Below are 288,358 nucleotides of genomic sequence, written 5' to 3' on the forward strand. Positions count from 1 at the left end.
GGTACACTGACACGCTATACTGTCCCACCTGCTCATATAGGAACACTGACACGCTATACTGTCTCACCAGCTCATATAAGAACACTGACATGCTGTATTGTCTCACCTGCTCATATAGGAACACTAACACACTGTACTGTCTCACCTGCTCATATAGGAAACTGACACGCTATACTGTCTCACCTGCTCATATAAGAACACTGACATGCTGTATTGTCTCACCTGCTCATATAGGAACACTAACACACTATACTGTCTCACCTGCTCATATAGAAACACTGACACGCTATACTGTCTCACCTGCTCAAATAGGAACACTGACACGCTATAATGTCTAACCTGCTCATATAGAAACACTGACACGCTTCACTGTCTCACCTGCTCATATAGGAAAACTGACATGCTATACTGTCTCACTTGCTCATGTAAAAACACTGAAAAGTTATACTGTCTCACCTGCTCATGTAAAAACACTGAAAAGCTATACTGTCTCACCTGCTTATATAGGAGCACTGACACACTATAATGTCTCACCTGCTCATGTAGGAACACTGGCAAGCTATACTGTCTCACTTGCTCATATAGGAACACTGATACGTTATACTATCTCAACCTGCTCATATAGGAACACTGACATGCTATACTGTCTCACCTGCTCATGTAGGAACACTGACACACTATACTGTCTCACCTGCTCATATAGGAACACTGACATGCTATACTGTCTCACTTTCTCATATGGGAACACTGACATGCTATACTGTCTCACCTACTCATGTGGTGTAGGAACACTGACACGCTATACTGTCCCACTTGCTCATATAGGAACACTGACATGCTATACTGTCCCACCTGCTCATAAAGGAACACTGACATGCTATACTGTCCCACCTGCTCATATAGGAACATTGACAAGCTATACTGTCTCACCTGCTCATATAGGAACACTGATACGCTATACTGTTTCACCAGCTCATATAGGAACACTGACACGCAATACTGTCTCACCTGCTCATATAGGAACACTGACACGCTATACTGTGTAACCTGTTCATATAGGAACACTGACACGCTATAGCATTTCACCTGCACATAAAGGAACACTGACATGCTATACTGTCCCACCTGCTCATATAGGAACATTGACAAGCTATACTGTCTCACCTGCTCATATAGGAACACTGATACGCTATACTGTCCCACCTGCTCATGTAGGAATACTGACACGCTATACTGTCTCACCTGCTCATGTAGGAACACTGAAACGCTATACTGTCTCACCTGCTTATATAGGAACACTGACATGATATACGGTCATACCTGCTCATATAGGAACACTGACACGCTATACTGTCTCACCTGCTCATGTAGTGTAGGAACACTGACACGCTATACTGTACCACCTGCTCATATAGGAACAATGACACGCTATACTGTCGCACCTGCTTATATAGGAACACTGACATGCTATACTGTCCCTACTGCTCATATAGGAACATTGACACACTACACTGTCTCACCTGCTCACATAGGAACACTGACATGCTATAGTGTCTCACCTGCTCATATAGGAACACTGACACACTATACTGTCCCACCTGCTCATAAAGGAACCACTGGCATGCTATACTGTCTTACCTGATCATATAGGAACACTGACATGCTATATTGTCTCACCTGCTCATATAGGAACACTGACACGCTATACAGTCCCAACTTCTCATATAAGAACACTGACACGCTATACTGTCTCACCTGCTCATATAGGAACACTGAAACGCTATACTGTCTCACCTGCTCATATAGGAACACTGACACGCTATACTGTCTCATCAGCTCATGTAGGAACATTGACACGCTATACTGTCTCACCTGCTCATATAGGAACACTGACACGCTATACTGTCTCACCTGCTCATGTAGGAACACTGGCACACTATACTGTCTCACCTGCTCATGTAAAAACACTGGCAAGCTATACTGTCTCACCTGCTAATATATGAACACTGACATGCTATACTGTCTAAACTGCTCATATAGGAACACTGATACGCTATACTGTCTCAACTGCTCATATAGGACACTGACACGCTATACTGTCTGACCTGCTCATATAGGAACACTGGCACGCTATACTGTCAAACCTGCTCATATAGGAACACTGACATGATATACTGTCCCACCTGCACATATAAGAACACTGACCCGCTATACTGTCTTACATGCTCATATAAGAACACTGACACGCTGTACTTTCTCACCAGCTCATATAGGAAAACAAACACGCTGTACTGTCTCACCTGCTTATATAGGAACACTGACACGCTATACTGTCTCACCTGCTCATATAGAAACACTGACACGCTATACTGTCTCACCTGCTCATATAGGAACATTGACACGCTATACTGTCTCACATGCTCATATAGGAACACTGAAACGCTATACTGTCTCACCTGCTCATGTAGGAACACTGAAACACTATACTGTCTCACCTGCTCATATAGGAACACTGACACGCTATAATGTCTCACCTGCTCATGTAGGAACACTGACAAGCTATACTGTCTCACTTGCTCATATAGGAACACTGATACGTTATACTGTCTCACCTGCTCATATAGGAACACTGACACGCTATACTGTCTCACCTGCTCATGTAGGAACAATGACATGCTATACTGTCTCACCTGCTCATATAGGAACACTGACATGCTATACTGTCTCACTTGCTCATATAGGAACACTGACACGCTATACTGTCTCACTTGCTCATATAGGAACACTGACACGCTATACTGTCTCACCTACTCATGTGGTGTAGGCACACTGACACGCTATACTGTCCCACTTGCTCATATAGGAACACTGACATGCTATACTGTCAAACCTGCTCATATAGGAACATTGACAAGCTATACTGTCTCACCTGCTCATATAGGAACACTGACATGCTATACTGTTTCACCAGTTCATATAGGAACACTGACAGGCTATACTGTCTCACCTGCTCATATAGGAACACTGACACGCTATACTGTCTAACCTGTTCATATAGGAACACTGAAACGCTATACTGTCTCACCTGCTCATATAGGAACACTGACACGCTATACTATCTCGCCTGCTCATATAGGAACACTGACACGCTATACTGTCTTACCTGTTCATATAGGAACACTGACACGCTATAGTGTCTCACCTGCTCATAAAGGAACACTGATATGTTATACTGTCCCACCTGCTCATATAGGAACATTGACAAGCTATACTGTCTCACCTGCTCATATAGGAATACTGATACGCTATACTGTTTCACCAGCTCATATAGGAACACTGACACGCTATACTGTCTCACCTGCTCATATAGGAACACTGACACGCTATACTGTGTAACCTGTTCATATAGGAACACTGACACGCTATAGTATTTCACCTGCACATATAGGAACACTGACACGCTATACTGTCACACCTGCTCATATAGGAATACTGACACGCTATACTGTCTCACCTGCTCATGTAGGAACACTGAAACTCTATACTGTCTCACCTGCTTATATAGGAACACTGACATGATATACGGTCATACCTGCTCATATAGGAACACTGACACGCTATACTGTCTCACCTGCTCATGTAGTGTAGGAACACTGACACGCTATACTGTACCACCTGCTCATATAGGAACAATGACACGCTATACTGTCGCACCTGCTTATATAGGAACACTGACATGATATACTGTCCCTACTGCTCATATAGGAACATTGACACACTACACTGTCTCACCTGCTCACATAGGAACACTGACACGCTATAGTGTCTCACCTGCTCATATAGGAACACTGACACACTATACTGCCCCACCTGCTCATATAGGAACCACTGACATGCTATACTGTCTCACCTGATCATATAGGAACACTGACATGCTATATTGTCTCACCTGCTCATATAGGAACACTGACACGCTATACAGTCCCAACTACTCATATAAGAACACTGACACGCTATACTGTCTCACCTGCTCATATAGGAACACTGAAACGCTATACTGTCTCACCTGCTCATATAGGAACACTGACACGCTATACTGTCTCATCAGCTCATATAGGAACACTGACACGCTATACTGTCTCATCAGCTCATATAGGAACATTGACACGCTATACTGTCTCATCTGCTCATATAGGAACACTGACACGCTATACTGTCTCACCAGCTCATGTAGGAACACTGGCACACTATACTGTCTCACCTGCTCATGTAAAAACACTGGCAAGCTATACTGTCTCACCTGCTAATATATGAACACTGACATGCTATACTGTCTAAACTGCTCATATAGGAACACTGATACGCTATACTGTCTCAACTGCTCATATAGGACACTGACACGCTATACTGTCTGACCTGCTCATATAGGAACATTGGCACGCTATACTTTCAAACCTGCTCATATAGGAACACTGACATGATATACTGTCCCACCTGCTCATATAAGAACACTGACCCGCTATACTGTCTTACATGCTCATATAAGAACACTGACACGCTGTACTTTCTCACCAGCTCATACAGGAAAACAAACACGCTGTACTGTCTCACCTGCTCATATAGGAAACTGACACGCTATACTGTCTCACCTGCTCATATAGAAACACTGACACGCTATACTGTCTCACCTGCTCATATAGGAACATTGACATGCTATACTGTCTCACATGCTCATATATGAACACTGAAACGCTATACTGTCTCACCTGCTCATGTAGGAACACTGAAACGCTATACTGTCTCACCTGCTCATATAGGAACACTGACACGATATAATGTCTCACCTTCTCATGTAGGAACACTGACAAGCTATACTGTCTCACTTGCTCATATAGGAACACTGATACGTTATACTGTCTCACCTGCTCATATAGGAACACTGACACGCTATACTGTCTCACCTGCTCATGTAGGAACAATGACACGCTATACTGTCTCACCTGCTCATATAGGAACACTGACATGCTATACTGTCTCACTTGCTCATATAGGAACACTGACACACTATACTGTCTCACTTGCTCATATAGGAACACTGACACTATACTGTCTCACTTGCTCATATAGGAACACTGACACGCTATACTGTCTCACCTACTCATGTGGTGTAGGAACACTGACACACTATACTGTCCCACCGGCTCATATAGGACCACTGACATGCTATACTGTCAAACCTGCTCATATAGGAACATTGACAAGCTATACTGTCTCACCTGCTCATATAGGAACACTGACATGCTATACTGTTTCACCAGTTCATATAGGAACACTGACAGGCTATACTGTCTCACCTGCTCATATAGGAACACTGACACGCTATACTGTCTAACCTGTTCATATAGGAACACTGAAACGCTATACTGTCTCACCTGCTCATATAGGAACACTGACACGCTATACTGTCTCGCCTGCTCATATAGGAACACTGACACGCTATACTGTCTTACCTGTTCATATAGGAACACTGACACGCTATAGTGTCTCACCTGCTCATATAGGAACACTGACACGCTATACTGTCTCAACTGCTCATGTAAGAACACTGACACGCTATACTGTCTCGCCTGCTCATATAGGAACACTGACACGCTATACTGTCTTACCTGTTCATATAGGAACACTGACACGCTATAGTGTCTCACCTGCTCATAAAGGAACATTGACACGCTATACTGTCTCAACTGCTCATGTAGGAACACTGACATGCTATACTGTCGCACCTGCTCATGTAGGAACACTGAAACACTATACTGTCTCACCTGCTTATATAGGAACACTGACATGCGATAGGGTCTTACCTGCTCATATAGGAACACTGACACGCTATTCTGTCTCACCTGCTCATGTAGTGTAGGAACACTAACACGCTATACTGTCCCACCTACTCATATAGGAACACGGACATGCTATACTGGCCCACCTGCTCATATAGGTACATTGACATGCTATACTGTCTCACCTGCTCATATAGGAACATTGACACGCTATATACTGTCTCACCTACTCAGATGGGAACACTGAAACGCTATACTGTCTAAACTGCTTATATAGGAACACTGACACGCTATACTGTCTGACCTGCTCATATAGGGACACTGACATGCTATACTGTCCCACCTGCTCATATAGGAACACTGACACACTATACTGTCTCACCTGCTCATATAAGTACACTGACACGCTGTACTATCTCACCTGCTCATACAGGAACACTGACACGCTATACTGTCTCACCTGCTCATGTAGGAACACTGGCACACTATACTGTCTCACCTGCTCATGTAAAAACACTGGCAAGCTATACTGTCTCACCTGCTAATATATGAACACTGACATGCTATACTGTCTAAACTGCTCATATAGGAACACTGATACGCTATACTGTCTCAACTGCTCACATAGGACACTGACACGCTATACTGTCTGACCTGCTCATATAGGAACACTGGCACGCTATACTGTCTAACCTGCTCATATAGGAACACTGAAACGCTATACTGTCTCACCTGCTCATGTAGGAACACTGAAACGCTATACTGTCTCACCTGCTCATATAGGAACACTGACACGCTATAATGTCTCACCTGCTCATGTAGGAACACTGACAAGCTATACTGTCTCACTTGCTCATATAGGAACACTGATACGTTATACTGTCTCACCTGCTCATATAGGAACACTGACACGCTATACTGTCTCACCTGCTCATGTAGGAACAATGACACGCTATACTGTCTCACCTGCTCATATAGGAACACTGACATGCTATACTGTCTCACTTGCTCATATAGGAACACTGATACGCTATACTGTCTCACTTACTCATATAGGAACACTGACACGCTATACTGTCTCACCTACTCATGTGGTGTAGGAACACTGACACGCTATACTGTCCCACTTGCTCATATAGGAACACTGACACACTCTACTGTCCCACCTGCTCATATAGGAACACTGACATGCTATACTGTCAAACCTGCTCATATGGGAAAATTGACGAGCTATACTGTCTCACCTGCTCATATAGGAACACTGACATGCTATACTGTTTCACCAGTTCATATAGGAACACTGACAGGCTATACTGTCTCACCTGCTCATATAGGAACACTGACACGCTATACTGTCTAACCTGTTCATATAGGAACACTGAAACGCTATACTGTCTCACCTGCTGATATAGGAACACTGACATGATATACGGTCATACCTGCTCATATAGGAACACTGACACGCTATACTGTCTCACCTGCTCATGTAGTGAAGGAACACTGACACTCTATAATGTCCCACCTGCTCATATAGGAAAACAAACACGCTGTACTGTCTCACCTGCTCATATAGGAAACTGGCACGCTATACTGTCTCACCTGCTCATATAGAAACACTGATACGCTATACTGTCTCACCTGCTCATACAGGAACATTGACACGCTATACTGTCTCACAGGCTCATATAGGAACACTGAAACGCTATACTGTCTCACCTGCTCATGTAGGAACACTGAAACGCTATACTTTCTCACCTGCTCCTATAGGAACACTGACACGCTATAATGTCTCACCTGCTCATGTAGGAACACTGACAAGCTATACTGTCTCACTTGCTCATATAGGAACACTGATACGTTAAACTGTCTCACTTGCTCATATAGGAACACTGACACGCTATACTGTCTCACCTGCTCATGTAGGAACAATGACACGCTATACTGTCTCACCTGCTCATATAGGAACACTGACATGCTATACTGTCTAACTTGCTCATATAGGAACACTGACACGCTATACTGTCTCACTTGCTCATATAGGAACACTGACACGCTATACTGTCTCACCTACTCATGTGGTGTAGGAACACTGATACGCTATACTGTCCCACTTGCTCATAAAGGAACATTGACAAGCTATACTGTCTCACCTGCTCATATAGGAACACTGACATGCTATACTGTTTCACCAGTTCATATAGGAACACTGACAGGCTATACTGTCTCACCTGCTCATATAGGAACACTGACACGCTATACTGTCTAACCTGTTCATATAGGAACACTGAAACGCTATACTGTCTCACCTGCTCATGTAGTGAAGGAACACTGACACTCTATAATGTCCCACCTGCTCATATAGGAACAATGACACGCTATACTGTCGCACCTGCTCATATAGGAACACTGACATGCTATACTGTCTCACCTGCTCATATAGGAACACTGACATGCTATACTGTCTCACCTGCACATATAGGAACACTGACACACTATACAGTCCCACCTACACATATAAGAACACTGACACGCTATACTGTCTCACCTGCTCATATAGGAACACTGAAACGCTATACTGTCTCACCTGCTCATATAGGAACACTGACACGCTATACTGTTTCATCAGCCCATGTAGGAACATTGACACGCTATACTGTCTCACCTGCTCATAAAGGAACACTGACACGCTATACTGTCTCACCTGCTCATGTATGAACACTGACACGCTATACTGTCTCACCTACTCATGTAAAAACACTGGCATGCTATACTGTCTCACCTGCTAACATATGAACACTGGCATGCTATACTGTCTAAACTGCTCATATAGGAACACTGACACGCTATACTGTCCAACCTGCTCATATAGGAACACTGACACGCTATACTGTCTGACCTGCTCATATAGGAACACTGGCACGCTATACTGTCAAACCTGCTCATATAGGAACACTGACACGCTATACTGTCTGACCTGCTCATATAGGAACACTGGCACGCTATACTGTCTAACCTGCTCATATAGGAACACTGACATGCTATACTGTCCAACCTGCTCATATAGGTACACTGATAAGCTATACTGTCTTACATGCTCATATAAGAACACTGACACGCTGTACTTTCTCACCTGCTCATATAGGAAAACTAACACGCTGTACTGTCTCACCTGCTCATATAGGAAACTGACACGCTATACTGTCTCACCTGCTCATATAGAAACACTGACACGCTATACTGTCTCACCTACTCATATAGGAACAGTGACACGCTATACTGTCTCACCTGCTCATATAGGAACACTGACACGCTATACTGTATCACCTGCTCATGTAGGAATACTGGCACACTATACTGTCTCACCTGCTCATGTAAAAACACTGGCAAGCTATACTGTCTCACCTGCTAATATATGAACACTGACATGCTATACTGTCTAAACTGCTCATATAGGAACACTGATACGCTATACTGTCTCAACTGCTCACATAGGACACTGATACGCTATACTGTCTGACCTGCTCATATAGGAACACTGGCACGCTATACTGTCTAACCTGCTCATATAGGAACACTGAAACGCTATACTGTCTCACCTGCTCATGTAGGAACACTGAAACGCTATACTGTCTCACCTGCTCATATAGGAACACTGACACGCTATAATGTCTCACCTGCTCATGTAGGAACACTGACAAGCTATACTGTCTCACTTGCTCATATAGGAACACTGATACGTTATACTGTCTCACCTGCTCATATAGGAACACTGACACGCTATACTGTCTCACCTGCTCATGTAGGAACAATGACACGATATACTGTCTCACCTACTCATATAGGAACACTGACATGCTATACTGTCTCACTTGCTCATATAGGAACACTGATACGCTATACTGTCTCACCTACTCATATAGGAACACTGACACGCTATACTGTCTCACCTACTCATGTGGTGTAGGAACACTGACACGCTATACTGTCCCACTTGCTCATATAGGAACACTGACACACTCTACTGTCCCACCTGCTCATATAGGAACACTGACATGCTATACTGTCAAACCTGCTCATATGGGAAAATTGACGAGCTATACTGTCTCACCTGCTCTTATAGGAACACTGACATGCTATACTGTTTCACCAGTTCATATAGGAACACTGACAGGCTATACTGTCTCACCTGCTCATATAGGAACACTGACACGCTATACTGTCTAACCTGTTCATATAGGAACACTGAAACGCTATACTGTCTCACCTGCTGATATAGGAACACTGACACGATATACGGTCATACCTGCTCATATAGGAACACTGACACGCTATACTGTCTCACCTGCTCATGTAGTGAAGGAACACTGACACTCTATAATGTCCCACCTGCTCATATAGGAAAACAAACACGCTGTACTGTCTCACCTGCTCATATAGGAAACTGGCACGCTATACTGTCTCACCTGCTCATATAGAAACACTGACACGCTATACTGTCTCACCTGCTCATATAGGAACATTGACACGCTATACTGTCTCACAGGCTCATATAGGAACACTGAAACGCTATACTGTCTCACCTGCTCATGTAGGAACACTGAAACGCTATACTGTCTCACCTGCTCCTATAGGAACACTGACACGCTATAATGTCTCACCTGCTCATGTAGGAACACTGACAAGCTATACTGTCTCACTTGCTCATATAGGAACACTGATACGTTAAACTGTCTCACTTGCTCATATAGGAACACTGACACGCTATACTGTCTCACCTGCTCATGTAGGAACAATGACACGCTATACTGTCTCACCTGCTCATATAGGAACACTGACATGCTATACTGTCTAACTTGCTCATATAGGAACACTGACACGCTATACTGTCTCACTTGCTCATATAGGAACACTGACACGCTATACTGTCTCACCTACTCATGTGGTGTAGGAACACTGATACGCTATACTGTCCCACTTGCTCATAAAGGAACATTGACAAGCTATACTGTCTCACCTGCTCATATAGGAACACTGACATGCTATACTGTTTCACCAGTTCATATAGGAACACTGACAGGCTATACTGTCTCACCTGCTCATATAGGAACACTGACACGCTATACTGTCTAACCTGTTCATATAGGAACACTGAAACGCTATACTGTCTCACCTGCTCATGTAGTGAAGGAACACTGACACTCTATAATGTCCCACCTGCTCATATAGGAACAATGACACGCTATACTGTCGCACCTGCTCATATAGGAACACTGACATGCTATACTGTCTCACCTGCTCATATAGGAACACTGACATGCTATACTGTCTCACCTGCACATATAGGAACACTGACACACTATACAGTCCCACCTACACATATAAGAACACTGACACGCTATACTGTCTCACCTGCTCATATAGGAACACTGAAACACTATACTGTCTCACCTGCTCATATAGGAACACTGACACGCTATACTGTTTCATCAGCCCATGTAGGAACATTGACACGCTATACTGTCTCACCTGCTCATAAAGGAACACTGACACGCTATACTGTCTCACCTGCTCATGTATGAACACTGACACGCTATACTGTCTCACCTACTCATGTAAAAACACTGGCATGCTATACTGTCTCACCTGCTAATATATGAACACTGGCATGCTATACTGTCTAAACTGCTCATATAGGAACACTGACACGCTATACTGTCCAACCTGCTCATATAGGAACACTGACACGCTATACTGTCTGACCTGCTCATATAGGAACACTGGCACGCTATACTGTCAAACCTGCTCATATATGAACACTGACACGCTATACTGTCTGACCTGCTCATATAGGAACTCTGGCATGCTATACTGTCTAACCTGCTCATATAGGAACACTGACATGCTATACTGTCCAACCTGCTCATATAGGAACACTGATAAGCTATACTGTCTTACATGCTCATATAAGAACACTGACACGCTGTACTTTCTCACCTGCTCATATAGGAAAACTAACACGCTGTACTGTCTCACCTGCTCATATAGGAAACTGACACGCTATACTGTCTCACCTGCTCATATAGAAACACTGACACGCTATACTGTCTCACCTACTCATATAGGAACAGTGACACGCTATACTGTCTCACCTGCTCATATAGGAACACTGACACGCTATACTGTATCACCTGCTCATGTAGGAATACTGACACGCTATACTGTCTCACCTGCTCATGTACGGTCACAGACACGCTATACTGTATCACCTGCTAATATATGAACACTGACATGCTACACTGTCTCACCTGCTCATATAGGAACACTGACATGCTATACTGTCTCACCTGCTCATAAAGGAACACTGACACGCTATACTGTCCCACCTGCTCGTATATGAACACTGTCACGCTATACTGTCTCACCTGCTCATATAGGAACACTGACACGCTATACTGTCTCACCCGCTCATATAGGAACACTGACACGCTATACTGTCTCACCTGCTCATGTAGGAACACTGACACGCTATACTGTCTCACCTGCTCATGTAGGAACACTGAAACGCTATACTGTCTAACCTGTTCATATAGGAACACTGAAACTCTATACTGTGTCACCTGCTTATATAGTGTAGGAACACTGACACACTATACTGTCCCACCTGCACATATAGGAACAATGACACACTATACTGTCGCACCTGCTCATATAGGAACACTGACATACTATACTGTCCCACCTGCTCATATAGGAACATTGACACAATACACTGTCTCACCTGCTCACATAGGAACACTGACACGCTATAGTGACTCACCTGCTCATATAGGAACACTGACACGCTATACTGTCCCACCTGCTCATATAGGAACCAATGACATGCTATACTGTCTCACCTGCTCATATAGGAACACTGACATGCTATACTGTCTCACCTGCTCATATAGGAACACTGACACGCTATACTGTCTCACCTGCTCATATAGGAACACTGAAACGCTATACTGTCTCACCTGCTCATATAGGAACACTGACACGCTATACTGTCTCATCAGCTCATGAAGGAACATTAACACGCTATACTGTCTCACCTGCTCATATAGGAACACTGACATTCTATACTGTCTCACCTGCTCATGTAGGAACACTGACACGCTATACTGTCTCACCTGCTCATGTAAACACACTGGCAAGCTATACTGTCTCACCTGCTAATATATGAATACTGACATGCTATACTCTCTAAACTGCTCATATAGGAACACTGACACGCTATACTGTCCAACCTGCTCATATAGGAACACTGACACGATATACTGTCTAACCTGCTCATATAGGAACACTGACATGCTATACTGTCCCACCTGCTCATATAGGAACACTGACACGCTGTACTTTCTCACTTCCTCATATAGGAAAACTAACACGCTGTACTGTCTCACCTGCTAATATATGAACACTGACTAGTTATACTGTCTCACCTGCTTATACAGGAAAACGGACATGCTATACTGTCTCACCTGCTCATATAGGAACACTGACACGCTATACTGTCCCACCTGCTCGTATATATGAACACTGTCACGCTATACTGTCTCACCTGCTCATATAGGAACACTGACACACTATACTGTCTCACCTGCTCATATAGGAACACTGACACCCTATACTGTCTCACCTGGTCGTATATGAACACTGAAACGCTATACAGTCTCACCTGCTCATACAGGAAAACTGACAGGCTATAGTGTCCCTCCTGCTCATATAGGAATACTGACAAGCTACACCATCTTACCTGCTCATATAGGAACACTGACACGCTATACTGTCCCATCTGCTCGTATAGGAACAGAGACACGCTATACTGTCTCACCTGCTCATATAGGAACACTGACACGTTATACTGTCTCACCTGCTCATATAGGAACACTAACAAGCTATACTGTCTCACCTTCTCATATACGAACACTGACACGCTACACTGTCTCACCTGCTCATATAATAACACAGACACCCCTATACTGTCTCACCTGCTCATATAGGAACACTGACACGCTATAGTGTCTCACCTGCTTATATAGTAATACTGACACGCTATACTGTCTTACCTGCTCATATAGGGACACTGACACGCTATACTGTCCAACCTGCTCATATAGGATCACTGAAACGCTATACTTTCTTACCTGCTCATATAGGAACACTGACACGCTATACTGTCTCACCTGCTCATATAGGAACACTGACACGCTATACTGTCTCACCTGCTCATATACGAACACTGATACGCTGTACTGTCTCACCTGCTCATTAAGGAACACTGACACGCTATACTGTCCCACCTGCTCATTTAGGAACACTGACAAGATACACTTTCTCACCTGCTCATATAGGAACACTAACATGCTGTACTGTCTCACCTGCTCATATAGGAACACTGACACGCTGTACTGTCTCACCTGCTCATTTATGAACACTGACACGCTTTACTGTCTCACCTGCTCATATAGGTACACAGACACTCTATACTTTCTCACCTGCACATATAGGAACACTGACACGCTATAGTGTCTCACCTGCTTATATAGTAACACTGACAGGCTATATTGTCTCACCTGCTCATATAGGAACACTTACACGCTATACTGTCCAACCTGCTCATATAGGAACACTGGCATGCTATACTGTCTCACCTGCTTATATAGGAACACTGACACGCTATACTGTCTCACCTGCTCATATAGGAACACTGACACACAATACTGTCTCACCTGCTTCTATAGGAAAAGTGACATGCTATACTGTCTCACCTGCTCGTATAGGAACACTGAAACACTATACTTTCTTACCTGCTCATATAGGAACACTGACACGCTATACTGTCTCACCTGCTCATATAGGAACACTGACACGCTATACTGTCTCACCTGCTCACATAGGAACACTGACAAGATACACTTTCTCACCTGCTCATATAGGAATACTGACACGCTATACTGTCCCACCTGCTCATATAGGAACACTGACACACTATACTGTCTCACCTGCTCATATAGGTACACTGACAAACTATACTGTCTCACCTGCTCATGTAAAAACACTGAAAAGCTATACTGTCTCACCTGCTCATATAGAAACACTGACACGCTATACTGTCCCACCTGCTCATATAGGAACACTGACAAGATACACTTTCTCACCTGCTCATATAGGAACACTGACACGCTGCACTGTATCACCTGCTCATTTATGAACACTGGCACGCTTTACTGTCTCACCTGCTCATATAGGAACACTGACACGCTATACTGTCTCACCTGCTCATATTGGAACACTGACACGCTATACTGTCTCACCTGCTCATATAGGAACACTGACATGCTATACTGTCTCACCTGCTCTTATAGGAACACTGACACACTATACTGTCTCACCTGCTTATATAGGAACACTGACACACTATACTGTCTCACCTGCTCATGTAAAAACACTGAAAAGCTATACTGTCTCACATGCTCATATAGAAACACTGACACGCTATAATGTTTCACCTGCTCATGTAGGAACACTGACACGCTATACTGTCTCACCTGCTCAGATAGCAACACTGACACGCTATACTGTCTCACCTGCTCATATAGGAACACTGACACGCTATACTGTCTCAACTGCTCATGTAGTGTAGGAACACTGACACGCTATACTGTCCCACCTGCTTATATAGGTACACTGACACGCTATACTGTCTCACCTGCTCATATAGGAACACTGACATGCTATACTGTCTCACCTGCTCATATAGGAACACTGACACGCTATACTGTCTCACCTGCTTATATAGGAACACTGACACACTATACTGTCTCACCTGCTCATGTAAAAACACTGAAAAGCTATACTGTCTCACATGCTCATATAGAAACACTGACACGCTATACTGTCTCACCTGCTCATGCAGGAACACTGACACGCTATACTGTCTCACCCGCTCATATAGGAACACTGACATGCTATACTGTCTCAGCTGCTCATGTAGGAACACTGACACGCTATACTGTCTCACCTGCTAATGTAGAAACACTGACACACTGTACTGTCTCACCTGCTCACATAGGAACACTGAAACGCTACACTGTCCCACCTGCTCATATAGGAACACTGACATGCTATACTGTCCCACCTGCTCGTATAGGAACATTGACACAATATACTGTCTTACCTGCTCACATAGGAACACTGACACGCTATACTGTCTCACCTGCTCATATAGGAACACTGACACGCTATATTGTCTCACCTGCTCATATAGAAACACTGACACGCTATACTGTCTCACCTGCTCATGTAGTGTAGGAACACTGACACACTATACTGCCCCAACTGCTCATATAGGAACAATGACATGCTATACTGTCTCACCTGCTCATATAGAAACACTGACATGCTATACTGTCCCACCTGCTCATATAGGAACATTGAGACGCTATACTGTCTCACCTGCTCACATAGGAACACTGACACGCTATATACTGTCTCACCTCGTCATATAGGAACACTGTTACGTTATACTGTCTCACCTGCTCATATAGGAAAACTGACACGCTATACTGTCTCACCAGCTCATATAGGAATACTGACACAATATACTGTCTCACCTGCTCATATAGGAACACTGACATGCTATACTGTCTCACCTGCTCATATAGGAACACTGACACGCTATACTGTCTCACCTGCTCATTTGGTGTAGGAACACTGACACGCTATATTGTCCAAACTGCTCAATAAGGAACACTGACACGCTATACTGTCTCACCTGCTCATATAGGAACACTGACATGCTATACTGTCCCACCTGCTCATATAGGAACACTGACACGCTACACAGTCCCACCGGCTCATACAAGAACACTGACACGCTATAAAGTCTCACATGCTCATATAGGAACACTGAAACGCTATACTGTCTCACCTGCTCTTATAAGGAACACTGACACGCTATACTGTCTCATCTGCTCATGTAGGAACACTGACATGCTATACTGTCTCACCTGCTCATGTAGGAACACTGACACGCTATACTGTTTCACGTGCTCATGTACCAACACTGACACGCTTTACTGTCTCACCTGCTCATATAGGAACACTGACACGCTATACTGTCTCACCTGCTCATATAGTAACACAGACACGCTATACTTTCTCACCTGCTCATATAGGAACACTGACACGCTATATTGTCTCACCTGCTTATATAGTAACACTGACACGCTATACTGTCTCACCTGCTCATGTAGGAACACTTACACGCTATACTGTCCAACCTGCTCATATAGGAACACTGGCATGCTATACTGTCTCACCTGCTTATATGGGAACACTGACACGCTATACTGTCTCACCTGCTCATATAGAAACACTGACATGCTATACTGTCCCACCTGCTCATATAGGAACATTGAGACGCTATACTGTCTCACCTGCTCACATAGGAACACTGACACGCTATATACTGTCTCACCTCGTCATATAGGAACACTGTTACGTTATACTGTCTCACCTGCTCATATAGGAAAACTGACACGCTATACTGTCTCACCTGCTCATATAGGAATACTGACACAATACTGTCTCACCTGCTCATATAGGAACACTGACATGCTATACTGTCTCACCTGCTCATATAGGAACACTGACACGCTATACTGTCTCACCTGCTCAGTTGGTGTAGGAACACTGACACGCTATATTGTCCAAACTGCTCAATAAGGAACACTGACACGCTATACTGTCTCACCTGCTCATATAGGAACACTGACATGCTATACTGTCCCACCTGCTCATATAGGAACACTGACACGCTACACAGTCCCACCGGCTCATACAAGAACACTGACACGCTATAAAGTCTCACATGCTCATATAGGAACACTGAAACGCTATACTGTCTCACCTGCTCTTATAAGGAACACTGACACGCTATACTGTCTCAACTGCTCATGTAGGAACACTGACATGCTATACTGTCTCACCTGCTCATGTAGGAACACTGACACGCTATACTGTCTCACGTGCTCATGTACCAACACTGACACACTATACTGTCTCACCTGCTCATGTAGGAACACTGACACGATATACCGTCTCACCTGCTCATTTATGAACACTGACACGCTTTACTGTCTCACCTGCTCATATAGGAACACTGACACGCTATACTGTCTCACCTGCTCATATAGTAACACAGACACGCTATACTTTCTCACCTGCTCATATAGGAACACTGACACGCTATATTGTCTCACCTGCTTATATAGTAACACTGACACGCTATACTGTCTCACCTGCTCATGTAGGAACACTTACACGCTATACTGTCCAACCTGCTCATATAGGAACACTGGCATGCTATACTGTCTCACCTGCTTATAGAGGAACACTGACACGCTATACTGTCTCACCTGCTCATATAGGAACACTGACACACAATACTGTCTCACCTGCTTCTATAGGAAAAGTAATATGCTATACTGTCTCACCTGCTCATATAGGAACACTGAAACGCTATACTTTCTTACCTGCTCATATAGGAACACTGACATGCTATACTGTCTCACCTGCTCATATAGGAACACTGACATGCTATACTGTCTCACCTGCTCATATAGGAACACTGACAAGATACACTTTCTCACCTGCTCATATAGGAACAATGACACACTATACTGTCGCACCTGCTCATATAAGGAACACTGACATACTATACTGTCCCACCTGCTCATATAGGAACATTGACACAATACACTGTATCACCTGCTCACATAGGAACACTGACACGCTATAGTGACTCACCTGCTCATATAGGAACACTGACACGCTATACTGTCCAACCTGCTCATATAGGAACACTGGCATGCTATACTGTCTCACCTGCTTATATAGGAACACTGACACGCTATACTGTCTCACCTGCTCATATAGGAACACTGACACACAATACTGTCTCACCTGCTTATATAGGAAAAGTAATATGCTATACTGTCTCACCTGCTCATATAGGAACACTGACACGCTATACTGTCTCACCTGCTCATATAGGAACACTGACATGCTATACTGTCTCACCTGCTCATATAGGAACACTGACACACTATACTGTCTCACCTGCTTATATAGGAACACTGACACACTATACTGTCTCACCTGCTCATGTAAAAACACTGAAAAGCTATACTGTCTCACATGCTCATATAGAAACACTGACACGCTATAATGTTTCACCTGCTCATGTAGGAACACTGACACGCTATACTGTCTCACCTGCTCAGATAGCAACACTGACACGCTATACTGTCTCACCTGCTCATATAGGAACACTGACAAACTATACTGTCTCACCTGCTCATGTAAAAACACTGAAAAGCTATACTGTCTCACCTGCTCATATAGAAACACTGACACGCTATACTGTCCCACCTGCTCATATAGGAACACTGACAAGATACACTTTCTCACCTGCTCATATAGGAACACTGACACGCTGTACTGTATCACCTGCTCATTTATGAACACTGACACGCTTTACTGTCTCACCTGCTCATATAGGAACACTGACACGCTATACTGTCTCACCTGCTCATATAGGAACACTGACATGCTATACTGTCTCACCTGCTCATATAGGAACACTGACACACTATAATGGTTCACCTGCTCGTGTAGGAACACTGACATGCTATACTGTCCCACCTGCTCATATAGGAACACTGACACGCTACACAGTCCCACCTGCTCATATAGGAACACTGACACGCTACACAGTCCCACCGGCTCATACAAGAACACTGACACGCTATAAAGTCTCACATGCTCATATAGGAACACTGAAACGCTATACTGTCTCACCTGCTCTTATAAGGAACACTGACACGCTATACTGTCTCATCTGCTCATGTAGGAACACTGACATGCTATACTGTCTCACCTGCTCATGTAGGAACACTGACACGCTATACTGTCTCACGTGCTCATGTACCAACACTGACACACTATACTGTCTCACCTGCTCATGTAGGAACACTGACACAATATACCGTCTCACCTGCTCATTTATGAACACTGACACGCTTTACTGTCTCACCTGCTCATATAGGAACACTGACACGCTATACTGTCTCACCTGCTCATATAGTAACACAGACACGCTATACTTTCTCACCTGCTCATATAGGAACACTCACACGCTATATTGTCTCACCTGCTTATATAGTAACACTGACACGCTATACTGTCTCACCTGCTCCTGTAGGAACACTGGCATGCTATACTGTCTCACCTGCTTATAGAGGAACACTGACACGCTATACTGTCTCACCTGCTCATATAGGAACACTGACACACAATACTGTCTCACCTGCTTCTATAGGAAAAGTAATATGCTATACTGTCTCACCTGCTCATATAGGAACACTGACACGCTATACTGTCTCACGTGCTCATGTACCAACACTGACACACTATACTGTCTCACCTGCTCATGTAGGAACACTGACACAATATACCGTCTCACCTGCTCATGTAGGAACACTGACACGCTGTACTGTCTCACCTGCTCATTTATGAACACTGACACGCTTTACTGTCTCACCTGCTCATATAGGAACACTGACACGCTATACTGTCTCACCTGCTCATATAGTAACACAGACACGCTATACTTTCTCACCTGCTCATATAGGAACACTGACACGCTATAGTGTCTCACCTGCTTATATAGTAACACTGACAGGCTATACTGTCTCACCTGCTCATATAGGAACACTGACACGCTATACTATCTCACCTGCTTCTATAGGAAAAGTGACACGCTATACTGTCTCACCTGCTCATATAGGAACACTGAAACGCTATACTTTCTTACCTGCTCATATAGGAACACTGACACGCTATACTGTCTCACCTGCTCATATAGTAACACTGACATACTATACTGTCTCACCTGCTCATATAGGAACACTGACACACTATACTGTCTCACCTGCTTATATAAGAACACTGACACACTATACTGTCTCACCTGCTCATGTAAAAACACTGAAAAGCTATACTGTCTCACATGCTCATATAGAAACACTGACACGCTATACTGTCTCACCTGCTCATGCAGGAACACTGACACGCTATACTGTCTCACCCGCTCATATAGGAACACTGACATACTATACTGTCTCAGCTGCTCATGTAGGAACACTGACACGCTATACTGTCTCACCTGCTAATGTAGAAACACTGACACACTATACTGTCTCACCTGCTCACATAGGAACACTGAAACGCTACACTGTCCCACCTGCTCATATAGGAACATTGACACAATATACTGTCTCACCTGCTCATGTAGTGTAGGAACACTGACACGCTATACTGCCCCAACTGCTCATATAGGAACAATGACATGCTATACTGTCTCACCTGCTCATATAGGAACACTGACACACTATACTGTCTCACCTGCTCATATAGGAACACTGACACGCTATACTGTCTCACCTGCTCATGTAGTGTAGGAACACTGACACGCTATACTGCCCCAACTGTTGATATGGGAACAATGACATGCTATACTGTCTCACCTGCTCATATAGGAACATTGACACGCTATACTGCCTCACCTGCTCACATAGGAATACTGACACGTTATATACTGTCTCACCTCGTCATATAGGAACACTGTTACGCTATACTGTCTCACCTGCTCATATAGGAAAACTGACACGCTATACTGTCTCACCTGCTCATATAGGAATACTGACACAATATACTGTCTCACCTGCTCATATAGGAACACTGACTTGCTATACTGTCTCACCTGCTCATATAGGAACACTGACACGCTATACTGTTTCACCTGCTCATTTAGTGTAGGAACACTGGCACGCTATATTGTCCAAACTGCTCAATAAGGAACACTGACACGCTATACTGTCTCACCTGCTCATATAGGAACACTGACACGCTATACTGTCTCACCTGCTCTTATAAGGAACACTGACACGATATACTGTCTCACCTGCTCATATAGGAACACTAACACGCTATACTGTCTCACCTGCTCATATAGGAACACTGACACGCTATACTGTCTCACCTGCTCATTTAGTGTAGGAACACTGACACGCTATATTGTCCAAACTGCTCAATAAGGAACACTGACACGCTATACTGTCTCACCTGCTCATATAGGAACACTGACACGCTATACTGTTTCACCTGCTCATTTAGTGTAGGAACACTGGCACGCTATATTGTCCAAACTGCTCAATAAGGAACACTGACACGCTATACTGTCTCACCTGCTCATATAGGAACACTGACACGCTATACTGTCTCACCTGCTCATTTAGTGTAGGAACACTGACACGCTATATTGTCCAAACTGCTCAATAAGGAACACTGACACGCTATACTGTCTCACCTGCTCATATAGGAACACTGACACGCTATACTGTCTCACCTGCTCATTTAGTGTAGGAACACTGACACGCTATATTGTCCAAACTGCTCAATAAGGAACACTGACACGCTATACTGTCTCACCTGCTCATATAGGAACACTGACACGCTATACTGTCTCACCTGCTCTTATAAGGAACACTGACACGCTATACTGTCTCATCTGCTCATGTAGGAACACTGACATGCTATACTGTCTCACCTGCTCATGTAGGAACACTGACACGCTATACTGTCTCACGTGCTCATGTACCAACACTGACACACTATACTGTCTCACCTGCTCATGTAGGAACACTGACACAATATACCGTCTCACCTGCTCATGTAGGAACACTGACACGCTGTACTGTCTCACCTGCTCATATAGGAACACTGACACGCTATACTGTCTCACCTGCTCATATAGTAACACAGACACGCTATACTTTCTCACCTGCTCATATAGGAACACTGACACGCTATAGTGTCTCACCTGCTTATATAGTAACACTGACAGGCTATACTGTCTCACCTGCTCATATAGGAACACTTACACGCTATACTGTCCAACCTGCTCATATAGGAACACTGGCATGCTATACTGTCTCACCTGCTTATATAGGAACACTGACACGCTATACTGTCTCACCTGCTCATATAGGAACACTGACACACAATACTGTCTCACCTGCTTCTATAGGAAAAGTGACATGCTATACTGTCTCGCCTGCTCATATAGGAACACTGAAACGCTATACTTTCTTACCTGCTCATATAGGAACACTGACACGCTATACTGTCTCACCTGCTCATATAGGAACACTGACACGCTATACTGTCTCACCTGCTCATATAGGAACACTGACAAGATACACTTTCTCACCTGCTCATATAGGAATACTGACACGCTATACTGTCCCACCTGCTCATATAGGAACACTGACACACTATACTGTCTCACCTGCTCATATAGGAACACTGACAAACTATACTGTCTCACCTGCTCATGTAAAAACACTGAAAAGCTATACTGTCTCACCTGCTCATATAGAAACACTGACACGCTATACTGTCCCACCTGCTCATATAGGAACACTGACAAGATACACTTTCTCACCTGCTCATAAAGGAACACTGACACGCTGTACTGTATCACCTGCTCATTTATGAACACTGACACGCTTTACTGTCTCACCTGCTCATATAGGAACACTGACACGCTATACTGTCTCACCTGCTCATATAGGAACACTGACATGCTATACTGTCTCACCTGCTCATATAGGAACACTGACACACTATACTGTCTCACCTGCTTATATAGGAACACTGACACACTATACTGTCTCACATGCTCATATAGAAACACTGACACGCTATAATGTTTCACCTGCTCATGTAGGAACACTGACACGCTATACTGTCTCACCTGCTCATATAGGAACACTGATACGCTATACTGTCTCAACTGCTCATGTAGTGTAGGAACACTGACACGCTATACTGTCCCACCTGCTTATATAGGAACACTGACACGCTATACTGTCTCACCTGCTCATATAAGAATACTGACATGCTATACTGTCTCACCTGCTCATATAGGAACACTGACACACTATGCTGTCTCACCTGCTTATATAGGAACACTGACACACTATACTGTCTCACCTGCTCATGTAAAAACACTGAAAAGCTATACTGTCTCACATGCTCATATAGAAACACTGACACGCTACACTGTCTCACCTGCTCATGCAGGAACACTGACATGCTATACTGTCTCAGCTGATCATGTAGGAACACTGACACGCTATACTGTCTCACCTGCTAATGTAGAAACACTGACACACTATACTGTCTCACCTGCTCACATAGGAACACTGAAACGCTACACTGTCCCACCTGCTCATATAGGAACACTGACATGCTATACTGTCTCACCTGCTCATATAGGAACACTGACACGCTATACTGTCTCACCTGCTCATATAGGAACACTGACAAGATACACTTTCTCACCTGCTCATATAGTAACACACACACGCTATACTTTCTTACCTGCTCATATAGGAACACTGACACGCTATAGTGTCTCACCTGCTTATATAGTAACACTGACAGGCTATACTGTCTCACCTGCTCATATAGGAACACTGGCATGCTATACTGTCTCACCTGCTTATATAGGAACACTGACACGCTATACTGTCTCACCTGCTCATATAGGAACACTGACACACTATACTGTCTCACCTGCTTCTATAGGAAAACTGACATGCTATACTGTCTCACCTGCTCATATAGGAACACTGAAACGCTATACTTTCTTACCTGCTCATATAGGAACACTGACACGCTATACTGTCTCACCTGCTCATATAGGAACACTGACACGCTATACTGTCTCACCTGCTCATATAGGAACACTGACAAGATACACTTTCTCACCTGCTCATATAGGAACACTGACACGCTATACTGTCCCACCTGCTCATATAGGAACACTGACACACTATACTGTCTCACCTGCTCATATAGGAACACTAACACACTATACTGTCTCACCTGCTTATGTAAAAACACTGAAAAGCTATACTGTCTCACCTGCTCATATAGGAACACTAACACACTATACTGTCTCACCTGCTTATGTAAAAACACTGAAAATATATACTGTCCCACCTGCTCATATAGGAACACTGACATGCTATACTGTCCCACCTGCTCATATAGGAACACTGACATGCTATACTGTCCCACCTGCTCATATAGGAACATTGACACAATATACTGTCTCACCTGTTCACATAGGAACACTGACACACTATACTGTCTCACCTGCTCATATAGGAACACTGACACGCTATACTGTCTCACCTGCTCATATAGGAACACTGACATGCTATACTGTCTCACCTGCTCATATAGGAACACTGACACGCTATACTGTCTCACCTGCTCATATAGGAACACTGACATGCTATACTGTCCCACCTGCTCATGTAGTGTAGGAACACTGACACGCTATACTGTCTCACCTGCTCATATAGGAACACTGACATGCTACACTGTCTAGCTTGCTCATATAGGAACATTGACAAGCTATACTGTCTCACCTGCTCATATAGGAACACTGACATGCTACACTGTCTAGCTTGCTCATATAGGAACACTGACACGCTATACTGTCTCACCTGCTCATATAGGAACACTGACATGCTATACTGTCCCACCTGCTCATGTAGTGTAGGAACACTGACAGGCTATACTGTCCCAACTGCTCATATAGGAACAATGACATGCTATACTGTCTCACCTGCTCATATAGGAACACTGACATGCTATACTGTCCCACCTGCTCATATAGGAACATTGACACGCTATACTGTCTCACCTGCTCACATAGGAACACTGACACGCTATATACTGTCTCACCTCGTCATATAGGAACACTGTTACGCTATACTGTCTCACCTGCTCATATAGGAACACTGACACGCTATACTGTCTCACCTGCTCATATAGGAACACTGACACGATATACTGTCTCACCTGCTCATATAGGAACACTGACACGATATACTGTCTCGCCTGCTCATATAGGAACACTGACACGCTATACTGTCTCACCTGCTCATTTAGTGTAGGAACACTAACACGCTATACTGTCCAAACTGCTCAATAAGGAGCACTGACACGCTACACAGTCCCACCGGGTCATATAAGAACACTGACACGCTATAGTGTCTCACATGCTCATATAGGAACACTGAAACGCTATACTGTCTCACCTGCTCTTATAAGGAACACTGACACGCTATACTGTCTCACCTGCTCATGTAGGAACACTGACACGCTATACTGTCTCACGTGCTCATGTACCAACACTGACACGCTATACTGTCTCACCTGCTCATGTAGGAACACTGACACGATATACCGTCTCACCTGCTCATGTAGGAACACTGACATGCTATACTGTCTCACCTGATCATATAGGAACACTGACATGCTATACTCCCTCACCTGCTCATATAGGAACACTGACATGCTATACAGTCTCACCTGCTCATATTTGGAACACTGACACGCAATACTTTCTCACCTGCTCATATAGGAACACTGACACGCCATAGTGTCTCACCTGCTCATATAGGAACACTGACATGCTATAATGTCTCACCTGCTCATGTAGGAACACTGACATGCTATACTGACTCACCTGCTCATATAGGAACACTGACATGCTATACTGTCTCACCTGCTCATATAGGAACACTGACACACTATACTATCTCACCTGCTTCTATAGGAAAGCTGACATGCTATACTGTCTCACCTGCTCATATGGGAACACTGAAACGCTATACTTTCTTACCTGCTCATATAGGAACACTGACACGCTATACTGTCTCACCTGCTCATATAGGAACACTGACACGCTATACTGTCTCACCTGCTTATATAGGAACACTGACACGCTGTACTGTCTCACCTGCTTATTAAGGAACACTGACACGCTATACTGTCCCACCTGCTCATATAGGAACACTGACAAGATACACATTCTCACCTGCTCATATAGGAACACTGACATGCTGTACTGTCTCACCTGCTCATATAGGAACACTGACACGCTATACTGTCTCACCTGCTGATTTATGAACACTGACATGCTTTACTGTCTCACCTGCTCATATAGGAACACTGACACGCTATACTGTCTCATCTGCTCATATAGGAACACTGACATGCTATACTGTCTCACCTGCTCATATAGTAACACTGACACACTATGTTGTCTCACCTGCTCATATAGGAACACTGACACGCTATACTGTCTCACCTGCTCATATAGGAACACTGACATGCTATACTGTCTCACCTGCTCATATAGTAACACTGGCACGCTATATTGTCTCACCTGCTCATATAGGAAAACTGACACACTATACTGTCTCACCTGCTCATGTAAAAACACTGAAAAGCTATACTGTCTCACCTGCTTATATAGAAACACTGACACGCTATAATGTCTCACCTGCTCACATAGGAACACTGACACGCTATACTGTCTCACCTGCTCATATAGGAACACTGACATCCTATACTGTCTCACCTGCTCATATAGGAACACTGACACGCTATACTGTCTCACCTGCTCATACAGGAACACTGACACGCTATACTGTCTCACCTGCTCTTATAGGAACATTGACACACTATACTGTCTCACCTGCTCATATAGGAACACTGGCACGCTATACTGTCTCACCTGCTCATATAGGAACACTGACCTGCTATACTGTCTCACCTGCTCATATAGGAACACTGGCACGCTATACTGTCTCACCTGCTCATATAGGAACACTGACCTGCTATACTGTCTCACCTGCTCATATAGTAACACTGGCATACAGTTCCTGCACACACATGTATATAACACACAGTGACATATAACTATATAACTATACAGGATGCATGACACCGTGAGAACACAGGCAGAATACTATTTCCATACATAGTTATCATATGCATATAAAGGATGTATGTATTAGCAGGAGTCCAGCAATCCCCGGAACACACTTACACATGAATGAGCTGCTGGTTACACACACTCAGACCAATGAATGAAGGGACGCTCACACACAGGACTGAATGAGATGCAAATTACACACTGACACACAGAACACAAAATGAATGAAGCCCGTGTCACAGATTCAGTAGTGTAATGACACACACACACAACATACAGTAGTGTAATAACACATACTCACCATACAGTAGTCTATTAACATAAACTGTGCACACCATACTGTAGTGATCAGCTGTGTTATGACACACATAAGACATATACTAGTGATCCCACACACACACACACACACACACACACACACACACACCATACAGTAGTGAAATCAGAAGTGTAGTGACACACATACATCATACAGTAGTGATATCACACACACACACACACACACATACAGCAGTGTAATAACATATACTGTATACACCACACGGTAGTGATATCTCACACACACACATACAGCAGTTTATTAACATATACTGTATACACCACACAGTAGTGAGCGGTAATGCAAACGCACACACATACATTACACAGTAGTGAGCAGTGGTAGTGTAATGACATATACACATACACCATATAGTAGTGATAGCACACTATAGAGTTGTGAGCAGTTGTGATATCACACACACACAAACACACACACACCAGACAATACTGATAAGACATACACCATATAATAGTGAACAATAGTGTAATGACAGACACCATATAATAGTGATATCACACGCACGCACCATAAGGTAGTGATAATAGAATAGTGATATCACACAACAGTGTAATGTACCACATACATACAGTACACAGTGATAATACACACACAGCATACAGCATGACACACATGCAAAAACACACACACACACACACACACACACACACAGTATACAGTAATGACACACACAGTGTATATGAGAGGGAGGCACACAAAACACACACAGTGTATAGGAGAGGGAGGCACACACACACACACACACACAGTATATAGTGTAGATGACACACACACACACACACACACACACACACACACACACACATTGTATAGGAGAAGGAGGCACACAACACACACACGCACAGTGTATAGGAGATGACAGACAGACACAGACACACACACACACACACATACATACACAAAGTGTATAGGAGAGGGAGGCACACAACCAGTGTATAGGAGATGACACACACACACACACACACACAGTGTATAGGAGATGACACACACACACACACACACACTCACACACAGTGTATAGGAGAGGGAGGCACACAGCACACACACACAGTGTATAGGGGAGGGAGGCGCACACACACACACACACACACACACACACACACACACAGTGTATAGGGGAAGGAGGCACACACACAGTGTATAGGAGATGACACACAGTCTATAGGAGATGACACACAGTGTATAGGAGATGACACACAGTGTATAGGAGAGGGAGGCACACAGCACACACACAGTGTATAGGAGAGGACACACACACACAATGTATAGGGATGACACACACAGTGCATTCAAGATGACACACACACCACACACACTAATGACACACACAGTGCATAGGAGAGGGAGGCACACAGCATACAGTAATGACACACAGTGTATAGGAGATGACACACACACAGCATACAGTAATGACACAGTGTAAAGGAGATGACACACACACAGTGTATAGGAGATGACACACACAGTATACAGTATAGTGTAGATGACACACAGCAGTGTATAGGAGGGGGAGGCACACAGCACACACACAGCATACAGTAATGACACACAGTGTATAGGAGGGAGGCACACAGCACACACACACAGCAGCTCATAAATCAGAATGAGACAGAGACCCGCAATGCACCCTTACCCCCCCACTCACACACACAGCCCTCCCCTCCCCCATCCTGCCCCCCACCCGCACATACACACAGGGGAGATTGGGGGGCTGGGGAAGGGGGTGATGGAGGGAGGCACAGCTTACACTCCTCAGCTCCTGGGTCCGGTCCTTCATGCTTCCTGCGGCGGGGAGTCAGCACCGTGTCCCCCTCCTCTCTCACTGCGTGCCGGTGACAGGGGAGCCCCGGGCGGCGCACACTCACAGGGGAAGGCTGCTGCGGGCGGGCGCAGGGAGGCTGCGGGCGGGCGCACGGAGCGGGCGGGCGGCTCGGGGGATGCTGCTGCTCTGGTGCTGATGCAGCAGGCGGCGAGGAGGATGCGGGAGAAAGAGACAGAGAGGGGAGCCAGTGCGCAGGCGCGGAGTGCAGGGGCCGCGGGGCATGACGGGAGCTGTAGTCTCTCACACACAGCTGTATAGCTACAACCATGGTATATACAGTAACAGTGTGTGTGTGTGTGTGTGTGTGTGTGTGTGTGTGTGTGTGTGTGTGTGTGTGTGTGTGTGTGTGTGTGTGTGTGTGTGTTATTTTTATATATATATATGCCAAAGGCACAGCCCATGCCTGATATATACCTGCACATGTCTGTATATCTAGGTGTTTATGTGATTGATCCCCCCTATGTTCTTTCCCCCATTTCCTCCCCTTCTTTTCCCATTAGCACCCATCTCCCACATGTTTTTACCCCTGTTCCCCCTGTCTCCCCATGCTCATCCCTCTTTACTCCCATCTCCCCATGTTCTTCCCCCTTTCCTCCCATCTCCAACATGTTCTTCCCCCTTTCCTCCCATCTCCAACATGTTCTTCCCCCTTTCCTCCCATCTCCAACATGTTCTTCACCCTTATCTCCCATCTCCCCATGTTCTTCCCCCTTTCCTCCCATCTCCAACATGTTCTTCACCATTATCTCCCATCTCCCCATGTTCTTCCCCCTTTCCTCCCATCTCCAACATGTTCTTCACCCTTATCTCCCATCTCCCCATGTTCTTCCCCCTTTCCTCCCATCTCCAACATGTTCTTCACCCTTATCTCCCATCTCCCCATGTTCTTCCCCCTTTCCTCCCATCTCCAATATGTTCTTCACCTTTCCTCCCATCTCCAACATGTTCTTCACCCTTTCCACCCATCTCCAACATGTTCATTCCCCTTTCCTCCCATCTCCAATATGTTCTTCACCCGTATCTCCCATCTCCCCATGTTCTTCCCCCTTTCCTCCCATCTCCAACATGTTCTTCCCCCTTTCCTCCCATCTCCAACATGTTCTTTCCCCTTTCCTCCCATCTCTAACATGTTCTTCACCCGTATCTACCATCTCCCCATGTTCTTCCCCTTTTCCTCCCATCTCCAACATGTTCTTCACCTTTCCTCCCATCTCCAACATGTTCTTCCCCCTTTCCTCCCATCTCCAACATGTTCTTTCCCCTTTCCTCCCATCTCCAACATGTTCTTCACCCGTATCTCCCATCTCCCCATGTTCTTTCCCCCTTTCCTCCCATCTCCAACATGTTCTTCCCCCTTTCCTCCCATCTCTAACATGTTCTTCACCCGTATCTACCATCTCCCCATGTTCTTCCCCCTTTCCTCCCATCTCCAACATGTTCTTCACCTTTCCTCCCATCTCCAACATGTTCTTCCCCCTTTCCTCCCATCTCCAACATGTTCTTTCCCCTTTCCTCCCATCTCCAACATGTTCTTCACCCGTATCTCCCATCTCCCCATGTTCTTTCCCCTTTCCCCCCATCTCCAACATGTTCTTCACCCGTATCTCCCATCTCCCCATGTTCTTCCCCCTTTCCTCCCATCTCCAACATGTTCTTCCCCCTTTCCTTCCATCTCCAACATGTTCTTTCCCCTTTCCTCCCATCTCCAACATGTTCTTCACCCGTATCTCCCATCTCCCCATGTTCTTCCCCCTTTCCTCCCATCTCCAACATGTTCTTCCCCCTTTCCTCCCATCTCCAACATGTTCTTTCCCCTTTCCTCCCATCTCCAACATGTTCTTTACCCGTATCTCCCATCTCCCCATGTTCTTCCCCCTTTCCTCCCATCTCCAACATGTTCTTCACCTTTCCTCCCATCTCCAACATGTTCTTCCCCCTTTCCTCCCATCTCCAACATGTTCTTCCCCCTTTCCTCCCATCTCCAACATGTTCTTCACCCTTATCTCCCATCTCCAACATGTTCTTCACCCTTATCTCCCATCTCCCCATGTTCTTCCCCCTTTCCTCCCATCTCCTACATGTTCTTCACCTGTCCTCCCATCTCCCCCATGTCCCTCCCCTTTCCTCCCATCTCCTTCCCCCTTTTCTTCCATCTCCCCATGTTCTTCCCTTTTTTTTAAAAAAAATTGCGTATTCTTTATTGAAAATTTTAATACAGAAAAAGAAAACAATAACAAAACAGAACAATACAATACAGACATTGAACAGAAACAATTACATTACGTCATCCACCACTCAGTTATACAGCCAATTTCCAGAACTGGCAATGCAAGTTATCGTAGCCCAATATACTTGTATGTGTATATATGTGCACATCTCTGCGAAGGGATATGTTACCATGTTCTTCCCTTTCCTCCCAGCTCCCCATGTTTTTCCCCCTTTCCATCCATCTCCCCATGTTCTTCCTTTTTCTCCCATCTCCCCATGTTCTTTCTCCTTTCTCCCCTTGTTCCTCTCCTTTCCACCCCTCTCCATCCTCCTTTTCTTCCATCTCCCCCATGTTCTTCCCTTTCCTCCCATCTCCCCATGTTCTTCCCCATTTTTTTCCATCTCGCCATGTTCTTTCCTTTTTCTCCCATCTCCCCATGTTCTTCCCCCTTTTCTCCCATCTTCCCCATCTTCTTCCCATATCCTCCCGTCTCACCCATGTTTTTCCCCGTTATCTCCCATCTCTCCCATGTTCTTCTCCCTTTTCTCCCACCTCCCACAAGTTCTTCCCCCTTTCCTCCCATCTCCCCCATGTTCTTCACCTTTCCTCCAATCTCCCACATGTTCTCTCCCATTTTTTCCCTTCTCCCCCATGTTCCCTTTTCCACCCTGCTCCCCATGTTCCTCCCCTTTCCTCACATCTCCCCATGTTTTCCCCCCTTTTCTTCCATCTCACCATGTTCTTCCTTTTTCTCCCATCTCTCCATGTTTTTCCCCATTTTCTCCCATCTCCCCCGTGTTCTACCCCTTTCCTCCCTTCTCCCACATGTTCCTCCCCTTTCCTCCCATCCGCAGCCCCCTTTTCTTCCATCTCCCCCATGTTCTTCCCTTTCCTCCCATCTCCCCATTATGGTGGCCAATCCCGGGATCAGGATCGGCGGGATCCCGGGATTTAGGGCCAAAAACTGGCCTGGATTCAATCCCGGGATTGGAAGGTCCAATCCTGGGGATTGAGGGATCAGCGTTGAGCGTCCACAGGATGCTCAGACGCTGCCCGGCTTCCTCCTTCCTTTTTCTCCCATCTCCCCCATGTTCTTCCACCTTTTCTCCCATCTCCCCATGATCTTCCCATATCCTCCTGTCTCACACGTTTTTCCCCATTATCTCCAATCTCCCCATGTTCTTCTCGCTTTTCTCCCATCTCCCACAAGTTCTTCCCCCTTTCCTCCCATCTCCCCATGTTCTTCACCTTTTCTCCGATCTCCCACATGTTCTTCACCATTTTTTCCCCTTCTGCCCCATTTTTTCCCCTTCTCCCCTGTTTTCCCCTTTCTACCCATCTCCCCATGTTCCTTTCCTTTCCTCCCATCTCCCCATGTTCTTCCCCCTTTTCTCCATCTCCCCACATTCTTCCCCCTTTTCTCCCATCTCCCCCATGTTCTTCCCATATCCTCCCGTCTCACCCATGTTTTCCCCCTTATCTCCCTAATTTGAGTCTGCAAGCAACCGGGTTGATAATTTTGATGAAGGGGCATGTACCTGGGTGCGAACTTCATAGATGGTACCCATAAGCAAAGATTGCATGTAGAGAGCCAGACTCTGGGCTGGATGTAATGATGTCCGAGATCGCCGGAGGAGCGAGATGCTGCCCGATCTCAGACTTTTTTTTTAAAGGGACAATCACAAGGCATGGTTTGACCTTGTAAGTGATTGCCCCTTTAAAAAAAACGCCCAAGATCAGCCGGCATCTCGCACCTCCGGCGATCTCGGACATCATTACATCCGGCTCTCTGTCTCCGACTTTGGGCACAGCTCTTCGTTTCCAAAGATTTTATATTGAACTGATGATTTCTTTAAAGTCACATGGACCTCCTTCCAAATCTTTGCAACCTCTTAAAGAGAAGAACTCGCAGCTGGTACATTAAATACAGGAGGCGATTGAAATTCTGGAACTCTAAGATGATGACTGAAGACTATAAAAAAAAAATGAGGTGGCCTCTGAAGACGTATGATAGGAGTTGTTGTGGGCAAACTCTGCCAAGGGTAGAAGTTTTACTCAGTCATCTGAAGAAGAGGAAATATACAAACAAAGGAAAGCTTCTAGGTCTTGAGTCACATGTTCAGTTTGTCCATCACTCTGGGGATGATAAACTGTTAAGAATTTTAGTTTAATCTGTAGATAAGAGCAGAGCAACCTCCAGAACTTTGCAACAAACTGTGCTGCTCTATCAAAGATGATTTCAGTTGTAAACCCATGGAGATGAAAGTCGTGGAACAGAGAGAAGACCAATTAAAGGAACTAAAGGAACAAAATGTGGTATTTTTGAAAAGAGGTCAATCGATTAACCAGACTATATTGTAACCTTTAGAAACTGGAAGGGTAGTCACAAAATCCACCTAAATGTGAGTCCACGGTTTTGTTGGAGTAGACAGAGAATGTAGAGGCCCAACTGGGGCTTTGTGAGAGACTTTGTGTTGGGCACACGTCACACATAGATAAAGGCTTGAATATTGGATCTCATTGAAGGCCACCAGTAAAACCTCTTAATAAATTCATTTGTTTTCTAAGCTCCAGTGTGTCCATAAAATTGGGAGGCATGAGCCCATTGTATAAGTTTCTTACACATGTCTGTTTTTACAAAAATTTTCCAAGAGGGGGAGTAGAAGAAAGTCGAGTGAAAGCAAAGACTGTTGGATTAAGCTGAGGAATCTGTTCTGTGGAAACAGATTCTTCTTCTGCACATATACAGTAGATCAAGACAAAGCACCCGCCTTTGAGATCCTGGTTGAAAAGATCATTTGAAATTGAAAAGTGAGAAGAATAATGCCCATCTGGTTTTCCTAGGAGACAGACACTGCACAGTTTTTAGAAACAGAATACTTTTATGATCCGTGTACAGGACCGGCCCGAGACTATTTTTTATGGTAAGCGAATATAGATTTTGGCGCCCCTCACTTTGAATATGTGGGAGGAGATACAACGGGTTGGGCATCAATTGGTGCATAAACCTGTAAATTGTGAAAGTTTGGGCTGTGAGGGTGGGTGTTATTATAACATGTCAATCAATCATAATACACTGCTCAAAAAAATAAAGGGAACACTAAAATAACACATCCTAGATCTGAATGAATTAAATATTCTTATTAAATACTTTGTTCTTTACATAGTTGAATGTGCTGACAACAAAATCACACAAAAATTATCAATGGAAATCAAATTTATTAACCCACGGAGGTCTGGATTTGGAGTCACACTCAAAATTACAGTGGAAAAACACACTACAGGCTGATCCAACTTTGATGTAATGTCCTTAAAACAAGTCAAAATGAGGATCAGTAGTGTGTGTGGCCTCCGTGTGCCTGTATGACCTCCCTACAACGCCTGGGCATGCTCCTGATAAGGTGGTGGATGGTTTCCTGAGGGATCTCCTCCCATACCTGGACTAAAGCATCCGCCAACTCCTGGACAGTCTGTGGTGCAACGTGGCGTTGGTGGATGGAGCGAGACATGATGTCCCAGATGTGCTCAATTGGATTCAGGTGTGGGGAATGGGCGGGCCAGTCCATAGCATCAATGCCTTCATCTTGCAGGAACTGCTGACACACTCCAGCCACATGAGGTCTAGCATTGTCTTGCATTAGGAGGAACCCGGGGCCAACCGCACCAGCATATGGTCTCACAAGGGGTCTGAGGATCTCATCTCGGTACCTAATGGCAGTCAGGCTACCTCTGGCCCACTGCCAAACCGGTCATGCTGGAGGATGTTGCAGGCAGCAGAACGTTCTCATTGGCGTCTCCAGACTCTGTCACGTCTGTCACATGTGCTCAGTGAGAACCTGCTTTCATCTGTGAAGATCACAGGGCACCAGTGGCGAATTTGCCAATCTTGGTGTTCTCTGGCAAATGCCAAATGTCCTGCACGGTGTTGGGCTGTAAGCACAACCCCCACTTGTGGACGTCGGGCCCTCATACCACCCTCATGGAGTCTGTTTCTGATAGTTTGAGTAGACACATGCACATTTGTGGCTTGCTGGAGGTCATTTTGCAGGGCTCTGGCAGTGCTCCTCCTGTTCCTCCTTGCACAAAGGCGGAGGTAGCGGTCCTGCTGCTGGGTTGTTGCCCTCCTACGGCCTCCTCCACGTCTCCTGATGTACTGGCCTGTCTCCTGGTAGCGCCTCCATGCTCTGGACACTACGCTGACAGACACAGCAAACCTTCATGCTACAGCTCGCATTGATGTGCCATCCTGGATGAGCTGCACTACCTGAGCCACTTGTGTGTGTTGTAGACTCCGTCTCATGCTACCACTAGAGTGAAAGCACCGCCAGCTTTCAAAAGTGACCAAAACATCAGCCAGAAAGCATAGGAGCTGAGAAGTGGTCTGTGGTCACTACCTGCAGAACAACTCCTTTATTGGGGGTGTCTTGCTAATTGCCGATAATTTCCACCTGTTGTCTACTCCATTTGCACAACAGCATGTGAAATTGATATTCAATCAGTGTTGCTTCCTAAGTGGACAGTTTGATTTCACAGAAGTGTGATTGACTTGGAGTTACATTGTGTTGTTTAAGTGTTCCCTTTATTTCATCAGGAAAGCCAAGAAAAGAGCTATGTGCAGCCAGGGCCAAACTGGGGCTGAAAAAGCTTCTAGCTCCTCGCACAGAGTCCTCTCCGGCGACAGGAGAGAGAGAGGAGGTATAGGGAAAGATGAGAGAGAAGGAATAGGGGAAACAAGAGACTGAAAGGAAGAATATTAAGAGATGTAAGAGAGAAGGAAAATGGCGAGTGTAGGAATAGGGGGAGAGGGGAGAGAGAGGAGGAATAGAGGGTCATGGCAGAGAGAGGAGGATTAGGGGGAGACGTGAGAAAAAGAGGAGGTATAGGGAGAAATGGGAAAGAGGAGGAATACAGGGAAACAGGAGAAAGAAAGTAGAAATGCAGAGAGATGGGAGAGAGAGGAGGAATATGGAGGAGATATGGGGAGACAGGAGATAGAGAGGAATAGGGGGAAATGGCAGAGAGAGGGGAGGGATAGGGGAAGATGGGTAAGAGAGAGAGGAGGAATAGAAGGAAATGGCAGAGAGAGACAGGCGGAAAAGGAATGGGGGAAATGTCCACCAACACCTAGACCAAGGTTCACGGTCATGGGTGGTGGTAGAATAGGGAAGAGAAGGTTGTTTGAGGGAATCAGAGATGAGAGGAAATATAGAAGAGAAGCATATCAAAGGTAGTCACATCAGGTCCATACTTGACAGGGCAGATGAAGTTGTCGGAGGGAGTCAGGGATGCAGGGGAATATATGGAAAATAAGATTGTCAGAGGGAGTTATGGTCAGAGATAGAAAGAGGGTGTATAGGGAAGATAAGGTTGTCTGAGGGAGTGACGGTCAGGGATGGAGGTATAGGGAAGAGGAAGTTGTCAGAGTAAGTCAGTGATGGGAGGTATTGGAAAGATAAGGTCGTCGGACGAAGGCACGATCAGGGATGGGGAGGTTTAGGTAAGATACAGTTGTCAGAGGGAAGTATGATCAGGATTGAGGTCAATAGGGAAAAGAAGTCTGTCAGAGGGAGTGAATGTAAGAGATGGGAGGAATAGTGAAGATTAAGTTTTCATTATGGCAGTCAGAGCTCCTCCTATGAGTAATTACATCTGACTATACAGCACTCTCAGATGGTCAACTCCCTATCCCCCCACAAATCAGTATGTCTCCCTCCCCTCCTCTCCATAACAAGCCGCCACAGTCCCGTTACTCCTTCTCCTCCATCGTTTCTTCCCACCTGCTCCACTCTTTTTCAGTGCCTCTTCCAGCATGACAGCATGGGCAGGTCCTGCACAGCGCCGTACTGCTCCAGGCAGGAACAGACCAAGCAAAGTCTGGCCGCACACACCCTCAGGGCAGAGGGCCATCGCTTGGGGGATGACCAAGGGCGTCGTAGACTCTGCACCATCTTCCACCATCGTGAAGGTTGAGGAGGACAGGAGCTGTGTGTGAAGGGGAGGGAGGGAAGATGCGCACACAGGTCCACAGTCAGACAATGAAGCCCCGGGGTGACGGCAAAGTTGCGGAGGTGAATGAGCCCACAGAGATGTTCAAAAGGGCACTGGTATATGAGAGAATGCTACCACAACTCCAGAGTTGAGGTAGGCAGCATCCTCTCAGTATGGTTGCCAAACCACACCCCCTCTGTCTCCATGGCTGTTTGCACTCTCCGTCCTGTGGCGCTCTACTCAGCTGCGTACCTGGCGTAATGGTCGGGCCAGCTCTGTCCGTGTATATGGTAATCAGGTTATGTGCACATTCTAGGAGATCCCGCCATAAAACTGGGTTTTGAAGAATGGCGGTGAGTTTATTCTCATCTATAGGATAGTTTTTCTTGGCTTGTAAGAATTTTTTTTTTAAAGAACCCGTAGGGATGGAGATGGAGCTTGTTGTTCTCAGATCTTTGGGAGAGTACTGCCCCTGCCCCTTCAGAGGAGGAAGGCTTGGTTGGTGTCAGGTTGTTTCAACACAGGAGCCAAAAGGAAGAATTGCTTAAGGAATCAGAAAGCAGATTTAGCTTCTGGAGGTCATTGTGCAGGATTAGCACCTTTTCGAGTGAGAACTGTGATAAGCTCCACTAAAGTTGAAAAGCCTTGAATAAATTTACAAAATAGTTTGCAAAACCTAAATATCCCTGGGTGGTGGTCAGTGTTGTCGGTTCGGTCCAGAATAATGTGGTTTGAACTTTCTCATGGTCCATTTGAAGACCTGAACTATTAATTGTATACACTAAGAAGGAAATGGATGGAACTCCGAAGATCTATTTCTCAAGCTTGCAAAATAGATTATTTCTGCTCAGCCTCTAGAAAACTTCTTTAACTTGAGTCCGGTGAGACAGAGGGTCTTGAGAAACGATAAGGATATCATTAAGATAGACAACAACAGAATGATAAAGAAGATCCTGGAATATTAAATTGACAAAATGTTGAAAGACAGCAGGGGCATTGCTTAATCCGAATGGCATCACTAGACAGTGTCGGACTGGGGCATGAAGGGCCCACTGGGGGAATGCAGTGGTAGGGGCCCATGTTTAGGGGTGTGGCATTTCTCCAGAGGGGGGGTGTCCAGCCTCCACAGAGGCTTGGCTAACCATTAGAGAGTGCATAGTCTGGGCCCCTTGATATATTTTTATAGTAAAAACTGCATGATAATGTACCAGATTAATAACAGCAATGCGCTGTAGAAAATACACCATAGTCCTGTGCAGTATAAGGTAACACATGTAATGTTTAATTCAAGTGCACAGTCTGGAACCTTGACCCCTAGAGGGGAAGGTGCCCCCCCCACCCACCCACCCACCGGCAGTAGGGCCCACCGGTGGTTTCCCCTGTGGGCCAGGCCAACACTGTCACTAGATATTCACAGTGCCCATCTCTGGTATTGAATGCAGTCTTCCACTCGTTTCCTTCTCTTATACAAATCAAGTTATAGGCCCCTCTGAGATCTCGCTTGGTAAAAATGGTTGAGCCTTTAACTCAGTTGAGGTAAAGGATATCGGTTCTCTATTGTGATGTTATTGAGACCTCTGTAATCTATACAGGGAGGAAGCCCACCATCTTTTTTTTTTTTTAACAAAGAAGAATCCTGCTCCAGAAAGGGAAGAGGGAGGATGGAGGAATCCTTTCTCCAAGTTCTCTTTGATGTAGGCAGACATGGCAGCAGTTTCAGGTATAGTACAACCCTGAGGAGGTGTCTTCCCTAGTATTAAATCTATAGGATAATCCCATTCACCGTGAGGCAAGAGGGTATCTGCACCTTGTTTACTGAAGACATTCAATGATTCAAATAAGAGTGACACTGCCTAGGTAGCTTCCCTGGGTTTGGAGCTTCAGAAGAACAGAAAGGAATTACATTCTCAAGACAGCTATGAGCACAGGGCCTAATTCAGACCTCATCACAGTAGCAAATTTGTTCTCTAATGGGCAAAATCATGTGCACTGCTGTGGGGGGGCAGATGTAACATGTGCAGAGAGAGTTGGATTTGGGTGGTTATATTGTTTCTGTGCAGGGTAAATACTGACTGCTTTAGTTTTATACTGCAATTTAGATTTCAGTTTGAACACACCCCACCTAAATCTAACTCTCTCTGCACATGTTATATCTGACCCCCCCCCCCTTTAGTGAAATGGTTTTGCCCAGTAGAGAATACATTTGCTGCTGCGATCAGGTCTGAATTAGGCCCATAGTCTTTTCCCCATGACAGGACTTGCATAGCAGCCCTGTTGATTTGGGGATTATGTTTCTGCAACCATGGAAGGCCCAGAACTATGGTGTGAGTTGCCTTGGGAATTATCAGCAAGGAGATTCCCTCAGAATGAAGAGCACCAACAAGGAGTTTAAGCGGGTTTGTCTTCAGAGTCACAGCACCGTGAGGAATAGGACTGCCATTTACTGCCGACAAGGATATAGTTTGAGGTAATTTTGAAGTAGAAATCTGATTGTGAAGAACATATTCAGAAGAGTGGAGGAGGTAAATCAATCTTGGAATGTATCAGTGTTACGTCACTAATAGAGTCCAGTTTACATAGTAGACTGTAGACTAGGAATGACCGTTTCCCGATAATTTAGGACGTAAATTCAGAACATGACCAGCATCTCCACAGTAGAGGCATAGGATGGCTCGATGGTGTCTTGGCAGAAAGACAGAATCTATTAATTTGCTTAGGTTCGTCTACTGGAGGAGAGAGACTTGGATGAGGAGAAGAGGGACAATAACTGAATCTCTCAACTTTATTGTTCTCCAAGGTTCGCTCTCTGAGGCGTAAGTCAATTTTATTACAAAGAAATATTAAGTCTTTTAATTTTTCTGGAAGGCCCCGAGTAACAACTGTTACTCGTGTTTTATTTTTTCAGATAGTCCATTTCAAAAAGTGTCTATGAGAGCCTCTTTGTTCCACTGCAGTTCTGAAGCAAGAGTTTGGAATTGTATGATATATTGCCCGACTGATTTGCTATCTTGGTGTAATCTTATGATATCAATGTAGGATGAAGTGGACTTCCCAGATTCATCAAAACTCTTGCAAAAGAAGGCTACAAAAACAGAATATTTGAACAGCAGTGCACTGGATCTCTCCCAAAGAGGTGATACCCAATCTAGGTCTACAGCAGTTAGCAAGCATACAACATACGCTACGCCCATATCGTCAGTAGGAAAGTTAGCAGGCTGTATAGTGCATATTGCACTAATTAAAAAACCCACGGCATAACGTGCCATCAAACCTGTTCAGTGTAGGGAGATATAAACGAGAAGCTGATATTGGCGGGGAAGCGCCCATAGCACTGAAAGAGGCACTCTCGGGATGGGATGAAGCCTGAACCACCGAGATGTTAGTCTGTAGGTTGTCTTGGCGAGAAGTAAGTTCCCACAGACACTGTGCCAGTTGTCAATATATTGACTCCAAACCCGCAAGACGATTTGCTACATTTTACGCAAAGTCTTTACCTAGCACACCACTGACAGTCAGGTCCATGGGGCCAATGCAAACTGTTCCGTTTGTCTGTGTACCCGACCTGGATTCCTGGTCTGGGCTGGAGTTTGATATAAGCTTTGGAAAACTGGATGGTCTAATGTAGTTTCTGCTCATGGACTAGGAAGTAATTAGGATAGTCTGTGTGTAGCTGGTAGGATGAAGAGTAGCTGCTAGTATTCATAGGCACTGGAGGAGCAGCCAAAGTCCAAAGGAGAACTGAAGGACTGATATACATTGCTGGAGATAGTATGAAGAACCGGACTGTACACTTCAGTATAATGGTGCAGGAAATAGAACCAGAATGCAGAGGTCACTGGAATGCGGGAGTCACTGAATTGGAACCAGGATGCAGGAGAGACCAGAATGGAACCAGAATGCAGAAGACACCAGAATGGAATCAGAATCCATGAGGAACCGGTATGCAGTAGTCACTGGAATGGACCGGAATGCAGGCAACATCGTATTGGAATTGGAATGCAGGAGTCACTAGAATGGAACTGGAATACAGGAGCCAGTACTGCAACAAGGTAGTAATGCACTTTAAGTGTCTAGGCAAGGAAAAGTGCAGGAGCTCACAGGCAGCGTCTTAAGAGGATAAAAGCCAACATTGCATTAGCACCGTGTGTCTCACAAGGAAGTACTTATATACCGCTGGCTGGCCAAGGATTGGCTTTGTGCATCATGTGATCGCAATCTGGTTTACTGTTGGTGTTTGGCTGATCACCTGACTCAGACTGTTACGGCTGCCTCCAGCAGCTGGTGCTGAAGAAGAGACTGTAACCGATAGCCTGTGAGCAACATGGGAGCCGTGATGAGATGCAGACACTGTAGCACAGAGGTTCTCAAACTCGGTCCTCGGGGGCACACACAGTGCATGTTTTGCAGGTAACCCAGCAGGTGCACAGGTGTATTAATTACTCACTGACACATTTTAAAAGGTCCACAGGTGGAGCTAATTATTTCACTTGCGATTCTGTGAGGAGACCTGCAAAACATGCACTGTGTGTGCCCCCGAGGACCGAGTTTGAGAACCTCTGATGTAGCAAGATGAACGTGAGATGCAGACACTGTAGCAGGATGAACGGTGCTGCATAATCCAGGTGACTTTCCGTGGACCTGGGACACGGAGCGAGAACACAGTTGAGTGACCCGGTGACTGAGCAAAACAGTGCAATTTGTGATATACTGTATATGGCCTTAACCAGTAAGTACTGTACACAGATGCACTTTACCTCTTCTTCAGTTCTATCTGCTGGGTGTAAGTCTCAGTATATGGCCTTACCCAGTAGGTACTGAGATGCACACTACCTCTTCTCCTGTTCTGTCTGTTGGGTATAAGTCTCAGTATTTGGGCACATTCAGTTTGTATAGAAGTGCGCAATACTTCTCATTTTCCGATCTTATTTACCAGTTATAGTGATGCACACTACCTCTTCTCCTGTTCTGTCTATTGGGTGTAAGTCTCGGTATCTGGTCTCATTCAGTAGGTATAGAGGTGTACACTACCTCTTCTCCTGTTCTGTCTATTGGGTGTAAGTCTCGGTATCTGGTCTCATTCAGTAGGTATAGAGGTGTACACTACCTCTTCTCCTGTTCTGTCTATTGGGTGTAAGTCTCGGTATCTGGTCTCATTCAGTAGGTATAGAGGTGCACACTACCTCTTCTCCTGTTCTGTCTATTGGGTGTAAGTCTCGGTATCTGGTCTCATTCTGTAGGTATAGAGGTGCACACTACCTCTTCTCCTGTTCTGTCTATTGGGTGTAAGTCTCGGTATCTGGTCTCATTCTGTAGGTATAGAGGTGCACACTACCTCTTCTGTCTATTGGGTGTAAGTCTCGGTATCTGGTCTCATTCTGTAGGTATAGAGGTGCACACTACCTCCTCTGTTCTGTCTATTGGGTGTAAGTCTCGGTATCTGGTCTCATTCAGTAGGTATAGAGGTGCACACTACCTCTTCTCCTGTTCTGTCTATTGGGTGTAAGTCTCGGTATCTGGTCTCATTCAGTAGGTATAGAGGAGCACACTACCTCTTCTCCTGTTCTGTCTATTGGGTGTAAGTCTCGGTATCTGGTCTCATTCTGTAGGTATAGAGGTGCACACTACCTCTTCTCCTGTTCTGTCTATTGGGTGTAAGTCTCGGTATCTGGTCTCATTCTGTAGGTATAGAGGTGCACACTACCTCTTCTGTTCTGTCTATTGGGTGTAAGTCTCGGTATCTGGTCTCATACTGTAGGTATAGAGGTGCACACTACCTCCTCTGTTCTGTCTATTGGGTGTAAGTCTCGGTATCTGGTCTCATTCAGTAGGTATAAAGGTGCACACTACCTCTTCTGTTCTGTCTATTGGGTATAAGTCTCGGTATCTGGTCTCATTCTGTAGGTATAGAGGTGCACACTACATCTTCTGTTCTGCTATTGGGTGTAAGTCTCGGTATCTCGTCTTATTCAGTAAGTATAGAGGAGCACACTACCTCTTCTCCTGTTCTGTCTATTGGGTGTAAGTCTCGGTATCTGGTCTCATTCAGTAGGTATAGAGGTGCACACTACCTCTTCTTCTGTTCTGTCTATTGGGTGTAAGTCTTGGTATCTGGTCTCATTCAGTAGGTATAGAGGTGTACACTACCTATTCTGTTCTATCTTTTGGGTGTAAGTCTCGGTATCTGGTCTCATTCAGTAGGTATAGAGGAGCATACTACTTCTTCTGTTCTGTCTATTGGGTGTAAGTCTCGGTATCTGGTCTCATTCAGTAGGTATAGAGGTGCACACTACCTCTTCTGTTCTGTCTATTGGGTGTAAGTCTCGGTATCTGGTCTCATTCAGTAGGTATAGAGGAGCACACTACCTCTTCTGTTCTGTCTATTGGGTGTAAGTCTCGGTATCTGGTCTCATTCAGTAGGTATAGAGGAGCACACTACCTCTTCTCCTGTTCTGTCTATTGGGTGTAAGTCTTGGTATCTGGTCTCATTCAGTAGGTATAAAGGTGCACACTACATCTTCTTCTGTTCTGTCTATTGGGTGTAAGTCTCGGTATCTGGTCTCATTCAGTAGGTATAGAGGTGAACACTACCTCTTCTGATCTGTCTATTGGGTGTAAGTCTCGGTATCTGGTCTCATTCAGTAGGTATAAAGGTGCACACTACCTCTTCTGTTCTGTCTATTGGGTGTAAGTCTCGGTATCTGGTCTCATTCAGTAGGTATAGAGGTGTACACTACCTCTTCTGTTCTGTCTATTGGGTGTAAGTCTCGGTATCTGGTCTCATTCAGTAGGTATAGAGGAGCACACTACCTCTTCTGTTCTGTCTATTGGGTGTAAGTCTCGGTATCTGGTCTCATTCAGTAGGTATAAAGGTGCACACTACATCTTCTTCTGTTCTGTCTATTGGGTGTAAGTCTCGGTATCTGGTCTCATTCAGTAGGTATGAGGTGCACACTACCTCTTCTCCTGTTCTGTCTATTGGGTGTAAGTCTCAGTATCTGATCTCATTTAGTAGGTATAGAGGTGCACACTACCTCTTCTGTTCTGTCTATTGGGTGTAAGTCTCGGTATCTGGTCTCATTCAGTAGGTATAAAGGTGTACACTACATCTTCTTCTATTCTGTCTATTGGGTGTAAGTCTCGGTATCTGGTCTCATTCAGTAGGTATAGAGGTGCACACTACCTCTTCTCCTGTTCTGTCTATTGGGTGTAAGTCTCAGTATCTGGTCTCATTCAGTAGGTATAGAGGAGCACACTACCTCTTCTGTTCTGTCTATTGGGTGTAAGTCTCGATATCTGGTCTCATTCAGTAGGTATAGAGGTGCACACTACCTCTTCTGTTCTATCTATTGGGTGTAAGTCTCGGTATCTGGTCTTATTCAGTAGGTATAGAGGAGCACACTACATCTTCTGTTCTGTCTATTGGGTATAAGTCTCGGTATCTGGTCTCATTTAGTAGGTAAAGAGGTGCACACTACCTCTTCTGTTCTGTCTATTGGGTGTAAGTCTCTGCATCTGGTCTTATTCAGTAAGTATAGAGGAGCACACTACCTCTTCTGTTCTGTCTATTGGGTGTAAGTCTCGGTATCTGGTCTCATTAGTAGGTATAGAGGTGCACACTACCTCTTCTGTTCTGTCTATTGGGTGTAAGTCTCAGTATCTGGTCTCATTCAGTAGGTATAGAGGTGCACACTACCTCTTCTGTTCTGTCTATTGGGTGTAAGTCTCAGTATCTGATCTCATTTAGTAGGTATAAAGGTGCACAGTACCTCTTCTGTTCTGTCTATTGGGTATAAGTCTCGGTATTTGGTCTTATTCAGTAGGTATAGAGGTGCACACTACCTCTTCTGTTCTGTCTATTGGGTGTAAGTCTCGGTATCTGGTCTCATTCAGTAGGTATAGAGGTGCACACTACCTCTTCTGTTCTGTCTATTGGGTGTAAGTCTCGGGATCTGGTCTCATTCAGTAGGTATAGAGGTGCACACTACCTCTTCTCCTGTTCTGTCTATTGGGTGTAAGTCTCGGTATCTGGTCTCATTCAGTAGGTATAAAGGTGCACACTACCTCTTCTGTTCTGTCTATTGGGTGTAAGTCTCGGTATCTGGTCTCATTCAGTAGGTATAGAGGTGCACACTACCTCTTCTGTTCTGTCTATTGGGTGTAAGTCTCGGTATCTGGTCTCATTCAGTAGGTATAGAGGAGCACACTACCTCTTCTGTTCTGTCTATTGGGTGTAAGTCTCGGTATCTGGTCTCATTCAGTAGGTATAGAGGAGCACACTACCTCTTCTCCTGTTCTGTCTATTGGGTGTAAGTCTCAGTATCTGGCCTTATTCAGTAGGTATAGAGGTGCACACTACCTCTTCTCCTGTTCTGTCTATTGGGTTTAAGTCTCTGTATCTGGTCTCATTCAGTAGGTATAGAGGTGCACACTACTTCTTCTCTTTTAATGCATATTGGGTGTAAGTCTCAATATCTGGGCTCATTCAGTAGGTATACAGATACACATTACCTCTTCTCCTGTTCTGTCTACTAGGTGTAAGTCTCGGTATCTGGTCTCATTCAGTAGGTATACAGAAACACACTACCTCTTCTCCTGTTCTGTCTACTAGGTGTAAGTCTCGGTATCTGGTCTCATTCAGTAGGTATACAGATATACACTACCTTTTCTCCTGTTGCTCCCTCTAAGCTGTGTGCTCTGTAAATGATAATAAATAAGGCCTTTGGGGAATTGTCTGCATGATGAAGGGAAGCTCTGAACATTGAATTCCCAATGCAGCTGCTCACAATGGAGTTCTCATTAAAATCAATCAGTTTAGAGGGAACATTGGTGCACAGTATGACTTCACTAATTCACTCATTAGTCAGGTTCTCGTTGCTCCCCCGGGTGTAATTCACACATCTTTCTAATAAACCCCATAGAGCTGTATCAGTAGAACCCCATAAAGCTGTATTAGTGGAACCCTATAGAGCTGTATCAGAGAGGTCCATAGAGATGTATCACTGGAGCCCCATTGAGTTGTATCAGTAGAACCCTATAGAGCTGTATTAGTGGGACCCTATAGAGCTGTATCAGAAAGGTCCATAGACATGTATAACTGGAGCCCCATAAAGTTGTATCAGTAGAACCCCATAGAGCTGTATTAGTGGAACCCTATAGAGCTGTATCAGAGAAGTCCATAGAGATGTATCACTGGAGTGGAGTACCATAGAGCTGTATCAGTAGAACCCCATAGAGATGTATTAGTGGAACCCTATAGAGCTGTATCAGAGAGGTCCATAGAGATGTCAGTAGAACCCCATAGAGCTGTATTAGTGGAACCCTACAGAGCTGTATCAGAGAGGTCAATAGACATGTATCACTGGAGCCCCATAGAGTTGTATCAGTAGAACCCTATAGGGCTGTATTAGGGGAACCCTATAGAGCTGTATCAGAGAGGTCCATAGAGATGTATCCCTGGAGCCCTATACAGCTGTATCAGTAGAACCCTATAGAGCTGTATCAGTAGAACCCTATAGAGCTGTATCAGAGAGGTCCATAGAGATGTATCACTGGAGCCCCATAGAGTTGTATCAGTAGAACCCTATAGAGCTGTATTAGTGGAACCCTATAGAGCTGTATCAGAGAGATCCATAGAGATGTATCACTGGGGCCCCATAGAGTTGTATCAGTAGAACCCTATAGAGCTGTATTAGTGGAACCCTATAGAGCTGTATCAGAGAGGTCCATAGAGATGTATCACTGGAGCCCCATAGAGTTGTATCAGTAGAACCCTATAGAGCTGTATTAGTGGAACCCTATAGAGCTGTATCAGAGAGATCCATAGAGATGTATCACTGGGGCCCCATAGAGTTGTATCAGTAGAACCGTATAGAGCTGTATTAGTGGAACCCTATAGAGCTGTATCAGAGAGGTCAATAGAGATGTATCACTGGAATTCCCGTAGAGTTGTATCAATAGAACCCTATAGAACTGTATTAATAGAACCCAACGGAGCTGTATTAGTGGATCCACACAGAGCTGTATCAGCAGAACCCCATAGAGCTGGATCAGTAGAATCCCATAGAGCTGTATTAGTGGAACCTCATATACCTGTATCATTAGAAACCCACAGAGCTGTATCAGTAGAAGTCCACAGAGATGTATTATAGACCCCATCAGAGCAAGAGCTGTATCAGTAAACTCCCTGTCTCAAATTCCCGGATGGCATCGTGGATGCTGACCCATACTTTAGAATTGGCAGGTACCCAGAACAGTGGCACAGAGTCTAATGTGCTGGGGGGTTTTACCAGGGACCACCGCAGGGAGATTTTGGCTTCACTCACCCGACATGCAGTTCGTGGCCCTCTGTCTGGGTTACGGGTGCTGGTGTACACTGGAGCAAGAACTGATTGTTCACTGAGAGGCATGCAGTAACATAATCATCTGACTGGGACAGGACCGGATGGGAATCCAAGGATACAGGGGACAGGCAGGAGCAGGCAGGGAATAGGCAGGTGCAGGCAGAGAACAGACAGAACACAGGAGAACCAGGAATCAGAAGACCTGAAAACACGAAGGCTTGAATGGTATGTGAGCCTATACTCTAGCACTTCTCATGCTCAGTGATATACTTATATAGGGAGATGCATTCTAAGAGTGGTGTGTGCCGACAATCTGAGGGGGAGCAACTGGCCAGAACACTCATGTTGGCAGGTACAACTGGGCACTTGGCTACAACGGAGACACTGCAGCACTGGAGACCCGGTATGTGAATTCTGGGCTCTGGTGTGCTGTGACATTAACCCCCCCACCCCCTTAGGTGTGGACACCGAACACCCCTCAAAAGGCTTATGAGGGAACCTCTGGTGGAATTTCTGAAGAAGGTGGGGAGTATGAATATCTGAAGACTTTTCCCAACCATGTTCTTCAGGATCAAAACCCTTGAATCCACCAGGTACTCAGCAGATTCTCAAGAAAGCCTGGAGTCCAGAATTTGTCTCACCTCTAATTCCTCCTGGTGGTCAATGGGAATGGCAGAAGGAGGACTCCTGGATGTGGAAAAACAATTAGTGGATTGAGGAGACAACTAGTGGATTGAGGAGAGAGGCATGGAAAACAAAAGGAATGTGGAGTGTATCCGGGTGTTTTAACCTGATGGCCAATGGATTAATTACTTGAAGATCTTGGAAGGAATCAATGAACCTGGGAGCTAGTTTCATGGTGAATACATTCAGTTGAAGATGTGTGGTTGATAGCTAGTCCCTGGTTTCAACAAGAGGGCTTTACTCCTCTTCTGAACTGAGAAAAACTTGTACCAAACAGATGCTTTGTGTAAATTTTGTTTCACCTCACTCTAGATATTAGTAAAGCATTTCACGGTGTCGACTGCCAGTAATCACACAGACTGGCAAGTAAACAGTTGGATGGAACACATTCTGGATAAAGAAAGGAGAATGTCCTTAGGCTTCATTAAGAAACTTATTATGGACGAACACAACCCACGGTAACAAGGAGACCTAAATGTCTTGGTTAGCAGATACATAAGTTCTGATACATGTTTTGAGATCCTGGTTCCTCTCTCTGTTTGTCTGTTACTCTGGGAGTGGTAAGCTGAAGAGAAGCCGAGGTTTGATATTACAACATTTGCATAAAGCTATCCACAATTTTGATATAAACTGTACCCCTTGATCCAGAACCATGGTGGTCATTCCGAGTTGTTCGCTCGCTAGCAGTTTTTAGCAGCCGTGCAAATGCTATGCCGCCGCCCACTGGGAGTGTATTTTAGCTTAGCAGAAGTGTGAACGAAAGGATCGCAGAGCGGCTACAAAGTTTTTTTGTGCAGTTTCAGAGTAGCTCAAAACCTACTCAGCGCTTGCGATCACTTCAGACTGTTCAGTTCCTGTTTTGAAGTCACAAACACGCCCTGCGTTCGCCCAGACACGCCAGAGTTTTTCCGAACACTCCCTGAAAATGGTTAGTTGACACCCAGAAACGCCCATTTCATGTCAATCACTCTGCGGCAAGCAGTGTGACTGAAAAGCATCGCTAGACCCTGTGTGAAACTACATCGTTCGCATACACAAAAGTGCCGGGTTTTTTGCCTCAACGCTGCACAGCGAACGAATGCAGCTAGCGATCAACTCGGAATGACCACCCATGTCCTTATTGTACTTATGAAGTCTTAAGATCTCTGTTAACCTGCTGTAGCTCAGGGAGGAACCTCATCCTTTCCCCAATTAAGACCAACTAAGGTATAAAAAACTATTGAGGGGGAATGTGAGGAAGGGGCTTGCACCTTCGCAGCCCTCTCTATGCTGGACAATCTGAACCCCCACTTTACTAAAATACTCTGCTCATCTGATCTGCTGTCAGATGTAAGCTTATTTATTGTTCCTGAACTGTTGTTGGCACCCTGTGTAAGAAGCCATTACACTGGCTCTGCCTTTCAGCCTGGAAAAAACCTTACTTGTTTGAAACACCTCAGTGTCCCTCTGGTCGTCTGGAACTTACCCATTACGTTGTGGTGTCAGTAGTGGGATAATGTGGGTCTTGCACCAACGATCCTAAACAGAACACCATTAAAGCCGTTTTGTAACAGATGTTGGACTTCTTTAACCACATATCTGATGATTTTTTTCCCCCAAAAACCTCTCCGAAATTGTCTGGGTTTTTTATGAGTGAATTAGGTGTAGAACATGATTTAACCCTATCCAAAATGATTTTAGTTAAAAAATATATATATACTTTTTTGTTGTTGTACATTTTTCTTTCGAACATTGAAACATTGTTCAGGAACATAGCGACCATCAGAACATCGGAAACATCGCGACCATTGCGGCTTTCATTTTGAAAGCTGGGATAGCCTCCAGGTACACAGGGGGTAAATGGGGGGTTAATTTACACTCCCCAGCAGCTGCTATTGCCTGCAGCCGCTGGAGGGGGGGGGGGATATCCTGCCGTGCTGACCGATCAGCAGTGATCGGCAGCACTGCAATCAGTGGGGGAGAGTGCAGGGAGGCAGAGGGCCCTTCCGGTCCCTCTGACAGCAGCAGCGGTGGGAAGTTTCCCTTCCCTGTCGCTGCTAACACTGTTTATCTGACTGGTCACATCCTGTGCAACTGATGCCACCATGCCAGGCAAGTGGTTAAACAGCAACAGGCAGCGGTACCTACTCCAGTACTCCCCAAAATGCAGGCCTCAGACGATGTGGAGGAATTTCTTTTCTTTTTTTTTTTCATCAATAATTTATTATTGAAAAAACACAGTTTTATGGGGTACAGAAAAAAAAGAAGGTAGGGGGAACAGTTAAGGTGAAGAGGGTGGTGGTGGTGGTGGTGGTGGTTGGGGGGGGGAATACAAGGAATATATGGTATCCAGACAGAGGTACATTCATATTACTATTAGCCAATGAGACATGGAATTTATGTAAATTATTAACGGCATAGCTGATGGCAAAGAAATTGCTGAGGTTGGAACCTTAGATACATAGAGGCCATATCACATATAGGATCAATAATATAGTAAGACAGGTAAAAAGATCAACCCAGACATGACGACCAGGAAGCCTTAATAGACAAGAGAGGTAAGTGGAGAGATGATCAGGAGTCAGTATAGGAGGGAGTCCGATAATTGGTCCAGTACAGTGTTAGGGGAACATGTACTAAGAAGTGATATAGGTGGAGAAATGAGCCAGTGGAGAAGTACCCATGGCAACCAATCAGCTGCTCTGTATACTTTTATAGTATGCAAATTATAAATGTTATGTCAATGCTGATTGGTTGCCATGAGCAACTTCTCCACTGGCTCACTTCACCTTTATCACTGCTTAGTAAATCTCCCCCATAGTCACTGAGAGGTACTTCATTGAGGCTGAATTGAAGTGGGTCGCTGCGGACTGTGTTCGGGAAGTATAGGGCACCTTCACCTTTAGTTACGTATATTTGCCACCAGGACCATCGAGCTAAAAGAGAGGGGGAACCGGTTGTGGAGGCAATATATTCAGTTTCCATAAGGAAATTACGGTTTATTTTTTGAATTACTTTCAGTAAAGTTGGGGGTGAGGGTTGTTTCCACATCTGGGCTAGATTGGCGCGAGCTGCTATTAAGATATGACATAAGACGTATCTGTGTGAAGGAGGGACAGCTGAGGGGATAATTTGGAGTAACGGCAAGGACGGACCAGGGGAGAGTTGTAGGTTTAGCACTGTATTAAGTAGAGATGAGCGGGTTCGGTTTTGCTTGGTTTTACTCGGTTCTCAAAACGGCATCTTATTGGCTCACAGATGTCTCGTGTTTTGGATAGCCAATCAGATGCCGTTTTGAGAACCGTGTAAATCCAAGTAAAACCGAGTAAAACCTGAACCCGCTCATCTCTATTATTAAGCAGGGCAAATACATCGGACTAATAGCTTGTGAGGGCTGGGCAGGACCAGAAAATGTGATAGATGTGACCTATAAAACCACAAAGCCTCCAACACTGGTTGCTACAGGAAGGCCAGAATTTGTGTAATCGGTCAGGGGTCAGGTAAAGTCTATGGACTAGTTTTATGTGCAGAAGATTTTTTGCCATTCGATAGGTGACAATGTTCTACCAATATCCAGTTCCCATTTCAGTTGGGCACTAGATTTGGGAGGAGAAGTAGGGGTTATTAATATTTTGTACCAAAATGAGATATCGCCTGTAGATTTGAATTGAGTGGTCCGGGAGAGTATCAATTGAGAAGTTGCATCAGGGGAGGTCATGTTAGGAGGAATCGATTTCCACCAGTGTGCAATTTGTAGGTAATGGAAGAATTCTGTAGCAGGTATAGAGAACTTCTGTTGCAGTGCTGGAAAGGACATTAGGAAACGGCCATCCAGTATGTCAACTAGTATCAATACTCCCAGGGTCTTCCATTTAGAAAGGTTCAGGTGAGGTATCAATGCATTTAAAGTGATAATTGAGATCTGTGGTATGGTACAAGCGGGAGATGGCAGAGAGGCAGATCATTTATCCCAAGTTTTTAGAGAGGCTTGTGTGGACAGGAGCAGGTCAGGATGGAGAGGTCTGAGTGATTTGGGGATACGTATTAAATCAATGATAGGGAGGGAGTGTGCACGGGATTATTCAAGAAGTTTTTAAGGGGAGCCAAAAGGCAATCCTCTTGGTACAGGTGTAAATCGTGTAGATATAGTCCTCCTAACGCCCTTGGTCGAACCATTTTAGAGTGAGCCAGTGTGGGGGGTTTCGAGGACCAGACATAGTTTATAAGTATAGAGGTACAGGTTTGAATGGCTTTCCTGGGGAAGATATAAGGGATAGTGCGGAACAGATACATTAATTTGGGCAGGAGGGACATTTTAAATGCAGCCATGCGTCCCATCCAGGAGACATTGTACGACAGCCAGGAGAGTGAGAGAACTTCCAGGGCTACAGCTAAAGGGGAGAGGTTAGCGGAGAAGACGTCCGAGGTATTAGCGGGAATGTTGATGCCTAGATATTTTATCATAGTCATCTACCAGTTATAAGGGTAAGAAGCTTGGAGCGTAGGGAGAGAGTGTGATAGATTAATAGGTAGGGCATCAGTTTTAGTGATGTTGAGTTTGTAATAAGAAGTTGAGCTGTAGGCATCCAAGGTAGAATGAAGACAGGGAAGAGAAGCATCAGGATTAGAAATGAAGAGAAGGACATCCTCAGCAGCAAACAGACTAATTTTGTGACAGGAAGGGCCATTCTGCATGCCCAGGAAGTTGGGATTGTTGCACAGGTTGATGGCAAGGGGTTCAATTGACAGAACAAATATTAAAGGGGATAGGGGGCAGCCTTGTCTCGTACCATTAGTGACTGGGAAGGGGTCGGATAGAAAACCATTACTGTATACTCGGGCTGTGGGAGAGCTATATAAGGCTAAGATAGAGGTTAAGATGTGATCTTTAAAACCAAAACGAAGTAGGACTTCACGCATATATGACCAGTTTAATCTATTGAATGCTTTCTCAGCATCGAGGGACAGCAAAAGGAGACCTTGGTCAGTGGGGAGGGAGTTGATCACATTAAAGACCCTACGTGTATTATCAGAAGCGTGTCTTCCCGGTACAAACCCTGACTGGTCTGGGTGTATCAGCACAGGGAGAAAAGTGTTAATGCGAGTTGCTATTAATTTGGCATATACTTTGACGTCACAATTAAGAAGAGCAATGGGTCGGTAATTGTGGCAGTAGGCTGGATCTTTTCCGGGTTTAGGGATGGTTATAATACATGCCTCCAGCAGCTCCTTAGGGAGGGATCCAAGGCTGGAGAATTCGTTAAAAAAGGACCGTCAAGTGAGGAGCTAACAAGTCACGGAAAGTGATGTAGAAGTCAGTAATATACCCGTCAGGGCCCGGGGCCTTGCCACGAGCGAGGGACTTGATTGCTGCAGATATTTTATCTGTAGTCCAAGGGGCACTTAGTAAGGACAATTGCTCCTGGGATAGGGAGTGGAAAGATAAGTTATGTAGAAAGGAGGAGATAGAGGATGGAGAGGGTTGAATAACAGAGGGATCGGATTGCAAGTTGTAAAGATTAGAGTAATATTGCGCAAAGTGATTCGTAATGTCCTTAGGGTTTAACATTATTTGCTTGGTGGGAGAGTAGAGGAATTTAATTTGGTTTCTAGCTAGTTGGGCACGAAGCTTACGGGCCAACATTCTGCCTGATCTGTTACTGAGGAGATACAACTTTTGTTTCATCCTATTTAAAGCCACTTGAGTGCGGGCTAAGAGGAGCTTCTGGAGTTGGCTACGACCTCCAGAAATCTATTTTTTGAGAGCTCTGGAGGGGGAGGACATATTTTTAGATTCTAAGTCCTTTAGTTTAGTTTCTAGGCATAGCTGTTGCTGGGAAGATTGCTTATTAAGAGTTGCTCCAGCCTGGATGGCAGCTCCACGTGTAACCGCTTTAAACGCACACCAGTGGTTTATAGTGGAGGTATCTAAAGGAGATTTAACGGCAAGATAGGAGTTTATTGAGTCTAGAATTATTTTTTGGACATGGGGTTTTTAAGTAAGTGGTCCGACAAGATTATTGGTAATATGTCAATGTCCTTAGATTTTTGCAGAGTCCATTTATCACAGAGGATAAGATCTATTCGAGATTAGGAGTTGTGGACCAGAGAGTAAAATGTATAGTCTCGACCTGATGGGTTATGGGTTCTCCATATATCGTACAAGTCGAATTCCGATAATAGGTTATGGAAGGCCAGGGAAGGTCCAGACTGGGTGGACGGGCTGGGATGTGGGGGGCGATATGATTTGTCTAATTTTGGGTCTAGAACCAGATTATAGTTACCCAGTACAACCAGAGAACCTTTAAATGATTTGCGAATTAAAAGAAACAGTTTGCGAAGAAACGGTACTTGGTTGGAGTTGGGCGCATACAAACATACTAGAGTGGTGAGTCGATCTTCTAGGAGGCCTGTGATGATCACATAACGACCACTTTTGTCTGAGATTTGGGAAGGGAGGGTGAAAGAGACATTCCTACTGAATAGTATGGCCACCCCATTTCGTTTGAATGGACCGTTAGCATAGTAACCGATAGTGAAATTACTGTTTCTAAAGAGTGAGGGGTTGGTAGAAAAAAAATGTGTTTCCTGTAGTGCAACAGCGTCAGCTTTTTGTTTGTGAAAGAAGGAAAAGGCTAGCCTACGTTTGTTAGGGGAATTTAAACCCTTGACATTAAGGGAAAGGAGGTTCAGCATTGCAACTGAGGGTCATGGATGAGGTGGGAGAGTCTCTGAGGCTCGGGGTAATGGAAGGCATCTGTGGAGAAAGTATCACGCTGGGCATTTGAATAGTGGATATCTGGAGAATGGAGGGAAGGGGGAAACAGGAAAAGCTGACGACAAAGAAGCCAAAGGACAGAAGAAAAAAACAAAAAGGTCCGGTATATTGGACCTACATGTCTACTGCAGGGTAAAAGGGGGACATGAAGAAATGCAGTAGTACAGGAAGAGTTGAGGGCAACCAGGCGGAGCATACACCGCCACTCAAACAAAATAACAGTAAAAACAATGAACATGTAATTTCTAACACAGTAATACAGGAATGAGACGGGGAAGAAGCCAGAAACTGTTTAACTGACGATTCGCATGGAGCAGGGCTGCTCCCCCAGTCGTTTCCATTTTTAACGGTATATAGGAGCAGGTGAAAGAGTAAACCTGAGGCAATAAGTGCGAAAGAAGTGCAACATAGGAAAAAGAGAACACATAAACAGTAATCAAGAATTCCCACTCCCTGTCTGCGACCATGAAGAACCAAGAAACAAATGAAAGAATCAAGAAACGTTCCTAACTGGTTCAGGTGTTCGACCATTCTTGATGGACTGCAGGGATTCGAGCTGTTCCAGGAGGGTTTTTAATGGAGTAGTTAGTAGTTTAACCCCTGCATGAAGAGAGGAAATTGTGTAGTTGGAGTCCTCGTGGAAGATGATCAATTTGACTGGAAAACCCCATCTATAGGGGATGTTGTGAGCTCTGAGGGCAAGGGTGATTGGTGCGAAGGCTCGCCTCTTTGCGATGGTAGCTGCTGAAAAATCTTGGAAGATTTGCAGACCTCCGAGAGCATCAGAGTTCTTAGATTCCCTAGCCGCTCTCAGAAAGGCGTTCTTTGACGGTGAAAAAGGGCCCCCCAAAGAAGGGTATCTTTAGGCAGGTCAGATGACACGGTTCGGGGTCTGGGTAGATGATGTATTTGATCAATTAGAAGTTCCTTAGCGACGGCGGTAGGGAGTAGTTTCCTGAACAAAGCACCCGCATAAGATTCTAATTCCGAGTTGGAGATTGAGTCGGGAATGCCTCTGATCTTAATGTTGTGACGGCGAGATCTATCCTCTATATCTGCTAGTTTAGACTTGAACTGTTCCAGGTCCTGCTGCTGGTGATCATTGGAGGAGATTAGATCATTGTGAGAGGCAACTAATTCCTCCATCTTGCGTTCTAAATGATCAGTTCTGTCGCCGATAGCTACCAACTCGGTTTTGACCTCGCGAATTGCTGATGTGAGATCTTTAGATCTTTAGAGAGGTCGGATTTAAAGGCTGACAGGATTTGACAAAGGGACCTCACCGTCAGGGGAGCATCTGAGTCACAGTCCACACCGGACGCTGAGAGAGTGGACGTCAGGACGTCCGACATGACGGGGTCTAGTTTGGAGGGTGGAGTGGGGCTCTCCTGTAAAGGAGAGATTTGGAGGGGTTTCCGGGGAGCGTAAGGTATTTTGGAGGGTGGTTGGTCTTTGTTCCTTTTGGGAGGCATATCGTGTGTAAATAAAAGCAGAATTCACCAAAAGAAGAAAAAAGTCACAAATAGTGGTTATAGAGCTCACAGACGTAGCGGGTTTCCAGTCAAAACAGCAGCGTTGAGGAGGTTACTCACATTTAATACATGTTGATGTTACCAGCCTGAGTGGCGGTGAGAGATGCGTGGGGCAATTACATATCAGTGAGTAGTGTTCAGACTTCTGCGCAGTGTTTATGGAGTAAGTGTAGGGTACACTATGCCACACTTACTCCATAAACTGCAGCAGGGCCCACAAACTTAACTGCAGGCCGAGGGGGGATGTTAACACCAATCTCCTAATCTCAGTATGTAGGGCAGAGGTGAGTGAAGTGAGGACTTCCGGAGGGTAAGGGAGGGGGAGGGTACACTACCCGGACTCACCGAACCTCCGACACTCCCGCAGTCAGGACACAAAGCGGTTCATCAGGATGGTGGGAGAATCCAGTCCCCGGATCTCGGGTGGGCCGCTGCAGGGCTGATTGAGCTGACCCGCTTCAAAAGGGTGGGATCTGTGCAAGGCAGTCACTGCTATGTGCTGCGAGGAGGAGGCCGTCGTATGCAGGGGGGCTGGCACCGGTTTCTGCACCTCCGCGCTGAAGGTGCACTTCCGACGGGCAGGCAGCGGTAATTGAGGCCGTGGCTTCGGCTCCCAAGTAGGCCACAACCCGCAGAGGCCTCCAAGAGGGATCCCGGCTCCGCAGCTCTACTGTGGGGCACCTGAAGCTTTGTTAGGGGCAGGATACAGAGTGAGTCAGGACTTGGAGAGACGGCAATAGGGTATTAAAGGCACTGGAGATGGGAGCTCAAACGCCTCACGTCTGCTCCGGAGCTCCGCCAGGCCACACCCCTCTGTGGAGGCTTTTCTTACCACTTTTGAAAGGGTTGTTACTTTGAAAGCGTGGCCCAAGATTCCTAGGCCATACAGATTGCCCCTCTGCCAATGGGAGAGGCCCAAGCTACATATGCCTCCCTCCCCTCGAAGGATGTAAAAATGTATGACTAAGTGAAGGCTGCCAAAGCTGACCGATAGGGCCCCTCTCCAGAAGCTTACCAGTGGAAATTCAGGTCTGTGCCCTATGATCCTGATGTGAGACCTCGTGTTCTGGCCTAGAAACTGGCCAACCTCGTAGTTAAATGGCTGTAGCTGGACCAACATAATTTTGCCCGGCTGGTAGAGTTGGTCACTCTGGAACCTCTTCCAACCAATGTTGCTCACTTTGTCTGGCTGCATTGAGTTGAGAATTTGGATTCTGCTGTCCGGCTATTGGAAAATACCTTGCTGGCACAGGAAAGTATGGAGAACCTTTCTTCCTTAGTTATGGAGAAAACAAGGCACACAGCTCTGCCTTTCTCTATACGTAGAAATGGTTTTCGGCCCAGAAGTCGTTCTACAGGGAAGGTGATGGAAGGTTTCACAGAAGTTGGAAGTCCAGAGCTGATGACTTCTCCAACAACCCCAGCTCAAATGTGTTCCTCATGTGGCCAAGATGAGCATCAAGAATGGGTATGTCCGCAGATGGATTGCTCCTTTTCCAGAGTCTATACAGCTGTAGAGACCTGCCCTATTCCGCCTAGAAGTCAGGTACAAGTTGGGAAAAGACTGGTTGAGGGCTTGGTGGACTCTAGCTCTGCTACTACCCCGATACAAAGGGATTTGTTGTCCCCAGAGTTGTTGTTTCCCCACAAACTAGTTTGTATCTGTTGTGTACATGGATATGGTAAGGCCTTACCTATCGCCATGGTCCCTTTGATAATCAATGGAAAGACTAGGGGCCTAATTCAGATCTGTTCGCAGCAGAATTTTTTTTCTAATGGGCAAAACCATGTGCAGTGCAGGGGGGGGGGGGGGGGGTACAGATATAACATGTGCAGAGAGAGTTGGATTTGGGTGGGTTATATTGTTTCTGTGCAGGGTAAATACTGGCTGCTTTATTATTACACTGCAATTTAGATTTCAATTTGAACACACCCCACCCGAATCTAACTCTCTCTGCACATGTTACATCTGCCCCCCCCCCCCCCCCCCCCTTGCAGTGCACATGATTTTGCCCATTAGAGAAGAAGTTTGCTGCTGCGATCAGATCTGAATTAGGCCCTATGGGGGTCATTCCGAGTTGTTCGCTCGCTAGCAGATTTTAGCAGCATTGCACACGCTAGGCCGCCGCCCTCTGGGAGTGTATCTTAGCTTAGCAGAATAGCGAACGAAAGATTAGCAGAATTGCGAATAGAAAATTCTTAGCAGTTTCTGAGTAGCTCCAGACCTACTCACAGATTGCGATCAGCTCAGGCCGTTTCGTTCCTGGTTTGACGTCACAAACACGCCCTGCGTTCGGCCAGCCACTCCCCCGTTTCTCCAGACACTCCCGCGTCTTTCCCTGACACGCCTGCGTTTTTCCGCACACTCTCAGAAAACGGTCAGTTTCCGCCCAGAAACACCCACTTCCTGTCAATCATACTCCAATCACTTCAACGATGAAAATTCTTCGTTCGGACGTGAGTAAATCTACTAAGTTTTGTGTTAAAATACTTAGTGCATGCGCATGCGCATTTTAGCCTTAATCGCTCCGTTGCGAAAATCGTCAACGAGCGATCAACTCGGAATGACCCCCTATGTGCGGGTGTGCGTCTACGGTTACCAGCCTCTCTGTTCGAAGGTCGTGACTGGTCTCACTTTCAAACTCTTGTCTTGCCAGAGGAACAGGTGCCTACAGCAATCCTTGGAGAGACATTTCCCTTCTCCCAATAATTTTTTCTGTCTCAGGTAAAGGCTCCTAAATCTAAGAAGCAAAGGAGAAGGGATCACAGAGACTGGCTTGCTCGTGATGTTTTTGGTGGGACAACAGGTGCTTTTCCATAACACTATGGCTTCTATAATACATGTAAATGTTGATGTTCCTGCTCATGCTAATGTGCCTGTTAATCCTGATGAACTCTGTCAATAGTAATGTGCCTGTCTGTGCTGGTGCCGTGGTGATACTGAGAGGTTTATGAACACGGATGCATACGCGGATTCGGGGGGAAACCCCCTGTCAGTTAGGAGGTGCTTTTTTTCCAATGCTGCACTGCACAGTGCACATATCAAGTTGAGGCTGTCGGCTGTCAGTCCCTCCTTCCTGTAGCAGCTTAGCTATGAACGATCAGCCCAGCTCCGCCTCCTGCATTCTGATTCGGGGGCTGGGCTTAATCCGGACTTTAGTGTCACCCTCTCCCTGGCTGCACTAGTCCACGGGGGAGGAGGGGCTCCGCGGAACGATGATTGCAGGGGAGTGAGAGCCGCCAATGCCGCCGCCTGTTAGACAAATCACTTGGCGGAGTGATGGAGCAAGCCGGACCCGCCACCAGGAGACAGATCCCTGCACCTGAGTTGGCAGTGCAGGGGTGATTGAGCTGAGCTGGGGACCGAGGAAGCAGGTATGGTGCAGGGACACGGGAAGGGCTACTGAGTGAGTGTGCGGTGCATGTGCAGGGCCAGACAGAAACAGCAGCAGACCAGTGCTCTCTCAGTGTCTGCCCCCTTCTCCAGCCTGGTGCCCCCACCATTACTGCCCCCAGCCCCAGTATCTCCCATCCTGCCAGCCCAATGTTTCCCTTTCCCTCCCCAACCAGCCCACTGTTCCCATCTCACTGCTCTCCCATCTAGAACCCCCCAGTGAGTCTAGACATACTGATCCCTCCTCACCAGCCCAGTGTTACCCCTTTCACTGCCCCCTGCCAAGTGCCTCCCCATTCATAGTGCCCTGGGCCCCCCAATCCAGCCCAGTGTCCCCCACCATCTCACTAACTCCCTTATCCCAGTATCTACCACCCTGTCTGCCCAGTGTCTCCCCTCTCCCAGCCCCCTGCCCCATCTCACTGCAAGAACAACCCCTCATTCAGCCCAGTGTACCCCCTTCTACAGCCTAGTGTTTCCCCCTCCCACCACCATCTCTCTGTCCCATTCCCATCTAGACCGGTGTCCCATATATAGATCCCACTGCCTGTCATCTACTGCCTTTCTGTCTCCAACTATCTCTCCCCATCACTTTTCTCTCCTGTCACCCATTGCCTCTTACTCTCTATCTGACAACACCCACTGCCTCTCCCCGTCACATTCTCCCTGTCACCCACTGCCTTTCTGTCTCCCACTATTTCTCCCCATCACTTCTCCCTCCTGTCTGCCTCTCCCTGTCACCCACTGTCTCTCCCCGTCATCCACTGTGTCACGAACAACCTCCCCATGTCACATTCTGTGGCGTCACTCACTGCCTCATGGATATGGCATTATCTTTGAAGCCGCACCTATTGTTGCGAGGCCACACCCACTTTTCTGGAGCATGTGCGTCTTATGTGCGCTCTAAAGTACCCCCCCCTCATTTCCTCTGTCATGGTGCCCCCCCTATCATTTTGTTCTGGATCCGCCCCTGCACGGATGTGTCTAGAATAATGTTGATATCCAGATAAGTAGTATTAATAAAGAGGTCTTAACACTTCCCCCTGAACCTCAGCCTGATTTAAGAAAGTCCCAATGGGAAGATTCTGCTTTAAAAATGGTCTTTGAATGTGATCTTTCAGTGGATGGTGTCATGTTGTCACATGTAACAGAGTTAAAATATCCCCATTTTGTGTTGCTTAGAGAGGTTTATATCGTCTAGAATCTGGAATACTGTGTCCAGTTCTGGAGACCATATCTCCAGAAGGACATAAATACATTAGAGCAGGCATGTCCGACCCGGGGGCCAATTGCGGCCCGTGCTCACATTTCCACCGGCCCACAGCCTGCCCTGCTTGTTTATTACTGATCGCCGCACCCCACCGCACTGACACTGAGCCCCGCAGCCCGCTGTCTCTCAGGCACACTGTCTTTGCAGACCACTGCACCCCGTCGCACTGACACTCCATGCCATTGCTGTCAGCGGCGCTACACGGTGACTGACAGCTATCTTCCCCTCCTCTGCGTGCAGACTATAGGCTGGTCTGCTGATGATCTGGTGAGACGGGAGGGCTGATGATCTGGTGAGACAGGAGGGCTGGGGTTGCCTCTCCCGCCGAGACAAACCCAGCCCTCCTGTGTGTATGAATCTATAAAAGGAGACACCAGGGAGGATCATCATGGTGGCCATCTTTACTGCAGCACCGCAGCAGTGTGCGGTGACCAGCGGTTTCAATAAGTGCAGTGCTTCACCCCCTCATAGGTGTTCTGGGATTAAGCATTTTCACTTGTAAGTAGTTCTCCAATGTGTATCTGACAGCACTGTGGGGGCATTTGTGTATCTGGCAGCACTGTGGGGGCATATCATGTGTATCTGGCAGGACTGTGGGGGCATTTGTGTATCTGGCAGCACTGTGGGGGCATATCATGTGTATCTGGCAGCACTGTGGGGGCATTTGTGTATCTGGCAGCACTGTGGGGGCATATCATGTGTATCTGGCAGCACTGTGGGGGCATATAATGTGTATCTGGCAGGACTGTGGGGGCATTTGTGTATCTGGCAGCACTGTGGGGGCATTTGTGTATCTGGCAGCACTGTGGGGGCATATCATGTGTATCTGGCAGGACTGTGGGGGCATTTGTGTATCTGGCAGCACTGTGGGGGCATATCATGTGTATCTGGCAGCACTGTGGGGGCATATCATGTGTATCTGGCAGCACTGTGGGGGCATTTGTGTATCTGGCAGCACTGCTGGGGGCATTTGTGTTTCTGGCAGCACTGTGGGGGCATATCATGTGTATCTGGCAGCACTGGGGGCATCTGTGTATCTGACAGCACTGGGGGCATTTGTGTATCTGGCAGCACTGCTGAGGGCATTTGTGTATCTGACAGCACTGTGGGGGCATATAATGTGTATCTAGCAGCACAGCTGGGGGCATCTGTGTATCTGGCAGCACTGTGGGGGCATTTGTGTATGTGGCAGCACTGCTGGGGGCATATAATGTGTATCTGGCAGGACTGTGGGGGCATTTGTGTATCTGGCAGCACTGTGGGGGCATATCATGTGTATCTGGCAGCACTGTGGGGGCATATCATGTGTATCTGGCAGGACTGTGGGGGCATTTGTGTATCTGGCAGCACTGTGGGGGCATATCAAGTGTATCTGGCAGCACATCTGGGGGCATATCATGTGTATCTGGCAGCACTGTGGGGGCATTTGTGTATCTGGCAGCACTGCTGGGGGCATTTGTGTTTCTGGCAGCACTGTGGGGGCATATCATGTGTATCTGGCAGCACTGGGGGCATCTGTGTATCTGACAGCACTGGAGGCATTTGTGTATCTGGCAGCACTGCTGAGGGCATTTGTGTATCTGACAGCACTGTGGGGGCATATAATGTGTATCTAGCAGCACAGCTGGGGGCATATAATGTGTATCTGGCAGCACTGTGGGGGCATTTATGTGTATCTGGCAGGACTGTGGGGGCATTTGTGTATCTGGCAGCACTGTGGGGGCATATCATGTGTATCTGGCAGCACTGTGGGGGCATTTGTGTATCTGGCAGCACTGTGTGGGCATTTGTGTATCTGGCAGCACTGCTGGGGGCATTTGTGTTTCTGGCAGCACTGTGGGGGCATACCATGTGTATCTGGCAGCACTGGGGCATTTGTGTATCTGACAGCACTGGGGGCATTTGTGTATCTGGCAGCACTGCTGAGGGCATTTGTGTATCTGACAGCACTGTGGGGGCATATAATGTGTATCTAGCAGCTAACTGGGGGCATATAATGTGTATCTGGCAGCACTGCTGGAGGCATATAATGTGTATCTGACAGCACTGGGGGCATTTGTATATCTGGCAGCACTGCTGGGGGCATATAATGTTTATCTGGCACTGGAGGCATTTGTGTATCTGGCAGCACTGGGGGCATGTACAGAGGGAAAAGGTAGCAGGTGCACTATCTCACACTAGCTCAACCTGTAGTAACCAGAGGCACTTAGCATATTCCTGGCCAGGGCTATGAGCTTACCCACCGCATCAAGGTAGCCTCTCATTGGGTAAGTCCCTAACACTAACTATAGGGGTTCAGGTCCGGGGGGCAGGACACCCCAGAGCCACCCAGCCAGACAACCCCAGGGCATCGCAGGAGTGATAAAAATATAGGGTTAAAGAGGTAGGAGCAGCTGCTGCTGCATGTGTGAATAATGTGAGGAGTAAAAGAAAATTGGGGGGCATATAATGTGTATCTGGCAGCACTGGTAGTGGAATATAATGTGTATTGTATCTGGCAGCACTGTGGGGCATTTGTGTATCTGGCAGCACTGCTGGGGGCATTTGTGTATCTGGCAGCACTGCTGGGGGCATTTGTGTATCTGACAGCACTGTGGGGGCATATAATGTGTATCTAGCAGCACATCTGGGGGCATATAATGTGTATCTGGCAGCACTGTGGGGGCATTTATGTGTATCTGGCAGGACTGTGGGGGCATTTGTGTATCTGGCAGCACTGTGGGGGCATATCATGTGTATCTGGCAGCACTGTGGGGGCATTTGTGTATCTGGCAGCACTGTGTGGGCATTTGTGTATCTGGCAGCACTGCTGGGGGCATTTGTGTTTCTGGCAGCACTGTGGGGGCATACCATGTGTATCTGGCAGCACTGGGGCATTTGTGTATCTGACAGCACTGTGGGGGCATATAATGTGTATCTAGCAGCACAGCTGGGGGCATATAATGTGTATCTGGCAGCACTGCTGGAGGCATATAATGTGTATCTGACAGCACTGGGGGCATTTGTATATCTGGCAGCACTGCTGGGGGCATATAATGTTTATCTGGCACTGGAGGCATTTGTGTATCTGGCAGCACTGGGGGCATGTACAGAGGGAAAAGGTAGCAGGTGCACTATCTCACACTAGCTCAACCTGTAGTAACCAGAGGCACTTAGCATATTCCTGGCCAGGGATATGAGCTTACCCACCGCATCAAGGTAGCCTCTCATTGGGTAAGTCCCTAACACTAACTATAGGGGTTCAGGTCCGGGGGGCAGGACACCCCAGAGCCACCCAGCCAGACAACCCCAGGGCATCGCAGGAGTGATAAAAATATAGGGTTAAAGAGGTAGGAGCAGCTGCTGCTGCATGTGTGAATAATGTGAGGAGTAAAAGAAAATTGGGGGGCATATAATGTGTATCTGGCAGCACTGGTAGTGGAATATAATGTGTATTGTATCTGGCAGCACTGTGGGGCATTTGTGTATCTGACAGCACTGCTGGGGGCATTTGTGTATCTGGCAGCACTGCTGGGGGCATTTGTGTATCTGGCAGCACTGCTGGGGACATTTGTATATCTGGTTGGCCCCCGCACATTTTCACCTCACCAAATGTGGCCCTCTTTGCAAAAAGTTTGGACACCCCTGCATTAGAGAGTGAACAAAGAAGGACAACTAAAATGGTGCATGACCTACATCACAAAACTTACTAAGACTAAAAGATCTTAACATGTAAAGTTTGGAGGAGAGAATGGAAAGGGGGTACATGATAGAAACTTTTAAATATACCAAGGGTTTCAACAAAGTTCAGGAGGGAAAGATTCTTCAAAGGAAGAGAAGTATTAGAACTCAAGGACATGCACTGAGACTGGAGGGAAGCAGGTTCAGGGGAAATTGAAGGAAAAATTACTTCACAGAAAGGGTAGTGGATAAGTGGAATAGCCTCCCATCAGAGGTGGTAGAGGTTAATACGGTAGAGCAATTAAAACATGCTTGGGATAGGCATATGAATATCTTTACAAAGAATTAAGGTTCAAAAAGGGTTGAGATTACCTAAAGAATACAAAAAAGGGGCAGACTAGATTGGCCAAGTGGTTCTTATCTGCCGTCAAATTCTATGTTTCTATGTTTCTAGACAAGCACAAACGGGAAGGTGATGCAACAGTTGGTGGTCCAGGACAGTTCCAAAAAGCAGGTTCTGGTTTTAGACCATGCAGTTCCTTGGGGTGGTCATTTGGGATGTGATAAGATGGTGGAGAGAATAACCTCCCAGTTCTATTGGCCGGGTGTTTATGCTGTAGTCCCACTGCACAAAAGTGGAAGCAAGCAACTACCGACCAGTGAGCCTTACACCAGTAGTAGGGAAATTGATGGAAACACTCTTAATAGAAAGAGTTGTAGATTATTTCAAATCCAGCAATTTACAGGATCCCAAACAGCGTGGATTCACTGGGGGAAGATCATGTCAAACAAAACTTATTTACTTTTTTGACTGTGTGACTAAAGTAATAGATAAGGATGGAGCAGTATATATAGCTTATCTAGACTTTAGTAAGGCTTTTGACACTGTCCCACATCGCAGACTGCTAAATAAACTTGAAAGCTTGGTATTGGATACTAAGATGGTTAAATGGAAAAGATCTTGATTGCAGGATAGAAAACAGAGAGTTGTAGTAAATGGAGTGCATTCACAGGAGGGAAATGTTACCAGTGGAGTACCCCAGGAATCTGTACTTGGACCACTGCCCTTTAATATCTGTATTGGTGACATTGCAAATGGCATTAAAGGGAAAGTATGCCTTTTTGCAGATGACACAAAGGTATGCAACAGGGTAGACACACCAGGTGGGGTAAAACAAATGATTGAGGATCTAGGTAGACTAGAGAAATGGTCAAGAGTCTGGCAATTACAGTTTAATGTACGAAAAATGCAAAATCATGCACTTGGGTCTCAAAAATCCAAAGGCTAAATATAGTATTACTAGGTGCTTCATCGCGCCCTACGGGCGCTCTTCACACCGTCGCAAGGGGCTACGCCTCCTTAACCCTTGCATGCCTTTCTGGGGTTCAATATTTGTATTATATGGAGTATTACCTGCATTCCTTTGTTAGTGGTTAAATATTGCACAATGAAAGGGCGTGCGATGGTGAAGGGGGTGGGGTAGGGGTCCGCAGGCGCCATGGGTAGGGGAGGGGCAGGTACGGGTGGTGCGGTGGATGGGGAAGGAGGTCCAAAGGTGCTGCAGGTGGTGGAGGGGCAGGTGCGGGGGGGGGATTCGTGGGGGAGGGGTGGGTGAGGGGGGGACCACGGATGGAGGAGGGTGTCTGTAGATGCTGCGGGTGGAGGGGGGCAGGTGTCGGGGGAGACATATAAGGGTGACAAGGCAAGGCCAGGGGTGACAGGGACATGACAGAACACAGGGCACGGGAGAGATTGGTATTAGGGACAAAACAGTGGTGACAGACAGATGTGTCTTACCGGAGTCACTGCTGCTGGCTGCTGCTGTTCCACTCCAACCTGTTGGGATCTGCTGCTGGTGGAGACTTGGCATGGCTGACTCTCTTAGGCTGAAGTCCTGCTTCCTCTGCCCGTCCGCATCCCTCCCCCCCTCCTCAGTCACACACCGCAGACCTCGCGCAGCTGCCGGGCACTGTGGTAAGGTGAGACTGGAAATGACTGGTTAGCCCCCAGGAGATGCTGCGGCTGGAGGGAGGAGGGGGTCATAGCATGCACGTGGCGCGGACCTCGCGGCTGCTAGGCACTGTGGTAAGGGGAGACTGGGAGTGACTGGTTAGCCCCCAGGAGATGCTGCCGCTGGAAGGAGGAGGGGGTCATAGCATGCACGTGGCGCGGACCTCGCGGCTGCTGGGCACTGTGGTAAGGGGAGACTGGGAGTGACTGGTTAGCTCCCAAGAGACGCTGCGGCTGGAGGGAGGAGGGGGTCAGAGCCTGCAAGCAGCTCGGACTTCTGCAGCGCTACCCGCCGGCTAAAGTGTGTGAAGGAGCTGGGCGCACCTCACTGCGGGTGGCAGCGCTGCAGCTAGCGGTGGGGTTTGCCGGGGCTGGAGATAACAGAGGCAGTACGGAAAGTGCAGAGCGGCAGGTGCCCCACAAAACTGCAGCTAAGAAGCGTGGAGTGTGCCAGAAAGTGACGCTCCTCCGCACCAGAGAGACCCTGCTGAGTATGCTGATGTGGGAGGGTCAAGTACGGCATACCCCCTCACACACCTCCATACCTCCCAAATGTCCAGATTTTCGCGGGACAGTCCAATTTTTTGGGGTCTGTCCCGCTGTCCCACCCGCGGGTCGCAGTGTCCCACGGTGGGGGGGGGGGGGGGGGGGCAGTTGGAAAGCTCCTGTACTCGCTGTTCTGCAGCGGTGAATAGTGGAGACAGAGGGAGAGGGGGCATCAGGGGGTACGGATTAAGGGGGGGTTCCAGCAGCAGAGGCGGATTAAGGGGGGGGGGGGGCAGGCGGTACGTACCGTTGGCCCCACAGTTTTAGGGGGCCCCCCAGCTCGAGTAGCTCTGTCCCAGCTCAGAAGCTCCCCCGTCCTGCCAGCAACAACGGCAGCTTTGTGATTCAGTCCGCACACGCTGCTGCGTGTTGGCAGGTGTGTGGTGTTGCAGGGAGGCAGCAGTCTCCCTGCTTTCTTCTGCCTGTGCGGATGTGTAGGGGGGAGCGACCACCTCCTCTGGATTTAGCCCCAGCTGAGGGGCCAAAATTCCATTAAAAAAAATCCCGGAATTTGCATAAGGGGCGTGGCCTAGAGTCGCTCGATTAGACCACGCCCCCAATCCCACACCAGGCACAGCAATGAGATAGGGCTCCCCTGTCTCAAGTGCCCTGGGCCCCCTGGACTCATAATCAGCCCCAGGGGGCATGCCAGCAGCTCACAGAGTGCTGGGCATGCCCCCTCACTGACGAAAACGGGGACCCTCCCGTGAAGCCACGCCCCCTTTTCGCCGGGTGTGTGTCCCTCCTTCTGCCTGAAGAAAGCTCCTGAAGAAAGCTGGGAGGTCTGCACCCCTGCCTGTGACATGCCCATACTATCTGCTTCTGCTCCTAGTCTCCAGATTATGCCAGATCTGTGACTCATTTGACTAACTCCGCCCAGTGTTGTGACTCCGCCCAGAGTTAGCAAATGAGTCACAAAGTCACAGATCTGGGCTATTATATAGGAGATAGTCACTATACTGGAAACTACTGAGGAGGAAAGGGATCTAGAAGTCTCTATTTCATGTGACATAAAGGCAGGTAAGCAATGTAACACAGCAATGAGGAAGGCTAGTCAGATGCTTGGCTGCATTGGGAGAGGAATCAGCAGCAGAAAGAAAGAAGTAATAATGCCACTGTATAGGTCATTGGTACGGCCTTATCTGGAATACTGTGTCCAGTTCTGGAGGCCATATCGTCAGAAGGATATTAATACATTAGAGACTGTACAAAGATGGGCAACTATTAGGGTGCATGGCCTACATCACAAAACCTACCCAGAAAGACTAAGAAATCTCAATATGTACAGTTTGGAGCACAGAAGGGAAAGGGGGGACATGATAGAAACTTTCAAATATATCAAGGGTTTTACCAAAGTCCAGGAGAGAAACATTCTTCTAATGAAGAGAAGTATTAGAACACAAGGACATGCACTGAGAATGAAGGGAGGTAGGTTCAGAGGAAATCTGAGGAAAAATTACTTCACAGAAAGGGTAGTGGACAAGTGGAATAGCCTCCCATCAGAGGTGGTAGAGGCTAAGACAGTAGAGCAATTTAAACATACATGGGATAGGCATAAGGATCAAATAAATAAGGATCAAATAAGTTTTGAGGTAAAACTATGGTAAAAAAGGGGCAGACTAGATGGGGCATTTGGTTCAAATTCTATGACACAGCGGTGAACCGAACGTCTCCTGCTCTGCTGATCCCCCTCCCAATTGTAGGGGTCCCCTTTGAAAAAATAGGGATTGATTTAGTGGGTCAGATTGTACCACCGTCTAAAGGCTATAAATTCATTATTATTGTGGTTGACTATGCCCCTCGTTATCCGAAGGCGTTTCCCTCTAGGGTCGCAACAGCCAAACAAGTTGCGACTAAGTTACTGGAGCTGTTTTCCAGGGTTAAGTTACCTAATGAAATTCTTACCGACCAAGGGACAAACTTTATGTCCAAATTAATACATGGGGTGTTACAGTTGTTAAAAATTAACAGAACCTCAGTATATCATCCTCAAACTTATGGTTTAGTGCAGTGGTTTCCAAACTTTTTTGAATCACGGCGCCCTAGAATATCAGAATTTTTTTCACGGCACCCCTAGGCCAAAAATGTCTTATTGAGAAATTTAGAAAGAAATATTACATTATGTAGATCGCGTTTATATGTCATCCTTAGGGTCAGTTGTGTGGTGAGGGACAGGATTTGCTTCTGTTTGGCCACATATTTTATGACTGGCAGCCACCAGCACTGGTTTTGCTTATTATATTGACAATGAATAATTTGAATTGGTCCTGGACCACCAACCCAGGGCACCCCTGCAAGTGTTCCGAGGCACCCCACGGAGCGACGGCACACAGTTTGGGAACCTCTGGTTTAGTGGAAAGATACGAGCAGGGCCCTCTTCCCTCATGTGCTTTTCCTTCTTTTACTTAAACTATCTTCTGTTTCGACTTCCGGTGGGCAGGGCACATCGTGTGGCTGCATTTTAACATCTCTCCAGACAAGGACCATATGAATCTGCCTCTATCTACCACTACCAAGCTACTTTTGGAGATTTTGATCACACCTTCGGATGGCTGATGTGTGGTGGATTCCCTAGATACCAAAATTAAGTCTGGAGCTTGTATATATCCCCCGGAGTCTGGCCCCTGATGGTGGCCTATAAGTGCGCCTCTCCTTTGGCGCGAAAGCTGGCGTGACGGAACGCTCACCTTCACTACAGATTGCCGGCTACTATTCCTACCCGACTCCACTGCCTCTCTCAACCCCCCTATGGTTGCTGGCTCCTGGAGTGGACCCACTGACGGTTGCCCGCGGGGAGTGCACCCTTGCCCGCGGGTTACCCTATACCCGATGGCCTGCCCTTTCCCCCGGCTGTGAGTGCTCGGGCTGTAGTGGATGCCCCCCTTCGCCGCGGGACACGCTGTGGCACTCGGTCCGCTCCTGTCCGTTTGACCGCTGAGGATTGGCCGGCGGGAGCTGCTTCTGTGACCAAGGGAGACCCTGTGCCAGCTGACCAGACCCTCTCCCTCCGACTCTTGGTGGCAGCCGCCGGGCCGCGGGGGGTCCCGCCGTGGAGAGCCTGCTGAGCGGAGCTGCTGCGCTGCCCGGGACGGAGGGGCGCACCTGGCTGGTGATTTCTGCCCAGAGCTGCCTGCTCCTCTCCTCCCTGCGTTGATCCTGATCTTGCTGCTCCAGGCGGCGCTGCACTGGGGGCCCTGTCTTGCTTCACCACCGCTGCGGGGTGCGGGTGGACTACCTGCTACACGGCCACGCTCTCTCCCTGCGAGCTGAGACAGCTGAGACACCGTGACCTGAGGGGCGGACATCGCCTGAAGTGACCCTGGCTGGCGGGGTTTGTTGCCGCGGATGGACCTTGGTGTGACGACGAGCCCAGCGGAGACCGGTGCCAAATACCCCTGTGAGACCTCTAACTGGGCGCGGGTCGCTAATGGACGGCGGTCCTAACCTCTGGGGGCTGCGTCTCTCTGCTGGCTCCACCGCTGCCCTGATCCTCGGGCCGCTCGGCTACACTGTTCCCTGGCAGCTGTATCACGGAGGCTCTGCTTACTGCCGGACCTGCGTTCCATCCCCCTGCTGCACCACATTGATCATCTCCTTACCTGGTACGTCTGCTGAAGCCCGCGGCGGTTCGAGCGGTGCTGGTTTCCCTAGACTGGGGGGCAGTCTGGCGGCATCTCCCCGGGATTTGACCACCTATGTACCTGGGCTCCTCTAAAAACACCCTGAGCTGCCTGATCCTCTCTAACTGGGCCTGCACTTGTTAATTTGGACGCCTGGACTCATCTCCCCACAGGTACTAATATTGTTTGTGTTCCTCACTATTCTCTACTAACATCCTCCATATCCCTATGCTTTGAACAATTCCCTCCCTGTGTGTTATCCGTACCCCCCCCCCCCCCCCTACACACCTCCTTTCCTTACCCACTCAGTGATCCCCTCTGGTACCCCCCTTTCTACTGCTCTTCTTCTACAATAATAGTCTGAGGGTATAATTCGGAGCACCATTTTCCCTCCTGAAGCATCTGAGGGTCGCCTGAGTGGATACTTTGGGACCCTGTTTGAACTACCCTTGCATTGGCTCAGGGCACATTATAACTATACCGTATCCGCTTTCTGAACTGGTCTGTGCAGCACCCACTCACTAGAAGGTTGTTCTGTGTGTATTTTTATTTGATTTATTTATATTTTATTTTTATATATTTTTGTCTTTTCTATTTTTCTTTTTCTTATTATATATATTCGGCTGTATTTCAACTGGTAATTTTCTATGCGATACTGCCCTCATGTGGTGTTCTTGTAATACACTGTAATCTATAATATTCATTTGGCAAATGCTACGTTAATATCTTAACACTCTACAGTGCCATTATTTATCTGACACCGAGCTTAGCGCTGAGTTTAACAATTACACTTCTTGCGTGTGGTTGCCAATACTTAGACCAAATCTGTATCATTAACTGACCGCGTCTTATCGCTGAGTGTGGTGATCATTACGCTATTGCCTCTATCGTGCATGGTTTCTCACTATAGGTTTTGTTGACCATTTGATTTGATTTAAGCGGTGCTCTGCCTTGAGTGACGCCCTAATACGCTCTGCTGCCGGTGTTATTACGGATAAAGTTGCCTTTCATTGACAAATATCCATTGCATATTTTATTTTATTTTATTTATTTTCTGTGTTTATTTTACTGCTACTCCTATTTAGGCGGTGATTCCATTGCTATATATGGGACCTACTGAGTGTTCCTTATAAGCTAGCTCCTTCTCTACGGGAAGCTATCTCGAACCACAGTTTCAATGTAATTGTCTAATGTTCTAACTCTGACCTCAACCCGATATAATCAAACGGATATATTTTTTCACTATCGACTCCCTCTCTTTACAACCTTCATAACTGTCCTCCTCTACAGGGGCATGGACAAATTTGTCGATAAAGTCATGCCTCCCAAACAACAGAATAATGCAAACAAAGCCCCAAAAGCAAAACCCAACGCTCAAAAATCTGGGCCACCTTCCCCATCCTTCTCTGAAAATGATAGCCTGGATTCTCCGGGAACTATTGCCACCCCCCTGACGGCAAAAGAAATCGCAGATTTCATGATGCCACTTATGGATATGTTTTGAAGACCTCCAAACGCGTCTAGAGGAAGGCCTTACTCGTATAGATTCCCACACCTCTCGTATAACTGCTCTAGAAACCAGAGTTAGTGATGTGGAGGATCGCCTACACTCTTGTCAGGAAGGTGGAGACAGCAATGACAGGGCTATCATACAACTACAAGAAAAGGTAGACGAGTTAGAAAATAGGTCCCGACGGAACAATTTGAGATTCATAGGTGGTCCGGAATCTATAGTGGGCCATACTTTAACAACTTTTCTCACTGTTGACCTACCCAAAGCGTTGAGGGGTTCTGACTGACTTAGAAATCCCCCATATTGAAAGAGCCCACAGAATTGGCATAGAACAAGAGGGTCCTAGACGAAGGCCTCGCCCAGTCATAGCCCGCTACCTGGACTATAGAGCGAAAGAAAAGATCTTGGCGTCCTATCGTAGGTCTCAGGGTCTAGTGGTAGGAGGGACTAAAATACTGATCTTCCAAGATTTCTCAGCGTCAGTCACACAGAAATGTAAAGAATTTTCTGAGATATGCACCTTTCTTCATGGTGAAAAAATTAGGTTTTCCTTGCTATATCCGGCAAAATTGAGGGTGATGGAGGATGGTAAGCCGATTTACTTCTCTAACCCACTGGAGGCTAAATCATACTTTAAGCCTCCTCAGCTGTCCCCTCGCTCCCCTCGTAGATGACTTACAGACACAAAGGGTCGATCACAGGGTAGGGGAATCATGATTACTATTGGTTCCCTCAGGTAGGGTTACTATGCTATTGATGAAACACTCTCTCTGTTACTGGATTTGTTTTATTTTTGCTTGTTTGTTTTATATTTCTATTTTGGGTTTCAGGTGCGCACATCTCATTTTAGATGATGCCCGCCACTGTACTGGTTTGGTTGAAAATGTTAAAATTTGGTGTATAGAGGTAACTTGGATTATACTTATTGGTTGTATATTGTTCACTGCGAGTCCTGAGATGCTGCTGTGGTTTTTTATTGTCTCTCTATTTCCTGCCTTCCTTACCACGGTGGGATATAGCTGTTCCTTTGCCAAATGGGTGGTGTGCCGTCTCCGGGATCCCCTGCCTGATGACACCCTCTTACTGATACTTGACCCCTGGTGGGGGGATGGGTAGCCATGTCGTCTCCACATTTAGGTATTGACCCCCCCACACCTAAACCGTTACATATGGTATCATGGAACGTCGGCGGACTTAATACTCCGGTAAAACGAAAGAGAGTTATTACTCACCTTAAACGGTTTACTCCGGATATCATATTTTTGCAAGAAACACATTGGGTCACCACAGAGGAAAACATACTTAAGGCCCCTTGGTTAGGCTCTTGTATATCCGCTCCTTACCATCGTAAGGCGAGAGGAGTGGCGATAGTATTTCACAAAGACCTTCCGGTCACTATCTTGTCACAGATTGTCGACCCGGAGGGCCGTTATGTCATATTGGACATCGACCTGTACCATACCCAATATACTCTAGTCAACCTTTATGACCCTAATATAAATCCACATGTATTTATCCGAGATCTTGGCCACGTCCTTCAGGGCAGAACGAATCATTCCCTTATCATAGGGGGAGATTTTAATGTGGTAGAAGACCCCTTTTTAGACAAAAGGCCACCAGGGCACAGACCTTCTAACTTCTATGCCCACCTCTACCAGTCTTTTAAGTTAGACTTAGGTCTATCAGACCCTTGGCGCCTTTTGAACCATACAGACAAAACTCATACACACCTATCAATGGTCCATGGGTCTCTCTCACGTATCGATAGGATCCTTATTTCAGATACTCTACTCAATAATATAACTCACACAGATATTCACGATATAATGGTGTCGGATCATGCTCCAGTTTCCATATCTCTGACTCATTCACACATGCACCCTAATAGCCGCATATGGAGATTTCCACATTACTTAGCACACTCTGACAATTTTAAGACCTACTTGATTGGTCATTGGACTAATTATGTCGATGACAACCTTGAACACTGGGAGGACCCCGTTCTTTTCTGCAGTGCCTCTAAGGCGGTTATGAGGGGTCACATAATCAGTTACGTCTCACAGAAAAACAAACACTCTAGGAAGGAATATGAAGCACTTCGTGCTGAAATGCAAACTTCCTTTGCTCAATACACTAATGCACCTTCGGACGATACCAAAACTTCATATAAACAAGCACGTCAATTACTGGAGACATACCTTACCACTAAGGCAAAACAGTCGACTGACTTTACACGAAACAAATATTATCGCTGGGGTAATAAAGCAGGGAAACTCTTAGCAACAATGTCTAGGCCATTCAGGAAACGCCATATTATTACCACTTTGAAACACCCTGATACGGGAGCTTTACTGACCAAATCTTCGGATATAAATGCACAATTCCGTCACTACTTTGAAAATGTGTTTCGCTCAACCCCTATTAACCTGTCTGACCAGATGACTATCCTTTCAGACTCAGTGCTTCATAAATTGACGTCTGATCAGAGAGAAGCGCTTGCAGGCCCAATAACTATGGATGAAATCAATAGAACCATATCTAACCTTCCTAATGGAAAGTCTCCGGGACCTGATGGTCTGTCGGGTGACTACTACCGAATCTTGCAAGCCCACCTTGCCCCGATCTTGCTAGAATTATTTAGGTCTATACACGAAAAGAAAGCTCCCTACCCGTCTTTTAATGATGCTTTCATGACCCTACTTCCTAAGCCAGATAAGGATCTGAGTTTGTTGACATCTTACAGACCTATAAGCCTGTTAAATGTCGATTACAAAATATTGGCCAAAGTCATGGCAACACGCCTACAGACTATATTACCGTCCATCCTCTCGGACCATCAAATGGGATTCGTACAGGGACATCATGCAGTTAAGGCCATTAGGACGGCTATAGCGGCTGTTGTGGCGGCCCAAAACCCGGCACCCACTCAAAATATACTAGTCAGCTTAGATATCCATAGGGCCTTTGACTCTATACTCTGGTCGCACCTTTATACTGTATTAGAAAAAAAAGGCTTCAATGATACCTTTGTAAATTTTATAAAATACATATACCATGATCCGAATACCTCCCTGTTGGTAAATGGCCTCTTAAGCCTAAGCTTTACACTAGAAAGAGGCACCCGCCAGGGTTGCCCCCTATCGCCCCTCCTCTTTAACATAGCACTAGATCCCTTATTACGCACTCTTCAGCAATGGCATGACTTTCAGGGTGTTAGGATTGGGTGCAGAGAAATAAAGATCTCTGCATTCGCAGACGACATATTGTTATATATATCGAACCCAGAACACTCCTTAGATCAAATTCTACACACGATTAACTTATATGGTTCCATATCGGGCCTACAACTTAACATGGACAAGTCTGTGGCAATGCTCCTCAAGGGTACATTAACTCAACCCCGCTGGGCTTCCCATTTATCTCTGCAATGGGCCAGAACATTTATCCCTTACTTGGGAATAATACTGCCCCGAAATCCGGCCGACCTATACCAGTTTAATATTAAAAAGGTAATACATACTCTTATGGAAGATGTGAAGCGTTGGGAACGCCTGCCACTCTCTTTCCTGGGACGAGCAGATCTCTTAAAAATGGTAGCAATACCTAGAATATTATATCCACTACAAAATCTTCCAGTACTTTTGACTAAAGCGGACACGGTTCAATTAAACGCTTTAATTAGGAAATTTCTATGGAAAGGAGGGCGCGCGCGCATAGCCCTACGGAAGCTACACCAACCAAAATCGAATGGTGGTATTAACTTCCTTGATGTCACTGGGTATAATCACTCGGCTCTCTTGCGACATTTAAGAGATTGGTTACAGAGGACATCGATTTATACTGATGTCTCTTTGGAGCAAGAATTTTTGAGGGACACTGCATTAATAGGCTTATTACACCAACATGATCGGGAAGTGGAGGAACATATCAAATTGAATCCTTTGCTTTGGTCAACGCGGAGGCTTTGGCACATCCTGCGTCACAAGGCAGGACTCAATGGTTTTTATTCTTTACATCTGCCCCTGGTCAAAAATCCTCAATTCCTAGACGGCATGGCTGCCCATCCCTTCACCCTATGGAGACTTGCGGGAATAGAAAATATTGGGACTCTGGTGTCAAAGGAGAAACGCCCTCTCACTTTTACAGAACTATCCACTAACTACGCCATGGTTAGACCATATCCTTGAGCTTTTCTACAGGCACGCTTCTATATAAACCACGTTCTACAACACTTTTCTGACAAAGACTGGGGTAACCCCCTAGACACCCTCTTGAAAAATGCAGTCCCTCAACGTAAAGCTATTTCGGTCCATTATACGTTTCTCAGAGATGTTATGGATCATACTAAAGTGTCGGGAGGAGTGGCGGGGTGGTTGTCTCACTTTCCTGAACTAACAGTCCTAGATCTGGAAAAGGTCCTTCTATATTCTTGCAAAACACTTCCTTCCAGCATGTATACTGAACTATTTCTGAACATATTTCATAATGCATACCTTTCCCCGCTACGTAGATTTCACATAGGAACCTCCATGACTCATAGCTGTCCCAGGTGTCATCAGGAGGAGGCGGATAACTACCACTGCCTGTGGGCTTGCCCTATTGTAAAATATTTCTGGCACTTAATACGCAGATATACAGAATTAAAATTGACAAATTTTGTCCCACTTACCCCGGAGTGGGCAATTTTTGGAATGGTTAATCCTATGCTACGAATCACCCCAGGTAGTAAGAAATTGCTACTGGCTATTAGCGCAGCGGGTAAAAAAAAATAAGAATTTACTTACCGATAATTCTATTTCTCGTAGTCCGTAGTGGATGCTGGGGACTCCGTAAGGACCATGGGGGGGGGGGGGGGGGGGTAGCGGCTCCGCAGGAGACTGGGCACAAAAGTAAAGCTTTAGAACTACCTGGTGTGCACTGGCTCTTCCCCCCATGACCCTCCTCCAAGCCTCAGTTAGGATACTGTGCCCGGACGAGCGTACACAATAAGGAAGGATTTTGAATCCCGGGTAAGACTCATACCAGCCACACCAATCACACCATATAACTTGTGATCTAAACCCAGTTAACAGCATGATAACAGAGGAGCCTCTAGAAAAGATGGCTCACTACAGCAATAACCCGATTTTTTTGGTAACAATAACTATGTACCAGTATTGCAGACAATCCGCACTTGGGATGGGCGCCCAGCATCCACTACGGACTACGAGAAATAGAATTATCGGTAAGTAAATTCTTATTTTCTCTGACGTCCTAGTGGATGCTGGGGACTCCGTAAGGACCATGGGGATTATACCAAAGCTCCCAAACGGGCGGGAGAGTGCGGATGACTCTGCAGCACCAAATGAGAGAACTCCAGGTCCTCCTCAGCCAGGGTATCAAATTTGTAGAATTTTACAAACGTATTTGCTCCTGACCAAGTAGCTGCTCGGCAAAGTTGTAAAGCCGAGACCCCTCGGGCAGCCGCCCAAGATGAGCCCACCTTCCTTGTGGAATGGGCTTTTACAGATTTTGGCTGTGGCAGGCCTGCCACAGAATGTGCAAGCTGAATTGTACTACAAATCCAACGAGCAATAGTCTGCTTAGAAGCAGGAGCACCCAGCTTGTTGGGTGCATACAGAATAAACGAGTCAGATTTTCTGACTCCAGCCGTCCTGGAAACCTATATTTCCAGGGCCCTGACAACGTCTAGCAACTTGGAGTCCTCCAAGTCCCTAGTAGCCGCAGGCACCACAATAGGTTGATTCAGGTGAAACGCTGAAAACCACCTTAGGGAGAAACTGAGGACAAGTCCTCAATTCCGCCCTGTCCGAATGGAAAATCAGATGAGGGCTTTTACAGGATAAAGCCGCCAATTCTGACACGCACCTGGCCCAGGCCAGGGCCAACAGCATGACCACTTTCCATGTGAGATATTTTAACTCCACATATTTAAGTGGTTCAAACCAATGTGACTTTTGGAACCCAAAAACTACATTTAGATCCCAAGGTGCCACTGTAGGCACAAAAGGAGGCTGTATATACAGTACCCCTTTCACAAACGTCTGAACTTCAGGGACTGAAGCTAGTTCTTTTTGGAAGAAAATTGACAGGGCCGAAATTTGAACCTTAATGGACCCCCATTTCAGGCCCATAGACACTCCTGTTTGCAGGAAATGTAGGAATCGACCTAGTTGAAAATTCCTCCGTCGGGGCCTTACTGGCCTCGCACCACGCAACATATTTTCGCCAAATGCGGTGATAATGTTTTGCGGTTATATCTTTCCTGGCTTTGATCAGGATAGGAATGACTTCATCCGGAATGCCTTTCTCCTTCAGGATCCGGCGTTCAACCGCCATGCCGTCAAACGCAGCCGCGGTAAGTCTTGGAACAGACAGGGTCCTTGCTGGAGCAGGTCCCTTCTTAGAGGTAGAGGCCACGGATCCTCCGTGAGCATCTCTTGAAGTTCCGGTTACCAAGTCCTTCTTGGCCAATCCGGAGCTACGAATATAGTGCTTACTCCTCTCCATCTTATAATTCTCAGTACCTTGGGTATGAGAGGCAGAGGAGGGAACACATACACTGACTGGTACACCCACTGTGTTACCAGAGCGTCTACAGCTATTGCCTGAGGGTCCCTTGACCTGGCGCAATACTTGTCGAGTTTTATAAACATGTGGAAGACTTCTGGGTGAAGTCCCCACTCTCCCGGGTGGGGGTCGTGTCTGCTGAGGAAGTCTGCTTCCCAGTTGTCCACTCCCGGAATCAATACTGCTGACAGTGCTATCACATGATTTTCCGCCCAGCGAAGAATCCTTGCAGCTTCTGCCTTGCCCTCCTGCTTCTTGTGTCACCCTGTCTGTTTACGTGGGTGACTGCCGTGATGTTGTCCGAATGGATCAACTCCGGGTGACCTTGAAGCAGAGGTCTTGCTGAGCTTAGAGCATTGTAAATGGCCCTTAGCTTCAGGATATTTATGTGAAGTGATGTCTCCAGGCTTGACCATAAGCTCTGGAAATTCCTTCCCTGTGTGACTGCTCCCCAGCCTCGCAGGCTGGCATCCGTGGTCACCAGGACCCAGTCCTGAATGTCGAATCTGCGGCCCTCTAGAAGATGAGCACTCTGCAACCACCACAGGAGAGACACCCTTGTGCTTGGTGACAGGGTTATCCGCTGATGCATCTGAAGATGCGACCCGGACCATTTGTCCAGCAGGTCCCACTGGAAAGTTCTTGCGTGGAATCTGCCGAATGGGATTGCTTCGCAGGAAGCCACCATTTTTCCCAGAACCCTTTCATTGATGTACTGAGACTTGGCTCGGTTATAGGAGGTTCCCGAATAGCTCGGATAACTCCCTGACTTTCTCCTCCGGGAGAAACACCTTTTTCTGGACTGTGTCCAGGATCATCCCTAGGAACAGAAGACGAGTCGCCGGAATCAGCTGCGATTTTGGAATATTGAGAATCCAATCGTGCTGCCGCAACACTACCTGAGATAGTGCTACACCGACCTCCAACTGTTCCCTGGATCTTACCCTTATCAGGGAATCGTCCAAGTAAGGGATAACTAAAATTCCCTTCCTTCGAAAGAGTATCATCATTTCGGCCATTACCTTGGTAAAGACCCGGGGTGCCGTGGACCATCCATACGGCAGCGTCTGAAACTGATAGTGACAGTTCTGTACCACAAACCTGAGGTACCCTTGGTGAGAAGGGTAAATTGGGACATGAAGGTAAGCATCCTTGATGTCCCGAGACATCATGTAGTCCCCTTCTTCCAGGTTCGCAATCACTGCTCTGAGTGACTCAATCTTGAATTTGAACCTCCGTATGTAAGTGTTCAAGATTTTAGATTTAGAATCGGTCTCACCGAGCCGTCCGGCTTCGGTACCACAACAGTGTGGAATAATACCCCGTTCCCTGTTGCAGGAGGGGTACCTTGATTATCACCTGCTGGGAATACAGCTTGTGAATGGCTTCCAAAACTGCCTCCCTGTCAGAGGGAGACATCGGTAAAGCCGACTTTAGGAAACGGCGAGGGGGAGACGTCTCGAATTCCAATTTGTACCCCTGAGATATCACCTGAAGGATCCAGGGGTCTAATTGCGAGTGAGCCCACTGCGCGCTGAAATTCATTGAGACGGGCCCCCACCGTGCCTGATTCTGCTTGTAAAGCCCCAGCGTCATACTGAGGGCTTGGCAGAGGCGGGAGAGGGCTTCTGTTCCTGGGAACTGGCTGATTTCTGCAGCCTTTTTCCTCTCCCTCTGTCACGGGGCAGAAATGAGGAACCTTTTGCCCGCTTGCCCACGAAAGGACTGCGCCTGATAATACGGCGTCTTCTTATGTTGAGAGGCGACCTGGGGTACAAACGTGGATTTCCCAGCTGTTGCCGTGGCCACCAGGTCTGAAAGACCGACCCCAAATAACTCCTCCCCTTAATAAGGCAATACTTCCAAATGCCGTTTGGAATCCGCATCACCTGACCACTGTCGTGTCCATAACCCTCTACTGGCAGAAATGGACAACGCACTTAGACTTGATGCCAGTCGGCAAATATTCCGCTGTGCATCACGCATATATAGAAATGCATCTTTTAAATGCTCTATAGGCAATAATATACTGTCCCTATCTAGGGTATCAATATTTTCAGTCAGGGAATCCGACCACGCCAACCCAGCACTGCACATCCAGGCTGAGGCGATTGCTGGTCGCAGTATAACACCAGTATGTGTGTAAATACATTTTAGGATACCCTCCTGCTTTCTATCAGCAGGATCCTTAAGGGCGGCCATCTCAGGAGAGGGTAGAGCCCTTGTTCTTACAAGCGTGTGAGCGCTTTATCCACCCTAGGGGGTGTTTCCCAACGCACCCTAACCTCTGGCGGGAAAGGATATAATGCCAATAACATTTTAGAAATTATCAGTTGTTATCGGGGGAAACCCACGCATCATCACACACCTCATTTAATTTCTCAGATTCAGGAAAACTACAGGTAGTTTTTCCTCACCGAACATAATACCCCTTTTTGGTGGTACTCGTATTATCAGAAATGTGTAAAACATTTTTCATTGCCTCAATCATGTAACGTGTGGCCCTACTGGAAGTCACATTTGTCTCTTCACCGTCGACACTGGAGTCAGTATCCGTGTCGGCGTCTATATCTGCCATCTGAGGTAACGGGCGCTTTAGAGCCCCTGACGGCCTATGAGACGTCTGGACAGGCACAAGCTGAGTAGCCGGCTGTCTCATGTCAACCACTGTCTTTTATACAGAGCTGACACTGTCACGTAATTCCTTCCAACAGTTCATCCACTCAGGTGTCGACCCCCTAGGGGGTGACATCACTATTACAGGCAATCTGCTCCGTCTCCACATCATTTTTCTCCTCATACATGTCGACACAAACGTACCAACACACAGCACACACACAGGGAATGCTCTGATAGAGGACAGGACCCCACTAGCCCTTTGGGGAGACAGAGGGAGAGTTTGCCAGCACACACCAGAGTGCTATATATATATACAGGGATAACCTTCTATAAGTGTTTTTCCCCTTATAGCTGCTGTATTTTTAATACTGCGCGTAATTTAGTGCCCCCCTCTCTTTTTTAACCCTTTCTGTAGTGTAGTGACTGCAGGGGAGAGCCAGGGAGCTTCCCTCCAACGGAGCTGTGAGGGAAAATGGCGCCAGTGTGCTGAGGAGATAGGCTCCGCCCCCTTCTCGGCGGCCTTATCTCCCGTTTTTCTGTGTATTCTGGCAGGGGTTAAATTCATCCATATAGCCCAGGAGCTATATGTGATGCATTTTTTTGCCATCCAAGGTGTTTTTATTGCGTCTCAGGGCGCCCCCCCCCCCAGCGCCCTGCACCCTCAGTGACCGGAGTGTGAAGTGTGCTGAGAGCAATGGCGCACAGCTGTAGTGCTGTGCGCTACCTTGTTGAAGACAGGACGTCTTCTGCCGCCGATTTTCCGGACCTCTTCTGTCTTCTGGCTCTGTAAGGGGGCCGGCGGCGCGGCTCTGGGACCTATCCATGGCTGGGCCTGTGATCGGTCCCTCTGGAGCTAATGTCCAGTAGCCTAAGAAGCCCAATCCACTCTGCACGCAGGTGAGTTCGCTTCTTCTCCCCTTAGTCCCTCGATGCAGTGAGCCTGTTGCCAGCAGGTCTCACTGAACATAAAAAACCTAAAACTAAACTTTTCACTAAGCAGCTCAGGAGAGCCACCTAGTGTGCACCCTTCTCGTTCGGGCACAAAAATCTAACTGAGGCTTGGAGGAGGGTCATGGGGGGAGGAGCCAGTGCACACCAGGTAGTTCTAAAGCATTACTTTTGTGCCCAGTCTCCTGCGGAGCCGCTACCCCCCCCCCCCATGGTCCTTACGGAGTCCCCAGCATCCACTAGGACGTCAGAGAAACTATATTACAAAGCTGGCTTGATAATTCGCCCCCTCAATTACCTTTGTTTTTTAATAAATTATACTTTCTCTTCCGAATGGACTGGATGGAGACACTCCTGCATAAAGAAAAGGAAGTGGAACGCTTTTTTTCACTCTGGGAATCATATATAGACACCCTCCCACTCACAATTAGAAATCAGATTCATTATAGTCTTAAAGATACCACCTGGTATCTTACCAGGCTAATAACACAAGATCCTCCGATTGCCTTAGCGTAGGAGGAGGGGGAGGGGGGCTCTCACTTGTTACCTGTTGGCCTTTGTTGTGTCTCGGGACTCGCAATCTTAATTAATTAATTAATTAATTGATTATTAATCTCTATATGTCTAAATATTATGTCTGGGACTTTGCTATAGACGGTTATTGATTTCTACTGTATACAATAAGTATTACTCGAAACTGAAAGATCTGTACTATGGACACTAAATGCTAGACTAGAGTTACGCATTTCTATGACTATCTTCCATATACCAGAGTTTGTATCATTATGTGACATTTACTTTGCTCACACTTTGCGTCTAGATTTAACAAAGTAACATTGTAACTATTGTGATTTATTTGTATTAATTCCTTGTTGCCTCAATAAAAAAATAAAATAAAAAAACAACAACTATCTTCTGTTTCATACACCCTTTGATGGCGCAAAGTCCGTCATTTTTTTTGCCACCCTGATACTTATTTCAGTGATGCAGCTATGTTTACATACCCTGTACTTGTCCTATGTATTGTCTTGAACTGCAAGTCTGTTTTCTTGTTTTGCTTACTTGTTTATGCACTCTGTAATTGGGCGCTGCGGATCTCTTGTGGCGCCATAGAAGGGATATTAATAATAATACATTGGAATCCTCGTAGGTTAGAGAAGTTTATAGAGAAAGAAAAAAGGTGGGCTTTGCTTCTACCCAATTTGTTATTTGCAATCAGGGAAGTGCCCCAGACTACTACTGGTTTTGGCCCTTTTGAGCTTCTTTATTGGAGGAAGACACGACATTCTGTGGGAAGCATGGAAAGAACAGCCAATGGAAGGGGGAAAGCGTCTTTCAATATGTGGTCCAGATGCACAATGGCATGGACCTACTCGGTTAATTATCCTGGGAAAGTTTGGCAAATGCTCAGGAGGCACAAAAACCTCTCTATAACGGCAATGCCCAAACTAGTTTTTTCACCAGGGGGTAAAGTCCTTTTGTTGTTACCTACTCAGGGAAGCAAGTTACCAGCAAAGTGGCAATGGGCGTTTGAATAAATTTAAAAAGGTTGGGGAAGTAAATTATGAGGTCTCCCAACCTGACTCCCATAGAGTTAGGCAAATCTACAATTCTAATTTGTAATTTCTAATTCTAATTTCTAACCTGTGTGTTTTCGGTAGAAACAGTGCCGTTTTTGGCTGGAAACGGGGCTGTTTTTCGGGGATTTTGCTTCGCAGGTGAAACAAGTCCCAGATAAGCCTCATCTCGCGCCGGCTTATCGGGGCTAATTGAATAGCCCCCTGCGGGACAATTACCCGTTATCAATGATCGCGGGTACATGAATAAACTAGTAACCGCACTGTGCTGATATATAGGGACAAATCCCTAAAATTAGATTTAGTTTACAACTATGATGTACTACTTGCTTGCAGTCCAACTGAACAGGGGGCCTAATTCAGAGTTGATTGCAGCAGCAAATTTGTTAGCAGTTGGGCAAAAATAAGAATTTACTTACCGATAATTCTATTTCTCGTAGTCCGTAGTGGATGCTGGGGACTCCGTAAGGACCATGGGGAATAGCGGCTCCGCAGGAGACAGGGCACAAAAGTAAAAGCTTTAGGATCAGGTGGTGTGCACTGGCTCCTCCCCCTATGACCCTCCTCCAAGCCTCAGTTAGGATACTGTGCCCGGACGAGCATACACAATAAGGAAGGATTTTGAATCCCGGGTAAGACTCATACCAGCCACACCAATCACACCGTACAACCTGTGATCTGAACCCAGTTAACAGCATGATAACAGCGGAGCCTCTGAAAAGATGGCTCACAACAATAATAACCCGATTTTTGTAACAATAACTATGTACAAGTATTGCAGACAATCCGCACTTGGGATGGGCGCCCAGCATCCACTACGGACTACGAGAAATAGAATTATCGGTAAGTAAATTCTTATTTTCTCTGACGTCCTAAGTGGATGCTGGGGACTCCGTAAGGACCATGGGGATTATACCAAAGCTCCCAAACGGGCGGGAGAGTGCGGATGACTCTGCAGCACCGAATGAGAGAACTCCAGGTCCTCCTCAGCCAGGGTATCAAATTTGTAAAATTTTGCAAACGTGTTTGCCCCTGACCAAGTAGCAGCTCGGCAAAGTTGTAAAGCCGAGACCCCTCGGGCAGCCGCCCAAGATGAGCCCACCTTCCTTGTGGAATGGGCATTTACATATTTTGGCTGTGGCAGGCCTGCCACAGAATGTGCAAGCTGAATTGTACTACACATCCAACAAGCAATCGTCTGCTTAGAAGCAAGAGCACCCAGTTTGTTGAGTGCATACAGGATAACAGCAAGTCAGTTTTCCTGACTCCAGCCGTCCTGGAAATATATATTTTCAGGGCCCTGACAACATCTAGCAACTTGGAGTCCTCCAAGTCCCTAGTAGCCGCAGGTACCACAATAAGCTGGTTCAGGTGAAACGCTGACACCACCTTAGGGAGAAACTGGGGACGAGTCCGCAGCTCTGCCCTGTCCGAAAGGACAATCAGATATGGGCTTTTGTGAGACAAAGCCGCCAATTCTGACACTCGCCTGGCCGAGGCCAGGGCCAACAGCATGGTCACTTTCCATGTGAGATATTTCAAATTCACAGATTTGAGCGGTTTAAACCAATGTGATTTGAGGAATCCCAGAACTACGTTGAGATCCCACAGTGCCACTGGAGGCACAAAAGGGGTTGTATATGCAGTACTCCCTTGACAAACTTCTGGACTTCAGGAACTGAAGCCAATTCTTTCTGGAAGAAAATCGACAGGGCCGAAATTTGAACCTTAATGGACCCAAATTTGAGGCCCATAGACACTCCTGTGTGCAGGAAATGCAGGAATCGACCGAGTTGAAATTCCTCCGTGGGGGCCTTCCTGGCCTCACACCATGCAACATATTTTCTCCAAATGCTGTGATAATGTTGTGGGGTCACCTCCTTCCTGGCTCTGACCAGGGTAGGGATGACCTCTTCCGGAATGCCTTTTTCCCTTAGGATCCGGCGTTCAACCGCCATGCCGTCATACGCAGCCGCGGTAAGTCTTGGAACAGACATGATCCTTGCTGAAGCAAGTCCCTTCTTAGTATCTCTTGAAGTTCCGGGTACCAAGTCCTTCTTGGCCAATCCGGAGCCACGAGTATAGTTCTTACTCCTCTCCGTCTTATAATTCTCAGTACCTTGGGTATGAGAGGCAGAGGAGGGAACACATACACCGACTGGTACACCCACGGTGTTACCAGAGCGTCCCAGCTATTGCCTGAGGGTCTCTTGACCTGGCGCAATACCTGTCCAGTTTTTTGTTCAGACGGGACGCCATCATGTCCACCTTTGGTCTTTCCCAACGGTTCACAATCATGTGGAAGACTTCCAGATGAAGTCCCCACTCTCCCGGGTGGAGGTCGTGCCTGCTGAGGAAGTCTGCTTCCCAGTTGTCCACTCCCGGAATGAACACCGCTGACAGTGTTATCACATGATTTTTCGCCCAGCGAAGAATCCTTGCTGCCATTGCCCTCCTGCTTCTTGTGCCGCCCTGTCTGTTTACGTGGGCGACTGCCGTGATGTTGTCCGACTGGATCAGCACCGGTTGACTTTGAAGCAGAGGTCTTCCTAGGCTCAGAGCATTGTAAATTGCCCTTAGCTCCAGTATATTTATGTGGAGAGAAGTCTCCAGACTTGACCACACTCCTTGGAAATTTCTTCCCTGTGTGACTGCTCCCCAGCCTCTCAGGCTGGCATCCGTGGTCACCAGGACCCAGTCCTGAATGCCGAATCTGCTGCCCTCTAGTAGATGAGCACTCTGCCGCCACCACAGAAGAGACACCCTTGTCCTTGGAGACAGGATTATCCGCTGATGCATCTGAAGATGCGATCCGGACCATTCGTCCAGCAGATCCCACTGAAAAATTCTTGCGTGAAATCTGCCGAATGGAATCGCTTCGTAAGAAGCCACCATTTTTCCCAGGACTCTTGTGCATTGATGCACTGACACTTGGCCTGGTTCTAGGAGGTTCCTAACTAGCTCGGATAACTCCCTGGCTTTCTCCTCCGGGAGAAACACCTTTTTCTGGACTGTGTCCAGAATCATCCCTAGGAACAGCAGACGTGTCGTCGGAATCAGCTGCGATTTTGGAATATTTAGAATCCACCCGTGCTGTCGTAGAACTACTTGAGATAGTGCTACTCCGACCTCCAACTGTTCTCTGGACCTTGCCCTTATCAGGAGATCGTCCAAGTAAGGGATAATTAAGACGCCTTTTCTTTGAAGAAGAATCATCATTTCGGCCATTACCTTGGTAAAGACCCGGGGTGCCGTGGACAATCCAAACGGCAGCGTCTGAAACTGATAGTGACAGTTCTGTACCACGAACCTGAGGTACCCTTGGTGAGAAGGGCAAATTGGGACATGGAGGTAAGCATCCTTGATGTCCAGGGACACCATATAGTCCCCTTCCTCCTGGTTCGCTATCACTGCTCTGAGTGACTCCATCTTGATTTGAACCTTTTTATGTAAGTGTTCAAAGATTTCAGATTTAGAATAGGTCTCACCGAGCCGTCTGGCTTCAGTACCACAAATAGTGTGGAATAATACCCCTTTCCTTGTTGTAGGAGGGGTACTTTGATTATCACCTGCTGGGAATACAGCTTGTGAATTGTTTCCAATACTGCCTCCCTGTTGGAGGGAGACGTTGGTAAGCAGATTTCAGGAACCTGCGAGGGGGAGACGTCTCGAATTTCCAATCTGTACCCCTGGGATACTACTTGTAGGATCCAGGGGTCCACTTGCGAGTGAGCCCACTGCGCGCTGAAACTCTTGAGACGACCCCCCCCACCGCACCTGAGTCCGCTTGTACGGCCCCAGCGTCATGCTGAGGACTTGGCAGAAGCGGTGGAGGGCTTCTGTTCCTGGGAAGGGGCTGCCTGCTGCAGTCTTCTTCCCTTTCCTCTACCCCTGGGCAGATATGACTGGCCTTTTGCCCGCTTGCCCTTATGGGGACGAAAGGACTGAGGCTGAAAAGACGGTGTCTTTTTCTGCTGAGATGTGACTTGGGGTAAAAAAGGTGGATTTTCCAGCTGTTGCCGTGGCCATCAGGTCCGATGGACCGACCCCAAATAACTCCTCCCCTTTATACGGCAATACTTCCATGTGCCGTTTGGAATCCGCATCACCTGACCACTGTCGTGTCCATAAACATCTTCTGGCAGACATGGACATCGCACTTACTCTTGATGCCAGAGTGCAAATATCCCTCTGTGCATCTCGCATATATAGAAATGCATCCTTTAAATGCTCTATAGTCAATAAAATACTGTCCCTGTCAAGGGTATCAATATTTTCAGTCAGGGAATCCGACCAAGCCACCCCAGCGCTGCACATCCAGGCTGAGGCGATCGCTGGTCGCAGTATAACACCAGTATGTGTGTATATACTTTTTAGGATATTTTCCAGCCTCCTATCAGCTGGCTCCTTGAGGGCGGCCGTATCTGGAGACGGTAACGCCACTTGTTTTGATAAGCGTGTGAGCGCCTTATCCACCCTAGGGGGTGTTTCCCAACGCGCCCTAACTTCTGGCGGGAAAGGGTATAACGCCAATAATTTTCTATCGGGGAAAACCCACGCATCATCACACACTTCATTTAATTTATCTGATTCAGGAAAAACTACAGGTAGTTTTTTCACACCCCACATAATACCCTTTTTTGTGGTACTTGTAGTATCAGAAAAATGTAACACCTCCTTCATTGCCCTTAACATGTAACGTGTGGCCCTAATGGAAAATACGTTTGTTTCTTCACCGTCGACACTGGAGTCAGTGTCCGTGTCTGTGTCGACCGACTGAGGTAATGGGCGTTTTAAAGCCCCTGACGGTGTTTGAGACGCCTGGACAGGTACTAATTGGTTTGCCGGCCGTCTCATGTCGTCAACCGACCTTGCAGCGTGTTGACATTATCACGTAATTCCCTAAATAAGCCATCCATTCCGGTGTCGACTCCCTAGAGAGTGACATCACCATTACAGGCAATTGCTCCGCCTCCTCACCAACCTCGTCCTTATACATGTCGACACACACGTACCGACACACAGCACACACACAGGGAATGCTCTGATAGAGGACAGGACCCCACTAGCCCTTTGGGGAGACAGAGGGAGAGTTTGCCAGCACACACCAAAACGCTATAATTATACAGGGACAACCTTATATAAGTGTTTTCCCTTATAGCATCTTAATATATTATAATATCGCCACCAAAATGCCCCCCCTCTCTGTATTAACCCTGTTTCTGTAGTGCAGTGCAGGGGAGAGCCTGGGAGCCTTCCTAGCAGCGGAGCCGTGTAGGAAAATGGCGCTGTGTGCTGAGGAGAATAGGCCCCGCCCCCTTTTCGGCGGGCTTCTTCTCCCGTTTTTCTGACAACCTGGCAGGGGTTAAATACATACATATAGCCCCAGAGGCTATATGTGATGTATTTTTAGCCAGCATAGGTACTTTCATTGCTGCCCAGGGCGCCCCCCCAGCGCCCTGCACCCTCAGTGACCGTTGGTGTGAAGTGTGCTGAGAGCAATGGCGCACAGCTGCCGTGCTGTGCGCTACCTTAAGAAGACTGGGAAGTCTTCAGCCGTCGATTTCTGGACCTCTTCTCTCTTCAGCATCTGCAAGGGGGTCGGCGGCGCGGCTCCGGTGACCCATCCAGGCTGTACCTGTGATCGTCCCTCTGGAGCTAGTGTCCAGTAGCCTAAGAAGCCAATCCATCCTGCACGCAGGTGAGTTCACTTCTTCTCCCCTAAGTCCCTCGTTGCAGTGAGCCTGTTGCCAGCAGGACTCACTGAAAATAAAAAACCTAACAAAACTTTTACTCTAAGCAGCTCTTTAGGAGAGCCACCTAGATTGCACCCTTCTCGGCCGGGCACAAAAACCTAACTGAGGCTTGGAGGAGGGTCATAGGGGGAGGAGCCAGTGCACACCACCTGATCCTAAAGCTTTTACTTTTGTGCCCTGTCTCCTGCGGAGCCGCTATTCCCCATGGTCCTTACGGAGTCCCCAGCATCCACTTAGGACGTCAGAGAAAATAAGATTTTAAACCTACCGGTAAATCTTTTTCTCCTAGTCCGTAGAGGATGCTGGGGACTCCGAAAGGACCATGGGGTATAGACGGCTCCGCAGGAGACATGGCCACTTTAAGACTTTAGAATGGGTGTGCACTGGTTCCTCCCTCTATGCCCCTCCTCCAGACCTCAGTTAGGACTGTGCCCAGAGGAGACTGACAGTACGAGGAAAGGATTTTTGTTAATCTAAGGGCAAGATTCATACCAGCCCACACCATCCACACCGTATAACCTGGAATATACGCAACCAGTTAACAGTATGAACAAAACAGCATCAGCTAAAGACTGATCTCAACTGTAACATAACCCTTATATAAGCAACAACTATATACAAGTCATGCAGAATAAGTCCGCACTGGGACGGGCTCCCAGCATCCTCTACGGACTAGGAGAAAAAGATTTAGCGGTAGGTTTAAAATCTTATTTTCTCTTACGTCCTAGAGGATGCTGGGGACTCCGTAAGGACCATGGGGATTATACCAAATCTCCAGACCGGGCGGGAGAGTGCGGATGACTCTGCAGCACCGATTGAGCAAACATGAGGTCCTCATCAGCCAGGGTATCAAACTTGTAGAAATCTTGCAAAAGTGTTTGAACCCGACCAAGTAGCAGCTCGGCAAAGCTGTAATGTCAAGACGCCTCGGGCAGCCGCCCAAGAAGAGCTCACCTTCCTAGTGGAATGGGCCTTTTCCGAATTTTGGAACCGGCAATCCAGCCGTAGAATGAGCCTGCGGAATCGTGTTACAGATCCAGCGAGCAATAGTCCGTTTAGACGCAGGAGCGCCAATCTTGTTGGCTGCATACAGGACAAACAGTGCCTCTGTTTTCCTAACCCGAGCCGTTCTGGCGATAGAAATCTTTAAGGCCCTGATGACATCAGGGGACTTGGAATCCTCCAAGGCACCCATAGCCACAGGCACCACAATAGGTTGGTTCATATGAAAAGAAGAGACCACCTTAGGCAGAAAATGAGGACAAGTACTCAACTCTGCATTATCCGCATGGAAAATCAGATAGGGGCTCTCGTAAGACAAAGCCGCCAAGTCGAACACCCGCCTTGATATATAGGGACAAATCCCTAAAATTAGATTTAGTTTACAACTATGATGTACTACTTGCTTGCAGTCCAACTGAACAGGGGGCCTAATTCAGAGTTGATTGCAGCAGCAAATTTGTTAGCAGTTGGGCAAAAATAAGATTTTAAACCTACCGGTAAATCTTTTTCTCCTAGTCCGTAGAGGATGCTGGGGACTCCGAAAGGACCATGGGGTATAGACGGCTCCGCAGGAGACATGGGCACTTTAAGACTTTAGAATGGGTGTGCACTGGTTCCTCCCTCTATGCCCCTCCTCCAGACCTCAGTTAGGACTGTGCCCAGAGGAGACTGACAGTACGAGGAAAGGATTTTTGTTAATCTAAGGGCAAGATTCATACCAGCCCACACCATCCACACCGTATAACCTGGAATATACGCAACCAAGGCCAATAACATGACCACTTTCCAAGTGAGAAACTTCAATTCAACCGTTTGAAGCGGTTCAAACCAGTGTGATTTAAGGAACTGAAACACCACGTTAAGGTCCCACGGTGCCACTGGAGGCACAAAAGGAGGGTGGATGAGCCACACTCCCTGTACAAAAGTCTGGACTTCTGGGAGAGAAGCCAATTCCTTCTGAAAGAATATAGATAAACCCGAAATCTGCACCTTAATGGAGCCTAACTTCAGGCCCATATCCACACCTGACTGCAGAACATGGAGAAAACTACCCAGTTGAGAATCATCCTTAGGGCATTCTTGGCTTCATACCAAGACACATATTTTCTCCCGATACGGTGATAGTGTTTCGCCGTCACCTCCTTCCTAGCTGTAATAAGAGTAGGGATGACTTCATCCGGAATACCTTTCCTAGCTAGGATTTGGTGTTCAACCGCCATGCCGTCAAACGTAACCGCGGTAAGTCTTGGAACACACAAGGCCCCTGTAGTAACAGGTCCTCCCTGAGAGGAAGAGGCCACGGATCTTCTGTGATCATTTCTTGAAGATCTGAGCTCCAGGCCCTTCGAGGCCAATCTGGAACAATGAGTATTGTCTGCACTCTTGTTCGTCTTATGATTCTCAATATCCTTGAGATGCGAGGAATTGGAGGGAACACAGAGACCGACTGAAACACCCACGGTGTCACCATGGCATCCACTGCCACTGCCTGAGGGTCCCTTGACCCGGAACAATACGTCCAAAGCTTTCTGTTGAGGCGTGACGCCATCATGTCTATTTGAAGAATTCCCCAATGACTTGTCACCTCTGCAACGACTTCTTGATGAAGTCCCCACCCTCCTGGATGGAGATCGTGTCTGCTGAGGAAGTCTGCTTCCCAGTTGTCTACTCCCGGAATGAAGACCGCTGACAGAGCGCTTACATGATTTTCCGCCCAGTGAAGAATCCTGGTGGCTTCTGCCATTGCTGCTCTGCTCCTTGTCCCGCCCTGGCAGTTTACATGCGCCCCGACTGTGACATTGTCTGACTGTAACAGAACAGGTAGGTTGCGAAGAAGATTCTCCGCCTGTCGGAGGCCGTTGTATATGGCCCTTAATTCCAGTATATGGACGTGTAGACAAGCCTACTGGCTCGACCATATTCCCTGAAAATTGTTTCCCTGTGTGACTGCTCCCCATCCTCGGAGGCTCGCGTCCGTGGTCAGCAGAACCCAGTCTTGAATGCCGAACCTGCGACCCTCTAGAAGGGGAGTACTCTGGAGCCACCACAGGAGAGAGAGAGAGAGAGAAAGAGCGAGAGACCCTGGCCCTGGGGGACAGGGTATCTTCCGATGTAACCGCAGATGGGACCCTGACCACTTGTCCAGAAGGTCCCACTGAAAAGTCCTTGCATGGAACCTGCTGAATGGAATGGCCTCGTAGGCCGCCACCATCTTTCCCAATACTCGAGTGCATTGATGAACTGACACTCTGTTTGGCTTTAACAGGTCTTTGATCATGTTCTGGAGTTCCTGGGCTTTTTCCACTGGGAGAAAAACCCCTTTGTTTTCCCGTATCCAGAATCATGCCCAAAAAAGACAGCCGAGTTGTCGGAACCAACTGCGACTCAGGTAGATTTAGAATCCAGCTGTGCTGTTGTAGTACTCTCAGGGAGAGCGACATGGTTTTTAATAACTGTTCCCTTGAACTCGCATATATCAGGAGATTGTCCAAGTATGTGATACTTGTGACCCCTTGCTTGCGCAGGAGCACCATCATTTCCGCCATTACCTTGGTGAAATTCCCTGGGCCGTGGAAAGCCCAAACGGCAACGTCTGAAACTGGTAATGACAATCCTGTACAGCGAATCTTAGGTACGCCCGATGAGGAGGATTTATGGGACACGAAGGTATGCATCCTTTATGTCTAGTGACACCATAACCCCCCCCTTTCCAGGCTGGATATCCTTGCCTTGAGAGATTCCATCTTGAGTTTGAACCTCTTTAAAATAAGAATTTACTCACCGGTAATTCTATTTCTCGTAGTCCGTAGTGGATGCTGGGAACTCCGTAAGGACCATAGGGAATAGCGGGCTCCGAAGGAGGCTGGGCACTCTAGAAAGATCTTAGACTACCTGGTGTGCACTGGCTGCTCCCACTATGACCCTCCTCCAAGCCTCAGTTAGGTACTGTGCCCGGACGAGCGTACACAATAAGGAAGGATTTTGAATCCCGGGTAAGACTCATACCAGCCACACCAATCACACCGTACAACTCGTGATATGAAACACAGTTAACAGTATGAAACAATAGAGCCTCTCAACAGATGGCTCAACAATAACCCGATTTAGTTAACAATAACTATGTACAAGTATTGCAGATAAACCGGACTACGAGAAATAGAATTACCGGTGAGTAAATTCTTATTTTCTCTGACGTCCTAGTGGATGCTGGGAACTCCGTAAGGACCATGGGGATTATACCAAAGCTCCCAAACGGGCGGGAGAGTGCGGATGACTCTGCAGCACCGAATGAGAGAACTCCAGGTCCTCCTCAGCCAGGGTATCAAATTTGTAGAATTTTGCAAACGTGTTTGCCCCTGACCAAGTAGCTGCTCGGCAAAGTTGTAAAGCCGAGACCCCTCGGGCAGCCGCCCAAGATGAGCCCCCCTTCCTTGTGGAATGGGCATTGACAGATTTTGGCTGTGGCAGGCCTGCCACAGTATGTGCAAGCTGAATTGTACTACAAATCCAACGAGCAATAGTCTGCTTAGAAGCAGGAGCACCCAGCTTGTTAGGTGCATATAGGATAAACAGCGAGTCAGATATTCTGACTCTAGCCGTTCTGGAAACATATATTTTCAGTGCCCTGACAACGTCTAGCAACTTGGAGTCCTCCAAGTCCCTAGTAGCCGCAGGCACCACAATAGGCTGGTTCAGGTGAAACGCTGACACCACCTTTGGGAGAAACTGGGGACGAGTCCTCAATTCTGCCCTATCCATATGGAAAATCAAATAAGGGCTTTTACAAGACAAAGCCGCCAATTTTGATACTCGCCTGGCAGAAGCCAAGGCCAATAACATAACCACCTTCCACGTGAGATATTTCAGATCCACGGTTTTTAGTGGTTCAAACCAATGTGATTTTAAGAAACTCAACACCACGTTGAGATCCCAAGGTGCCACAGGAGGCACAAACGGGGGCTGACTATGCAGCACTCCTTTTATAAATGTCTGAACTTCAGGTACTGAAGCTAGTTCTTTGTGAAAGAAAATCGACAGAGCCGAGATCTGTACCTTAATGGAACCCAATTTAAGGCCCATAGTCACTCCTGCTTGCAGGAAATGCAGAAATCGACCTAGTTGAAATTCCTCTGTTGGGGCCCTTTCGGCCTCACACCATGCAACATATTTTCGCCATATGCGGTGATAATGAGTTGCTGTAACCTCTTTCCTGGCTTTAGTAAGCGTAGGAATGACTTCCTCCGGAATGTCCTTTTCCTTCAGGATCCGGCGTTCAACCGCCATGCCGTCAAACGCAGCCGCGGTAAGTCTTGGAACAGACAGGGCCCCTGCTGCCGCAGGTCCTGTCTGAGTGGCAGAGGCCATGGGTCCTCTGATATAAATTCTTGAAGTTCTGGGTACCAAGCTCTTCTTGGCCATCCACGAGTATCGTTCTTACTCCTCGCCTTCTTATTATTCTCAGTACCTTTGGTATGAGAGGCAGAGGGGAGAACACATAAACCGACTGGTACACCCACGGTGTTACCAGAGCGTCCATAGCTATCGCCTGAGGGTCCCTTGACCCGGTGCAATATCTTTTATAGCTTTTTGTTGAGGCGGGACGCCATCATGTCCACCTGTGGCCTTTCCCAATGGTGTACAATCCTATTGGAAGACTTCTGGAGGAAGTCCCCATTCTCCCGGGTGGAGGTCGTGTCTGTTGAGAAGATCTGCTTCCCAGTTGTCCACTCCGGGAATGAACACTGCTGACAGTGCTAACACATGATTTTCCGCCTATCGGAGAATCCTTGTGGCTTCTGCCACCGCCATCCTGCTTCTTGTGCCGCCCTGTTGGTTTACATGGGCGACTGCCGTGATGTTGTCTGATTGGATCAGTACCGGCTGGTTTTGAAGCAGAGGCCTTGCCGGCCTCAGGGCATTGTAAATGGCCCTCAGGTCCAGAATATTTATGTGTAGGGAAATAACCTGACTTGACCAAAGTCCCCGGAAATTTCTTCCCTGTGTGACTGCCTCCCAGCCTCAAAGGCTGGAATCCATGGTCACTAGGACCTAGTCCTGTATGCCGAACCTGCGGCCCTCTTGAAGATGGGCACTCTGCAGCCACCACAGTAGAGATACCCTGGTCCTTGGAGACAGGGTTATCAGCCTATGCATCGGAAGATGCGATCCGGACCACTTGTCCAACAGGTCCCTCTGAAAAGTTCTTGTATGGAACCTGCCTAATGGGATTGCTTCGTAGGAAGCTACCATTTTTCCCAGGACTCGCGTGCAATGATGCACCGCTACCTATTTTGGCTTCAGGAGGTCTCTGACTACAGATGACAACTCCTTGGCTTTCTCCTCCGGGAGAAACACTATTTCTGGTTTATGTCCAGAACCATCCCCAGGAACAGTAGACGTGTCATAGGAACCAGCTGTGACTTTGGACTGTTTAGAATCCAACCATGCTGTTGTAGCACTTTCCAAAATAGTGCTACCCCGACTACCAACTGCTCCTTGGACCTCGCCCTTATAACGAGATTGTCCAAGTACGGGATAATTACAACTCCCTTTTTTCGAAGGAGTATCAACATTTCGGCCATTACCTTGATAAAACACCCTCGGTGCCATGTACAGTCCAAACGGCAGTGTCTGGACTTGGTAATGGTAATCCTGTACCACAAATCTGAGGTACTCCTGGCGAGGATGGTAAATGGGGACATGCAGGCAAGCATCCTTGATGTCCCAGGATACCATGTAATCCCCCTCGTCCAGGCTTGCAATAACCGCCCTGAGCGATTCCATCTTGAACTTGAATTTTTTTATGTATGTGTTCAAGGATTTTAAATATAAAATGGGTCACACCGAACCATGCGGTTTCGGTACCCCAACCCGTGTGGAATAGTAACCCCGTCCTTGTTGAAGTAGGGGCACCTTGAGTATTACCTGCTGGGAATACCGCTTATTAATTGCCTCTAGCACAGCCTTCCTGCCTGAGGGAGTTGTCAGCAAGGCATATTTTAGGAAACGGCTGGGGGGAGACATCTCGAATTCCAGCTTGTACCCCTGAAATACTACTTGAAAGAAACAGGGATCCACCTGTGAGCGAGCCCACTAATTGCTGAAATTTTTGAGACGGCCCCCCACCGTACCTGGCTACACCTGTGGAGCACCCGCGTCATGGTGTGGACTCACAGGAGGCGGGGGAAGAATCTTGATTCTGGGAACAGGCTGACTGGTGCAGCTTTTTCCCTCTACCCTTGTCTCTGTACAGAAAGGAAGCGCCATTTGACCCGCTTGCTTTTCTGAAGCCGAAAGGACTGTACCTTTGTCTGTGAGGAAACCTGAGGTAAAATTATTTCTTCCCAGCAGTTGCTGTGGATACGAGGTCCCAGAGACCATCCCCAAATAATTCCTCACCCTTATAAGGCTCTCTATGCGCTTTTTAAGCCAGCATCATCTGTCCAGTGACAGGTCTCTAATACCCTCCTGACAGAATGGACATTACATTTATTTTGGATGCCAGCCGGCAAAATATCCCTCTGTGCATCCCCCATATATAAGACGACGTCTTTAATATGTTTTTATGTTTGCCAACTAGTATTCCTGTTTGACAGGGTCACCGACCACGCTGCAGCAGCCCTATCTGCAGGTCTCAGTCTAGTACCTGAGTGTGTAAATACAGACTTAAGGATAGCCTCCTGTTTTTTATCAACAGGTACCTATTAAAGTGGCCGTATCCTAAGACGGCAGTGCCACCTTTTTTGACAAACGTGTGAGCGCCTTATCCACCCTAGGGGATATCTCCCAGCGTAACTTATCCACCTGGCGAGAAAGGGTACGCCATCAGTAACTTTTTATAAATTACCAGTTTCTTAACGGGGGAACCCACGCTTTTCACACACTTCATTTATTCATCTGATGGGGGAACAAAACACTGCCTGTTTTTTCTCCCCAAACCTAAAACCCATTTTTAGAGGTGCTTGGGTTAAAGTCAGAAATGTATAACACATTTTTTATTGCCGGGATCAAGTCACGGATGTTCCTAGTGGATTGTGTATATGTCTCCACCTTGTCGACACTGGAGTCAGACTCCGTGTCGACATCTGTGTCTGCCATCTGAGAGAGCAGGCGTTTTTGAGCCCCTGATGGCCTTTGAGACGCCTGGGCAGGCGCGGGCTGCGAAGCCGGCTGTCCCACAGCTGTTACGTCATCCACCCTTTTATGTAAGGAGTTGACACTGTCGGTTAATACCTTTCACCTATCCATCCACTCTGGTGTCGACCCCACAGGGGGCGACATCACATATATCGGCCTCTGTTCCGTCACCATATAAGCCTCCTCATTCAACATGTCGACACCGCCGTACCGACACACCGCAGACACACAGGGAATGCTCTAAACGAGGACAGGACCCACAAAAGCCCTTTGGGGGGACAGAGTGAGAGTATGCCAGCACACACCAGAGCGCTATATAATGCAGGGACTAACTGAGTTATGTCCCCTATAGCTGCTGTTTTTATATATAATGTATACTGCGCCTAAATTTAGTGCCCCCCCTCTCTTTATTAACCCTTTGTAGACTGCAGGGGAGAGCTAGGGAGCTTCCTTCCAGCGGAGCTGTGAGGGAAAATGGCGCCAGTGTGCTGAGGAGATAGGCTCCGCCCCTTTTTCGCGGCCTATTCTCCCGTTTTTTATGGAATTCTGGCAGGGGTATTTACCTCATATATAGCCCCTGGGGCTATATATTGAGGTATTTTAGCCAGCCAAGGTGTTTTTATTGCTGCCTCAGGGCGCCCCCCCCAGCGCCCTGCACCCTCAGTGACCGGAGTGTGAAGTGTGTGAGAGGAGCAATGGCGCACAGCTGCAGTGCTGTGCGCTACCTTGGTGAAGACAGAGTCTTCATGCCGCCGATTTTCCGGACCATCTTCTTGCTTCTGGCTCTGTAAGGGGGACGGCGGCGCGGCTCCGGGACCGAACATCAAGGCTGGGCCTGCGGTCGATCCCTCTGGAGCTAATGGTGTCCAGTAGCCTAAGAAGCCCAATCCGGCTGCAAGCAGGCGAGTTCGCTTCTTCTCCCCTTAGTCCCTCGCTGCAGTGAGCCTGTTGCCAGCAGGTCTCACTGAAAATAAAAAAATCTAAGACTATTACTTTCTAAGAGCTCAGGAGAGCCCCTAGTGTGCATCCAACCTCGGCCGGGCACGAAATCTAACTGAGGCTTGGAGGAGGGTCATAGTGGGAGGAGCCAGTGCACACCAGGTAGTCTAAGATCTTTCTAGAGTGCCCAGCCTCCTTCGGAGCCCGCTATTCCCCATGGTCCTTACGGAGTTCCCAGCATCCACTAGGACGTCAGAGAAAATAGGTTTAGAGATTTTAGATTCAGAATTGGTCTGACCGAGCCATCCGGCTTTGGGACCACAAATAGGGTTGAATAAAACCCTTTCCCCTGTTGCACTAGGGGAACCATGATGATCACTTGCTGTTGACACAGCTTTAGTATGGCAGCCAAAATTATTTTCCTCTCCGAGGAAGTAGCTGGCAAGGCCGATTTGAAAATCGGTGTGGAAGCACCTCTTTGATGGATTTGGTAGAGGCCGGGGAGGACATTTTTCCTGTGAACTAGCCGTAGCCGGTGATCTTTTCCCTCTACCTCTACCTCTGGCGAGGAAAGAAAGCCACGCCCCATACTGAACTTACGCGACCGAAAGGACTGCATCTGGTATTAGGGTGTTTCCTTTTGCTGTGGGGGAACGTAAGGCAAAAAAGACGACTTACCCGCGGTAGCTATGAAAACCAGGTCCGCGAGGCCCTCCCCAAATAAAACTTCACCCTTGCAAGGTAAAGCCTCCATATGACTCTTTGAGCCAGCACGACCTGTCCATTGACGGGTCCGCAGGGACCTACTAGCAGAACCTAAGGTCAACACCATACTATCTTTAACCAGGGTGTCAATGTCATAAGACAAGTTATCAGCCCAAGCTGTAATTGCGCTACCTACCCCTGCCGACGCTACTGCAGGTCTAAATAGGGCTCCCGTAGTCGCATAAATTGATTTTAAGGTATGATTCCTGCCTACGATCCGCAGGATCCTATAGAGCCGCCATATCAGGGGACGGTAGTGCTACCTTTTTTGGACCAGCGCTTTAACACCTTGTCCACCGTGGGGCGAGGATTCCCACCGTAACCTGTCCTTTGAGGGGAAAGGATACGCCATAATAATTCCCTTGGGAACCTGCAGTCTAATGTCAGGAGTCTCCCAAGCTTTTTTTTTTTTTAATAAAACGATCAGCTCATGAGATGAGTTAGTTTACTTTCCTTTAAACATGCCGACCCTCGTGTCAGGGACAGAGGAATCCTCTGTGATATGCAAAACATCTTTTTATTGCAATAATCATATATTGAATACTTTCGCGACCCATGGGTGCAACCTTGTATCATCCTAGTCGTCACTGGAGTCGGAATCTGTGTCGGTATCAGTGTCTGCTTACTGGGTAAAGGGACGTTTATGTGACCTCGAAGGGTCCTGGGACACAGTAAAAGCCATGGGTTAATTTCCTGCTTGTCTATGGACTCTGCTTTGTCCAATCTGTAATAAAGCCACATTAGCATTCAAAACATTCCACATGTCCACCCAATCAGGTGTCAGCTGTGCCGACGGAGACACCACCACCATCTGCTCTGCATCCTCCCAAGACGAGCCTTCCGCTTCAGACATGTCGACGCACAGGTACTGACACCCCCACACACACACTGGGATAAATAAATATGGGGACTGACCCACAATAAGGCCCTTTGGAGAGACAGAGAGAGAGTATGCCAGCAGATACCCAGCGCCACAATATACTGAAAACCAAGGTCCCACCCTAAATAGCGCTTTATATATATAAATATATGTACAATCTGCACCAAATAAATGTGCCCCCCCCCCCCCCTCGTTTTTGCTCCCTGTTATTGTTCAGCAGGGGAGAGTCCGGGAGCACTTCTCTGCAGCATGCTGTGTAGAAAATGGCGCAGGTTAATGCTGGAGGATCAAGCCCCGCCCCCTCGACGGCGGGCTTCGGTCCCGCTCAATTTCTTTATACTGGCGGGGATTTTATACTATACTGCCTCCGCAGTATCTGAGACCAGTGCCAGTGCTGTTTTTGAGGTAAAAATTGCTGCCCAGGGCGCCCCCCCTGCGCCCTGCACCCGTACAGTGCCTTCTGTGTGTGTGTGTGTATGGTGAGCAATGACGTGCAGTGTTACCGCTGTGCGGTACCTCAGTGAAGATCTGAAGTCTTCTGCCGCCTTTGAAGTCTTCTTTCTTCTTATACTCACCCGGCTTCTATCTTCCGGCTCTGCGAGGAGGACGGCGGCGCGGCTCCGGGACGAACGGCGAGGGTGAGACCTGCGTTCCGACCCTCTGGAGCTAATGGTGTCCAGTAGCCTAAGAAGCAGAGCCTATATTTAAGTAGGTCTGCTTCTCTCCCCTCAGTCCCACGATGCAGGGAGCCTGTTGCCAGCAGTGCTACCTGAAAATAAAAAACCTAACAAAAGTCTTTTCAGAGAAACTCAGTAGAGCTCCCCTGCAGTGCATCCAGTCTCAACTGGGCACAGGATCTAACTGAGGTCTGGAGGAGGGGCATAGAGGGAGGAGCCAGTGCACACCCATTCTAAAGTCTTAAAGTGCCAATGTCTCCTGCGGAGCCGTCTATACCCCATGGTCCTTACGGAGTCCCCAGCATCCTCTAGGACGTAAGAGAAACCATGTGCAGTGCACGGGGGGTGCAGATGTAACATGTGCAGAGAGAGACATGTTATATCTGTCCCCCCTGCAGTGCACATGGTTTTGCCCAACTGCTAACAAATTTACTGCTGCGATCAGGTCTGAATTACCCCCAGTGTCCCCTAGTGGGTACATTGTGCAAAAAAAAAAAAAAATAGAATAATTCTATGGATTACAAGGCAATATATACATTTCTGGGAGGGTTACTATCTAAGTTCCTCCTGGAAATGGGCGTGTGGTGGGTAACTATAGGAGGAATATACCCAACAACTAGGGATGGCCATCGACCATTCATAATCATCGATGGTTTATAGGTGATGTCGAATGCTTTTGCCATTGATGAGAGAGAACCAGATAGCTTCCCTCCAATGATGCACAACATAACCAATTTTTTGATAACAAGGTGCCAGGGGACATCCACGAAGCTCCCCTTCCCCAAGGTTCTGATTGGCCCACAAGCCAGTCAGTCAAAGAACAGGGACATCCATAGGTTGGTGAAACCATCGATGGTTATCCATTGCATGTTTGACAACCATCGATGGCCATCCTTTCTAGCAACCCAGGGCTTCTATACTATCCCTCTAATCAAGGACAAAAATAATTTATATGAATTACACAAGTTCTGCGGCTGATTAAAACCAGGGTAAAGGCAGACTATATTTACCAAAATGCTGGTTTTTAGAAGTGATGTTGCAACCAGAGTCTGTTAGCATTTATCTAGCACCTATTAGAAGATAACAGCTACCATCTGATTGGTTGCTATGGGCAACAACCCCACTACTAAAAACTCCCACTTTAGTAAATATACCTGGTGGAGTCAGCCAGCCACAGCAGCTGGGTAATGCATATTATACATACACTGCCGCCTGGGGGGATAATACCCCTCCCCCTGCACAGACTGCTGTATAATCACTCATACATTATACACAGACATGAAACATAGCAACAACCAGCCCTGGTCCCTAGATCCGGGTCCTCCAGTATCCCAGCATGCACCTGCCCGCTCCCCCTCCCTCCGCTGTGACGTCTGTGCCGCAGGAAGGGTGCAGTGGGCGGGGCTCGCACTGAGCATGCGCAGTGTGCCTGGCACTAAGTTCTCTTTCTCAGAAGTGGAGTGATACATTGTATCCACAGTGCAGCAGCAGCAGCATCATGAGGGACCGCACCAAGGAGCTGGGATATGTGAGATACCTCCTACTGTAATGCTGAGCTGGGGGAGGGGGGAGGGAGGAGGACTACATGTCCCAGCACATAGCTGGCAGTGCTGACACCTGTAGTTCCACCCCAGCTGGGTAAGCCTGCCTGTAGCCTGTGTGTATCTGTGCTGGGAGAACTTTCACATCCTCTTTATTGTACTGCAGGGAGCAGACCAGGGTTATATCTGCTTCTAGTGGTGACAGCCCCAATACATCCTGACATATAGCTGGTTACACTGTGTGTTGTGTGGTGACTGAGGTCAGTGGTCTCATGTCTGACGTCAGAGTGGTCATTAGACCTCCCCTCTCCCCCCCCCTCCCTCTCCCCCCCTCCCTCTCCCTCTCCCCCCCCCTCCCTCTCCCTCTCCCCCCCCCTCCCTCTCCCTCTCCCTCTTCCCCCCCCTCTCCCTCTTCCCCCCCCTCCCTCTCCCCCCCTCTCTCCCCTCCCTCTCTCCCCCCATACCCAATGCCTTCCCCTGACATATTGCTGATTACACTGTGAATGAGGTCAGTGGTCTCATGTCTGACGTCAGAGTTGTCATTAGACCCCCCCTCCCCTCTCCCCCCTCCCCCCTCCCCCCATACCCAATGCCTGCCCCTGACATATAGCTGGTTACACTGTGTATGGTGACTGTGAGTGAGGTCAGTGGTCTCGTGTCTGACGTCAGAATTGTCATTAGGAAACCCCCCCCCCCCCCACATACCCAATGCCTGCCCCTGACATATTGCTGATTACACTGTGAATGAGGTCAGTGGTCTCATGTCTGACGTCAGAGTTGTCATTAGACCCCTCCCCCCATACCCAGTGCCTGCCCCTGACATATAGCTGGTTACACTGTGTATGGTGACTGTGAGTGAGGTCAGTGGTCTCATGTCTGACGTCAGAGTTGTCATTAGACCCCTCCCCCCATACCCAGTGCCTGCCCCTGACATATAGCTGGTTACACTGTGTATGGTGACTGTGAGTGAGGTCAGTGGTCTCGTGTCTGACGTCAGAATTGTCATTAGGAACCCCCCCACCCCCCCACCCATACCCAATGTCTGCCCCTGACGTATAGCTGGCTTCATTGTATATGCGCATGGGTCTTCAAGCTGCAGCCCTCCAGCTGCTGTGGAACTACACACCCCAGCATGCCCTGCCACAGTTTTGCTATTAAGGCATGCTAAACCGGAGGCAGGGCATGCTGGGATGTGTAGTCCCACAGCAGCTGGAGGGCCACAGGTTGAAGACCTATGGTGTATGGTGACAGTGAGTGATGTCCGTGGTCTCGTGTCTGACGTCACAGTTGTATCATTGGTACAAACCTAATCAGCAGAGACGATGGCAGTAAAGGTCCCGGCCTTGGCATGGAAATGTTGGGGATTAGAAGTGCAGATCCTCTTTCTGTGCATAATAAATATTGTCATTTTTATTTATTTATTTCATTTTAAAAATGCCCGAGGTCCGCTTGCAAACTGATGACCGCCACTTCGGGATGTGTCTTAGATATCCGCCACTGCCCGCCGGCACTGCATAAAATGCTGAGGGGCTGCAATGTGGCGGCATGCATCAAGCTCCGGAACGTGAAACTTTCTGGAGCTTGTTCCCGATAGGCAACGACATCTATAGATGGCGTTTATAGAGGTTTCTTTATGCAGAATTCCCCTGAGAGGCTTGCACATGCAACCTGGAAATCCTCACATTGCAAAGTAACGGCCGTCCTTTGTGATTTTATGTATGCATATGACATTGATAAACGCCGCTATGTATGGTAAGTGGCGAGATGTATCGCAAACAAAATGCAATGCTTGATATATATCCTGCCCTTGGAACGAGGCGTCATTCGGGATGTTCTCTTTCAGAGAACATTTCTGCATTCTTATTGGATGACAAAATGGCGATCACCGCTGCGTTTGTTCCACTTTATTGTTGTTGTTTCAGGGCGACACTGATTCGGAGTCTGACGAGTGTAAGGTGTTTATTGAGAGCCGAGCAAATGGAAGTCCTGAGGAAAAGGAGATCGATCAGCAGCTGTTCCAAACGGTAACTAGTGACCGGTGTGGCTGATTATTGCTGCTTGGTGGGGGGTAGGTGGTGGCACTCCATGCCTACTGCATTAGTGGCTGACTGCTGAGCGCTTCGTCTTCTTCCAGATTCGGGAGATCCGGGAGTCCCTGCAGGACCTCGGCCGCAAAGTGAAAGAGCTGGAAGCCAGTCAGGTGAAGATCCTCAGCCAGCCGCTTCCTGAGGATAGTAAGTGATTGCCCGGGCCACATACAGACTGACCGCAACACTCTGTCAGTGGCTGAACGCTGCACCCTCATACAGACTTCCCTTCCCTAACAGCTGCACCCTCATACAGACTTCCCTTCCCTAACAGCTGCACCCTCATACAGACTTCCCTTCCCTAACAGCTGCACCCTCATACAGACTTCCCTTCCCTAATAGCTGCACCCTCATACAGACTTCCCTTCCCTAATAGCTGCACCCTCATACAGACTTCCCTTCCCTAATAGCTGCACCCTCATACAGACTTCCCTTCCCTAATAGCTGCACCCTCATACAGACTTCCCTTCCCTAATAGCTGCACCCTCATACAGACTTCCCTTCCCTAATAGCTGCACCCTCATACAGACTTCCCTTCCCTAATAGCTGCACCCTCATACAGACTTCCCTTCCCTAATAGCTGCACCCTCATACCAATTATACTTCACTGCAGCTTCGTATCACTAATCACTGCACCCTCATACCACCTACATTTCACAGAGACCAATCACTGCATCCTGATACTGTCCTCATTCACTGATAGCTGCATCCTCATACCGCCTACACTTCACAGTAACCAATCACTGCATCCTGATACTGACCTCATTCACTGATAGCTGCCCCCTCATACCGCCTACACTTCACTGATAACTGCGTCTTCATACCACCTGCACATCACTGACCTCTGCACCCTCATAGTGACCGCTCTACATGGATAGCCGATCACTGCGCCTTTGTGCTAACTGCAGTGTTCCTCCAGTGGCTTGCTTGTACACGGAAGGTAAATTATTGGTATAATATGTCTGTGATGGTACATATACATCCAGCACACGACTCGTGTGTCTTGTGTGACTACAGGTGGTGTAATAGCTGGAGTGGGCCGATAGATATGTCTGTATCCCTAGGTATGAAAAGAGATTTACAGACCTTGCGTGAGGAGATAAAACACTTAGCAAAAAATATCCGCAGCAAACTGCAAAGTAAGTACAGTGACTTGTAACTATCCCGTCTGTGTCTGAGCCTCTTTCTTACCCGCTGCCTGTCCATCCTGTCTCTGAGCCTCGTCCTTACCCGCTGCCTGTCCATCCTGACTCTGAGCCTCGTCCTTACCCGCTGCCTGTCCATCCTGACTCTGAGCCTCGTCCTTACCCGCTGCCTGTCCATCCTGACTCTGAGCCTCGTCCTTACCCGCTGCCTGTCCATCCTGACTCTGAGCCTCATCCTTACCCGCTGCCTGTCCATCCTGTCTCTGAGCCTCTTTCTTACCCGCTGCCTGTCCATCCTGTGTATGAGCCTCGTCCTTCCCCGCTGCCTGTCCATCCTGACTCTGAGCCTCGTCCTTACCCGCTGCCTGTCCATCCTGACTCTGAGCCTCTTCTTTCCCCGCTGCCTCTTCATCCTGTGTATGAGCCTCGTCCTTCCCCGCTGCCTGTCCATCCTGACTCTGAGCCTCGTCCTTACCTGCTGCCTGTCCATCCTGTCTCTGAGCCTCTTTCTTACCAGCTGCCTGTCCATCCTGTCTCTGAGCCTCTTCCTTACCTGCTGCCTGTCCATCCTGTGTCTGAGCCTCGTCCTTACCCGCTGCCTGTCCATCCTGTCTCTGAGCCTCGTCCTTCCCCGCTGCCTGTCCATCCTGTGTATGAGCCTCGTCCTTACCCGCTGCCTGTCCATCCTGACTCTGAGCCTCTTTCTTACCCGCTGCCTGTCCATCCTGACTCAGAGCCTCGTCCTTACCCGCTGCCTGTCCATCCTGACTCTGAGCCTCGTCCTTACCCGCTGCCTGTCCATCCTGACTCTGAGCCTCGTCCTTACCCGCTGCCTGTCCATCCTGACTCTGAGCCTCGTCCTTACCCGCTGCCTGTCCATCCTGACTCTGAGCCTCGTCCTTACCCGCTGCCTGTCCATCCTGTCTCTGAGCCTCTTTCTTACCCGCTGCCTGTCCATTCTGTCTCTGAGCCTCTTTCTTACCCGCTGCCTGTCCATCCTGTGTATGAGCCTCGTCCTTCCCCGCTGCCTGTCCATCCTGACTCTGAGCCTCGTCCTTACCCGCTGCCTGTCCATCCTGACTCTGAGCCTCGTCCTTACCCGCTGCCTGTCCATCCTGTCTCTGAGCCTCTTTCTTACCCGCTGCCTGTCCATCCTGTGTATGAGCCTCGTCCTTCCCCGCTGCCTGTCCATCCTGACTCTGAGCCTCGTCCTTACCCGCTGCCTGTCCATCCTGACTCTGAGCCTCTTCTTTCCCCGCTGCCTCTTCATCCTGTGTATGAGCCTCGTCCTTCCCCGCTGCCTGTCCATCCTGACTCTGAGCCTCGTCCTTACCTGCTGCCTGTCCATCCTGTCTCTGAGCCTCTTTCTTACCAGCTGCCTGTCCATCCTGTCTCTGAGCCTCTTCCTTACCTGCTGCCTGTCCATCCTGTGTCTGAGCCTCGTCCTTACCCGCTGCCTGTCCATCCTGTCTCTGAGCCTCGTCCTTCCCCGCTGCCTGTCCATCCTGTGTATGAGCCTCTTCCTTCCCCGCTGCCTGTCCATCCTGTCTCTGAGCCTCGTCCTTACCCGCTGCCTGTCCATCCTGTCTCTGAGCCTCGTCCTTACCCGCTGCCTGTCCATCCTTTCTCTGAACCTCTTTCTTACCCGCTGCCTGTCCATCCTGTCTCTGAACCTCTTTCTTACCCGCTGCCTGTCCATCCTGTCTCTGAACCTCTTTCTTACCCGCTGCCTGTCCATCCTGTGTCTGAGCCTCTTCCTTACCCGCTGCCTGTCCATCCTGACTCTGAGCCTCGTCCTTACCCGCTGCCTGTCCATCCTGTCTCTGAGCCTCTTTCTTACCCGCTGCCTGTCCATCCTTTCTCTGAACCTCTTTCTTACCCGCTGCCTGTCCATCCTGTCTCTGAACCTCTTTCTTACCCGCTGCCTGTCCATCCTGTCTCTGAACCTCTTTCTTACCCGCTGCCTGTCCATCCTGTGTCTGAGCCTCTTCCTTACCCGCTGCCTGTCCATCCTGACTCTGAGCCTCGTCCTTACCCGCTGCCTGTCCATCCTGTCTCTGAGCCTCTTTCTTACCTGCTGCCTGTTCATCCTTTGTCTGAGCCTCTTTCTTACCCGCTGCCTGTCCATCCTGACTCTGAGCCTCGTCCTTCCCCGCTGCCTGTCCATCCTGTGTCTGAGCCTCGTCCTTCCCCGCTGCCTGTCCATCCTGTGTATGAGCCTCTTTCTTACCCGCTGCCTGTTCATCCTGTGTCTGAGCCTCGTCCTGCCCCGCTGCCTGTCCATCCTGTCTCTGAGCCTCGTCCTTCCCCGCTGCCTGTCCATCCTGTCTCTGAGCCTCGTCCTTCCCCGCTGCCTGTCCATCCTGTCTCTGAGCCTCGTCCTTCCCCGCTGCCTGTCCATCCTGTCTCTGAGCCTCGTCCTTACCCGCTGCCTGTCCATTCTGTCTCTGAGCCTCTTTCTTACCCGCTGCCTGTCCATCCTGTCTCTGAGCCTCTTCTTTCCCTGCTGCCTGTTCATCCTGACTCTGAGCCTCTTCCTTACCCGCTGCCTGTTCATCCTGTGTCTGAGCCTCGTCCTTCCCCGCTGCCTGTCCATCCTGACTCTGAGCCTCGTCCTTACCCGCTGCCTGTCCATCCTGACTCTGAGCCTCGTCCTTACCCGCTGCCTGTCCATCCTGACTCTGAGCCTCGTCCTTACCCGCTGCCTGTCCATCCTGACTCTGAGCCTCGTCCTTACCCGCTGCCTGTCCATCCTGTCTCTGAGCCTCTTTCTTACCCGCTGCCTGTCCATTCTGTCTCTGAGCCTCTTTCTTACCCGCTGCCTGTCCATCCTGTGTATGAGCCTCGTCCTTCCCCGCTGCCTGTCCATCCTGTCTCTGAGCCTCGTCTTTCCCCGCTGCCTGTCCATCCTGTCTCTGAGCCTCGTCCTTCCCCGCTGCCTGTCCATCCTGTCTCTGAGCCTCGTCCTTTCCCGCTGCCTGTCCATCCTGTCTCTGAGCCTTGTTCTTCCTTGATGTCTGACACTGGGCCTCCTACATCTCTGCCGTCTGTAATCATGTCTCTGTCTGTCCTCTGCGTGGTGCCCTCTTGTTTTGGTTACTGCGATTGGGTCATTATTGTTCTCCTGTCTCTCTGTGTAATTGTATTTCTCAGGATATCTATTGGTGAGATCTTCCCTGTAAGCATTATCTACCACTACTTGTCTCTTACTTTGTTGCAGAATTAGAGGTGAAGGAGGATGATGAAGAGGTCAAGGGGTCAGTCCATATACGTATGAAGAAGACACAGGTACAATCTGATCACCGGGACGTGTACGAGAAGGACTAGTCAGTACATATAATAATGGACTTGCATATACATTAAAGCATGGGTATTACCGAACACATGTTAAAGTCATTTTTAATCCCTCCTTAAATTATATGTAAGTAAATAGTTCCAGCTTCATGTCTCACCCAGCACTTTGCTGACAGTTGTCAGCGTTACATTTCTGCTTAAACAATGGCTGTGTGACTGTTTCATCACTGCACTGGTGCAATAGCCGGAGTGTGGAAGACCAGCTTTCAGTCTCTTCATGCAGTGCATCCAGAAAGTATTCACAGCGCTTCACTTTTTCCACATTTTGTTACGTTACAGCCTTATTCCAAAATGGAATAAATTAATTTTTCCCCTCAAAATTCTACACACAGTACCCCATAATGACAATGTGAAAAGTGTTCTTGAGATTTTTGCATATTTATAAAAAAAAAAAAAAACTAAGAAATCACATGTACATAAGTATTCACGGCCTTTGCTCAATACTTTGTTGATGCACCTTTGGCAGCAATTACAGCCTCAAGTCTTTTTGAATATGATGCCACAAGCTTGGCACACCTATCTTTTGGCAGTTTCGCCCATTCCTCTTTGCAGCACCTCTCAAGCTCCATCAGGTTGGATGGGAAGCGTCGGTGCACAGCCATTTTCAGATATCTCCAGGGATGTTCAATCGGATTCAAGTCTGGGCTCTGGCTGGGCCACTCAAGGACATTCACAGAGTTGTCCTGAAGCCACTCCTTTTGAGGAGGAGAGATTTAGGGGAAATTTGAGGAAAAATTACTTCACAGAAAGGGTAGTGGACAAGTGGAATAGCCTCCCATCAGAGGTGGTAGAGGCTAAGACACTAGAGCAATTTAAACATGCATGGGATAGACATAAGGATATCCTTACAAAGAAATAAGGATCAAATAAGGGTTGAGATAAAAATATGGTAAAAAAAAAAGGGGGCAGATTAGATGGGCCAAGTGGTTCTTATCTGCCGTCAAATTCTATGTTTCTATATCTTGGCTGTGTGCTTAGGGTCGTTGTCCTGCTGAAAGATGAACTGTCGCCCCAGTCTGAGGTCAAGAGCGCTCTGGAGCAGGTTTTCATCCAGGATGTCTCTGTACATTGCTGCATTCATCTTTCCCTCTATCCTGACTAGTCTCCCAGTTCCTGCTGCTGAAAAACATCTCCACAGCAGTGATGCTGCCACCACCATGTAGGGATGGTATTGGCCTGGTGATGAGCGGTGCCTGGTTTCCTCCAAACATGACGCCTGGCATTCACGCTAAAGAGTTCAATCTTTGTCTCATCAGACCAGAGAATTTTGTTTCTCATGGTCCGAGAGTCCTTTAGGTGCAGTTTGGCAAACTCCAGGCGGGCTGCCATGTGCTTTTTACTAAGGAGTGGCTTCCGTCGGGCCACTTGACCATACAGGCATGATTGGATTGCTGCAGAGATGGTTGTCCTTCTAGAAGGTTCTCCTCTCTCCGCAGAGGAATGCTGTATCTCTGACAAAGTGACCATCGGGTTCTTGATCACCTCCCTGACTTTGGCCCTTCTCCCCTGATCGCTCAGTTTAGACGACTGGCCAGCTCTAGGAAGAGTCCTGGTGGTTCTGAACTTCTTCCATTTACAGATGATGGAGGCCACTGTGCTCATTGGGACCTTCGAAGCAGCAGATATTTTTCGGTACCCTTCCCCAGATTTGTGCCTCGAGACAAACCTGTATCGGAGGTCTACAGACAGTTCCTTTGACTTCATGCTTGGTTTGTGCTCAGACATGCACTGTCAAGTGTGGGACCATATATAGACAGGTGTGTGCCTTTCCAAATCATGTCCAATCAACTGAATTTACCACAGGTGGACTCCAATTAAGCTGTAGGAACATCTCAAGGATGATCAGTGGAAACAGGATGCATCTGAGCTCAATTGTGAGCTTCATGGCAAAGGTTGTGAATACTTATGTACATGTGATTTTTATTTTTAATAAATTTGCAAAAATCTCAAACTTTTTTCCCGTTGTCATTATGGGGTACTGTGTGTAGAATTTTGAGGGGAAAAAATAATTTATTCCATTTTGGAATAAGGTTGTAACATATCAAAATGTGGAAAAAAGTGAAGCGCTGTGAATACTTTCCGGATGCACTGTAGACAAAAATTGCCTACAAATATTGAAATACAGGGACGTGGCCTGCGATGTCCCTACAAGATCAAATCCTAAGCGGCATTTCAGGATTTGCTTTGTGTCCCATCACTTTCTGAGTTCAGTTGTTCTTTACATGTTCTTTCATATACTGTATTAGATGAAATGTGTTTTTATTCATTGAGCGCCTTGTCTCTCCTTGCGTCTGGTAGCACGGGGTCCTCTCCCAGCAGTTCATCCTGCTCCTGAATAAGTGCTACACAGTACAGACGCAGTACCGGAACAGCAACGTGAACAGGATCAAACGCCAGCTACAGATCAGTATGTTACGTCTTACATTGGATGTTACCGCAACGTAGCAGTGTTGTCACAGACAGAGGGGAGAAGTACCAACCAATCCGCTCCTAACTGTCATTTTTCAAACACAGCCTGTAACATGGCAGTTAGGAGCTGATTGGCTGGTATTTTAGCTTGCTGCACTTTATAACTCTCCAAGCGATGACGCATCTCGCGTCATAATTCAGCTAAGTAACCTTGGCCCAAATGTATTAAGTTTGAACAAGAGATAAAGTTGATACGGATAAAGAGAGATAAAGTACCAGCCAATCAGCTCCTAACTGTCATTTTTCAAATACAGCCTGTAACATGGCAGTTAGGAAGCTGATTGGCTGATACTTTATCACTCTTTATCCGTCTCAACTTTATCTCTTGTTAAAGCTTAATACATTTGGGCCCTTATTACTAGGATGATTGCATGGCTGCACAATTGCTGTGTGACTGCCGAACAGGCTTGGGCCCGGGTAGCATAGTGCTTCTGGAAAAGATCTCCTATTTTACCTATAACTCCTGACTGAGGTGACAGAGCAGCAGAGTCAGTGGTTTCTGCACAGAATGGAAAGAGCACGATGTCAGGGTTTTGTGAACCTCTGCAGCAGAACGCCCCACGTGGGCACCTGCGAAAGACCCATCAGATATCTATACAGGTCTGGTGGGGAATGTGGACGGTCCAACTATTCTATAAAGACCTGATGTGGAACGTGGGGGGTCCATCTATATTTTATTATTATTTATTAACAGTTTCTTAAATAGCGCAGCATATTCCGTTGCGCTTTACAATTGGAAACCGGGTGATAACAGACAGACCTAGAGGTAGGAAGACCTTGCTCGCAAGCTTACACTCTATAGGGAAATAGGCATTGATACACAAGAATACAGATGGGTCCACATTTATCTTGACTTCTTTGCTGCGCCTAGGCCCACCATGGTTTATTAACATAAACCCTTCATCTATTGTTCTCAACTGCAATATAATACAGAGAACAATACATCAGCAGGGGATTAAGGGGTCATTGTGACCCGTTCGGTCGCTGCTTTTGTCACAGCCGAGCGAACGGGTCCCTACTGCGCATGCGCCGTAGTGTGCCGGCGCATGCCAGGTGGCCGAAGGCCGTAGCAGGGATGCGATCACCTCTGCCTGATTGACAGGCAGAGGCGGGCGCTGGGCGGGTGGGGGCGGAACGGCAGCGTTTGGCCGCCGTTTCGTGGGAGCGGTCCGGCCAACGCAGGCGTGGCCGGACCGTACGGGGGGCGGGCCGCAGCGGCTGTGTGACGTCACACGCAGCCGCTACGGGCCGGGGAGCGATGAGTAGCTCCCGGCCAGCAAGCTAAAGCTGCGCTGGCCGGGAGCTACTCTTGAAGTGCAAAGGCATCGCCGCTGTGCGATGCCTTTGCACTTCTGCGGGGGGGGGCGGGGTCACGGAAATGCGGGGCGGACTAGCCCTGTGCTGGGCGCACTCCCGCATGTCAGTGTGATTGATCGTAGCTGTGCTAAATTTAGCACCGCTCCGATCAACTCGGAATGACCCACTAAGTCTGATTGACCTGGCTTAGTTAATCCTATTAAAGGCCAAGATAAACATGGACCCATCTGTAGGTGCGATCTATTGCATAATGGTTCTGCCAGATTGCAAAGCTGCATGATATGGTCACACAGTGATGTTGGCCTGGGGTCAGGAGGATGTGAAAATGAAAAGAGAGAAAACATGTGAGGTTATGTGTGGAATGTGGGTCCGGAATGTGATAAGCTTGTCTGAACAGGGGAGTTTTCAGGGAACGTTTGGAGACTAAGGGAGAGTCTTATTGTGCGTGGTAGGGCAGTCCACAGAGTGGGTGCAGCTTAAAGAAAGTCCTGCACTCGTAAATGGTAACGAGTAATGAGTGTGGATGAGAGACATAGAACTTGTACAGAGCGGAGAGGTCGGGTTGGGAGATATTTTGAGATAAGAGATGTACCTCGGTGCAGTTTGGTCAGTAGTTTTAGGTAGACCTAAAGGGGCATATGGTGGTCCATCTATATAGGCCTGTTGGGGAACGTGGAGGGTCCATCTATAGACCTGGTGAAGCAGGTGGATGACCGCCCCTTTGGGCTGTGTGGATGGCCGCTGGGTGGGGTGGGTGGATGGCAGCCCTTTCTGGGTCTGGCTGCAGGGGCGCTGTATTATGGTGTTCTGAGGGTCCTAAGACACTTCTCTTGTTTCACAGCTGGAAACAGTGTTACCGATGAGCAGTTTGAGGAGATGCTGGAGAAAGGAGAGACTGACGTCTTCACATGTAATGTAAGAGGGATCGCGCAGGGTGGGGGGGGGGCACATCTATATGTGAGGCTATTACCGCATAGTCAGCTGTGGCAGTATGATGTTATATGACAGACTATGTGAGGCGCGTGGCAGGAGACGCTGTGTGAGGCTTGCGGCGGGGAGGAAGCTGTGTGAGGTGCATGGCAGGAGACGCTGTGTGAGGCCACTGTGTGAGGTGCGTGGCAGTGGTGGAAGCGGTTTGTGGCGGTGAGGAAGCTGTTTGAGGCAAGCGGCAGGAGACGCTGCGTGAGGCCACTGTGTAAGGTGCGTGGCAGTGGACGAAGCGGTGTGAGGCGCGTGACAGGAGACCCTGTGTGAGGTGTGTGGCAGTGGACGAAGCGGTGTGAGGCGCGTGACAGGAGACCCTGTGTGAGGTGTGTGGCAGTGGACGAAGCGGTGTGAGGCGCGTGACAGGAGACCCTGTGTGTGGCAGTGGAGGAAGCGGTGTGCGGCGGGGAGGATGCTGTGCTATTGGTGCGTTTCTCTCCTCAGATCCTGAAGGACACACAGGTTAGTAAACAGGCCCTAAATGAAATTGAAGCCCGACATGAGGAGATCTTGAAGTTGGAGAAGAGCATTGTGGAATTACACGATATGTTCATGTATCTGGCCATGGAGGTGGAGTCACAGGTAGATCTTCTGAACTGTTATCTAATAAATATATATATATATATAGTTACACTATCTGTCCCCTCCTCTGTCACGTATCTATATTGTCTATCTCCAAATGTCTGTCTATACTTTCTATATTAGGAATGGCCTAGTTGGGTTCTGCTCTGTCTGCTGGTCCGTTTCCCACTAGGGTTGGTTCTCCATGCTGCCCATTGTCCCTTTAGGGAGTGCACTAGTGGCCATAGTCCTGCTAAGGTCCCTGCTCCCCACTGACCATTGTACTGCCGGGGTCCCGGCTCCCCCCCCCACTGGCCATAGTCCTGCCGGGGTCCCGGCTCCCCCACCCCACTGGCCATAGTCCTGCCGGGGTCCCTGCTCCCCCACCCCACTGGCCATAGTCTTGCTGGGGTCCCTGCTCCCCCACCCCACTGGCCATAGTCTTGCCGGGGTCCCTGCTCCAACACCTCCCACCCCACTGGCCATAGTCCTGCCGGGGTCCCTGCTCCAACACCTCCCACCCCACTGGCCATAGTCCTGCCGGAGTCCCTGCTCCAACACCTCCTACCCCACTGGCCATAGTCCTGCTGGAGTCCCTGCTCCAACACCCCCCCCCCCCCTCCCCCCATTGCCCACAGTCCTGTTGGGGTCACTGCTCCCCTCCCCACATAGTCCTGCTAGGGTCCCTGCTCCCCCCTGGCTATTGTCCGTCTAGTTCTGCAGGGTCTTCTAGCTATTCTGACTACATTATTCCTTGTCTAGAATCTCTCGCCTTCTACTTGACTCTTGTTACAGGGAGAGACCATAGACAACATAGAGAAGAATATCTTCCTTTCTACGGATTATGTGGAAAAGGCCAATAAGCAGCTGGTGCAGGCAGTGGATAACAGACAGAAGGCGCGCAAGGTGAGGCCCCACCCTGCCGGTAACGTGTGAGAGATTATTAGTGCTCGTGTGGAGACATGTCATAGAGCCGTCTCTTCTCCCCGCAGAAGAAAGTATTTATTGTGATATGCGTGGCCGTCTTCCTCATCATCCTCATCCTCGCCATCATCCTGGGCGTCATGCTGTGAAAGAATATTGCTCCTTCTACATGAACTGGATGCATCGAGCTACTGCCGTCCTGGTCCCCGTCTCCGCCACTTGAATGGTTATCTGGAGTTTTCCCTGTGGGTTCAGCCGGGTGTATGCTGATAACCGGACTATTTCCAGAGGGTCCAGGGCCGGGGCGCGATAACTGAACCCCTGTGGTGCCTTATTTTCATTACTACAATGTGTGTTTGTGTGTGTTTTGCAAGTGTGCCTTCTTCTGCTGCTAATCCATTGTGTCACCAGTTTATATATCTCTGTATAATTTAGCTGCGCGCCATCATTACTGTCCCCAGCCACGTATGAGGGGTAGACTGGCGCGGCCGCAGATACATACCCATCACAGTATACCTGTCTGGTCAGGGACGTACAGTAGGTGTGGTCTGTCACGGGGCAGTTCAACTGCAATACCGGGGCATTTATATTACCCCCACACCCTTGCTGGCTTCTGAATGCTGGGGAGACCAGCCAGGCCCATGGATTCTGCTTCAAGCCTGGCTTGTTGATGACGGCCATATTGCTCTGAGGAACCGGTTTTCTAAAATGGCTCCTGATTTTCACCAGCTGTGATCCCTGAATGACGACGCCTCTGTTATGGATGAGCCCCACTATAGCAGCGCAGGCTAGTCAGTGTATCAACGCATGAGCCTCGTACTGAAGTATTTCATAGTGTGTCTGTCAGAAGATGTCTGCTACAGTAGTGCACCATCGATGGCGATACAGCTGAGGCGGCCATTTTGTGTGCTGAACCAGTTTCAACACTGAGGCACGAGAAACCTGATTCATCACAGATAATGGCTGCCACTGTTGTTTTTGCTGAGAAGCCCGGTTACTGTATAGTCGCCATTTTATCTCCGCCCTCTTCCACTTCCTGCGCTTGGATGCTGGGGACGCTTTGAGCGGTGTAGCTTCACACACTGCAGCCAAAGGGATGAAACTTGGACTGGTCAACTCTGGAACTCTGAATACTGTATGTGCCGTGTGGCTGGACACAGGCAACTCACGCTGGCCTGTTCCACACAATATCCTTTCTATAAGTATTTTACATCAAATAAAGTATATTTCTACATTTAAATAAAATCGCTGTCTATTCTTCCCCAAGGAATGAGGAGGACAGTACATTTCGCTGTCTGGCTATAGCTCAGGCTGTACAGATGCACCTGTTGACGATATTCAGTGGAGGCAGATGTTTTGTGGATATAACAAAATGGCTGCCTGAATGTCAAGCAGGTGACTGATATACGTTAATACACAGTAAAGAGAACACAACTCTTTACTGCGTTGTTTCCATTACACTGAGTGCTAGTGTCCAGCAATTTATCTCGTGTGTTTCAGTGTGAAAATTTGTACAGGTGGGAGAGTAGGGTTAGGCGAGTTTTCACATATGTCTTTGAAGGCTGTGAGACGGCAATTCAATTGTTATCACCCCCTCCCCCGGCAGCTATTCAGTAGTTTCTGCCGGCAGGCACATTAAAATTTTTGCTTGCAGTCCCCGGTGCTGGCGAACAGAAATGTGTGTTAAAACAATTGGCGCTCATACAATTGGATACCACCCTGCTTAAAGTGACGGGGAGATGCAGTTTAAGGCGCCCATTAAACAATTGAATCACCCCTGAGTCTAGACCTGGTAGGGAATTCTCAAAAGTGAGCAGCAGCGCAGGAGAAGTCTTAAAAGCAGGAGTGACAGGTAGTTATCAGACACTAGAGGGAAGAGGCTGGTGGATGTGGCGCGCTGGGAGCGGACAGAAGCAGGGGATGGACGTGTGGGTGAAAGGCCAGAGGACTTGCAGTACTCAGTCGTAGATGTTGAGGGAATGAGTGACCTCTGGCTACACCTTGGTTAGAAGAGGAGCATTCTGGCAATATGCTGAAAGTGACGGCAGAAACTGGATGTATGGAGTAGAAGGCTGTGTCAGATACTGGATAGGTACAGTGCCTTGCTAAAATATTCACCCCCCTTGGCTTTTTACCTATTTTGTTACATTACAACCTGTAGGTTAATTTTTTTTTTTTTTATCTGAATTTTATGTGATGGATATGCACAAAACAGTCTAAGTTGGTGAAGTGAACTGAGAAAAATGTATATAAAAAAAGTTCTGGTGCAACCAATTACCTTCAGAAGTCACATCATTAGTGAAATGAAGTCCACCTGTGTGCAATCTATGTGTCACATGATAGAATAAACACACCTTTTCTGAAAGGCCCCAGAGGCTGCAACACCACTAGGCAAGAGGCATCACATCATGAAGACCAAGGAGCTCTCCAAACAAGTCGGGGACAAAGTTGTTGAGAAGTACAAGTCAGGGTTGTGTTATAAAAAAATATTGAAATCTTTGATGATCCCCCGGAGCACCATCAAATCCATCATCTTCAACTGGAAAGAACATGGTACCACAACAAACCTGCCAAGAGAGGGCCGGCCACCAAAACTCTCAGACCAGGAAAGGAGGGCATTAATCAGAGAGGCAGCACAGAGACCAATGGTAACCCTGAAGGAGCTGCAGAGTTTTACAGCAGAGACTGGTGTATCTGCGCATGTGACTACAATAAGCCGTACGCTCCATAGAGCTGGGCTTTATGGAAGAGTGGCCAGAAGTAAAACATTACTTAGTGTTAAAAATAAGAAGGCACGTTTTGAGTTTGCCAAAAGGCATGTGGATGACTCCCCAAATGTATGGAGGAAGGTGCTCTGGTCAGCTGACACTAAAATTGAACTTTTCGGCCACCAAGGAAAACGCTATGTCTGGGGCAAACCCAACACATCCTATCACCCCAAGAACACCATCCCCACAGTGAAACATGGTGGTGGCAGCATCATGCTGTGGGAATGTTTTTCAGCAGCAGGGACTGGGAAACTGGTTCAAGTGAGGGAAAGCTGGATGGTGCTAAATACAGGGATATGCTTGAGCAAAACCTGTTTCAGTCTGCCTGTGATTTGAGACTGGGACGGAGGTTTACCTTCCAGCAGGACAATGACCCGAAGCATACTGCTAAAGCAACACTCGAGTGGTTTAAGGGGAACCTTTAAATGTGTTGGAATGGCCTAGTCAAAGCCCAGATCAATCCAAGTGAGAATCTGTGGTCAGACCTGAAGATTGCTGTTCACAAGCGGAAACCATCCAACAAGAAGGAGCTGGAGCAGTTTTGCCTTGAGGAATGGGCAAAAATCCCAGTGGCAAGCTCATAGAGACTTATCCAAAGTGACTTGCAGCTGTAATTGCCACAAAAGGTGGCTCTAATAGTACTGACTTTAGGGGGGTGAATACTTAAGCATGCTGAAGTTTTCTGTTATTTTGTCCTATTTGTTGTTTGCTACACAATAAAAAAATACCCAAACATCTTCAAAGTTGTAGCCATATTCTGTGAATGAAATGATGCAAACCTTCAAACAATCCATTTTAATTCCAGGTTGTGAGGCAACAAAACATGAAAAATGCAAAGGGGGTGAATACTTTAGCACGGCACTGTAGGTAGTGAACTTGGAATGGTTTCTGGGGGAGATACATCAAACAGTCAAGATAGAAGGTACCCACCAATCAGCTCCTAACTGCCATGTTAGTTAGGAGCTGACTGGTTTTTACATTTTCCCCCCTTCTGTCACAAAGGTCTGTGGGGTGCCTGGGTACCTCCTGCATCTCTCCACTGGCCCTCTGTGACTCCTGCCCGTGTCTGTGTACCTCTCCCGCCCCTCTGTCACTCCAGCCCGTGTCTGTGTACCTCTCCCGCCCCCCTGTGACTCCAACCCGCATCTGTGCACCTCTTCCGCCCCGTGTGACCGATGCCCACGTCTATGTACCTCTCCCGTCCTCTGTCACTCCAGCCCGTGTCTGTGCACCTCTCCCACCCCTCTGTCACACCAGCCCGTGTCTGTGTACCTCTCCTGCCCCTCTATGACTCCTGCTCATGTCTGTGTACCTCTCCCGCTCCCCCTGTGACTCCAATCCGCATCTGTGCACCTCTCCCTCCCCTGTGTGACTGCTGCCCGTGGCTGTGTACCTCTCCCGCCCCTCTGACTCCTGCTCGTATCTGTGCACCTCTCCCGCCCCTCTGACTCATGCTCGTGTCTGTGTACCTCTCCCGCCCCTCTATGACTCCTGCTCGTGTCTGTGTACCTCTCCCGCCCCCCTGTGACTCCTGCTCGTGTCTGTGTACCTCTACCGCCCCCCTGTGACTCAAACCCGCATCTGTGCACCTCTCCCGCTCCTCTGTGACTCCAGCCCGTGTCTGTGTACCTCTCCTGTGTCTCTCTCCCATGCCTCTGTGACTCCAACCCGTGTCTGTGTACCTCTTCCACCCAGGTCTGTGCACCTCTCTTGCCCCTGTGTGACTCCAGCCCATGTCTGTGTACCTCTCCCACCCCTCTATGACTCCTGCTCGTGTCTATGTACCTCTCCCGCCCCCCTGTGACTCCAACCCGCATCTGTGCACCTCTCCCGCCCGTGTGTGACTCCAGGCCGTGTCTGTGTACCTCTCCCGCCCCTCTATGACTCCTGCTCGTGTCTGTGTACCTCTCCCGTCCCCCTGTGACTCCTGCTCGTGTCTGTGTACCTCTACCGCCCCCCTGTGACTCAAACCCGCATCTGTGCACCTCTCCCGCTCCTCTGTGACTCCAGCCCGTGTCTGTGTACCTCTCCTGTGTCTCTCTCCCATGCCTCTGTGACTCCAACCCGTGTCTGTGTACCTCTCCAGCCCGTGGTTATGTACCTCTTCCACCCAGGTCTGTGCACCTCTCTTGCCCCTGTGTGACTCCAGCCCATGTCTGTGTACCTCTCCCACCCCTCTATGACTCCTGCTCGTGTCTATGTACCTCTCCCGCCCCCCTGTGACTCCAACCCGCATCTGTGCACCTCTCCCGCCCCTGTGTGACTCCAGGCCGTGTCTGTGTACCTCTCCCGCCCCTCTGTGACTCCAGCCCGTGTCTGTGCACCTCTCCCGCCCCTCGGTGACTCCAGCCCATGTCTGTGTACCTCTCCCGCCCCTCTATGTCTGCGTGCAAGTCACTATAATGTACTCCTCATACATCTAGGGGCAGACTTAATAACGTTTCTAAAAATGAAAAGTGGCGGTGCTGCCCACAGCAAGCAATCAGATTGTAGCTATCATGTCTCTATTGCATTCTAGAAAATTCTAAACGTAATCTGATAGGTTGTGATGAGCAACCCTATTACATGCCTGTTTTAGAAGCTTTAGTAGATCGCGGCGCGAGTTAGCTGCCAGCGCCCAGTGTCCTATAGCAAGTTAATCACAGCAGTTTCCTGGCGCATCCGATGCATTTTTGGGCGAGAAAGATGCAAAACTGACACTGGGCGCAAGCTGTGCCACACGGGACCTGGCGTGCCAAGAATGGCAGCAATAGTGTATGTGAACACATCGGTGTAAATAAAAGACTCTGTACTAAAGTTATCATGTCAAGTACATACCAAGGAGGCTGCCATTGTGAGGGTTGAACATTAGTCATGTGACTATAGCCCGCCCCTACACTAGAAGCCAGTCACAATCCTGTAAGCTGACATGGCACAGTCACGAAGACTGCTTCATCCCACAACTGCTGGCAAACCCTACATGCTGCAGCATTTATGTCCGTACAATGTGGCAAAACCCCATAAGGCCCCCCTCCCCCCCCAACTCTACTGTGCCTAGGCACAAGCCCCTCATGCAGAGCTCTGCTGTGACTCAAGGGTTAAATGTTTGAGGTAAATAAAATAATTGGATAACAATGGATTTAGGTGTGTACTATACATAATGTAACGCAGCAAATCCATTCATTAGGTACTAGCGACAGCACAGACATCAGACGTGGATAGAAATACATAACATCTGCAAGAACCATGATGTCATACTCAGGAAAGTTAATATTTATTATTTGGGGAAAAAATACATCATCTTGTATTATTCTTTCCTCTCCCTATAATGAGGGACTATACCTGTGCAAATCTCTGCAACTCATCACACTCTCACAACCCGGAACAAATAGTCACTGAAAGAGCCTTAAATGGATATCCCTGCCCGGGTGACCGGCGTTTATCACAGATGTAAATATTCCGCTGTAAATCCCTGTTATCCAGCAGGGGCGTAAGATGCAATATGGAAGCGACAACTATCTGGTCTGGAAAATGGCCAATGACCGCTTTCCTTTTTGCACCAAAACAGTTCACATTTACACCAATTTCCCAAAACTGCCTTCATAGGTTTGTGGTACAAGGTATAGTCCAGGATGCTGACAAACTGTTGGTGATTTCATATAGTAAGTTCAGGTGAGTGTCCTGATATCTCGCACATGGGGGGGAATGTACCCCTTTTCTAGCTTATTCAGCTACGCCAGTCCCTAGGAACTAGTGACATCGCTGAGCCAGTGCACACAAAATGGCCGCCTTCTCCAGGCCTATGTGACAGGTCCAAGTAGTCCTGTTTGGTCATGAAGAAATAAAGATCATTGTACGTAAGAGAGAACCATATGTTGAGTGTACAGGAAAATTCAGCTTGATGTGGGTGAAGGCTCAATCACTTCCAAGTTTCCTTCTGCCACCTTCTCTAAAAAGGAAACCAGGGGATCAAATAGAGGTTGAGGTCCCACTGACACTGGATGGATCGTCAGTGTGGTGATCTCTTCTTCCTCATCCTGGATAGTTAATGTAGTGATCTCTTCTTCCTCCTCCTCTTCCTTCCCTTTAACCCCCTTTGCATGTGTCCGCTGGTGCTTGCGTAGGTCGCTGGGTACTAGGAATCCTTTGCCGCACTGTGGGCATATATGGGGGCGTACATCGCTGTGTATTCTCTGGTGCTTCTTCAGTCTGGCCCGGTCCACAAAACCCTTTTCGCAGCGGTCACAGTGAAACGGCCGCAGCTCCGGATGGCTCATCTGGTGATTCCTCAGGTCCATCATGCTCTGAAATGTTAAGCCACACTTCTCACAGGTGGTGGATTCCTCCTTCTTCTTGCTGGGCTCTCTGTTGGATCCTATGTGGGTGCGTTCATGTTTCCTAAGGCTAGAATTGACGATAAAGGTCTTCCCGCATTCATTGCACTTATATGGTCTCTCGCCGCTGTGTGAGCGTTGGTGTTTGCTTAGTCCAGAGCGTTCAGCAAAGCCTTTCCCGCATTCAGGGCACTGGAACGGCCGCTCCGCGCTGTGCGACAAACGGTGGCGCTTTAAGTCCCAGGATGCCACAAAAGTCTTGTCGCAGTCCGGGCAGCGGAACGGTCTCTCACCTGTGTGGATACGCTGGTGCATTGCTAAATCGGCTGGCTGCCGGAACGGTTTGCCGCACTTGTCGCAACTGTAAGGCTTGACCCCTTGGTGAGCTCTCTGATGCCGCCGAAAGCTAGATGGGTCCGAGAACATGCGTCCGCACTGGGGACATAAATAAGGCTTCTCACCAGAGTGCGTCCGTTGGTGGCTCTGGTAGGACGAGAGTTGGGTAAAGTCTTTGTTGCAGATGGGGCACTTGTACGGTTTCTCTGCAGCATGAATGCGCTGGTGACAGCTGAGAGAAGAGGCACGTGAGAACGCCTTCCCACAGTAGGAACAAAGGAAGGGCTTCTCCCCCGTGTGGCTTCGCTCATGGTTCTTTAGATCTTTCAGCTCGCTGTAGGATTTTTGGCACAGCTGACACTGGTACGGCCGCAGCCCGGCATGACTACGTCTGTGCTTCCGGTAAACAGATGGGTCAGCAAAGCCTTTATCACATTCAGGGCAGGAGAAGGGGCGTTCTCCCGTGTGCAGCCGCTCATGGATTCGCAGCTTGGATGGGGTGGCATAAGCTTTTCCACACTGCCCACAAGGGAAAGGCAGCTGCCCGCTATGTGTGGCCATGTGCACCCGCAGGCAAATAGGCTGCATGAAGGATCTTCCACACTCCTTACACACAAAGGGTCTCTCTCCTGTGTGGCTGCGCACGTGGCTCCTCAGGAGGGACGCAGTCTTGTAGGACTTGTCGCAGTGCACGCACTTATGCCGTTGATCTCCTCTGGGCGCTCGTGTCTTGGAAGTAGGAGACTGGGATTCCTCCTTTATGCAGTGAGCTTGGCAGTGGCGCATGGCACGTGGCAGATTTGGAAAGGTCTTGCTGCAGGTCAGACAGCGGAGCCGACGTCCACAGAACACGTACCCAGGGGACTCTTCCTCGATCATTACCTCTATATCATTTAGCGGTTCCCCCTGGCCTGAAGACATCACGGAGGGATCCTGGGAAAGGAGAACCAGAAAGAGACATCAAAAAGTGTTCCTCCAGAACCTTCATCACACAAATCTCATCCCTGGGAGTGACATCACTGCTCTCCAAATATGAGATGTATGTTCTGGTAATGACATCACTACGCTACCAATATAAGGTTTGTGTTTTGGGAATGACACAGACATGATACAGAGAAGACATAAATATTAGTTATTTGGGGGTGGGGGGCACCTACCTGCTGTCAGGGAAAGATGGGAGTTATACACCATAAAGGACATACTGTATAATATATCTGCAGTAGAAGAAAACAAGTAAAATGTGTCTCTAAAGCAAAAAATAAGATTTTACTCACCGGTAAATCTATTTCTCGTAGTCCGTAGTGGATGCTGGGAACTCCGTAAGGACCATGGGGAATAGACGGGCTCCGCAGGAGACTGGGCACTCTAAAAGAAAGATTAGGTACTATCTGGTGTGCACTGGCTCCTCCCTCTATGCCCCTCCTCCAGACCTCAGTTAGGATACTGTGCCCGGAAGAGCTGACACAATAAGGAAGGATTTTGAATCCCGGGTAAGACTCATACCAGCCACACCAATCACACCGTATAACTCGTGATACTATACCCAGTTAACAGTATGAAATATAACTGAGCCTCTCAACAGATGGCTCAACAATAACCCTTTAGTTAGGCAATAACTATATACCAGTATTGCAGACAATCCGCACTTGGGATGGGCGCCCAGCATCCACTACGGACTACGAGAAATAGATTTACCGCTGAGTAAAATCTTATTTTCTCTGACGTCCTAGTGGATGCTGGGAACCCCGTAAGGACCATGGGGATGACTCTGCAGCACCGAATGAGAGAACTCAAGGTCCTCCTCAGCCAGGGTATCAAATTTGTAGAATTTAGCAAACGTGTTTGCCCCTGACCAAGTTGCAGCTCGGCAAAGTTGTAAATCCGAGACCCCTCGGGCAGCCGCCCAAGATGAGCCCACCTTCCTTGTGGAATGGGCTTTTACTGATTTAGGATGCGGCAATCCAGCCGCAGAATGCGCCAGCTGAATTGTGCTACAAATCCAGCGAGCAATAGTCTGCTTAGAAGCAGGAGCACCTATTTTGTTGGGTGCATACAGGATAAAAAGCGAGTCCGCTTTCCTGACTCCAGCCGTCCTGGAAACATAAATTTTCAAGGCCCTGACTACGTCCAGTAACTTGGAATCTTCCAAGTCCCTAGTAGCCGCAGGCACTACAATAGGTTGGTTCAAGTGAAAAGCTGATACCACCTTAGGGAGAAACTGGGGACGAGTCCTCAATTCTGCCCTATCCATATGGAAAATCAGATAAGGGCTTTTACATGACAAAGCCGCCAATTCTGACACCCGCCTGGCCGAAGCCAAGGCCAATAACATGACCACTTTCCACGTGAGATATTTCAGATCCACAGTTTTAAGTGGCTCAAACCAATGTGATTTCAGGAAACTCAACACCACATTGAGATCCCAAGGTGCCACAGGAGGCACAAAAGGGGGCTGAATATGTAGCACTCCCTTTACAAAAGTCTGAACTTCAGGCAGTGAAGCCAGTTCTTTCTGGAAGAAAATCGACAGAGCCGAAATCTGGACCTTAATGGAACCCAATTTTAGGCCCATAGTCACTCCCGACTGTAGGAAGTGCAGAAAACGACCCAGCTGAAATTCCTCTGTAGGGGCCTTCCTGGCCTCACACCACGCAACATATTTTCGCCAAATACGGTGATAATGGTTTGCGGTTACTTCTTTCCTGGCTTTTATCAGCGTAGGAATGACTTCCTCCGGAATGCCCTTTTCCTTTAGGATCCGGAATTCAACCGCCATGCCGTCAAACGCAGCCGCGGTAAGTCTTGGAACAGACAGGGCCCCTGCTGTAGCAGATCCTGTCTGAGCGGTAGAGGCCATGGGTCCTCTGATATCATTTCTTGAAGTTCTGGGTACCAAGCTCTTCTTGGCCAATCCGGAACCACGAGTATCGTTCTTACTCCTCGCCTTCTTATTATTCTCAGTACCTTTGGTATGAGAGGCAGAGGAGGGAACACATAAACCGACTGGTACACCCACGGTGTCACTAGAGCGTCCACAGCTATCGCCTGAGGGTCCCTTTACCTGGCGCAATATCTCTTTAGCTTTTTGTTGAGGCGGGACGCCATCATGTCCACCTGTGGCCTTTCCCAACGGTTTACCAACAGTTGGAAGACTTCTGGATGAAGTCCCCACTCTCCCGGGTGTAGGTCGTGTCTGCTGAGGAAGTCTGCTTCCCAGTTGTCTACTCCCGGAATGAACACTGCTGACAGTGCTATGACGTGATTTTCCGCCCATCGGAGAATCCTTGTGGCTTCTGCCATCGCCATCCTGCTTCTTGTGCCGCCCTGTCGGTTTACATGGGCGACTGCCGTGATGTTGTCTGATTGGATCAGTACCGGCTGGTTTTGAAGCAGGGGCCTTGCCTGACTTAGGGCATTGTAAATGGCCCTCAGTTCCAGAATATTTATGTGTAGGGACGACTCCTGACTTGACCAAAGTCCTTGGAAATTTCTTCCCTGTGTGACTGCCCCCCAGCCTCGAAGGCTGGCATCCGTGGTCACCAGGACCCAGTCCTGTATGCCAAATCTGCGGCCCTCTAGAAGATGAGCACTCTGCAGCCACCACAGCAGAGACACCCTGGTCCTTGGAGACAGGGTTATCAGTCGATGCATCTGAAGATGCGATCCCGACCACTTGTCCAAGAGGTCCCACTGGAAGGTCCTTGCATGGAACCTGCCGAATGGAATTGCTTCGTATGAAGCCACCATTTTTCCCAGGACTCGTGTGCAGTGATGCACCGATACCTGTTTTGGTTTCAGGAGGTCTCTGACTAGAGATGACAGCTCCTTGGCTTTCTCCTGCGGGAGAAACACTTTTTTCTGTTCTGTGTCCAGAACCATCCCCAGGAACAGTAGGCGTGTGGAAGGAACCAGCTGTGACTTTGGAATGTTTAGAATCCAGCCGTGCTGTTGTAGCACTTCCCGAGATAGTGCTACTCCGACCAACAATTGCTCCTTGGACCTCGCCTTTATCAGGAGATCGTCCAAGTACGGGATAATTAAAACTCCCTTTTTTCGAAGGAGTATCATCATTTCTGCCATTACCTTGGTAAACACCCTCGGTGCCGTGGACAGTCCAAACGGCAGTGTCTGGAATTGGTAATGGCAATCCTGTACCACAAATCTGAGGTACTTCTGGTGAGGAAGGTAAATGGGGACATGCAGGTAAGCATCCTTGATGTCCAGGGATACCATGTAATCCCCCTCGTCCAGGCTTGCAATAACCGCCCTGAGCGATTCCATCTTGAACTTGAATCTTTTTATGTATGTGTTCAAGGATTTCAAATTTAAAATGGGTCTCACCGAACCGTCCGGTTTTGGTACCACAAACAGTGTGGAATAGTAACCCCGTCCTTGTTGAAGTAGGGGCACCTTGACTATCACCTGCTGGGAATACAGCTTGTGAATTGCCTCTAGCACAGCCTCCCTGCCCGAGGGAGTTGTCGGCAAGGCAGATTTGAGGAAACGGCGGGGGGGAGACACCTCGAATTCCAGCTTGTACCCCTGAGATACTACTTGAAGGATCCAGGGATCCACCCGTGAGCGAACCCACTGATCGCTGAAATTTTTGAGGCGGCCCCCCACCGTACCTGGCTCCGCCTGTGGAGCCCCACCGTCATGCGGCGGATTTGGAAGAAGCGGGGGGAGGACTTTTGTTCCTGGGAACCTGCTGTTTGTTGCAGCTTTTTTCCCCTACCTCTGCCTCTAGACAGAAAGGACCCGCCTTTTCCCCGCCTGTTTATCTGGGGTCGAAAGGACTGTACCTGATAATACGGCGCTTTCTTAGGCTGTGAGGGGACATGGGGCAAAAATGCTGACTTCCCAGCTGTTGCTGTGGAAACTAGGTCTGAGAGACCATCCCCGAATAACTCCTCACCCTTATAAGGCAAAACTTCCATGTGCCTTTTTGAATCTGCATCCCCTGTCCACTGCAGAGTCCATAAGCCTCTCCTAGCAGAAATGGACAATGCACTTATTCTAGATGCCAGCCGGCAGATCTCCCTCTGTGCATCTCTCATGTATAAGACTGAGTCTTTTATATGCTCTACGGTTAGCAATATAGTGTCCCTGTCTAGGGTGTCAATATTTTCCGACAGGGAATCTGACCATGCAGCAGCAGCACTGCACATCCACGCTGAAGCAATAGCTGGTCTCAGTATAACACCAGTGTGTGTATATATAGACTTCAGGATAGCCTCCTGCTTTCTATCAGCAGGTTCCTTTAGGGCGGCCGTATCCGGAGACGGTAGTGCCACCTTTTTTGACAAACGTGTGAGCGCTTTATCCACCCTAGGGGGAGTTTCCCAACGTGACCTATCCTCTGGCGAGAAAGGGAACGCCATTAGTAATTTTTTTGAAATTACCAATTTTTTTTATCGGGGAAAGCCCACGCTTCTTCACACACTTCATTTAATTCTTCAGATGGGGGAAAAACTATTGGTAGTTTTTTCTCCCCAAACATAATACCCTTTTTTAAGGTACCTGGGTTTATATCAGAAATCTGTAATACCTCTTTCATTGCCTCAATCATGCAACGAATGGCCCTAGTGGACATTAAATTTGACTCTTCGTCGTCGACACTGGTATCAGTATCCGTGTCGACATCTGTGTCTGCCATCTGAGGTAGTGGGCGCTTTAGAGCCCCTGATGGCCTTTGAGTCGTCTGGGCAGGCACGAGCTGAGAAGCCGGCTGTCTCGCATTTGGCATGTCGTCAAATTTTTTATGTAAGGAGTCGACACTTGCACGTAATTCCTTCCATAAGTCCATCCACTCAGGTGTCTGCCCCGCAGGGGGTGACATCACATTTATAGGCATCTGCTCTGCCTCCACATAAGCCTCCTCATCAAACATGTCGACACAGTCGTACCGACACACCGCACACACACAGGGAATGCTCTTAAAGGAGACAGGACCCCACAAAAGCCCTTTGGGGAGACAGAGAGAGAGTATGCCAGCACACACCAGAGCGCTATATAATGTAGGGACTAACTGAATTATGTCCCCTTATAGCTGCTATAAGTTATACTGCGCCTAAATTTAGTGCCCCCACTCTCTTTTTTACCCTTTCTGTAGTGCAGACTGCAGGGGAGAGCCAGGGAGCTTCCTTCCAGCGGAACTGTGAGGGAGAAATGGCGCCAGTGTGCTGAGGGAGATGGCTCCGCCCCTTTTTCGGCGGACTTTTCTCCCGCTTTTTTATGGATTCTGGCAGGGGTAATTATCACATATATAGCCTCTGGGGCTATATATTGTGATTATTTTGCCAGCCAAGGTGTTTTTATTGCTGCTCAGGGCGCCCCCCCCCCAGCGCCCTGCACCCTCAGTGACCGGAGTGTGAAGTGTGTATGAGGAGCAATGGCGCACAGCTGCAGTGCTGTGCGCTACCTTGGTGAAGACTGAAGTCTTCTGCCGCCGATTTTCCGGACCATCTTCATGCTTCTGGCTCTGTAAGGGGGACGGCGGCGCGGCTCCGGGAACGAACACCAAGGACGGGTCCTGCGGTCGATCCCTCTGGAGCTAATGGTGTCCAGTAGCCTAAGAAGCCCAAGCTAGCTGCAAGCAGGTAGGTTCGCTTCTTCTCCCCTTAGTCCCTCGTTGCAGTGAGCCTGTTGCCAGCAGGTCTCACTGTAAAATAAAAAACCTAACATATACTTTCTTTCTAGGAGCTCAGGAGAGCCCCTAGTGTGCATCCAGCTCGGCCGGGCACAGAAATCTAACTGAGGTCTGGAGGAGGGGCATAGAGGGAGGAGCCAGTGCACACCAGATAGTACCTAATCTTTCTTTTAGAGTGCCCAGTCTCCTGCGGAGCCCGTCTATTCCCCATGGTCCTTACGGAGTTCCCAGCATCCACTAGGACGTCAGAGAAATAGGATTTTAATTACCTACCGTAAAATCCTTTTCACGTAGTCCGTAGAGGATGCTGGGGTTCCATTTAGTACCATGGGGTATAGACGGGTCCTTTGGGAGCCACTGGCACTTCAAGAGTTTAATAGTGTGGGCTGGCTCCTCCCTCTATGCCCCTCCAACCAGTCTAGAAACTGTGGCCGAGGAGACGGACATACTTCGAGAGAAGGAAATACACAGATAGTGGTGAGATTCACACCAGCTCACACATAACAAGAAAGTTAACCAACTTGGAACAATTCAGCAACGGCTGAACCAACAATACTGAACCAAGTAACAATGCAGGAATACGAAGCACTGGGCGGGCGCCCAGCATCCACTACGGACTTCGAGAAAAGGATTTACCAGTAGGTAATTAAAATCCTATTTTCTCTTACGTCCTAGAGGATGCTGGGGTTCCATTTAGTACAATGGGGATGTACCAAAGCTCCCAGTACGGGAGGGAGAATGCTGAGGTTCCTGCAGAACAGATTGACCAAACTTTAGGTCCTCAGAGGCACAAAGTATCCAACTTGTAGAACTTGGCAAACGTGTTCGACCCAGACCAAGTAGCAGCTCGGCAAATCTGTAAAGCCGAGACACCCCAGGCAGCCGCCAAGGAAGAACCCACTTTATGAGTAGAGTGGGCCTTAACAGATTTTGGACACGGCAAGCCTGCCGTAGAATAAGCATGCTGGATAGTAAACCTGATCCAACGAGAAATCGTCTGCTTAGAAGCAGGACACCCAACCTCGTTGGGATCATAAAAGGACGAACAAAGCGTCCGATTTCCTGTGACGAGAGGTTCTCTTCACATAAATCTCCAAAGCCCTCACCACATCCAAGGACTTTGAGGTAATTGAGGAGTCAGTAGCTACTGGTACCACAATAGGTTGGTTGAAATGAAAAGCAGACACAACTTTAGGAAGAAATTGCTGACGTGTTCTGAGTTCAGCCCTATCATCATGGAAAATCAAATAGGGGCTCTTGCAAGACAAAGCCCCCAATTCAGACACACGTCTAGCAGATGCCAATGCCACCAGTGAGACTGCCTTCCAAGTAAGAAAATTGACGTCCAACTCCTGCAAAGGAACCAATCGAACCAATCCGATTGCAGAAACTGCAGCACAACATTAAAAGCCCAAGGTGTCGTAGGAGGCACAAAGGGAGGTTGGATGTGCAGAACCCCTTTCAAGAAAGTCTGAACCCCAGGGAGGGCAGCCAATTGTTTCTGGAAGAAAATGGACAAGGCCGAAATCTGGACTTTAATGGAGCCCAAGCGTAAGCCCACATCCACACCAGCCTGCAGAAAGAGGAGAAACCGTCCTAGTTGAAACTCCACCGTTGGATACTTCTTTGATTCACACCAAGACACATACTTTTTCCAAATCCGATGGTAATGTTACTCCCCTCCTAGCCTGTATCAGGGTAGGAATGACCTTTTTCGGAATGCCCTTCCGAGCTAAGATCTGGCGTTCAACTTCCATGCCGTCAAACGTAGCCGCGGTAAGTCTTGATAGGCGAACGGCCCCTGTTGAAGAAGGTACTCGTGAAGAGGCCTCGGATCCTCCAGGAGTAACTCCAGAAGATCCACGTACCAAGCCCTCCTTGGCCAGTGTGGAGCAATGAGGATCGCCTGAACTCTTGTTCTTTTTATTAGTTTGAGAATTCTTGGAATGAGTGGAAGTGGAGGGAACCCATACACTGAGTGGAACACCCACGGAGTTACCAGTGCGTCCACCGCCACTGCCTGTGGGTCTCTCGACCTGGAGCAGTACCTGCAAAGCTTCTTGTTGAGGTGAGAGGCCATCATGTCTACCTGAGGTACACCCCAACGGCTTGTCACCACCGCGAACACCTCCGGGTGGAGGACCCATTCTCCTGGATGGAGATCGTGTCTGCTGAGGAAGTCCGCTTTCCAGTTGTCTACTCCCGGAATGAAGATTGTTGATAGCGCCACCGCATGCTTTTCTGCTCAGAGGAGGATTCTTGTTACCTCTGACATTTCCGCTCTGCTCTTCGATCCGCCCTGTCGGTTTATGTAGGACACTGCCGTCACATTGTCCGACTGAACCTGAATGGCCTGATCTTGCAGAAGATGCGCCGCTTGTAGAAGGCCGTTGTATATGGCCCTTAGTTCCAGAATGGTTTATCGGAAGTATGGATTCCCCACTTAACCACTTTCCTTGGAAAGTTTCCTCTTTGGTGACTGCTCCCCAATCTCTGCCTGCGGCCCTCAAGTAGGTGAGAAGTTTGCAGCCACCAGAGGAGTGAAATTCTGGCTTTCGGTGACAGGCGTATCCGCTTGTGCATGTGAAGATGTGATCCTGACCACTTGTCTAGGAGATCCAGTTGGAAGGAGCTCGCATGGAATCTTCCGTACTGAAGAGCCTCGTAAGAGGCTACCATCTTCCCCAGAAGGCGAATGCACTGATGAACCGATACCCAGGCTGGCTTCAGGACATCCCGTACCATTGATTGGATCACCAACGCTTTCTCTACCAGTAGAAATACTCTCTGCAATTCCGTGTCGAGTATCATCCCCAGGAAGGGCAGTCTCCTTGTCGGTTCCAAATGTGACTTTGGGAGGTTCAGGATCCACTCATGATCCTGGAGTAGTCGAGTTGAGAGAGCAATACTCTGTAACAACCTCTCCCTGGAAGACGCTTTTATCAGTTGATCGTCCAGATATAGAATTATGTTCACTCCGTGCTTGGGGAGGAGTAGCATCATCTCTGCCATGACCTTGGTGAACACTCTCGGTGCTGTGGAGAGGCCATACGGTAGCGATTGGAACGGATATTGACAATCCAGTGTCGCAAATCTGAGATAAGCCTGGTGAGGCGGCAAGATCGGAATGTGAAGGTACGCATCCTTGATATCCAGGGATACTAGGAATTCCCCTTCCTCCAGACCTGATATCACCGCTCTCAGAGATTCCATCTTGAATTTGAATTCCCTTAAGTAGGGGTTCAATGATTTTAGGATTAGAATCGGCCTTACCAAACCATCCGGTTTCGGCACCACAAACAGGTTGGAATAATAACCCCTGTGGTGTAGGGTAGGTGGAACTGGGACAATAACATCTGTTTTGACCAATTTTTGAATGGCTTCCTGTAGGATAGCACTTTCTGTCAGCGAAACTGGCCAGCCTGATTTGAAGAATCTGTGAGGTGGAAGTTCCTGAAACTCCAGTCTGCAGCTCTGGGTAACAATTTCCATCACCCAGGAGCCTAGGCCTGATGACGCCAGGATGTGACTGAAATTTTGTAGTCTTGCTCCCACCTGCCCGATCCCCAGGCTGGGAAGTCCACCGTCATGCTGACGATTTGGAGGAGACAGAACCTGGTTTCTGTTCCTGAGAACCTGTTGGTGCAGGTGTTCTGGATTTTCCCCGACCACCCCTAAAGAAGGTGGAAGGGGAGTTTGATTTTTTAAATTTTGCGGTACGAACGGACTGCAGTTTGGACGTAGGAAAAGATTTCCTAGTCGGTGGAGCTGCTGAGGGTAAAAAGGTTGAGTTACCCGCAGTTGCCGTGGAAATCCACGCATCCAATGCGTCCCCAAAGAGAGCCTGACCTGTGAAGGGTAAGTTCTCCACACTTTTATTGGATTCTGCATCCGCAGTACATTGGCGTAACCAGAGTCCTCTGCGTGCTGATACCGCCATGGAAGTAGTCCTTGCATTCAGCCTCCACCATGAACCCAGCAGAATCCTGTATGTGACGCAAAAATAAATCAATGTCACACCTATCCATAGTATCTAAGTCCTCTAGCAATGTGCCTGACCACTTTACTATGGCTTTAGAAATCCATGCACAAGCAATAGTGGGTCTAAAAGCCACACCTGTAGCAATGTATATAGATTTGAGTGTAGTCTCAATCTTGCAGTCAGCCGGCTCCTTGAGGGCGGTTGGGACAGGTAAAACCACCTTTATAGACAACCTAGATACAGACGCATCTACTATAGGTGGTGTTTCCCATTTCTTCCTATCCTCTTCAGGGAAAGGAAAAGCAATGAGAATTCTTTAGCGATCTGGAATTTTTTCTCTGGGTTTTCCCAGGATTTTTCAAATTAAGAGTTCAGCTCTTTAGAAGCCAGGAGGGAGGATTTCTTATTTTCTGTGAAATAAGATTCCTCCTCCGGCCCAGGTACCTTCTCAGTAATATGCAAAATCCCCAATGGCTTCAATCATCAACTGCACCCCCTTAGCAAGGGATGCGCACCCCCCCCCCCCCCCTGCATATCCCATCACCGTTCCCTGTATCAGAGTCTGTATCAACTTGCATTATTTGGGCAAGTGTACGTTTCTTAGGGAATGTAGGTGGGGTATGGGAGGGAGTAGGAGCTGAATGCTGCACACCCTCTGCAGGCTTCTTTAAAAACTGCGTTTCTTTCTCAATATGTGACATCCTAGATGAAATCTGTGATATCATTCCCCTTAAAGAGTCCACCCATGGGGGTTCGAATTCGACAGGTTGGGAAAGCACATTGCAGTCCTGAGTACATGGGATAGACTCTTCAGGAGAAGATACACACTCTGCAGCACAGGATACAAAGTCTTTAGACATGGTAATGTGGATAAATACACATACACACAGGAAAATGTCAGACACAGTTTCCCCAGAGTACCTTCGGAGAGTCACAGAGTACAAGGAGCCAGCCACACAGCGCCCCAGTAGGCAGTTAATAGAATAAACAGCAGCGCTGACTGAATAACCTTAATAGGATAAACAGTTGTTATAACACTCTCCCCCCTGTCTATAACACCCTGGGACCACAGAGGTATGCTGGAGTTAGGAGGGCAGCGCTCCCTGTCAGCGTCTCTTCTGTGTGATCTGCAGGGAGAAAATGGCTCTGGTGAGTGCTGGATCTGCTCTGAGGAGAAGCCCCGCCCCCTGTAATGGCGCCTCTTCCAGCACTTAATGGATTATACTGAATTAATAAAAATAAAAACACAGCGCTTATTAATCCACCAAAAAAATCTATACACATATACCACTTCAATAAATAACAAATCTCTGCAGCTCCTACTGGCGGTGCTGTTCCACCCACTACAAAACAGAATTACAAAAAAGAATTTATAGGAGCGCTGAAAAAATGTAATTCAATTACGTAATAGTAGTTTTATTTAAATACATTCATAAGACAAAATAAAAATACTTTAAAATTGTGCAATTTGATTCAAGCCCATGTCCATATCTCCTTAAAAAGCCATCTCAAAAGGCTATATATGTACCAGTCCAACTGACTGTTTGTAACAGACTCAGTGCTCCAATGGACACCAAATCCCTTTATGTAACAGTTTTTTACAGTCTCTGTGGTACCACTTAAATTTGTATCCAAGCACGGGGGAGAGCGCTGTGGCTACCTGAATAACCACAGCGGTATGCTACGACCCCTAGTTTTTGCAGCCGTAATATGGAGAGCTTGTTACTCACGGCTGTCACGACTTTAGCTTCTCTTGCAAGGGGAGCGGACCTCCTTAGCCAGGCACCGCTTCAGCTGTGTCCCCAATCAGAACGGCTCGTCGGCCTGCCGTGCAGTCACAAGGAAGATGGTTGGACTATGGGCAGTAGAATCCCAGCAAAAATGCCCCCCCCTACTTACGCGTTTCTCCGCCGTTAGAGCAAGCGGTTTCGTCTGACGCCCCTTGCAAGAGAAGCTAAAGCCGTGAACTACCGTGACAGCCGTGAGTAACAAGCTCACCATATTACGGGTGCAAAAACTAGGGGTCGTAGCATACCGCTGTGGTTATTCAGGTAGCCACAGCGCTCTCCCCCGTGCTTGGATACAAATTTAAGTGGTACCACAGAGACTGTAAAAAACTGTTACATAAAGGGATTTGGTGTCCATTGGAGCACTGAGACACAAGTCTGTTATAAACAGTCAGTTGGACTGGTACATATATAGCCTTTTGAGATGGCTTTTTAAGGAGATATGAACATGGGCTTGAATCAAATTACACAATTTTAAAGTATTTTTATTTTGTCTTATGAATGTATTTAAATAAAACTACTATTAAGTAATTGAATGACATTTTTTCAGCGCTCCTATAAATTCTTTTTTGTGATTATGGATTATACTGGCCTGAGGTTTTGTGCTGCTAACAGCGGGATTATCCCCTGTTAGCATAGTTGACCAGTGTAGGGTATGTGCGCTGGCCCAGGACGCCCCTCACAGCGCCGTAAACCAAGTGCCGCTGAGCCTTCCAGAGCGCTGCCTGTCAGAGCTGCGCTCCCACCCTTGTGCCGCCATTCCCACCAGCGACCGGCTTCCCAGGCCGCCGGCGTCATGCTACTCTTCTATCTTCTTGCTCTCTTAGAGGGTGGCGGCCGTGCTGCGGGAGTGAGCGGTCGCCTCGTGTGCTTGCGATCAGCACCCTCGGGAGCTCAGTGTCCTGTCAGCAGAGATAGAGAACCATTAACTTCTAGAGTTGGTTCCTACTCCCCAAGTCCCATGAAGCAGGGAGGCTGTTGCCAGCAGCCTGCCTGTACCTAACTAAACTCAGAAAATAATAAACTGTCAAAGTCGAAAAATATCCTGATGCATATGCCTTGTACTAACCCCTCATGCACATGCCCGCTGCGCGTGCACACGCTCTGCCGTGCGTGCACATATCCGCAATTTGCGTAAGATCGCTCCGGCGATCACGCGCGTGGTATGCGCATTTACGGTAGAGTTTGTAAGCGTCTAGCGTGCGACTCGATCGTAGCATATTTAACCCATATAGTGTGTTTTGTAGTAAATATTCCCCTAGACAATGTCAGCAAGTATGTTTAGCTTAAACTGTTCCTGGACAGAGAGATTCCTCTTTACATGATAGGAAGGGTCAGACAAAGGTTGAAAGGTGGTGTTTAGTATCCAGCTGTAGGGTATTTTAAGAGTAACATTCCGATGCTAGTTAGGAAAGGATCGCTCGCTCCTGCGTATAGTTATGTGCAAATGTAGTTTATGAACATTAACTGTATTTGCTGAAAATTACACATGCGGCGGGAATCCTGAGGATACCTCCCACCAGAGCAGCCCACCTGTTCAAATCCACCTATGACCTTTGCTATAATGTGGAGACACATTCCTGTGTCCAATGAACAATGAGATACAAGGTACCATTGTATTGTGAATGTATGTTGTGCTATATAAAGACCACCATTGCCTGGCCAGACTCACTCTCTCTGAAGGCTTTCTCCCTGAATGCTGAGGACTGGATCCAGGTCGCGCATGCGAATCATGCCCCACGTATGTATTATTCTTTGTAGCCATTTTGTTCGCCATTTGTTCCCATTGTGTTCTCATTCTGTTCGCTCTTGTTTGCGATTGTTAGCTATTGTATGTATTATTCTCTGTTATTCTGTTTAGATTTCTATGTTAGTTTGTAGTGTATAACTTGTATTGTGTTTCCCTTTTTCTCTAAACCATCCACGGCGGTGTTAGAGCTGCTGTGGTTTTTAAATCCAAACCAGGTCTTGTGTTTTCACTGTTTACTGCAAAGGGCTTTTCTTAGCGTCTCAATTGCTCAAACAGCAAACACCTTGTTAAGGTTTCTAATCGTTACATCATTACAGTACTTGGTTATTAAGGTTTAGAGTATAAGTATATTCTCACTGTGTTTTATTAGCAAGGTTTAAAAGGTTATCCACTGTGTGTGCGCCCGCTGTGTGTAATCCGTACACTCAGCGCAGCGTGTGTACGCCAAGTGCGTACCACGTGCGGGACTCTGTACGCAAATAGCGTACAAAGTGCGTAGCACGTGCACGTGGTCTAGCGGCCATAACGGCTCCACGGTATTAGTATATAGCTTCATGTTTAAAGGTAATAATTGACATTATCAATTGAGGGCTCGTCCGGTCCTCCTCATATCCGAAACCTAGCAGGACAAGGCAGACTTTTATCTATCAGCAAAGGGCGGGAAGGTAGTATCCCTTGTTAGCCGTCTGGTGGTCGGGGATACATTAGTGCTGATTAGATAAGCGTCTGCTCCGCTTGGTTTGTAGGGATGCTGGTGGGATCCGGATCCGAAAGGTAAGAACGTAAAGCTATTTTTTTTTTAAAAATCTGTGAAATTTTTGTTTGGTGCAAATTGCGCACGCAACGCACCTGTATTTTATTTGTGTACTCTGCATATCTATTCACTTGTTGCCATTAGCATTGATTATTAGATACATTTTGACCTGTGCTGAGAAATTTGTTGCTATTTAGTTAAAAATAAAGTAATATTTAAGGGAGTACATGTAAAACACACACGCAGCCTGGCCCAGTTATAAAGGCTTATACAGGAGATACTGTGTGGTGTGGGTAAGCGATTATAGTTGAATATCGTTTACATTTATAGAAGCGTGTTATTTGTATTACTGCGGACGTATCCGGCCTTTGTACACGTGTCCTGGACAGCGTGCGGGACTGCGTACGCAACGCAAAAGCTTACGCACGTGGTGTGTTTACGCAACGTGCGTACAGATACGCCCACTAAATACAAATCACACAATAGCACTGTTTTAGTTTAGGCGAGACGGTAGCCACGCGATAATAGCACAAATTGATCAGTATCCAATATTTAGTTTAAAAACACCTTTTTTTCTGTATTACCTCTGGGGAAAGCTATCAGTTAACAGGAAATGATTTTTCTGATCAGAAAACTATAGAATGATAGTGTGGGCTGAAAAAGGTATGAGTGTATTGAACCCCGCTTGGTGGGCTTGATGGTCTTGGAGATCTTGGTGAAGCACGGTCCAGGTGTACACGTGCGACGGAGTGTGATAAAAGTTTTCGTAGTATTACGCTCCGGCTGTTGTGGAGCACAGAAGGAAGAGACTCCAATGATGCTACCATTTATAGATAACAAGTGTCTATAAGTGGTACGATTGGACCGCACGGTTGTATGTGTAAACAATTGACGCAACATGATATGAGGTTGCATATTCGTGCGTAAATCTTATCCTCATACGCGTTGTAGTGAGCACATGCAATCGTGATTTGTGTAAAATAAAGGTAGGGCCTGCAACGGCTACACGAGTCTGCTAGAAGGCGGACCGGGGATACCCGGAGCAGAAGAAGCTGGTGGAAGAGCTTGGAGAACTTCCACCGTAGACTACTGTGTTTGGTGCATTTTAGGAAGTTTTTCTGTGTTAAAAAGGTCCACAATGGAAGCCAAGTTCACAACACAGGGTCATTTAGCAGTCAGGGTTCAGACTGCAGAGTTCAGACCCCGGGGGTCAGCTCGGATAGTAATGTGGGGGAAGTATGGTCCCCACACTGAGACCTTTTGTGATGAATGGACACGAATGACTGTGGGGGATAAAGCACCATTTCCTGGGATAGGTAGTTTTGACTCAGAGGTATTACATAATCTAAGGCTTAGGATCTGGCTGTTAAAGTCCCAAAAACAAAGGATCAGACACACAAACTGTTTACATTTATGGCAACGAGAGAGTGATATACAGAGGGAATTAGCTTACACAGCTGGTTCCAACCCTAGCTGGAAACTGATGGCAACTGGAGAGACAATGGCTACAGAGAATGGCATGCTGGGATATGATGATAATAGTGCACTTCAATAAGAGTAAACGTAATAAATGTGTTAATGACGATAGGAGTAAGACTGATAAATGTACAAATTCTAACCCGTGCAAGTTGCACCCCATGTTAAACTTCCCTCAGGATTACAAGCAAGAAAGTGAGCCCAGCACGATGTCGGCATTTTTTTCAGCAGCCACCATAGAAGACACCCAGGTGGGCACGGCCCAATCGGTAAAGGCAGTAGTAAAGCCCCCTAACGGAGGGTCAGGTGAGGTCGTGTCCACAGGTAAGTACGGTATTGTATATTATGCACAGACAATTGCACCTCACATTGTAGAGTCAACACAAGATGGTGTAATTGAACTAAATCCTGTCAGGGTGATCACAGTCCCCAATGGGAGGACTGACGCTCAGGGAGTCACTCCCGTCAGAGACATTGCTATGCATTGTCCCTGGTCCCGGACAGAATTGAGGACAATTATGTCTGAATTTCCCGATCCCAGGAGAGATCTAGCCGCATGTCAAAGGTTCATTAAAGAACTAGGTAACGCCGCCGAACCCACAAACAAAGATTGGCGAACAGTGTTACGAGTAGGTCTACCCTCCAATATTGACCCTGCGAAATTCATCACTGATTGTAAGTTAGACGCAGAAGTACCTCTCATTGAGGAATACAATCAGGAGAATGTACGACAAATCAACCTACAATTAGGAGTATATTTCCCAACTGTTGTCAAGTGGAACAAAATTTTCTCCATTAGACAAAAAGAAGGTGAAACTGCTTCTGATTATTTTCATCGAGCATTAGAGGAAATGGCTAGATACACTGGGATCGCGGACATTGAGGAAAGTGTACATCATAGAGAGGTAGCGGTGTCCGTATTAATGGAAGGTTTAAAAGAAGTGTTGAGAACAAGGGTACAGACCACTCAATCTAACTGGAGAGGTATCTCGGTGGCTGCATTAAGGAAGTCCGCTATCGAACATGACCATAATATCCAAAGAACCAGGGAAGCACAGGGAGAGCGGTTGATGGTGATGAGCATCCAAGCACTAGAAGAGGCATCAAATCGACCAAAACCCCCAGCCCCTGGCACATGGAGGAAGCCAAGGGTTTGTTATCTGTGTAAAAGGGAAGGGCATTATGCCAGCAACTGTAACAGCACACATAAAGTCAGACCTCCTAGACAAGAACACGAGCAAAGTTATGACACACGTAATTGTAATCAGGGATCATATAGGAAAAATTTTGGGCCGCACCTATAGTCTGCAGTCAGTGAAGTTGATTGTTAGCCTTGATAGTAAGCCTGAGGTTACAGTCGGTGTAATTGGTAGGTCATTCCTTGTAGACACAAGGGCGGCCAGGTAAACTCTGTGATTTATCTTTAAATGTTTCCTCTTCATCTCTGTCGTTCACCAGCAGAACTACAGCTCAAACGTCACATGTCTACTTGGTCTTTTCTCAGGTCTGCCCAACACCAGTATATCTTACCAGCATCATTGTGCCTGGCCACGCACAGAGGGTGGAGAGTGGAAATACTGGTGGGGGAGACTGTGCAGAGATACCGATGGACATGTTGGTGTGACAGCCTGATGGTGAACGGAAATCTGACAATTTTTCTCTTTTTTTATTTATTCTCTCTCTTTTTGTTCTTTCATGTTCTACGGATGGTATGTCACACAACAGTTAAACAAATGGTAATGCAAGATTTATGCTCCTTACAGAAAGGTCGCTGATTCGGAAAGAATATTGTATCACTGTAGTGTTCGTTTTGGGAAGACTGAGAGGCAGCACTGTTGAGACGGCATCTGAGCAAGAAGAACAACAAGACTAGAGACGAATTATCGTAACAATTTTCTTTCCCTCTGTGACGACATGTGATGACACAGCTGGCGCGTCGTGTCGCTCAGTGGTAAAAGACACGTGGTTACTTTCCTAGCCCTGGTCCTACACATGGACTTCACCAATTGCCAATATGTTATTAGTTATATGTTAGGCAATATTGTATTGTATTGTGTGGTTATTATATTGTACAGTTATATTTTATCTGTTATATTTGGTATATGTAGTTTATTTGGTTATTATATATTCAATGTAATTGTTATCTGAATAAGTCTAGGCCAGAGTGTTAGTAACATAGTTAAATCAGTTCATTGTAATGTAAGTCCCCTAGCTGTACACTCAGATGTGATTAGGATGAGTAGGTTATGTAGTAAACAGGTTCTGTATGGAGATGCAGGTAATCTGCTCCTGTGCACTCCATTGTGTACAAGAGTCCAGACACCTCGTCTCCACTCCTGACTGACCAGCTTGTGTGATGAATAGACAGGGTAGGTTATAACAAGAGGAGTGAGCTCTGCTGGGGGGGAAAGAGATCTGAGACAGAGAGAGAGTGGCAGGAGACTGACTAAGAGGTAATGTTCTGTCAGGAGCTCCAGGAGGGATTGTTGTGTAGAATTGGATCACAGAAGTGTGCTGAGCTGTTTATAACCCATTCTGTTCAATAAACCACTGTTGGTTTTCATCTACCACCGTGACTGAGTAATTTGGAACCCAGTATCCTCACATTTGGTGGCAAGCAGAGGGATCACTCAGGTTACAAGCATGGATGCAAGATATTACAGCAGATTGAAGGCAGCAGCACAATATTACAAAGACATCAAGAAGGGAGTCCTGCAAGGACTGTGTCATGGAAGAAAAATTGTAATCAACACAGTGGATACCAAGGAATCCCTAATTGGAAAACTGGCTCAATGGGACGTTGAGCACCCTTGTGATAAGGAGGAAGAAGAGGATATGGTCCAGGCCTCAGCGGAGGAGACCAGTAATGGAACCAGGGCAGTGGAGCTTGTGGTTGGAAGTTTGTCAGCATATCGGCAGGCTGGGAAGCCGGATCTTTTATTTATAGTTTCCAAAATGCAGTACATTTGGGAGTACTGGAATGAAGCTCAGTGGGAAATCAGCAGGTGGAGAGTATCCAGCATACAGGACAAGTTGTGTCATCTGGGGAATGCGTTCATGCACTGCAGAAGTGAAGCAGCCACATGGAATCTGCTGGGGGAGCCAGAGTTTGAGGAATTCAGGGAGGAAGTGATCGCCACAGTGGCCCAAATGACACAAAGGATACAATATACAGAGACGGAGGGGCAAGTGCAGAGTAAATTGCCTTCCCGGACAGAGCCAAAGGAAGTGGCATTGGATCGAGGGCCCCTGGATACCCCAGCATGGCGAGACCAGTGTTACAGGGTGGATGCGGAAAGGCACCACCTGCAACAGCTTCTCCCATACCCAAGGGAAGAAGTTGCCCAGTGGTCTATACAGAAGGAAGCACACGAAGTGAAGACAGCAGTGAGCACAATCCAGGCACTCCAGGAGGAACTGCACTACAACTTCCCTTTTGCTGAGATGGAGGATGAGGACTTAGTGAGAGAGCGTCAAGAACTGTCTGCCCAGTATGTTACACTGGAAAAGAACGACCTTGACCAGGTGGATGCAAGGAAGCACTGTCTGCAACCCGTTCCCTTCTCCCTGGGGGAATGTCACAGTGAAACACTCAGTGACCGGCCTGAGCTGTGCTACAACTGGCCATTTGCAGGCTTGGAGGATATAGAAACCATCCCAGAGTGCCAGCGAGACATTGAGGAAGAAGTTGCCACTATCACCCGACCACCACTTGAGCAACAGAGCCTCCAAGGGAATCCTTCAGGTGAGCACCAACCAGTCCTGGCTACTGAGCCATTTACAGTGTTGTGTTTGGGGGAGGCTACTGAAAATGAGAAGGAACTGGGGTCTGTCATCCAAACACCCCAGGAGAAGATGCACTATGCCTTCCCATTGGCAGAGGTGGAAGAGGAGATCTCTGCGAGGGCAGCAGTAGGTGGCAATGTCCCAACTATAAGCATGGCTAGTGCAGACAGTGTCTCACTTCAGGCTGATCAGCATATTCGGCTGAGGGAGGCCTATTGTGAAGCTATGTTCATGGCTGCCCCAGTTATTTTATCAGAAAAGGATGTTCAGGAAGGGCCCAGTGTATCCCCAGCTATTGTATCTCTCCCAGAAGATTCTGGAGGTCTGTTCCCATTCAGTAAACTTGATGGTAAGGAGCTGCAGTCTGAATGCCAGAATCTTCCCTGTGACTCAGAGAAAATCCAGGTATCAGACCTGGTGAAAATAGCATCAGCTCAGGAACTGGAAGGGAACATGTTGCTCTACTCTAGGGCACCTGAATGTGTTTTGGACTGGCATTGTGTGCAAGGTGAAATGACTGACTCTAACCAGGACAATGGTGGTCAGCCAGGACATGTAGCAGTGAATGGAGAAGGTAATGCCACTGTCCCTGTGAACCTACATCCATGTTCCAGTACAACGATGGTCGAGTTGGTGGCTACACACAAGGAAGCTGAGCAGATTGTACTCCAGGCCACAGCATACAAGATTCAGAGTAGGATCCCACAAGTTACCCAGCCAGCCAGGCTGGAGGAAGCATTTACCCAGGATAGCACAGAAGAAACTTCTGGCATGGAGGAATCCCCATTGTGCCCTGACAATTACGATACCCATGATTCATGTTTGGGGGAGGGAAGCCACTGTCCTGATGCACCAGAGGTGATGGAAGTGGGGTTCCCAGGGAATACATTGTTGGGGAGGGAGAGTGAGGGCCCCAGAGATCAGATTTTGTTTATGGAGGAAAATTGTGACTATCTGAAATGTGAGGTTACCCAGTTGGGTGTAGGGGAATTATTACGTCCCCAGGTGCAGTTATTGGACTTACTGAATTATACTGTTGCACATGCTGTTACCCCAATCCAGCGGCTGTCTACAAAGGGGACTTTGATTAATGTATTTGGATGGGACACCGGGGGGAAATACAAGAACTATGGACTGCTGATCACGTTTCCACCGGACCCTGGTAAGACTGTATTGATTTATGTACTGTGGGCCACGCACCCACCAGACCGGGGAAAGAAATTCCCACACAAGCCTCATGACAATTACCACAGACTTTGGACATGGGACGCTGGTGGGCTCTGTACAAACTGTAAAATGCTATTCACAAAACCACCAGACCCACAAGAGACTCATCATTGTTATGATGGGGCACAGACTGTCTGATGTAGAAGAGCATCACTGCGCTCAGCAAGCTTAAGCTACTTAGGACACAGGGCGAGAAAGTAGGGGAAGGTAATGTGACGACATGTGATGACACAGCTGGCGCGTCGTGTCGCTCAGTGGTAAAAGACACGTGGTTACTTTCCTAGCCCTGGTCCTACACATGGACTTCACCAATTGCCAATATGTTATTAGTTATATGTTAGGCAATATTGTATTGTATTGTGTGGTTATTATATTGTACAGTTATATTTTATCTGTTATATTTGGTATATGTAGTTTATTTGGTTATTATATATTCAATGTAATTGTTATCTGAATAAGTCTAGGCCAGAGTGTTAGTAACATAGTTAAATCAGTTCATTGTAATGTAAGTCCCCTAGCTGTACACTCAGATGTGATTAGGATGAGTAGGTTATGTAGTAAACAGGTTCTGTATGGAGATGCAGGTAATCTGCTCCTGTGCACTCCATTGTGTACAAGAGTCCAGACACACCGTCTCCACTCCTGACTGACCAGCTTGTGTGATGAATAGACAGGGTAGGTTATAACAAGAGGAGTGAGCTCTGCTGGGGGGGAAAGAGATCTGAGACAGAGAGAGAGTGGCAGGAGACTGACTAAGAAGTAATGTTCTGTCAGGAGCTCCAGGAGGGATTGTCGTGTAGAATTAGATCACAGAAGTGTGCTGAGCTGTTTAAAACCCATTCTGTTCAATAAACCACTGTTGGTTTTCATCTACCACAGTGACTGAGTGATTTGGAACCCAGTATCCTCACACCCTCCTAATTATTTTCTTTCCCCCATTATATCTTTCTTTCTCCTCCTGCAAGATGGACTTGCCCCAAGAGACTGCATTCCGTGTTTTCCTGTTGACCCTTTTGTTGACCAGAACAGTCTGTTTCGGTGAGAGTACCAGAGAGGTCGAGAAAGGATCTGGAATGGGTTCTGATGACAAGGATGGATTCGTAGAATTCCAAGAGCAACACAATCACCGAGCAAAGGCGAGTATCAGAAAACGATCTGGTAGTCATGACACTAGGAGACATTGTGAAGGATTGTTAGCTGAGGAAAATTGCATCTGTAGGAATTGTGAAAACATAGTTGAGGACGGGTGCATCCAGAGATGTCAGTCCAGCCTTAATATCAACATGGACCGTCATCCATTGAGTGACTATCACTCATTAGTGGGTAAGGTTTTAAACCAAACGGAATGCTGGGTGTGCTCACAAGTACCTCAAGGTCATAGAAAGTCAGGACTAGTGCCATACGCTTTAACGATAGATGAGGTACTTAAATTAAGGGGTGGGAGACCGGTGGACAAGAAATTTAATATTTCTAAGCCTCCTAGTTTGAAGCTCCACCAATATCATGTGGATAGGTCCTTAATATGTTTTAACATTTCCAATCCCCGAAAGCCGGGAAATTGGGAAGTGACATGGAACAACCAAACCATGACATTCTCACCCAGAGCCGATAGAATGCCCGTAGACTCAGAGCTTATACGCCAAATAGCCAACGGTGGGAGATATTTTCAGTATAGGTACACTCTAGGAAGTAGGACCATGCGAGTTGGAGAAGTATCACCAGGATACTGTGCGCATATCATACAGCCTGATACGTGTACTAGACAAATGAGAGAGTTAGGGATAGGATTTTTCACCTGGAAGGTTTGTAATATGGTGATGTCATATTCTGTCCCATATGTCCTCCCCGATGATGCATATTTCATAAGTGGGAGGAAGGCGTATAAGTGGCTTGCCCCAAACTCAGAGGGATTGTGTTACCTTGGAAGAGTGTTGCCAGAAGTAATGACCATTACCCATGAAAAAAAAAAATGAAAGACGTTCACCGCAATGCTCAAGCTCCTTACACTCACACCCATTATGAACACATTGTAAAGAGACACCTTATAGATAGGACAGAGCACGCAGCCTCTGATTTGATCCATGAATCCACCGGGATTCAACTCCTACTCGCGCTAGATATCACCCGTACCGCCAGAGGAGTTATAAATTTTAGATATATAACTGCGCTAGCGAACCTGATAGACAATATCACCGAGATGTATGATGACACCTTCAGGTATACTGGGAGAGAATTGCAAGTTTACAAAACGGAACTGATCCAGCACAGGATGGTTCTCAATTACATCACAGCGGTGACAGGCGGGTATTGTGTCACCCTAGCAACTCAGTATGGCGTGAAGTGCTGTACATATATCACAAACAGCACCGATGACTCAACCGAGGTCATAGATCAAAAGATGGACGATATCTTGCAATTGAAGTGGGAGTTTCGAAGGAGACACAACCTTACCCTTACTGCTGTGAGTAATGAACTGACCAGCTGGATTTCATGGTTGAACCCACGCAATTGGTTCTCAGGTTTAGGAGAATGGGCTCAAAATGTTATCGTTAATGTAGGGAAATTTCTCTTATGTATCCTAGGAGTTGTCATAATGATTGGTTTGATATTCAGATGTGTTCGGATTTTAATGAATTGCAAGCGCAGTACCAAATTGATGAGTTTAAGGAGCGAGGGCATTGTTACAACAACTGGTTTAATTTATGACCCATCAATCGAGACAATGCTGTGATAAAATGTGATTCCACGGTCCGTTTCTTTCACCCGTTTCTCCTTTGGTTTTCCCCAAGGTAAAAAGACATCCACTCGGAAGAAGATTTTGATGCACATTTCTACAGACCATTGATGAACTTTTTCACATACATTTGATGAACTTTTAGAGACTTTAACTTTCTATGGACACTTGAAAAACTTTGCTTGCCACTTACAGCAAAGATACAGCAATCCGGACAAGACATCAACAAGACTTCAACAGACATCCAAGGACAATCACATACGTTATCATATGAATGCATTTATAACGCACGTTTCTTATCTTCATCTCTACGATCTTCAGGTAGTGACACACATAGTCGACAGGTAATATAGGTACATATATTAGCACTCACATATTTTCCCCCTTCATGTATCATCAACTAATGTGCACCCCATTTGTTGGAACTAAAAGCCGAAAAGAGCTCGGTAGAGTTTGTTAGCCCACTTACAGACCCTTAATACGGGATAAGAAGGATTTAATGTATACTTCGCAATACCTCAAAGCTTGTACGGCACGATGATACATGACCCCTCAGACATGAATTTCATACATACATGCTTTTACTATCCCACTAGGTCATACATTTCCCACCTTCTCCTCTCCACACCCAATCATATATAGGTATTTCACGGTATTATGTATTTTTCTGCTTAAATTGTTTAGATAGTGGCAGTTATTGTTGACTGCCAAAGGGTGGACTGTCAAAGTCGAAAAATATCCTGATTCATATGCCTTGTACTAACCCCTCATGCACATGCCTGCTGCGCGTGCACTCGCTCTGCCGTGCGTGCACATATCTGCAATTTGCGTAAGATCGCTCCGGCGATCACGCGCGTGGTATGCGCATTTACGGTAGAGTTTGTAAGCGTCTAGCGTGCGACTCGATCGTAGCATATTTAACCCATATAGTGTGTTTTGTAGTAAATATTCCCCTAGACAATGTCAGCAAGTATGTTTAGTTTAAACTGTTCCTGGACAGAGAGATTCCTCTTTACATGATAGGAAGGGTCAGACAAAGGTTGAAAGGAGGTGTTTAGTATCCAGCTGTAGGGTATTTTAAGAGTAACATTCCGATGCTAGTTAGGAAAGGATCGCTCGCTCCTGCGTATAGTTATGTACAAAAGTCGTTTATGAACAGTAACTGTATTTGCTGTAAATTACACATGCGGCGGGAATCCTGAGGATACCTCCCACCAGAGCAGTTGGGGAAAGACACAGCCCACCTGTTCAAATCCACCTATGACCTTTGCTATAATGTGGAGACACATCCCTGTGTCCAATGAACAATGAGATACAAGGTACCATTGTACTGTGAATGTATGTTGTGCTATATAAAGACCACCATTGCCTGGCCAGACTCACTCTCTCTGAAGGCTTTCTCCCTGAATGCTGAGGACTGGATCCAGGTCGCGCATGCGAATCATCCCCACGTATGTATTATTCTTTGTAGCCATTTTGTTCGCCATTTGTTCCCATTGTGTTCTCATTCTGTTCGCTCTTGTTTGCGATTGTTCGCTATTGTATGTATTATTTTCTGTTATTCTGTTAGATTTCCATGTTAGTTTGTAGTGTATAACTTGTATTGTGTTGCCCTTTTTCTCTAAACCATCCACGGCGGTGTTAGAGCTGCTGTGGTTTTTAAATCCAAACCAGGTCTTGTGTTTTCACTGTTTACTGCAAAGGGCTTTTTTTAGCGTCTCAATTGCTCAAACAGCAAACACCTTGTTAAGGTTTCTAATCGTTACATCATTACAGTACTTGGTTATTAAGGTTTAGAGTATAAATAAGAATTTACTCACCGGTAATTCTATTTCTCATAGTCCGTAGTGGATGCTGGGGACTCCGTAAGAACCATGGGGATTAGCGGCTCCGCAGGAGACTGGGCACAACTACAAAGAAAGCTTTTAGACTACTGGTGTGCACTGGCTCCTCCCACTAAGACCCTCCTCCAGACCTCAGTTAGGATACTGTGCCCGGAATAGCTGACACAATTAGGAAGGATTTTGAATCCCAGGTAAGACTCATACCAGCCACACCAATCACACCGTATAACTCGTGATACAATACCCAGTTAACAGCATGATAACAACTGAGCCTCTCAACAGATAGCTCAACAATAACCCTTTAGTTAAGCAATAACTATATACAAGTATTGCAGACAATCCGCACTTGGGATAGAATTACCGGTGAGTAAATTCGTATTTTCTCTAACGTCCTAAGTGGATGCTGGGGACTCCGTAAGGACCATGGGTATTATACCAAAGCTCCCAAACGGGCGGGAGAGTGCGGATGACTCTGCAGCACCGAATGAGAGAACTCAAGGTCCTCCTCAGCCAGGGTATCAAATTTGTAGAATTTAGCAAACGTGTTTGCCCCTGACCAAGTAGCAGCTCGGCAAAGTTGAAGAGCCGAGACCCCTCGGGCAGCCGCCCAAGAAGAGCCCACTTTCCTTGTGGAATGGGCTTTTACTGATTTAGGATGCGGCAGTCCAGCCGCAGAATGTGCAAGCTGAATCGTACTACAGATCCAGCGAGCAATAGTCTGCTTAGAAGCAGGTGCACCCAACTTGTTGGGCGCATACAGGATAAAAAGCGAGTCAGTCTTCCTGACTCCAGCTGTCCTGGAAACATAAATTTTTAGGGCCCTGACTACATCCAACAACTTGGAAGCCTCCAAGTCATTCGTAGCCGCAGGCACCACGATAGGTTGGTTCAGATGAAAAGCTGATACCACTTTGGGGAGAAACTGGGGACGAGTCCTCAATTCTGCCCTATCCATATAGAAAATCAGATAAGGGCTTTTACATGACAAAGCCGCCAATTCTGGTTTTTTTTTTTTTTTTTTTTTCTTCGGGCTGGAAGCCGGAGGGAGACACAGCACCGCAGCAGCACCGCACTTACACCTTCCTCTCTCTGAGGCTGGCCCTCAGTCCCAACCCTGCAGCCTTCTAACTCTCATAAGGGGCATCACCAGCCACAATAAGCTTGGGGGCTCTGGAAACCCTCTGCCCTCTCCTTACCTGACCTGCTGGGTGACACCTAGCTTGTAGATCTTGTCTGGTAGCTGGGGAGCCCCACTCGACGACCATCACGGCTGCTGGCGTCGGCCTTCTCCTCCCTCCCCCTGTCTTAAGGTGCGACCGGGCTAAACAGAGTGCCTTCTTCCTGCCACATAAGGGCTCTATACAGGCTCCAACACCCCCCCAGTATTAAAAGTTCATATAATTTGCTGAAGGTTTTTGATATTTCCCTTTTGTGCTGGACTTTTCTGTATTACAATATCACAAACCAGTGAGCGCCATCTCCTGGTCTCTGCCTGCAACTACGCCTGCTATATATATTCCAGTCTCCTATGTTATTATCTAGCAGAGAAATGTGCTGCTGACTGCCTATGGGCGCGACCATGGGGGTCTCGTTCTTGTGAATTCTCAATTCCTATCTCGTGATGGATCACTAGCTATTTATGCTATTACTCTGATATGCCCTATGACCTCTCTTAATTTCGGGACTGTCACACATCATGCCTAAGTCCAAAGCCAAGAAAAATACGTCTTCTGCGGAAATTTCCTCCTTTATTTCTAAGATGAAGCCTAGTTCCACTAAAATACCGGCCGTCCCACCGCCCGCCCCGGTTTCAGAATCTGAGGAAGATTCATCTGCCCCAGACCCCTCCATGAAAGATTGCATTTCCTCCATCCTGGCGGAGATGAAGTCGCTGAAACAAGCTTTTCACTCGGAGATCCATAAAGCCATCTCGGGGCTTAAGGTGGAAATATCTGATCTTGGGGCCCGCACTAATGACGCTGAACAAAAAATCGACAAAGTCATTGCTTTCCAGCAGGAACTGGAACACTCAGTCTACGTTATGCAGGAGGATATTTACTTGCTCCAAGACCAACAGGAAGACGCAGATAATCGCGCACGACGTAATAACCTGCGCATTAAACACATTCCGGAGTCGGTGGAACCAGTACAATTGGAAGATTTCCTCCTTAGATTTTTCCGACACCTCCTTCCGGACGTCCCGCAGGAACAGTTCCTCCTGGACAGGGCTCACCGGGCCTTACGCCAAAAACCCTCGAATTCGTCCCCTCCAAGAGACGTAGTTCTACGATGTCATTACTTCAAAACCAAGGAAAAAATTCTGACAGCGGCCCGGAATAGAGACTTGTGTATATTTGACACCCACAAGCTAATGGTGTTTCAGGACTTATCCCCGACCACTCTTAAGAGGCGCTTCGACCTGCGGGAGTACACCCAAATCCTCAGGGAAAACCAAATTCGGTACAGATGGGGTTACCCTTTTGCCCTTATTGTGCAACTCGATGGGAAGAGACTGTTGGCACGTTCGAGGGAGGAAGCTCACCGGCTTCTTTCGAGACTTAACCTTTCCCCCCCGGAATCTGATAAACCTGACTCCACTCGGGAAGCTCCAGTTCTTCAACGTACTCCAGTCTCACCCCTCCCGCAACGGGCGCCTCGACGCCTTTGGTTGACAGTCCCGGCAAAAACCTCTGTGAGACATGACCCCTCGTGAACATTTCTTTACAGCTGCACTGTCGGGTTACTATATGTTATTTTCTACTGTTTTGTATACTAGCTTAGAGGTTTACGGGTTAATTTTTGCTACAGTGTTCATATATTTGAACATATGTTCTCTTTGTTCATAAGAGTCAAAAATGGTTCATTACGGTTAATTGTTGTTATGTCCCCCCAGGTCGCCCCCCCCATATATTTGGTTGGTGGGCCCCTTGATACTCGGGGCCATACCCCCCACCGAGCTAGTATAGTCAGTTTTGAGCATAGGGGAGAACTCCTCTCCCTTAACACCCCATACGGGAGCTCAAACATCCAGACCCGTACGATACGTACAATGGGTCATTGGCTCGGTACGTTATATTTGTTCATTTCTTTTCATTTTGCACTGTTCTTTATGTTTCTATCCTCCTCTTTTCCTCTTCTCTCTCTACCCCCCACTCCTCTCCTCTTCTCTTCCCCGTCCCCCAGGGAGATCATTCATGGGCCCTTTGGGCAATTAGAGTTATGTTTCCACCTGTCCAATCATGTCTGTTAACATAATATCCTATAATGTGAAGGGTCTCAATAGTCCCCAAAAGAGGACCAAACTATTTCTCTTTTTGAAACAGGTGGGGGGAGATCTGGTATTCCTCCAGGAGACACATTTTAAAGGTACTTCCCACCCTGAATTACGTTCTAAACGCCACCCTGTCGCCATACACGCCTGTGATCACTCCCAGAAGAAAAGGGGGGTCGCCATATTAATCCCAGCTCATCTACATCTAGAATCAGAAAAAATTGTTAGGGACAAGCGCGGAAGGTTCCTCATTATAGTAGGCAAGCTTAACAATGTTCCCATCACCCTGGTCAATATCTATGCCCCCAATGTCAATCAAGCCTCGTTTTTCGCCTCCTTAGACTCTAAAATTGCTCAGTGTAGGAAAGGTGACATTTTACTGGCAGGAGATTTCAACACTATACTTCATCATAGTCTTGATCGCTCCAGCTCCCTGCCAACATCTCAGATCCATACACATACCCGCAACTCTCGAGCCCTGCAGTCCCTACTTAAAAATTCTTTTCCCCAGTGCATAATCTATACACTAGAATTGATATGATTATGGTAGGAAGAGACCTCACTTCTCGAATCCAGAAATGCTGTATTCATCCAATTACGTGGTCTGACCATGCCCCGATATCCTTATCTTTGTCTGGACTGGCCCGCACTCTTTCCCCCCCCTCTTGGTCCCTTAACGATGCCCTCCTCCAACAGACCGATGTGCCGCAACAAGTTACTCAGGCATTGAACGATTATTTTAATGATAACCAAACCCCTGGTATATCGGACATGACCCTGTGGGAGGCGCATAAAGCGGTCCTTAGAGGCCATTTCATTCAGATCGCGGCCAGGCTCACCAAACAGCGCTCCCAAAAGATCTTAGAGCTCTCTGACCAACTCCACCTTCTGGAGGAGGTTCATAAGTCTTCTCTAAGCCCTGCCGATTTAGACAAACTACTTAAAGTTAGGGGTGAACTTAATATGCTGTTGTCTCATAAGACTGAACAATGCCTTAGACGCCTCAACCAGATTTATTACGAAAAAGGGGATAAAGCAGACAAGATCTTGGCCAGGAAGTTGAGGGCTCAGATCTCCTCAAAAAATATCTTATCTATCCGCACCAAACAGGGAACACTAACACACGACCCCGACCGCATTCTAGGTGAATTCGAGGAATTTTATAAGCTATTGTATAATACGGAGGCAGTCCCTTCGTCGTCCTCATCGAGATTCGAGGAGGGGATTAAATCCCTCTTGGATAAGTGTGACCTACCATCACTGAGCAGGTCGACAGTCTCTCAATTAGGCTCAGAAATAACTGTGGAAGAGTTAGATAACGCACTTAAGACTCAGAAATCTGGTAAAGCCCCTGGCCCTGACGGGATGTCAATTATGTATTACAAGAAATTTAAAGGGATTCTACTGCCCCATCTCTGTAGGCTCTTCAATGGCTTCCTCAGAGGTAACCCCCTATCACCCCGGGCTCTAGAGGCACGCATAGTTTTAATTCACAAACCTGGGAAGGACCCCAACTCCTGTGCTAGCTACCGCCCCATCTCTCTACTAAATAACGACATTAAAATCTTTGCCAAAATTCTTGCCCTGAGACTAAACTCAGTTCTCCCGCGTCTGATCCATGCAGACCAGGTGGGCTTCATCCCAGGCCGACAAGCTAGGGACAATACTCGCAGAACCATTGACCTGGTCCATCTGGTCAATAAAGCTAAATTGCCCTCTGTCCTTCTCTCGCTTGATGCGGAGAAGGCTTTTGATAAAATACTTTGGCCTTTCATGTTCGCTACCTTGCGTAGGTTCGGCCTGGGAGGAAGCCTACTCCAGGGTATACAGGCACTCTACTCCAACCCTTCTGCCAGGGTCCGGGTTAATGGTAAAGACTCTCCCCTCTTCCAAATCAATAACGGTACGCGCCAGGGGTGCCCCCTATCTCCGTTAATTTTTGCTATGACCATCGAACCCTTGGCGTGCATGGTTAGGGCTAATCCTGATATTAAGGGCATCACTGTAGGCGATGAGGAGTTCAAACTGTCATTATTTGCAGACGATGTTCTGTTAACTCTGTCTTCACCTAATATTTCTATCCCCAACCTATTTAAAACCCTATCATTATATTCACATTATTCGGGATATCGTATTAACTATTCTAAATCGGAGGCCCTCCCTTTGCATCTCAATGAGGATACCAGATCTCTCCTAGCTACTAACTTTAATTTCGCCTGGCGCTCCAAAAAAATTAAATACCTAGGGTGTTCATCACAAACTCCTACGACTCCCTATACTCAGAGAACTTCCCAGCCTTATTTAAGTGTATAGAGTCGGACCTTCGGGCGTGGGACAAGCAGATTATAGCCTGGTTCGGACGGATAGTCTCAGTAAAGATGAACATCCTACCCAGGCTCTTATACCTGATTCAAACAATACCCATACGTATTCCCGCTGAGGCCTTAGGCCGAATGCAGAGACTTTTCCTAAAATTCATATGGTCAGGTAAACCTCCTAGAATTAAGACCTCTACTTTGGTACGTGACCCACTAGCTGGAGGCAGAGGTTTGCCGGACATTCGCAAATATTATCACGCAACTCACCTAAGCCAGGCTGTCGCCTGGTTTTCCCCAGCGCCCCATCTACCCTGGATTCGAATTGAGCGGCTAGCGGCCGGGGTCTCCACTTTGGTATCCCTACTAACGCCGACCAAGTCAGCCCAGACAATGCAAACATGCCCCCCTCCCACTAAATTTACCTGCTCCCTGTGGTGTTTCTGCATTCGGCATTATGGTTTATCCACTTTCCCCTCGCCCATCACTTCCATTTGGGACAACCAAGAATTCCCCCCTGGTTCCACCTTACGGACCCACCCATGGTTCCACCTGAGCCCGCGCCCGGGACTGGTGTTTGACTTCATAGAGGGTTCCTCCTGGCGCTCCCTGCAGTCCCTACGGGACAAATATGATATCCCCCAACCTGTATTTTATGAGTATTTACAAATTCGTTCTTTCCTAAGCTCCCTCTCAAAACCCCAAGTCATACGTCAACTTACCCCCTTGGAACGTTTGTGTATTTATTCTCCCATGCGACAGGGTATTATCTCCATACTTTATGGCTTACTACGTTCTCTGAAAGTAGCGAACATACTCCCCCATGAGCGTAAATGGGAACAGGACCTTGGCCCACCCCCTGCGGAGGACTCATGGGAAATCATCAGGCAAAATGTAGCCCAGTCCTCAATTTCCTCCCTAGTGAAGGAAAATTCTTATAAAGTCTATACTAGATGGTATCGGGTCCCAGCAACACTGCATAAGATTTTTCCCGGGTCATCTCCATTATGTTGGCGCGGATGTGGCCAGACTGGAGACTTTAAGCACATTTGGTGGTCTTGTCCCAAAATATGCGCGTTTTGGGCACAGGTGGAAACCCTCATTGGTTCCATTTTCCACTCGCAAGTAGTGTTGGGCCCTTGGTCGGCCCTCCTGGGCCTACCTCTCCCCAACTTTGACACCCAGGCGAGTAGCCTGGTACTCCAAATTTTACACGCCGCTAGATGTGTGATAGCTAAAAATTGGAAAAAAACCATTCCCCCCCCTAGGAGCATGTTGATAGCCAAAATATGGCATATTTCCATGATGGAGAAAATCACGGCCTCCTTACGGGACAGGTCAGAGAAATATAGGAGAATATGGGACCCATGGTTCACCTATACTACGCCCTCTAATACCGGAGTGTGATACCCTCCGTCATATGGTTCTCAATAAGCAAACGAAGTAATATACTGTCCACAGTTATAAATTTTGGTAAAGAGTGCAGTTAGGAGGTGCTACCTCCCTTGATATGGTTTTACCTTGTATGTATGTTACTATGATGATCCCCCACTCTCTCCCACACCCCCTTCCCCTTTCCCCCTCTCTCTCTTATTCTCTTCTTTTCTCCTTCTATCCTTCTCTTCATTTTTAAGTTTAAACACAAAAAATTGTTGTCGATATATATATATATATATATGTGTTAGCGATGATGTACTTCCCTGTTGATGCTACAATTGGTTATTCCCCACGGGATAACGTGTATGTAATTTTGAATATCTCATTCGGAGTCATCATCTCCTGTTTGTCTTGTGCCAGCATATTCGACTTCTCTTCAATAAAAATATATTTAAAAAAAAAAAAAAAAGCCGCCAATTCTGAAACCCGCCTGGCCGAAGCCAAGGCCAACAACATGACCACTTTCCACGTGAGATATTTTAAATCCACGGTTTTCAGTGGCTCAAACCAATGTGACTTTAGGAAATCCAACACCACGTTGAGATCCCAAGGTGCCACTGGAGGCACAAAAGGGGGCTGAATATGCAGCACTCCCTTAACAAAAGTCTGAACTTCAGGTAGTAGTGAAGCCAATTCTCTCTGGAAGAAAATCGATAGAGCCGAAATCTGGACCTTAATAGAACCCAATTTAAGGCCCATAGTCACCCCTGACTGTAGGAAGTGCAGGAACCGGCCCAGCTGAAATTCTTCCGTTGGGGCCTTCCCGGCCTCACACCACACAACATATTTTCGCCATATGCGGTGATAATGGTTCGCGGTTACTTCTTTCCTAGCTTTTATCAGCGTAGGAATAACTTCCTTCGGAATGCCCTTTTCCTTCAGGATCCGGTGTTCAACCGCCATGCCGTCAAACGCAGCCGCGGTAAGTCTTGGAACAGACAGGGCCCCTGCTACAGCAGGTCCTGTCTGAGCGGTAGAGGCCATGGGTCCTCTGACATAATTTCTTGAAGTTCCGGATACCACGCTCTTCTTGGCCAATCCGGAACAATGAGTATAGTTCTTACTCCTCTTCTCCTTATTATACTCAGTACCTTTGGTATGAGAGGAAGAGGAGGGAACACATAAACCGATCGGTACACCCACGGTGTTACCAGAGCGTCCACAGCTATCGCCTGCGGGTCTCTTGACCTGGCGCAATATTTTTCTAGCTTTTTGTTTAGGCGGGACGCCATCATGTCCACCTGTGGTTTTTCCCACTGGTTTACACTCATTTGAAAGACTTCAGGATGAAGTCCCCACTCTCCCGGGTGGAGGTCGTGCCTGCTGAGGAAGTCTGCTTCCCAGTTGTCCACTCCTGGAATGAACACTGCTGACAGTGCTAACACGTGATTTTCCGCCCATCGGAGAATCCTTGTGGCTTCTGCCATCGCCGTCCTGCTTCTCGTGCCGCCCTGTCGATTTACATGGGCGACTGCTGTGATGTTGTCTGACTGGATCAGTACCGGCTGGTTTTGAAGCAGGGGTTTTGCCTGACTTAGGGCATTGTAAATGGCCCTTAGTTCCAGAATATTTATGTGCAGGGAAGTCTCCTGACTTGACCATAGTCCTTGGAAGTTTCTTCCCTGTGTGACTGCTCCCCAGCCTCGAAGGCTGGCATCCGTGGTCACCAGGACCCAGTCCTGTATGCCGAATCTGCGGCCCTCTTGAAGATGAGCACTCTGCAGCCACCACAGCAGATACACCCTTGTCCTTGGAGACAGGGTTATCAGACGATGCATCTGAAGATGCGATCCGGACCACTTGTCCAACAGGTCCCACTGAAAGGTTCTTGCATGAAACCTGCCGAATGGAATCGCTTCGTATGAAGCTACCATTTTTCCCAGGATCCGCGTGCAGTGATGCACCGACACCTGCTTTGGTTTTAGGAGGCCTCTGACTAGAGATGACAGCTCCTTGGCCTTCTTCTCCGGGAGAAACACTTTTCTCTGTTCTGTGTCCAGAACCATCCCTAGGAACAGCAGGCGTGTCGTAGGGACCAGCTGTGACTTTGGAATGTTTAGAATCCAGCCGTGCTGTTGTAGCACTTCCCGAGATAGTGCTACCCCTACCAACAACTGCTCTCTGGACCTCGCCTTTATCAGGAGATCGTCCAAGTACGGGATAATTAAAACTCCCTTCCTTCGAAGGAGTATCATCATTTCCGCCATTACCTTGGTAAAGACCCTCGGAGCCGTGGAGAGACCGAACGGCAACGTCTGGACTTGGTAATGACAATCTTGTACCACAAACCTGAGGTACTCCTGGTGAGGATGGTAAATGGGGACATGTAGGTAAGCATCCTTGATGTCCAGCGATACCATGTAATCTCCCTCGTCCAGGCTCGCAATAACCGCCCTGAGCGATTCCATCTTGAACTTGAATTTTTTGATATATGTGTTCAAGGATTTCAAATTTAAAATGGGTCTCACCGAACCGTCCGGTTTCGGTACCACAAACATTGTGGAATAGTAACCCCTTCCTTGTTGAAGTAGGGGCACCTTTACTATCACTTGTTGTGAATACAGCTTTTGAATTGCCTGTAACACTGCCTCCCTGCCTGAGGGAGTGGTTGGCAAGGCAGATTTGAGGAAACGGCAGGGGGGAGACGTCTCGAATTCCAGTTTGTACCCCTGAGATACTATTTGAAGGATCCAGGGATCCACCCGTGAGCGAGCCCACTGCTTGCTGAAATGCTTGAGACGGGCCCCCACCGTACCTGGCTCCGCCTGTGGAGCCCCAGCGTCATGCTGTGGACTTAGAGGAAGCGGGGGAGGACTTTTGCTCCTGGGAACTGGCTGTATGCTGCAGCTTTTACCCTCTACCTCTGCCTCTGGGCAGAAATGATGCGCCTTTAACCCGCTTGCCCCTATTGGGCCGAAAGGACTGTACCTGATAATACGGTGCTTTCTTTGGTTGTGAGGGAACATGGGGCAAAAATGTAGACTTCCCAGCTGTTGCTGTGGAAACGAGGTCCGAGAGACCATCCCCGAACAATTCCTCACCCTTATAAGGCAGAACTTCCATGTGTCGTTTGGAATCTGCATCACCTGTCCACTGCCGAGTCCATAACCCTCTCCTGGCAGAAATGGACATTGCACTAATTTTGGATGCCAGCCGGCAAATATCCCTCTGTGCATCCCTCATGTATAAAAGTGCGTCTTTTATATGCTCTACGTTCAGCAAAATAGTGTCCCTGTCTAGGGTATCTATATTTTCTGACAGGGAATCTGACCACGCAGCAGCAGCGCTGCACATCCAGGCTGAAGCTATAGCTGGCCTCAGTATCACACCTGTGTGTGTATATATAGATTTCAGGATAGCCTCCTGCTTTCTATCAGCAGATTCCTTCAGGGCGGCCGTATCCGGAGACGGTAGTGCCACCTTCTTCGACAAGCGTGTGAGCGCTTTATCCACCATAGGGGATGTTTCCCAGCGTGACCTATCCTCTGGCGGGAAAGGGAACGCCATTAGTAACCTCTTAGAAATTACCATCTTTTTATCAGGGGAAGCCCTCGCTTCTTCACACACTTCATTTAATTCTTCAGATGGAGGAAAAGCTACTGGTAGTTTTTTCTCTCCAAACATTATACCCTTTTTTGTGGTACCGGGGGTATCATCAGAAATGTGCAACAAATTTTTCATTGCCTCAATCATGTAACGTGTGGCCCTACTGGAAGTTACATTAGTCTCTTCGTCGTCGACACTGGAGTCAGTATCCGTGTCGACATCTGTGTCAACCATCTGAGGTAGCGGGCGTTTTAGAGCCCCTGATGGTTTTTGAGACGCCTGGGCAGGCACAGGCTGAGAAGCCGGCTGTCCCACATTAGGTATGTCGTCAAACCTTTTATGTAAGGAGTCGACACTATCACGTAATTCCTTCCACAGCACCATCCACTCAGGTGTCGACCCCGCAGGGGGTGACATCACATTTACAGGCATCTGCTCCGCCTCCACATAAGCCTCCTCATCAAACATGTCGACACAGCCGTACCGACACACCGCAAACACACAGGGAATGCTCTGACAGAGGACAGGACCCCACAAAGCCCTTTGGGGAGACAGAGAGAGAGTATGCCAGCACACACCAGAGCGCTATATAACACTGGGATCCCACTATCAATATATATGTTTTCCCTATAGCTGCTTTTTTATATATATTACATATATATATATATATATCTATACTGCGCCTAAATTTAGTGCCCCCCCTCTCTTTTTTACCCTTCTGTAGTTTTCTCAGACTGCAGGGGAGAGCCAGGGAGCTTCCTTCCAGCGGAACTGTGAGGGAAAAATGGCGCCAGTGTGCTGAGGGAGAAGCCCCGCACCCTTTTCGGCGGACTTTCTCCCGCTTTTTCTGTGATACTGGCAGGGGTAATTTTACATCTATATAGCCTCTGGGACTATATATGATGTATATTTTGCCAGCCAAGGTGTTATCTATTGCCCTCAGGGCGCCCCCCCCAGCGCCCTGCACCCATCAGTGACCGAAGTATGAGATGTACATGAAGAGCAATGGCGCACAGCTGCAGTGCTGTGCGCTACCTTGGTGAAGACTGAAGTCTTCTGCCGCCGATTTTCCGGACCTTCTTCGTGCTTCTGGCTCTGTAAGGGGGACGGCGGCGCGGCTCCGGGAACGAACACCAAGGTCGGGTCCTGCGGTCGATCCCTCTGGAGCTAATGGTGTCCAGTAGCCTAAGAAGCCCAAACTACCACCTGTTAGGTAGGTTCGCTTCTTCTCCCCTTAGTCCCTCGCTGCAGTGAGTCCGTTGCCAGCAGATCTCACTGAAAATAAAAAACCTAAATATACTTTCTTTCAAGGTGCTCAGGAGAGCCCCTAGTGTGCATCCAGCTCGGCCGTGCACAAGAATCTGAGGTCTGGAGGAGGGTCTTAGTGGGAGGAGCCAGTGCACACCAGTAGTCTAAAAGCTTTCTTTGTAGTTGTGCCCAGTCTCCTGCGGAGCCGCTAATCCCCATGGTCCTTACGGAGTCCCCAGCATCCACTTAGGACGTTAGAGAAAGTATATTCTCACTGTGTTTTATTAGCAAGGTTTAAAAGGTTATCCACTGTGTGTGCGCCCGCTGTGTGTAATCCGTACACTCAGCGCAGCGTGTGTACGCCAAGTGCGTACCACGTGCGGGACTCTGTATGCAAATAGCGTACAAAGTGCGTAGCACGTGCACATGGTCTAGCGCCCATAACGGCTCCACGGTATTAGTATATAGCTTCATGTTTAAAGGTAATAATTGACATTATCAAAAACTAGAAAAACTCCTAAGAACTCCTCTAGCTGTGACCGGCTCCTCCGGGCACATTTTCTAAACTGAGTCTGGTAGGAGGGCCATAGAGGGAGGAGCCAGCCTACACCATTAAACTTTTAAAGTGCCCATAGCTCTCAAAGGACCCGTCTATACCCCATGGTACTAAATGGAACCCCAGCATCCTCTAGGATGTAAGATAAATATACATATAATAGTGTCCAAATAAATCAGTGTCCAACACTGTCTTTTGTGTCTAGGGTGCTTAAAAGTTTGTGAACCCTTCAGAATTTTCTATATTTCTGCTGAAATTTGGCCTAAAACAACCTCAGATTTTTCACACAAGTCCTAAAAGTAGATAAAGAGAACCAAATAAAACAAAAATGAGACAAGAAAAATTAGACTTGCTCATTTTTTTTATTGGGAAAATGATCCAATATCACATATCTGTGAGTGGCCAAGTATGTGACCCTTTAGGTTTAGCAAATGTTTTGAAGGTGAAATGAGAGTCAGGTATTTTTAATCTATAGGATGACAATCAGGTATGAGTGGACAACCTGTCTTTTTAAAACAACAGGGAACTATCAAAGTCTGTTGTTCACAACACGTTTGTGGAAGTGTATCATGCCTCGCACAAAGGAGATATCTGAGGACCTCAGAAGAAGAGTTGTTGATGCTCCTCAGACTGGAAAAGGTTACAGAACCATATCTAAAGAGTTTGGACTCCACCAATCAACAGTCAGACAGATTGTGTAGAAATGGAGGAAATTCTAGACCAGAGGTTCTCAAACTCGGTCCTCGGGAGCCCACACAGTGCATGTTTTGCAGGTAACCCAGCAGGTGCACAGGTGTATTAATTACTCACTGACACATTTTAAAAGGTCCACAGGTGGAGCTAATTATTTCACTTGCGATTCTGTGAGGAGACCTGCAAACATGCACTGTGTGGGCCCCCGAGGACCGAGTTTGAGAACCTCTGTTCTAGACCATTACCCTTCCCAGGAGTGGTCGACCAACAAAGATCACGCCAAGAGCAAGGCCTCTAATAGTTCACAGGGTCACAAAGGAACCCAAGGTAACCTCTAAGTAACTGAAGGCCTTTCTCACATTAGCTAATGTTAATGTTCATGAGTCCACCATGAAGAGGACACTGAACAACAATGGTGTGCATGGCAGGATTGCAAGGAGAAAGCCGCTGCTCTCCAGAAAGAACATTGCTGCCATCTGCAGTTTGCTAAATATCACCTGGACAAGCCAGAAGGCTATTGGAACAATGGTTTATGGACAAATTAGTCCAAAATAGAGCTTTTTGGTTAATTTGAGAAGCGTTATGTTTGGAGAAAGGAGAACACTGCATTCCAGTGTAAAAACCTCATACCATCTGTGAAACACGGTGGTGGGGGTATCATGGTTTGGGCCTGTGTTGCTGTATCTGGCCCAGGACAACTTGCCATCATTCGTAGAACAATGAATTCTGAATTATACCACAAGATTCTAAAGGAAAATGTCAGGACATCTCAAGAGAACGTGGTTCATGCTGCAAGACAACAACCCAAAGCACACAAGTCATTCCACCAATGAATAGTCAAAGAAGAATAAATGTAAAGTTTTGGAATGGCCAAGTCAAAGTCCTGACCTTAATCCAATGGAAAGTTTGTGGAGAGACTTGAACCGAGCAGATTATGGGAGGAAACCCACCAATATAAAAGAGATGAAGCTGTTTTGTACGGAGGAATGGGGTAAAATTCCTCCAAACCGATGTTCAGGACTAATCAGCAATTACCGGGAACGTTACATGCAGTAATTGCTGCAAAAGGGGTCATACCAGATACTGACAGCAAAGGGTCACATACTTTTCCCACTCACAGATATGTGATATTGGATCATTTTCCTCAATAAAAAAAATGAGCACATCTAATTTCTCTGTCTCATTTGTTTGATTTGGTTCTCTGTGTTTACTTTTAGGACTTGTGTGAAGATCTGAGGTGGATTTAGGCCAAATTTTAGCAGAAATATAGTAAATTCTGAAGGGGTCACCACTGTATATAGAGCGGCACCGATCCTCGTTATAAGATCCCACACACACAATCGAAATAAATCTGTTGACGAAAAGAAAACACAAGGGCGCCTCCTAGTGCATCATAATCAAAATCAGACATACGTATTAAGTAAAAAGATGGTTCCGTACCTCGTAGTCTTTACACACAAAGGGTCTCTCTCCTGTGTGGCTGCGCATGTGGCTCCTCAGGAGGGACGCAGTCTTGCAGGACTTGTCGCAGTGCACACACTGATGCCGCTGATCTCCTCTGGGTGCTCGTGTCTTGGAAGTTGGAGACTTGGCTTCCTCCTTTATGCAGTGAGCTTGGCAGTGGCGCATGGCACGTAGCTGATTTGGAAAGGTCTTGCTGCAGGTCAGACAGCGGAGCCGACGTCCACAGAACACATACCCAGGGGACTCTTCCTCGATCATTACCTCTATATCATTTAGCGGTTCCCCCTGGCCTGAAGACATCATGGAGGGATCCTGGCAAGGAGACCCAGAAAGAGCCATCAAAACGAGTTCCTCCAGAACCTTCACCTAGAAAACATCACACAAATCTCATTTCTGGGAGTGACATCACTACGCTCCCAATATAAGGTGTGTGTTCTGGGAGTGACATCACCACGATCCCAATATAAGGTGTGTGTTCTGGGAGTGACATCACTACACTCCCAATATAAGGTGTATGTTCTGCAAGTGACATCACTACACTCCCAATATAAGGTGTGTGTTCTGGGAGTGACATCACTACACTCCCAATATAAGGTGTATGTTCTGCAAGTGATATCACTACACTCCCAATATAAGGTGTATGTTCTGCAAGTGACATCACTACACTCCCAATATAAGGTGTGTGTTCTGGGAGTGACATCACTACACTCCCAATATAAGGTGTATGTTCTGCAAGTGACATCACTACACTCCCAATATAAGGTGTATGTTCTGCGAGTGACATCACCACAATCCCAATATAAGGTGTATGTTCTGCGAGTGACATCACTACGCTCCCAATATAAGGTGTATGTTCTGCGAGTGACATCACCACGATCCCAATATAAGGTGTATGTTCTGCGAGTGACATCACTACGCTCCCAATATAAGGTGTATGTTCTGCAAGTGACATCACTACGCTCCCAATATAAGGTGTATGTTCTGCAAGTGACATCACTACACTCCCAATATAAGGTGTATGTTCTGTGAGTGACATCACTACACTCCCAATATAAGGTGTATGTTCTGTGAGTGACATCACTACACTCCCAATATAAGGTGTGTGTTCTGGGAGTGACATCACTACGCTCCCAATATAAGGTGTATGTTCTGCGAGTGACATCACTACACTCCCAATATAAGGTGCGTGTTCTGCGAGTGACATCACTACACTCCCAATATAAGGTGTGTGTTCTGCGATTGACATCACTACACTCCCAATATAAGGTGCGTGTTCTGCGAGTGACATCACTACGCTCCCAATATAAGGTGTATGTTCTGCGAGTGACATCACTACACTCCCAATATAAGGTGTATGTTCTGCGAGTGACATCACTACACTCCCAATATAAGGTGTATGTTCTGCGAGTGACATCACTACACTCCCAATATAAGGTGTATGTTCTGCAAGTGACATCACTACACTCCCAATATAAGGTGTGTGTTCTGGGAGTGACATCACTATGATCCCAATATAAGGTGTATGTTCTGCGAGTGACATCACTACACTCCCAATATAAGGTGTGTGTTCTGGGAGTGACATCACTACGATTCCAATATAAGGTGTATGTTCTGCGAGTGACATCACTACACTCCCAATATAAGGTGTGTGTTCTGGGAATGACATCACTATGATCCCAATAGAAGGTGTGTGTTCAGGAAGTGACATCATTATGCTTCCAATATAAGGTGTATGTTTTGGGAGTGACATCACTACGATCCCAATAAGGTTTTTGTTCTGGAACTAATGTCACTACTCTCCCAATATACGGTGAATGTTCTGAGAGTGACACATATTTGATACAGGTTAGACATTTATATCAGATATATGGGGGGGCACCCTGCTGTCAGGGGATAATGGGAGCAATACACTATATAAGAGATATATGAGTATGAGATATATAATAGGATTTTAATACCTACCGGTAAATCATTTTCTCCTAGTCCGTAGAGGATGCTGGGGACTCCAAAAGGACCATGGGGTATAGACGTGATCCGCAGGAGACATGGGCACACTAAAAGACTTTGACTGGGCGTGAACTGGCTCCTCCCTCTATGCCCCTCCTCCAGACCTCAGTTATAGGAACTGTGCCCAGGAGAGACGGACATTTCGAGGAAAAGGATTTTTGTTAAACTAAGGGTGAGACACATACCAGCTCACACCACAAACACACCGTACAACTGGATTAGCAGGAATACCAGATAACAGTATGAACGAAAAAATACAGGAACAAGCTGAACATAACCGATACACAACCATCGTGTAACCGAAAACAACAATACAACTGCAAGTAACAGTACGCACTGGGATGGGCGCCCAGCATCCTCTATCTACGGACTAGGAGAAAAGGATTTACCGGTAGGTATTAAAATCCTATTTTCTCTTACATCCTAGTGGATGCTGGGGACTCCAAAAGGACCATGGGGTCTATACCAAAGCTCCAGACTGGGCGGGAGAGTGCGGACGACTCTGCAGCACCGATTGAGCAAACATGAGGTCCTGCTCAGCCAGGGTATCAAACTTATAGAACTTAGAAAAAGTGTTTGAACCCGACCACGTAGCTGCTCGGCAAAGTTGAAGTGCCGAGACCCCTCGGGCAGCCGCCCAAGACGAGCCCACCTTCCAGGTAGAATGGGCCTTTACTGACATCGGCAATGGCAACCCAGCCAAAGAGTGCTCATGCTGAATCGTATTACAAATCCAGCGTGCAATAGTCTGCTTGGAAGCAGGATTTCCAATCTTGTTAGAAGCATACAAAACAAACAGTGTTTCCATTTTCCTAACAAGAGCCGTTCTGGCGACATAAATTTTTAAAGCTCTTACAACATCAAGAGACTTTGGGACTGCCACGGCATCCGTAGCTACAGGTACCACAATAGGCTGATTTATGTGAAACGACGAAACCACCTTCAGCAGAAATTGTTGACGAGTCCTCAATTCCGCTCTATCCACATGAAAAATCAAATATGGGCTCTTGTGAGACAAAGCCGCCAATTCTGACACTCGTCTGGCAGACACCAAGGCCAAAAGCATGACCACTTACCAAGTGAGAAACTTCAACTCAACCTTTCGCAAAGGTTCAAACCAGTGAGACATAAGAAACTGTAACACTACTTCAAGATCCCACGGGGGCCACGGGTGGCACAAACGGAGGATGGATATGCAGCACTCCCTTCACGAACGTCTGAACCTCAGGAAAGGCGGCCAATTCTCTTTGAAAGAAAATAGATAAAGCCGAAATCTGCACTTTGATGGAACCCAATTTCAGGCCTGCATCCACGCCTGCCTGCAAAAAATGGAGGAAACGACTCAAGTGAAAATCCTCCGCAGGAGCTGCTTTGGTTTCACACCACGACACACATTTTCTCCAAATACGGTGATAATGTTTTGCCGTGACATCCTTTCTAGCCTTAAGGAGAGTGGGGATGACCTCCCCGGGAGTACCTTTCCGAACTAGGATTTGGCGTTCAACCTCCACGCCGTCAAACGCAGCTGCGGTAAGTCCAGAAACACGCATGACCCCTGCAGTAACAGGTCCTCTCAGAGGAAGCGGCCAAGGATCTTCTACGAGTAATTCCTGAAGATCCGGATACCAGGCCCTCCGTGGCCAATCTGGAACGACGAGAATCGCTTGAACCCTTGCTCGTCTTACAATCCTCAACACTCTTGGAATGAGAGGAAGCGGAGGGAACACATACACCGACTGAAAAACCCACGGAGTTACCAGGGCGTCCAATGCACTGGCTTGGGGGTCCCTTGACCTGGAACAATACCTCGGAAGCTTCTTGTTGAGGCGAGACGCCATCATGTCTATTTGAGGAATTCTCCAACGCCTTGTAACTTCTGCAAATACCTCTTGATGAAGTGCCCACTCTCCTGGATGGAGATCGTGTCTGCTGAGGAAATCTGCTTCCCAGTTGTCCACACCCGGAAGGAAGACTGCCGACAGAGCGCTCACGTGCTTTTTCGCCCAGCGGAGAACTTTTGTGGCCTCCGCCATTGCCGCCCTGCTCCTTGTTCCGCCCTGGCGGTTTACGTACGCCACCGCTGTTATGCTGTTTGACTGGATCAGGACAAGGAGACCTTGCAGAAGGTTCTTCGCTTGCAGGAGGCAGTTGTAAATGGCTCTTAACTCGAGAACATTTATGTGGAGACAAGATTCCTGGCTTGACCATTTTCCCTGGAAACTTCTTCCTTGTGTGATTGCACCCCAGCCTCGGAGACTTGCATCTGTGGTCAGTAGGACCCAATCCTGGATTCCGAAGCGGTGTCCCTCTAGAAGGTGAGAACCTTGTAGCCACCACAGGAGAGAAATTCTGGTCCTGGAAGATAGACCTATTTTCCGATACATGTGCAGGCGAGACCTGGACCATTTGTTCAGCAGATCCCACTGAAACACCCGGGCATGAAACCTGCCAAATGGAATGGCTTTGTAAGCCGCAACCATCTTTCCCTAGCACTCGAGTGCATTGATGAATCGACACTCTTGCCGGTCTCAGAATCTCCTTGACCATGCTCTGGATTTCCAGAGCTTTTGCCGCCGGAAGAAACACCCTCCGTAGTTCTGTGTCTAGAATCATGCCCAAGACGAACAGCCGAGTTGTCGGAATCAAGCGATACTTTGGCAAATTTAGAATCCACCCATGCTGTTGCAGAACCGTCAGGGAGAGTTCCACATTTCTTAGCAACTGCTCCTTTGATCTCGCCTTTATCAGGAGATCGTCCAAGTACGGGATAATTGTGACCCCCTGCTTGCGTATGAGTACCATAATTTCCGCCATCACCTTGGTGAAGACCCTCGGGGCCGTGGAAAGCCCAAACGACAACATCTGAAATTGGTAATGACAATCCTGCACCGCAAATCTTTGGAAGGCCTGATGAGCAGGATATATCAGGACGTGTAAGTAGGCATCCTTTATGTCGACTGATGCCATAAAATCCCCCCCTTCTAGACTGGAGATCACAGCTCGAAGAGATTCCATCTTGAACTTGAAAATTTTCAAGTATGGATTGAGGGATTTTAGGTTCAGAATCGGTCTCACCGAACCGTCCGGCTTCGGCACGACAAAGAGGCTCGAATAGAACCCTTCCCCCCGTTCTGACGGGGTAACGGGGACCATGACCCTCTGTTGACACAGCTTTTGTATCGCAGCATTTACCACTTCTCTTTCTAGAAGAGAAACTGGCAAGGCCGATTTGAAAAAGCGGTGGGGGGGAAGGGGGGCATCTCCTGAAACTACAGTTTGTACCCTTGGGACACTATGTCTAAGACCCAAGGATCCAGGGCTGATTGAAACCAGACCTGACTGAAGATTCGGAGACGGACCCCCACCGGCACGGACTCCCGCAGGGGAGCCCCAGCGTCATGCGGTGGACCTGGTAGAGGCGGGGGAGGACCTTTGGTCCTGGGCGCCAGACACAGCAGGGGACCTTTTTCCCCTTCCTCTACCCTTTGAAGCGAGGAAAGACGAGCCCTTTCCTTTTTTGTATTTATTAGGCCGAAAGGACTGCATCTGATAACGAGGTGCCTTTTTCTATTGTGTGGGAACATAAGGAAGAAAGGACGACTTACCCGCAGTAGCGGTAGACACCAGGTCAGCAAGGCCGTCACCAAACAAGACACTACCTTTAAAAGGGAGAGCTTCCATAGCTTTCTTGGAGTCGGCATCAGCATTCCATTGATGAATCCACAGAGCCCTCCTGGTCGAGACCGCCATGGCATTGGCCCTTGATCCCAAGAGGCCAATATCCCTCGCCGCATCCTTCAGGTAATCTGCAGCGTCCTTGATATAACCAAGAGTCCAAAAGAATATTATCCTTATCAAGGGTATCCATGTCAGAAGCTAAATTATCAGCCCACTTAGCAATAGCACTACTCACCCACGCCGACGCCACAGCAGGCCTGAGTAGTGCACCAGTAGTAACGAAAATGGCCTTCAATGTCGTCTCCTGCTTGCGATCCGCCGGATCCTTGAGGGCAGCCATGTCCGGAGATGGAAGCGCCACCTTTTTGGACAGTCGGGACAGAGCCTTATCCACATTGGGAGACGACTCCCATTTCTCCCTGTCGTCAGAGGGGAAAGGATATGCCATAAGAATTCTCTTGGGAATCTGCCACCTTTTGTCAGGCGACTCCCAAGCCTTTTCACAAAGAGCGTTCAGTTCATGAGAGGGGGGAAAAGTCACCTCAGGCTTTTTTCCCTTATACAAACAAACCCTCTTATCTGGAACAGGAGGCTCTTCAGAAATATGTAAAACATCTTTAATAGCCACAATCATGTACTGAATACTCTTAGCCATTTTCGGATGTAAACTGGCCTCACTGAAGTCGACACTGGAATCAGAGTCCGTGTCGGTATCTGTATCTGCCATCTGGGTAAATGAACGTTTTTGTGACCCTGAGGGGGTCTGTACCTGAGACAAAGCGTCCTCCATGGATTTTCTCCATGCTTGTGTCTGAGAATCAGATTTATCTAGCCTCTTAGACAATAATGGCACGTTTGCATTCACTGTACTCAGCATATTTACCCAATCAGCAGTCGGCTATGCCGACAGAGTCATTCCCAAATCTTTCTCCACGCCCCCAGTAACTTCCTCCGGGGAGGAACACTCAACCTCAGACATGTCGACACGCAGTACCGACACACCTACACTCACACCGGCCAAAAGGGGACAGACCCACAGGGAAGCCTGTAGAGAGACACAGAGGGAGTATGCCAGCTTACACCCCAGCGCCCATATACTACTAAATAAATAGTATATGATGACTGCGCTGTAAATGTATATACATATATAGCACCAAATTGTCTGTGCCCCCCCCCCCCCCCCCCCCCCCCCCGTTTTGCTCCCTTGATACTTGTAAGGAGAGTGTAGGTCCGGGCCAGCGTCTCTGCAGCGGCTGTGAAGAGATAAAATGGCGCTGGTGAACTGTGCGGCTAAGCTCCGCCCCTTCCCGGCGCGCTGTAGTCCAGCTTAAATTTATTTATACTGGCGGGGGTATCGTATACAGTGCCCGGGCACTGAATATGCAGCCTTTGCCAGTTAAAAGACCCTCAGTAACTTGCTGCCCAGGGCGCTCCCCCCAGCGCCCTGCACCCTGTAAGTGCCGTTGGTGTGTGTGGGAGCGTGGAGCGCAGCGCGACCGCTTTGCTGTACCTCCGTCTGAAGTCTTCTGCCGTCACTGAAGTCTTCTGTTCTTCTAATACTCACCCGGCTTCTTTCTTCTGGCTTCTGTGAGTGGGGTGACGGCGCGGCTCCGGGAACAAGCAGCTAGGCGAACCAAGTGATCGAACCCTCTGGAGCTAATGGTGTCCAGTAGCCTAAGAAGCAGAGCCCTTATCTCAGAAGAAGCAGGTCTGACTTCTCTCCCCTCAGTCCCACGAAGCAGGGAGCCTGTAGCCAGCAGGTCTCCCTGAAAATAAAAAACCTAACAATAAAGTCTTTTCGGAGAAACTCAGTAGAGCTCCCCTAGTGTGTGACCAGTCACTCCTGGGCACAGAATCTAACTGCGGTCTGGAGGAGGGGAATAGAGGGAGGAGCCAGTTCACACCCAGTCAAAGTCTTTTAGTGTGCTCGTGTCTCCTGCGGATCCCGTCTATACCCCATGGTCCTTTTGGAGTCCCCAGCATCCTCTAGGACGCAAGACACAGTCATCCGCCGCTGTGGTTCTATATTATATACACACACATACACCCGTCAGCCATTACATTGAAACCACCTGCCTAATATTGTGTAGGTCCCCCTCCTGCCACCCTAACAGCTCTCACCCGTCAAGGCATGGATGTAACAAGACCTCTGAAGGTGTCCACTGGCACCAGGAGGATAGCAGAGATTCTGTAAGGTGCGAGGTGGGGCCTCCATGGCTTGGACTTGTGTTTCCAGCACATCCCACAGAGGCTCGATCAGATTGAGACCTGGGGAATTTGGAGGCCAAGTCAACACCTTGAATCTCTGTCATGTTCCTCAAACCATTCCATTTGCAGTGTGGCTGGGCATATTATCCTGCTGGAAGAGGCCACTGCCATCAGGGAATACCAATGCCACGAAGGGGAGTACTTGGTCTGCAACACCAAGGATCCCCAGCAGAACACTGCCCAGAACTATAGTTGGATTATGCTTCATCTCTTTCAGTAAAATCCCCTTGAAAATTTGCAGAAGTGCGGCCCCCGAGGGGCGCAGTTAAAGTTTGGTGCAGATAAGCATCCGTTTTACATTATCCGGTGCAGGGTCATTCGCTCACTTACTACGCGTGTCTTTTCACAGCGGTGATTTTCATTATGCTGCTCCAGGTGGCGCCCTTGTTTTTTTCTCTCCGTTCTCTCTGCGCAGCCGCCCCAAAAACGGAATGGGCATGCGTGCATTGTCTCTGCCTCGCCCAGTAAACGCAGCGGCGCCGCCCCCCCATGTTAACTGTCGCACACGCGCACTATTGCCAGAGCACGTGCACAGATCAGATGGACGCGGCCGCTGTGTACAGATGCACGGCTGCGTCCATCTCTGATTCGCCTTATAGTGTCATTTCCGGGTGACCTGTGCAAGAATAGTGCAACTGTCAGCGTAACGGAATACATAAAGCCAGCCCCATTATCCGGTACATACACACTGTTTACCGCACAATGGGGGTCATTCAGAGATGATCGTAGCTGTGCTAAATTTAGCACAGCTACGATCATTCACTCGGACATGTGGGGGGACGCCCAGCACAGGGCTAGTCCACTCCGCATGTCAGTGCCCCCCCCCCCCGCAGAAGTGCAAAGGCATCGCACAGCGGCGATACCTTTGCACTTCAAGAGTAGCTTCCGACCAGCGCAGCTTTAGCGTGCTGGCCGGGAGCTATTCATCGCTCCCCGGCCCGCAGCGGCTACGTGTGACGTCACGCAGCTGCTGCGGCCCGCCCCCCATTCGGTCCGGCCACGCCTGCGCAGTTCCGCCTCACCTAACCCGGCGATGTGTCCCCGTCGCTGCAGGGAGATGACGGGTGCCCGCTGAGAGTGTGTTACCAGCGGGCACCTGTCTCCCGCACTACAGCGGTAGCCGGAAGCAGGAGCTCAGTACTGAGCTCCGGCTTCCGGCGCTGTCACTGTACGCTATGGGAGAGACGTCATGACGTCTCTCCCATAGTGCCGAGGAGCGGGCAGCAAGAGGACTGCAGCGGCTGGACACGGAGCAGGGCTTGGTAAGTATGGTCTGTGTTTTGTCTGTTTTTTTTTCCTTTGCAGCTACGCATCTACTGGGGGGCATTACTACTAAGGGTCATCTACTGAGGGCAAACTACTGGGAGGCATTACTACTAAGGGTCATCTACTGAGGGCAAACTACTGGGGGGCATTACTACTAAGGGTCATCTACTGAGGGCAAACTACTGGAGGGCATTACTACTAAGGGGCATCTACTGAGGGCAAACTACCGGGGGGTCATTACTACTAAGGGGCATTACTACTAAGGGGCATCTACTGGGGGCAAACTACTGGGGGGCATCTACTGGGGGCAAACTACTGGGGGGAATTATTACTAAGGGGCATCTACTGAGGGCATTACTACTAAGGGGCAAACTACTGGGGGGCATTACTACTAAGGGGCATCTACTGAGGGCAAACTACTGGGGGGCATTACTACTAAGGGGCATCTACTGAGGGCAAACTACCGGGGGGTCATTACTACTAAGGGGCATTACTACTAAGGGGCATCTACTGGGGGCAAACTACTGGGGGGCATCTACTGGGGGCAAACTACTGGGGGGAATTATTACTAAGGGGCATCTACTGAGGGCATTACTACTAAGGGGCAAACTACTGGGGGGCATTACTACTAAGGGGCATCTACTGAGGGCAAACTACTGGGGGGCATTACTACTAAGGGGCATCTACTGAGGGCATTAGTACTGGGGGCAAACTACTGGGGGGCATTAATACTAAGGGGCATCTACTGAGGGCATTGCTAAGGGGCATCTACTAAGGGCAAACTACTGGGGGGCATTACTACTAAGGGGCATCTACTGGGGGCATTACTACTAAGGGGCATTTACTGAGGGCATTACTACTGGGGGCATCTACTGGGGAGCATTACTACTAAGGGGCATCTACTAAAGGCATTACTACTGGGGGCATTACTACTAAGGGGCATCTACTGAGGGCAAACTACTGGGGGGCATTACTACTAAGGGGCATCTACTGGGGGCATTACTACTGGGGGGCATTACTACTAAGGGACATCCACTGGGGCCAAACTACTGGGGGGGGGGGGGGGGGGGGGCAAACTACTGGGGGAAAACTACTGAGGGCAAACTCCTGGGGTGCATATCTACTGGGGGCATTACTACGGTGGGGCATCTACTGGGGGCAAACTACTGGGGACATTATTACTGGGGGCCAACTACAAGGGGGCAAGCTACAGGAGGGCATTACTACTGGGGGCATAACTACAGGGGCATTACTATTGGGGGCGTAACCACAGGGGCATTACTGCTGGGGGTGTAACTACAGGGGCATTAGTACTTGGGGGCAAACTACAGGGGCTAAACTACATGAGGACTAAACTACAGGGGCATTAGCACTGGGAAGCTAAACTAAAGGAGGGGTAAACTACTGGGGTCATAACTGCAGGGGCATTACCACTGGGGGCATAACTACTAGGGCTAAACTACAGGGGGCTAAATGACTGGGGCATTACTACAGGCAACATTACTACTGGGGGCAATACTACACAGGGGCATTACCATTAAGGGCATTACTACTGGGGGCACTACTAATGAGGGCAGGGGCACTTCTTAAGGGGCATCACTCCTGGGGACATAAGGGGTACTACTGTTGCGGGCATTGCATAAGGGACACCACTACTATGGGGTCTATATAAGGAGCACTACTACTGTGGGCATTGTATAAGAAGCGCTGCTGCGGTGGGCATTATGTGTATTACGGGGTGCTACTACTGTGGGCATTATTACTATTGTGTGACCACGCCCCTTTGTTTTTGAGACCACGCCCTTGTTTTGCGGCTATCCCATGGGCGCAGTGGGGAGGGGGGGGGGGGGAGGTGAGTTCCACCACCTCTCTAGGACCACTTTAAGCACTGGGTACAAGTTGATCTTTGTCTTGTCTGTCCATAGGATGTTGTTCCAGAACTGTAACGGCTTTTTTAGATGTTGTTTGGTAAACTCTACTCTGGTCTTCCTGTTTTTGTGGCTCACAATGGTTTACATCTTGTGGTGAACCCTCTATATTCACTCTTGGAAAGTCTTCTCTTGATTGTTGACTTTGACACATATACACCTACCTCCTGGAGAGTGTTCTTGATCTGGGCAACTGTTGTGAAGGGGTTTTTCTTCACCAGGGAAATAATTCTTCTGTCATCCACCACAGTTGTTTTCCGTGGTCTTCCGGGTCTTTTGGTGTTGGTGAGCTATCCGGTGCGTTCTTTCTTTTTAAGAATGTTCCAAACAGTTGATTTGGCCTACTTAATGTTTTTGCTTTCTCTCTGATGGGCTTGTTTTGATTTTTCAGCCTAATGATGGCTTGCTTCACTGATAGTGGCAGCTCTTTGGATCTCATATTGAGAGTCGTCAGCAACAGATTCAAAATGCAAATGTCACACCTGGAATCTACTCCAGACCTTTTACCTGCTTAACTGATGATGAAATAACGAGGGAATAGCCCACTCCTGTCCATGAAATAGCTTTTGAGTAGACTGTCCCATTACTTTTGGTCCCTTAAAAAGTGGGAGGCACATATAGAAACCGTTGTAATTTCTACACCGTTCACCTGATTTGGATGTAAATACCCTCAAATGAAAGCGGAAAGTCTGCAGTTAAAGCACATCTTGTTTGTTTCATTTCAAATCCATTGTGGTGGTGTATAGAGCCCAAAATATGAGAATTGTGTTGATGTCCAATATTTATGGACCCGACTCTGTGTGTGTGTGTGTGTGTGTGTGTGTGTGTGTGTGTGTGTGTGTGTGTGTGTGTATATATATATATATATATATATATTAGGATTTTAATACCTACCTGTAAATCCTTTTCTCCTAGTCCGTAGAGGATGTTGGGGACTCCAAAAGGACCATGGGGTATAGACGGGATCCGCAGGAGCTTGGGCACTCTAAAGAGGCTTTAACTGGGTGTGAACTGGCTCCTCCCTCTATGCCCCTCCTCCAGACCTCAGTTAGAGGAACTGTGCCCAGGAGAGACGGACATTTCGAGGAAAGGATTTTTGTTTAAACTAAGGGCGAGGAACATACCAGCCCACACCACAAACATACCGTACAACTGGAGTAGCATGAAACCAGATAACCGTATGAATTAACAACAGCAACAAGCTGAATATAACTAATACACAACCTATGTGTAAACAAATATAACCAGTAATAATACAACTGCAAGTAACAGTACGCACTGGGATGGGCGCCCAGCATCCTCTACGGACTAGGAGAAAAGGATTTACCGGTAGGTATTAAAATCCTATTTTCTCTTACGTCCTAGAGGATGCTGGGGACGTATTTGGACATACTTTCTCCAAATACGGTGATAATGCTTCGCCGTGACCTCCTTTCTAGCCTTAAGGAGAGTGGGGATGACCTCCCCGGGAATACCTTTCCGAGCTAAGATTTGGCGCTCAACTTCCACGCAGTCAAACGCAGCCGCGGTAAGTCCGGAAACACGCAGGGCCCCTGCAGTAACAGGTCCTCTCTTAGAGAAAGCGGCCAGGGATCTTCCACTAGTAATTCTTGAAGATCCGGATACCAGGCCCTCCGTGGCCAATCTGGAACGACGAGTATCGCCTGAACTCTTGTTTGTCGAACGATCCTCAACACCTTTGGAATGAGAGGAAGCGGAGGGAACACATACACCGACTGAAAAACCCACGGAGTCACCAGGGCGTCCACTGCACTGGCTTGGGGGTCCCTTGACCTGGAACAATACCTTGGAAGCTTCTTGTTGAAGCGAGACGCCATCATGTCTATCAGAGGAATTCCCCAACGTTTTGTCACTTCTGCAGTAATACCTCTTGATGAAGTGCCCACTCTCCCGGGTGGAGATCGTGTCTGCTGGGGAAGTCTGCTTCCCAGTTGTCCACTCCCGGGAGAAAGACTGCTGACAGAGCGCTCACGTGCTGTTCCGCCCAGCGCAGGATTCTTGTGGCCTCCTCCATTGCCACCCTGCTCCTTGTTCCGCCTTGGCGGTTTACGTACGCCACCGCTGTTATGTTGTCCGACTGGATCAGGACAGGGAGACCCTGAAGAAGGTTCTTTGCTTGCAGCAGGCCGTTGTAAATTGCTCTCAACTCGAGAACATTTATGTGAAGACAAGATTCCTGGCTTGACCACTTTCCCTGGAAATTTCTTCCTTGCGTGACTGCGCCCCAGCCTCGGAGACTTGCATCTGTGGTCAGCAGGACCCAGTCCTGGATTCTGAATCGGCGTCCCTCCAGAAGGTGAGAGCCCTGGAGCCACCACAGGAGAGAAATTCTGGCCCTGGAAGATAGACTTATTTTCCGGTGCATGTGCAGGTGAGACCCGGACCATTTTTTCAGCAGATCCCACTGAAACACCCGGGCATGAAACCAGCCAAACGGAATGGCTTCGTAAGCCGCAACTATCTTCCCTAGTACCCGAGTGCATTGATGAATCGACACACTTGTCGGCCTCAGAAGCTCCCTGACCATGGTCTGGATTCCTAGAGCTTTGACCTCCGGAAGAAACACTCTCTGTATCTCCGTATCTAGGACCATGCCCAGGAAGGGCAGCCGAGTGGCCGGGTTCAGCTGAGACTTTGGCAAATTTAGCATCCAACCGTGATGTCGCAGAACCGACAGGGAGAGATCTACAACTGTTCCTTGGACCTCGCCTTTATCAGGAGATCGTACAAGTACGGGATAATTGTGACCCCTTGCTTGCGAAGGAGGACCATCATCTCCGCCATTACCTTGTTGAAAACCCTCGGGGCCGTGGAAAGCCCAAACGGCAACGCCTGAAATTGGTAATGACAATCCTGTACCGCGAACCTCAGGAAGGCCTGATGAGGAGGGAAAATCGGGATGTGTAAGTAAGCATCCTTTATGTCGCTTGATGCCATAAAATCCCCCCCTTCGAGGCTGGAGATCACTGCTCGAAGAGACTCCATCTTGAACTTGAAAGTTTTCAAGTATGGATTGAGGGATTTTAGGTTCAGAATCGGTCAGACCGCACCGTCCGGTTTCGGCACGACAAAGAGGCTCGAATAGAACCCTTTCCCCCGTTCTGGCACCACAACCCTCTGTTGACACAACTTTTGTATCGCATCCCTTACCACCTCTCTTTCGGGAAGAGAAGTTGGCAAGGCCGAAAAACTGGTTGGGGGCATCTCCTGAAACTCCAGTCTGTAACCTTGGGACACTATGTCTAAGACCCAAGGATCCAGAGCCGAACGAACCCAGACCTGACTGAAGAATCGGAGACGGCCCCCACCGGTAGGGACTCCCCCAGGGGAGCCCCAGCGTCATGCGGTGGACTTGGTAGAGGCTGGGGAGGACTTTTGGTCCTGGGTGCCTGACACAGCAGGCGACTTCCTTCCCCTTCCTCTACCCTTGGAAGCGAGGAAGGACGAGCCCTTAACTCTTTTGTATTTATTAGGCCGAAAGGACTGCATCTGCTGATGGGGTGCCTTCTTCTGTTGTGTGGGAACATAGGGAAGAAAAGATGACTTACCCGCCGTAGCGGTCGGGTCAGACAGGCCGTCACCAAACAAGACACTACCTTTAAAATAAGAATTTACTTACCGATAATTCTATTTCTCGTAGTCCGTAGTGGATGCTGGGAACTCCGTAAGGACCATGGGGAATAGCGGCTCCGCAGGAGACTGGGCACAAAAGTAAAAGCTTTAGGACTACCTGGTGTTCACTGGCTTCTCCCCCTATGACCCTCCTCCAAGCCTCAGTTAGGATACTGTGCCCGGACGAGCGTACACAATAAGGAAGGATTTTGAATCCCGGGTAAGACTCATACCAGCCACACCAATCACACCGTACAACCTGTGATCTGAACCCAGTTAACAGCATGATAACAGAGGAGCCTCTGAAAAGATGGCTCACAACAATAATAACCCGATTTTTGTAACAATAACTATGTACAAGTATTGCAGACAATCCGCACTTGGGATGGGCGCCCAGCATCCACTACGGACTACGAGAAATAGAATTATCGGTAAGTAAATTCTTATTTTCTCTGACGTCCTAGTGGATGCTGGGAACTCCGTAAGGACCATGGGGATTATACCAAAGCTCCCAAACGGGCGGGAGAGTGCGGATGACTCTGCAGCACCGAATGAGAGAACTCAAGGTCCTCCTCAGCCAGGGTATCAAATTTGTAGAATTTAGCAAACGTGTTTGCCCCTGACCAAGTAGCTGCTCGGCAAAGTTGTAAAGCCGAGACCCCTCGGGCAGCCGCCCAAGATGAGCCCACCTTCTTTGTGGAATGGGCTTTTACAGATTTTGGCTGTGGCAGGCCTGCCACAGAATGTGCAAGCTGAATTGTACTACAAATCCAACGAGCAATAGTTTGCTTAGAAGCAGGAGCACCCAGCTTGTTGGGTGCATACAGGATAAACAGCGAGTCAGATTTCCTGACTCCAGCCGTCCTGGAAACATATTTTCAGGGCCCTGACTACGTCCAGCAACTTGGAGTCCTCCAAGTCCCTAGTAGCCGCAGGTACCACAATAGGCTGGTTCAAGTGAAACGCTGAAACCACCTTAGGGAGAAATTGAGGACGAGTCCTCAATTCTGCCCTGTCCGTATGAAAAATTAGGAAAGGGCTTTTATAGGATAAAGCCGCCAATTCTGATACACGCCTGGCTGAAGCCAGGGCTAACAGCATTACCACTTTCCAAGTGAGATATTTTAAGTCTACAGTGGAGAGTGGTTCAAACCAATGTAATTTTAGGAACCCCAAAACTACATTGAGATCCCAAGGTGCCACTGGAGGCACAAAAGGAGGCTGTATATGCAGTACCCCCTTGACAAACGTCTGAACTTCAGGAACAGAAGCTAGTTCTTTTTGGAAGAATATTGACAGGGCCGAAATTTGAACCTTAATGGACCCTAATTTGAGGTCCATAGACAGTCCTGTTTGCAGGAAATGCAGGAATCGACCCAGTTGAAATTCCTCTGTAGGGGCCTTCCTGGCCTCGCACCACGCAACATATTTACGCCAAATACGGTGATAATGTTGTACGGTTACATCCTTCCTGGCTTTGATCAGGGTAGGGATGACTTCATCCGGAATGCCTTTTTCCTTCAGGATCCAGCGTTCAACCGCCATGCCGTCAAACGCAGCCGCGGTAAGTCTTGGAACAGACATGGTCCCTGCTGGAGCAGGTCCTTTCTTAGAGGTAGAGGCCACGGGTCTTCCGTGAGCATCTCTTGAATTTCCGGGTACCAAGTCCTTGTTGGCCAATCCGGAGCCACGAGTATAGTCTTTACTCCTCTCCTTCTTATGATTCTCAGTACTTTTGGTATGAGAGGAAGAGGAGGGAACACATACACTGACTGGTACACCCACGGTGTTACCAGAGCGTCCACAGCTATTGCCTGAGGGTCCCTTGACCTGGCGCAATATCTGTCCAGTTTTTTGTTGAGGCGGGACGCCATCATGTCCACCTTTGGTTTTTCCCAACGGTTCACAATCATGTGGAAGACTTCTGGGTGAAGTCCCCACTCCCCCGGGTGAAGATCGTGTCTGCTGAGGAAGTCTGCTTCCCAGTTGTCCACTCCCGGAATGAACACTGCTGACAGTGCTATCACATGATTTTCCGCCTAGCGAAGAATCCTTGCCACTTCCGTCATTGCCCTCCTGCTTCTTGTGCCGCCCTGTCTGTTTACGTGGGCGACTGTTGTGATGTTGTCCGACTGGATCAACACCGGCTGACCCTGAAGCAGAGGTCTTGCCTGACTTAGGGCATTGTAAATGGCCCTTAGTTCCAGGATATTTATGTGAAGTGACGTTTCCATGCTTGACCACAAGCCCTGGAAATTTCTTCCCTGTGTGACTGCTCCCCAGCCTCTCAGGCTGGCATCCGTGGTCACCAGGACCCAATCCTGAATGCCGAATCTGCGGCCCTCTAGGAGATGAGCACTCTGTAACCACCACAGGAGAGACACCCTTGTCCTTGGAGACAGGGTTATCCGCTGATGCATTTGAAGATGCGATCCGGACCATTTGTCCAGCAGATCCCACTGAAAAGTTCTTGCGTGGAATCTGCCGAATGGAATCGCTTCGTAAGAAGCCACCATCTTTCCCAGGACCCTTGTGCATTGATGTACTGACACTTGGCCTGGTCTTAGTAGGTTCCTGACTAGGTCGGATAACTCCCTGGCTTTCTCTTCCGGGAGAAACACCTTTTTCTGTACTGTGTCCAGAATCATTCCTAGGAACAGCAGACGTGTCGTCGGAATCAGCTGCGATTTTGGAATATTTAGAATCCATCCGTGCTGTCGTAGTACTACTTGAGATAGTGCTACTCCGACCTCTAACTGTTCTCTGGACCTTGCCCTTATCAGGAGATCATCCAAGTAAGGGATAATTAAGACGCCTTTTCTTCGAAGAAGAATCATCATTTCGGCCATTACCTTGGTAAAGACCCTGGGTGCCGTGGACAATCCAAACGGCAGCGTCTGAAACTGATAGTGACAGTTCTGTACCACAAACCTGAGGTACCCTTGGTGAGAAGGGCAAATTGGGACATGGAGGTAAGCATCCTTGATGTCCAGAGACACCATATAGTCCCCTTCTTCCAGGTTCGCTATCACTGCTCTGAGTGACTCCATCTTGAACTTGAACCTTTTTATGTAAGTGTTCAAGGATTTCAGATTTAAAATGGGTCTCACCGAGCCGTCCGGCTTCGGTACCACAAACAGCGTGGAATAATACCCCTTTCCCTGTTGTAGGAGGGGTACCTTGATTATCACTTGCTGGGAATACAGCTTGTGAATGGCTTCCAATACCGCCTCCCTGTCGGGGTGAGACGTTGGTAAAGCAGATTTCAGGAACCGGCGAGGGGGAGACGTCTCGAATTCCAATTTGTACCCCTGAGATACTACCTGCAGGATCCAGGGGTCCACTTGCGAGTGAGCCCACTGCGCGCTGAGATTCTTGAGACGGGCCCCCACCGTGCCTGAGTCCGCTTGTAAGGCCCCAGCGTCATGCTGAGGACTTGGCAGAAGCGGGGGAGGGCTTCTGTTCGTGGGAAGAGGCTGTCTGCTGCAGTCTTTTTCCCCTTCCTCTGCCCCGGGGCAGATATGAGTGGCCTTTTGCCCGCTTGCCCTTATGGGGACGAAAGGACTGAGCCTGAAAAGACGGTATCTTTTTCTGCTGCGAGGTGACTTGGGGTAAAAAGGTGGATTTCCCAGCCGTTGCCGTGGCCACCAGGTCCGATAGACCGACCCCAAATAACTCCTCCCCTTTATACGGCAATACTTCCATATGCCGTTTGGAATCCGCATCACCTGACCACTGTCGCGTCCATAACCCTCTTCTGGCAGAAATGGACATCGCACTTACTCTTGATGCCAGAGTGCAAATATCCCTCTGTGCATCACGCATATATAGAAATGCATCCTTTAAATGCTCTATAGTCAATAATATATTGTCCCTGTCCAGGGTATCAATATTTTCAGTCAGGGAATCCGACCAAGCCACCCCAGCACTGCACATCCAGGCTGAGGCGATTGCCGGTCGCAGTATAATACCAGTATGTGTGTATATACTTTTTAGGATATTTTCCAGCTTCCTATCAGCTGGTTCCTTGAGGGCGGCCGTATCAGGAGACGGTAACGCCACTTGTTTTGATAAGCGTGTGAGCGCCTTATCCACTCTATGGGGTGTTTCCCAACGCGCCCTAACCTCTGGCGGGAAAGGGTATAATGCCAATAATTTTTTAGAAATTAGCAGTTTTTTATCGGGGGAAACCCACGCTTCATCACACACCTCATTTAATTCATCTGATTCAGGAAAAACTACGGGTAGTTTTTTCACACCCCACATAATACCCTTTTTTGTGGTACTTGTAGTATCAGAAATGTTCAAAACCTCCTTCATTGCCGTGATCATGTAACGTGTGGCCCTACTGGAAAATACGTTTGTTTCCTCACCGTTGACACTGGAGTCAGTGTCCGTGTCAGTGTCTTTATCGACCTGAGGTAACGGGCGTTTTATAGCCCCTGACGGTGTTTGAGACGCCTGTACAGGTATTAACTGATTTGCCGGCTGTCTCATGTCGTCAACAGTCTTTTGTAAAGTGCCGACACTATCACGTAATTCTTTCCATAAGACCATCCAGTCAGGTGTCGACTCCCTAGGGGGTGACATCACTAACACAGGCAATTGCTCCGCCTCCACACCATTTTCCTCCTCATACATGTCGACACAACGTACCGACACACAGCACACACACAGGGAATGCTCTGATAGAGGACAGGACCCCACTAGCCCTTTGGGGAGACAGAGGGAGAGTTTGCCAGCACACACCAGAGCGCTATATATATACAGGGATAACCTTATATAAGTGTTTTTCCCTAATATAGCTGCTGCATATATTTATATGCCAATTTAGTGCCCCCCCTCTCTTGTTTTACCCTGTTTCTGTAGTGCAGGACTGCAGGGGAGAGTCAGGGAGCCTTCCTCCAACGGAGCTGTGAGGAAAAAATGGCGCCAGTGTGCTGAGGAGATAGGCTCCGCCCCCTTCTCGGCGGCCTTTCTCCCGCTTTTTTATGGAAAAATTGGCAGGGGTTAAATGCATCCATATAGCCCAGGAGCTATATGTGATGTATTTTTTGCCCAAAAAAGGTGTTTTATTGCGTCTCAGGGCGCCCCCCCCAGCGCCCTGCACCCTCAGTGACCGGAGTGTGAAGTGTGCTGAGAGCAATGGCGCACAGCTGCGGTGCTGTGCGCTACCTTATTGAAGACAGGACGTCTTCTGCCGCCGATTTTCCGGACCTCTTCAGTCTTCTGGCTCTGTAAGGGGGCCGGCGGCGCGGCTCTGGGACCCATCCATGGCTGGGCCTGTGATCGTCCCTCTGGAGCTAATGTCCAGTAGCCTAAGAAGCCCAATCCACTCTGCACGCAGGTGAGTTCGCTTCTTCTCCCCTTAGTCCCTCGGTGCAGTGAGCCTGTTGCCAGCAGGTCTCACTGAAAATAAAAAACCTACTTTAAACTTTTACACTAAGCAGCTCAGGAGAGCCCCTTAGCCTGCACCCGTCTCGTTCGGGCACAAAAATCCAACTGAGGCTTGGAGGAGGGTCATAGGGGGAGGAGCCAGTGCACACCAGGTAGTCCTAAAGCTTTTTACTTTTGTGCCCAGTCTCCTGCGGAGCCGCTATTCCCCATGGTCCTTTCGGAGTCCCCAGCATCCACTAGGACGTTAGAGAAAACTAGTATATATGATCAGCGTTGATAACATACATGAAAGCACCAAATTTTACGTGCCCCCCCCCCCCCATTTTGCCTCCCTGTTACTTGCGGGAGCTTGGAGGTCTGGACCAGCGTCTCTGCAGCACTGTAGAGATAGAAGAAAATGGCGCTGGTGAGCAATGTGCGGCTAAGCCCCGCCCCTTCCCGGCGCGCTGTAGCCCGCTAAAAATTCACATCTGCACACTGGCGGGGGTAATCTATACGGTGTCCGGACACCGTATAGTCTGTTTTCTGCCAGCCACTGAAGTCTTCTGCCGTCACTTAAGTCTTCGGTTCTTCTCATACTCACCCGGCTTCTTTCTTCTGGCTTCTGTGAGTGAGGTGACGGCGCGGCTCCAGGAACAAGCAGCTAGGCGCACCAAGTGATCGAACCCTCTGGAGCTAATGGTGTCCAGTAGCCTAAGAAGCAGAGCCCTTAACTAAGAAGAAGTAGGTCTGACTTCTCTCCCCTCAGTCCCACGATGCAGGGAGCCTGTAGCCAGCAGGTCTCCCTGAAAATAAAAAACCTAACAAAAGTCTTTCCAGAGAAACTCTGTAGAGCTCCCCTGTGTGTGTCCAGTCACTCCTGGGCACAAAGTCTAACTGAGGTCTGGAGGAAGGGCATAGAGGGAGGAACCAGTTCACACCCAGTTAAAGTCTTTTTAGTGTGCCCAAGCTCCTGCGGATCCCGTCTATACCCCATGGTCCTTTTGGAGTCCCCAGCATCCTCTAGGATGGAAGAGAAATAAGTAAATAAATAATATATATATATATATATATATATATATATATATATAGATATATAGATAGATATATATATATATATATATATATATATATATATATATATATCTATATATATATATATATATATATATATATATATATATATATATATATATATATATATATATATATAGTAGGGGGTTCATACCAGCTGTCAGGGGATGATGGCGGTTATACACCATATAGCACATACTGTATGTAAGGTATATGGGGGCACCCACCTGCTGTCAGGGGATGATAATAAGAATTTACTCACCGGTAATTCTATTTCTCGTAGTCCGTAGTGGATGCTGGGAACTCCGTAAGGACCATGGGGAATAGACGGGCTCCGCAGGAGACTGGGCACTCTAATAGAAAGATTAGGTACTATCTGGTGTGCACTGGCTCCTCCCTCTATGCCCCTCCTCCAGACCTCAGTTAAGGAAACTGTGCCCGGAAGAGCTGACACAACAAGGAAAGGATTTGGAATCCAGGGAAAGACTCATACCAGCCACACCAATCACACCGTACAACTTGTGATAACTATACCCAGTTAACAGTATGAACAACAACTGAGCCTCAGTAACAGATGGCTCATAACAATAACCCTTTAGTTAAGCAATAACTATATACATGTATTGCAGAGAGTCCGCACTTGGGACGGGCTCCCAGCATCCACTACGGACTACGAGAAATAGAATTACCGGTGAGTAAATTCTTATTTTCTCTGACGTCCTAGTGGATGCTGGGAACTCCGTAAGGACCATGGGGATTATACCAAAGCTCCCAAACGGGCGGGAAAGTGCGGATGACTCTGCAGCACCGAATGAGCAAATGCAAGGTCCTCCTCAGCCAGGGTATCAAACTTGTAGAACTTCGCAAATGTGTTTGAACCCGACCAAGTAGCAGCTCGGCAAAGCTGTAAAGCAGAGACCCCTCGGGCAGACGCCCAAGAAGAGCCCACCTTCCTTGTGGAATGGGCTTTTACTGATTTAGGATGCGGCAATCCTGCCGCAGAATGAGCTTGCTGAATCGTGTTACAGATCCAGCGCGCAATAGTTTGCTTTGAAGCAGGAGCACCCAGCTTGTTGGGTGCATGCAGGATAAACAGCGAGTCAGTTTTCCTGACTCCAGCCGTCCTGGCTACATAGATTTTCAAAGCCCTGACTACATCTAGTAACTTGTGCTGCTTTCACATCGCAAAACCTGCTTTTGAAATGGTATTTGAAACGGTTCTTAAAACGGGTCTGAGCAGTTAAACCCCTTTCACATCTCATGTTGTAACCAGTAAATTACCATTTCATTCCCGTTTTGGTACCTTTCACACTGAACCCGTTTCACCCATAGAAAACAGTGGTTGTCATTATAAATGGACTTTTCTGGCCCACTCATTATTATTAATCACTAATTAATTCCTTATTAATAATTTGGATAGTCGTACGATGGAACCCAGCAGCTTGAAGCATATCTATTTTTATTAGATGGGATTAGGTACTTGGTTTGTCTTTTTTGGAGGCACAAGTATTATTTATATATTTTTTAAAATTATTATTTTTTTTTTTAGATGGAATGGTTAAATACAGGAAAAAAATGGCGTGGGGTCCCCCCTCCAAAGCATAACCAGCCTCGGGCTCTTCGAGCTGGTCCTGGTTCTAAAAATGCGGGGAAAAAATTGACAGGGGATCCCCCGTATTTTTAAAACCAGCACCGGGCTCTGCGCCTGGTGCTGGTGCAAAAAATACGGGGGACAAAACGAGTAGGGGTCCCCCGTATTTTTCACACCAGCATCGGGCTCCACTAGCTGGACAGATAATGCCACAGCCGGGGGTCACTTTTATGCCGTGCCCTGCGGCCGTGGCATTAAATATCCAACTAGTCACCCCTGGCCGGGGTACCGTGGGGGAGTGGGGACCCCTTCAATCAAGGGGTCCCCCCCCAGCCACCCAAGGGCCAGGGGTGAAGCCCGAGGCTGTCCCCCCCCCCCATCCAATGGGCTGCGGATGGGGGGGCTGATAGCCTTTGTTGTAAATGAAAAGATATTGTTTTTTCCAGTAGTACTACAAGTCCCAGCAAGCCTCCCCCGCAAGCTGGTACTTGGAGAACCACAAGTACCAGCATGCGGGAGAAAAACGGGCCCGTTGGTACCTGTAGTTCTAATGGGAAAAAAATACCCAAATAAAAACAGGACACAGACACCGTCGACAGTAAAACTTTATTACACACTGCCGACACACACATACTTACCTATGTTCACACGCCGACATCGGTCCTCTTCTCCATGTAGAATCCAGGGGTACCTGAAAATAAAAGTTCAATATACTCACCTCAGCCATGGTCCAGAGATAAATCCACGGACTTGGCAAAAAAAGAAAACGAACACCCGGACCTGCGGACCGAAAGGGGTCCCATGCTGACACATGAGACCCCTCTCCCCGAATGCCGGGACATCACGTGACTCCTGTCACTGAAGTCCCTTCAGCCAATCAGGAAGCGCTACTTCCGTGGCGCTCACCTGATTGGCTGTGCACTGTCTGAGCTGTCAGACAGCGCATCGCAAAGCCGCTCCATTACTTTCAATGGTGGGAAGTTTGCGGCTAGCGGTGGGGTCACCCGCCGGTCAGCCGCTGACCGGCGGGTGACCCCACCGCTAGCCGCAAACTTCCCACCATTGAATATAATGGACGGAGCTGTGCAAAGCGCTGTCACAGCACAGACAGCGCACAGCCAATCAGGTGAGCGCCACGGAAGTAGCGCTTCCTGATTGGCTTAAGAGACCTTTCTGTGACAGCTGTCACTGACAGGTCTCATTCGGGGATAGGGGTCTCATGTGTCAGCATGGGACCCCTTTCAGTCCGTGTGGTCGGTTGTCCGGTTTGTTTTTTTCTCCAAGTACGTGGATGTATCTCTGGAGCCTGGTTGAGGTGAGTATATTGATCTTTTATTTTCAGGTACCCCTGGATTCTACATGGAGAAGAGGACCGATGTCGGCGTGTGAACATAGGTAAGTATGTGTGTGTCGGCAGTGTGTAATAAAGTTTTACTGTCGACGGTGTGTGTGTCCTGTTTTTATTTGGGTATTTTTTTTCCATTAGAACTACAGGTACCAGCGGGCCCGTTTTTCTCCCGCATGCTGGTACTTGTGGTTCTCCAAGTACCAGCTTGCGGGGGAGGCTTGCTGGGACTTGTAGTACTACTGGAAAAAACAATATCTTTTCATTTACAACAAAGGCTATCAGCCCCCCCATCCGCAGCCCATTGGACGGGGGGGGACAGCCTCGGGCTTCACCCCTGGCCCTTGGGTGGCTGGGGGGGGGGACCCCTTGATTGAAGGGGTCCCCACTCCCCCACGGTACCCCGGCCAGGGGTGACTAGTTGGATATTTAATGCCACGGCCGCAGGGCACGGCATAAAAGTGATCCCCGGCTGTGGCATTATCTGTCCAGCTAGTGGAGCCCGATGCTGGTGTGAAAAATACGGGGGACCCCTACTCGTTTTGTCCCCCGTATTTTTTGCACCAGCACCAGGCGCAGAGCCCGGTGCTGGTTTTAAAAATACGGGGGATCCCCTGTCAATTTTTCCCCCGCATTTTTAGAACCAGGACCAGCTCGAAGAGCCCGAGGCTGGTTATGCTTTGGAGGGGGGACCCCACGCCATTTTTTTCCGTGTTTTTCACATTTAAACGTTTATAAAGCCACTCTCTCATGTGTCTCCTGTGTTTTCCAAGCTGTTTCCTGGTTGTGGCTGGTGACATCACGCATGGAGACAGCCTATCATCTTCTGGGGCTTGCAAATACCGTTTCAGACCCTTTCACACTGCACAGTGAAATGGGACTGAAACGGGTAGGACCCTTCTTTTTTACCGTTTCAAAATACCGGTATTTTGAAAACGGTAAATTGAAGGGGACCCTTTCACATTGCAGCTTGACCCGTTTAGGAAGCCAGTTAAAACGGCAAAATACCGGGTATAAGCTGCGGTGTGAAAGGGGTATTGGAGTCCTCCAAGTCCCGAGTAGCCGCAGGCACCACAATAGGTTGGTTCAAATGAAACGCTGATACCACCTTAGGGAGAAATTGGGGACGAGTCCTCAATTCTGCCCTGTCCATATGGAAGCTCAGATAAGGGCTTTTACATGACAAAGCCGCCAATTCTGACACACGCCTAGCCGAAGCTAAGGCCAATAGCATGACCACTTTCCACGTGAGATATTTTAGCTCCATGGTCTTAAGTGGCTCAAACCAGTGGGATTTCAGGAAATCCAACACAACGTTAAGATCCCAAGGTGCCACTGGAGGCACAAAAGGGGGCTGAATATGCAGCACTCCCTTAACAAACGTCTGAACTTCAGGCAGTGAAGCCAGTTCTTTTTGAAAGAAAATAGATAGAGCCGAAATCTGGACCTTTATGGATCCTAATTTTAGGCCCATAGTCACTCCTGACTGTAGGAAGTGCAGGAATCGACCCAGCTGGAATTCCTCTGTAGGGGCCTTCCTGGCCTCACACCAAGCAACATATTTTCGCCATATACGGTGATAATGTTGTGCTGTCACGTCTTTCCTAGCCTTTATCAGCGTAGGAATCACTTCATCCGGAATGCCCTTTTCCGTTAGGATCCGGCGTTCAACCGCCATGCCGTCAAACGCAGCCGCGGTAAGTCTTGGAACAATGAGAATAGTTCTTACTCCTCTTTTCTTTATTATGCTCAGTACCTTTGGTATGAGAGGAAGAGGAGGGAACACATAAACCGACTGGTACACCCACAGTGTCACTAGTGCGTCCACAGCTTTCACCTGAGGGTCCCTTGACCTGGCGCAATATTTTTTTAGCTTTTTGTTGAGGCGGGACGCCATCATGTCCACCTGTGGCCGTTCCCAACGGTTTACAATCTGCAGAAGGGTTGTTTAGCAAAGAGGCAAAAAAAGGGGGACTCTAGATAATGTCTCTCAGGGGCACACTTATTTCTATATATTAAAGAGATGGAGGGTTAGATCGGATATCAAAATTGGTAGGTGAGGTAAGATAAAACTTAACTTTTAATCACAGACGAAAAGATGATGAAATTACTGCATCATCTTTTCGTCTGTGATTAAAAGTTAAGTTTTATCTTACCTCACCTACCGATCTAACCCTCCATCTCTTTAATATATAGAAATAAGTGTGCCACTGAGAGACATTATCTAGAGTCCCCCTTTTTTTGCCTCTTTGCTAAACAACCCTTCTACAGTTTGTTTTGGAACTGATGTCTGGGAGCACCACCAACCTTGTTCTACCTCAAAAGCCTCATTAGGCGCAGTTGGTAGCTTTATGTTGGTTTAAACACATTTGGTTACATATGATATATACTAATTGAACACTAACTATTACAATCTGGACCAGTGCAGATTCCTAAAACTCCCCACCCAATACGGTTTACAATCTGCGTGAAGACTTCTGGATGAAGTCCCCACTCTCCCTGGTGGAGGTCGTGCCTGCGGAGGAAGTCTGCTTCCCAGTTGTCCACTCCCGGAATGAACACTGCTGACAGTGCTAGCACGTGATTTTCCGCCCATCGGAGAATCCTTGTGGCTTCTGCCATCGCCATCCTGCTTCTTGTGCCGCCGTGATGTTGCCTGATTGAATCAGCACTGGTTGGTTTTGAAGCAGGGGCTCTGCTAGACTCAGGGCGTTGTAAATGGCCCTTAGTTCCAGTATATTTATGTGTAGTGAAGTCTCCTGACTTGACCACTGTCCTTGAAAGTTCCTTCCCTGAGTGACTGCCCCCCCATCCTCGGAGGCTTGCGTCCGTGGTCACCAGGACCCAGTCCTGCATGCCGAATCTGCGGCCCTCGAGAAGATGAGCACTCTGCAGCCACCACAGCAGAGACACCCTGGCCCTTGGGGACAGGGTGATCAACCGATGCATCTGAAGATGCGATCCGGACCATTTGTCTAACAGATCCCACTGAAAGAACCTTGCATGGAACCTGCCGAATTGCTTTCTCAGGACTCGCGTGCAGTGATGCACCGACACCTGTTTTGGTTTCAGGAGGTCCCTGACCAGAGATGACAATTCCTGGGCCTTCTCCACCGGGAAAAACACCTTCTTCTGTTCTGTGTCCAGAATCATGCCCAGGAAGAGCAGACGCGTCGCAGGAATCAGCTGCGACTTTGGGATATTCAGAATCCAGCCGTGCTGTTGCAACACTTCCCGAGAGAGTGCTACGCTGACTAACAACTGCTCTCTGGACCTCGCCTTTATAAGGAGATCGTCCAAGTACGGGATAATTATAACTCCCTTCTTCCGAAGGAGTATCATCATTTCGGCCATTACCTTGGTAAATACTCTCGGTGCCGTGGACAGACCAAACGGCAACATCTGTAATTGGTAATGACAATCCTGTACCACAAACCTGAGGTACTCCTGGTGAGGTGGGTAAACGGGGACATGCAAGTAAGCATCCTTGATGTCCAGCGACACCATAAAATCCCCCTCTTCCAGGCTTGCAATAACCGCCCTGAGCGATTCCATTTTGAACTTGAACTTCCTTATATAAGTGTTCAAGGATTTTAAATTCAGAATGGGTTTCACCGAACCGTCTGGTTTCGGTACCACAAACATTGTGGAATAGAAACCCCGTCCCTGTTGAAGGAGGGGAACCTTGATTATCACCTGCTGGAGGTACAGCTTGTGAATTGCCGCCAGTACTACCTCCCTTTCCCTGGGAGCAGCTGGCAAGGCTGATTTGAGGTAACGGCGAGGGGGAGTCGCCTCGAACTCCAGCTTGTATCCCTGAGATACAATTTGTACAGCCCAGAGATCCACTTGTGAGCGAACCCACTGGTTGCTGAAGTTTCGGAGACGCGCCCCCACCGCACCCGGCTCCGCCTGTGGAGCCCCAGCGTCATGTGGTGGACTTAGAGGAAGCGAGGGAGGATTTTTGTTCCTGGGAACTGGCTGCCTGGTGCAGCTTCTTTCCTCTACCCCTGCCTCTGGGCAGAAAGGATGCGCCTCTGATCCGCTTGCCTTTCTGAGGCCGAAAGGACTGTACATGATAATACGGTGCTTTCTTAGGCTGTGAGGGAACCTGAGGTAAAAAAGTTGACTTCCCGGCTGTTGCCGTGGATACGAGGTCCGAGAGACCGTCCCCAAACAATTCCTCACCCTTATAAGGCAAAACCTCCATGTGTCTTTTAGAATCAGCATCACCTGTCCACTGCCGAGTCCATAATACTCTCCTGGCAGAAATGGACATTGCATTAATTCTAGATGCCAGCAGGCAAATGTCCCTCTGTGCATCCCGCATATATAAGATGACGTCTTTTATATGTTCTATGGTTAGCAAAATAGTATCCCTGTCGAGGGAATCAATGTTGTCTGACAGGGAATCAAACCATGCGGCTGCAGCACTACACATCCATGCTGAAGCAATAGCAGGTCTCAGTATAGTACCTGAGTGTGTATACACAGACTTCAGGATAGCTTCCTGCTTTCTATCCGCAGGCTCCTTTAAGGCGGCCATATCCTGAGACGGCAGTGCCACCTTTTTTGATAAGCGTGTGAGCGCCTTGTCCACCCTAGGGGATGTTTCCCAACGTAACCTGTCCGTTGGCGGGAAGGGTACGCCATCAGTAACCTCTTAGAAATCACTAGTTTCTTATCAGGGGAACTCCACGCTTCCTCACACAATTCATTTAATTCATCAGATGGGGGAAAAGTCACTGGCTGCTTTTTCTCCCCAAACATAATACCCTTCTTGGTGGTAACCGGGTTAATATCAGAAATGTGCAATACATTTTTCATTGCAGTAATCATGCATCGGATGGCTTTTGTAGACTGTGCATTTGTCTCATCCTCATCTACACTGGAGTCAGACTCCGTGTCGACATCTGTGTCTACCATCTGAGCTAGCGGGCGTTTATGAGCCCCTGATGGCCTCTGAGACGCCTGGGCAGGCGCGGGCTGAGATCCCGGCTGTCCCAAGGCTGCTGCGTCATCGAACCTTTTATGTAAGGAGTTGACACTGTCTGTTAGGACCTTCCACATATCCATCCAATCCGGTGTCGGCCCCGTCACCACACTTATCTGCCCTTGCTCCGCCTCCACGTAACCTTCCTCATCAAACATGTCGACACAGCCGTACCGACACAGGGAATGCTCTGACTGAGGACAGGACCCCACAAAGTCCTTTGGGGAGACAGAGAGAGAGTATGCCAGCACACACCACAGCGCTATATAACACAGGGATTTTCACTATACTGAGTGATTTTCCCCAATAGCTGCTTATTATCTTATTTGCGCCTAAATTTATGTGCCCCCCCTCTCTTTTTTACCCTTCGTGTACAGGATACTGCAGGGGAGAGCCTGGGGAGCGTCCTTCCAGCGGAGCTGTGAAGAGAAAATGGCGCTGGTGTGCTGAGGAAGAAGGCCCGCCCCCTCAGCGGCGGGCTTCTCCCGCGTTTTGTATATCTTAATGGCGGGGTTTTTTGCACATATACAGTTTTCCAGACTGTATTATGTGCATACTGTGCCAAAAGGTAATCTTATTGCTGCCCAGGGCGCCCCCCCCTCCCCCTGCAGTGACCGGAGTGTGTGGTGTGCAGTGGGAGCAATGGCGCATAGCTGCAGTGCTGTGCGCTACCTTAATGAAGACCGGAGTCTTCTGCCGCCGATTTCATCTCCTTCTCTTCTGTCTTCTGGCTCTGCAAGGGGGACGGCGGCGCGGCTCCGGGAACGGACGATCGGGGTCAGGCCCTGTGTTCGAACCCTCTGGAGCTAATGGTGTCCAGTAGCCTAAGAAGCACAAGCTAGCTGCACGCAGGTAGGTTTGCTTCTCTCCCCTCAGTCCCACGAAGCAGTGAGTCTGTTGCCAGCAGATCTCACTGAAAATAAAAAAGCTAACAAATACTTTCTTTCTAGCAAGCTCAGGAGAGCCCACTAGGTGCATCCAGCTCTGGCCGGGCACAGATTCTAACTGAGGTCTGGAGGAGGGGCATAGAGGGAGGAGCCAGTGCACACCAGATAGTACCTAATCTTTTTTTTAGAGTGCCCAGTCTCCTGCGGAGCCCGTCTATTCCCCATGGTCCTTACGGAGTTCCCAGCATCCACTAGGACGTCAGAGAAAGGAGATATACACCATATAGCACATACTGTATGTAAGGTATATGGAGGCACACACCGTCTGTCAGGGGATGAAGGGGGTTATACACCATATAGCATATACTGTATATAAGGTATATGGGGGCACCCACCTGCTGTCAGGGGATGATAGGGGATATACACCATATAGCACATACTGTATATAAGGTATATGGGGGCACCCATCTGCTGTCAGGGGATGATAGGGGATATACACCATATAGCACACACTGTATATAAGGTATATGGAGGCACACACCTGCTGTCAGGGGATGATGGGGGATATACACCATATAGCACACACTGTATATAAGGTATATGGAGGCACACACCTGCTGTCAGGGGATGATGGCGGTTATACACCATATAGCACACACTGTATATAAGGTATATGGAGGCACACACCTGCTGTCAGGGGATGATGGGGGATATACACCATATAGCATACTGTACATAAGGTATATTGGGGCACACACCTGCTGTCAGGGGATGATGGGGATTATACACCATATAGCACACACTGTATATAAGGTATATGGAGGCACACACCTGCTGTCAGGGGATGATGGGGGTCATACACCATATAGCACACACTGTATATAAGGTATATGGAGGCACACACCTGCTGTCAGGGGATGATGGGGGTTATACACCATATAGCACACACTGTATATAAGGTATATGGAGGCACACACCTGCTGTCAGGGGATGATGAGGGTTATACACCCAGCAGACACTCAGCAGCTCCCAGGCAGCAGACAAAGCGTAACATGGCCGGACCTAGGACCCTGGGGGTGGGAGGAGGAGCCGGTGCCGGAAGTTGGCGTCCGTCATTATAAATGGTCCCCTGACAGGAGTGAGTGTTCCGGGATGGGAGAACACCGTTGTATAGCTGTGCTGTGGCGGGGCCAGGGTCCATCAGTCTGTGTCCGGGCAGTGGCAGCCTCCCGTCAGCGTCTCAGCAGCACAGTCCGCCCTGTGCCGGCCGGAACTCTCCCTTCTCCTACTTAGTTCCGGTCGGAAGACACAAGCGCGGCGCACCCCCTCCTCGGCTTCGGTAACAATCACACACGTCACGCGCCTCTCCCGCCCGCCATCTTGGGAGTGGCGTCCTCTCTGCCCCGCCGGGCCGCTCCCCGCCATCTTTAGAGCGGGCACACGCCGCGCCCGGCGACGCCATGTCACATGCTGGCAGCCGTCGTGTCCTGGGAGACGAGGAGAGCCGGAGAATGGTGCTAGTGGGGAAGACATTCCGGGGGACACATTTCCTGTTTCCTAGCAACAAAAGGAAGTGTTAATGGTGCTGAGAGATGGTCTAAATAATCCCCGGAGTGATCTCTCCGGCCGGGCCCTACACCCGCAGGCTGGGGCCCCTGACTGGGGGACGGGAGAGCGCCTCGGCCGAGCCTGGGGCCGGCACCTGGGGGCCCCAAGCGCGAGGAGAGGGCCCTGCCCCATTGTGGCCCATTCACCCCCTACTGCTGCTGCTGGGTATCCTACATCTGTGTTACCCCTGGCTATGGGCTGCCTGCCCCTCCCCATCCTAATCACACACACCCCCCACTGGAGGCTGGACAGGTATTATTATTATTATTATTATTATTATTATTATTATTATTATTATTTATATATCCAATCATCTGTTTGTATTATTATATACCCTGTGAGCCTGATTTTTTTTTGTGTGTGTGTATAGAATGTGTGTATGTGTGTATATATATATGTATGTATATATATATATATATATATATATATATATATATATAGTGTGTGTGTTCACTGTATGTGTCTGTGACTGTATTATATTGCTGATTAGGGTGTTACTTTATCAGTCTCTTCCTGTAAAGACATAAATTGGGTACACGCTAAGCGATATATTGCAGCCATTCCAGCGACCGGCCGATATAACGCGAGTCCATCGGTGGGTATGTACCCCCCCCCCAATATGGCCGATATGGCTAAAAATATATCAGTGCATCTGGTTGTGTGTATGGGCGTCATGCAGACCGCCTCCGCACTTGCTGCGAGGACCACCGCCAATTCAGACGTCCGCCCAGCGGGATGAGTGGAGCGACACATCGAGCAGCCGGTTGGTAAGTGTGTATACTTACCTGAATTGGCTGCTACTGTCGTGCTTGTCCGGTGTGTACCCAGCCTTAAGTAATAGATAAGAGTGTAATGCATTGGATGTGTCCTTTCTTACTGTTCCATCAGTCATCCTCCCGCAGCTTTTCCTCACGCTGCAGTTACAGCCGCAGAGTCTCCAGTGTGAGCGGCTTTTCGCTGCGTCGGCATCCAAGATAAAATATATGGTACGCTACTCCTCTCGGAACGTCTATACCGCGCTGGGCGTCTTGTGGTGGTGTACGGGCCGCCAGTTAGTGAGGACTACATACATTCATGACTGGTCTCTACTGATGTAATAGTGCGCTACGTAATCCCAGCGAGTCTGCTCGATATATGAAAGCGGCAATCATTTTAAGTTTTGCCTCTTAAATGATTGGCACTTTAAAACAGTGAGCGGACTCGCTGGGCTCTCACCGATGCCTACAAGTCGTATACCGTTACATTTCCCACAGACTCCAGGGAACGGGGTTCTTGAAACTATGGGGGTGATTCAGATCTGATCACTAGGCAGTCTTATTTATTGTTGATGTATGTTTTGTAGAACTGGAATTGCAGCCGCCGGTCACATGACTACATCCCGTGTGACTGACTGGTCTATATGGCAGCCTCCAGTAGAATAAAGATCTAGTAATCCTTATAATTTGGGAAATGCCGCCATACCTGTTAGTGAAGCCTTAGTTTGTATATACAGTAAATATCGCCACGCTCTCCTCTTACAGAACGCACATCCTGTGTTGAAGAAGTGGCGTTCACATTTGTCTGTATTGCCTGAGAGGTAGGATGAACCTGGGCCGGGGTGGAACAGAGGTCACTGGGGAAGTCATTAGACTGCAATGAACCAGCCGCTGCCCTTGGTAAATGTTGTTCATTTCTAGCCGTGTAAGTACGGGACTTCCAGATACGACGCGTCACGTCACCTGCACATGCAGTGATACAAACTATTATCTCTCAGCGCCTTCTGCCACTATGGGGGGAGATTCAATTGTTTAATGTGCGTATATATTTGCATTTCCCCCGTCACTCTAGAGGGGTGTGGATTAATAGGTCGATGCATTATTTTTTTCTGGTACACCTTATGTGATCTAACTTTAATCAGTACAAACACTCGCTCGCCACAGCTTACGATTCCCAAAAGATGTTCACATGGATAGTAAATCCAGCAAAAGTTGAGAAAACTTATTTAAAACCTAAAAAACATGTGTCGGACTGTTGACAATAACATGGTCTTTCATCGGGGTACCGCTTTAGAAGGGGGGTGTATGCCCAGAAGTGCCAGGTTTAGCCACGTAAAACTGCTAATTCCCAACTAAAGTACTGGGCAGGATGCACCCGTCTGCAGAAACAATTGAATAGCTGCTGGTGGGTGGGCAAGGGTGTGGGGGAATGCGATAACAATTGAATTGCCGTCTGCGTTCTTTGTTTCTGCACAGTAGTGTCTATGTTCCTTAGCTAAATTGTCGCTAGGTTCTATAACGCACGTCTTGCACGCACACATGTATGTAAGCGTGTGTATGTTTACTATAATTTTATGTGTAGATATTAATACATTTAATCCATGGCACTCGATCTGTCTGGTGCCAGAGGTAGGCAACCACATTATTTAAACAACCAGTACAAAGGAGGGAGGGGTACCAGCGTCTGTAGTACAGGTGGGAGTAGGGTAGGTGTGTGGGTAGTATATGTGGGAGTACAGTATGTGTGGGGTTGTAACAGATGGGGAGTAGGGTAGTTGTGAAGGTTTACCAGTGTAAAGCGATTGTGTACACACTACCAGATGTGCACAATATCTCGGTCTCATCTGCCAGATCGGACGGATCATCTAGTGTGTACCCAGCATTAATACAAACATATCTCTCATCCTATAGTGTCCAGGGGAAGTAGAGGGAGGATGGTGGGTAAGATGGGAGGATGGGAAGTAGAGGGAGGATGGTGGGTAAGATGGGAAGTAGAGGGAGGATGGTGGGTAAGATGGGAAGTAGAGGGAGGATGGTGGGTAAGATGGGAAGTAGAGGGAGGATGGTGGGTAAGATGGGAAGTAGAGGGAGGATGGTGGGTATGTGTGGGGAAGATGGGAAGTAGAGTGTAAGGTTGCGAGCAGGGCCTTCCTACCTCTGTCTGTCTGTTATTACCCAGGTTTGTTCTATTACTGTTCTAATTGTGAAGCGCCACGGAATATTCTGCGCTATATAAGAAAGTGTCAATAAATAAGGTGGATGGGAAGTACCGGGCAGGAGTGAGGATGGGAGCGGATAGTTGGAAAGGGTGACTGGGTGCAGAGTAGTAGGGATAGAAGCAGTGGAGGGGAAATGTTAATGCGGCAGTAATATGGTGCTGGAGGGAGAGACACGGGGAAATAGAAGGTAAATTGAGGAGCTGAGGGATGAGTGTGGATTTGCCATGGTGGGTAAGGTGAGCGTGTATGGTAGTGGGGGAGGTGGAGCCCCTTTGCCACCCCCTGACTGGAGCTAATGCCAGTCTCTGCAGCTGCCACGCCAGGTCCATGCTGACCGTTGGACTCAGTTGGTCCGAGCGGAGGTGGCAGCAGCAATCACAGGAGGAGCCGGTGGGCCGAGCATTGGCCTGATCCAGCCTTGTCCTGCATGTGAGGTCATTTCCAGCGTCACTGCGTCATTTACCAACATTATAGGCTGTACAAGTAACCCCTGACTGACACTCGAAGGGCCATAGAGCTGAATTACTGTGCTGCCGACGAGAACTGCCGTCCGCATGCTGCTCTCGTATGTAACACCTATAGGGGTAAATGTATGATGGCAACACATACCGTGCTGGTATCCCTCTTCCCGCTTTGCCTCTTTACCAAGGGGAGCAGCAGTGCTGAGATGTATTAACCTCTCGGCTGCCGGAGAGGGGGAGGGAAAACTGCAGGTGTTGGAACGGTCCATTCATACACTGCCTGCCACATTGGCGTACTATCTTTTAGATACCAGCGATTATAGACAGGGGTGTATAGCACAGCAGCTGTAATACATGGGCGAGACACGGTATCAGCGCACATAACTTGCGCCGATACGACTTTTCCCCTATAATGACGAATGATAAATCTACCCTATATTTTATATATGTCTGTGTGTGGAGATGATGATGATATGTCACTGGTAACGCGGAAAGTCTAATGAAGAGGAAATCCTGCTAGCCGGCACTGTCAGGAATTGGGGTGATAGGCAGCGTGATGCTCTGTAGCACCAGCTTACACTTCACGCTCTATGCTCATAGTTCCGGATTCTGATTTGGAAGTAAAGCAAAAAAAATTAGCTTTGTGTCTGGAACAAACCATGTTGTCGTGCTAGGGGGGCATATACATTTGTGTTTTCTGTGCAGGGTAAATACTGGCTGTTTTGCCATGTAGCCCACAAATGTTAGACGGCTTTGTTTTTACACTGCAATTTAGATTTCAGTTTGAACTATTGGGATCAGCGGGATCCCGGGGTTTATGCCTAAATTTGGCCGGGGATTTGATCCTGGGAATGGAGCTTCCATTGCGGGGTGTGCAGTGATTGCCGGATCTCCTGACATCCGGAGCTTATTGATGGAGCGTTATACGGTTACGGTTTGCTGTGAGCTGTCGCTTCCACTAGAAATGTCGCACCTCCACGTTTGCTCACCTGGGTCTGGCGTTGGGCACAGCTGATCGCAGGGAGCCGCCCTCCCTCAGACAATTACCCAGCTTATCTTTCTTCTAAGAAAACGGTGGTTAATTGTTAGAAATATGTATTTATTAAATAAAACCAGAGTTGTCTCTTGATGAGAAACCATGACTGGCCAATACACGGGGCGTCTATATTTACAGCTGGGTGGAGGGACAATGCAGCACAGCAGGAGGTACTGTAAGGTGCACTGCAATACTCTGTATGCAGAACAAGGTGGCACTGACACCCATATACCTGTCATTTTAGATTGAATTAGGAACCTCACACCTTACCAGTACCGCCTCCACTGGGTCTGGTGAGGCCATGCCTCTTGCCTCACTGTCCGTTATTGGAGTGCTCCGATAGTGGTGTCTGTTTGGGAAGGGGCCACACCCTTTCAGTGCCTCAGCTGGCTCCGTGTATAATCAGGCTCAGACTGTTGGACCTAGCTTTGGCCATGGCAGTGATTAGGGTATAGGGTCGCAGGGAAGGGTATCCGGTCTTTAGGTCGACTGCTATTGGTCGACGCATGAAAAAGTCAACATGAGTCTAAAAAAAAAAAAAGATTTTTTTTTTTTCCTTTCTTTACTATCCACATGGATTGGGAATAGTAACCTCTGCCGAGAAGTTTCCCAATAATGGGCATAATTCAGACCTGGTCGCACGCAGGCTATTTATTGCACTGCTGCGACCAGGTAATCGCCACCTACAGGGGAGGGGGTTAGGGTTTCGCAGGGGTGCATTCGGCTGTGCAGTTTCTGCACAGCCGAAGACTTACTCACCTGCTGCGATGATCCAGGAAGAAGCTGACGTCGAGATCCCTCCCTGGAAATGGGCGGGCACGACTGCGTTTTTCAGACCACTCCCAGAAAACGGTGAGTTGCCGCCCACGAACGCCGTCTGTCTGTCAATCTTTTTGCGTTCGCCGATGCGATCGCTTTCTTCGATGCCCGGCGACTGCCAGCGACGCGCCTGCACATTGCGTCCCGCACGCATGCGCTGTTCAAACCCGATCGCACGGCTGCAAAAAACTGCTCTTGTTATATCTATAGGCACAGAAAGACCCCACCCCATGAGCTCGGCTGTTTGGAGTCCTTTCACTGCGTGCCAGGTGTTGAAGATGTTTAACGTTGATGCAACTGGTGTTCCCCGTCATTCGCAGACGCGGTTATACTGCGACCACTACTACATTCATCCTTAGATCATGAAAATGGCAGAAACCATGGCCCTCATTCCGAGTTGTTGGCTCGTTGCCGAGTTTCGCTATATTGCGATTAGTCGCTTACTGCGCATGCGCAAGGGTCGCAGAGCGCATGCGCTTAGTTATTTCTCTGACGTCCTAGTGGATGCTGGGAACTCCGTAAGGACCATGGGGAATAGCGGCTCCGCAGGAGACTGGGCACAAAAGTAAAGCTTTAGAACTACCTGGTGTGCACTGGCTCCTCCCCCTATGACCCTCCTCCAAGCCTCAGTTAGATTTTTGTGCCCGGCCGAGAAGGGTGCACACTAGGGGCTCTCCTGAGCTTCTTAGTGAAAAGTTTAGTTTTAGGTTTTTTATTTTCAGTGAGACCTGCTGGCAACAGGCTCACTGCATCGAGGGACTAAGGGGAGAAGAAGTGAACTCACCTGCGTGCAGAGTGGATTGGGCTTCTTAGGCTACTGGACACCATTAGCTCCAGAGGGACCGAACACAGGCCCAGCCTCGGAGCTCGGTCCCAGAGCCGCGCCGCCGGCCCCCTTACAGAGCCAGAAACAAGAAGAGGTCCGGAAAAATCGGCGGCAGAAGACATCAGTCTTCACCAAGGTAGCGCACAGCACTGCAGCTGTGCGCCATTGCTCCTCATACACACCTCACACTGCAGTCACTGAGGGTGCAGGGCGCTGGGGGGGGGGGGGGCCCTGAGCAGCAATAAAAACACCTTGGCTGGCAAACATACATCACATATAACCCCCAGGGCTATATGGATGTATTTTAACCCCTGCCAGAATCCATAAAAATGCGGGAGAAAAGTCCGCGTAAAAGGGTCGGAGCCTATCTCCTCAGCACACTGGCGCCATTTTCTCTCACAGCTCCGTTGGAGGGAAGCTCCCTGGCTCTCCCCTGCAGTTACTACACTACAGAAAGGGGTTAAAAAAGAGAGGGGGGCACTAATTAGGCGCAGTATTAATAAAACAGCAGCTAGAAGGGGAAAAACACTTCTATAAGGTTATCCCTGTATATATATATATATATAGCGCTCTGGTGTGTGCTGGCAAACTCTCCCTCTGTCTCCCCAAAGGGCTAGTGGGGTCCTGTCCTCTATCAGAGCATTCCCTGTGTGTGTGCTGTGTGTCGGTACGATTGTGTCGACATGTATGAGGAGGAAAATGGTGTGGAGGCGGAGCAATTGCCTTTAATGGAGATGTCACCCCCTAGGGAGTCGACACCTGAGTGGCTGAGCTTATGGAAGGAATTACGACAGTGTCAGCTCTTTACAAAAGATTGATGACATAAGACAGCCGGCTACTCAGCCTGTGCCTGTCCAGGTGTCTCAAAAGCCATCAGGGGCTCTAAAACGCCCGTTACCTCAGATGGCAGATACAGACGCCGACACGGATACTGACTCCAGTGTCGACGATTAAGAGACGAATGTGACTTCCAGTAGGGCCACTCGTTACATGATTGAGGCTATGGAAAATGTTTTACATATTTCTGATAATACCAGTACCACTAAAAAGGGTATTATGTTGGGTGAGAAAAAACTGCCGGTAGTTTTTCCTGCATCTGAGGAATTAAATAAAGTGTGTGATGATGCGTGGGTTTCCCCCGATAAAAACTGTTAATTCCTAAAAAGTTATTTAGCATCATACCCCTTCCCGCCAGAGGATAGGGCACGTTGGGAAACACCCCCTAGGGTGGATAAAGCGCTCACACGCTTGTCTAAACAGGTGGCACTACCGTCCCTGGATACGGCCGCCCTTAAGGAACCTGCTGACAGAAAGCAGGAAAATATCCTAAAAATGTATATACACTCACACGGGTGTGATACTGCGACCAGCAATCGCCTCAGCCTGGATGTGCAGTGCTGGGGTGGCTTGGTCGGATTCCCTGACTGACAATATTGATACCCTAGATAGGGACAGTATATTACTGACTATAGAGCATTTAAAAGATGCATTTCTATATATGCGTGATGCACAGAGGGATATTTGCCGACTGGCATCAAGAGTAAGTGCGCTGTCCATTTCTGCCAGAAGAGGGTTATGGACAAGACAGTGGTCAGGTGATGCTGATTCCAAAAGGCATATGGAAGTATTGCCTTATAAAAGGGAGGAGTTATTTGGGGTAGGTCTAACAGACCTGGTGGCAACGGCTGGGAAATCCACATTTTTACCCCAGGTAGCCTCTCAACATAAGAAGACGCCGTATTATCAGGCGCAGTCCTTTAGGCCCCATAAGGGCAAGCGGGCAAAAGACTCCTCATTTCTGCCCCGTGGCAGAGGGAGAGGAAAAAGGCTGCAGCAGAAGCCATTCACAAGCTGTATTCCCAGCAGGTGATAATCAAGGTACCCCTCCTACAACAGGGAAAGGGGTATTATTCCACGCTGTTTGTGGTACCGAAGCCGGACGGCTCGGTGAGACTTATTTTAAATCCGAAATCCTTGAACACTTACATACAAAGGTTCAAATTCAAGATGGAGTCACTCAGAGCAGTGATGTCCCAATTTACCCTTCTCACCAAGGGTACCTCAGGTTTGTGGTACAGAACTGTCACTATCAGTTTCAGACGCTGCCGTTTGGATTGTCCACGGCACCCCGGGTCTTTACCAAGGTAATGGCCGAAATGATGATACTCCTTCGAAGGAAGGGAGTTTTAGTTATCCCTTACTTGGACGATCTCCTGATAAGGGCAAGATCCAGGGAACAGTTGGAAGTCGGAGTAGCACTATCTCAGATAGTGCTGCGCCAGCACGGTTGGATTCTCAATATTCCAAAATCGCAGCTGATCCCGACGACATGACTTCTATTCCTAGGGATGATCCTGGACACAGTCCAGAAAAAGGTGTTTCTCCCGGAGGAGAAAGCCAGGGAGTTATCCGAACTAGTCAGAAATCTCCTAAAACCAGGCCAAGTCTCAGTGCATCAATGCACAAGGGTCCTGGGAAAGATGGTGGCCTCTTACGAAAAAATCCCATTCGGCAGATTCCACGCAAGAACTTTCCAGTGGGATCTGCTAGACAAATGGTCCGGGTCGCATCTTCAGATGCATCGGCGGATAATCTTGTCACCAAGGACAAGGGTGTCTCTCCTGTGGTGGTTGCAGAGTGCTCATCTTCTAGAGGGCCGCAGATTCGGCATTCAGGACTGGGTCCTGGTGACCACGGATGCCAGCCTGAGAGGCTGGGGAGCAGTCACACAGGGAAGGAATTTCCAGGGCTTGTGGTCAAGCCTGGAGACATCACTTCACATAAATATCCTGGAGCTAAGGGCCATCTACAATGCTCTAAGCCTAGCAAGACCTCTGCTTCAAGGTCAGCCGGTGCTGATCCAGTCAGACAACATCACGGCAGTCGCCCACGTAAACAGACAGGGCGGCACAAGAAGCAGGAGGGCAATGACAGAAGTTGCAAGGATTCTTCGCTGGGCGGAAAATCATGTGATAGCACTGTCAGCAGTGTTCATTCCGGGAGTGGACAACTGGGAAGCAGACTTCCTCAGCAGACACGACCTCCACCCGGGAGAGTGGGGACTTCACCCAGAAGTCTTCCACATGATTGTGAACCGTTGGGAAAAACCAAAGGTGGACATGATGGCGTCCCGCCTCAACAAAAAACTAGACGGGTATTGCGCCAGGTCAAGGGACCCTCAGGCAATAGCTGTGGACGCTCTGGTAACACCGTGGGTGTACCAGTCAGTGTATGTGTTCCCTCCTCTGCCTCTCATACCCAAGGTACTGAGAATCATAAGAAGGAGAGGAGTAAGGACTATACTCGTGGCTCCGGATTGGCCAAGAAGGACTTGGTACCCGGAACTTCAAGAGATGCTCACAGAGGACCCGTGGCCTCTACCTCTAAGAAAGGACCTGCTCCAGCAGGGACCCTGTCTGTTCCAAGACTTACCGCGGCTGCGTTTGACGGCATGGCGGTTGAACGCCGGATCCTGAAGGAAAAAGGCATTCCAGATGAAGTCATCCCTACCCTGATCAAAGCCAGGAAGGATGTAACCGTACAGCATTATCACCGTATTTGGCGTAAATATGTTGCGTGGTGCGAGGCCAGGAAGGCCCCTACAGAGGAATTTCAACTGGGTCGTTTCCTGCATTTCCTGCAAACAGGACTGTCTATGGGCCTAAAATTAGGGTCCATTAAGGTTCAAATTTCGGCCCTGTCGATTTTCTTCCAGAAAGAACTGGCTTCAGTTCCTGAAGTTCAGACGTTTGTCAAAGGGGTACTGCATATACAGCCTCCTTTTGTGCCTCCAGTGGCACCTTGGGATCTCAATGTAGTTTTGGGGTTCCTAAAATCACATTGGTTTGAACCACTCACCACTGTGGACTTAAAATATCTCACATGGAAAGTGGTAATGCTGTTGGCCCTGGCTTCAGCCAGGCGTGTCTCATAATTGGCGGCTTTATCCTATAAAAGCCCTTACCTAATTTTTCATACGGACAGGGCAGAATTGAGGACTCGTCCTCAATTTCTCCCTAAGGTGGTTTCAGCGTTTCACTTGAACCAGCCTATTGTGGTACCTGCGGCTACTAGGGACTTGGAGGACTCCAAGTTGCTGGACGTAGTCAGGGCCCTGAAAATATATGTTTCCAGGACGGCTGGAGTCAGAAAATCTGACTCGCTGTTTATCCTGTATGCACCCAACAAGCTGGGTGCTCCTGCTTCTAAGCAGACTATTGCTCGTTGGATTTGTAGTACAATTCAGCTTGCACATTCTGTGGCAAGCCTGCCACAGCCAAAATCTGTAATAGCCCATTCCACAAGGAAGGTGGGCTCTTCTTGGGCGGCTGCCCGAGGGGTCTCGGCTTTACAACTTTGCCGAGCAGCTACTTGGTCAGGGGCAAACACGTTTGCTAATTTCTACAAATTTGATACCCTGGCTGAGGAGGACCTGGAGTTCTCTCATTCGGTGCTGCAGAGTCATCCGCACTCTCCCACCCGTTTGGGAGCTTTGGTATAATCCTCATGGTCCTTACGGAGTTCCCAGCATCCACTAGGACGTCAGAGAAAATAAGAATTTACTTACCGATAATTCAATTTCTCGTAGTCCGTAGTGGATGCTGGGCGCCCATCCCAAGTGCGGATTGTCTGCAATACTTGTACATAGTTATTGTTACAAAAATCGGGTTATTATTGTTGTGAGCCATCTTTTCAGAGGCTCCTCTGTTATCATGCTGTTAACTGGGTTCAGATCACAGGTTGTACGGTGTGATTGGTGTGGCTGGTATGAGTCTTACCCGGGATTCAAAATCCTTCCTTATTGTGTACGCTCGTCCGGGCACAGTATCCTAACTGAGGTTTGGAGGAGGGTCATAGGGGGAGGAGCCAGTGCACACCAGGTAGTCCTAAAGCTTTACTTTTGTGCCCAGTCTCCTGCGGAGCCGCTATTCCCCATGGTCCTTACGGAGTTCCCAGCATCCACTACGGACTACGAGAAATAGAATTATCGGTAAGTAAATTCTTATTTTTACTCAAAAGTTAGGTATTTTACTCACGGCATAACGAGGATTTTTCATCGTTCTGGTGATCGGAGTGTGATTGACAGGAAGTGGGTGTTTCTGGGCGGAAACTGGCCGTTTTATGGGTGTGTGCGGAAAAACGCTGCCGTTTCTGGGAAAAACGCGGGGGTGGCTGAAGAAACGGGGGAGAGTCTTGGCAAACGCTGGGTGTGTTTGTGACGTCAAACCAGGAACGAAACTGACTGAACTGATCGCAGTGGCTGAGTAAGTCTCGATCTACTCAGAAACTGCTAAGAAATTTCTATTTGCAATTCTGCTAATCTTTCGTTCGCAATTCTGCTAAGCTAAGATACACTCCCAGAGGGCGGCGGCTTAGCGTGTGTAATGCTGCGAAAAGCGGATAGCAAGCGAACAACTCGGAATGAGGGCCCAAATACGGTCACAGAAGATACACCAATTATTACAAGTTGTAGGAGATGGATGTGCCTTTTGTGTGTATTTCCTGTATTTATGTATTACTAGTTCTTCCAGTAGGATTTATCCTGTAGATTATAGTCTATTAGATATACCCATTTATGTAGACCTGTTGTGCGCAGTGTCCTTCTGTGCGTTTGTGTGGCAGTCCTTTCTGCAGCTGGTTTGGAGCCACCTCCTTTGTTCGTCTTTCTAGATAACACCGGATGTGTGTGCTAACCCTGTCCCCATCTCCAACACCGCCGCTCCCTTCCTTGGCTGTAGATAGGTTACTTGTATGTATCGGAGGAGCGTGGGAGGAGATAATGAGCTTTGAAGACCATTCATGGTGGCTTGTTTTGTTCACACACAACACATCGCCTCTTTATATAGTGCTATAACACCACATGGTATTTTCTCTTACGTTCCTAGAGGATGCTGGGAACTCCGTAAGGACCATGGGGATAGACTGGCTCCGCAGGGGACATGGGCACTAAGAAAGAACTTTAGGAATGGGTGTGCACTGGCTCCTCCCTCTATGCTCCTCCTCCAGACCTCAGTTTACTACTGTGCCCAGAGGAGACTGGGTGCATTATAGGGAGCTCTCCTGAGTTTCCTGTCAGAAATTATTTTAGTTAGGTTTTGTATTTTCAGGGAGCCTGCAGGCAACAGACTCCCTGCATCGAGGGACTGAGGAGAGAGAAACAGACCTACTTCTGTGAGTTTCAAGGCTCTGTTTCTTAGGCTACTGGACATCATTAGCTCCAGAGGGATTGGTACGCAGGTCTCACCCTCGCCGTCCGTCCCAGAGCCGCACCGCCGTCCTCTTCGCAGAGCCGGAATATAGAAGCCGGGTGAGTATGAGAAGAAAAGAAGACTTCAGAGGCGGCAGAAGACTTCATGATCTTCACAGAGGTAACGCACAGCAGTAAAGCTGTGCGCCATTGCTCCCATACACATCACACACAACAGTCACTGTAAGGGTGCAGGGCGCAGGGGGGCGCCCTGGGCAGCATATAAACCTCTCTTTTGGCAAAAATACATATATACATGTACAGCTGGGCACTGTACATGTATATAAAGAGCCCCCGCCAGTTTTTTTAAATTTTTGAGCGGGACAGAAGCCCGCCGCCGAGAGGGCGGGGCTTCTCCCTCAGCACTCGCCAGCGCTATTTTCTCCACAGCACAGCGCTGAGAGGAAGCTCCCCGGACTCTCCCCTGCTTACTCACGGTGACCGAGGGTTTTCAAGAGGGGGGGGGAGGGCACATAGTTGGCGCATATACATATAAAAGGCGCTACTGGGTAAACATTTTGTGTTTCTTCCTGGGTCATATAGCGCTGGGATGTGTGCTGGCATACTCTCTCTCTCTCCAAAGGGCCTGGTGGGGAAACTGTCTTCAGATAAGAGTTTCCCTGTGTGTGTGGTGTGTCGGTACGCGTGTGTAGACATGTCTGAGGTAGAAGGCTCGCCTAGGGAGGAGGGGGAGTGTATGAATGTGAGGTCTCCGTCGGCAGCGCCGATACCTGACTGGATGGATATGTGGAATGTTTTAAGTGCTAATGTAAATTTATTGCACAAAAGATTAGACAAAGCTGAAGCTAGGGAACAGTCAGGGAGTCAACCCATGGCTGTCCATATGTAGCCGGGACCTTCGGGGTCTCAAAAGCGCCCACTATCCCAAATAGGAGACACAGATACCGACACGGATTCTGACTCCAGTGTCAACTACGATGATGCAAAGTTACAGCCAAAAGTGGCTAAATTTATTTGTTATATGATTATTGCAATAAAAGATGTTTTGCATATCACAGAGGAACCCCCTGTCCCTGACACGAGGGTACACATGTATAAGGGAAAGAAGCCTGAGGTCACCTTTCCCCCCTCGCATGAGTTGAACGAATTATGTGAAAAAGCTTGGGAATCTCCAGACAAAAAACTGCAGATTCCCAAAAGGATACTTATGGCGTATCCTTTCCCGCCAACGGACAGGATACGGTGGGAATCCTCCCCTAGGGTAGACAAAGCATTGACACGCTTATCAAAAAAGATAGCGCTGCCATCCCAAGATACGGCTACCCTCAGGGATCCTGCTGACCGCAAGCAGGAGGTTACCTTAAAGTCCATTTACACACATTCTGGTACCTTACTCAGACCGGCAATTGCGTCGGCCTGGGTTTGTAGCGCTGTAGCAGCATGGACAGATTCCTTATCAGCGGAAATTGAGACCCTAGATAAGGATACCATTTTATTGACCCTAGGGCATATAAAAGATGCTGTCTTATATATGAGAGATGCTCAAAGAGACCTTAGTCTACTGGGTTCCAGAATAAACGCCATGTCTATTTCTGCTAGGCGAGTCTTATGGACCTGGCAGTGGACAGGTGATGCCGACTCAAAGAGGCATATGGAGGTTTTGCCTTACAAGGGTGAGGAATTGTTTGTGGAAGGTCTCTCGGACCTCGTCTCCACAGCTACGGCAGGTAAATCGAATTTTTTGCCTTATGTTCCCTCACAGCCTAAGAAAGTGCCACATTATCAAATGCAGTCCTTTCGGTCAAATAAAAGCAAGAGTACGTGGATCGTCCTTTCTTGCCAGAGGTAAGGGCAGAGGAAAAAAGCTGCACAACGCAGCTAGTTCCCAGGAACAGAAGTCCTCCCCGGCCTTTGCAAAATCTACCGCATGACGCTGGGGCTCCGCTGAGGGAGTCCGCCCCAGTGGGGCCACGTCTTCGACTTTTCAGCCACATCTGGGTTCACTCACAGGTGGATCCCTGGGCAATGGAAATTGTTTCTCAGGGATACAAGCTGGAATTCGAAGAGGTGCCTCCTCGCCGGTTTTTCAAATCGGCTCTACCAACTTCTCCCCTAGAAAGGGAGATAGTGTTAAATGCTATTCACAAATTGTGTCTTCAACAAGTGGTGGTCGAGGTTCCCCTGCTTCAAAGAGGGAAGGGATACTACTTAACTCTGTAGTCCCGAAACCGGACGGTTCGGTCAGACCCATTTTGAATTTAAAATCCCTGAACCTATGCTTAAAACGGTTCAAGTTCAAGATGGAATCGCTCAGAGCGGTCATCGCCAGCCTGGAAGGGGGGGATTTTATGGTATCTCTGGACATAAAGGATGCATACCTTCATGTTCCCATTTATCCACCTCACCAGGCGTACCTGAGATTTGCGGTACAGGATTGTCATTACCAATTTCAGAAGTTGCCGTTTGGGCTTTCCACGGCCCCGAGGATTTTCACCAAGGTAATGGCGGAAATGATGGTGCTCCTGCGCAAGCAGGGTGTCACAATTATCCCATACTTGGACGATCTCCTCATAAAAGCGAGATCACGAGAGAAGTTACTGAACAGCGTGTCACTTTCACTGAAGGTGTTACAGCAACACGGCTGGATTCTCAATATCCCGAAGTCGCAGCTGGTTCCTACGACTCGTCTGACCTTCTTGGGCATGATTCTGGACACAGACCAGAAAAGGGTTTTTCTTCCGATAGAAAAAGCTCAGGAACTCATGACTCTAGTCAAGAACCTATTGAAGCCAAAACAAGTGTCAGTACATCATTGCACTCAAGTCCTGGTAAAGATGGTGGCAACATACGAAGCCATTCCCTTCGGCAGGTTCCATGCAAGGATTTTCCAATGGGACCTATTGGACAAGTGGTCCGGGTCACATCTACAAATTCATCAGCTGATCACCCTGTCCCCCAGAGCCAGGGTATCTCTCCTGTGGTGGCTGCAGAGTGCTCACCTTTTAGAAGGCCGCAGGTTCGGCATTCAGGACTGGATCCTGGTGACCACGGATGCGAGCCTCAGAGGGTGGGGAGCAGTCACACAGGGAAGAAACTTCCAAGGACTTTGGACAAGTCAAGAGACTTGTCTTCACATCAACATCCAGGAACTGAGGGCCATATACAACACCCTACGTCAAGCGGAGAACTTACTTCGCGACCAACCAGTTCTGATCAAGTCAGACAATATCACCGCAGTGGCTCATGTAAACCGCCAAGGCGGGACAAGGAGCAGAGTGGCAATGGCGGAAGCCACCAGGATTCTTCGCTGGGTGGAAAATCATGTAAGCGCACTGTCAGCAGTGTTCATTCCGGGAGTGGACAACTGGGAAGCAGACTTCCTCAGCAGACACGACCTGCATCCAGGAGAGTGGGGACTTCATCAGGAAGTCTTCGCACATATTGCAAGTCAGTGGGGACTGCCCCAGATAGACATGATGGCGTCCCGCCTCAACAAAAAGCTACAGAGGTATTGCGCCAGATCAAAAGACCCTCAGGCGGTAGCAGTAGACGCCCTGGTGACACCGTGGGTGTTCCAGTCGGTCTATGTGTTTCCTCCTCTTCCTCTCATACCCAAGGTGTTGAGAATAATAAGAAGAAGAGGAGTGAGAACAATTCTCATTGTTCCAGATTGGCCACGAAGGGCCTGGCATCCGGGTCTGCTGGAAATGCTCACGGGAGATCCGTGGCCTCTTCCTCTGCGACAGGACCTGTTGCAACAGGGGCCCTGTCTGTTCCAAGACTTACCGTGGCTGCGTTTGACGGCATGGCGGTTGAACGCCGGATCCTAGCGGAAAAGGGCATTCCTGATGAGGTCATTCCTACTCTGATAAAGGCTAGGAAACGTTATCACCGGATATGGCGAAAATATGTTTCTTGGTGTGAGGCCAGGAATGCTCCTACGGAAGAATTCCATCTGGGCCGTTTCCTTCACTTCCTACAGACTGGAGTGAATTTGAGCCTAAAATTAGGCTCCATTAATGTTCAGATTTCGGCCTTATCCATTTTCTTTCAAAAAGAATTGGCTTCTCTCCCAGAAGTACAGACTTTTGTGAAGGGAGTGCTGCATATTCAGCCTCCTTTTATACCTCCGGTGGCGCCTTGGGACCTTAACGTGGTGTTGAGTTTCCTTCAGTCGCACTGGTTTGAACCACTTCAAACGGTGGAGTTAACATGACCACCTTCCAAGTGAGATATTTTATTAGCCTTGGCTTCGGCTAGGCGAGTGTCGGATTTGGCGGCTTTGTCACATAAAAGCCCCTATCTGGTTTTCCATATGGATAGGGCGGAATTGCGGACCCGTCCTCAGTTCTTGCCTAAGGTGGTGTCATCTTTTCATATGAACCAACCTATTGTGGTGCCTGTGGCTACGCGAGACTTGGAGGATTCCGAGTCCCTTGATGTGGTCAGGGCTTTGAAAATTTTACGTGGCCAGAACGGCTAGAGTCAGAAAAACAGAAGCACTGTTTGTCCTATATGCAGCCAACAAGGTTGGCGCCGCTGCTTCAAAGCAGACTATTGCTCGCTGGATCTGTAACACGATTCAGCAAGCGCATTCTACGACTGGATTGCCGTTACCAAAATCGGTCAAGGCCCATTCCACTAGGAAGGTGGGCTCGTCTTGGGCGGCTGCCCGAGGGGTCTCGGCATTACAACTGTGCCGAGCTGCTACTTGGTCGGGTTCAAACACCTTTGCAAAGTTCTATAAGTTTGATACCCTGGCTGAGGAGGACCTCCTCAATCGGTGCTGCAGAGTCATCCGCACTCTCCCGCCCGTTTGGGAGCTTTGGTATAATCCCCATGGTCCTTACGGAGTCCCCAGCATCCTCTAGGACGTAAGAGAAAATAAGATTTTAAACCTACCGGTAAATCTTTTTCTCGTAGTCCGTAGTGGATGCTGGGCGCCCGTCCCAAGTGCGGACTACTTCTGCGAGACTTGTATATAGTTTTGCTTACATAAGGGTTATGTTATAGTTTCATTAGTTTTGGACTGATGCTACGTTGTTTTTTCATACTGTTAACTGTTTAATGGATACACAAGTTATACGGTGTGATTGGTGTGGCTGGTATGAATCTTGCCCTTGGATTAACAAAAATCCTTTCCTCGTACTGTCCGTCTCCTCTGGGCACAGTTTCTCTAACTGAGGTCTGGAGGAGGGGCATAGAGGGAGGAGCCAGTGCACACCAATACCTAAAGTCTTTCTTAAAGTGCCCATGTCTCCTGCGGAGCCCGTCTATCCCCATGGTCCTTACGGAGTCCCCAGCATCCTCTACGGACTACGAGAAAAAGACTTACCGGTAGGTTTAAAATCTTATTTTTTTCTTTTATTACCTGCATATTATTAATGTTCTCAGCCTAGGGGCACGGGTTTATGCAATACTGTAGATGTGTGTTTTTATTGTTTGAGCAGCTTTGTTTTCACAAGCATAAAGGGCCTACTTCTGAGTTGGAAGTAAAGAGAAAACAAAAGAAACTGGAAACTGCTTCCTTGTCAAACCATACTGCATTGTCAGGCTTATAAATACATTTACTATGTTTGCATGCCGGGTAAATACTGGCTGCTTTTGCATGTAGCCCACAAATACTGTGCAGCTTTATGATAACATCTCTCTGCTAAGCCACAACTCAGAATTGTTCCCAAAATGTTTCAGGCATCATTTTTGTACTTTGACCTTTCGTCTACACACTTTTGATTCATTTTTATATTTCTTTACAGGATTGCGGTGAAGAAATGCTGAGTGTAGGAAGCCGGGTTCTGGACGCGCACACGAGAGAGAGATACCCGTAATCTGTGGCGTCACCGCAGCTGGAAGTGATGCTCAAGCATTGTCCTAGGAGTGGAGCTTGATCCCCGTGGGCTGGTGGAAATTTCATGGTGTGAAAGACCTCGTGTTCCTCACTAAACATGGATGAAGGAGGTTTTGGGGCCCACCAAGTAGAAGGTGCTCCAGGCCGATCCTTGAAGTGTGACCAGGAAGACAGACCATATAAATGTAAACAGTGTGACAAAAGTTACCGGCATGCTGGCAGCCTTGTCAACCATAGGAAGACCCACCAGGTTGGACTCTACACCTGCCTAATCTGTCAAAAAGAGTACTCTAATCCAATGGGATTGAAAAGCCACCTGCGCACCCACTCGGAGGAGAAGCGTTTCCAGTGTGACCAATGCGGAGAAGCCTTTCGCATGTCTCAGCAACTTTACAACCACAGGAAGTCTTTGCATAGTTTTTGTTCTGTCTCTAATGGGGAAAACGTTGGCAGAAGCCACAAGCTTGACACACAGCCTCCAGTGCTTGCAGAGAGTAGCAATTTAATGAGTAATTTGGAGAACTACATTGCTGAATCCATGGTGCCGGTGGACTTTTCTCAGCTTGTGTTAAAGCATTACCCGGAGGAGAAATCGCAAGACGAGGGTACCGCAGAAGATTACTCTGAAGGAAGGGCGACTGTTGCAGAGGAGAGAGAAGAGATGACCCAAAGCAACTCTGAGGAGTATAGGTATAAGTGTAACCAGTGCGAGAAAGCCTATAAACATGCCGGCAGTCTGGCTAACCACAAACAGAGCCATATGGTTGGTGTGTATCAATGTGCCATCTGTTTTAAGGAATTTTCCAATCTCATGGCCATGAAGAACCACTGCCGTCTCCATTCAGATTCCAGAGCCCGAAGACGTTTCAGATCCTCTGCAAAAGTTGCTGGGAGCCGTGCAAGAAGCACAGATCTACCACAGACTGACGTGTTGCAGTCGGATGACTTTTTGGAACAGCACGACGATCCGCCTGATCTATCTGAGGTATCGGAGAGCAGCAACGTAGAGGAAGATGCAGATAAAATCCCCTTACCTGGCCCAGAACACCAGGTGGCACCTGAACCTGGCTCATTAAGTCCGCTTTCCAAACCTAATCCTAATGCGGAGGATACGCGCTTCTGTTTAGACTCATTGCTTCAGAGCTCTGGCATTGACAATATGGTTCAGGTGCAGGAGAATACAGTGGTCCGTAATTCTTCCTTCAAACATGAAGGGGAATCAGGGCAGTGCCAGGCTCAACAATTATCCTATGACTCTACACTTGAAGAAGAAGCTAACTCGGGAGATGTGGCAAACAGGCCTTTTAAGTGCCAAGAGTGTGGGAAGACATACAGGCATGCGGGGAGCCTCATAAATCACAAAAAGACTCACCAAACCGGGGTGTACAGCTGTTCATTATGTTCTAAGCAGATGTTCAATATGGCTGCCTTAAAAAACCATCTTCGTGCTCACTTTAAGTCTAGAGGAGGGAGAAAGCTTGAAGATGCCTTTTTCCATTCTGCCAGCTTCTCTGAGTTCTTCCAAAACCCAGAGGACCCTTACCAATGTGGCATCTGTGGTGAAATATTAACTAATGAGAGCGATTATCTACAGCACCAAGTCCTTCACCAAGAGCAGGGGCTGAAAGAAACCTGTAGTGAGAGTCCAAATATGGAAGAGGGTCCTGAAACTGATGTTTGTTGGCAGGAACATCCCCAAGCCTCACACGGTAGCAGTGATGACTCTGCTTATTCAAGTGGTCCCGGTATGCCAGATATAATCAAGACAGAGGTGGAACACCTTGCCCTTCAGCAGTGGAGTCCTCTAGCCGTACAACCTGATGTAAAGACTGAGAGCAGCGGTGCTGGCCTTCAAAGCGCATCTACAAGTTTTGATCAGCTTCCACAAGATCAGATTGTCTCAAAAGAGGAAATGTCTTGTGGATTACAAGAACCAGAGCAAGCACCAGTGGACCGACCCTATAAATGTGAGTCTTGCGGAAGGACATATCGTCACAAAAGCAGCTTAATAAATCATAAGCTGACACACAAGACAGGAGTATATCAATGCTCTCTCTGCCCAAAGCAATACACTAATTTAATGGCCCTACGAAACCACCACCGATTCCATAATAGATCATATGCAGGGAGAAGGGGGCACTCATCCAGACGAAGTCACCATTTTTTTCGTAGCAAACCCAGATTTTTGCAAACAAAAAGCGTGAACTCGTTGGTAGAATCTGTGAAACTAAATGACAAAATAACCCCTGGGGCGGCCACCCATATTGCAGCTTCTGAAACAATTTTGACCGAGTCACAAACTCATTGCCGCTGTGGAAAGTCTTTTACCTGCTCAGAAGATTTTCATGAACACGGCCAGAGATGTAGGAAAGCAACGTCTGACTCTTGTGCGGAGCCAGCCACAGACCTCCAAGGTGGGAATTCAATGTTTACAAGCCTCCCAGAAGCTGCTGCAAAAACAAAAGTGATAACAGAACCCCATGGAAAAGTTTCAGAAACTTCAGAACCTCATGGAAGACGGGTGTTTGAATGTGACCTTTGCGAAAAATCCTATAGACATTCAGGAAGCCTAATCAACCACAAACGTACGCACCAAACTGGTGATTACATGTGCCCTTATTGCTCCAAGCATGTACATAACTTGGCTGCCTTAAAAAATCATATAAGAATTCATCACAAGGTTAAAAAGAGCCAACAGGAAAACGGGAGTGATAATCCTGGGTTTATTTATGCTGATCTTGGCTTCCCCCATGATGGCAAGGACTTATTTGGTTGTGTCAGCTGTGAAGAAACGTTCCATAGTGAAAGTGATCTGGTGGCTCACCAAATGGTCCACATGGCACTAGAGGGAGAATTATGGGACCATCAGGATCCAGTATCAAGCACACCAAAGGTCTATAAAGATCCAACTTTAAGAGTTATTAGGGACTATGATTGGGAACGTTCTAGTGTCTCAGATTTCCATGGAGAGGACACTAAAGATCTTGGGTCTCCAGGTGAAGATATTAAACCTTTAGATTACACATGTGTAGAATGTGGGGAAGTTTATGACAGTGTAGAGGACCTGAATGACCATAAACATACCCATCAGACTGGTATATACCAGTGTTCCTTTTGCCCCAAAGAGTACCCCAACCTACTTGCCCTGAGAAGTCATTTTCAGTCCCACACCAAGCCTCAAGCTCTCAGGAATAGTGGCAGAGAAACCTTAGATGGTTCTGAGGAGAATGAGTTTGTGGATAATCCGCCCTCTGTGGATAACAGCTATGACTGTGGTCACTGTGGACTGATCTTCTCAAATGAAGTAGACTTCCATCAGCACCAGGTTGCACATGAAAAACAGGTGATGGAAGAAACTCTACCTGGGCTCCAAGCTGAGGGACAAGTGTCGGAGCTCTCCTTCCCCATGCATTCCTCAGAAAGGGAGTTGTTAAGAAGAATAAAGAGCGAGATGGAGGAAGCCGACCCCAGTGAAGCTGCTGATGCTGGATCTCTGCTGTCCCATATTTGTGGCTTCTGTGGTAAGACTTACGATGATCTAGAGAGCTTGCAGGTCCATAGCTTGAGTCACTGTGCTGAAGTGCCCTCTGCAAGTGGAAATGTCCCCCCTGAGGCAGATGCTCAAGATGAAACCCCCCAGCAAAGTCTGACCGTGAAAGAGGAGGATAGTTCTGTTGAAACTGCCAAGAATGGAGAAAGCCCAGAGAGCCGCCCTTATACTTGTGAGCAGTGTGGAAAGACCTATCGACATGGTGGAAGTTTAGTAAACCATAAAAAGACTCATTTAGTTGGCAATTTCCAGTGTGTTGCTTGTTTTAGACAGTATCCTAACCTTGCAGCTTACAGAAACCACTTGAGACACCACCCAGATTGTAAGCAGCAGGCAGCGATGAACAATCCTCATGAACTACAAGCTTCAAGTCTAAACAACAGTATATACCCCAGTGGGGACAGGATACAGTGGAACCTTTCTCCCCCTTCCAGTGTTATTTTATCTGACCTTGCTGGTCCCCATGTTATGTCCAATTACTTTAAACCAAACAAGAAATCTGAATCTAAGGCTAATTCCACTCTAAATAATTCCCCTCCCCAAGTTGATTGCCAGACTCCCATAAAACGTATCAAGAACTCAAGTAGACGGTCTTCTAGGCGAGCTGGTAGAAAGAAAGTAGCGACTGTTCCAACAGCTGCTCCTGGAGGCATATCTCCCAGTGGTCCCCTGAAAGTGGCCGATGGAGAAGACAAATCACTTAAGATCTGTGAATTTTGTGGTCAAATGTTCTTTGGTGTTAAAGATATGGCACTGCATCTTTCTGGTAATTGTGCGCGGAGCAGCCACTCAGAAAAAGTAATGGCTTCTCTACTAGTCGGCAAGAGGACAGAGAGTAAAGGAATTATGCTGCCGTCCCTCGCTGGTTTGATTTTGTCACCTTGTCAAAGTGAGAGTGGGTTTCACCAACGTCCATTTCGTTGTGAAGTATGTGGCAGGAGTTATAGGCATGCAGGGAGTCTCATTAACCATAAGCAGACGCACAAAACTGGGGTTTTCCGCTGTTCAATTTGCCAGAAACGTTTCTTCAACCTCATGGCCATGAAAAACCACAACCGAATCCACTTTGAACTGAAGAGGCACAAGTGCCTGGACTGTGGCAAAGCTTTTCGGCTGAGAAAGCAATTGGACACCCACCAAAGAATACACCGGCAAAGGGCTGCAGCCAGAAAACCAGGAAGGCGCAACCGCAGAAGTATGAAACATAAAAAAGTTGCTCAATGGCAGCAGCAAAAGTCCTCTATTTTTTCTAAAGACCTTCCAAGCCAAGACCCTTCTTCAGTTCAAGTTAACGGTATTGGGAAGAAGAGGTCTGTATCTACGGTGAAAAGGGCAATGGATCCTAATTTCCGTCCTTACCAATGTGAAGAGTGTGGGAGATCATACAGGCATGCAGGAAGCTTGTTTAACCATAAGAAAAGTCACAAAATTGGGCAGTACTGTTGTTCCATTTGTGACAAAACGTATTCTAATCTCATGGCCATGAAGAATCATCAACGCACTCATTACGAAGCCAAAAGACATCACTGCTCCCAATGTGGAAAGACCTTCAGGTGGAAAAGGCAGCTTTACAGACACCAAGTTGTTCATGCCCAAGACGGGCCCCAGTCGTCCGATTCTCATCTGCCGTCAGAAGCAGGAGAAGCAATTGTAGTAGATGATCACAAGGAAGAAACCTCCACTCTGTCCCATAAAAGACCCAGAACAACCAGATACCGCTCATCCAGTGCTACAAAGAAGACCAACAAAACTAGCGAGCAGTTATCCTCCTTAAAACCGGTTTGTCTAGCTTGTGGCATATTATTTGCCAGCTATGATGAGTTGGAAAGCCACCAGTGTAATGAAAACATGTCTGATATGTTGGCCTCTGGTAAGGAAGGGACAGAAGACCCTACATCATCAGAAGAGGGACGGCCATATCAATGTAATGTTTGTGGCCGCACCTACCGGCATGCTGGTAGTTTACTCAATCACAAAAACACTCATGAGACAGGGCTTTATAAGTGCTCCATATGCCACAAACAGTTTTTTAACACCATGGCCATAAAGAACCATCTCCGCACTCACACAGCCGAGAAACGCTTCCAATGCGTGGACTGCGGAAAAGCTTTTCGCTCTTCCCGAGAACTGATCTGCCACAGTCGAGTCCATACTGGTGAAAGACCCTTCCATTGCCCAACTTGCAATCGCGGGTTTAGCAGTAAGCTGACACTTAGGCATCATCAACGTACTCATAAGCATTCGACTTCTTGTTCTTCTCAGTCTTCCACACGTGTTCTGCCAAGTGCTAAAGAAACGGAGTGCAGTGAAAAGAACTCATTGGAATCGCCGGAGGTGACGCAGAACCCAACCGCCCAAGAAGAACGTAAATACAAGTGCAACCAATGCGATCGCTCTTACCGCCATGCTGGTAGTCTATTCAATCACCAGAAAACCCATAGGACTGGGGTCTACAAGTGCCCAAATTGCCTCAAGGAATTCTTCAACCTGCTTGCCTTTAAGAACCATCTCCGTATTCACAAATATCCGTGCAAGGACTGCGGGAAAGCTTTTCGCATCGCTAGCCATCTGGCTGCGCATCGTAAACTGCATGAACAGGAGGAGCCTTTAACCTGCCCGCTCTGCAACAAGCACTTTTCCTGCCGCTCCAGTCTTGACCAGCACCAGTTGACCCATAATGGCTCGAGCGGTGATGTCCTGGAGCCTCAGGCTGTAGCCAATTTCATGGTGGAAGTGACATGAGCTTAGACCGAGAAGTTACAGCTACTTCCCACCACGTTCTCTAGTCAGAAGACTGACCTTTCCACACATTCACTTTCTTTGTAAACAGCCTCAGCAAGGTGCCATTAAACCGTTCAACGATGTCCAGGTGTAGATTGTAACCCAGTAATGGACAGACCTGCAGAATCATCTTCAGAAACGAAGTGGCACTTTTTTATTTTTGTTTTTATTTTATTTTTAATCAAATGTTTCTCCCCCTAGTTACGTTGCCTTTTCATTTTGTTACAAAGGACAAGGAGGGGTTCTCCTTCCCTTACCACATGCACTTCTGCGGAAACATGGTGCTTTAATGAAACATTCTGACACCTGCGTGTCGCTCACAGCAACGCGACGTTGCCGATTTAGCCTCGCCCCAGTGACTATACTTTATTTGTACACTTCCTCCTCACCATTCCAGGGGAAGATTACAAACTGTTGTGGGACTGTTATAAGCAATTTGGGTGGGTTACACGGTAGGGCAGCACATTTGCTTGAAACGGGTTTACACATTGCCCTCTACAAGGCTGTTATGTTCTCATTTCCTGCTGGGCGGAGCCTGCAGCACTGTGCAGTAGATGGGTTTAATAATTTATATTGTACAGGGTTCCGAGAACCTTCAAGCTGACAGTGTAGGGGGGAGGGGATTATGCAGATAAATTAATTTGTAAATGCTTGGTTTGTCGCGTCTTTCTTTGGGGGAGGTGTATAATGTGATTGAGTCCTGTAGAGGAGCGTGCTTTTAGCAGTGAACACATCCTGTACTTGCTGCTGTAAATCTACAGAGTTTCCCGAAGTCCACTGTTACAGTCCAGGTATTAAGGATATCCGTTTCTGAGTTGGTTAAATCAAATTTAGTGAGGTACTAATTAAGTCACCTGTGCTCAAGCATCAATATCCTTAAAAGCTTGGACTGCAATGGTGGAGTTTGGGAAACTGATTTACACAACTGTTCAGCATCTGAGGATATATTACCTGGCCTGAAGGGGGCAGTCTTGTACAGTGCCTACCTGTGGTTTATTCTACTCCTGAATCCTTCTCAAAGGGAGTTTTTTTTTATTTTTTTATTTACAAACCAGACCAGTGCTCTCGGAAATGCAATTAAGTAGAAGGCATTTCTCTATGAATGAATGGCACCCCTCCGCCTCTTCCTAGGTGGTATTTCCATGAATATTTGTCCAGCCCAGAACATGCCAGTCCCCCTTAGTTGTGCTTTGTGAGCAATGAAGTAATACATCTTCTTCTATACATTTATAAATCTGTATACTATGTGCTCATTTCCGGGTGTCCGCAAGTAATGTAATACTCCCAACATTTCCTGTTTTTTGGATTTCGGTCTGTGAAAGAAGGTAGGATATTTATATCCCAAGCAAAATAGGTAAATTTACCTGTGCATGATTAAAGAAATCCTGAAAACATAAGCTGTTGGCGGTAATTGAGGATTTGACTACGACTTGAAGACTTCGGCACACTTCTGCCCTGTGGGCGCGGAGTCTGCTGATTTAAAGGAATTCAGTTCCGGGCGAATCAACTCCTCAATAGCCTTGCTGTACGGCAGCCAGATCTCACACACATGGGTCCGTTGCCCCATGGGGTAGTGAGCGCTTTTGTGCGAATCTTGCATTCGTGCTGCTGGGCGAAGAGTGCGAGATGCGGTGCTGTTGCTGGTGTTTAAATTCTGCGGCAACGGCAATTTGAACCTTTCACCAGCAGTTAAATCCCCCCCTTTGTCTCCTCTGTATACAGTACGTGCTTGTTGTATTTCTAGCAAGTGTATTCATGTAACTTCATGTTTGAGTATTGTGGCTTAGTAATACTAACTTGTCATCAGATTACCCAGGGGCATATGTACTAAGCCTTGAAGAGTGATAAAGTACCAGTATTCAGTAACTGAATCCCCCCCCCCCCCAAATCCCATTCTTCTTCTTTAAATCAGCAGACTCCGCGCCCATAGGGCAGAAGTGTGCCGAAGTTACCGCCAACAGCTCAATGTTTTCAGGATTTCTTTAATCATGCACAGGTAAATTTACCTATTTTGTCACTTTTCAAACACAGCCTGTAACATGACAGTTAGGATCTGATTGGCTGCTACTTTATCTCTCTCCACTTTATTACTTTTCAAGGCTTAGTACATTTGGGCCAAAGTCTACAGTGTAGGAGAAGGTAAATTCTGATAGAAGAGGTAGAACACTCAATGTTTATTGCAGCGTAAATGTGTCCACAGCAATATACGTTTACCAGTAGTGTGCCAGGGATTGCCAGCTGGGGGCGTGCTAGGAACCTCTATAAGGCCTTTTCCTGCTTATACTGTAGTACACAAGTTTCTCCATAAAGTTTCACCAGTTGTCCCAAATTCCTTGTCGGCCGCAATAACCCTAACATGAACTGAATGAGTTATTAAAATATGTTTTTAGTTATTTAATTCACACTTGGGTTTAAGCTAGGTAGAAATGTTGTTATACCCTGGGCCTGACACAAGATGGCAGCAAAACCCTACACAGGTCTCTGCGCTGGAACATAACAGGTAATTAATCTGCACAATGCCTCCTGCTCGCTCCTGGGTTCCAGAGATCATCATACATACCGGGAGCCTTCACACAAGTGCATGGAAGAGGTTTCCGATGGTTCATGTAGTTTGGACCCACATATGGAGAACATGTTCTGACACTAAAGGTGTAGGGATCATTACTCCTGCTACGGTTGTCCAGAGAGTACAGAAACCATTTTCAAAAAGTACTTTTATCTGAAGAGCTTATGGAATACCATTGTTCCTATAGAAAATCATCAGCCCCTGGTGGAATACTTATGTTTGTCACATTAAAATAAATGCAATTAAACTTTTCCAAGCTGTATTGCACATTTAGCTATACAACATTCAATTAATGAAACATAAAGGCAGCAGTTCTGAAATGTAATACAGAAATAAAAAGCTAAAATAACAGGTTGGGAAAGCGATCAGTCCCCAGATGGAATACTTTGCAGAGCCGTGTTCTGCTGCAGCCGTCAGCCTGTATGGATAGGTCTGAGCCTGGACTTGGGGGTATTTGCCCATTCTTCCTTGTAGCGTTGTTCCAGCTCTGTCCTGTTTCTTGGTGAGCAGCGATGGTCGGCTCTCTCCATGTTCATCCACAGATTCTCTATCGGATTTAGGTCAGGGCTGCGACTTGACGCAGATTTGTCCTGAGCGCTTACAGGACGTGTCTCTGCTTGCAGCTGCGATCCCGTACACACAAAACATGGCGCCAGCGTCTCGCTGTCCGCTGCCATTCTGTGTAAGCGTATGGTAACTTGGGGTGTCCTTTATTGAAGAGCCTGCGACCGCTGATGCACGCGTGTACACAGTCACTGGGCTCTGCGAAGCAGTGGAGGGCGTCTCAGTTGAAATCCAGGCATCTGTGTCATTTGCATATTTTCCTGCATCCGTTGCATACTGCTCACAGCTGCTGATGCAGCTGCTGCGGTTCCCCCTACGTACATCCGGATGGTATTTGCCACTTTTGAGTACCCCCTAAAAACGGGTATTCCGCAATTTTATTTTTCTGCAGCAGGGTATACTGTGTTCCACAGGGAATACATCGGGGTGTGGAGATGGATCTTGATCCAGGCACCAACAGGTTAAAGCTTTAGCTGTCCCAGGATGCGTTGGGGCCTCTATAACCCCGCCTCCAGGCACTGTGAGCTCCGTTTCGAGTTGGTGCCTGCAGCGCAGGCTAGTCAACGGGGGCTGCACTGGGCAGCCCTGAATAAAGCTTTCTAAGAAGACTTCAAGGGCCGCAGCACTTATGTCAGAGTGACATTCTGTGCCGCGGCTCCGTCGCCTCCCAAGCGGCGTTGCATACTTCTGCGGCTCAGTTCCCGGCTCTAGGCACACAGTCGCAGACGCACTCCTGGTTCACGTGGCTGCTATGGGGAGGAGGTAAGAGGGTCCCCCAGGCGGGACCCGCTACTAAATCGCGTACTGTTCGGAGTCTAGGGAGACCTGGAAAACATGAACTGTTGGGGGTACTTGAGGACCGAGGTTGAGAACCACTGATTTAGTGGACATATGCAGAGAAACGGGCCTTAGCTCGATATACTCTCCCTGCAGATGTACGTAACAAGTGGGAAAACCCACCGCCGGTGGATTCCCATGTCACCCGTCTAGTGGTATCTTCTACTCTGCCTGTCACCACTGTCACCTCACTAAAGGAACCGACAGATAAGCGTATGGAAGGATGCCTGAAATCTATTTACTCCCTTACTAGTGCTGTACATAGACCCACTATTACAGCCTCCTGGGCTGCAAAAGGTATTGAAGCATGGGTTCTGGCATTGGAGGAAGAGCTACCCGATTAATTATCTGACAAGGACAGGCAATATCTGTCTCCCATTACCACTGACGCCTATTATATACAGGAGGTGTCCTCTGAGGCAGGTGTGTTGGCGGCTTAGGTGTCGACTACGTCTGTCCTAGCTCGCCGTATTCTGTGGATGAGGTCATGGAAGGTGGACCTGGACTCCAAAAAGACCTTGGAGGTACTCCCTTTTAAGGGAGACATCTTGTTTGGGGAATAACTAAATAAAATTGTGTCTGATTTAGCGGCTGCTAAAACGGCATTTCTCCCAAATCCTACTCCCTCTGCAGAGAGGGCAAAAGGTACCTCTTTTCCTTCATTTCGGCTTCATGGGAAAGCAAAAGGTCAGGCATACCTGAGACATTCTCGTGCTACCAAAACCACACAGCCCAAGACAAAACAGTCCTGGGCGGCTCGTCAGCGTGCTTCTAAACAAGACAAGCCTGCCGCATGATGGGGCGGGCCTCCTGGGGGATCCCAGGGTGGGGGGCCGACTTCTACAGTTCACCCAGGTCTGGTTAAAGACGTCAGACGCATGGGTGCGTAGTCTCCTTCGAGAGATGTCCCCCCTCGCCAGTTTTGTACCACGGTTATCCCTTCGGATCCGTTAAAAGCACAAGCTCTACAATTGGTTGTGAGTTCCCTCCTGGATACAGGAGTGGTGGCGCCGGTACTTCTGTCCCAGAGAGGCAAAGTATAATACTCAACCCTGTTTCTAGTTCTGAAACCCTATGTGTCTTTCCGGCCTATACTCGACCTCAAATCACTGAACAAGTTTGTGAGAGTGTCCAAGTTCTGTATGGAAACTCTGCGCTCGATTGTACTGGCCATGGAACCCGGAGACTATATGGTATCCCTGGATATACCAGATGCATACCTGCATATATCTATTGCCATTTGCATCAGCAACATCCACTATCGGTTTCAGATTGGCTACGGCTCCTCGGATCTTCACCAAGGTTATCGCCATGATGATGGTTCATCTCAGTCGCCAGGGAGTCAGGATCCTGCCATATCTGGACGGCTTGCTGATCCTGGCAAATTCCCACAATGTCCTCCTCAGTCATCTACAACTGACAGTAAGCTTCCTACAAGCCCACGGGTGGCTCATCAATTGGACGAAGTACTCGCTGGTCCCAGCTCAGAGCATGGTCCACCTGGGGGCACTGCTGGACACCCACAGTTAAAGGCTGTTTCTGTCTCCAGAGAAGGTCCTGAAGTTTCAGGACAGGATAAGATGCTGCCTTTGTCATCCAGGAGTGTCGATACACTCGGCGATGCAAGTACATGGCCTGATGGTGCCAGCATTCGACATGGTGGAGTACACTCAATTTCATTCCCGCCCTCTGCAAAGTTTAATCCTTTCCAAATAGGACAGCCTACCTCATCGGATCAGGTCTCATATGCTCACTTTGACTCCGGAGGTTCGTCTGCCGCTGACCTGGTGGCTACAGGACCAGCAATTAAGCAGGGGTCATCCCTTCTGGATCCCCGACTGGGTCCTGCTGACAACGGATGCCAGTCTGAGGGGGGGGGGGGCGTGGTGTTGGTGCAACACTCTCTTTTTAGGGTCAGTGGACAAAGGAGGAATCGCTCCTTCCGATAAACATTCCGGAGTTGTGGGCAGTGTTCAATGTGTTGTCTCTTTCCCTACCCCTAGTACAGAATAGGCCTGTTCAAGTACGGTCCGACAACGCCACCACAGTGGCATACATCAACCATCAAGGCAGCACTCGAAGCCGCATGGCAATGTTGGAAGTGTCAAAAATCCTTCAATGGGCGGAACGCCATCTGCCAGCAATATCGGCAGTGTTCATTCCGGGTGTCCTCAACTGGGAAGCGGACTTCATCAGTGGAGCTTTCATCTGGAGGTCTTTCAACTCCTAGTGGACAAGTGGGGCATACCAGATGTAGACCTGATGGCGTCTCGACACAATCACAAAGTTCCGGTCTTCGGATCAAGGACCGGGAATCCTCAAGCGGCGTTTGTGGACGCACTAACCATTCCATGGAACTTTCGGCTGCCTTACGTATTTCCTCCAGTGTCACTCCTGCCCAGGGTACTGCGGAAGTTCAAGCAAGAAGGAGGAATACTACTTCTCGCTCCAGCATGTCCCAGAAGGCATTGGTTCTCAGACCTGCAGGGTCTATCGACAGAGTGTCCTCCTTTTACTTCCTCAATGACCAGACCTCCTCGTACAGGACCCTTTTCTCTATCTAGACCTGGCCAGACTGGCTTTGATGGCGTGGCTCTTGAAGCTTCACTACTAAGGGCAAAAGGATTTTCTGAGGCGGTCATCCAAACTATGTTGAAAGCCCGTAAACCGGCATCTGCCCGGATTTATTACAGGGTCTGGAATTCTTACTTCACCTGGTGTGCTAAGAACTATGATGCGTACAGATTCAAAACATCCAGAATCCTGGCTTTCCTGCAACAAGGCCTGGACTTAGGCCTTCGTCTGGCCTCCCTCAAGGTTCACATGTCTGCCTTGCCGGTGTAGTTTCAGAGGAAGATTGTATCTATACCTGACGTTCATACATTCACTCAGGGCATATTGCGGATTCAGCCTCCCTATGTCCCTCCTGTGGCTCCTTGGGATTTGTCTGTTGTCCTGAATGCCCTACAAGAGTCTCCATTTGAACCTCTTGAGTCAGTGGACCTTAAATGGCTTATGGCTAAAGTCCTGTCCTTACTGGCTATTGCTTCTGCTAGAAGGGTGTCGGACCTAGGCGCTTTGTCCTGTCGTCCTCCCATTCTGATATTTCATCGTGACCGAGCAGTTCTTCGAACTCGCCCTGGTTATTTACCTAAGGTGGTGTAATTTTTTTTCCACCTTAATCAAGAAATTGTAGTTCCGGCCTTCATCTCTTCTGAATTGTCCTCCAAAGAACGGTCTTTGGATGTGATACGGGCTCTCCGCATATATGTGGAGAGAACTGCCTCTATTAGGAGGTCAGATGACCTTTTTGTACTGTTTGGTTTCCACAAACATGGCTGGCCTACGAATAAGCAAATCTTGGCCAGATGGATTAGAATGGTGATTGCACAAGCTTATGCGCAGGCTGGACTCCCAGCTCCTGCTGCTATTAAAGCCCATTCTACTCTGTCTGTTGGACCTTCTTGGGCGGCACGCCATGGCGCATCTGCAGAACAATTGTGCAAGGCAGCCACGTGGTCCTCAGTGAACACGTTCGTTAGGTTCTATGCCTTCCATACTTCCGCCTGCCAGGATGCTTCCTTTGGACGCCGGGTTCTCATACCCCCTCCCATGAGGAACTGCTTTAGGACATCCCCGATGTATTCCCTGTGGAACACAGTGTACCCTGCTGCAGAAAATTAGGTAGACTTACCATTCTTAAATCTCTTTCTGCGAGGTACACTGGGTTCCACAGGGCGCCCACCCTGACCTAGTTTCTATGGCATTAGCTGCTGGTCCCTTCTCCTGTCGTGAGAACGTGGTTCTATGTGACTATCATCTACCGTCTGTCTTACCTGCTCCGGCATTGGACTGGTTAACGAAACTGAGCTCCAGTGCCTGGAGGCGGGGTTATAGAAGAGGCCCCAATGCATCCTGGGACAGCTAAAGCTTTAACCTGTTGGTGCCTGGATCAAGATCCATCACTACACCCCGATGTATTCCCTGAGGAACCCAGTCTACCTCGCAGAAAGAGATTTTCTCATATGTCCTAAAGGATGCTGGGGTCCACTTCAGTACCATGGGGTATAGACGGTTCCGCAGGAGCCATGGGCACTTTAAGACTTTTCAAGGGTGTGAACTGGCTCCTCCCTCTATGCCCCTCCTCCAGACTTCAGTTTTAGAAATGTGCCCAGGCAGACTGGATGCACTCTGAGGAGCTCTGCTGAGTTTCTCTGAAAAGACTTATGTTAGGTTGTTTATTTTCAGGGAGAACTGCTGGCAACAGTCTTCCTGCTTCGTGGGACTGAGGGGGCAGAAATAGGAACCAACTTCCTAAAGAATGTCATGGCTCTGCTTCTGGCTGACAGGACACCATTAGCTTCTGAAGGGTACTGAACGCTAGCCGTGCCTAGATGCTCACTCTCACAGCACGCCATCACCCCCCTCACAGAGCCAGAAGTCAGGTGAGTATTAGAAGACAGATCTTCAAGAAAGTGACGGCTAAAGGTACCGCGCGGCTGGTGGGAGCGCCGCTCGCCATGTTGCCCACACATACACATGCACTGCAGGGCGCGGGGGGGCGCCCTGGGCAGCATGAAACATATGGAAACTGGCATAAATAAGGGGCATAAGTTGCTGAGGCACAGTCCTACCCCCGCCAGTATAAAAAATGACCTCATAAAAGCTGAGGAGAAACACGCCATTGAAGACTGGAGCTTCCTCCTCAGTCAGCCAGCACACTGCTCAGCGCCATTTTCTCTCCTCAGGCTGCAGAGACAACACTGGTCCTCCACTACTGAACAAGTATCAGGGTGCAAAACGGGGGGGGGGGGGGGCACAGTAAATTTGGTGCTATATAATTGTGTGATTAGCATTATAAAAGCGCTGCATGTTAGTGGGCATTTTGTGTTCACAGACATTGTGTTACTGGCACTGGGTTGTGAACTGGCAAATCCTATCTGTGCCCGCTGACAGATTTTACTGTGGGTCTGTCCCCTATAAGTCCCGGAGTGTTTGTGGTTTGGTTGTGCACGTGTGTGACATGTCTGTGGCAGGGAACTCTTCCTCTGTGGGAGAAATGTTAGAGACACAGAGGTGTAATATGACACCAAGAGCCTGACTGGGTGAAAGGTTACATGATAGTGTGAATCATATCAGTTAGAGGTTGGACTGAATCTCATACAAAAAACTGAATATAATCTGTTGAAGATGTGATTTTTAATAGTTCTGCCTTTCATCCACAGGGAGCCCTCTGGGTCACATACAAATTTTCACAAGTAGTACGAACTGATACCGACACGGACTCTGATTCCTGTGTTGACACTAGTGATTTTAGGGGAATAGGTCCTAAGTTAGCAAAAAGCATTCAAAACATGTTTTAGCTATAAAGGAGGTGTTAGAAGTTACGAAGCCCCCTCTTTTACCACAAGGAGAGGGTTTACTTTATTAAAGAAGTAATGTAATTTTCCCTCCACCTCAGGAGTTGAACAGTCTCTTGGAGGGAGTCTGATTTAACCTGAAAAGAAATTTCAGATTCCCAAAAGGAATTCAGGCAGCTTACCTTTTTCCAAAAGGTGGGAGTCTCCCTGCATTTTAGACAGGGCCCTGTCATAAAAGAGAGAGGGTGTTTTTCTCCCTGCGCCTGGAATGGCTTCACTTAAGGAGCCAACAGACCGCAAGTGAGTGAGGTAATCTATTGATGTGGCCAATGGGACACTACTCCGGCCTACCATTGTCTGTGCATGGGTGAGTAGTGATATTGAAAAGTAGTCAGAAAACGTGTAATTAGACATTGACACAATAGATGGAGACGAGATACTCCTAACGTTAGGTCATATGAAAGACGCTGCTGCGTACGTACTAGAAACCGTGAAATATATTGGTCTCTTGGGATCAAGAACCACTACCATGGCAGTATCAGCTCGGAGGGCGTTGTGGATTCGCCAGTGGAATGCTGATGCAGATTCCAAAAGAAATATGGAGGCTCTCCCGTATAAAGGTGAGACCTTGTTTGGTGATGGGCTGGATGCGTTACTCTCGGCGGCTACCGCAGGTAAGTCGACATTCTTGCCTTATGCTCCTACACCGGCGAAAAAGACACCACTCTCACATGCAGTCCTTTCAGCCCAACAAATACAAAAAAGCCAAAGGTTCCCCCTTTTTTGCAGGTAGGGGAAGGGGAAAATTGAAAGAAATCTGCAGCGTCTCCCGGATCGCAGGAGCAGAAGTCCACCCCTGCTTCTGCCAAATCTGCAGCATGACGCTGGGGCTCCCTTGCGGGAGTCCGCTCGGGTGGGAGCATGTCTGAAACTTTTCAGCCAAATCTGGATTCAATCTGGCCTGGACCCATGGGTCTTACAAATAGTGTCCCATGAGTACAAACTAGAGTTTCAAGACGTCCCCCCATGCCGATTTTTCAAATCGACTTTGCCAGCTTCTCTTCCAGGAAGAGAGGCAGTAACAATGGCAATTGAAAAATTGTCAGGATCAGGTCATTGTCCTGGTACCCTTGTCACAGTAAGGAGAAGGTTTTTATTCAAGCCTCTTCGTAGCTCCGAAGCCAGACGGCTCGGTCAGACCGATTTTAAACCTGAAAAATCTGAATCTCTACCTGAAAAGGTACAAGTTCAAGATGGAATCCCTGATGGTAGTGATTTCCAGTCTGGAGGAGGGGGACTTCATGGTGTCAGTAGACATATAAAGGATGCTTACTTACATGTTCCCATTGATCCTCCTCACCAAGCTTATCTGAGATTCGCAGTTCAGGATTGCCATTACCAGTTCCAGACGTTGCCATTCGGACTCTCCACGGCACCGAGGGTATTCACCAAGGTGATGGCGGAGATGATGGTCCTCCTTCGTCAAAAAGGAGTCAATATAATTCCTTATCTGGACGATCTCCTGATAAAAGCGAGATCCAGGGAACAGTTGGTGCAGAACATCGCACTCTCCCTGTCAATACTCCAACAACACGGTTGGATCATGAATTTTCCAAAGTCGCAGTTGGAACCGACGACAAGATTGTCCTTTTTAGGGATGATTCTGGACACAGAAGTACAGAGAGTATTTCTTTCTTCCAGTGGAAAAGGCTCTGGAAAGCCAGAAAATGGTCAAACAAATATTGAAACCAACAAGCATGTTGATCCATCAATGCATTCGGTTGTTGGGGAAAATAGTAGCGGCCTACGAGTCCATACAGTTTGGCCGATTTCATGCCAGAGTATTCCAGTGGGACCTGTTGGACAAGTGGTCGGGTTCCCACCTACACATGCACCGGAAAATAATCCTGTCCCCCAAAGCCAGGATTTCGCTCCTGTGGTGGCTACACAGTTCTCACCTACTAGAGGGACGCAGGTTTGGGATTCACGACTGGGTCCTAATAACCACGGAAGCAAGTCTCCGAGGCTGGGGAGCTGTCACACAGGGGGAAAGCTTCCAAGGAAAATGGTCAAGTCAGGAAGCCTGCCTTCACATAAACGTTCTGGTATTGAGAGCCATTTACAACGGCCTTCTACAAGCGGTACATCTTCAAGATCATCCCATGCAGATCCAGTTGGACAATGTAACAGCAGTTGCGTACATAAACAGGCAAGGCGGAACGAAAAGCAGAGCGGCAATGGCAGAGGTGACAAGGATTCTCCTCTGGGCAGAAAGACATGTTAGAGCTGTCAGCAATTTTCATTCCGGGAGTGGACAACTGGGAAGCACACTTCCTCAGCAGACATGATCTCCATCCAGGAGAGTGAAGCCTCCACCAAGAAGTCTTCACAGAAGTGACATGTCTTTGGGGAGTTCCTCAAGTAGACATGATGGCATCTCGTCTAAACAAGAAGCTTCAGAGATATTGTTCCAGGTCGAGAGACCCTCAAGCAATAGCAGTGGATGCACTGGTGACCCACTGGGTGTTTCGATCGGTATATGTTTTCCCTCCACTTCCACTGATTCCAAAAGTTCTCAAAATAATAAGAACAAGAGTTTGAGCAATCTTCATTGCCCCAGACTGGTCAAGGAGGGCTTGGTATCCAGATCTTCAGGAGTTGCTCATAGAAGATCATGGGCCTCTTCCTCCTCAAGAGGACCTACTACAGCAGGGGCCATGTGTGTACCAAGACTTACCGGGGCTACGTTTGACGGCATGGCTGTTGAGCGTCGGATCCTAGCCCGAAAGGGTATTCCCAGGGAAGTCATCCCAACTCTTATTCAGGCCAGGAAAGGAGTAACGTCTAAACATTACCACCGTATTTGGAGAAAATATGTGTCTTGGTGTGAATCCAAGAAGGCTCCTACGGAAGAGTTTGAGTTGGGACGTTTAATCCATTTTCTGCAGCCTGGTGTGGATGCGGGCCTTAGATTGGGGTCAATCAAGGTCCAGATTTCGGCCTTATCAGTTTTCTTTCAAAAACAATTGGCTTCCTTTCCAGAACTTCAGACGTTCGTGAAAGGGGTTCTGCACATCCAGCCTCCATTTGTGCCTCCAGTGGCACCATGGGACCTTAATGTGGTGTTGCAGTTCCTTCAATCAGATTGGTTTGAACCTCTGCAGGAGATAGAATTGAGGTTTCTCACTTAGAAAGTGGTGATGCTTTTGGCCTTGGCATCCGCAAGGCGGGTGTCTGAGTTGGGGGCCTTGTCTCACAAGACCCCTTACCTGATCTTCCATGAAGATAGGGGAGAGTTAAGAACTCGTCAACAATTTCTTCCAAAGGTGGTTTCGTCCTTCCACATAAACCAACCTATTGTGGTGCCAGTAGCTACTGACACTTTCACTGAGTCAAAGTCTCTTGATGTGGTTAGAGCTTTGAAGATTTATGTCGCAAGAACAGCTCGGTTACGGAAAACAGAGGCTCTGTTTGCCCTGTATGCTCCCAGCAAGACTGGGTGTCCTGCTTCTAAGCAGACTATTGCACGCTGGATCAGAGGGACAATTCAGCACGCTCATTCTATGGCAGGTTGCCGGTACCGAAGTCAGTGAGGGCCCATTCTGCTAGGAAAGTGGGCTCCTCCTGGGCGGCTCGGCTTTACAACTTTGCCGAGCAGCTACTTGGTCGGGGTCAAACACATTTGCTAAATTTTATAAGTTTGACACTTTGGCCGATGAGAACCTCAAGTTTGGTCAATCGGTGCTGCAGGGTCCTCTGCACTCTCCCGCCCGTACCGGAGCTTTGGTATAACCCCACGGTACTGAAGTGGACCCCAGCATCCTCTAGGACGTATGAGAAAATAGGATTTTAATACCTACCGGTAAATCCTTTTCTCCTAGTCCGTAGAGGATGCTGGGCACCCAACCCAGTGCGTACTTTACCTGCAGTTTGTTCTTTATAGTTACACAAGTTGTGTTTCATTTGTTTTCAGCATGTTGCTGTAAATGGTTCATGCCTGTTGGCGTGTGTCATGTTGAATGCCATGTTGTGCGGCATGGTTGATGTGTGAGCTGTTATGAATCTCACCATTAGTATAAAAGTAAATCCTTTCCTTGAAATGTCCATCTCCCGGGGCACAGTTCCTATAACTGAGGTCTAGAGGAGGGGCATAGAGGGAGGAGCCAGTTCACACCCTTTAAGACTTTTCAAGTGCCCATGGCTCCTGCGGAACCGTCTATACCCCATGGTACTGAAGTGGACCCCAGCATCCTCTACGGACTAGGAGAAAAGGATTTACCGGTAGGCATTAAAATCCTATTTAACAATGGTAAGTCTTACCATAAATCTCCTTTAATAACTAGTCTCTTAAATCTGAATCTTGTCTGAGGATTCCTGTCCATGTCCAGGAGCAGGCAGTTCTCCTGCAAATCCTGAACACCCGGTTCCACCAGTCTGTGGTTGGTGTTGTTGCCTTATTGTCCTATGTCCACTGATAAGCTGAGGGGAGAACCTGCCTGACGAGTGACCAGTCACCCAGCCAGTCCCATTTGTAATTCACCACGAAAGACAAAAATCTCTAGTTTCATAAACGTAAAAATATATTTTCTCCAGCATTTTAGCTGGAGAAAAAAACGTTTCCTCTTTTTCCTGTATTTATGAAAAAGAAGACTACAGTGAAATTGCTGATTTCACAGAGTTCTTTTCTCTTACTGATGTAGCCCCCATAGCCAGGGCCGTAACAACCGGGGGTGAGGGTGGGGGATACTGGGGGGCACTGAACATGCTTACTGCAGCAGCCGCATCCGGACCACAGAGGAAGGGACGCCGCCTCTGCAGAGTCATCTGGAGCCAATCAGAACTTACAGGTGGCCGGAGCACTGAGTGGCATAATATCGGGGCACTGTGTGGCATAATTGGGGGACAGTATGTGGCATGTAGGTGATCCAGTATAATAGTGGGTACTGCGTGACATATAGGTGACGCTGGCATAATAGGGGGACGCTGTGGTATTCTGACTGTCTGGATCCCGAACACCAGTTTCCTGAACGGATCCCGTATATGTCTGTATATGCACTGACGTATCTATAACGGGTGTGTGGTGCACATGGGCCCCCTACTGTCTAAAACTGCTTATGAGTGTATGTGTTGCATTTGTAGACACCCGGCCTAATTCTGATTTGGAAGTAAAGCAAAAAAGCAAGTAACTATGGGGGTCATTGAGGTGCGGTGGGAGTTGCGTTCGCTTCCGTGGAAGCAGCAGGGATCGCGCTGTACGGTGATGCTGCAGGAGACGTTTATTACACGCAGACGACTCCTGTTGCAGTAATGATCCGACCTGCGTCCGAGAACACGCCATTGAATCAAAGCACCCACCATCGGAGGGCACACATAGTTTTGCACAAGCCGTCTGTTGTAGATGCCAGGAAATCTCCATCCTAAAATGGAGATCACTGGCCTCCCTGGCGCCATAACCTGGACCACCCCACGACCTCATCAGACGCCTTTCCAGCTCCCTTATCTTCCAAATCTCGTGCAGAATGTCAGCCACCGCCACATCCCAGGGGGGGACTTTTTCCGTAATGGAGACCTAGGTAACTCAAAGTGACCAACCCTCTTGAACACTCCATAAGCCCACTCAGGGTCACTCAGCCCTGAAAGGCACGGGATGCCCAAGGCCCTGGACACACTCCTATAAACCTCCACAGTGAAGAGACCCTTCAGTAAGAAATGGTCCATTGTCTCCTCCCCCCCCCCCCCCCCCCCAGACGTTCCTCACATGGACAGCCAATGTGACAAGAAGGTGATGATTCTGACCGAGTATGATGACTTTCTATAGGCACCGGTGGCCTGATCTGTGGGAGGCGGCTGCTACCACCATTTTCCGGCTGACTGCTTGCGTCTGAATCTCAAACAGGGCGCACATTCTGATGATTGTGTCCGAAGTCGCAATATGTCCTTCCGTGCTGTGAGGCAGTCATTCTGACCATTACACCGTCCGTGCTGCCCATAGTCCATATCATAAATCATAGGGGAACTGGTCATTAAAACTGCTGTGCGTGCCGTGAAAGCTGGATTTATTCTGTGCTGTGCCTACCACTGTGCTACTTCCAGCTGTATGGTGAACACAATATGGATTCATGTTATCTGGAATGGGGATAAGAGATCATAGTTATACAGGGTGAGGGAAAAAAGGAAGAAATCCTATTCAAAATGTTAGTACATAATGTAATAGTGCCTGGAATACACTTTATTTTCAGTTGGTCTCGTATATAATATTGGTGGTAGTTCCGAGTTGATCGCTCGCTAGCTGTTTTTAGCAGCCGTGCAAACGCTATGCCGCCTCCCACTGGGAGTGTATTTTAGTTTAGCAGAAGTGCGAACGAAGGGATCGCAGAGCGACGGCAAAATTTTCTGGTGCAGTTTTAGAGTAGCTCCAGACCTACTCAGCGCTTGCGATCACTTCAGACTGTTCAATTCCTGTTTTGACGTCACGAACACGCTCCCTGCGTTTTTCCTGGCACGCCTGCGTTTTTTCGAACACTCCCTGAAAACGGTCAGTTGACACCCAGAAACGCCCTCTTCATGTCAATCACTCTGCGGCCAGCAGTGCGACTGAAAAGCTTCGCTAGACCCTGTGTGAACTACATCGGCCATTGCAATAGTACGTCGCGCGTGCGCATTGCGCCGCATACGCATGTGCAGAAGTGCCATTTTTTTTGCCTCATCTCTGCACAGCGAACGAATGCAGCTAGCGATCAACTCGGAATGACCACCATTGTCCAGATGGTGACCATTACTTGGGATACACATTTGTAGGGTATTTCTGACGTTTTGCATCACTCGGCTCATTTCTGTCGTTGTTGCAGCAACTTCCTGATGAAGCTCACTTTCATGTGTCTGGCTATGTTACCAAGCAGAATTTTCATTACTGGGTGGAAAATCATCCTCATTAGCTTCATGAAAGCCAATAGGGCCATCTGAGGTCTACACACATCCACCAAGAACCATTAATGAACTGAAGGCTGCTATATGCCAAGAAATGACCATATCATATTCAAAACCATTTGAAAATAAGCTGTATCCCAGGCACTTTTACACTATGTACTAAACATTTACCGTGCCTTATTTTTGTTTGGGAATTTTTTTTGTCTCACCCTGTATAACGCAGATATATTGTGTCTTGTTACTAGCAGTGACTGTTCCCGATGCGGCCACTAGAGGTCATACCTCCCAGGAGTCCACGTGCCAAGGAATGCTAAGCATGTGGTGGTGTAAACATGTCAGAATGCCTGGGCAGAGCCGTGCATCACGTTACTGAGAACTTACAGTGTGCCGAGATATTCTTACCCCATAAATCTGCTTCTCCTGCTGCGGCAGAACATGCACGCCGGGGCAGGACAGCCGGGAGAGCGCGGGTCTGAGGACAATCGGGAAGTAACGACGAGTTACCCAGAGCCCAAGGCTGATTGATAGCATTGCGGTATTGTGATGTTTTCGCAGTATGGCGATGTTCTTGGATCTGCGCATGCGCCGAGGTCACACCGCCCATGTGCAGATCTGCGTTCTCGCTCGCAGTTCCCCGCAGCAGCAGCAGCAAGATTGACATGTTGTGACCATTTGGGGGCAGGACAGAGGTGGCAAAAGGGAGCGTTTTACATAACGGGTGTGTTGTCCCACCCTACTTAGCAAGACATGAATAGCGGCAGAGATAGGGGTACTGCTAATCAGCAATTCAGTGTAAAAACATGACGTCATTTATATCAATTATACCGCTACATGTGTAATAAATATTACCTCAGTATAACTAGTATTGTGAACAGAGGTCAGGTGCTCGCTGTGGTGCCCACATTTCTTCTTTTCTCTCTTCCTCCACCTTTACATCTTTCTTTTCCTCTGTTTGTTCTCTCTTCTCCCTCTCTACCGCTCCCCTTCTCTCTCCCTCTCTACTGCCCCCTCCTTCTCTCTCTCCCTCTCTACCGCCCCCCTCCTCTCTCTTCCTCTCTCCCGCCCCCCCTTCTCTCTCTCCCTCTCTACCGCCCCCCTCCTCTCTCTTCCTCTCTCCCGCCCCCCCCTTCTCTCTCTCCCTCTCTACCGCCCCCCTCCTCTCTCTTCCTCTCTACCGCCCCCCCTTCTCTCTTCCTCTCTACCGCCCCCCCTTCTCTCTCCCTCTCTACCGCCCCCCCTTCTCTCTCTCTCCCTCTCTACCGTCCCCCCTTCTCTCTCTCTCTACTGCCCCCCCCTTCTCTCTCCCGCCCCCCTCCTCTCTCTTCCTCTCCCGCCCCCCCTTCTCTCTCTCCCTCTCTACCGCCCCCCTCCTCTCTCTTCCTCTCTACCGCCCCCCCTTCTCTCTCCCTCTCTACCGCCCGCCCCATTCTCTCTCCCTCTCTACCGCCCCCCTTCTCTCTCTCTCCCTCTCTACCGCCCCCCTTCTCTATCTCTCCCTCTCTACCGCCCCCCTTCTCTCTCTCTCTACCGCCCCCCCTTCTCTCTCCCTCTCTACCGCCCCCCCTTCTCTCTCTCTCTCTACCGCCCCCCCCTTCTCTCTCCCTCTCTACCGCCCCCCCTTCTCTCCCTCTCTACCGCCCCCCCTTCTCTCTCCCTCTCTACCGCCCCCCCTTCTCTCTCTCTCCCTCTCTACCGCCCCCCTTCTCTCTCTTTCTACCGCCCCCCCTTCTCTCCCTCTCTACCGCCCCCCTCCTCTCTTTTCCTCTCTACCGCCCCCCCCTTCTCTCTCCCTCTCTACCGCCCCCCTCCTCTCTTTTCCTCTCTACCGCCCCCCCCCTTCTCTCTCCCCCTCTACCGCCCCCCCTTCTCTCTCCCCCTCTACCGCCCCCCCATTCTCTCTCCCTCTCTACCGCCCCCCTTCTCTCTCTCTCCCTCTCTACCGCCCCCCTTCTCTCTCTCTCCCTCTCTACCGCCCCCCCTTCTCTCTCCCTCTCTACCGCCCCCCCTTCTCTCTCCCTCTCTACCGCCCCCCCTTCTCTCTCTCTACCGCCCCCCCTTCTCTCTCTCTCTACCGCCCCCCCTTCTCTCTCTCTCTCTCTCTCCCTCTCTACCGCCCCCCCTTCTCTCTCTCTCTACCGCCCCCCCTTCTCTCTTTCTCTCTCTCTCTCTCTCTCTACCGACCCCCCTTCTCTCTCTCATCTCAATTTCTCTCAATCCACCATATATTTCTCTGACGTCCTAGTGGATGCTGGGAACTCCGTAAGGACCATGGGGAATAGCGGCTCCGCAGGAGACTGGGCACAAAAGTAAAAGCTTTATGACTAGCTGGTGTGCACTGGCTCCTCCCCCTATGACCCTCCTCCAAGCCTCAGTTAGATTTTTGTGCCCGGCCGAGAAGGGTGCATGCTAGGTAGCTCTCCTGAGCTGCTTAGAGTAAAAGTTTAAATAGGTTTTTTATTTTCAGTGAGACCTGCTGGCAACAGGCTCACTGCATCGTGGGACTAAGGGGAGAAGAAGCGAACTCACCTGCATGCAGAGTGGATTGGGCTTCTTGGCTACTGGACATTAGCTCCAGAGGGACGATCACAGGCTCAGCTTGGATGGGTCCCGGAGCCGCGCCGCCGGCCCCCTTACAGAGCCAGAAGAGCGAAGAGGTCCGGAAAAATCGGCGGCAGAAGACGTTCCTGTCTTCAATAAGGTAGCACACAGCACCGCAGCTGTGCGCCATTGCTCTCAGCACACTTCACACTCCGGTCACTGAGGGTGCAGGGCGCTGGGGGGGAGCGCCCTAAGACGCAATAAAACACGTTTTAAACCTTATATGGCTAAAGAAATGCATCACATATAGCTCCTGGGCTATATGGATGCATTTAACCCCTGCCAGTTTTCCTAAAAAAAGCGGGAGAAAAGGCCGCCGAAAAGGGGGCGGAGCCTATCTCCTCAGCACACAAGCGCCATTTTCCCTCACAGCTCCGCTGGAAGGACGGCTCCCTGACTCTCCCCTGCAGTCCTGCTACAGAATCAGGGTAAAACAAGAGAGGGGGGGCACTAATTGGCAGATAATACAAATACAGCAGCTATAGAAGGGAGAAACACTTATATAAGGTTATCCCTGTATATATATATATATATATATAGCGCTCTGGTGTGTGCTGGCAAACTCTCCCTCTGTCTCCCCAAAGGGCTCGTGGGGTCCTGTCCTCTATCAGAGCATTCCCTGTGTGTGTGCTGTGTGTCGGTACGATTGTGTCGACATGTATGAGGAGGAAAATGATGTGGAGGCGGAGCAATTGCCTGTAATAGTGATGTCACCCCCTAGGGAGTCGACACCTGACTGGATGGTCGTATGGAAGGATTTACGTGACAGTGTCAGCACTTTGCAAAAAACTGTTGACGACATGAGACAGCCGGCAAATCAGTGCCTGTCCAGGCGTCTCAAACACCGTCAGGGGCTCTAAAGCGCCCGTTACATCAGATGGTCGACACAGACCCAGACACGGATACTGACTCCAGCGTCGACGGTGACGAGACAAACGTAATGTCCAGTAGGGCCACACGTTACATGATCACGGCAATGAAGGAGGCTTTGAACATTTCTGATACTACAAGTACCACAAAAAGGGGTATTATGTGGGGTGTGAAAAAACTACCCATAGTTTTTCCTGAATCAGATGAATTAAATGAGGTGTGTGATAAAGCGTGGGTTTCCCCCGATAAAAAACTGCTGATTTCTAATAAATTATTGGCATTATACCCTTTCCCGCCAGAGGTTAGGGCGCGTTGGGAAACACCCCCTAGGGTAGATAAGGCGCTCACACGCTTATCAAAACAAGTGGCGTTGCCGTCTCCTGATACGGCCGCCCTCAAGGAACCAGCTGATAGAAAGCTGGAAAATATCCTAAAGGGTATATACACACATACTGGTATTATACTGCGACCAGCAATCGCCTCAGCCTGGATGTGTAGCGCTGGAGTGGCTTGGTCGGATTCCCTGACTGAAAATATTGATACCCTGGATAGGGACAGTATATTATTGACTATAGAGCATTTAAAGGATGCATTACTATATATGCGAGATGCACAGAGGGATATTTGCACCCTGGCATCAAGAGTAAGTGCGCTGTCCATTTCTGCCAGAAGAAGTTTATGGACACGACAGTGGTCAGGTGATGCGGATTCCAAACGGCATATGGAAGTTTTGCCGTATAAAGGGGAGGAGTTATTTGGGGTCGGTCTATCGGACCTGGTGGCCACGGCAATGGCTGGGAAATCCACCTTTTTTACCCCAGGTCACCTCTCAGCAGAAAAAGACACCGTCTTTTCAAACTCAGTCCTTTCGTCCCCATAAGGGCAAGCGGGCAAAAGGCCACTCATTTCTGCCCCGGGGCAGAGGAAGGGGAAAAAGACAGCAGCAGGCAGCCTCTTCCCAGGATCAGAAGCCCTCCCCCACTTCTGCCAAGTCTTCAGCATGACGCTGGGGCTTTACAAGCGGACTCAGGCACGATGGGGGCCCGTCTCAAAAATTTCAACGCGCAGTGGGCTCACTCGCAAGTGGACCCCTGGATCCTGCAGGTAGTATCACAGGGGTACAAATTGGAATTCGAGACGTCTCCCCCTCGCCGGTTCCTGAAGTCTGCTCTACCAACGTCTCCCTCCGACAGGGAGGCAGTATTGGAAGCTATTCACAAGCTGTATTCCCAGCAGGTGATAATCAAGGTACCCCTCCTACAACAGGGAAAGGGGTATTACTCCACGCTGTTTGTGGTACCGAAGCCGGACGGCTCGGTGAGACCGATTTTAAATCTGAAATCATTGAACACTTACATAAAAAGGTTCAAATTCAAGATGGAGTCACTCAGAGCAGTGATAGCGAACCTGGAAGAAGGGGACTATATGGTGTCTCTGGACATCAAAGATGCTTATCTCCATGTCCCAATCTACCCTTCTCACCAAGGGTACCTCAGGTTTGTGGTACAAAACTGTCATTATCAGTTTCAGACGCTGCCGTTTGGATTGTCCACGGCACCACGGGTCTTTACCAAGGTAATGGCCGAAATGATGATTCTTCTTCGAAGAAAAGGCGTCTTAATTATCCCTTACTTGGACGATCTCCTGATAAGGGCAAGGTCCAGGGAACAGTTAGAGGTCGGAGTAGCACTATCTCAGGTAGTGCTACGTCAGCACGGGTGGATTCTAAATATTCCAAAATCGCAGCTGATTCCAACAACACGTCTACTGTTCCTAGGGATGATTCTGGACACAGTCCAGAAAAAGGTGTTTCTCCCGGAGGAGAAGGCCAGGGAGTTATCCGAGCTAGTCAGGAACCTCCTGAAACCAGGACAAGTGTCAGTGCATCAATGCACAAGGGTCCTGGGAAAGATGGTGGCTTCTTACGAAGCGATTCCATTCGGAAGATTCCATGCAAGAACTTTTCAGTGGGATCTGCTGGACAAATGGTCCGGATCGCATCTTCAGATGCATCAGCGGATAACCCTATCTCCAAGGACAAGGGTGTCTCTCCTGTGGTGGTTGCAGAGTGCTCATCTTCTAGAGGGCCGCAGATTCGGCATTCAGGACTGGATTCTGGTGACCACGGATGCCAGCCTGAGAGGCTGGGGAGCAGTCACACAGGGAAGAAATTGTGGTCAAGCATGGAAACGTCTCTTCACATAAATATCCTGGAACTAAGGGCAATTTACAATGCCCTAAGTCAAGCAAGGCCTCTGCTTCAGGGTCAGTCGGTATTGATCCAATCGGACAACATCACGGCAGTCGCCCACGTAAACAGACAGGGCGGCACAAGAAGCAGGAGGGCAATGGCAGAAGCTGCAAGAATTCTTCGCTGGGCGGAAAATTATGTGACAGCACTGTCAGCGGTGTTCATTCCGGGAGTGGACAACTGGGAAGCAGACTTCCTCAGCAGACACGACCTCCACCCGGGGGAGTGGGGACTTCACCCAGAAGTCTTCCACGTGATTGTAAACCGTTGGGAAAAACCAAAGGTGGACATGATGGCGTCTCGTCTCAACAAGAAACTAGACAGATATTGCGCCAGGTCAAGGGACCCTCAGGCGATAGCGATGGACGCTCTGGTAACACCGTGGGTGTACCAGTCAGTGTATGTGTTCCCTCCTCTGCCTCTCATACCCAAAGTATTGAGAATCATAAGAAGGAGAGGAGTAAGAACTATACTCGTGGCTCCGGATTGGCCAAGGAGGACTTGGTACCCGGAACTTCAAGAGATGCTCACGGAGGACCCGTGGCCTCTACCTCTAAGAAAGGACCTGCTCCAGCAGGGACCTTGTCTGTTCCAAGACTTACCGCGGCTGCGTTTGACGGCATGGAGGTTGAACGCCGGATCCTGAAGGAAAAAGGCATTCCAGATGAAGTCATCCCTACCCTGATCAAGGCCAGGAAGGATGTAACCGCGAAACATTATCACCGCATTTGGCGAAAATATGTTGCGTGGTGTGAGGCCAAGAAGGCCCCTACAGACGAATTTCAACTGGGTCGTTTCCTGCATTTCCTGCAAACAGGACTATCTATGGGCCTAATATTAGGGTCCATTAAGGTTCAAATTTCGGCCCTGTCAATATTCTTCCAAAAAGAACTGGCTTCAGTGCCTGAAGTTCAGACGTTTGTCAAAGGGGTACTGCATATACAGCCTCCTTTTGTGCCTCCAGTGGCACCTTGGGATCTCAATGTAGTGTTGAGTCTTCTAAAGTCACATTGGTTTGAACCACTCACCACTGTGGAATTAAAATATCTCACATGGAAAGTGGTCATGCTGTTAGCCCTGGCTTCAGCCAGGCGTGTCTCAGAATTGGCGGCTTTATCCTATAAAAGCCCTTACCTAATTTTTCATTCAGACAGGGCAGAACTGAGGACTCGCCCTCAATTTCTCCCTAAGGTGGTTTCAGCGTTTCACATGAACCAGCCTATTGTGGTGCCTGCGGCTACTAGGGACTTGGAGGACTCCAAGTTGCTGGACGTAGTCAGGGCCCTGAAAATATATGTTTCCAGGACGGCTGGAGTCAGAAAATCTGACTCGCTGTTTATCCTGTATGCACCCAACAAGCTGGGTGCTCCTGCTTCTAAGCAGACGATTGCTCGTTGGATTTGTAGTACGATTCAGCTTGCACATTCTGTGGCAGGCCTGCCACAGCCAAAATCTGTAAAAGCCCATTCGTCAAGGAAGGTGGGCTCATCTTGGGCGGCTGCCCGAGGGGTCTCGGCTTTACAACTTTGCCGAGCAGCTACTTGGTCAGGGGCAAACACGTTTGCTAAATTTTACAAATTCGATACCCTGGCTGAGGAGGACCTGGAGTTCTCTCATTCGGAGCTGCAGAGTCATCCGCACTCTCCCGCCCGTTTGGGAGCTTTGGTATAATCCCCATGGTCCTTACGGAGTTCCCAGCATCCACTAGGACGTCAGAGAAAATAAGAATTTACTTACCGATAATTCTATTTCTCATAGTCCGTAGTGGATGCTGGGCGCCCATCCCAAGTGCGGATTGTCTGCAATACTTGTACATAGTTATTGTTACAAAAAAATCGGGTTATTATTGTTGTGAGCCATCTTTTCAGAGGCTCCTTCGTTGTTATCATACTGTTAACTGGGTTTAGATCACAAGTTGTACGGTGTGATTGGTGTGGCTGGTATGAGTCTTACCCGGGATTCAAGATCCTTCCTTATTATGTACGCTCGTCCGGGCACTGTATCCTAACTGAGGCTTGGAGGAGGGTCATAGGGGGAGGAGCCAGTGCACACCAGCTAGTCATAAAGCTTTTACTTTTGTGCCCAGTCTCCTGCAGAGCCGCTATTCCCCATGGTCCTTACGGAGTTCCCAGCATCCACTACGGACTATGAGAAATAGAATTATCGGTAAGTAAATTCTTATTTTACCCATTTCTCGCTCCCCACCTTTCCCCTTCTCTCCTCACCTCTCATTTTCCCTGTCTCCCTCTCGCTGCCCGCCTCCTTTGTCTCCCCTTTAATCTCACTCCGCCTCTCTACTCCCGCTTTTTCACTGACTTCTTCTCTCTCTCTCTCTCTCTCTCTCTCTCTCCCTCCCCCCCCCCCCTTCATCCACTTCTTTGCTCTCTCCCCTTTTCACCTCTGTCTTCCTTTACAGCGGTGTGCACGTGCATTACACAGACAGAGAGCAGGTTATTGGGGGTGAGGGGGTTCTCGGTATGTGTCAGGGGGACAGGCGGCAGGCTGTTGGGGGGGGGGGGGGGTGTAACTCCAAAAAGCCTATTCAGCACGCAAGACAGAAGTGCACACACTTGTGGCCTAGTTAGTGGTTGCTGTTTATATCTTGTGATTGTATTCATTCTTATTGAAGTTTTCATGCAGGTGACGTTTCTTTACCGTATACCGTCCATCATATATTCACCGTGTATACTAGCGCTGGTTTTATTATTTCTTGTTCTTTGTAATTTACCAGCTGTTATGTCATAGTGCGCTGGAGCCTGATTTTATTTCATTATCCCGAGATTTCCGTCACTCCGACGGCAGCCGCTTCTCACGCACTTAGGGCCTGATGCGTGATGTACGCAGAGTCTGGATCTATGGAGCTGAGCGGTTATCGGCAAACTGTGCATGCATCTAAATCATGTGCCAAGGTACTGTTCTCAGATGCGGACTCGCAGGTGGCAGGAGCACTGAGTGGCAGAATATTGGGACAGTGGCATAATACCAGGGCACTGTGTGGCATAATTGGGGGACAGTATGTGGCATATAGGGGAACTGGCATAATACGGGGACACTGCATGCCATATGGAAAGCACTACAGTATGTGGCATAATGTAATTTTTTGGTAGGGCCCCCACAAATGAGACGCTTCTCCACCACTCGTGGCACAGGTAAAGCATGACCACTCTTACAATGCAATGTATAAATAAGTCACAATTGAGGGAGAAACATACTCTGTTATAAATATGCCCTTCAAATGACTTCATTTGACTGTTTACGGACTATTCAGCTGTGATGCACTACAAGTCCCAGCAAATATAGCTCACAAGGTGTACTGGGTAGTTATACCACAGCTGGATAATCATGAGACCCCTCCCCCCTCAGATCCTCAGGCTATCCCGCACCAATCTGTAGTGATTTGATAGTTCTGGATCTAGCCCAGTTCTATTATATTCTAATATTATTATCTCCTGGCAGTACCTGGCTGTTGCTATACAACCAGGAAGATAGGGGGGGGGAGAGTCAGTCCCAGCTGATCGCTCGCTGACGTTTTTCGCAGCGCATTGATCGGGTAAAAAAAACGGCAAAACTGTGCATGCGTATGCACCGCAATGCGCAGGCGTGTTGTACGAGTACAAAGCGGATCGTTGGTGAGCGATGGATTTAACTAAGAATCCGTTCGCACAGCCGATTGCAAGGAGATTGACAGGAAGAGGGCGTTTGTGGGTGGCAACTGACCGTTTTCTGGGAGTGTTTGGAAAAACGCAGGCGTGTCCAAGCGTTTGCAGGGCGGGTGTCTGACGTCAATTCCGGGACCAAAAAGACTGAAGTGATCGCAAGGGCTGAGTAAGTCCAGAGCTACTCAGAAACTGCACAAAATGTTTTTGCAGAGCTCGGCTGCACAGGCGTTCGCACACTTGCAAAGCGAAAATACACTCCCCTGTGGGCTGCGACTTTGCGTTTGCACGGCTGCTAAAAGTAACTAGAGAGCGATAAACTCGGAATGACCCCCCTAGTGCGGAGCTGTGTTTTGCGGGGCCCTATAGAAATAATCTACATGATCACTGTAAGTACGGGTACAATAATCCACTTTTACTATGTATACGCTAACCATCCATAGCTGTACTGGGAACCTGATTTTGGGAAAAATATAAACTTGTAAAGAAATATAATAAAGTGAAAAGAGAATAATGTGGTGATTTAAAATAAAGGTCCTGTACCCGCTACTACTAATGTGTTGTATGACAGTTAATAGGGGTATATTTACTAAAGGTCCATTTTGGAAATCGATCTAAATACATGTTGTATTACCAGGGATAAAACACACATTTACTAATATTTAAAAATTAATATTAAAAATCCCCTTTTAGTAAATGCGTGTTGCAGCCCCTGAAATACAACATTGGTTGAGATTGATTTTCATCAGTTTAAAATCAATGGAAAATAAATAAATGAAAAAATTTACATCTGTATAGGTTCCGCCTGCCTCAGGCACGTGAAGCCAAATCCCCAATAGGTGACTATTTTTAAGTGCCGTGAAAATACATAGGTCCGCAGCTTTTTGCAGACCCTATGTGTTTTCGTGAGAAAAACGGTGCAATGTTATAAGTTACCGGTGAAAAAAACATTGGTGATAAAATTAAAAAGAAAAACACCCATTTCTCTTACGTCCTAGAGGATGCTGGGGTCCACATTAGTACCATGGGGTTATAGACGGGTCCACTAGGAACCATTGGCACTTTAAGAGTTTGAGAGTGTGGGCTGGCTCCTCCCTCTATGCCCCTCCTACCAGACTCCGTTTAGAAAATGTGCCCGGAGGAGCTGATCACAGCTAGGGGAGCTCTACAGAGAATCTCTAGTAAAAGTTATTTTTAGAGTTTATTATTTTACAGGGAGGCTGCTGGCAACAGCCTGCCTACAGCGAGGGACTGAGGGGGGGAGCAGTGTCCGCCCTGCGGGGTCTGAGCCACTGTCTCCGCTGACAGGACACTGAGCTCCTGAGTGGATCGAACGTTCCCCGCCACCGGGGATCGCTCTCCCAAGCAGCATGCCGCCACCCCCTTACAGAGCCAGAAGATTGGTGGCGAGTGAGTCACCAACCGCCCTAGCAAGCGGCGGGGGGTTGGTGACTCACTCGCAAGCGGGGGGGGAAGGGGGTTGGGGTTGGTGACTCACTCGCAAGCGGGGGGGGTTGGGGGTTGGGGGGGGGTGCCGGTGTGAAGATGGCGGCAACAGGGTGTGAAGCTCGGTGCTAACTGTGCTCTGGGGCTCAGCGGTACATAGTGTGGTGCTGTGAGGGGCGCCCTGAGCCAGCGCCTACACCTTACACTGACCTCTAAATCATGTCAGGATCCCAGGATCGCTGCCAGCATGAATCCTCAGGCCAGTATAATCTCCTAAAGAGCGGGAAGACAGCGCCATTAAGGGGCGGAGCTTCTCCTCAGAGCGGCTCCAGCAGAGTGCAGCACCATTTTCCTTCTGCAGAAACGTTGTCGGTGAAGAGCAGTCCCTCCAGAGCAACTCCAGCTATCTCTTACGGTACCAGGGGGTTGTAGAAGGGGGGGGGGGGGGGGGGGGGGGAGCTGTGTACAGACTGTGTAACCTATTAAGGTGCACAGTCAGCGCTGGTTGGGGTCTCCCTATACCTTGAAAGCGCTGTGTGTGGGTTGGCTCCAATCTCTGTGTCTCTCTTGCCATTCTTGGGGGTGAAACTCTGTCTAGCCTCCCGTGTGTGTGTGTGTGTGTGTGGAGTGTTTGGGGTCTCCATTTAGCTATGTCCAGGGGCTCTGTGTCATATGCTGCAGAGGATATGTCCTCTCAGGATGATCTCATTCCATGTAATCAGGATTGCACTGTTTTAGCGCAGATACCAGCAAGGGAGCCTGAATGGTTATCCTCTATCAAATCTATGATTTCTCAGATTTCTACTAGGGTTGCACAGAATGAATCTGCAACTCAGGTTTTACAGACCTCTATGGCAGTTTGGTCCGGTTCTGTTACCTCAGGGTCCCCCTCTGTAGGTTCCCACAAACGTGCTCTTGCCCAGATTATGCAAGATGTCACGGATACCGATTCTGACACGAGTGATGGGGATGTGCTGCGGGGGGCCGCATCTCTTGCTAAAAGGGTGCAGTTGATGATAGAGGCTATAAGGGATGTGTTGAATATTGCTGACACAACACTTGAGCATGTTGAGGAGGCTTACTTCACTGACAATAAGAAAGCCTCGCTAACCTTCCCTGCGTCCAAAGAATTAAATGCTATTTTTGAAAAAGCATGGGAAAACCTGGAGAAAAAATTCCAGATCCCTAGAAGAGTTCTGGTTCCTTTCCCTTTCCCTGAGTTGGATAGAAAGAAATGGGGAAAACCCACCCATAGTGGACGCGTCTGTATCCAGACTCTCGAAAAAGGTGGTTTTACCTGTCCCAGTATCTACCGCCTTAAAGGAGCAGGCTGATCGCAAACTTGATACTACGCTCAAATCCATATACACGGCTTCAGGGGCGATATTACGTCCTACTATTACCTGTGCAAGGATTTCCAAAGCTATAGTAAAGTGGTCAGGCACGTTACTTGAGGATTTGGATACAATGGATAAAAGTGACGTTGAATTGTTTTTATGTAACATTCAGGATTCTGCAGGATTTATGGTGGAATCCATGAAAGACCTGGGTTCGATGGCTGCGGGAATATCTTCCATGTCTGTCTCAGCTCGTTGAGGACTGTGGCTGCGCCAGTGGTCTGCCGTCGCGGAATCCGGGAGAGGTGTGGAGACCCTAACCTACACAGGTCAGGCTCTCTTTGGAGAAGCGTTGGATGCGTGGATCTCCACGGCTACAGCGGGTAAGTCACCTTTTCTTCCCTTAGCTGCACCTGCTACGAAGAAACCTTTTTCTTCAGCAACATCACAGTCCTTTCAGGTTGCTAAAACAAGAAAGGCCAAACCGTCCAACACCTTCTTCTTTAGAGGAGGTCGACCAAAATCCAAGAAACCTGCTGCTGCCGGTTCCCAGGAACAGAAGCCTGCGTCAGGTACGCCAAAGTCCTCAGCATGATGGTGGACTATGCGGCCTGGAGGTAGGGCCGGTGGGGGCTAGACTCAGACATTTCAGTCACGTCTGGGTGTCATCCGGCCTGGATCCCTGGGTACAAGATAATGTGTTCCATGGGTACCGGCTGGAATTTCAAGATCTTCCTCCTCACCGGTTCTTCAAATCAGGCTTGCCAGCTTTGCCGGCAGACAGTGCTATCCTACAGGGAGCCATCCCGAAGTTGGTGGAGGCACAGGTTATTGTACCAGTTCCTCTCCAGATGCAAAACAAGGGTTACTATTCGAACCTTTTCGTGGTACCGAAACCGGATGATTTGGTCAGGCCCATTCTGAACTTAAAATCACTAAACCCCTTTCTGAGGGAGTTCAAGTTCAAAATGGAGTCTCTAAGGGCGGTGATATCAGGTCTGGAGGAGGGGGAATTCCTTGTATCTCTGGATATCAAGGATGCGTACCTCCACATTCCAATTTGGCCGCCGCATCAAGCTAATCTCCGATTCGCACTGTTGGACTGTCATTTTCAATTCCAGGCCCTGCCATTCGGCCTCTCCACAGCAACGACGGTATTCACCAAGGTGATGGCGGAAATGATGGTTCTCCGCAGACAGGGGGTGAACATAATTCCATATCTGGACGATCTGCTGATAAAGGCATCGTCCAAGGAGAAGCTGTAACAGTCCATAGCTCTCACGACCCAGCTTCTCAGGGAACATGGTTGGATCCTGAATATTCCAAAATCACATTTGGAACCTACCAGGAGGTTGTCATTTCTGGGAATGATCCTCGACACGGAAGTGCAGAGGGTGTTTCTTCCAGAGGAAAAAGTGTTGGTGATACAAACAATGGTCCGGGATGTCCTCAAGCCAACCCGAGTGTCGGTTCATCAGTGCATTCGCCTTCTGGGGAAGATGGTGGCCTCTTACGAGGCTCTGCAGTACGGGAGATTTCATGCTCGGTCCTTCAAACTGGATCTCCTGGACAAATGGTCGGGATCTCATCTACACATGCACCAGAGAATACGTCTGTCGCCAAAGGCCAGGATCTCACTCCTCTGGTTGCTGCAATTACCTCACCTTCTGGAGGGCCGCAGGTTCAGGATTCAGGACTGGATCCTTCTAACCACGGTTGCAAGTCTCCGGGGCTGGGGCGCAGTCACTCAAGGGGAAACCTTCCAAGGAAGGTGGTCAAGTCTGGAAGCCGGCCTGCCGATAAAAATTCTGGAATTAAGAGCCGTCTACAACGGTCTTCTCCAAGCGGCCCATCTTCTGAGAAATCGGGCCATTCAAGTGCAGTCGGACAATGTAATGACAGTGTCTTACATAAACCGACAGGGCGGAACGACGAGCAGAGCTGCAATGTCAGAGGTAACAAGAATCATCCTCTGGGTGGAAAAACACGCGTTGGCGCTGTTGACAATTCCTCAGACACAATCTCCATCCAGGAGAGTGGGGCCTCCATCCGGAGGTGTTCACGGAGGTGACAAATCTTTGGGGTGTACCTCAAATAGACATGATGGCCTCTCGTCTCAACAAGAAGCTTCGGCGGTATTGTTCCAGGTTGAGGGACCCGCAAGCCGTGGCGGTGGATGCCCTAGTGACTCCGTGGGTGTTCCAGTCGGTATACGTGTTTCCTCCACTTCCACTCATTCTAAGGGTTCTACAACTCATATGGAGAACAAGAGTTCAGTCAATCCTCATTGCTCCGGACTGGCCAAGAAGGGCTTGGTACGCGGATCTCTTCCTCTTCAGGAGGACCTGCTACAGCAGGGACCGTTCGCTTACCAAGACTTACCGCGGCTACGTTTGATGGCATGGAGGTTGAACGCCAGATATTAGCTCGGAAGGGCATTCCAAACAAGGTTATTCCTACCCTGATACAGGCTAGGAAAGGAGTAACGTCAAAGCATTACCATCGGATTTGGAAAAAGTATGTGTCTTGGTGTGAATCCAAGAAGTTTCCTACGGTGGAGTTTAAACTTGGACGATTTCTCCTCTTCCTCCAAGCAGGTGTGGATATGGGCCTGAGATTAGGTTCCGTAAAGGTCCAGATTTTGGCCCTATCCATTTTCTTCCAGAAACAGTTGGCTGCCCTCCCTGAGGTTCAGACCTTTTTGAAGGGAGTTCTGCACATCCAGTCTCACTTTGTGCTGCCTACGGTGCCCTGGGATTTTAACGTGGTGTTGCAGTTCCTCCAGTCGGACTGGTTTGAGCCTCTACAGGAGGTTGAGGTCTAGTTTCTCACGTGGAAAGCTGTCACTTTGTTGGCCTTGGCTTCTGCTAGACGTGTGTCGGAGTTGGGGGCTTTGTCATATAAAAGCCCATACTTGATCTTCCATGAAGATAGACCTGAGCTCCGGACACGTCCGCAGTTCCTTCCAAAGGTTGTGTCGGCATTTCATATCAACCAACCTATTGTGGTGCCAGTTGCTACTGACTCCTCAGTTTCATCAAAGTCCTTGGATGTTGTAAGGGCTCTGAAAATCTATGTGAAGAGGACTGCTCGTCACAGAAAATCGGACTCTGTTTGTCCTGTATGATCCCATATCATAAGCAGACAATCTCTCGCTGGATCAGGTTCACTATCCAGCATGCGTATTCTACGGCAGGATTGCTGTGTCCTACGCTTGTTAAGGCCCACTCTACTCGTAAGGTGGGTTCTTCCTGGGCGGCTGCCCGGGGTGTCTCGGCTTTACAGCTTTGCCTTTTGGCTACCTGGTCTGGGTCGAACACATTTGCGAAGTTCTACAAGTTCAATAATTTGGCCTCTGATGACCTCAAGTTTGGTCATTCGGTTCTGCAGCAGCCTCCGCGCTCTCCCTCCCGTTCTGGGAGCTTTGGTACATCCCCATGGTACTAATGTGGATCCCAGCATCCTCTGGGACGTAAGAGAAAATAGGATTTTAATTACCTACTGGTAAATCCTTTTATCGTAGTCCGTAGAGGATGCTGGGCGCTCGCCCAGCGCTTCGTTATCCTGCAGTGGTTACTTAGTTCAGTACTGCTTAGTTCTTGGTTAAGTACTGTTTTGTTACTTGGTAAGTAATATTGGGGGTCATTCCGAGTTGTTCGCTTGTTAGCTGCTTTTAGCAGCATTGCACACGCTAGGCCGCCGCCCTCTGGGAGTGTATCTTAGCATAGCCGAATTGCGAACGAAAGATCAGCAGAATTGCTATTAAGTATTTCTTTGCAGTTTCTGAGTAGCTCCAGACCTACTCCTAGATTGCGATCAGTTCAGTCCGTTTAGTTCCTGCTTTGACGTCACAAACACGCCCTGCGTTCGGCCAGCCACTCCCCCGTTTCTCCAGCCACTCCTGCGTTTTTTTGCAAATGCCGTGAAAACGCTGAGTTGCCGCCCAGAAACACCCACTTCCTGTCAATCGCTCACCAATCAGCAGAGCGATTGAAAAGCGCCGCACGAACAACAGCAAATCTACTAAGTTTTGTGTTAAATAACTTAGCGCATGCGCACTGCGTACCATGCGCATGCGCATTTTGCAACAAATCGCAGCATAGCGAAAATTGGCAACGAGCGAACAACTCGGAATGACCCCCCTTGTTCAGCCGTTGCTGATGTTTCAAGCTAGTTAGCTTGATGTGCCTTGTATGTGTGAGCTGGTGTGAATCTCGCCATTATCGGTGTAAAATCCTTCCCTCTGTCTGGTAGGAGGGGCATAGAGGGAGGAGCCAGCCCACACTCTCAAACTCTTAAAGTGCCAGTGGCTCCTAGTGGACCCGTCTATACCCCATGGTACTAATGTGGACCCCAGCATCCTCTACGGACTACGAGAAAAGGATTTACTGGTAGGTAATTAAAATCCTATTTTTTTGGCTGACGCAGCTTATTGGATAACCCCCTACAGTATATGTGATATTATTAGCCACAAGTTTATTCAACACAGGGAGTCTTATAAACCAAATATATTTTCACAATGTGGTGGGTGGATAGAAAAGACGCTCAGTAAAAGTAATATAGATTGTAAGCTCCACTGTGGCAGGTACTGATGTGAATGGCTAAATATTCTCTGTAAAGCGCTGCGGAATTTGTGCGCTATATAAATGGGTGGTATTCATGTGACCGCCGGTCAGCTGACCGACAGTCACATGACATCCTCCGTGAGCCCGACGGCTCACTATCCCGATGGTCGGCATGCCGACCAACAGGGACTATTTCCACTCGTGGGTGTCCACGACACCCATAGAGTGGGAATAGAACCCGTGGCGACCGCAGGTCGCCACGGAGCCCGCAGTGTGGCGAGCGCAGCGAGCCCGCAAGGGGCATGCTGCACTCGCCCCTCCCCGCCGGGATCCCAGCGTCGGTAAGCTGACCGGCGGTCAGGAGACCGCCGGTCACCAGTACTACACCCATATAAATAACTGGTAATAAATAAAAGTGACTGATTGACTGCACGTGAAATGATTAGAGGACACTTATATGATAAGCACACGGCACCAATCATTGTGTTATCAGACAACGATCTGGGAAAGGTGATACAGGGACCAACTATCTACATATAAACATCTGCCTAATGATATAATGATTGGCGGGGAGCTGATACACAGTTGTTCCATTATAACATTCCCTCTCTGTTACATATAGATCCGCAGATTACATATCCTATAGCATGTGCAATACATTCTGTAATAATGACAACAACACATTTATAGTAAAGTAGAATTTATTAGTGTTCACCATTTACTACATATCCAAATAGCAGAAGTGGCATAATATAGAGACTATGGGCTAAATTTACTAAGTGACGGTTTGCTCACCCTGGCGTTTGGCTGCGTTTTGCAATTCGCTGATTTACCAAGAATGAAACTGCTGAAAACCACAGAGAAAGTACGCTTTCCAATAGAATAGAATATCGAAGCACCATCGATGTTTTATGGGCTTAACAGAAATACAAATATATATATAACTATAAAAAAAACAACAACACAAACACACTATACACACACACACACACACACACACACTACAAACTCACACACACACTGCACTCACATAAATGACTTTAAAGAAAAAACACATCTGAAATAGACAAATACAGGACAAGAAAGAAGATAACGCCCTACAATTAGCGATCACTTTATATCTCTCGCCTTGTAAACTTCTACAACTTTCTCCATCGTTACTTTCGCTCCTCTGCACCCAGAAAGTGAGCACAGCCGCTGTCTGTGTCTATGATAAGAATGGCACCAGTACAGGAATAAGAATAGAATAGCCTCTATGCCGCAGTGTGGGGGTCATTCCGACCTGATCGCATACTAGGTTTTTTCGCTGCGATCAGGTTAGAACTGCGCATGCGTATGCACGGGTACAAAGCGGATCATTGCTGAGCGATGGATTTAACGAAGAATCCATTCGCACAGCCGATCGCAAGGAGATTGACAGGAAGAAGGCGTTTGTGGGTGGCAACTGACCGTTTTCTGGGAGTGGATGGAAAATGCAGGCGTGTCCAAGCGTTTGCAGGGCGGGTTTCTGACGTCAATTCCAGGACCGGACAGGCTGAGGTGATCGCAGCGGCTGAGTAAGTCCTGGGCAACTCAGAAACTGCACAAACTTTTTTGTACAGCTCGGCTGCACAAGCGTTCGCACACTTGCAAAGCGAAAATACACTCCCCTATAGGCGGCGACTATCTGATCGCAGCGCTGCAAAAAGTAGCTAGCTAGTGAGCGATCAACTTGGAATGACCCCCTGTGCTGTTTCTGTTATGCTAATTGAATGTTATATCTATAAAAAGCACCAGTAAATGAATGGGAATAGAATAGCCTCTATTCTGTAGTGGCTGCAATAGAAACCGCTGGTAAATAGAACACACAACAGGCTGATTGTCATCCAGTAACTGCCGGGAAACAGGGGATCCAGTCTCTAAGTCGACAGTAACTAGGTCGACAATGTCTAGGTCGACCACTATTGGTCGACAGTAACTAGGTCGACAGGGTGTCTAGGTCGACAGGTGAAAAGGTCGACATGAGTTTTTCACAATTTTTTTCTTTTTTTGAACCTTTTCATACTTAACGATCCACGTGGACTACGATTGGAACGGTAATCTGTGCCGAGCGAAGCGAAGGCACCATGCCCGAAGCATGGCGAGCGAAGCGGTACTCTAATTGGGGTTCCCGGTCACTCTACGAAGAAAACGACACCAAAATAACATTAAAAACTCATGTCGACCTTTTGACCTGTCGACCTAGAACATGTCGACCTAAAGACCCTGTCGACCTAGTTACTGTCGACCAATAGTGGTCGACCTAGACATTGTTGACCTATTTACTGTCGACCTTCAATACCACATAACAGACATAATAAGGGCTGGTTAGTAATTCTATCAATCAGGCATAGAAACTGCCATCTATTACCGGCGTGTTCCAGTAATATCTAAGTGGCTTAGTAAATGTAGCCCTATGTACCGTCATACAGTACATACAGTAAGTGGTAGCGGGTGCAGAAGCTTTATTTTATATCACTACATTATTTCCACTTCATTATATTTCTTTACAACTTTATATTTTGCCCAAAATAGGATTCCCTGTACAGCTAGGGATTCTTAATGCAAACATAACAGAAGAGGATTATTGTAACTGTACTTACAGTGATCCTATAGATTCTCCCTTTAGTGCATCACAAGGGGGGCTGGAAGTCCCAGTGCCAGAATCTAGACACACAGCCAAAATACCGCTGCTGGAACTCTGACATTACTTGGAATGCTGACACCGGATTCCCGAACGCCGACATCCCAAACTTAAGTATGCCGAGAACTCCTAGGTATTGGCCACGGGGGAGTGGGATTAGGGTTAGTCTTTGGGGAGGAGGGGGGGGGGGGGGTTAGGCTGTGGGAGTGGGAAGGCCAGGTTTAGGCTGCTGGAGGGGGTGGGAGGTAGGTTTAGGCACCAGCGGGGAGGGTTAGGGTTAGGCTGCGGGGGAAGGGGGTCGGGGGTGTTTGTGTTTCAGGATACTGGTGTTGGTTTTATGACCGTCGACATCCCAAACCCTGGTATCCTATGTCACACCCCTCCACACAACACTGCTCTGTACTTTCTTCCTGTACCTCTTGGGTTACTCAGAATGTCTGGAGACATCACCCTGGTGGGGCTGGCAATGCTACTGGTGACGCAGCCACTGGACTGGGCATGCCCAGAAACTGGGGCCATCAAAAACCCACCACAGCTGCCCCCAAACGCCAGCATCATGTCAGTCCTGCGGATGTTGCAGCACAGTGAGTGACGTCGCAGGACCGGATCTACCCTTGTGCAGATAAACATTGGAAATTTACAGTGCATCCGGAAAGTATTCACAGCGCTTAACTTTTCCCACATCTTGTTATGTTACAGCCTTATTCCAAAATGGAATAAATTCATTTTCCCCCTCAAAATTCCCTTAAAATTCTACACACAATACCCCATAATGACAACGTGAAAAAGTTTTCTTTTTGAGATTTTTGCAAATTTATTAAAAATAAAAAAACTACGAAATCAAGTGTTTTTTTTCTTTGTCGATGCATCTTTGGCAGCAATTACAGCCTCAAGTCTTTTTGAATATGATGCCACAAGCTTGGCACACCTATCTTTGGGCAGTTTCACCAATTCCTCTTTGCAGCACCTCTGAAGCTCCATCAGGTTGGATGGGAAGCGTCGATGCACAGCCATTTTCAGATCTCTCCAGAGATGTTCAATCGGATTCATGTCTGGGCTGTGGCTGGGCCACTCAACGCGTTGGAAATAATGAATCAGCAGTGTGACAGCAGAGAACTTCATTGGAATCGGCATCGGAAACAAGTTGCGACCGGAAGTCCCGCTCTGCCGCATTTGGACTCCTGTGGAGATAGAGCAAGCAGTGCCTGAGCTAGCCCGGCAAGAGAAGAGGGGGCAGTGAACAGCGACCGGAAGTCCCGCTCTGCCGCATTTGGACTCCTGTGGAGATAGAGCAAGCAGTGCCAGAGCTAGCCCGGCAAGAGAAGAGGGGGCAGTGAACAGCGACCGGAAGTCCCGCTCTGCCGCATTTGGACTCCTGTGGAGATAGAGCAAGCAGTGCCAGAGCTAGCCCGGCAAGAGAAGAGGGGGCAGTGAACAGCGACCGGAAGTCCCGCTCTGCCGCATTTGGACTCCTGTGGAGATAGAGCAAGCAGTGCCAGAGCTAGCCCGGCAAGAGAAGAGGGGGCAGTAAACAGCGACCGGAAGTCCCGCTCTGCCGCATTTGGACTCCTGTGGAGATAGAGCAAGCAGTGCCAGAGCTAGCCCGGCAAGAGAAGAGGGGGCAGTGAACAGCGACCGGAAGTCCCGCTCTGCCGCATTTGGACTCCTGTGGAGATAGAGCAAGCAGTGCCAAAGCTAGCCCGGCAAGAGAAGAGGGGGCGGTGAACAGCGACCGGAAGTCCCGCTCTGTTGAGCCCGGCTACTAGCAGCGCTGATTGATAAGAACATCACAGGGTAAGATAGGGAAAACGTTTCTACTACCCGATGCTGGACTGTGCTTTTAAACATTATCTCACTGTTCACAACAAAACATCAGAACCAAAAGAGAGCATAAACATTTTTGAGTAATTTATTTTATTTTATATTCTATTTTTATTTTTAATTCCATTTCCTTTTTATTTATTTTTTTCCTTTACCTTCAATATTCATTTTACTTTCCCTCTTTTAATTATTAGTTCATGCAGCGTGTATCATGTCCATACACACCATAGTATATATTTAGCGCAGTCTATGCTGAATTGAATATACTGATTGGTGGATTGCTGCAGAGATGGTTGTCCTTCTGGAAGGTTCTCCTCTCTCCGCAGAGGAATGCTGTAGCTCTGATAGAGTGACCATCGGGTTCTTGGTCACCTCCCTGACTAGGGCCCTTCTCCCCTGATCGCTCAGTTTAGACCACTGTGAATGCCAAATTGATTTCTCACATATTTAAAATGCCCGCTCTAATATATATTGTAAATGCCTGCACCTCTTATTACCATATCCCATGAATGTGCGCTATACATCGCAAAACACTGCATCCCATAAGAGAAAACAATACACCCACACATTATCTGAGTTCCAAAGCTCATTGATGTATATATTTGTTATTAAAAGGATATGGATTCAATATATATTACAATGTACAGTATACCTATAGTTACAACTCATACAGTAAGCAGTTAATACATACAGTTACATACAGTTTCAGGCCAGCGATACAATTACCATTCCCTCCAATGCATCTTATGTCTCTCTCTCTCTCTCTGTAAATAAATACAGGAACTGATCTGCCAGCAAGTCCATCATCCTCTGAGACCAAAAAGCAACTAACTTCCTGTGTGGTCAGCAATGTGTTATCTAGTTTCTGGGGGAGGGATTCACGATGAGTCACCAGTCCCTTTGTATATGCTAATCAGGTTCAGCCTTGAAGACATCCAAAGGGCTGGCCTGAGTTTCCTGTCCACTACCTGTTTGGAATATCTATTGTTCTAATAAAAGTGATTTTAGCTTTTATACATTTAATCATAATTCCGTGTTGCAATGTCCTACAACTTAATAACAAGTATCAAATGAATCTACACATTAACCTGGTTGCTTTAATAGTAAATATGACAGGTCTATCTTGTTTCGTTCAAATAATACACATTCATGACATTAATTCATTATATAATTTTAAATCATCATGATGTCTGGTGCTTGATATTATTATAATTATGTACTGCATTAAATAAGTGTCGAATCCATCTCTGTGGCATGTCCGTGTAAATGCGTGTGTTACCATATATTGCTGTGCTCGCTGTGCGTATTTGCAAGTATAGCGACTTATATGTGTGTAGTTTGTATGTTCTCTTTATGTAATATTTTTTACTTCGACACCGCCGTCCAGCTCTAGGAAGAGTTCTGGTGGTTCCGAACTTCTTCCATTTACAGATGATGGAGGCCACTGTGCTCATTGGGACCTTCAAAGCAGCAGTTATTTTTCTGTACCCTTCCCCAGATTTGTACCTCAAGACAATCCTGTCTTGGAGGTCTACAGACAATTCCTTTGACTTCATGCTTGGTTTGTGCTCAGGCATGCACTGTCAAGTGTAGGACCTTATATAGACAGGTGTTTGCCTTTCCAAATCATATCCAATCAACTGAATTTACCACAGGTGGACTCCAGCTAAGCTGTAGGAACATCTCAAGGATGATCAGTGGAAACAGGATGCACCTGAGCTCAATTTTGAGCTTCATGGCAAAGGCTGTGAATACTTATGTACATGTGATTTCATAGTTTTTTATTTTTAATAAATTTGCTAAACTTTTTTCACGTTGTTATTATGGGGTATGTATTGTGTGTAGAATTTTGAGGGAAAAAATGAATTTATTCCATTTTGGAATAAGGCTGTGTGACAGGACGGTCCCGTACGAAAGCACTCACCGCTTTCGCGTCCCGTCTCCTGTGCACAGAATGGAAGGTTAGGTCACACGAGGCCTGACCACATAGGGGATTCCCGCTTACCGTCAGTAACCGCCTGTTACTGACTCCACCCACTGCGCTGTGGGCGGGTTTATGCTGCCACCACCAAACTCCTAACCTGCCATGGCGTTTGGAACCACGGTTCTGCTCTGTATGTGCCGACGCACTGCCTTGCCACACCTGTGTGGTGTTGACGAATCCCCACTAGCCACTTGCTAGGCCTCTACCGGTAGCTGGCGGAAGGCGGAACTTGGAGACGTTAGGTGCTTCCCTGGACAACCGGAGGACGGGGCTATGTTTGGCATAACCCTGTAGGTCACAAGATGAAGCAATCTTCTTGAGGCAGATGTTTATTTGCTCAATAATAGCCTTAAAAAAGACTCATCCCTATTGCTAGGGGCAACAGCCTACAGCAAGATGTTCCAGCAGAATAAGATGGTACAATTACAATACTGGAGGCACACAGGCCTCCTTTTTATGTAAATTTTCCACACAGTACCACAGGGGGTAAGCCCTCCCTCTCTTCTCCAACCAATCAGGTTATCGCACAAAATATAAATAAATTTAATTTTACAAGGATGTCAGTAAGTGCAAAAAACAATATCCTCCTTCCTGTCACCCAGACAACGTTTGGTATCAGATTAACATTCACTATTGATAAATTTATCACATAGCTTCAAAATACAAATGTTTCTGGTCATTCACATCTTCAGGCAAACCCAGTGTTTGGGATTACAACACATCAAACAGTCTTCCTTCCTGCATCTGCCATTCAGGGTTCGTATATCAATTAAATCATTACATGAAACAGGTTCCAAGCCCAGAACTACTTTACATATGGGATAAGGAGATTCCCCGTCAGTAACATCCCTCTCTAAGGAACTTACACATCAAAAGGTTTTGTCATTCACACCTCTCTGCTAGGACAGGGCCATTAGCATGCCACTTCCTACTGACAGGAGATGATTATTCAGACATCTATAGTAAGTGCATTTTTCCTTTAAAATACAGGTGACCACATCTTAAATATAAATACATTTAAATATGCATTCATGCAATTGTGCACAGAGCACTACATATGACATGTTAAGACACATCATTAACATATTTTTAAACAGTCTGCGCCCAGCGCCGTAAGTACATTTAACAGTGACGCCAAGCGTCTATTGTCCGCAACATGGCGCCGGGCACTAGGGGTTAACCCCTTCAGTGCTGCAGCGCCCATTGTCCACGTGGGCTGGGGGTCTCTCCGGCCACACTCCTCCCCCCCATTCAAGCGGGTCAACCAGGGACCCATGTCCCAATGATTTGGTCCCTGGTCCCGCAGTCCTTAATGAGGTTACCGGGAGTTCTTTGGGGGTTCAGGCTCCTCCTGATGTGACAGTCCATCCGCATTGGTATGAGCCTTGCCTTGCTTGTGGATAATATGAAAGTCATAATCCTGAAGAGCAAGGCTCCACTGCAACAGTCTGTCATTTTCCCCCGTGGTGTGCTGGAGCCACCGTAATGGATTGTGGTCTGTTACCACCGTAAAATGGCGGCCATACAAACAGGGCTGAAGCTTCTTCACAGCCCAAACAATAGCCAAACACTCCTTTTCAATTGTGGCATAACCCACCTCCAGCGGTAGCAGCTTTCTGCTCAAATAGGCCACAGGGTGCTCCTGCCCATATGGCTCCTCCTGGCTCAGTACTACTCCCAGTCCGTGCAGTGGCGCAGTAGTTCGTAAAACACAGTCCTGGTCAAGAATGTGCACCATCAGCACTGGAGCGGGTACCAGAGCCTCCTTCAATGACTGGAATGCCAACTCGCAAGCGGGTGCAAAGTCCACTGACTTGGGAATGCCCTTCCTAGCCATCTCTGTACAGGGGTTCACTACAGAACTAAAGTCAAGGACAACGTGTCCGTAGGGCCTTACAGGTTCTAAGGTCAGTACCTGTCTGGGTGATGTGGGTCGGGGACAGCCTATGGTAGCCTCTGCTTTGGGCCTACCCCTGTCTCCTCCCACATGGTGCCCCAGGCACTGCACCTCCGTCATTTCTCTCTGGCAACTGTCTGCCCTAACTGTCAGACCTGCCCTCCCATCCTCCTCTGTCGACCTATGACTCGGGAAACCTACCCTGTCACCTAGGCCTACTCCTTCCTCCTCGTCCGCTACCTGTGCCACAGTGATGGCGGCCAGACCACCAGCCTCTGGATCCTGTGTGGTATCCACTACAGGGAGGCTGCGTGTCTTCCCTGATCTACTGCGCACAGGCAGGGGACCTGCTATGTCCACAGCAACTTGCTGCAAGGGTTCTCCTATGGGCAGAGGCCCAGAGACAACACAACCGCTGGAGTGCCCCAGCTGCCAACGCATGGCACCAGCCTTACAGTTGGTCTGGGCGTCATCCGACATTCCAGACCAGGGTAAGCTCTGTGTCAGGCACTTCAGGGGATGGTCTATCTCTGAGTGGCTGTCCAAAGGGGTTTCGCTGGCAACCGACACCGGTTGCGCAGGAAAGTTCCCTGGGGGGACCAGCTGGACATGTTCCCTATCTGGTCTATCCCCTCCCACTTTTCTGGCTACCCTGTACCTTAACCCTTCCCGCCAGTCAAACTTCCTGCCCCAACCCTGTCAAGGCCGCTGCCAGAGTGGCGCCTCATGCCTTTCGGGGATGGGTCAGAGAGTTGAGCCTCCCTAAACTCCTGCCTGCGGCCCTCAATCTCTCCTAAATTGGGACACTCTACAGGGGGATCTAGGTTTCGACTGCTAGGTCAGTCTGGTAGGGGTCAGTCATGGAAAAGTCAGTGTGGTTTCTCATACTCACCGCCGGAGTTGGCAAACCACTTGGGTCAGGAGCATCATTGGGCACCCCCACAGGATCAAACGAGCTGGAACCAACATCCTCTGCGTTGCTAGGGGACGTAGGCATACCAGAGGCAAAAGGCATGCGGGGTCGATGTGCCGATCTAGCCGCTGTAATCTTTTCCTCTGGGCTGGTTGATGCTGTGGTTGGCTGTGCTGGCAGTTGTCTAGCAGCTGTAGTCTTTTTCCTCTGGGCTGGGCTGTGCTGGAGTAGCTGATGTCAACGGTGGTTGTGGAACTTGACTCCGGGAAATGGCGCCAGCAAACATGGTGACGATCCCACCACCCAGATCATTTCCTAGGACCACATCAGTTGGGAGACCATCCATGACGGCAACTTCTCACAACTCTGGTCCAGCTCCCCAGTCCAGGTAGACTCTTGCCATGGGAACCTCTTTCTCTGTTCCATCTGCCAGGGTGACCTTGGCAGTGCGACCCTGCAATACTGCAGCAGGATCTATAAGGTGGGGGCTCACCATAGTGATTGAGGCCCCAGAGTCTCTTAGGCCTTCCCCCTGCAGGGGTCCCACGTGGACCGGCTGCAGGTGCCTCCACATATTGTGTAGGGGCTGTTTGGCCATGCAGGTGACTCTCTCCGCAGAGTGCACCTGTCTCTCGCCACACTCCATCGGACTGACTGGAGGGGGAACAGTCTCTGTAGGCTCATCTCCTCTCGTCAAACAAGCGAGCCGGGCTCCAGCACTCGGATTTGGGGCACGAGTCTGGGGTGCTTGGGATGCAGGACAGTTCATCCTCAGATGTCCGATTTTCCCACAGCCGTAGCACTTCTTCTCCAGTTGTGGCACCGATGATCTCTGATCAGTTGCAGGGACGCTGCGGTGCGGTTGCTGGCCAAGAGCACCCGGGTTGGAAGATGCTTGTCTTTGCGGGTGATGAGCTGAAGAGGGGTGTCCCCCTGGTGGTACAGTCTTTTGGAGCTGGCTGGGCGCTTCTGCCCCTGTGGCCGAATTGCCACATACTTGTCTGCTAACTGGGCAGCCATCTTTAAGCTGAGTGGCTCCCGGTCTAGCACCTACTCCTTCACTTCTGTGGCGCACCTGCGGTAGAACTGCTCCCTGCAGATCAGGTCGATCAGTGTGTCCCATGTAGTGGCTTCAGAATCCTTCACCCACTTCACCACGTACTGCGGCAGCTGGTTGGCGAACTGCTCATGGGTGCTGCTAGGATTCTTGGGCAAGTCTCTGAACTTCTTCCTGTAAGACTCTGGAGTGATGAAGAATCGCTGGAGGAGGGCCTTCGCGACTTCGTCATAATCCCCACAGTCCTCCGTGGCCACTCCTCGATAGGCCTCCAATGCCTCTCCATACAGAGTGGGCACAAGGTGTCTCACCCACTCCGACTTGGGTAAATCGTGTAGTTTACAAGTCCTTTCAAAAACTTGTAAATGTCCATCAATGTCCCCATCACTGTCTGCAAACTTGGCAAACTGAACGCGTCCTGATCTGTGTACAACAGCTGACAACGGCTCCCGGGGTACCACGGCCTGTGGTGCCCGCTCCGCATGCCACATCCGAATGACAAGCATGCGTTCTTGCTCCGTTGCCCTTTCCCCCAATTCCGCTAGCCGATCTGCTAGGGTATCCGGGCCGCCCCCCCTGGGACGTTGGGATCCTGGCCCTGCTAGGGATTGCTGGGAAACATTGCTGCTATGAGAGAGGGCGGGGCTTGTGGGTCTCACCGGTTCCTTACGAAGGTCCACTGTTGGGCCGTCCTCTGCGATGCTGATGCCGTCAGTGCTTTCCACCTCCGCCCGATGGGACTCCTCCACGCTCATGAGCGCCGCCTTCATGACGCTTCTGGACGCATTGAAAGGGATATCCACACCCTTCTCCTGGCACACGATCTCCAGATCATCCTTGGACAGTCCGCTGAATTCCGCCATCTTGTGCGTTCTCCTGCGCTGCAGTTACTCCTCCCCTGAGTAACTCGGCTTCTCCAATCGGGTGATGAAAAGCCGCCTGGGATTATCACACCGCTATGCCAACAATTTCTGTGACGTACGAAAGCACTCACCGCTTTCGCGTCCCGTCTCCTGTGCACAGAATGGAAGGTTAGGTCACACGAGGCCTGACCACATAGGGGATTCCCGCTTACCATCAGTAACCGCCTGTTACTGACTCCACCCACTGCACTGTGGGCGGGTTTATGCTGCCACCACCAAACTCCTAACCCGCCGTGGCGTTTGGAACCACGGTTCTGCTCTGTATGTGCCGACGCACTGCCTTACCACACCTGTGTGGTGTTGACGAATCCCCACTAGCCACTTGCTAGGCCTCTACCGGTAGCTGGCGGAAGGCGGAACTTGGAGACGTTAGGTGCTTCCCTGGACAGCCGGAGGACGGGGCTATGTTTGGCATAACCCTGTAGGTCACAAGATGAAGCAATCTTCTTGAGGCAGATGTTTATTTGCTCAATAATAGCCTTAAAAAAGACTCATCCCTATTGCTAGGGGCAACAGCATACAGCAAGATGTTCCAGCAGAATAAGATGGTACAATTACAATACTGGAGGCACGCAGGCCTCCTTTTTATGTCAATTTTCCACACAGTACCACAGGGGGGTAAGCCCTCCCTGTCTTTTCCAACCAATCAGGTTATCGCACAAAATATAAATAAATTACATTTTACAAGGATGTCAGTAAGTGCAAAAAACAATATCCTCCTTCCTGTCACCCAGACAACGTTTGGTATCAGATTAACATCCACTATTGATAAATTTATCACATAGCTTCAAAATACAAATGTTACTGGTCATTCACATCTTCAGGCAAACCCAGTGTTTGGGATTACAACAGGAAAGGCTATACAACACATCAAACAGTCTTCCTTCCTGCATCTGCCATTCAGGGTTCGTATATCAATTAAATCATTACATGAAACAGGTTCCAAGCCCAGAACTACTTTACATATGGGATAAGGAGATTCCCCGTCAGTAACATCCCTCTCTAAGGAACTTACACATCAAAAGGTTTTGTCATTCACACCTCTCTGCTAGGACAGGGCCATTAGCATGCCACTTCCTACTGACAGGAGATGATTATTCAGACATCTATAGTAAGTGCATTTTTCCTTTAAAATACAGGTGACCACATCTTAAATATAAGTACATTTAAACATGCATTCCTGCAATTGTGCACAGAGCACTACATATGACATGTTAAGACACATCATTAAACATATTTTTAAACGGTCTGCGCCCAGCGCTGTAAGTACATTTAACAGTGACGCCAAGCGCCTATTGTCCGCAACATGGCGCCGGGCACTAGGGGTTAACCCCTTCAGTGCTGCAGCGCCCATTGTCCACGTGGGCTGGGGGTCTCTCCGGCCACAGGCTGTAACATAACAAAATGTGGAAAAAGTGAAGTACCGTGAATACTTTCCGGATGCACTGTTTGTAAATATCAGATTTGCATACAGTATATCTCACAATCAGGCCCACAGTACTGAACCAAAATGGGCCTGATGGCAAGACTGTCACTGCGGCGTCCATGTCTGTGTCGTTTGCTGGTATTGCTTCTGCGGCCTTATGTAAATGCCACTACAAGCCCTCCGCTGGTGTACAGCCAGGCGTCCTGCATGTGCCAGGACTGAGACACCCACTCTCAAATACTGCCAGGTGTGTCTTTAGATGCAACCGTCAGTCGAACCATCGAAATATGCATCTGCCCTTACATAAGCAAATGCACGGAGGGGGTTTCCAGTTGCCCGAAAAACCCCTTCCCCACAGCCTGGCCAGTGGCCATTACATGTTGTATAAAGGGCCGAAAGTAGCAGCTGCACATGCTCAGTGGCAGCAGATTTTCCTACCAAGTCTGCTGTGTGTGTCTGTGTATCTGAGTGCTCAGTCATTACACCAGAGAGAGAATCTGCTAAGTGTTTACTATGATCATTGAGCCTGCATATGTCTGACGTACTGTATTACATACACTCAGAGCCAGTGCTAGGGTGTTTGGCGCCCCCCCTGCAAACTAAAAATTTGTGCCCTCCCATACTTTACAATGGGACAGCGTGGGCTGAAAAATGGGGTGTGGTCTCACAAGGAAAGAGTGTGCCCACACAATAGTACCCCCATTTAAAATTACGCCACACAGTAGCACAATCTTATTCACATTACACTGCACCTAGTAGTGCCACTTATACACAAAATGCCCCCAGTAGCAGTGCTGCTTATACACTTAATGCCCCCAGTAGCAGTGCTGCTTAAGCACATAATGCCCCTAGTAGTAGTGCCGCTTATACACTCAATGCCCCCTGTAGTAGTGCTGCATACACATAATGCCCACAGTTGTAGTGCCGCTAACATATAATGTCCCCTGTAGTAGTTCCACTTACACATAATGTCCCCTGTAGTAGTGCCGCTTACATATAATGCCCTCTGTAGTAGTGCCGCTTACATATAATACCCCCTGTAGAAGTGCCGCTTACGTAAAATAGCCCCTGCAGTAGTGCCACTTACATATAATGCCCCCTGTAGTAGTGCCACTTACATATAATGTCCCCTGTAGTAGTGCCGCTTACATATAATGTCCCCTGTAGTAGTGCCACTTACATATAATGCCCCCTGTAGTAGTGCCGCTTACATATAATGTCCCCTGTAGTAGTGCCGCTTACATATAATGTCCCCTGTAGTAGTGCCACTTACATATAATGTCCCCTGTAGTAGTGCCACTTACATATAATGTCCCCTGTAGTAGTGCCACTTACATATAATGCCCCCTGTAGTAGTGCCGCTTACATATAATGCACCCTGTAGTAGTGCCACTTACATATAATGTCCCCTGTAGTAGTGCCGCTTACATATAATGCCCCCTGTAGTAGTGCCGCTTACGTATAATATCCCCTGTAGTAGTGCCGCATACACACATTATGCCCAGACATATACACACACACACACATACAAAAATACTCACACACAGATTCATACACACACACTTTCTCTCACTCACTCTCTTTCCATAAACTTACCTTTCACAGTCTACAGTAGCTGGCTGGAGCTGTGCTGTAGCAACCTGGTGGTCCCATGTAGCTCCGCCCCTTTTTCCTGCCGATCGCTGACACTGTCAGGTGGGGAGGGGAGGTAGGAGGATGCTGCAAGCTGCCATCGCTTCTGCCTGGCAGTGTGACAGGAGCAGCAGCGGGCAGCAACAGAAGACATCAACAGTGCAGGTACAGGGATGCAGAGCAGGGAGAGCGCTCCTCCAGCCTGGCGCCTTCCTGCTTTGCATCCCTTTGCTGAGCGGCTAGCGCCGAGCCTGCATACACTGCACTGTGTTTGGGGCAGACCATAGCCTGTTACATGCTAATCATGTATCCTTCATGGGCTGACGACAATTGCTCTAAAATCAAACATTTGGAAACCCCCCCTCCAGAAATCCTGCGTATACCCCTGCCTATGGCAGGTGCAGATTCTGAATAGGGTCCCTGTGTGAATGATTATGCGCCTCTGTATGCATCACTGTCCACGTCACGCCCACAAGATGGACCATCTCTGTACGGATCATTTCTGAGACGTCTCCCATGCGGCTCTGAGCGCGTGGATTCTGGACACAATACAACATTGGGCCTAATTCAGACCTGACCGCTAGGCTGCGTTTTCGTACAACCTGCGATCAGGTCTGAACTGTGCATGTGTATGAGCCGCAATGTACAGGCGCGACGGGCAGCGATGGGATGGTGCGAAAAAAGCGATTGCACGGGCGATCGCAAAGTGACTGACAGGAAGAGGGCGTGTGTGGGTGGCAACTGACCGTTTTCTGGGAGTGGTTGGAGAAACGCAGGCGTGTCCAAGCGTTTGCAGGGAGGGTCCCTGACGTCAGTTCCGGTCCCGGACAGGCTGATGTGATCGCAGCGGCTGAGTAAGTCCTGGGCTGCGCAGAGACTGCACAAGATCTGTTTGTACAGCTCTGCTACACATGCGATCGCACACCTGCAAAGCAAAAATACACTCCCCTATGGGCGGCGACTATGCGAACGCAGGATTTCATAAAACCCCTAGCGAGTGATCAGGTCTGAATTAGGCCCATTGTGTAAATAAATCTGTATCTTGTCTGAGGTTTCCTGCCCGTGTCCAGAAACAGCCAGTTCTCCTGCAGATCCGGTTCCACCAGTCTATAGCTGGCATTGTCAGTTTATGGTCATCTGTGCACCGATACGCTGAGGGGAGAACCAGTCTGACCAGTGACCCAGCCAGTCCGCATTGTATGCGCTCACAGTAATATGTGTGAATGCTGATCTAGGTCACATCCGTCTCTGCTGTGATAAACTATTACTATAGACACCCCCTGGTATCACAGCTACAGGTGGCACAGTGTCTAGCATTGCTGCTTCACAGCACCAGGGTCATGGTGCCATCCTGACCAGGGTGCTATCTGTGTGTAGTTTGTATGTTCTCACTGTGAGCTCCTATAGGCAAGCTCTGTGGATTACGGTGACACTATATAAATAAGAGATAATTCATCTCTACAAACCCTGATCTGGGGCTTCTCCCCTGTAACAAAGCTATTACAAGGCGCTTGGAATGGCCCACAGGGGTACAGGGGAAACTACCAGTGGGCCCTACTGCCTGGGGGCACACCTCATACTCTAAGGATCAGGTTCCAGACTGTGCACTTGAATTATACATTATACACGTTACCTTATACTGGACTGTGGTGTATTTTCTACAGTACATTGCTGTTATTAATCTGTTATTAATCTGGTACATTATCATGCATGCAGCAACTGAATTTACTGTATATATTTATGAAGGGGCCTAGATGTTGCACTCTCTAATGGTTAGTCAAAGCAATGAGATAGCAGGCCACACACCCTCAGCAGACTGGCCACACCCCTAAACATTGGCCCCTACCACTGCATTCCCCCGATGGGCCCTACATGCCCCAGTCCGACACTGCAAGGCTGTATGACTGAAGGGGCGAGGCACAGCGTTTGGCACCACATGACCACAGTCCTGTGGTTATCAGCCAATCGTATCCTCTGTACATTACTGTGTAATATGATTGGTGTTTTCTAAATGAGAATAATTATCGTACAGTAAGAAACTGAGATCATCAGACCGGGCCACGTTTTCCTGAATGTACGTTCCCAGTGTTGGTGGCCTGTGCCCCCTATAGCCTCAGCTCCCTGTTCTTAGGTAACAGGAGAGCAACCGAGTGTGGTCTCCTGCTGCTGCAGGCCTCCGCTTCAATGCTAGATTTCAAGGGTCTTCATCATGCGGCTCTCCAGCTGCTGTGGAACTACACATCCCAGGTAGTCGGTAATACAGATCGGTGCGTCCTTATATGGACTTTCCTGCCACCTTTCTGATACATTTGTGCCAACACGCTACATGAACACTGGCGTTGCATGCGGGTCATAATCAGGCCCATAATGAGGCAGGGTGCTCTTCATTCAGGGACGGATCTAGACTTTTCTTTAGGGGGGGCGGTTTACCGTTTAATCTTGACTCCTCCCTCTACAGTCCCAACTCCTCCCATCTGCAATCCTAACTCCTCCTCTCTCAATTCTGACTGAACTTTTTGAGTGAGACTGAGATAGAGCTTTGTGATTGTTCTATGTACATGTGACTGTGCTATGGGGTAATTGTATTTATTAGCCCTAGTACCCACACACCAGCAAGTGAGGGGCAAATGCTCTGTAACCCTAGCTCTCCTGGCTCCTCTGTGCTGCTGTGGTATAAGCTGCAGCACATTGTTCTGCCTCAGTCTCTCCCCGGAGAGCTCTCTTCTGCTCAAAAATGGACGAAGCTATGACTGTGTTAGGGGGGGGGGGGGGCGGTCGCCCCCTTTGCCCCCCCCTAGATCCGGCCCTGTCTTCATTACCCTTACACACAGCGGGCCTGCTTCCGAGGCAAATGCAAAGTGATGATATATGTGGATGTCTACAGCCGCCAGGTTCGCTTCCTCATGCTAATGTATTCTACCTTCTATACGAGTGTTCGCCCGTCTTCATGCAAGTGCATAGCCCCGCCCACTACTTTTCCTCCCACAGCCATGGTCATTAGTATGGCCACTCACACCCACTCTATCCTGGGGGCAAGAGATCCACCTGAAAAAGGAGACCCGACTCTGTATGCACTGGAAATCAGGCTGCTGCCTCACAACGCGCTTCTGTTCCATGCGCCTGCGCAATATGCACCCAGAGGCCTCCCAGAAGCGCCCATGTCACAGACAGAACATGCCCCGGAGGTGCGTGTGCATGGTGCAGTGCTCGCGCAGCCTGCCGACAATTGCAAGAAGCATCCGCTTTTGTATCTTGCACGTGGGGCTGCAGTGCCGACCACACTTTTCATGGAGGGAGGGGGGCTAACACATATAAACATACATGTAATGTTGTATGCAGGGCTATTTCTCTGGCTTAACGGTCCGGAACACCGATCCTGAAACTCTTTTGAAACAGGATGTCACCAGGAATGGACGTCAGCAGGTCTCCCAGCGCCAGAATTTTTTTTTTTATATTTAGGAGGGTGGGTGTGGGGGTGAGGAAGGAACACAGTGTGTTCCTAGCCACCACTACACCCCACAGTGGCTGGAGCCTGTGTAAAAAAGGCGCTTCAAAAATGGCCGCCGCATAGCAGGAGACAAATGCTAGGGGTCCTACGTGGCAGTAAAGGCGCAAATAGCGATACTCAGATGTGCCTGGAGCAGATGCAGAAATGCATCTTATCCCATGAAACCCCTGACAATGATCATGAAACCCGTAGCAATCAGCATGATACCCCTGACAACGAGCAGGAAACCCCTGACAATGAAAATGAAACCCCTGTTAACAAGCAGAAAACCCCTGACAACGAGCAGGAAACCCCTGACAATGAGCATGAAACCCTTAGTAACGAGCAGAAAACCCCTGGCAACCTGCATGACACCCCTGGCAGTGAGCATGGAACCCATGAAACCCCTGGCTATATGCATGAGATCCCTGGCAATGAGCAGGTAATTTAAAAGAAATTAGAAGCCTTACTGTTGGGCATAACTTGTAAGGGGCATTATTGTGTGTGGTGCATAAAATTGTGTCAGGGGCGTAAATTTATGTGGCATAATGTGTAATGGTCATTATGGTATGTGGCATAATGTGTAATGGGCATTATAGTGTCTGGCATATTGTGTAATGGGCATTACCATGTGTGGCATATTGTGTAAGGGGCATTAACCATGTGTGGCATAATGTGTAATGGTCATTATGGTATGTGGCATAATGTGTAATGGGCATTATAGTGTCTGGCATATTGTGTAATGGGCATTACCATGTGTGGCATATTGTGTAAGGGGCATGAACCATGTGTGGCATAATGTGTGATGGGCATTATGGTGTGTGCCATAATATGTGATGGGCATTACGGGGTGTGGCATAATGTGTGATGGGCATTACGGGGTGTGGCATAATGTGTAATGGGCATTATGGTGTGTGGCATAATGTGTAATGGCATTATGGTGTGTGGCATATTGTGTAATGGGCATTGCAGTGTGTGGCATAATGTCACAGGTACTGCGGAATGTGACATAATGTGTAAGGGGCATTACAGTGTGTGTCATATTGTGTAAGGGGCATTACAATAAGGTGGAAAATGCCAAATAATGTAAGGGGCACAAATCATGATTTTTTTTCCTCTATGGTGGTCAATGTCTGAGCGTGCAGGTCAGGGCCAGATTAAGAATTGCGGATGCCCGGGACACTTAAGACAGGGGGGCCCCGGTGGAAGGGGGGAGTATATTATATTGTGCATACCTCCCAACATGACACATTCCATGAGAGTCAAAATACTCTCTACCTGGACTTCACACTTAATATATATGATTGGCGTCACCTGTGTTGAACTATTTAATTGATAAGAAGGTATTTCAACACAGGTGATTGCAATCATAAATTAAGAAGGAAGTCCAGGTAGACAGCATTTTATCTGTCCTAAAACAGGTGATGTTGAAGAGTATGGATTGTGTATATTACATTTAAACCAATGGTGTATATTAGTTTCAAACTGATAGGTTAATAATGACTGGGTACTGTTTATAGCGCCACCTAATTGAAAGACAACTATTTTATACATTTTCCTTGTAGTGGAACAAAGACAACTTAAACAACCTTAACATGTACATAGAAAAACAAAATCTACAATGTCACATGCAAGAATAGCAGCAGCCTCTGTACTACTTACACACTGGGACAGGACTCAGGAGGAGTGTGTGTGTGTGTGTGTGTGTGTGTGTGTGTGTGTGTGTGTGTGTGTGTGTGTGTGTGTGTGTGTGTGTGTGTGTGTGTGTGTGTGTGTGTGTGTGTGTGTGTGTCTCTAGACCCTCATTAGATAACACAGGACTCAAGACACCCAGGCAGGGAGGAGGAGTATCCGGGATCCCTGTGTCACTTTCAGCTCTCTCCATCCTCCTATCTCTCCTCTAGTCGGAATGCTCCGTCGGTAGCTCATGAAACATGATACTCGTGTGTCCCTGCCTGTACTGCATACCGCCCTGCTCGCATTCTGGCTGCTGCTGCATTAAAGGGAAAGCTAGTGATGTCAGTGTGCTCAGGTTGGGGGGCTATGCTGCAGGTTGCAAAACTGGGATATAAAGTAGTCTTTTCCTGCAAGGCCATGCCCCTTGCAGTGAAGCCACACCGCCATGCGCAAATTCTTTATTCTTACTAAGGAAAATTCAGTATTCGTACAAAGGTGTCCCGCTCACTGTAGCTCCTCCCCACATTACCCACAGCTCCGTCCACCACAGTACCCCTCCCCCCCCCCCACACCCCCCCCTCAACCGGTAACCAATTTGTTTTAAAAAAATATCTCTGGTTCTATGTAATATATGTGCTGGCTGCCTTGCCCCAGGGATCAGCGGCGCTGTGCATTACACTGCTAACGCAGCACCTGGGACTCAGCATTCGGCTTCACTTATCCTTCTAAGACTCCCATTGGCTAGTTTTACAGGAGTCTGGAGGTGGGATTAGAAGGAGTAGAGAAGCCAATGCTGTTTCTTGGGTGTAGGGGCGGCTGTGAAATGCACATATATTACATGCAGCATTATATGTATGGCATTAGTTAGGTCTACATTTGCGCCTGTGGTGAAATATGTAATAAATGTGATGGGAATATAGATAGTTCTTTTGAAAACAAATCACTTTACTGGTCATTATTGAACATCTGCTCTATATTATATTTTACATATGCAGAAAGATGTATTCCATAACATACAAAGTAAATAGGCAATTTATAAAATTGGAGAAAGTTGGACCCATAGGACAGAAAAAATCACTATGAGTAGGTCTGAAAGTCTGCAATATATTGTTAATTATGAAGAAAAAAAAATTAAATGAAACAGGTCCACTCGGAGGGTGGCGTCCCACTTCTCTATGAGTGGATACGGGCACTCATTCTGAATTGATCGCTCGCTAGCTGCTTTTAGCAGCCGTGCAAACGCATAGTCGCCGCCCACGGGGGAGTGTATTTTCGCTTTGCAAGAGTGCGAACGCCTGTGCAGCCGAGCGGTACAAAAACATTTTGTGCAGAACAAGACCAGCCCTGTGGTTACTTATTCTGTGCGATGATTGCTGCGACGAAGGACCCGGAATTGACGTCAGACACCCGCCCAGCAATCACCCGGCCACGCCTGCGTTTTTCCAAACACTCCCAGAAAATGGTCAGTTGACACCCAGAAACTCCTACTTCTTGCCAGTCTCCTTGCGTTTGGCAGTGCGACTGAAAGCGTCGCTAGAACCTGTGCAAAACCACGACGCTCATTGTACCCGTACACCACGCATGCGCATTGCGGCCCATACGCATGATCGCTACGCAGCGAACGACGGCAGCTAGCGATCAACTCGGAATGACCCCCAATGATTTGTACTGAAATATAGAGGTGGGACGCCACCCTCAGAGTGGAACTGTTTCATTTCAGTTTTTTCAAAAATAATTAACAATATTTTGCAGCAGAGGCGTAACTCTGGGAGGCATCTGCCGCTGGGATCCTCTCCTCCCATTCTGTGACTCCATTAAATTAAGTTAATTGATACAGTAGCTGCCGCCATCTCTTCAGTGGCCGACTTCCTCACTGCTCCCTGCACCTTACAAGTCACACCCTTTTTATTATACTGTAGATACAGATTTTACAGGATTGGAAACCACAACCTAGTACACTGGAAGCAGACACCTTACTGATGAGGCTGTTTGCTCCTGTATAGGAAATATGAGAATTCTAACTATGGGGGTAATTCCAAGTTGATCGCAGCAGGAATTCTGTTAGCAACTGGCAAAACCATGTGCACTGCAGGGGAGGCAGATATAACATGTGCAGAGAGAGTTAGATTTGGGTGTGGTGTGTTCAATCTGCAATCTAATTTGCAGTGTAAAAATAAAGCAGCCAGTATTTACCCTGCACAGAAATACAATAACCCACCCAAATCTAACTCTCTCTGCAAATGTTAAATCTGCCTCCCCTGCAGTGCACATGGTTTTGCCCAACTGCTAAAAAAATTCCTGCTGCGATCAACTTGGAATTACCCCCTATATGAAGCTACTTCTCTGACAATTACACGTAACTTCATATAGTTAGAATTCTCGTGCTTCCTGTACAGGAGGAAATAGCTCCATCAGTAAGGTGCATGCTTCCAGTGTAACGGGTGTAGTATGGTATGCCGGCGGCCGGGCTCCCGGTGCCAGGGGCCCGACCGCCGGCATACCGCCAGCGTGGCGAGCGCAAATGAGCCCCTTGCGGGCTCGCTGCGCTCGCCACACTGCGGGCACTGTGGCGCATTTTATTCTCCCTCCAGGGGGATCGTGGACCCCCATGAGGGAGAAAAAGTGTCGGTATGTCGGCTGTCGGGATTCCGCCGCCGGTATACTGTGCGCCAGGATCTCGACAGTCGGCATACTGAAGACCACCCCAGTTTAACAGGTCATGACTTCTAATCCTGGGTATGACTGCTAAGAAATGTGTGATTTAAAATAAAAGACAATGAAATGTATATATTCTTTTTTTGATTTTTTTTTCTGTATTATGTGTCCCCTTTCCCCAATTTTATAAATTGCCTATTCACTTTGTATGTTATGGAATACATCTTTTTGTATATGTAAAATATCATATAGAGCAGATGTTCAATATTGACCAGTAAAGTGATATGTTTTTAAAAGAACTATCTATATTCCCAACACATTTATTACATCTGCTCAGCGTCATTTTTGAAATTCAAGAAGGCCGCCGCGAGCCAATCATGGCTCGCCGAGTCATCGCCCCGCCCCCTCTGGCTGACTTATATAAGTCAGCGCGAGGCAGCGGCATCAGTCTGACGGCGGAGGAGGAGCAGTGAAGAGCTCCTGAAGACAGAAGACGCTGTGGAAGTCCTGGATGGGCGGCGGCCATGAAAATGATCTTAAAGGCCACCGCCCACCCCAGGTGAAAACCCTGAACAATAAATCTTTTTTTTTTTCAAGTGTGGTGTTTTTATTTTAATACTTTCTTTACAGGTGCCAGTGGGCCCTTTATGTCCGGGCATGCTGGCACTTGTGGTTCTCCAAGTGCCGGCATGCTGGGGCAAGCCTGCTGGGACCTGTAGGCCGCCTGTAAAGAACGATATTAGCATGCAATGAACCCCGCACCCACCGCTACCAGGGGGGCGGGGCAAAGCACTGGGCTATTAGTGCTAGTTGTTGTTCGGGAGGGGGGACCCCACTTTCCGAGGAATTCCAGCCCTGGGCTGTTTAATGTTATGGCATGAGGACCCCCACACTGAATGTCTCACTTGCTATGACATTAGCCCCCTGGTGCTGGTTTTAGTGATTTAAGGGGGACTTCACTTTTTGTTTTGTTTTTCTATTTTTTTTTTTATTTTTTTTTGGGGGGGAGGGGTCGGCTGCTTAGCTGACAGTGCCTCCCCAGCCACTGACCTCACCACACGTCACTGCTAACTAATACCATATTATTTCCTGTGAGGCTAAAAAGGGTAGTCTGGGATGCGGTCAACATCCCGCCAGACGGAATCCCGGCGGTCAAAATACCGATTCCAGAATCCCAACCGGCACAATCCCGACATATTCTCCCTCCGTGGGTGTCCACCGCAGCGTGGCGAGCGAAGCGAGCCTGCAAGGGGCTGCGTTCCCCTCGCCACCCCTGTCGGGATTGTGTGGTCGGGGTTCCGGCGTCGGTATTTCGACCACCGTGATCCCGTCCAGCGGGATTTAGTACTGATCCCGGTAGCCTCACCTGTAATCTGCTGCACCAAACATACAGCCCTATAAGTGAGCGCCAGGTATATTATAAAGCATTGTATGTATGTTTATATGTGTTAGCCGCGCCCCCATGTAAAGTGTGGTCAGTGCTGCAGTCCACGGGCAGCAGCCGCCACTGCTTCTAAATCAGAATCAGGCCAGAATGCACTGCTACATCTACAATCTATACCAGTGGTTCCCAAACTCGGTACTCAAGGACCCGCAATATGGGGGTAATTCCAAGTTGATCGCAGCAGGAATTTTTTTTAGCAGTTGGGCAAAACCATGTGCACTGCAGGGGAGGCAGATGTAACATGTGCAGAGAGAGTTAGATTTGGGTGGGTTATTTTGTTTCTGTGCGGGATACTGGCTGCTTTATTTTTACACTGCAAATTAGATTGCAGATTGAACACACCCCACCCAAATCTCTCTCTCTCTCTGCACATGTTATATCTGCCCCTCCTGCAGTGCACATGGGGGGTAATTCCAAGTTGATCGCAGCAGGAAATTTTTTAGCAGTTGAGCAAAACCATGTGCACTGCAGGGGGGGCAGATATAACATTTGCAGAGAGAGTTAGATTTGGGTGGGTTATTTTGTTTCTGTGCAGGGTAAATACTGGCTGCTTTATTTTTACACTGCAATTTAGATAGCAGATTGAACTCACCACACCCAAATCTATCTCTCTCTGCAAATGTTATATCTGCCCCCCCTGCAGTGCACATGATTTTGCCCGACTGCTAAAAAAAAATCCTGCTGCGATCAACTTGGTATTACCCCCTATGTTTCCTAGGTCACCCAGCAGGAGCACAGGTGTACTCATTACTCACTGACATATTTCCCAGGTCACCCAGCAGGAGTACAGGTGTACTCATTACTCACTAACACATTTCCCAGGTCACCCAGCAGGAGCACAGGTGTACTCATTACTCACTGACACATTTCCCAGGTCCCCCAGTAGGTGCACAGGTGTACTCATTACTCACTGACACATTTCCCAGGTCACCCAGCAGGAGCACAGGTGTACTCATTACTCACTGTACTCATTACTCCCAGGTCACCCAGCAGGAGCACAGGTGTACTCATTACTCACTGACACATTTCCCAGGTCACCCAGCAGGAGCACAGGTGTACTCATTACTCGCTGACACATTTCCCAGGTCACCCAGCAGGAGCACAGGTGTACTCATTACTCACTGACACATTTCCCAGGTTACCCAGCAGGTGAACAGGTGTATTCATTACTCACCAACACGTTCTTCAGGTCACCCAGAAGTAGCACATTTACTAGGTCACCCAGCAGGGGCACAGGTGTACTCATTACTCACTGGCACATTTACCAGGTCACCCAGCAGTGGCACAGGTGTATTCATTACTCACTGACACATTTCCCAGGTCACTCAGCAGGTGCACAGGTGTACTCATTACTCACTGACACATTTCCCAGGTCACTCAGCAGGTGCACAGGTGTATTCATTACTCACTGACACATTTGTCAGGTCACCCAGCAGTGGCACAGGTGTATTCATTACTCACTGACACATTTCCCAGGTCACTCAGCAGGTGCACAGGTGTACTCATTACTGACTGACACATTTCCCAGGTCACTCAGCAGGTGCACAGGTATATTCATTACTCACAGACCATTTTCCAGGTCACCCAGTAGATGCACAGGTGTATTGATTACTCACTGACACATTTGCCAGGTCACCCAGCAGGTGCACAGGTGTACTCATTACTCACTGACACATTTCCCAGGTCACCTAGCAGAAGCACAGGTGTACTCATTACTCACTGACACATTTCCCAGGTCACTCAGCAGGTACACAGGTATATTCATTACTCACAGACCATTTTCCAGGTCACCCAGTAGGTGCACAGGTGTATTGATTACTCACTGACACATTTCCCAGGTCACCCAGCAGGTGCACAGGTGTACTCATTACTCACTGACACATTTCCCAGGTCACCCAGCAGGAGCACAGGTGTACTCATTACTCACTGACACATTTCCCAGGTCACCCAGCAGGTGCACAGGTGTACTCATTACTCACTGACACATTTCCCAGGTCACCCAGCAGGAGCACAGGTGTACTCATTACTCACTGACACATTTCCCAGGTCACCCAGCAGGTGCACAAGTGTACTCATTACTCACTGACACATTTCCCAGGTCACTCAGCAGGTACACAGGTATATTCATTACTCACAGACCATTTTCCAGGTCACCCAGTAGGTGCACAGGTGTATTGATTACTCACTGACACATTTCCCAGGTCACCCAGCAGGTGCACAGGTGTACTCATTACTCACTGACACATTTCCCAGGTCACCCAGCAGGAGCACAGGTGTACTCATTACTCACTGACACATTTCCCAGGTCACCCAGCAGGAGCACAGGTGTACTCATTACTCACTGACCGATTTCCCAGGTTACCCAGCAGGTGAACAGGTGTACTCATTACTCACTGACACATTTCCCAGGTCACCCAGCAGGTGCACAGGTGTACTCATTACTCACTGACACATTTCCTAGGTTACCCAGCAGGTGAACAGGTGTATTCATTACTCACCAACACGTTCTTCAGGTCACCCAGAAGTAGCACAGGTGTACTCCTTACTCACTGACATATTTCCCAGGTCACCCAGCAGAAGCACAGGTGTACTCATTACTCACTGACAAATTTCCCATGTCACCCAGCAGGCGCACAGGTATACTCCTTACTCACTGACACATTTCCCAGGTTACCCAGCAGGTGAACAGGTGTATTCATTACTCACCAACACGTTCTTCAGGTCACCCAGAAGTAGCACAGGTGTACTCCTTACTCACTGACATATTTCCCAGGTCACCCAGCAGAAGCACAGGTGTACTCATTACTCACTGACAAATTTCCCATGTCACCCAGCAGGCGCACAGGTATACTCCTTACTCACTGACACATTTCCCAGGTCACCCAGCAGGTGCACAGGTGTACTCATTACTCACTGACACATTTCCCAGGTCACCCAGCAGGTGCACAGGTGTATTCATTACTCACTGACTCATTTCCCAGGTCACCCAGCAGGTGCACAGGTGTACTCATTACTCACTGACACATTTACCAGGTCACCCAGCAGGTGCACAGGTGTACTCATTACTCACTGGCACATTTACCAGGTCACCCAGCAGTGGCACAGGTGTATTCATTACGCACTGACACATTTCCCAGGTCACTCAGCAGGTGCACAGGTGTACTCATTACTCACTGACACATTTCCCAGGTTACTCAGCAGGTGCACAGGTGTATTCATTACTCACTGACACATTTGCCAGGTCACCCAGCAGTGGCACAGGTGTATTCATTACTCACTGACACATTTCCCAGGTCACTCAGCAGGTGCACAGGTGTACTCATTACTGACTGGCACATTTCCCAGGTCACTCAGCAGGTGCACAGGTATATTCATTACTCACAAACCATTTTCCAGGTCACCCAGTAGATGCACAGGTGTATTGATTACTCACTGACACATTTGCCAGGTCACCCAGCAGGTGCACAGGTGTACTCATTACTCACTGACACATTTCCCTGGTCACCTAGCAGAAGCACAGGTGTACTCATTACTCACTGACACATTTCCCAGGTCACTCATCAGGTACACAGGTATATTCATTACTCACAGACCATTTTCCAGGTCACCCAGTAGGTGCACAGGTGTATTGATTACTCACTGAAACATTTCCCAGGTCACCCAGCAGGAGCACAGGTGTACTCATTACTCACTGACACATTTCCCAGGTCACCCAGCAGGTGCACAGGTATACTCATTACTCACTGACACATTTCTTAGGTCACCCAGCAGGTGCACAGGTGTACTCATTACTCACTGGCACATTTACCAGGTCACCCAGCAGTGGCACAGGTGTATTCATTACTCACTGACACATTTCCCAGGTCACCCAGCAGGTGCACAGGTGTATTAATTACTCACTGACACATTTCCCAGGTCACTCAGCAGGTACACAGGTGTATTCATTACTCACAGACCATTTTCCAGGTCACCCAGCAGTGGCACAGGTGTATTCATTACTCACTGACACATTTGCCAGGTCACCCAGCAGGTGCACAGGTGTACTCATTACTCACTGACACATTTCCCAGGTCACCTAGCAGGTGCACAGGTGTACTCATTACTCACTGACACATTTCCGAGGTCACCCAGCAGGTGCCGGTGTATTCATTACTCACTGACACATTTGCCAGGTCACCCAGCAGGTGCCGGTGTATTCATTACTCACTGACACATTTGCCAGGTCACCCAGCAGGTGCACAGGTGTATTCATTACTCACTGACACATTTCTCAGGTCACCCAGCAGGTGCACAAGTGTACTCATAACTCACTGACACATTTCCCAGGTCACCCAGCAGGTGCACAGGTGTATTGATTACTCACTGACACATTTCCCAGGTCACCCAGCAGGTGCACAGGTGTACTCATTACTCACTGACACATTTCCCAGGTCACCCAGCAGGTGCACAGGTATACTCATTACTCACTGACACATTTCTTAGGTCACCCAGCAGGTGCACAGGTGTACTCATTACTCACTGGCACATTTACCAGGTCACCCAGCAGTGGCACAGGTGTATTCATTACTCACTGACACATTTCCCAGGTCACCCAGCAGGTGCACAGGTGTATTAATTACTCACTGACACATTTCCCAGGTCACTCAGCAGGTACACAGGTGTATTCATTACTCACAGACCATTTTCCAGGTCACCCAGCAGTGGCACAGGTGTATTCATTACTCACTGACACATTTGCCAGGTCACCCAGCAGGTGCACAGGTGTACTCATTACTCACTGACACATTTCCCAGGTCACCTAGCAGGTGCACAGGTGTACTCATTACTCACTGACACATTTCCGAGGTCACCCAGCAGGTGCCGGTGTATTCATTACTCACTGACACATTTGCCAGGTCACCCAGCAGGTGCACAGGTGTATTCATTACTCACTGACACATTTCTCAGGTCACCCAGCAGGTGCACAAGTGTACTCATAACTCACTGACACATTTCCCAGGTCACCCAGCAGGTGCACAGGTGTACTTACTTCTCACACATTTTAAAAGCTCCACAGGTGGAGGTAATTATTTCACTTGCGGTTCTGTGAGGAGACCTGGAAAACATGCACTTTTGGGGGGTCCTTGAGGATCATGATTGTGAACCACTGATGTATACACTTCTAAGTGGCTGCTGGAACTTGTATGTGGCTCTCTGTTGTTGCCGCTAGTTGTTAATTGATATAAAGCAATTTGCATTTTAGATTTAGTACAAGGTCTCTGGCCAGGAAGGGGTTAAATAAAAGCCAGGCTGCGCTGTCGGAGATGTATCCTGCCTCCCACTTATACACAGCGTGACCGTAGGCGATATGATAAACCGCTCACACCCTCTCACTTCCTGACTGGAAATAGCCACCAGTTCTCTAAAGCTGGTATGTCCATCTCTGCCCAACGGCCGTCCCCTGCACCCACTACTCTTACAGCAAGACATCGTATGTCATATGACTCTCTCCGGTTACCCATACACCTCCTGGTGATGCCCTCTGTAAAACAAAGATACCTGCAGGCAGCCAGTTACCCTTCCTAGCGCACATCAGGATTTTAGACCCAGGTTGGAAGGAAAGTGTCTGATTGGCTGCTCGGTAATGGCTATAACATAACCCAGCTAAGGTTAGACTATTACATAGCAGAGCAGACTATATAAATTGCGTATAGTTACAGGAAGGTCACACAGCAGAGGGGCAGATCTGACACTGAGGAAGGGTAATACTGGGTACGGGAGGGGGAATGTGAGAGGGAGCACCTTAATAAGAAAAAATAATTTCCTAGTAAGCACAAAATTATTTAAATAGGAAATAAAAGCACAAATTTGCCATTAACAAATATCAAAGGCTAAATAATATACATGAAGGAGTCCCCTTTACATACACATCAAATTCCGAGGCAGACCCGGGCTCAGTGTGGACGCCAGTGACGTGCGGTGGGGTGAGGCAGGTGAGGCAGAGCCTTTCCTGTCATACATACGTTTAAACCAGAGTTTTGACTGAATAAAATATATGAAAAATACTGATAATTTGTTTGAAATATCTTCTTTGCATTATTCTAACAATTTTTATAGGCCAAACTCTGGAGTAAAAAGTCTATGTCAGGGGAGGCAGTGCCTCACCTGTGTATCCTTTCCACACATCTCTAATCAAAACTCACCAGATTTCCAGGAGTTTACACTGCTGCACCTGTGTATAATGCCCACATGTATATACCGCTGCACCTGTGTATAATGCCCACATGTATATACTGCTGCACCTGTGTATAATGCCCACATGTATATACCGCTGCTCCTGTATATAATGCCCACATGTATATACCGCTGCACCTGTGTATAATGCTCACATGTATATACTGCTGCACCTGTGTATAATGCCCACATGTATATACCGCTGCACCTGTGTATAATGCCCAGATGTATATACTGCTGCACCTGTGTATAATGCCAACATGTATATACTGCTGCACCTGTGTATAATGTCCAGATGTATATACTGCTGCATCTGTGTATAATGCCAACATGTATATACTGCTGCACCTGTGTATAATGCCCACATGTATATACTGCTGCACCTGTGTATAATGCCCAGATGTATATACTGCTGCACCTGTGTATAATGCCCACATGTATATACTGCAGCACCTGTGTATAATGCCCAGATGTATATACCGCTGCACCTGTGTATAATGCACAGATGTATATACCGCTGCACCTGTGTATAATGCCCAGATGTATATACCGCTGAACCTGTGTATAATGCCCACATGTATATACTGCAGCACCTGTGTATAATGCCCAGATGTATATACCGCTGCACCTGTGTATAATGCCCAGATGTACCCTTTGGCTCATATATTGTGTGTAAAACTGGCTCTGGGGTTAGCCAGTGCCTCCTGAGCCATTTAGCTCACCGCACGTCCCTGGTAGACGCATCCGACCCAGGAAATTCCTGGTTTTCGCTGCAGTGTGAATGGGGACTCAGACTGAGACCTGGGAAATTCGCGGATAGATACAGTAGATCAGGGTCATACGTGTGTATTTCCCGGGTCTTATGTCTGAAAGTGGTATAAGTGTTTTATGTACTTACAGCCTGAGCTAGCAACTTGAGTCTGGGAAAAGGACAGTTCATTTAAGGAAACGCAGTTTATGATCCTTAGCTGGCAGCGTAGAGAATGGTTATAAAAGAGGGAAACATTTACTAAGCAGTGATAAGAGCGGAGAAGTGTGGCTTCTCCCGGAGAGGAGACTTACAATGTAGATAAGTATGATTTGCATACTATAAAATGATACACAGCTGCTGATTGGTTGATGGGGCAACTTCTCCACTCTTATCACTGCTTAGTAAATGTCCCCCATAGCCGGAATAACTGACATAATTATATAAAGCTATTGTCTAGGAGAGCGGAATGAATGTCAGCGACAGCTTCACTTAAAGGTGCATACATACGTCGAAATTTTAACTATGCGATTTCCCTTGAACTCCCCCAGAAGCACTGATTTTGACTATCTGTACTTTGATTTTGACTAAGTGCCAATTTTGACTATACTTTGTACTAGATAGTACACTATGGGGTGTATTCAATTGCAGTCGTAAACTGCCGTCTTGTCGGAAAGACTTTTTTAGGTTAGAAACTGTACTGACCTGTTCAATCGCCCTGCTTTTTGTCGGAAAAGCACATGTATTGGCGGATAATCCGCAGATCCACGTGTTTTGTCGGATTCCGCGGCCAAATCCGACAGGTTTTGGCCCTGTTTCTGACAATGTCAATCCAAGTTAAAAGAAAACTCGGATTGGTATTGTTGGGAACCTGTCGGATTTGGCCGCTCATTGAATACTGCATTATCAGATCCTTTCCGTCGGAAAGGATCCGAAAAGCATTGAATACCCCCTTATATAGTCAAGATTAACTTGCCTGCACAGTCTATCTATCCTTGCGATACCGACCCCGCAGGAGTGCGCATCGGGATCGAATAGAGAAAGCAAGGTGGCTAGCACCTTGCAATTTCCACTAACTTTCCTTGCGATTTTGACTATATAGTCAAAAGCAAAGATCTCACCGTGTGTACACACCTTAAGCATACCTCCCAACTTTTCCCTTCTGTAAAGAGGGACACACGCGCGGCGAAGCTGCGTGCTCCCGAAAAGGGGGCGTGACCTATGGAAAGGGGGCGTGGCTTCATGGGAGGACCCGCGATTGCGAGCCACGCCCCCGTTTTCGTCACTGAAGGGGCATGCTCAGCGCTCTGTGAGCTGCTGGCATGCCCCCTCTCCCTCTGTCTCCAATGAATAGACGCTGTGCGCATGCGCACAGCGTCTATTCACCGCTGCTCTGCTAAGCAGGGCAGCGAGAGACAGAGCCTCCCAACTGCCCCCCCCCATACCGCGGGACACTGTGGCCCGTGGGTGGGACAGCGGGACCAGAGCCGGCCTTAGGTATAGGCAAACTAGGCAAATGCCTAGGGCATTTGGTATGCTTAGGGGCACCAGCAGCTTCTGCTGATTAAAATGATATGCGGCATGCCTATATTCTGTGTGTGACTGCGGCTGTATCTGCATAAGAAATGCTACGTTGCAGTGTATTGCTGGAAATCACTGTAATGTAGCATTTCGTATGCAGATACAGCCACAGTCGTACACAGTATATAGGCATGCTGCATATCATTTTAATCAGCAGAAGCTGCTTGTGCATCCTAGCCACAAAGTAATGCAAATAAGATGCATTTTCATAAACAAAAGGCGCCCAACGTTAGCAGAGCTGTCAGCTGACTCATGCCAGGCATCTCCTTCAGAACTAGCGGCGGTGCTAGGGGGCACCAGCCAAAATCTTGCCTAGGGCATCATATTGGTTAGGGCCGGCTCTGAGCGGGACAGTCCCCAAAAAACGGGACTGTCCAGCGAAAATCGGGACAGTTGGGAAGTATGCCTTAAGGCAGGGATGGGGGACCTTCGGCCCTCCAGCTGTTGCTGAACTACACATACCAGCATGCCCTGCAACAGTTTTGCAATTTGGTCATGCAAAAACTGTTGCAGGGCATGCTGGGATGTATAGTTCAACAACAGCTGGAGGGCCAAAGGTTTCCCATCCCTGGCTTAAGGGGACAGAGCTTTAAAGCAGGCAGAATACTTCCGAAGGGCTATTGCCGGTAGTTTTACAAGTTTGAGTCTTAAGGGATTGGCCAACAGCACCTAAAAATCATTTATAGATATTGTAGCTGCACAACTCCTGAAGTATTGTTACTACGTAAATAATTTGCTACAACAGGGGAAACCTGCAAAACTGCCGGATGGACAGAACCAGCTGCAGCCGTTAGTCTTTAATCTCTGATGTGTTACATTTAACTCACAACTCTTTAAGAGCACACAAGCCTCAATCTATACCTATATATAGCTAGCTATAGAACAGACAGTGGTAATATGGGGCCCCAACTGTTCAGTTACTTGAATGCAATTATTTCTGCTTTGCAATTAAGTGTGATAAGTTATTAAATACTGAAATGTACTTTTCTGCTTTGCAGATGTGCATGCTCTGTTCACTGGGGGTCATTCCGAGTTGTTCGCTAGCTGCTTTCGTTCGCTGCGCAGCGATCAGACAAAAAAACGGCACTTCTGCGCATGCGTATGTGGCGCAATGCGCACGCGCGTCGTACTATTACAACGAACTATGTAGTTTCACACAAGGTCTAGCGAAGCATTTCAGTCGCACTGCTGGCCGCAGAGTGATTGACAGGAAGAGGGCGTTTCTGGGTGTCAACTGACCATTTTCAGGGAGTGTTCGGAAAAACGCAGGCGTGCCAGGAAAAACGCAGGCGTGCCTGGGCGAACGCAGGGCGTGTTCGTGACGTCAAAACAGGAACTGAATGGTCTGAAGTGATCGCAAGCGCTGAGTAGGTCTGAAGCTACTCAGAAACTGCACAAAATTATTTTGTAGCCGCTCTGCGATCCTTTCGTTCACACTTCTGCTAAGCTAAAATACACTCCCAGTGGGCGGCGGCATAGCGTTTGCACGGCTGCTAAAAACTGCTAGCGAGCGAACAACTCGGAATGACCACCATAGTTATACTACTTTCCCTTGAGTTCACAGCAAAGAGAGGGAGAGATTCATCCAAGTGATCCAGTTAAATAAATTCCTGCAACTATATTGTAACGTTAATATCTGCCAGTAATCTACATTGAATTGCATTGTGTAGGGAACTGACCTTGACATGTATATTCCTGTAAGGCTTCCGTGATACTTACCTTGGTGGGTATCACATATATTTTTTTTTTTATAAATTATTATTTTAATATTTTATTAAAAATACTTTTTAAACTTTAATAATTAAAAAAAACAAACTATTTCTGAGAGGTTTTGTAGGGGGAATTTTTTTCAAGTCGCTTGCTGTGTAAGTTGTGATAGTCAGCTCTTGGGGTCCGTGGTAGTGATGGAAAATCTAGTTCAGTTTGGTGATTAGTTCATTATGATCTAGTTCACTGAAAAGATTAGTTCAGAAGATGAGTTCATGTAGTTCATTTAGTTCATCATTTCACTCACTGACTCTGGGACTGGAAAGAGTGATTAGATTTAGAACTAGTCTAGACTATTACACATAGAGCAGGTATTTCTAATATTAGCTCATTGTAGGAGTTAGAATCTTTTTCAAATGATCAGATGTGTGTAATATGTCAGATTTTTTTATTTTTAAGAAAAGCAATAAGTTATATAGCAACCTTATAGTGACATATGTATCTCTGCAATATTAATCCCATTGTTGGTACTCCTTTTTACTTCATAATATGCATGTGAAAGACCCAAATCCAGAGTAATGTCATAAGTCACTTTTATTTTTTTCTGCTTTTAAAATACAGTAATTAAAAGGAAAAAAAAGTCCCTTTGCCCCAATGTAACAGACCTTAGAGAGATAAAGTGGAGATGTTGCAAAGTAACCAATCAGCTTCTGTCA

At 48.0% G+C, this 288,358-nt stretch overlaps 3 protein-coding genes across 8 annotated transcripts; 2 read left to right on the top strand and 1 right to left on the bottom strand.

Moving 5' to 3' along the window:
• The first annotated feature begins 103,739 nt into the window (after positions 1-103,739).
• On the top strand, positions 103,740-120,250 carry STX4 (syntaxin 4). The gene is made up of 10 exons (XM_063935216.1): positions 103,740-103,891; positions 105,827-105,928; positions 106,039-106,138; positions 107,056-107,130; positions 110,357-110,424; positions 112,789-112,897; positions 115,118-115,191; positions 115,705-115,842; positions 116,617-116,727; positions 116,814-120,250. Exons 1-10 carry the CDS (start codon positions 103,862-103,864, stop codon positions 116,892-116,894), a joined length of 888 nt encoding a protein of 295 aa, XP_063791286.1. The 5' UTR covers positions 103,740-103,861; the 3' UTR covers positions 116,895-120,250.
• A 2,494-nt stretch (positions 120,251-122,744) lies between these two features.
• Positions 122,745-196,008, bottom strand: ZNF668 (zinc finger protein 668). Of its 3 annotated transcripts, none has more exons than XM_063935215.1 (3): positions 195,705-196,008; positions 164,658-164,993; positions 122,745-125,095 (listed from the first exon to the last, which is right to left on the bottom strand). In XM_063935215.1, exons 2-3 carry the CDS (start codon positions 164,982-164,984, stop codon positions 123,386-123,388), a joined length of 2,037 nt encoding a protein of 678 aa, XP_063791285.1. In that variant the 5' UTR covers positions 164,985-164,993; positions 195,705-196,008; the 3' UTR covers positions 122,745-123,385. The 3 variants fall into 3 exon arrangements, with proteins under 3 accessions (XP_063791285.1, XP_063791283.1, XP_063791284.1); XM_063935213.1 differs by having other exon boundaries at positions 164,658-165,047; XM_063935214.1 differs by lacking the exon at positions 195,705-196,008 and adding an exon at positions 186,139-186,156 and having other exon boundaries at positions 164,658-165,047.
• Positions 196,009-196,139: 131 nt separating this feature from the next.
• Positions 196,140-221,489, top strand: ZNF646 (zinc finger protein 646). Of its 4 annotated transcripts, none has more exons than XM_063935210.1 (3): positions 196,140-196,587; positions 197,856-198,015; positions 214,416-221,489. In XM_063935210.1, exon 3 carries the CDS (start codon positions 214,605-214,607, stop codon positions 220,797-220,799), a length of 6,195 nt encoding a protein of 2,064 aa, XP_063791280.1. In that variant the 5' UTR covers positions 196,140-196,587; positions 197,856-198,015; positions 214,416-214,604; the 3' UTR covers positions 220,800-221,489. The 4 variants fall into 4 exon arrangements, with proteins under 4 accessions (XP_063791280.1, XP_063791281.1, XP_063791279.1 ...); XM_063935211.1 differs by having other exon boundaries at positions 197,856-197,990; XM_063935209.1 differs by lacking the exon at positions 197,856-198,015.
• Positions 221,490-288,358: the final 66,869 nt, after the last annotated feature.

The sequence above is a fragment of the Pseudophryne corroboree genome, chromosome 7 (assembly GCF_028390025.1).
Source record: "Pseudophryne corroboree isolate aPseCor3 chromosome 7, aPseCor3.hap2, whole genome shotgun sequence".
NCBI lineage: Eukaryota > Metazoa > Chordata > Amphibia > Anura > Myobatrachidae > Pseudophryne > Pseudophryne corroboree.

What these genes read in the sequence shown, in the direction of transcription:
- STX4 (XM_063935216.1), top strand. Translation starts at nt 103,862, where the DNA reads ATGAGGGACCGCACCAAGGAGCTGGGATAT. An exon ending in CCAGCCGCTTCCTGAGGATA is followed by an intron (nt 106,139 to 107,055) that starts GTAAGTGATTGC and finishes CTGTATCCCTAG; the next exon opens with GTATGAAAAGAGATTTACAG. An exon ending in TATCCGCAGCAAACTGCAAA is followed by an intron (nt 107,131 to 110,356) that starts GTAAGTACAGTG and finishes ACTTTGTTGCAG; the next exon opens with AATTAGAGGTGAAGGAGGAT.
- ZNF668 (XM_063935213.1), bottom strand. Translation starts at nt 165,020, where the DNA reads ATGGCTCTTTCTGGGTCTCCTTGCCAGGATCCCTCCATGATGTCTTCA. An exon ending in TTGTGTGTAAAGACTACGAG is followed by an intron (nt 125,096 to 164,657) that starts GTACGGAACCAT and finishes CTCCTTTCCCAG; the next exon opens with GATCCCTCCGTGATGTCTTC.
- ZNF646 (XM_063935210.1), top strand. Translation starts at nt 214,605, where the DNA reads ATGGATGAAGGAGGTTTTGGGGCCCACCAAGTAGAAGGTGCTCCAGGC.